The 260,454-nt window shown below is 36.1% G+C and overlaps 3 protein-coding genes across 4 annotated transcripts in view; 2 read left to right on the forward strand and 1 right to left on the reverse strand.

The window, feature by feature from the left end:
- Positions 1–50,117, forward strand: part of OTUD4 (OTU deubiquitinase 4) — a 55,292-nt gene extending 5,175 nt beyond the window's left edge. Inside the window, exons 2-21 of one of the 2 annotated variants that reach the window (XM_044680342.1) lie at positions 6,571–6,654; positions 11,505–11,555; positions 14,024–14,070; positions 14,713–14,785; positions 15,654–15,735; positions 16,194–16,335; positions 20,620–20,677; positions 21,006–21,123; positions 21,239–21,303; positions 22,331–22,422; positions 24,948–25,072; positions 25,190–25,373; positions 34,365–34,527; positions 35,962–36,079; positions 38,327–38,382; positions 39,476–39,568; positions 40,725–40,863; positions 42,217–42,480; positions 47,261–47,301; positions 48,161–50,117. In XM_044680342.1, the coding sequence (XP_044536277.1) occupies positions 6,571–6,654; positions 11,505–11,555; positions 14,024–14,070; positions 14,713–14,785; positions 15,654–15,735; positions 16,194–16,335; positions 20,620–20,677; positions 21,006–21,123; positions 21,239–21,303; positions 22,331–22,422; positions 24,948–25,072; positions 25,190–25,373; positions 34,365–34,527; positions 35,962–36,079; positions 38,327–38,382; positions 39,476–39,568; positions 40,725–40,863; positions 42,217–42,480; positions 47,261–47,301; positions 48,161–49,381 (3,216 nt within the window). In that variant the 3' untranslated portion in view covers positions 49,382–50,117. The remainder of the gene's footprint in view (positions 1–6,570; positions 6,655–11,504; positions 11,556–14,023; positions 14,071–14,712; positions 14,786–15,653; positions 15,736–16,193; positions 16,336–20,619; positions 20,678–21,005; positions 21,124–21,238; positions 21,304–22,330; positions 22,423–24,947; positions 25,073–25,189; positions 25,374–34,364; positions 34,528–35,961; positions 36,080–38,326; positions 38,383–39,475; positions 39,569–40,724; positions 40,864–42,216; positions 42,481–47,260; positions 47,302–48,160) is intronic. The other variant, XM_044680343.1, reaches the window with a different exon arrangement.
- A 15,337-nt stretch (positions 50,118–65,454) lies between these two features.
- ABCE1 (ATP binding cassette subfamily E member 1) lies at positions 65,455–93,129 on the reverse strand. Its single transcript, XM_044680223.1, has 18 exons — positions 93,030–93,129; positions 87,419–87,591; positions 86,198–86,283; positions 81,023–81,120; positions 79,848–79,965; positions 79,119–79,256; positions 78,668–78,737; positions 78,164–78,260; positions 77,004–77,093; positions 72,485–72,606; positions 70,265–70,486; positions 69,077–69,136; positions 68,933–68,991; positions 68,672–68,782; positions 68,451–68,593; positions 68,190–68,312; positions 67,064–67,175; positions 65,455–65,982 (listed from the first exon to the last, which is right to left on the reverse strand). Exons 2-18 carry the CDS (start codon positions 87,519–87,521, stop codon positions 65,935–65,937), a joined length of 1,800 nt encoding a protein of 599 aa, XP_044536158.1. The 5' UTR covers positions 87,522–87,591; positions 93,030–93,129; the 3' UTR covers positions 65,455–65,934.
- A 207-nt stretch (positions 93,130–93,336) lies between these two features.
- On the forward strand, positions 93,337–217,791 carry ANAPC10 (anaphase promoting complex subunit 10). The gene is made up of 5 exons (XM_044680833.1): positions 93,337–93,426; positions 109,002–109,127; positions 129,603–129,693; positions 136,474–136,594; positions 217,435–217,791. Exons 2-5 carry the CDS (start codon positions 109,013–109,015, stop codon positions 217,663–217,665), a joined length of 558 nt encoding a protein of 185 aa, XP_044536768.1. The 5' UTR covers positions 93,337–93,426; positions 109,002–109,012; the 3' UTR covers positions 217,666–217,791.
- Positions 217,792–260,454: the final 42,663 nt, after the last annotated feature.

The following is a 260,454-nucleotide window of genomic DNA, read 5'->3' on the forward strand; positions in this document are numbered from 1 at the left end:
TCGGGAGGGGGCTGGGCGGGGGGGGGGGAGGTGGGGTTGGCCAGGCCTGAGGGATCGAGCCCCGCGTTCTACGGGTCGTGTCCCCTTGTGTCGTCATAGCCGCCCCCCATTGTGCCCGTGGAATTAACACGCGCATCGGCATTGGGGTCTGAGAGCGCCGCGTGTCTGGGAATGGAGAGGCCTGTTTCTTCCTCGAGCACATTTTCTCCCTTTCCCTCGTGGTCTCCGTGATAGCAGAGCTCTGGTGGGTCTTCAGCTGCTGGCCCGCCCCATTGTCGCCTCCCCGCGGCCCTTTTTTACGAGCGGAGCCCTCCCGGCTTCCTTATGCCTTTGGTGGCGGCGCTGGGACCTGTTGAGTAGGACTTCGCAGCTGCAGCCGCCGCCGGCCTGGAGCAGGCACGCCTTGCAGGCCACCAGGCTGCTTCTGGAAAACTTTGGAAGCTACTTAGCCAACCAGCATTGATTAGGCGCCTACCTGGGGAAACTGGGCTACTGAGTCCCCAGGAGCGCCCCCCGCAGGTATTCAAACCACTTTCAGTAGCTCCCCACCCCCCACCCCCCAACCCTGGGAAAAGGGAGGCAATAGATTAAAAAAAACTATGGTCTAGGCGGATATAACTTGGTATTTTTGCATGGTAAAGAAGAAATGACTAACTTGAGGAATTCGGAGAAATGTGGGAGAGAGAATAAGCATGTCTGAAGTGAGGGAGTTAATTGAAATGCAGGAGTCCAGAAGATCTAGGTTCTAGCCTTGAAAGCAGTGTAATGTGACCCTGGGCAAGTAAGTTAACTTTTTTGTGTCCTGGGCAACCCCTTCTAAGACTTGAAATTGCCACACAGTTGTGGTCTGATAAGCATAGGTAGAAAGGGGGCGAGTAGAGTGTACACAGAACCACGGAGAAAGGGAAGAATAAAAAGTGAAACCAAAGGCTTTAAGTTTACTCAGCAAGGATTTATGATGCGCCTTTATTTTTTTAAAACACTTACAGTCCATCATAGAAAATTACGGTGTATGGGTTTCTAGGCAGAAGAGCTAAGGGCTAGGTAATTAGGGTTAAGTGATTTGTCCAAGATGACACAGCCAGAAGTATCTAAGGCCACATTTGAACTCAAGACCACCGAACTGTAGGCCACTATCTCAATCACTTGAGCCACATAGTGGCCCCCCCAAACATTTTTTTTAAACTCTTACCTTCTGTCTGCTCCAAGGCAGAAAAGTGGTAAGGGTAGGCAATGGGGGTCAAGTGACTTGCCCAGGGTCACACAGCTGGGAAGTGTCTGAGGCCGGATTTGAACCTAGGACCTCCTGTCTCTAGGCCTGGCTCTCAATCCACTGAGCTACTGCCCCCCCAAACATTTTTTATGTGCCTTGGTGCTATAGTATATTAAAAGAGGCAAAAGACATACACCCATACACCCCAAAAGCTCTCTGCATAAAACAATGCCATTTCTAGTTTATGAAGAATTTGGTGTGAAATTTTTATTTTTGCCAAGGTTTTTTTTTTTAATAAAGCTAATTTCCAAGCAAATAAATGAATGTGGAGTACATATAGGAAATATGCTTGATACATAGTAAATATATATATACATAAATATGGAATATATAGAAAATACAATTTTATATATTTGATAGGAAATACAACTTATTTATGGGAAATTATTTACAGGAAATATAGCTATAATAGCTAAAAATAGGGGAGAAACCTACATAGCCATGTATATGTATGGATAAATAAATGACTATATATGGAGAGCTTCCTGTAGGAGGTAGGATTTTTGTAGGGGCTTAAAGAAAGCCTGGAAAGTTAGTAATGGGAGTGGAGGAGGGTTCATAGAAAATACCTGAAGTGGAGGGATGGAGTGTCTGGTTTGTGAAAATCTTATGCACTGAGGAAAAGTCTAGGTCTTTAAACTCCCATTTCAAGGCTATTAGGGATCTCCAATAAATAAGACTTTGCACTTTTTGTTTTACAAAATTATAGTTAGAGCACACATGCCAGGCCAAAGAAGGAATTTTTACCTATTTATCACCCTCCCTCTAAAAGCTATTCTACTATTGGTAGAGTAGGATATCTTAGAAAGTAAGTTTTATACAAATTCCCCATGTGGTCAACCATTTCTGCCCCATTTGTTTAATTAAAGATTTTTTTAAATCTTAAGAGGATGACTTCTGTATAGTATAAAAACACTTGCAGGAATGCAGTAAAATTTGCATCTTACTGAACTATTGACTAAAGAAGTTAGCTCTTCTCTGATGACTATCTTTATTATTGCAATCTACCATCTATCAAACACTGGTTATAGGCTCTCTTTATTATTACACAATTTCATAGTACACTTGCTCAGTTCTCTATCTTGAATTAAGGATTTTTGCTCAGTGGGATTTAAGAATCTCTCCCTTCTCTTTTGCCAGTTTCTTTGCTGTCAAAATTAAGGTTCCTCATGTGAAACCTGAATATTTTATGTTCTAATAGTATCAATTTTTGCTATCCTTCTGTTTTTCATTTTTCATCATATATTTCTTAGTACATTTTTTGATGTCTTTTGTATAATACATCAGTCATTTTAACCTCTCCCTTTGAACTCTCTCCTGTGACAAAGCTAGACAACTAAGCAAAAGCATCCAGTATCACTACCACTTCTGAAACCAGATACAATATTCCTTCCTGGTAGGCATTTGTGCCCTCCCCCTCTATCCCTCATCTCTCTTAGCCATGCTGTTTTTCAAAGTCCATGCCATTATTTTAGATCTCTGGTGTAAAATAAAAATTTATAATTTTATAAGAACACCAAGTCAAAAACATTTTTCATGGGCAGGACCATTTTTAACCTTTTGTGTTTCATCCTAAAGTTCAACAAACCAATCAAATTTTTTACTTGTGAAGGTGCTTTCCTGAAACTGTTTTGCTTCTTTGCAGGTCTTTTAACTCAAGGAATTTAGATTTATTTCAGGCGAAGCTGTGAAGTATGTACACACATATGCAGACCACACACTCAGATTTTTAGCCAGCTCTTTGTGAGCTGATTATATAGTTAATTTTCCAGATCATTTTGGATCTCTACTTTCTTCTGTTTAAGTACTAGTTAATATCTTCAGAAGCAGAAAAAGGTGAAACTAAAATGAGTTTGTTTTTGTATCTGCTCCCGGCTCTGACAAAAAGGTTGGCAGGAGACAAGGAATTTGAAATGAATTGACACAATTGAGGGTTGCAAGTTTGAATATGAATAATCAAGGCATTAATTACGTGTGTATATGCACCTTATTGTAGTACAGTAAGCCTGTGATGTAGAAGGACATATTAACCATGACTTTCTGACCTTTTATAGACTTTGAAGTAATGATTCAGGTTATGTGCTGATTGTTTTTGATGAAAAATAGGACACAAATTTGACATATAAATTTGGAATCCAGAAGTTTTCCCGGAAATTGTGGACGTCTGATTTTTGCTAGTATAGGTAATGGGCAAAATGTATTCTGGGAACATAAAGAAGTGCAGTGCTGCATTGGCTCCAGGGCTTGGGATTTTTAAAAAAATACATGTAAGGATTTATTATTAGCCTTTAGTTGACTTTAAATGTTTTTAACTCCAGGGTAGTGTTTCTAAATACCTTGAACAGGGGGGAGTGATGGCAGCAGGTTGAAGTATGGAAGCCAGAAAGGAGGACGTGCAGGAATATAATACTTTTACTCTAGGAATATCTAAACAGAGACCTTTCACTTACTGTGTATATGTAATAATAATAATATTCTAGCATGTACTTCTTACAGCGTTTTACAAATATTGAATTTTAATTTTCTCAACAACCTTGAGAACTAGGTGCCTTCCTTCACCATTAAGTACTGTACCCTCCCCCCAGGGGGCTGACCTGAGCCTACTTCATTGAGGTCATGGAAATAAAAATAGGATGCTCCCTACATTACTTGCTGAGGCAGCATTTGTAAGCTTTCCCCCACTGTCAAACAACGTATGGTTTTGAAAGAGTCCCATTTATAAGTTTCTTTTCATGCCATCTACATTTATATGCCTTCTCACATAGTACAAGTTAAATCATCGGAATTATTCTTGTGTCCTTAGTCATAACACAGTTTTTAAAAAGTCATTTCTCCTTTCCAACATTTAACTTCAATTCTGTTGTTGAAGTACTTTTTAAAAATTGCTAAATATTGTATTTTTGAGTAATGGGTTCAAAATCACTAGTACCTTTGAGTAATGAGTTCAGAATTCCCTAGTCATTTTTTTTAATGAAATGATAAAAGGTAAATATGTTTACCATTGTTTTTTACGTAAAATGTTATTCTTAGTCTGCCAACTGTTGCTAGGTAAATGGCTCTGACTAGCCTTAGTTCCCTACAGGAAGCCATATCAGATGACAAACTAGAGTTAAGAAAACTAATAATGCCTTAGCTTAATTGGTTATATGGTTGCTGTGAATGCACTCATAGTTAATGTTTTTGGTTCCTTAGTATGTAGGGATTAAGAATAGGAAATCAACGAAGGGGTTAATTGATATCAAATTTTATCAGTCTGCAAGCCTTATTGGAAAATGGAGATAGTACTATAATCTTCTAAAGTTCTAAAACAGGTGGGAAGAGAAAGTTGAGTTAGGAACAAATTGACCAAAATGCTTTTAAAAATGCTAATTTCAAATCACAGACCATGTCTTAAGGTGTGTTGGTTGCCTAGTATTGGGTTGTTCAAGAATATATTTCTATAAGTTTAGATAGTTTTGCTCACTCTAAGATATGGAAGTGACCTGATAAAAATTGCATCTTAGCATCCTCCAAGTTTTTGCTTAAGCTTAGAATAATTGACAATCACTCAGCTATAACCTTCCAGTCTTCTCAACAACTCATCTCCAATAGGAAATTTTAATATCCTTTATTTTGATCCCAGGGCCTGCTTGTTCTGTTTAAGAATCTGAATTTTCCAACTTAAGCATGTTAATGGCTCTTTCTGAAGGGTTAGAAATAAGAAAATATTTTTAAAAATTAAAAGCCCTTTTTTATTGATGTCCTTTTATTTTTTATATTTGCTTCTGTATTCTCCTTTCCTTTCCCCATACCTAAGTAAGCTAAGCTACCCTTTCCAACAGTGATTATAAAAGAAAAGCAGTTGAACAAAACTAAACGGTTCTCCAACTTGGTAATGAAAGGTGAAAAGTGAGTCTTATCAACTATAATTGTATTTAGTGAAATTAGAAATTTAAGAATATTTTATATAAGTTTTTGTTTCAGATCAAAGTCAAGATGATATATAAATGTATCTGCTACAATAGACATATAGGTATGAAACATATACCTATATATCTTTTTGTTGTTCTTTTACCATTTGGGATCTGGGTAAGACATTTTTATACTCTGAATCTTAAGTGTGGCTTATTTTAAGTGGTAGCCTTAAGATATGGGAGTTAAAAATAAATCCTGGGACACTTAAAAAGATAATGATACACAGCATATTTGTACTCTTAAATGCTTTCCTTGGATGTTTTTTAAAGTCCTTTTAAGTCTTAAGAAAATGAATTTAAGGAATAAGTGCGTTAATTTTTAAAAAAATCATTGTCAAATTTTTATATACAGGCTCTAAAAAGTTTCAGAATAACAAAGAAATTATTGTATTCTACTTTTAAAAAAAACTCCACGAAAATCATATCAATGTTGCCATGCCTTTCACCCCTAGCAAAATTAGAACAGAATCAAGCATTGTGCAATTGTGGGATGCTATTTTATGTTGCTTTTTTAAAATTAAGGAGTTGGTGTAGAGAGGCAAAGTGTTGCCTTATTATAGGGACATTGAAAACATCATAAAAATTGTTTAAAAGCTGGCATACATCATTTAATACAGCTCATTGATTTAATTTAAATTTTATTAAAAAGAAAACTCTACCTTCTATCCTAGAATCAATACTATATATTGGTTCCAAGATAGAAGAGGGAGGGGTAAGGGTTAGGCAGTGGAGATAAAGTGACTTGCCCAGGGTCACACAGATAGGAAGTATCTAAGGCCGTATTTGAACCCAGGACCCCCTAATCTTTGGGTATGGCTTTAAATCCACTGAGCACCTACCTGCCCCCCCCTCCCCCATTAATTTTACAGATAACAAAAAAATCAAGGCGTAGAGAAGAGGAGTAATCTGTTTCAAATTTATAGAGATGGGCATGTGTTCTCTTGATCTGGTAGTTTGAAAGAGGAGTGCTTATGAACTCTGGAGACTCATGACTACTATGTTAACAAAGTTTGTTAAAATCTATGTTTTTTTGTTTGTTTTAACTAAAACTTCTCTTAGGAGCTGTGTGACTTAATGTAATGAAAACCTTTGGCCACTTTTAAGATTTTAATGTATTTTCAGTGGGCATAAAATATAAGAGAGAACATGGATCTTGTTAGATATGTCACTGCTATTAAACTTAGAAGAACAATTTGGCAAAAAAGAAGAAAGAGGAGTCTGGTTGTTATAGTGTTCCAATTCTGCAGAACAGGTTGAAGCTTTAGAAATGGGGAAGGTTATTACTTAACTCATGTATTCTATTTGAAAAAGTCTTAAGACTGGTTTTTTTTTTCCTTTTTTTAGGTATTGCATTCTCAATCTCGACATGTTGAAGTCAGAATGGCCTGTATACACTATCTTCGACAGAATAGAGAGAAATTTGAAGCGGTAATTTATGTCAAACATGATACTTTTTTACTGTGTTGACCATCCCAGTCTCAGTCTAGAGTTTTCAGAAAAATCCCATGGAACCATATCATATCCACAGATTTTGAAAGTGGTCAATTCCATGAAACACTGAAATGAAAGGAATCAAGGGCATCATTTTTGAATTTGCTGTCATTTAGTCATCTCTGACTCTGACTATTTGGAGTTTTCTTGGCAAAGATATTCAAGTGGTTTGCTGTTTTCTTCTCCAGCTCATTTTACACATAAGAAAACTGAGGAAACAGGGTTTAGTGACTTGCCCAGGGTCATACAGGTAGTAAGTGTCTAAGGCTAGATTTGAACTTGGGTCCTCTTGATTCCAGGATTGACACTTCTAGAACACTGTACCACCTCGCTGCTTTTTTTTTTTTTTTTTTTTTTTTTTTTTTTTTTTATAGCCCTTCCATCTTGGAGTCGATACTGTGTATTGGCTCCAAGGCAGAAGAGTGGTAAGGGCTAGGCAATGGGGGTCAAGTGACTTGCCCAGGGTCACACAGTTGGGAAGTGTCTGAGGCCAGATTTGAACCTAGGACCTCTAGTCTGTAGACCTGGTTCTTAATCCACTGAGCTCCCCAGGGGTCCCCCCCTCCCCCCTTATTTTTGTTATTGCAAAGGTGATATTTCTTTGGAATTTTTGAGATATAGGCAAATATTATCAGATATTATTGAATGCCTACTGTGTATAAGGAACACACAAGGATGAATAAGACACCTTAGAAATATAAACTTTATCACCTAACATGGTGAGGAAATGGGCTGCTTAACAGATTACTATAGGTTATTATTTCAAATATGGAATATAAATTTTCATAGATTGATTTTTTAAAATGTAGTGAACTGTAAAGCAATGGTAAATAAAATTTAATCAGAGGCAGTTAGAGATATTTTCCTTGGGGGTTCATCCTTAGAAGAAAAAATTTCTACCATATCACCAAGATTTGTCCCAAGTGCTGATTAACAAAGAATACTGCTTAACAAAATACTAGCAACTTACTTTAACTTATTATTAAATGTATGTATTAAATCATTATAATGATGATCTATTTTTATTAGATTTTTGAGAATTAGGGTTGAAGGTTAATGATTTTATAACTTATGAACAAGCCATCTGATAATTTTACCTTAGTATTTCTTGACTTTTAAACAGTTTTAGGACAAAGACGCCTTTTTGTATATCTCAGTTCAGTAATTTAAAAGGAAAAAAAATCTGCATTTACATACACTATCAACCACAAAACATTAAGGGCTTAGCATGTTCCCAAGTGCTTTATTAAGCATTCAAAAGCAAAATAATGAATATCCTCAAAGAGTTTATATTCTGATGAGGGAGATAGCATATGCATAGGACAGGTTATCACCTGATATGGTAGATAGAGGGCTTAACTTGTGATCAAGAGAGCAGAATTCATTTTCTGATTTTAGATACTTTCACTATGACATAGTACCTACCTTGCAAATTTTCAGAGTTCAAGTGAGATAACCTTATGGCGCTTAATAAATATTAGCTATTTTATTATTGGCCAGGAAGACGTATAATGGATACTCAATGGACACTATATGGCAATTAAAATGAATACCCATTAGCATCATATAGCAATTTAAGTTCTAATGAGGCAATTTGGAAAAATAAAGTGGATAAAATCATAAAATGAACTTAGCCTTATATTTTAAAATGATCCATGGTTGCTAATAAGAATTAACTCAACATAATTGCATTCCTTTCCATTTTTGCCTTTCGTCTTGTTTTCTGTCTGGAATACATTACTTATCTTTCTTTACCAGTCTACTTCTGCTCATCCTTTCCTTCAGTGAAGCTTTTCTGATGATTCTAGCCTGTATTGGGTAGATTCTGTTTTTTCTAGTTACGGAATATAACTGTACAATAAAAAAAAAAACCCTGTCTCTGGAGTAAGTTCCACTCTGTAGTTCGAACTTGGGGGAAATGAACTAGGAATTGCTTAGGGGCACAGCATTTAGGTATTAAATAATGTGTTGAATTGGGGACACAAATACAAAAGTGTGAGATACTTCTTATCCTCAAGAGCATAGTCTAATGGGGGAAAAACACATTGAAACTGGTGACCAGTGTATAGTATTTTGATCTGAATTTACAAGGACAGTAAATAGAGCCATAGTGGAATTGATTGACATGCACTTTCCAAAAGCAGTGATAGCATTGATTTAATTAATTTAATCTTGCTCTGAGGCCAAGAGAGTCGTTGTGTGAGTGGGTAGTGTAGAGGGGCAGACATCAAGAAGATGGCTGGATTATGAAATATAACCTAATTGGGATGGAGCCAGCTAGATAAAATTGACCATGTTAGGGACAGTCCTATCAAAGTTACCTAGACTGTTTGTTTTGAATTCAGGGAAGTGCTATTTGGAAGTGTCTAGCAGACTCCCTATGGACATGTGGGGGCTTTGAGACTACATTACCCATGATTCCAATGAGTTTCCAGTCTTTGGGTGTGGGGACGTCAAAGGTCCCCATGCATAGGGCAGCTTAAATTCAGAGGAGGGCCTAGAGAAGGTCTCTTGGTTTCCTGGTTAGCTGGCTGGCTTACGAGAGAGGATGGGCACCAGCGAGAGAAAGGATGAGCACGAGCGGTAAATTTAAAAGATAGTCAGGAGCAGTCATAGATATTTCACCAACAAAGCCATGGCTATTAAAATAAGCTTTTTTCTTATACTATATGTCTTTATCATTTTTAATCGTAACAACTCACAGCTTTAAATAGTAGTTTAGAGTCTCTCTGCAAGAGAAATAAACAAGGATATTAAATAGTCAATATCTGAACATTCTGCCTTAGGTATTGCCTGGAAAACAGGCTTCTTCAGAAGGGAAATAGGATTCTAGTCAGACTACTTTCTACTCTACAAAATCCAGGTTTTTTCCTCCTAATAGTGTGGTTTATGTAATACTGCTCTTCATTCAGTATCAGGGTGCCATGTGCAGGATCCTTGCTAGCGCTTTCTTTGAACTATATATAGTTCCATTCTCCAATATGGAGACCAAGAACTGTCTCTTCAGTAGTTCTGATGCTCCAGCACTTCTCTTACTGATGCTGACAAATGACTGTTTTCAGGTCTACATGTTGGAGAGGATGTGGCTTCTTTGTGCCTTGCCCCAAGTCAGTCATTATAGTCTCTACCCCAGCTTCCTAGCTCTGCTATGTTTTCTGTATCTAGATGGAAGGAAAGTGTATGTGCGTGGGGAGCTCCCTTTTAGTCTTAAATTGTAGATCTCTTCATTGAGACTATATTTAAAGAGTCTGTTAAATAAGACAATAAATGACAAAAAGCCATTAAAAATTAGAGATCCTATCAGTTGCTTTGAACTGCTATTACTCACAGGGGGATTTTTAATCTAGCTAGGGATAGATGGAAGCATAAAATAGACAATTTTGACCACAAAATTAAAGCAAACATGTAAATAAAATAGACAAAAGAGAAACTTAAAAAAAATAAATTTCACCCAGAATATATGGGGAATTAACATTTAATGTGAATCACAACCCATAGATAAGGGAATGATATTTTTTAAAATTGGAATTATAAGTAGTAGCATGAAAAATATAATTTAAGTGACTAATCATAAGAGAAAAACACAGAAATTTACCTCACCCTTCAAACTAGTAAAGATGATGAAAGATGGGTGAAAGTGGATATTGGAAAGATTATGGAAGTACATGCCCATTGAAGGCTTGTTGGTGAAGCTGGGAAGGGTGCCAACCTTTCTGGTTTTCAATTTGTAATTATGTAGGAAAACTTCATATATGCTAGGTTTATACAACTAGCATTACATTACTCTTACTGGACATGTATTTCTAGGAAGTTAGATAGGAACACATTAATAGCACTCACTATTCCTTGTGGCAACAAAGCAGAGGAAACAAAAGTGAAATTCTGGTATATGAATGCAATTGGATGTTATTATGTAGTAAGAAATGATAGGAATTCAGGAAACCTGGGAGATCAGAAAAACTGATATAGAAATAAATGAGTCAAGAAAGTAATATGCACAGTAACTATGATAAAGAACATTTACAGATAGAAGTTGAAGTCTGAGAAATAAAAAAAAAAACTGAAGGTATCATGGAAGAATAGATAAAAACAGAATTTCGTTGTGGCCAGAGAGAGAGCTAGGACATATTTTTGTTTATAATTTGGTTATACAAGTCTTACTGAAATTGATATTGGCTTAAAATTTAAGTTTTAATAGTTGCTTATGTTAGATTTTCTTGGTTATACCAGAAGATTCATTACTAGAGGGATAAGTAGGGAAATGACTGACATAAAGATTAAAAACATTAATTAAACTCAAGCTTTTTAAAAATATATAATAAATAGCTAATTGAATTGTTTTATCTTGCATGAATTTCACTAATCATCTTTGTTTGAAAAATAGTACATATATGTGCTATGCTTTAGTTTGTAAAGGTTGTTTGCTTATTTATAATGAGTCACGCTGCATATTTTGTTGGAGCTAAATAAAGATCAGAGTGACAATGCTTGATGCACATATTGTTTCCAGGTCCTTTACTGTAACACTGGTTTCTTAGGACCTATAAGTTCTTACCAAATAATTCAGACCTCACTCTGTAGTATCTTACTATATATTATCCTGTCCTCTAATTGTTTGATATGTAGACATCTTATTTCCCCAATTAATTATAAACTTGCGAGCCTGAATTATAATTTTATACTCTGGGTAATTGGTATATAATTGATTGAATTAAAGAATTATTGTACCAGTGAAATAATATTTTTGAAGTAGTTTTGAAATGAATATTTTTGTTATTTCTTTCCAGTTCATAGAGGGGTCATTTGAAGAGTATTTAAAACGCTTGGAAAATCCACAGGTATGTTTCTTTCCCCCTCCCCCCCCCCCCCATCCACTTGAATACTATCAGTGTAGATCATTGTCCCTATATACTTTAGTTTGTGACTAAAAAGGGTCAATAGTGAATGATCATCCTCTTAGCCTAAATTTTAATTAAAAAATTGCTATATAATAGGGATAGGGACTGTCTCTGAAACTTCATTTGAATAGAGAACCTCTTAGCTGAGGATACTCCCTCTACTAATGCAGGGAAGTATTTTTTCTGGATCATACTTGCTTAGAATTTCCTTGAGCACTGAAAAATCAAATAACTTGCTCAGTCATACAGCCCAGTATATGGAAGAGACAGTATTTGAACCTCAGGTCTTGCTGACTTTGAGATTGGCTTTTTAAAAAAATTTTAATTTTAATCAACATGGATTGATTTTTCTTCCTTCTTCCCTCCTCCCCAAATAAAATAAACCCTTGTAATAAATAAGCATAGTCAAGCCAAACAAATAGCTAGGTTGTCTATGTTCAAAATAAATGTCTTATTCTGTATCTTTAATGCATCATTATCTCTTTCAGGAGGTATAGATCATATTTTTTCATCAGTCCTCTAGAATCTTGATTGACCATTGTCATTGATCAAAGTTCTTAGGTCTTTCATAGTCTTCACAGTGTTTTGTATGCATTATTTTTCTGGTTTTACTAACTTTATTAATTCATTTAAGTCTTCCCAGGTTTCCTAGAAACCATCCCTTTTTGGTATTTATTATAGCACAATATCATTTCTTTAGCTATTCCCAAATGGATGGGTATCTATTTTCTAGTTGTTTGCTATTACAAAAAAATTTGCTCTAAATATTTTTGAACATAGGGGTTCTTTTTCTCTTCCCATGATCTTTTTTGTTGTATAGCTTATAGCAATGGTATCACTGAGTCAAAAGATATGCCTGTTTTAGTATCTTTTGGGGCATAGTTATAAATTGCTTTCTAGAATGACTGGACCAGCTCACACCAATAGGGCATAACTTTGCTTGTTTTCCTATATCTCTGCTAGCATTTTTATTTTTCCTTTTTCTCACCATCTTTTGCCAATATGTAAGGTGCTTCCTCAGAGTTGCTTAAGTTTACATTTCTTTGGGGTTTGGGAGCTACTTTTTTTCTTTTCATATCAGCATAGGTAGCTTTGTTTGTTGTGTTTGTTTTTTTTTTTTTTAATGAGAATTTTCTGTTTCTTTGACACTTATTGAGAAATAATTTCTACCTATTAATGATTTTAATCATTTTCTTAAATTACTTGAAAATAAGATCTTTATCTGAGAAACTTACTGCCAAGATTTTTTTCCCTTTTTCTTTTCTGTCTGGCTTTCTTCCTATTGGCAAAAGGCTGTTTTTAATGAGTCCAGCAGGACTATAGGATCAGTATTTTGTATCCAAATCTGGGACTTTGTTTTTTATAACATAGAAAGGGTGTTTTTCCCTGATTACTATTTTTCTTTTCTTTTTTAAAAACCATTACCTTCTGTCTTAGAATCGAAGGAAGTATCAACTGCAAGGCAGAAGAACGGTAAGGGGTAGGCAATTAGCTAGGGTTACACAGCTAGGAAGAATTCAAGGTCATATTCAAATATAGGCCCTCCATCTCATAAGTGTTGCTCTCAATCCAGCTAGCTGCCTCTCTCCTATTTCTTTTAAAGATGTTACATGCATATTTTGTATTTGCAAGCATCCCCAATTTGGATGAAGGATAGGGTAATCCCCAATTTGGATGAAGGGTAGGGTAATCTTTGACTAATTATAAAGTGGAGGTTTTTAGGAGGGAGGGTGAGCTTACTGTCTTTCTTGTTATAACTAGTGGAAATAATCTTGGACTTGGAGGAAGAAGGCCTGGTTTGAGTCTTTGCACTGCCATATATTAGCTATAGGATGTTGGAAAAATTATTTTTGAGCCTTCATTTTCATTTTTGAAAGATGGGATTATATCTATTCTGCCTATCCTTGGATGTCATTATGAGGATCAATTAAGTATGTAGTAGTACTTTATAAATACAAATGTAAGGTGTTGGTATTAGGATAATTTTAACAAAATTTATTATGATTTAAAAATTGGTACTTTTACAAATGTTTGGGTAGGAAGAGGCATTAAATTCTTTCTTTAGGGATTTGGAGGATGTTTAGATTAGCTCCTGATGTTATTATTTTGGCTTTTCCAATCTACCTAGGTACATATGAAGATAATCTGAGAGAGTTGAGATTGTACTATTGTTTATATATGACTGAGGGGAAATGGGTAACCTTTAATGTCCCTCTGATGTCATCTCACATTCTTAAGTCAGATTGTTGGGTGAGGTGAAGGACTCTTGTCTCCTGAATTAAGGATTATTATTATTATTATTAATCATGATTTCATGTTATTCAATGGGAAGGAGGTATGGGAGTTAGGTTGGCCAAAGGTAAGATATATGCAGAAAAATTTATGAATAAACTCTTTCTCCAAAACAGGAATGGGTCGGACAAGTGGAAATAAGTGCCCTTTCTCTTATGTACAGGTAACATATTTTTAAAAAATACTGCATCACTTAATACAAAAGTAGTTGGATGAAGAAAAAGGGGAAAATAATGACTTATTTCATTATATTTTAAAATGTTAAATGAACAAAACCTTTTTATAATTAGCTGTAGAGCACATTCATGTCATTAAAACTCCAAACATTACTTTTGAATGTAAATTTGCCCGTTTTAAAATTATAAGTTAAAAAAGGAATTTTTTTTTAAAGGAACAGAGCAAAATTTTTCTAGACTATATAAATTGCCATATCAACTTTAGACTGCTAGATAACCTTTCCATGTAACCAGAACAAATTCTAGTCTGTTATGAGATACACTGAACATTCTGTAATTTGATTGCATCTTTGCCCAGCCCTAAGTAGGGAAGCCGATTTCTCCCCATTCCTCACAATTTTTACAATTGCTTCATGTGTTTCATCATACAGAATTTCTTTTCCTTTTTGTACTATGTATAAGGAGTTGTATTTTTTCCTTTTTTTTAATCCTTCCCACCCCCCCACCCCACCCCACAAGTGTTTGTAAAACATGGCAAATTTATATCTTTATCAAGCCTGATTCCTTAGAATATTTTCCTTAAGACAGATTTTTCTGAAGTTTTCTAATTTTTGTTTTTTAAATTTCAGGAAAGATTTTGTAATTTATCAGGAACCAAATGCTGCTCCTTCTCATGTAACTGAAAATAACTTTCCTGAAAAGGTACAACTTTTCCTAAATACTCTTACAGACTTTGAGGAAGAGAGCTGCTCAGTTATAGCCTAAAATTTCCAAGTCATGTTTTTTTTTTCCTATAACTTACTTTGAGAGATGTCAACATATGGGTCACAGTTTTTCAAATTTTGTTTTTCAAAGGCAGTCAGCCACCATTTAACTTCAGGGTGTCAGTATGTACATATTATTTTAAAAATACCATGTTGAACTACACTAAAAACATAAACATTTTATGTTCTGAAAGATAATGGTATAGAGTAGTTCTATCTTAATGTATTAGGATATTTTTATGTAAAGATTGAGTATTACATTAACTAAGGTTATTTGTGAATATGGAAGACATTTCATTCAAAAGTGCTTGATCAGTCTCCTGACAAATAGATTATAAAAATTGCAGGCATATAAAGAGATGAAAGCTGTTTTATGCAGTGCTAAAATCAGCATTCATCCATTTCGGTAGGTTAAGTCAAATTTTGGTCAGGATGGGGGGCCAAGAAAGCAAAGGGGAAAATTAGTCTTTGTTAAAAAAAAATTCTTTCTTTGACATTTTTACTTGATTGTTTTTGTTATTACATAGACCGACTTTGCCTTGCATAACCATGAACTTTTAAAAATATGCCTTAAAATAAGAGGAAAATTAATTTAAATGGCCCTCTTCATGGAGAATTCCTAGTGCTCAAACAGCTACTTCACTGAACTTTTTCTATTTTGTAAGAATTTTATGTGATATGTTAGAAGCAAACAAGTTATTGAATTCCTCTTGCAGAAAAGCATATAACTTTTTATTTGGAAGTTATTCAGTAGTTGGGCCACCATATTGCAAATAATTATCAAAATGTATTTTTTCCCTCTTCAGGTATTATTGTGTTTTTCAAATGGAAATCATTATGATATCGTCTATCCCATAAAGTATAAAGACAGTTCTGCTATGTGCCAGTGTAAGTATCAGTGCTTTAGGTACACTAAAGAAGTATTTTGTATGAAATACTACAAGGTATACAGGTAGAAAACTTCTCTGATGAGGTGAAACATAATACATATCGTGGAATGCCACAATAAAATCATACAAAAGTGGGTCTGAGATAATTTGAATATTTTCTCCTAAATGAAGAAGGTAGGTTTATAGGAGCTCCCACATTCTGAACTTTCCAGGATTGCTGATTTGGGTGGTTTGAGTGGAGAAGTTTCAGTGAGCACATTCTGGAAGAGGCAGGTGGAAGTGAAGTTGAAATCCTGAAGATAAGTCTAGTTGACTTACAAAGTGTGCTACTAACAGGATAAATCTTCTGGGGCTTCTCCATTTCCCAGTGATTCTTGGAGACAGTTTTGTACTTGTAAAATAAACAAAACAAAATCAATATTCCATTAAATATATTCCTTTGTTTTTCAATTGCAGCTCTCCTTTATGAATTGCTCTACGAGAAGGTATTTAATACTGATGTTAGCAAAATCCTGATGGGGCTAGAGCCCTCTGTTGAAGTAGTTGAAGAAAATGTTGCTAACAGTGAAATATCAGATTCGGAGGAAGAGAGTTGCAAGTAAGAACCACTTTGGAAATAAATACTATTTTTTAAAAAGCTGGTATATTATGTAGAGAAGAACTTGTCCACAGACATTAGCTAAGCATTTACAACTCTTATCAAGAGTTAGGGTTTTCCTAGTCTCTGGAAATGAATTTTATCAAGACAGAGCCCTGTTTTTATTATATTCTAATACTTTATTCATGTATTACACCACTGTCTAATCATCTTTGCTTGCAACAACAAAAGGAAAAACTTGAGCCAAAACTTGCAGCTATCATGACCACAACATTTCTTCATTTTGATTCCCCTCTTCTGAAAGAAGGATGCTCCAACATTATTTTGAAATTTAGAATAGATATTAATCATAGCATTTGATCTTATTTCTATTCTCTGGTAGAGTCAGTTTTCAATTACATTACTATAGTCATTCTATATTCTTCTGGTCCAGGGGATCAAATTTCATCAAAGAACTGGAAGTGACTTTAGAGATCATTTCTAACTCCACTCATTTTCTGTCAAGAACTCAACAGATAAGGGACTTGTTAATATAAGTAGTAAGTGACTGAGTTGAGGTTAAAATCCAGAAACCAAGACTAAATCCAATCTTCCATGATATTTGGCCTGTTTTTCCCCCCAATTAAAAAAATCAATCACCTTGCTAATAAAAGTGAATTTAATACATACATCAAACAATACAGTGTAAAATTAATGTACATCATAAACAGAGACATGCCTTATTTCTTACTTGATTCTCTATTAGTTCATATGAATGTAAGTGTTTCTCTGAATTGCTTCTGTTCAACATTTCTTTGTTTCACAGCCATATTCTGTTAAACACCTCTTCCATGATTCAGTCATGTGTTCTCCATGAAGTGAACACTATTTACTCCAAAAAATGCTATGAGGAATATTTTTGCTTATATGGGGCCATTCTGCCAATGTCGTCCTTGGGATATAAACCCAGAATGAAGGGTACTGGGTTAAAAGATATTTATGGTTTAATAACTATTTTCATGTAATTATGAATTGATTTCTAGAACTAGTACACTAAAACCCACAGCTCTAGCAGTGTACCTGCCTTCCTACAGCCATTTGAATATTGTAAAAGATAACAGAAAATGATAGTGAAGAATACTTTCTCTTCTTCCATGATGCCTCTTGTTTTTTTCCTAGCATTTATTGTCCTTTACCTAGTTGTGTTTTTGCTTTTTTTTTTTTTTTTTTTTTAGACACTAGGCTGTTACTTTCTTTTGTTTTCGGATCTTAGTTGGTTTTATGATTTTTGCTTTTTTAACCAGTACCAGATAGCTTTGATGTTTACCTCCTTATAAGCAAAAAAAAAAATTTCTGTATTCATCATGTCCAAAAAATATATCTGCATTCTTTGTCAGGAGATGGATAGGTGGGTAAGATGTTTCATCATGAGCCTTCTGAAATTTTACAGTTTTTAAAAGTTATTCATCTTTATAATATTATGTAGATCATTTTGATTCACTTCACTCTGAATTAGTTCATATCAGCCTTTCTAGGCTTTTCTGAAACTGCCTCCTTTAGCATTCTTATAATACTATTTATATTTATTCACATTCATATGTTATATGCCAGTAACAGAACAGCTATAAGTATTTTTGTATATATGGGTTCTTTTCCTCTTTCTTTGATCTCTTTGGGAATTATTAGTATTTCCCTGGGTCAAAAGCTATATACACAAACACACATTCACTTACTCTCTTTAGTAGGCATTTGGGCACATTTCCAGATTGCTTTCCAAAATGGCTAGACCAATTTACAGCTTGACTAACAGTATTAATGTATTTGTTTTTTCTCAAAGCCCTTTCAGCATTTGCAATTTTCATTTTTTTGGTCCACTTTGCCAATCTTTAGAGTTGTTTAAATATATTTTAATTAGTGATTCAAAGTTTGGTGTGTTTTTTTAATGTCACTTTTGAAATTTTGGATTTTCTATCTGAAAATTGTATATTCATATCCTTTGCCCATTTATAAATTGGGGAACGGCTCTTAGGTCTATAAGCTCAAATCAGTTCCCTATCTATCTTAAAAATGAGACCCCTTTCATAGAAACCTAGAACAAAGATTTTCTTATTTAATTTTTTTCTCTTCTAATTTTAGTTGCATTAGTTTTGTTTGTGCAAACCCTTTTTAATTTTATGTGATCAAAAGTGTCCCTTTTATCTTGTTTGATACTCTCACTGTTTGATCATAAATATTTTCTCTATCAACCAGATAGATATTTTCTTCCTAGGTTTCTCTAATTTCTTTATAACACTTTTATGTATTTTAGCTTATCTTCATGGATAATGTGAGATGTTGGTCTCTACTTAATATCTACCAGGCCACTATCCATTTTGCCCTACAGTTTGTGAAAGTTTTATTGAAGTTCTTACCCCAATTGGATTCTTAAGGTTTTCTAAATAAACTATAATATATTCAAAAAGCAATTTTGTTTCCTCTTTAAATTTGCAGTAATTTTTTATTCTGGTTGGCATTTTCTTTAATTTGCTCATTCCTCCAGTGTTGGTTCCTGAATTAGGACTTTGTGCCTCCTTTCCTCCTTTTCTTATGGCTGACTTTTTGGGCAGTTCTGTGAAGAAAGATGCCTCTTAGGGGTTTCTCATTGAATTTCTTTTTCATTATATAGTCTTCTGGGTTTTTCTGGAGTAGATGTGGTAGTGGCAGTAGGAGAAGGGATTCTGTTTCTCGTTTAGAACACCATTTTCAAACCAGGTTTTTCTGTTGATGGAGACTTTAATTGCTTTCTAATTCTATTGTGTATACTTGTAGTCAATTATATGTATAACTAATAAACCTCTTGAATTTTAAAGTTAATCATATACCTTATCTGAGATCCCTGAATGGTGACAACAGATGGGAATGAATAGAACCTTTAATTTTTTTTCTATCACCATTTCTTATATAATAGAATTATTGCTTAGCATATGACCATTGTTTTAAAATTTATTCTCAAATTTTCATTTCTTAGTAACTTGGAGGGGATGGCATTTTCAGTTGGCAACAATTTATGTCTTATGTAGGACAATCTTAACATATTCCTCAGTGGAAATGGAAAGTTCAAAATAATATCTTCCAGGAGGCAGCTAGGTGGCTCAATCGATGGAGAACCAGGCCTAGAGATGGTAGGTCCTAGGTTCAAATTTGGCCTCAGACACTTCCTAGCTAGGTGACCCTAGGCAAGTCACTTAATCCCCATTGCCTAGCCCTTGCCACTCTTCTGCCTTGGAACCAATACACAGCATTGATTCTAAGATGGAAGGTGAGTGTTTTAAGGATAAATAATAATAATAATAATAATAATAATGTCTTTCATGTGGGCATAGGGAGTATGAATAACACTATGAGAAGAATTTGTCCAAGAAAAGGCCTATTTTTTAAATGTACATATCTGATTATCTGCCTAAAATCCAGTAAAGTCCAAATTTTCAAAGCCTTCCACAAACATTTAATAAATGATTACCTAATTATTAATAAATATCAAAATAATTATTGATTGTTATCAATAAATTAATAAACTAATGATTTGTTAATTTGTTATTAACAAATTGATGGAGTATTAATAAATAACACATAGCATAAAATAAACACTTTACAGTTATTTCATTTGATCCTCACAACAAATCTAAGAGGTAGTTGCTATTATTATTCCTATATTACATATAGATGAGAAAATTGAGGCAAATAGATTATCTTCCCAAGAGTCTCACTGCTAATAAATGTCTGAGCCAAATTGGAATTCAAGCCTTCTGACTCCAGGCCAAGTACTTTATTCACTGAGCCACCTTGTTGAATCCATGATGAAATCAAGGTAGTAATTTCAGGTACAAGACAAATCCTTTCTGACTAAAGTCTAAGGGACTGCCAATTCTTTGGTGTAATGGATTTTTCATGTCTCAAATAGTATTTGAAAAAAGGTGGGGGTGCTGTAGTAGTTTGAAATTCCTTTTCTTAGAAAGATATTTTATGACATTTATGTGGTGGGACAAGCTGCACATTTCATGTAAAGGCTACTTTTTGAATGAAATAGCAACATTTCCTAAAAATGAAAGTCTGAACTTAGAAAGCTTTAGATCTCTAGTAAGAAAATAACTTTGACACATCCAACAACATTGCTGGGGCGGGGGATCTGGATTCATTTATAATTTGTAGATATATATACTGGGAATTTTCATTATTGTTGAGAAATAAGATTTTGGATTTAATAGAATGCAAACTTCTGAATGCTTTTATTTGCAGAAATCCTAATTATGATTGTATTCTTTGTAGGGGTAAAGCTACCACAGTTAATGATATGAATGGATTTAAGTCTCTGTCAGGCAATCAGGTATTTTTTTATGGTTTTAACTTTTTTCATTTAGCTAGTTTTGCAAAAGCATACGAATTTTTAACCTTTCGATTTTCTCCTCTGTGGTAACTTTACAATCCACTCATTTTATAAAATTGGTATCTTGATCTTTTGACCTTTAATCATTGTTGATTTAATCAAGTTGATTTGTTTAGTGTCACTATCTTAAGTTTTATATGTGGTTTTCTAAATTAATAAGTTTTGCCCTTCATTGAACTTCTGCTTTTTACTTTGGAAATTAGACCTAGAAGTCACATGAGGATTTAATTCAATGTTATATGTATATTGTATTATTTTCTTTGTTCAGCATCTGAAGAACAATGGGAACTCCACTTGCCTTCCCATATCAAGAAAAGTCCTTAAGTCTCTCAACCCAACTGTCTACAGAAATGTAGAATATGAAATTTGGCTACAGTCTAAACAAGGTAAGAATATCAAGTTATATGTAATAACAGTAGGCAGTTGTTTTAATGTCTTTAATTTTCATATTAGTCATAAAAAATAATGAATTGATCATATTCTCCTTATTTTTTCCCTCAGCTCAGCAAAAGCGCGATTATTCCATTGCTGCTGGCTTGCAGTATGCAGTTGGAGATAAATGCAGAGTAAGTGATTTAGAAAGGAAGGTTATATTTGATATTATTAAATTTTATTGGTTTCAAGAAAATTATTCTTGATTTTTTTTTTTAATGTTTTTGGAAATTTGAACTGCTTATGTGCATGTTTATAGCTTGAAAGCATTAAGTAGGCTCTGTGAACCAACTATAACTGAATGAAAAGTTTATAAAATGAGAAAATTCTTGTTTTTGCTATTGCTAACACATTAAATCTCATCTTCATTTCCTTAAATCTTCAATAATACTTGAGGTATTTTCCCTCAAAGGATTTTATATACTGAATTTCATTGCAACTTGTTATTATGATGTTTCCTCCTTATGAATTGTCTGTCATCTATTAGAATTATCAGTTAAAGTCTTATCAAGAAAGTTTGGAGGGACATTTTGGCAGCTAAGTAGATAGAGTGCCAGGCTGGAAGGCAGGAGTTCCTTTGTCAAATCCGACCTGATATTTCTTAGCTGTATAACCCTAGACAAGTCACTTAACCCTTACTGCTTATCTGCCTTGGAATAGATACTTAGTAATGATTCTAAGACAAAAAGTAAGGGTTAAAAAAATAAAGTTTGTTGGGGACAAAGAACTCAGATTAAAATACCTCTTGATTTTCTTCTATCTCATGTTGACCAGATTGGCAAAACTGGCTAAAAAGAAAATTGATAAGGCTAAAGAGTCTGTAGAATAGATACGTTGCTGTACTATTAGAGTAAATGTGAATTGGTCTAGCCAGTTGGGAAAGCAATCTGGAACTGTGCCCTAATGATGACTAAATTGTGTGTGAGTGAGTATATTTGTATCTGTCTTTGTGTGTATATGCCTTTTGATCCAGGGAAATTACTAAATAGATTCAAAAAAGAGGAAAAGGCGCACATATACAAAAATATTGTTAGCAGTTCTTTCTGTCTTGGCATATGGCATATGAATATGAAGATATAAATAAATATAGTACTGAAAAAATAATTAAGGGTATTTAAAGGAATTATGCATTTTAAGTCTTTTATCTCTTATTTTCTGCAGGTGGGCTTAGATCACAATGGAAAATTTCAAAATGCAGATACTCAAGAACATTCTGAGAACGGACCAGTTTTTGTAGAAGAGCTTGGAGTGAAGTATGTTTAGGTTTTAAGTGAAAGCAATTTCTGTATAATATTTTGCATAACATACATATGCTAAGGGAGAGTGGGATTAGTGAAGATGATATAATTAGAAAATTGCTTTGCAAATTAGTCTCCTAATTCTATGTCTATGTAGTAATCATATTGGGATCACTATAGTATCTATAGCTGTAGTTTGAAATATATCTACACATGTGTATCTTCTCTGACAGGCTGCTTTTCATGTAAGACTTAACTGCTTCCAAATGGATCTTCTCATTTGCAGTTTTTTTCAGACCAGAATTGTCAATTATAGATTAGATATATCTAACTGTTTGAGGCCAATTCAGTCCTTAAACAATGAAGTTTTTTTATTGTATTAAAGAACAATATTCAGTGAATAGTTTATTCCCACTTTTTAAAAAAATATCCAAATGGTTTGTTCTATAATTTACTCAGAGGTGAGTTTTTAAAAAATTAATTGTTGAACTTTAAATCTGATTTTTCTTTATACTTTTGTAAGACTTTTGTTAATTTTCAGGTATATGAGCCCATTTACAAATTGACCTTGTATATATATGCATGTATCATTTATATGCAACATCATTTTAATACTTGGGGAAAATGCACCTAAATCTGGAGTTGAGAAAGACTCAGCATTCAAATAGTTCTGTCACTATTGACAAATCACTGAAACCCCGAACCTTTGTTTTATTTATTTGTAAAATGGATTATAATCTATATTTTGTATAAAGATGCAGTTTGAAAAACAATAGGCATTATCTGCAACTTTTTACCCATAGTATAAAAATTTAATAGCTCAGGGTTCTTGAGGCTTTTAATTATATACAGCTTTTTTTTTTTTTTTTTGCAACATGGGCTGTAGAATGTCTCTTTTCCAGAGAGTGAATTTATTAACATGTTGTAATGGCAGGAATATTGAACTTGGAGTCAGGAAATACATAGGCTTGAATCTCACCTCTGTGTTTTTTTAATAATACCGCATGTGGGGGGCAGCTAGATGGCTCAGTAGATTGAGAGTTAGGCCTAGAGATAGGTCCTGGGTTCAAATTTGACCTCAGACACTTCCTAGCTGTGTGACCCTGGAAAGTCACTTAACCCCCATTGCCTACCCTTACCACTCTTCTGCCTTAGCAGCAATACACAGTATTGATTCTAAGATGGAAGATGAGAGTTTAAAATACATATATTTTTTGGACTATGTTGACCATGGCAGGTCACTTAATTTCTCAGTGTCCCAGATAATTCTGTAGAACTCTTTTAAGTTGTAGAGAATGTATAAATCTATATTGGGAGAGGGAGTTTCTTCATCTGATCCTTAGATCAGTGAAATCACAGGTCTAATACTTAGCCTTCTCCATTTAAGAATGTCATTATATAAGGCTACAGAGAGAAGAGATTATGACTTGATTTAATGCTGGTAAGTACTCTGCCAAACTTTTAAAAAAAGAACTATAACATAGTATTCAGCAATTTATGGATTACTTGTTTATGTATCATCACAATTTGTAGTCTACATTGAAATGATCAATAGCTTTTTAAAATTTTTTTTTTAAACCCTTGTACCTCGGTGTATTGTCTCATAGGTGGAAGATTGGGAAGGGTGGGCAATGGGGGTCAAGTGACTTGCCCAGGGTCACAAAGCTGGGAAGTGTCTGAGGCCAGATTTGAACCTAGGACTTCCTGTCTCTAGGCCTGACTCTCATTCCACTGAGCTACCCAGCTGCCCAGCTTTTTTAAATTTTTAATTCATTTTTTAAACCCTCACCCTTCATCTTAGAATCAATAATAAGTATTAATTCCAAGGCAGTGGAACAGTAAGGGCTGGGGGGGGGGGGGGGGCAAATGAGTTGCCCAGGGTCACACAGCCAGCAAGTCTCTGAACCTAGTGTAGGCCTGGCTCTCTGTCCAATGAACCACCTAGTTTCCCTATTGTCAGCTGGTTTTGGGTTTTGGGTTTTTGTTTTTGTTTTGTTTTTAACCCCTTACCTTCCATTTTGGAATCAATGCTGTGTATTGGTTCCAAGGCAGGAGAGTGGTAAGGGCTGGGCAATGGGGGTTAAGTGACTTGCCCAGGGTCACACAGCTGGGAAGTGTCTGAGGCCAGATTTGAACCTCGGACCTCCCATCTCTAAGCCTGACTCTTATCCACTGAGCTACCCAGATACCCCCTCATTAGCTGTTTTTTAAAAAATCATTTTTATTTGATTGCAATTAAGCTCACAAATGTACTACTAACTTTTTGTTATTGTGATTGTCTAGTCATTTAAGTTTTATTTTCTTATGCTTCACTATTTGATTCATTATGGGAAATGATGTTATTTTAAGTACATCTGAATTGCTAAACATTTAAAATTTGACACTAGTTCTTTAGCTTTAATCACACCCTTGGTAGAATAGTAAAGTTTCATATTTTACTTTCGTGGCAAACAGAATAAAACGTAAAGACATTGACTGTTAAAAATTCTTACTAGAAATTACCTAGATAACATCTTTTTCATTCTCTTGATTCCTTTAAGACATTCTTCTTCATTGAAGAGCCTCAAACCTCTTCAACAGGCATCTCCTATAGAAGGTTGGAACACAGTGTCCTCGGGAAAGAAGATAAAAAAGCCTCCCAGTGGTGGACAGCATTTTCAGCCTGGTAAGAATAGTGGTCTTCTCTCTTCTCCTTTTCCTGTCTCTCCTCTCAGTTTGAGAGAAGTCATATGGTTTCCTGCTAGTTACTTGTACTTTTTTTGTGGGGGGGATTTTGTCACAGACATAGATTGCAGAGGGCCAAAGAATTCAAATAAGCCAATAAAAACCCCATCAGCACTACCTCCTCGACTTCAGCATGTGGGAATTCGGCAGCATACATATTCGTGTCAGTCTTCTGGGTTACAGTCCCAACTATCCTCAAATGAGCACAAGTCACAGAGCAGGACTTCTTCACAGAGTCTAAGGTAAAACTCTTTGATCCAAAAAAACAAATAGAAAAACAAAAATTTTTTTTTATTATGTTACTGAGTGTGTGCCTTTTAAGAACTTCCTATATAATTTTTAAATGCTTTATTATAATAGAAATTTTTGCAGTGTCAAAGATAGTTTTGTTTCTTTGAGGTAGGCTTGAAAATAATTTTTTAGAGGTAAAAAAAATTCTCAATTTTTTCTTAACAAACTTTTGACACGTTTCTTGGCAAGAAAGGAATTGATTTTGTTAGAGGAATTCTGGAATTTTTGTTTGCCTGTTGAAATAAATTTTTATAGATTAATTTTGGAACTCTAGAGATTGAGATTATTTAACATCACTTTTGACAAAGCAAGCCATCTATTCTTAAATAATCTTCATATTATTCCAGAAACTCTTTTTGGTCACTTAGTTAAGTAATGGGTGTTTTACCATGTGCCTGAAGTTTTTTCTATACCTCTATATTTCATGCTGCATTCTATGCCAATGGTAATTGCTTGTGGTGGGGAGAATGGTGTTTTTTCACTTGTATAAAAACTCCATCACTAAAAGTGTAGTATTGACAAGTTTGTTTAAGGATTTGAGCTGTAGTCTTTTGTGGATCATACCACAAGCTGAGATCAGAAGTTAGAAGTTACTATTTCAAATAATTTAATGGATTTTGTTTCATTAAGCATTCACATATCAAGTTTTGGTAGGTTTTACTGTTATAAACATATATCTAAATACAGAATATGAGTATTCTAAATCATAATTATGAAGGCAGGCACAAATAAATGTCTAAAATATAGCTTCTTTTCCTCAGTCAGAACCCCATTGAAAGTGTTATTCACTCTGTGTTTACTACTAGTATTCTAGCAAATTCACAACAATTTTACTATAACTGCTAACTGATGTTGAAAGAGAACAGATATTGTATCAAAGAACTGTTTTAAAATAAGATGAACATTATTCAGATAGAATGAAAAAATTTTAATTGCATATGTTTTGATTACATTTCTGCTGAGTATTTAACTTGGTCCATTAAGTGGGAGGCAGAGTAGAACAAGGGAAAGATTACTGAAGTTGGAGTCAAGGCTTTGAGGTCAAGTAGGGCCTCTCTTACTTTCTATTCGTGTGACCTTGGCCAAGAAAGTTACTCTGACTGTTCTCTACTTCACCAACTGTAAAATGAGGGTGTTGGGTTAGGTTTCCTCTGAAGGCTCTTATGTTTCTAAATAGATGATTCTGTGTACCTTTGGTGTTCGCAAATTTGACTTTTGATAAGAAAAACCTTGGGATTGTACTTTAATTAGGCTTTCCAAGATTGGGCAGCCACTATTTCTTATGTGCTTTTATGCTAGGCATTGGATTAGGTACTAGAGATACACAAACCGATATGGGATACTCTGCCCATAGGGATTTAGCATCTAGTGACACATTTAATATATACCAAATGAATTCAAGGTAATGAGTTGGAGAAGCATCATTAGCTGGAGATGATTAGGAAACTCCTTGTGTAAGAGGTGGTATTTGAGCTGCTCTTTGTAAGAAATTATAGATTCTAAAGTGATGGTGTATCCTGGCCTATGCAAAGATTGGAAATGTTAAGTGAGGAATAGCAAAATGGGCAAGTCTGGTCAGACTGTGTGAAGGTAACAAATGTATAATAAGACCAGAAAGGTAAATTTGAACAAGGTTGTAATTGTTTCACATGTCAAGAGTTTCTCTTTTTGTCCAAGAGGCAGTAGGGAGAGCCACTAGAATTTATTGATTAGCCCTTGTTTTTTGCTTTTTGAGTTTCTTAAGTCAAAAAAGCTTTTTAAAAAATATCTACAAAATTCATAAGTACTAGATAATACAAAATGTTTGCCCTAATTTTGATGGTTATTTGGTATTGTATTCTTTATGAAAGAATATGCAACATTTTTAGACAGCTCCAAGATGATTAAAATCAGATGACTATGGGAAAAATCAATTTCATACAAAAGACTGTTCTGAAAGTATTTTGCTGTATTGTCATTTTTCACAGTGCTCTATCAGAATATAAAAATGTAATTTAAAAGAAAATGCAACTAAAGAATCTTTGGAACATTATTTAAAATATGGAATGTCTTATTTTAACTTTAAAAATTTTGTGGTGAAAAATATGAGGTTACATTTATTTTGCTATTAGTATATTTTGCTTTGGCTCATTTGCCATTTTCTAGTACATCATACTTCTCTTTTCTCCATCTTTAAAACAAGGACAAGTTTTTTAAAGAGATAAGGAGGCATATATATGAGAGTATCAAGTCACAGTGCTGTTGATAGGTATTTGCAAAAAAAAAAAAAAAGACAAATTTGAAAATATTTTTATTCTTTGCCAATCGAATTCAACATATGGGAATGATATTCAGAAGCTTCACTTATGCATATGGAAATAGGTGGAGACATTAGAAAATATGGATTTAGGGACAGGGAATGAAAGAGACTAAACACTTTTAGAATACACAAAAACCTTACTCTGAAACATCATGAATATTTCCTTTGGGGAATTAATCTGAAGACTATACATGGTGAATACTGAACACTATCTAAGATCTATGCAGTGGGAGCATCCTTAATTTAAAGGCATTAGTAGGAAATAGGTTGATGTGTAGGCCACAGTTTACCATTAGATAGAATCCTACTTAATTTTTTGATTTCAAAAAGAAGCTTTTGATTTAAGAAAATTCCTTCTTGAAAGCCTTCTTCCCAAAAGACTTCTTTTCTGCATTCATTAAAATTGCAAGACTTACTGAAAGATAAAACATTGTTTAACTTGCTTATCCTAAATAGGTGAGGTATAAAACAGGAAGACATGCTTGCCAAAGTTGTTTGTCACTGTTTTGGAAAAAATAAAACACAGTTCCAAGTTAAAGAATGACTTCACTAGAGATAGTGAACTTTTCCACTTTCTGCTGACAGTGACATTGTGCTTGGAACATTGTTATATAAACAGGTCCATAAAACATTTAAAATAGTTTGGCCTAAACTTCTATAAGAATACTGTATTATGCAGAATATAATATGCAATGAGATTGGCAACCTATAGAATTCATTCATGAATTTGTTCATATCTTAGACAAATAGACTGAAAGACAGTAGTAGAACTGGAGCAAAGAAGAGAGTGAAATGAATTGCCTATGGGAAATTGCAGAACTTATTTAATTTCCCCCCAATTTCTCCCTGAAATGAGAATTCTTCCCCCCCACCCTACCCCTGGTGGTATTTGTATGGCTGTGAGAAACATTAATGGTCTCTAAACAATTAAAATTGATTATCAAGGCCAGGGGTCAGCAATGCATGGCTCTCGAGCCATATCTGGCTCCACCTCCCGACTGGCCAGTCCGGGCAGAGCCTGTTACGATTAAAAATGATAAAGACATATAGTGTAAGAGAAATTAATATTTTAATAGCCATGGCCTTGTTGGCATGATATATTTATGAGCGTGCTAGACTATCTTTATCTTAAAATTTACTGCTGGAGCCCATCCTCTCTCACGCACGCTAGCCAGCTCCTCAGGAAAACCAAGAGACCTTCTCTAGGCCCTCTGAATTTAAGCTGCCCTATGCGTGGGGACCTTTGACATCCCCCACGCCCAAAGACCGGAAACCCATTGGAATCATGGGTAATGTAGTCTCAAAGCCCACATGTGTCCATAGGGAGTCTGCTAGACACTTCCAAAAAGCACATCCCTGAATTCAAAACAAACAGCCCCAGGATGTGCCCCAGGGGGCCCTTCAGCTCCTGCCCCATATTCCAGCACCTTCCGCCTCCATCTTCCTTCCATGCATTTATGGCTCTCATGGCCAAAAAGGTTGCTGACCTTTGATCAAGGCAATGGAGGAATGAGATGTATGTGAACAGGAAGCAACATTTAATAACAATTAAAACTAAGGATGAGAGCCAGAATAAAAAAAATCAGAAATGTGTTTTTAAAAGTTTATAGGGTTCTTTTATGGTGAGGGACCACTAGTGGGATAACACTTCACAATATCAAGAGAAAATAAAGGAGGCCTCCCAGTATTATTGGGTGGGATCTTTTGGAGTAAATTTTTGGAAGGCCATGGATAGATTGTAATTGGAAGGGGAATTTGATCAAATGACAGGTTAATTTAACTAATAAAATGGTAACTATTTGTAATTAAAATGCAATGTTATACCTTTGTTTTTAATATTTGTCAAAAAAATACTACTTACATTCCAGGGAATATTTAACTTTGACATATTTTATCTTTTTTCTTTACTTTTTATTCATTTTGTGGGTAATAGGCCGGCCAGTCTACTATAAACTTAGAAAAGCTAATAATGGAATAATTTTTTACAATTTCAGGTTTGAATATATAGGCAATTTTTTAAAAATTAGCTGCCAAAATTTAAGTTAGCACTATTAACCCATCATTTTTTAGCTTGCAGCTTTTCGTTGTTACTTTGAAAGTACTGGAGCAATATTGTCAAACTCAGATAGAAACAGAGGTCACTAAACTTTACATGAGGATCCCTATGGCCATATATTCACTAAGAAAGCCACATACTAATATATCATATGTTCTGTTGTATTTTTACTTAATTAAATATTTATCAATTACATTTTAATCTGAGTCAGATGAGGTTGAGAGTATTTCAAGAGAGAATGTACTTTAACACCTGATCCGGAGTGCTAAAATTTTTTGGCTTTAGAACAAATGAAATGCTGAAGTGACTACTAATATCTGCACTTGTAATGAACCTTCATTATTTTTCTTCTGTCCCTCGTTGACATCCTCTTTTTACCTCCAAAGAAAAAATTGCTTTCTTGAATGATAACATTTCTCTTTATCCTTAGCATAATTCTCTCTTGTTGGGAACAAATAGAAGGGTAAGTATAATTGAATAGTAAATGAAGGAAATAGAATTTAACTGTCATAACTGAATGAAAGAGAAAATCACTTCATAAAATGGAAGAGGATAATAGAATGGATTAGAAACCAGATTCCAACAATATATTGTTTACAAGAAATACACTTGAAAAAAGAAGATATACAAAAAAAATAAAAATAAGGGACTCTTATGTTGTAATATTGTCTATTATGCTTCAGCTAAATTAAAAAAGGCATGGGTGACAATCATGATGTGAAGAATCAGCCACAACTGAAATGACTGAACAAAAATGATCCAAATCCAAAAAATGTATGGGTCAAAGAACAAATTGTAGAAACAGTATTTTCATTAAAGATGATGATAGCAATTTTGACAGCCTGCCAAATTTGTGGGATGTAGCCAAAGCAGAACTTGGGGGGAAATTATATCTTTAAGTGCTTACATCAGTAAAAGAGACAAGATTAACAAATTGTATCTTGAACTAAAAAAAATCCTCAGCTAAAAACTTGTATTTAAACACCAAAATAGAAACCCTGAAAATTAGAGGAGAGATAAAATAAAGTAAAAACTGGGAGCTGGGTTGTTGGGGGGGGAGTTTGTTTTTGTGAGAGAGGGAGGAAGTAGCTAATTTAATATTTAATGGATGAAAACCAAATTATCAATATCAAAAATGAAAAAATGTGAATTCCAGTCAATGAAGACAAAAAAAGATAATTTTTAGGAACTATTTTGTTCAAAAGGAGGCCAATAAAACTGAAAATATGAAATGGATGAATATTTGCAAAAATATAAATCATACCCAGTTTAATAGAGCAGGAAATAAAATATTTAAGTAACCTTAACCTTAGGAAAATTTAACAAGCTGTAAATAAACTTCCCTAAGGGTTGAGGAGGGATTCCCAAGACTAGTGGATTTGCAAACAATTTCTACCAAACAATTACTGTACTATGCATGTCATTTGAAAAAAAAAATAAATAAAGAATCTGACTAAATTCCTTCTATAACACAAATATGATCTCAATAACTAAACCAGGGAGAGTAAAAACAAGAAAAAAAGAACTACATACCAATTTCCCTAATGAATATTGGTGCAATAATTTTAAATAAAATATTTGAAATATCACAAAGATTATAAACTCTGACCAGCTTGGATTTATATCTAAAATGCAACACTGGTTCAATATTAGGAAAATCATAAGCATTATGCATCATATTAAATAAAACTACAAAAATCATGACTATTTCAATAGATGCAGAAAGAACTTTTGACATAATACAATGCTAATTTCTTCTTAGAAGCACTATTAAGTACAGCAGTAAATAGACCTTGCCTTAAATAAGTGGTATCTAAACCAAGAGCAAACATCTTTAATGAAGATCAATTAGAAGCCTTTCCAATAAAATCATGGGAGAATCAAAAATGTCTATTATCATCACTCTTCAGTATTATACTGGAAATGCTAGCTATACCAATAAGAGAAAAAAATATATAGGAGTAAGTGTAAGTGGCAAAAAACAAACTTATCACTTTTCAGATGATATGATCTTAGAGAAATCTAAGATCAAATAAAAAATCAAATAATGAAAAACTTCAGTAACATTATGGGACATAAAATAAACCTATGCAATTAATCATAGTTCCTGTTTGTTACCAACAAAACCCTGATGGAAAAGAGAAATTCTATCAAAAACAATGGCAGACAGAATAAGGTATTTGGACACCTTCCTGCCAAGATTACATTATATGGAAACAATTCTTCACAAAAAGACATGTGGGAATTATTATTTGTTCATGAGTATCCTCATGTATTGCAATAAAAGTTGACAATCTTATCTGAATTAATTTGCTTATTATTCAGTGCCATACCAAACTATCAATGGATTACTTTATTATAGAGCCAGGAAAAAAATCACAAAATTCATTTAGAGGAATAAAAGGTTGAGACCCCCCCCCCCCCCCAAAAAAAAAAAAAAAGGCAAATGAAGATCTAGCTATTTGATTCAGAAAAATCTGGGAAGACTTGTATAAATAGATGCAAAGGGAAATGAGGAGAAATAGAAGAACATTTTATACAATAAAAGCAATATTGTAAAGATAATCAACTCTGAAAGAATAATTCTTACTAACACAATAATAAATCACAATTCCATAAGACTAATGATGAAACATGTTTCCTGCCTCCAGAAAGAGAAAACTCAGTGTAGATTGAATATTGAAAAATATTTTCTTTTTTTTTTTTTCTTGAAACGTGGCCAATTCAGAAACTTGTTTTGCATGTCTTTGCATATTTGCAGTGGGTTTTATTTTTCTTGCTTTTTTTAATAGGGAGTGGAGGAAAAGATTTAGAACTGAAAATAAAATTGAACTTAAAAAAAAAAAAAAAGAGGAACTTGTAACAGTTGATAGTTAAAAGTGCCTAAAACCATTTCAGTTACTAGGAACTTTTCCCCCAAAATATCTTAATATTAGAAGTAGCCTTATATGGTTCCATTAAAAGATCTCCATGTATAGAAATTCTCTCTATAGCATCTCTGGTATATGTTTAATCCAATTTTAGCTGTTTTAATTCAGAGAAAATGACTATACCACAAGGAAACCTATTTCACATTGAGCAAGTTTGATTAGTAGTAATTTCTTTGTTGAGTCGAAATTTGTCTTGGGCTTCTCCATTGTTCATAGTTCTTCTCTTTGGACTGGTACAATAAGACTAATTTTTCTTTAATATACTTTTTAAATATTTGGAGACAGTTTCCTTTTTTCTAGCTAAATGACCCTAGTTTACCAGTAATTATAATTTATGTCTAGTTCTTCACTATGATGGGAGGTGGGGGAGAAGGTAATACTATCTTTAAGTTTAAATACTATCTTCTGTATTATACAGTTAAGTGGCCTAGAAAAAATCGCTTAACTTCACAGTGACAGTTTCAGTACTTATTTTAAAGGGCTGTCCTAGGAAATGCAATTTTTATACATATAGATAAAAATCCCTTTCCAAATCCCATCTGAGAAACGATGTTATAATAAACATTTGACCAGTTTGAGAGGTACTGATCTAATCTTTTATAACCCAAATCACTATGTTCCCATCAGATGTTATCACCACTTAAGGTTTTGTAGTTCATGATTTTTTTATTGTTGATTCTTTCACTTTCTATTATATGACCTTATTATATTGTGACTTGAGGTATTTTATGCAGCTTGTGCCTTTATTTCAGAAGCAAAAATGAGAGACTTAAAGTTTTGTTTTTTTCTTTAATTGTATCAGAAATTTCATTTACTAGTAATGGTAAACTATTTAAAACATATTATCTTGACAGGGTAGGATTTAGAATCAGGAAGACCTGGTTAATTATCTTAATAATTAACTCTTTAAATTAACTTTAAATTAGTTTAAAATTTAAATTTTAAGAAAACTTAATTTAGATTAATTTTAAAAATTAAATCAACTTAACTCTTTTTGATGTGGTTGTGGTTATTATGTGCAACAGTGGAAGTAATTTCTACCCAGGAACTATCCCCACATAATACATTACAGGTCAGGATCAACAAATTAAGAGCTCTATACATCTATTAGCATCTACTATTTTTCTTTCCATTTTTTTCTTTAGGGATTTAAAAGTTTTTTACATCATCTTCATTTATGACTATATGCCTCTTCATAGAATTTTAATGGACAGAAAAAATGTCCTTTCTTTTTTTCTAGTATTCTCTCATGCTATACCAATGTATATTTGCAGACCATTTCTTTTCTTAAAGAATATAGAATATTGTGAGATTTGAACTTGCCCTCCTAAAGATTGAATGTGAGCAGATAATATTTAACACTTGATTATTTGTGCAGAAAGAAGAATTGCTCCAGAAAACCCAAAAGAAACACCTTTTTTGGGCTGGAGAATACATATCACTATTTTTCGAGTCCTGAATTTAGGCTAATATTAAGCAAGTTCACTTTTTTTTTTTTTTTTTTTTTAAGATCATAAAGAGCAGCCAGATGAGTGCTGAATGTTAGACTGAATCAGAGTTAGGATTAAGTAGTTGGCTGTAGATAACAATGAATATAACTTTTGGAACTTAAGACGGTTTTACCAATGTTTTTGAATAACAAAAATTTCTCTTACAGAAAACTAGAACGAGAGAGGATTGAAGATTCTGATCACATTGGCAGAGATGGGAGTCATTTTGGCCTTTCTCCAGAGGAGCGAAGAGAAAGAGAAGCTTTTGAAGAATCACGTTTGTTGTATGAAATTCAGCATAGAGATGAACAGGCTTTTCCTGCCCTCTCTGTACGTATAAAAAAGTGACGAAAAGAATTGGGGCAGCTAGGTGGCTCATTGGATTAAGAGCAAGGCCTAAGAGATAGGGGGTCCTGGGTTCAAATGTGACCTCACACACTTCCTGGCTGTGTGACACTGGGCAAGTCACTTAAGCCCCATTGCCTAGCCCTTACTGATTTTCTGCCTTGGAACAAATAAAGTAGGACCGTAACAATTCTATACTCAATAGGGATCTTGATTGTGATATAATAAAACTCTCATTTTACAAACAAGGAATTGAGAATCGGCCCTGAGATATAAAACTTTCACCCAAGATTGTGAAACTAGTTTTATGACAAGGTCTGTAATAGGAAACACCCCCACCCCCACCCCCAATCTTAAATCCTAGTCCAGAACTCTTTCCCTGTTATGTATTTTTAATCTTATTGTAAAGTAGACCTGCCATTCATTTTAGTGCCATTTGCCACTAAAATGCAAGACTGGTTAGAAAAAAAACAGTGAACTGATCTACTTCTTTCCTTGTGTTGCTCTTCAGAGTTGTTACCCTGAGAGGTTATGGACTTACTTTTGATACCACCAGACATTTTAGTGTTTCAAGTCAATTTTGGCCACACGAGATGATCATTTATATTATTTAATCATGCTTCATATTCCAAATTGATCACTTTATTCACCTACTTCTCTCCAAATGACATCTCTTTCTAAAGGACAACACTTAAATGTTCAAAAATTGTGTATTGGTATGGCTTTGAATCTAGTTTGAGGTTGTTTATTCAGGCAGTTTCTGCTGAATGAAGTATGTTCTGTAGTTGTAGCTGATGATTACACTCAGTAGTTTTCTTTTTCTTTTCCCCCAGTTTGGGGATCAAGTGAAAAAGTTCTCCTGAATCTAGTTGAATACCATCCAAATAGAAAATTAAATAACCTTGATCTCAAACAGTGGTTCCCATGAGAGCTCATGAACATTTCTCAGGAGCAATGCAGAGAAATAGACATAGTTTAGAGTTTCCTTACTAGATAAAAGATTCTCTTACTTTTAACAAATTGGTAAGCATTTTTTACATAATTGGAGAAGCTTTTTACTTTAATGTTGCAGCTTTCATTTTCTCACTGTCTTGGACATCTTGATGTGCTTTCCTTTGTTTCCTGTGCAGATGTATATAGTATTTTGTCTGTGTTGGTAAGTGGTACATACAGATAACCAAATTTTAAAACAAGTTTGAAGACTCACTTTCTTAGTTGTAAAACTAAGCAATATGCCTTATTTACTATTTGCTGAGAGCCAAAAGTACCCCTATTCTATAAAATTGTTTTGTGGGAGCTCACAACTGACATGATGTCTGTATAAATGGCTAGATCAAAAAATTAAAAGCAAAAACTGCATGGGTTTTTAGTTAAAATTTTAATACATTATCTTAAGTTTTGTTTGTATCTATTTTTAAGAGCTCATCAGTGGGACAAGCAACTGTTCAGACCAGTAATACTTGTATGCCGAGAAAACCACATGGAAGTGAAAGAAAAGGAAGGCGAAGAGTAGATGCAGAAGAACGAAGAGATAAAGGTATGTTGTAGTAGTCATCATCATAGTAATGATTAACAACAGCTTACATTTATATAATAATTACTGTGTGTCAGGCACTGTGCTAAGTGCTTTATGTACATCTCATTGGATCCCCACAACAACCCTTGAAGGTAGGGGCAATTTACTGTCTTCATATATGTAGAAAGATATATAAAAATGTATGTAATCTGAGATAAACAAGTTAAATCACTTGTCCCTCATCACACAGCTAGTAATATCCGAGGATGAATTTGAATTTACTGGTATGTGACCCTGGGCAAGTCACTTTATCCTGTTTGCCTCTGTTTCCTCATCTGTAAAATGGGCTGGGGAAGGAAATGAAAAGACCAATCTTACTTCTTGGCCATGCAAAGATCACAAAGAGTCAAGATTCTTCCTGACTCTAGGCCTAGTGATTTGTGTCCACTGTGGCAACCAGGTGTAGCAAATATAGATTATCATCCCCATCCCTTGCCCCCCTTTTGTACTTATCTCCTTTTTCTTCTGTAAACCTTCTTCCTCAGTGGTCTCATTAATGTGGATGTCTCCCTTATCTATAGAGACAGCCTCTGTTTCTTCAGCTACAGCTAGATCCCCCACAATCATTGTCTGCTGGTCATCTCCATCCTATTCTGATCTTCCAGGACATTCCTAGTATCATTAGTCAATAACAATAATTGTCATTTCCTCTGTCATAGACATTGGAATAATTGGCTTAAAAAGCTGAGTTTGGAACAGATAGAAGATTCCCTGGATTGCATTTATTTATTTATTTATTTTATTTTATTTTTTTAGCTCTTAACTTTTATATATTGGCTCCTAGGTGGAAGAGTGGTAAGGGTGGACAATGGGGGTCAAGTGACTTGCCCAGCATCACACCACTGGAGAGTGTCTGAAGTCGGATTTGAACCTAGGACCTCATGTCTCTAGGCCTGACTCTCAATCCACTGAGCTACCCAGCTTGCCCCCCACCCCCTCCCCGGATTGTATTTAAAAGCCCTTTGTAGCCTGCTTCGCTAGCCTAGACACTGGCTACATAGCCCTGGCGCCTTACTATATCTTGCAGGGGACCTTCCCTTTTCTGCATTTGTGCTTTTATATTAACCTTCCACTGTGCCTTTTCTCATCTCTGTCTCTTAGAATTACTCTTCTACTTCAAAGATCTGCTTCAGGGCCACCTTTTACTTTTACAAGCCTTTACTGATCTACTGACCAGTTTCCTAATTCTCTAAAGCAGGGTCACTCCTGTAGCAGCGAAGAATGGTTTTAACATTTTTTTTTTTAACATTTATTAATATTCATTTTTAACATGGTTACATGATTCATGCTCCACCTTTCCCCTTCAACCCCCCCCCGTTTTAACATTTTTAAAAGTTACACTGTATTTTAAAATGTAAAACAAAACATTCTATGAACTTTTAAAAGTCATTTTGTTTATATCTATTTATAGACTTTGCTTTTTTTCTCTTTGTATTCCCCACTGCCTTGCCTGTTACCTATTGTAAAGTAGATACTTAATAAATGCCTGTTGATTGATTCATTTGCCACCAAATATCTACTTTCCTTAGTTTGGTATTTAAGAGGGAAGGGGGTGTTTAAAGCACCCTTTTATGTGCCAGACACTTTTGTATTTATTGTCTCATTCTATCCTCACAACAAGTCTGGAAACTGGGTGCTATTATTATCTCCATTCTAACTTTTCAACCTTATTTCCCATAACTTCTTTTATTATGTACTATATAGATTCTAGTAGACTGCTATTTTTCAAATATATTTTGGACTTTGTCATTTTTTGCTTATACTGTTCCCACTACCTAAGGTACCCCCTCCACTGCCACTTACTAAGGAAGCTTTCCTTGATTCGCTTCATGCTAGCATTAGTCCATTCTGTTATGAAGTCCATTAGTATTTTATGTCTCTTGTTCATCTTGCCTTCTGTTAGGCTTTTACATTTTGTGAGGGCAGGAATAGTTTCTTTCTTTGTTTCTCACATCATCTTATCTAATACCTTAGATATTTAAATGCAAGTTTGTATCCAAAAATGAATAATTGTAAAGAGAGACTTTGTTTCTCAAAAACCTCAGATGAAAACAAAATAAATTATACCTTAAATTTCTTAAGCTAGTAATTTTCCAAAACCCAAACCGTAGTGAATTATTTCTTCCCCTTTATTTCTGTGTCTTTATTTGTTGGCATTTACAAATTTCACTTTTATGCTATTCAGAAACTTTTTCTTATGGGTTACAGATTCAAACCCTAGGCAGTTACACTTGGATCAAAAACTTGAGGCAAGCACACCAGAGGTAAATATGTTAAACTTAATTTTATTGAATTTTTTCTTAGCCTTTAATATTTTATAGAAGTGAAGTTTTCACTTAAGAGAAAAACACTTTGGATTCAAGGTCATACTTATGGCTACTGGCTGTGATCTTTGTTTAATTTGGTGTTTATTTCAGATAGAGATGTTACAATTTTTCAGCACATTAGGTTCAGAATTTTCATATGCAACTGGAATAGAAAACAGGGAGGGGTATTTGTTGGCACTTCTAGAACTTAATCTTACTTAATCTTAGTAGCAATACAATCTTATGTCTTAGGGAGAAGCAGAAGCTGCTCACTGCCACTGCTTTGCTTTCCCTATTGGCATAGCTATTGGCACTTAAAGCTCTTCATTTGCTTTTATTTGCAGCCAGTGGTCTTTTTCAGAATAAGAGACTCTTGGTTCCCATGTTTGGGGCTACACTCTGTTTTAACTCAGAAATCACAGATTGAGAGTGAGAAGGATTTTGTAATTATAGTCTAGGAAACTGAGCTAGGGAGGTGAAGAGACTTGTCCAGCCAACGTTATTCAGCAGGTCTCACCAGGTCCTCAGAGCAGTCTCCATTGCTTCTCTTACATATTCCAAGCTGGTTAGGTTAGAGACTATTTCTTGCAGAAGCTGGACCATAGGAATGGATTTGAATATGAGATGAAATATTTGTAATTGAGAGACAATTAGCCAGAGGCCATAGAAAAGAAAAAGATTGTGAAAAGATGAGGAATTTGGTAAAGTAGGTTTGGGATATGTTTTTCAAGGTATATTGATTTCTCTAAGAAATATTATGAGATGTTCTGATCTCTAAGAGTAATCTACTCCATATTGGATTAAAATTTCATAGAATAGAGTTTTAAAAACTGTTGTGAAACTGCATTTCTACAAAACTCTTTATCAGGTGGTCTTGCACCATTATGCAACAATCTTAGCAGACCAATTGCAATAGATTCTAAATACCATTTAAATATTTTTGAGGAGGTAATATTTGTGGAGTTTTCAGGATAGGTTTTGATGATATTGGGAGACATTAGAATGTATATTGTAGAATTATCTAAATTACAAAATCATTCTGGCTGTTTAGTTTCCAAAGAATATTGAAGATGATGAAAAATGTCCACCAGCTTCTTCCCCTTTAAAATCTAAGAAGATTGAGGATCCACCTCCTGTTGAACAAGTAAGCATATTTTTAAATTGCCAAAACATTCTTTTAAATCTGGAGTCATGATTCTATTGTACAGCAGTCTAAGAGGAGATAAGAATCCATGTGTTACTATATGAGAAGGTTTATTGAAATTTATAAATTTGGCATAATTATCTCTAGGTGACTTATTCTTTGGTTGAATTTTTTAAAGTAAAAATGGTCTCAGCCTTTTCATAAAGTAGTAATTTTACAATTATGGTATTTGCTGCTCGAACCAACTTTCTTATTTAATAAGAGTGGAACTATATATATGTGTCGAGTGTGATTCTTTTGGTATAAGTAGAAAACTTTTAAAGTTCTCTATTACTACATCTGCATATCACTAGGGAGAAAACAAAATTATTTTCTCATTGATGCTGTTTTGAAGAGTTCTGATACTACCTTGTGTGTTACGGATGACATTTTTTCATTTACTTTGTCTTAATTTCTGTAGCAGTCATCTCAGTCTTAAAACTCAAGAATTATTGTGAGAGACAGACTCATATCATATTCTAATTGAGTAGAAAAGTTTATGATTTTGTTAGTTTTTCAGAAGTTTAAATTCTAATATTACCTTGAATGGATTGGGGAAATTAAGACCATTTTAATTACTTATACATGTGAGTTTTTCCTCTAGAGAATGACCCATATTTCTAATTCAGGGATTTGTCATGGTTTTAATTCTAAGATATTGACAATTCCAGTTTTCTTTCTGTATCTTCACACCCCTCCAATCCGAACTCTCAAGTGACATGAGTTTACTTTCTTGTTTTAAGTTTGTAGTCTAATTATCTTGTAGGCTTTTCCTAACTCTGCCACAGGCTTTTGTGATTTTGGGTAGGCTTCTTTTTGGGACATTTTTAAGTACGGCATGCTTATTTTTTAACTCTAGCATAAAGAAATTATAGTAAATATTGAGTTGTTTTTTTAAAGAGCATTTTTGTATTGTCACTTTTAGGAATTCATTTGTAACCTCTTTTAGGAAAAAATGACGCAACTTTGGGTATATGTACATTTAAATTATTTTCAAGTGGGTATATATGTTAGAATTACTAACGAGCGAGAACACATAAAATGATTACAGTGCCTTAGAATATGCCCCCCTCTCTCTTTCTCAATACTCTTCTTCCCTTTATCCCCTTTTCTTAAGAATCCAGCAGAGCATGTGTTACTGGCAAATCCAACTCCCCTTCAGGTTCCTTCAGAGGTGCATCTGCCTCCCACAGTGCCTTCTTTACCAGCCACTGTGCCAGTCTGGCCAAGCGAACCAACAACTTATGGACCAACAGGTTAGGGAAGAAAATCAATATTCTTAATTTGTTATTCCTTTTTTTTGCCTCACTTGTAGGGTTGAATAAAGGGTCTTGAGTACTGTGAATAAGTGTAAAGAAAAGCACAAACAACTTTACCAATAGGATCTACCCACATTGTTTATTAAATGTATATTTTTGTAGAAATAGGAATTGCCTATTCTACTTTATGGTATCCATTCCTTCTCAAATATTGGGGGTAGGTTAGATGGGAGGAACTTGAGTTAAGAGAAAATGTTAATTAAAAATTTTTTTGAAGAAATATTCTTTGTTGGATTACCTATATACTAATAAATCTTCTGTGAGATCATCACTAATGGAAAATCAAGGCAGCTTTTATTTCCTTCTACTAATCTATTGATAAGTTTTGTCATTTTATGTTATTTAATACCATGTACTTGATTTACTTAAATGTTTAGTAATATTTTTGTTCCTCTGTAAGCAAAAAGAAAATTTTGCCCATACACAATATTTATCACCACAGATAGCAAACACAAAAAGTGAAATTATAATTGAATGTTTCCAGAATAAGCGATGTAATAGTCACTGTACTTTGTAAGAATCATATTTTCCATTCTCTATCCCTGCATTTTTATTTTAAAAAATTGATGAGCTAAAAATCAATCTAGAGGAAATCAACTGGTTGTTGAGGGAATTCATAAAGATTGCTTATAGGAACTGTATAAGTTAAGCCTGGAAAAGGAAAGCCTTAGAAGGATACAATAACTATAATCAAGTTTGAAAAGTATCATATGACAAGAGATAAAAATTCTTCTTGGCTGCAAAACCTAGGATTGGTGAGTAGTAATTAGAGAGATAGATCTGTCCTAACATCTGAAGTTGCCCTTAAGTTGAATGGACTTCTTGAGGGACAGCGAGGCCTCCATCATTGGAAGATGGTTATTTACCAGTTGGGAGTGTTTTAAAAGATTCATATATCTGATGGAGGTCAGCCAGGAGATCTTAACTTTTTTTTTTTTTTCCATGCTTAGGCAGTATGGTAAAGCCTAAGGATTCTTTCTCAGTATGATGTTTTTATGTGCATAAAAGAATATACATAGCATTACAAAGAATCTAATTATATCAAGATAAAATTATCAAAAATTTTACAAGTTCCAAGTTGATGAATCCTCTGAAATCTATCTAGACTTTTTGGAGCCTTGTGGACCTTAGGAGGAGAACCCCTGGTCTAGACATTGCAAATGTTACTACTCTTAAGTTCTGACATTATTATATTCTTGGCATTAATTTTTACTATTTATTTACATATTTTTTTACATCTGGAGATTATTTTTAAGCTTCCAGTAATCTTTGATTCTTCTTTCTTGTTAGGTGTTCCTGCTCAAATTCCTGTTTTTTCAGTGACACAGACTTCTGGACCAGATTCTACTGTGTCACAAGCTCAGTTAACACCTGCCCCTGTTACTCCTGTTCCTATGTCAATTCAAGCAGTTAATCAACCTTTGATGCCTTTGCCTCAGACATTGAGCCTTTACCAAGACCCATTGTACCCAGGGTTTCCTTTAAATGAAAAGGGTGAGCAAGCCATTGCCCCACCTCATTCTCTGTGTCACAATGGGGAAGATCTACCTAAAGGTGAGAAGTTTGTCCATTTTAACTTGGAGTTTTTCAAAAAAGCAGAATCAGATTTGGTGAATAATAAAATAAATATGATTTAAGTGGAATTTGAGAAGTAGTTGTTATGTCAGCAAAAAGATTTGTTTTGGGATATTGTCAAATCTTGTTTTTGCAAATTGAGTACTAGTCTTTATTCTCAAATTTTAGTTTCTAATGAAAATGTTTTATATGGTCCTAATAATTGTTTGGTTTATCATACTGTAGTAGTTATTTGAGTTAAAATCATATTTCATCCACTCCAATAATCATTTAAGAACCTTCTATCTTCAAGTCACTGTTAATTGCTGGGGGTACAAAGAAAATGAAAAATAGTCTCTGCCCATAAAGTGTAAGGGGGGAAAGGTTTTTTTTTTTGGTTGAATATTAAAAGCTTGGTTGCCAGGGGATTAAACAATTATCAATCCCCAATTAAGAATAACCTCAAGTTAAAATGACTTTTATGGAAGTTTATTTGCAAAATATAGGAGAGAGTGGAAGTAGAGAGATGAGAAGAGGGTAGAATAAGAGATTTGTATTTAAGTCTGGGCAGGGTTCCAGAGGCCCAGCCAGAGCCTAAAAGTCAATTAACAAGGGTTTTAACCACAAAGGCTTCTCCAATCAAGGGAGCCTCCCGGAGGCTATTACCTTGTAGGAGGTTAAAGGAGTCAGCCTTCTTCACTCACCACGTGTAGTTCTAAGAGAGATTTAAGAGCAATCTTACCAAGATCTCAGGGTCTCAGGTCTAGCGCTCCTCCGCGTCCAAGCAAGAACCAGAAGAGTCCCTGGCTCACTCAACTCTCTTTTTAAAGGGGCCTCATTTGCATCACTTCCTATGCCTTTCTCTTAGTGTGCGTGTCCAGTCACAACAGATGCTTTTCTTAGGATTGCTCAGGAGGCAGTCAGTAAATTTTGATTTGTTACTCACTCTAGCACATGTGGGTTACAGACCACCCAACGTCTGAGTTAAATGGAGATGTTTTCACCTTTGATGATTAAAACTAAAGATGGGCAGGGTAGGTTTAATCTCATTATCACAAAATGAGCCTACTGTATATATTAAAAAGAAAACATGAAGAAAGACAAAATTTGAATAATTTGCTTTTTATTGCCTTTTTAAAAAATTATTAATTTTTTTATTAGCAAGTGGCAAGTAAGGGTAAAATAATAGGCTAAAGTGAGTTTTTTTTTTATTATACAGGCTCTCCTTGTGTACTCCTTATACAATAAAGGACAGTCTAACAAGTATCTATGAGGTGCCTATTATGTGCAAGGCAGAGAATACAAAAATAAAATGAAAAGTAAGCCTTGCTCTAAAGAAACTTACATTATTTACTATACCTAAAAAATAGGGGTGATATTATGAATACTATGTTTATCTATCTGACTTTTTCATGGAAGTTAGTCGGGAGTACATTTCAGTCATGGAGGATAGCCTTTACAAAGGTTTCCATACAGGAAATAGAATTCCAAGTTTTAATAACTGTTTGTATAGACCTTTTTGACTGAAATGCTCAATGTGTGGAGTAATGTTCAGTAAGCCTGGAAAACTATTCTCAAGACATTGTCAAGACATTAGCTATCAAATAAATTTGCATTTTATACTGGAGAAGTAGAGAGTCATTAGTGTTTCTTGAGTTCGTTTGAGTGATATGGTCTGATTTGAGCTTCAGGAAGATTACTATGACAGTTTGAGACTAGATTGAATAAGACAGAGATTGAAGCTGCTATAAAAATCAAGGCAATAGATGATAGATGGGATGTATGAGGATTGTTAGTCACCTGAGTGGAGAGAAAGGGACTGTTGTGAGGAATATTTTTGAGGTAGAATTGACAAGCTTAGCAACTGGTCCACTTTAATAAATAGGTGAAGAAGTTGAGGATAACTCAACTCAAGGTTTGTGTCTAGATAATTGAAGCAAGGTGATGCCCTAAAAACAAAGAATTTTGGTTTGGGGGTAATTTGAGTTCCATTTTGGACATGTTGGGTTGACATGTGGAACTGGAGATCGAGTAACTAGAAATGATTATACAGAAGTGATGGGCAAACTACAGCCCAAGGGCCTGTGGCCCCCTGAAATGAAAATGGCTTTTCCTAATCTGACAAATATAGGATACAATACAATGAAACTTTGAAAGAGTTGCCTTAGAAGCAGACTGACAGATGAGCATTTCCTTTCCTCTGGCCCCCTCTTTAAAAAATTTGCCCATAACTGTTATACAGATTTGAGAAGTGTTGTAGAGATAGTTAATTGACGAGATGGTTGGTGAAAGAGCTTCTTAGATCATAAAGTCAGTAAATATTTGTTAAGCTAGAGATACCAAAAAAGACATTTACATAATCCCTGCTGTCAAAGAACTTAAAATCTAATGGGTGAGAAAACACAAAAAAAACTGAAAAGTGGGGTGAGAAGCAGAGGAAGTCCTACAGATAAGACCAGATAGGAGATGATAATCTGAGGAGCTAAGAGTTTCAGAATTCATTTTATTTTGCAGAATGAGGAATTTCTGGAGGTAATAAAATCCAGGAAAACAGTTGGGTGGAAAACTAACAAAGGGTGTAGGGAGATAAAAGATGCTATATACAAGCCAGAATCTTAGGAACACTCAGAAAACCAAGATAGCAGAATCAGGAAAAGCTACAGAGCTTATGCTAAGAGGAGAAAATATTGTGTGTATATATGGTCAGTAGTTCTAGGTGCTTCAGAGAGAAAGAATGAGGAATGAAAGAATAGGCCATCAAATATAGGAATGAAAGGAAGATTGACAACCTTGGGGAGAGCAATTTCAGTTAAGTCAGAAGATGGTTCAAAGAATTGAAATGAATGAGACCAGATGGGACTATGGGACAGATTGTGTAGAAAGAAATTAGGCTATGAGATATAGTATGATAGTGTGAAGTAGGATGACAAGGTCAATGATTTTTTTTTTAAGATAGGAGAATATGTGAGTAGTTACTTTTAAATGAGTTCTTAACCACTGATCTACGAACTAGGGTTTTTGTTTTGTTTTGTTTTTTTTCATAAGAGTATAGTCCAAAAAAAGTTAAGAAACCCTTCTTGAGAAAGAAGATATCTAACTTAAGATAATGGGGTACTAGATGGCACAGTGCATAGAGTTCTGGACCTGAAATTGAGGAGATTCCTCTTACTGAATTTAAATCTGGCTTTAGACACTTAACTAGCTTGTGTGACCCTGGGCAAATCACTTCACCCTGTTTGCCTCAGTTCTCTGATCTGTAAAATGAACTGGAGAAGGAAATGGCAAAGTATTCTAGTATTTTAGCTAAGAAAATCCCAAATGGGGTCAGAGTTGGACATGACTGAAAACAATTGAACAATAGCAAAGGATATTATTTTCATCCTAGCAACTCACAATTCCCAAGTCCTTTATTTACAAAAGAGCCAATATTAAAATAATTCACAAAACCATACTTAGAGAAATCCCTTGTGAGTTTGACAGGTGTTAACAAATCCCCCTTTGTTGTGGTTATTATTTTAATCATAGGAAAGAAATATTTTATTTTAACTTTTTTACAAATTTTATTTGGTTGAGAAGTTTATTTGTATGGTGTTTTATTTTCACAATTACATGTAATAACAATTTTCAACATGTTTCCTAAAATTGGAGGATACAAACTGTCTCCTTCCCCTCTCCCCCCAGATGATAAGTAATTTGAGGTGGGTTATTCATGTGCTGTCATACAAAATGTACTTAATGGAACTATTTTAAATAAGGCTATAGCCAAAGGGTAGTAAGTGTAGAATCATAAAAAGGGAAGATAACAGTATATTTTTTAAAATGATTGGGCCTGTGTTTCTTATTCTTCCCTTGTTATATTGGGAAACAATATGCCACAGTAGAGAGTTCATTAGATTTGGAGTTAAGAGATTCTGTGTTGACTATTTATACAATCATTGTTGAATTTTTTTTTTTTTTCTTAAACTAGGACAACTGTTTTGGGATTGTTTGTTTGTTGTACCCATCTTAAGCCAGGAGAAGCAAATAATTGTTAGGAACCATTTTTTAATATATAAAGGATCAATTTTTGTTACTAAATTTGAGCATATAATTTTGTGGACCTTTGTAATGACCTCAGTGTGACAAATGCTATATTGAATACTCAAATGGTATTGTGTGTTTTGGAAATTAGTGGTTCTGTCTTACTGATATGAAAATGGTTACATTAATGTTGTACAGCTAATATTAAGACAAATATTCCATACAATATAGATTATAGGTGATTGTTTTTGTTGGTTTACTTTCTTAGTAACAACTCTTCAGATAGAAGGTCAAGGGCTAGGCAAACAGGATTAAATGACTTGCCCAGAGCCACTTTGCTAGGAAGTATCTGAGATCAGATTTGAACCCATGTCCTCTTGACTCCTGGTATTCTACCCACAGTGCTGCCTCACTGCCTCTAATTGTTTTATTCATGTATCTTTAGTAGTTGATTTTTTTTTTTACTTTTTATATTATCAGGCATAACTAAGAAAATTCATTTATAGATTTGCTGACACTACCATATAGTAAAATAACCTATTTTCTTATGTTGATCCAGCTCATCAACCACTACAGAATGCTTATGGTAATACATAAAAGGACTAGTAGTGCATCCTTGAAGAATTATGAAACCTACTGAGATGTTGAACATGGCTTTAGTATTTTTATTTTATATGATAGAGGATAGGGAAGGCAAAATCTATGTTATTGTATGTGTTTTTTAAATATGCGATTTAAACTTGTATTCTTTCTTCTTTAGATAAAAATATTCTTCGGTTCTTCTTCAATCTTGGTGTGAAGGTAATGATGTAAAATTATTTGGGGCCTAAAAATATTTTAATCCATATCTCTAAATAATGATTATTAACTCCTTAACCTGTCAATCAGTTAACTATCTGATATAAACAGTACTGTTACTTTTGGGTTTGGGGTATTGGGTTTTTTATTGCTTGACTTGGGAAAAGACATTGATTTCATTACTGACAACACCTTTTTTTTTTTTTTTTTTTTCCTGGATCATTGAGCATGCTTATAGGAGTTGGTCAGTAAAACTGAATGGGACCTCCAAAATAGTAAATAGATCTCTGGCATCACTATAGGATAAAACAGGAGGAACAGCATGAGCTAGGAGAAATAAGTGGAATGGATATAGTGTTCTCTCCTGGGCATATTCTAATTCTGGCTTCCTGGATATTTGGAAAATGGAATGGTGTATCCTATTGGATACACTTGGGTAGATGTATTGATGAACTATGTTTTTTGGCTAATAATCTAGAGCAATGATTGTCTATCTAATTTAACCTGGTTATTGTCTGAAATAGATATTTTCATTTCGTCTCTTTTTTTCTTAGTGCCTTCTAGGGATTATTAGCTGGAGTGACCCTTCCTTATACCATATCTGAAATTTTTACTTGTTATGGGCATGGTCTGGTGGCTTGGATCATTTGAAACAATAGGCTTTCTTTAAAATCCTAAACGTTATTAAAGCCAGGCAAAATATAATGTTATGGAGTTGTTTCCTATCTTCACTTGAGGTATTATTATAAATTGTTTTGAGCCACAGATTTAAATTTACTTCTTATAGACAAGAAACATGACCCTAATTGTTATGAAATGCCTATTAGAAATATTAATTTTGTTCTTTTTCCCATTCTTTTAGGCATATAGCTGTCCTATGTGGGCCCCACATTCTTACCTGTACCCTCTGCACCAGGCTTACATAGCTGCTTGTAGGATGTACCCAAAGGTTCAAGTTCCTGTGTATCCTCACAACCTTTGGTTCCCAGAAGCTCCTTCATCACAGAGTGAAAATGATTGTGCACGTACAGATGCACACTTCTCTATGCCAACTGAAGCTAATGCTAATGATCGTGGGATACAGGCTGAGACCGGATCTCCAACATTCTCTTCACCATTGGTTATCCCAACATCTCAGGTGTCGGAAAGCCAAGGACAGATGACTTATCAGGGCGATATTGAATCTGAGAACCCTGGACAGTTGATTCATGCTGAATATGATGAGTCAATGGGCGGCAAGAACATATTTCCACAGCCATCCTTTGGACCTAATCCATTTTTAGGAGCAGTCCCCATTGCACCTCCTTTCTTTCCTCATTTATGGTATGGGTATCCATTTCAGGGTTTTATAGAAAATCCAGTAATGAGACAGAATGTGGTCCTGCCTCCTGATGAGAAAGGAGCACTAGATAACCCTCTGGAAAACCCAGATCTGTCTAAAGAATGTAGTTCAATTTCATCAGCAGATCAATTTCAAGAAGTGAGAGGTGAAGCAACACTCCCTCTCCCTGTAGCCAGTGTGAGCAGTAAGCATGATGGCCAGGCTGAGCAGTCATCTAGGATGCCTAAAGGAGAAAAAGGTTTTGCCACTGGCTCTGTAGAAGTGAAGGCTCATCTTCCTCCTCAGATGTTAACTGTAGAAAGAGAATCTCTACCATTAGCTGTAGAACCTGAACTTATTAAAAGAACCATAACCAATCCTAAAGAAAGACCAGAGAAAATCAAAGATTCCAAGGCTACTGATCACTCAGCCAGTCCAATGGCCAGTTCAGTAGATAGAGTACCGAGAGCAAGGGAAGAGAGTTCTGAGGATGAAAATGAAGTGTCCAGTATTCTGAAGAGTGGCCGATCCAAACAGTTCTACAATCAGACATATGGAGGCAGGAAGTATAAAAACGACTGGGGCTATCCTTCTAGTAGAGGAGGGTACCAGCACCCAAGAAATGAAGAATCTTGGAAAGGGCAGCCCAACAGAAGCAGGGAAGAAGGTTATCAGTATCATCGAAACTTTAGAGGACGACCATATAGGGGAGATAGGAGAAGATCAGGAATGGGAGATGGTCACAGGGGACAGCACACTTAGAAATGATTGCTTTTGGAGAGTATCAGAGTAAAAACCATTTGCAAAGTGGAATGGCTTAAATGTTCCCAAAGGCTTGTCTTATTTTTTAAATAAGGGGGAAAAACCCAACAACCCTGAAGTTGGAAATGAGCTTCTCTCCCTAACCAAGTAACCTCAACTTGAGACTTAGGGGCAGATGAATTCCTGGCATTACATTTTTTTCTACATTGAAAATTCGTTTGATTTCATTTATTTGAGTGTCGCTTTCTTCTTCCTTTCCCCCATAGGAACTTAGAAATTAAGTGTGTAAAATATTTAAAAAAAAAAAAAAGTTTAATATAAGACATTGTAGATTTAGTATTGTTTTTTCCCTACTTATACAGTTTGAGTTTGTGATATATGGTGTTGAAAATGTATGCTTACAATGTTTACTGAAATGACAGAAATATAGTGTTTGACATGATTTAGATTCTAAAACAGATAACATTGCACCAAATAGAAATGTATATTTTATTATGCAATGCCTTAGTCATAAACTGGGCTAAAAAATTCTCAGCCTACAACACTGTTGTCTTTGATATGCTTCCAACCCAAAGGCCTTTCATCTCAATATCTGTCAAACTTGAATAATGTTTTCTCTTTAATATTTCATATAAGGCAGCCGATTAACCTGTGTCTTAGAAATGTTGTACATAATTCTTTTAATATTCATAGGGTATATTTTTGAATTTTAGAGCGATTTGTTGAACTTGAGATTGCAGGCAAGAATAGATATTTGTGGAAAAAAAATAGGAAATTCAGTAATATGGCTGTTCCCACCAAGAATTCTTAGCACTGGTGTAAATATCATGGTGCCTACTTGAACGAAATGTAGATGCTATGCATTTTGAAAATAATTCTGCACCTGTTAGAACCGCAGAAATTTTTTAATGCCACTTTAACACTAATGCACTGACAGATTCTAAATATTTTGTGAGAAGAGATGTGTAAACGTGAAATTTTTTTTAGCTTGATAAGTTTATATGGAGAGCTACTGGTTTTTAAAATTTTGTTTTTTTGTTTTTTTGTTTCTTCATGCACTGTTAGTTATGTTTATCATTCTCCATTTGCATCCAGATTGTTGGCTCTATACTATAAAAAGATGATTGTGACTTCCAGTCCTTTTCTAGAGGATGCTGCTAGAAGATGGGTTTTGCTTTGTATTTTAAAACCAATTTGTTACCTTAGGTAACATGTGAAAGTGTGGTGAGAATGTGTGGTGTTTTTTTGTTATTGTTTAATTTTAACCTTTCTCTGATTTCTCCAGTATTCCCATTTATCCCCTTTGCATGTTGCACTCTGTCTTCATTTGGAGATTTGATTCTGAATAGCACAGTATTAGTCATCTGTGTTTCTTTGTAAAAAATAACAGTAGTTTATATTTTATATCTGTATATACCAATGTGAAACATACCCTCTTTTTTCATGTTTAAAAAGATTATCTACTTTTTGATCAGGAAGCTTGAGTGAGACCATGCTATGCAAATAACATAGTAATTTCTCTTTGCATGCTATGTATAATATACCCAGCCAAAAATTAATGTAGTGGCTTTTTTTCCTTTATTAGAAAATACTTAAAAAGCAAGTGTAATTTATTTGGTAACCTGAAGCAGATGAGGTTTTTTTTGTTTTTGTTTTTGTTTTTTTTCTGGTAACCTTCAGAAAAGTTCAGATGCTAGCTGGGCTTAGTGAATCTCTACTGTACTGTATTAATGGTTATTTACCTCTATGCTATTTTAATTAGCCAAACTTAAGTTCGGGTACTACCAATTTGAGTAGTCATTAAATTTTATCTGTTATCTAAAATTTTGAGCGCACTTTGAAAGATAGCATTTTATTATTGATGGTGCTAGGTAAATCTGTAGTGACTAATTGTTTTATGCTCCCAAAAATGCTTTAAAGAAGCTGGTGATTACAGCCATTTTGTGAGCTAGAACAGTTACTGAAGGTAAATGCAGTCTTTTTTCTTTAGTGTAGTGTGAATGGTTGAATTATGGAAGAAAAGTTAAAGCAAGAAAAATCATACCTTTATAGTCCATGCCGGTTAATTGCCTATAGGTAATCTTCATGAAAGCCACATTTATAGATATGTTTAGATTATTAGGTTTAAATAAAGCTAAAGTTCTGATCTCAGGAGGCAAGGAAATGTAGTTTTTCATCCAGTCTTCTTCTGGAAATGCTTAAAAATTGGCTATAAAAGAATATTGTTCGTTTTTACACAATCACTAGCTGCCTTACAACACTTGAGTGATAGAATAGACTAGGTTGTAGTTTCTGAAGAAAACACAGAATTGTTTTCCATGCCCCATTTTAAGGTATAGAATCGAAACAGCATTCAAAGATTTTTTTAGGAGATGGTACTTTGCTCAGTAACCTCTGGAATAAAAAAAAAAAAACAGCTCTGCTTTTTAAAACACTTTTATGATTTAATGATCTTACAGATGTGGATTTTTAAAATTTAGGGACTTTTTTCTTAAGCTGAGGTCAAACTAGAGAGTCATGTGTATAATTTCCTTCATCCTTCACTTCACCTTACTTTGTCTCTAGCCACGCACAAGTTTCTATAGTGTGATGGCACAGTTACAGTGGTCTTGTGTGATGAGAAAGTTTATGTATAGGAGAATGGACTCATACTAACAGCTAAAATTATAGAACTTCTCCATGTTAAAGAAAATTGTATCGTAAAGTGGAAGTACTGACCAAAGTTTGCCTACTAGCTTTTATTAGGTTAGACATCATCTCTGTGACTTGTTTTCCTACCCTCATTACTTTTTTTAGTATTTCAGAGCTTTCCAGTATCCTCAGCAATCTTGTGGCCCTGGGGAGAATTGGCTGTTTTCCATTCTAGTTCTTTTCTAACCAGCATATTGTTGGAGTCTTAGGAATCCTGCACACTGCATCTTCACATCCATATTGATTTATCCGGTGTGGCAGACCCAAGCTTGTGGTTTGTTATAGATTGGGAGTTTGCCAGTCCCCACCAACAGTGATAGAGCTTATGTGGCTGAATCTCCCTTTTCTCTTCCTCACTAATGTGTTAGTTGCTTCTTTTGTGACTTAAGGTGGTTATATTAAAATACCTATGAACTTCTAACTTGTTTTAGACTGGTGCAATAAAAGTCCTTTTCTGGCTTAGAAACTTGATCAGCCATCCCATAAACTAGCAATATTTATTATGCATCACTTTTGTTTCGCCTTCAGTTTTTGATAAAGTAAGCTTTCTGACTTTCTCTTAGGGTACTAAGAAAGATCCGCAACGAGGTGTAGCCCAAGAGAATACAGACACATTCAGCTACACTACACTATCTTTGTTTACTGTATTTTGCCCCAGATTTTATTTCTAAATACTACTGTGTCTCTCTTTGGTTCAATTACAGTGGTAGATGGTCCATATGTCAATTCAGTGAACTAAGTAATTTTGTCAGGTAGCAACAGCCATTTATTTTTCACTAATTGGGACATTTTCCCAAAGATAGATTTTTTTCAGAAACACCAGTTATAGAGTATCCTAGATGAGGGGTGGGTGCATGTCTTATTGTGGGGCAACAGCAACTTTGGGGTTGAATTTACTTGAATGGAATAGAAATTGCATTGTTACAGAACTAGAAAAAAAATCTTATGTATGAAAAATGATAATAGCCTTACACTGAAAAATAATACTTTAAGCATGTGAAGATGTGATCCTTTGTGATGTTACTTGTATAGAAATATATATATATTCACATATATCTTTTGAAGTGTTGAAAGGAAAATAGTACTTTATATTCTTTATCATATCACTTTTTTGTAAGTGTTCGATATATTCCTGTTTATTTTTCTATGTTCTGTTTTGTAGCCTTAAGAAGTGTTTCAAAAGTATCTGAATGTATAAAATAATAGTAAATGCCCTACATGGTGTGATGCTGCATTGTACATAAAACTGTGCATATATTAAATTTTGTTTGTCTCAAAAGCTTCTTGAAATGCTTTGATTTAGAAATGTCAGCAGATAGTGTAGTAGGGCATGTCAATACATTGTAACAGGAATTTGACCTGGAGGAAAGGTTTACAGTATTTAACATAATATATAGTAGAAGTATGTAAAGATAAAAAAGTATGGTTAGAAAAATGATTTTAATTTTACTTCGCATTCTACTAAACTACAACTCTCCCAGAAGACTTAAGAATCAGATGAAAACAAAAATTTTCTTGTTGTTTCCTTTTGCTTGTATTTGTATTCTTTCATGTTGTAGTTTTGTGTGTAATAACTTTGTAAAAATATTTTAAGGTATGGTAGGATGTTAAGATAATAACATGCTCATTTCACGTATAAAATTTTATTCTGTGTCCACCTTCCCTAGGTCTTCAGATTTGCTTTGACCCCACCAACATCTCCATTGTTGTCTGTTTTTAATTACTCAGCTTTCTTATTCTTTTTTGTTTGTTTTATATCATCGGGTTAAGCTATGTAGCATCAGCATAAAACATTTATTTACTAAAGGGCTCCACTTAGAAATGTGGATTAAATTGTTTTAAGTCACCCTTATATAATGATCTGTGTAAGTTAATTATCTATTAGAATTAAGAATTGATAGGAGGGAGGAGGCAGCTAGATTCAGTGGATTGAGAGACAGGCCTAGAAATATGGGAGGTTCTGGTTTCAAATCTAGCCTCAGATACTTCCTAGCTGTGTGACTCTGGGCAAGTCACTTAATCCCCATTGCCTAGCTCTTAACCATTCTTTTGTATGTAATGGTTAAAAATAATAATTGATATAAAGTGAAAATGGCATCTGTCTTAAAGAATTGAGAAATCAGCATAGTGATAAAAGAACTTGGCAACTTTTTCTATGGAGGAAATAAATCACTTTTTTTCTTTGAAGTCTATTATTGTTTCTATATGCCTTCGAAGTCATGTGCTAATTAGTGTAAAATCACATCATTTCAAGCCAAAAGTGGCTAATCTTTCAGTTTCTTAACATGTCTTTGAAACTTACCTAAGAAGAGTTTCAAATTTTTCATCCTTTTAACCAGTCAATCCCATTTTCAAAGTATGGTAAGATTTGCTGTGTGAATAAATTTTTATACACTTGGCTTAAATACTTCAATAACGTTTTGTTCCTAGTCTAGAAAATCTTTAACTAAAACCAAACTAATACATGGTTTCCATTTGATATGGCTGAGTAAAATTTTGGAAGATGAGGATGTTCAATTTGTACATGTTGTAAAATCTAGAACTGAAATATATTGTTTACTTCTGAGGATTTACCATCTACCCTAAATAGTGGGAGGAATGTAAAAAATTGATCTAGGCCAGTGGTTCCCAAACTTTTTTGGCCTACCGCCCCCTTTCCAGAAAAAAAATATTACTTCTGGAAATTTTTAAAAATTTTAATAGCAGGGCAGCTGGGTAGCTCAGTGGAGTGAGAGTCAGGCCTAGAGACAGGAGGTCCTAGGTTCAAACCCGGCCTCAGCCACTTCCCAGCTGTGTGACCCTGGGCAAGTCACTTGACCCCCATTGCCCACCCTTACCAATCTTCCATCTATAAGACAATACACCGAAGTACAAGGGTTTAAAAAAAAAAAAAGAAAAAAAAATTTTTAATAGCAATTAATAGGAAAGATAAATGCACCTGTGGCCATCACCACTCCCCTGAATTGCTGCAGCACCCACCAGGGGGCGGTGGCGCCCACTTTGGGAATCACTGATATAGATCAAGGTTTTGTAATTCTGGGTGAGCCAAATTAACATTCAATTTTTGTGTACTAATGAAGTAGAAGTGATAATACATACTTGAAAGACTAATGTAAATATGATGAAGTTAGTGGTTATCTAATGATAGTAGACCTTGAAAGGCAGGGATTTTCTTTCCACATGATGCCTGAAAAAGTATTATAGCCTCAATGTCCTCCTTTGTCCCCAAAACAGTTACTCAATTGATGAAGAACAAAGTTTCTTCTAACCGATGTTTTTTTTTTTTTTTTTCATTTTCTTGGGGGGCAGACCTAACTGCAACAGCCTTTAAATCTGTGGAGGGCCTGGTCAGACCATGAATTGAGTGGCTTTCAGATTAGTGAAAGGAATAAATTGTAGCATGTAATAGTTCTTTAAGTACATTTACCTTTGCCTGGCATATATTATAAACCTTTTCCTCTTTACTGTCTGATCAGTTTCAAAGACTAGCCTGTTCTCTTGAAATGTTTTTCATTTATTTGCCCCTTTGCATTTCTACTGCCACCATGCTTATCCAGGCCCTAATAATTATTAGCCTCACTTCTTGAAAGAGCTGTGTGCCTAATAGGTGGTCTTACCTCCATTGTCTTTTCCTCTTCCCCAATCCTACAGGCTGCCTTCAGATTCCTAAAAGCCACTTGGAAGCTCTGTCTCACTAGCATTCACAATTTTCCATAGTTTGAATGTCCTGTCTACCCAGCCTTCATTTCCACCATTCACTATTCTCTGAATGCATCAGGCAGTCATCTTTGCATATGCTAAGAAGCTACTCTCTAGGTGATGAGTTTCTTCCCCTTTGACCCCCTGACCCCATTCTCATAATTTCTAGCTCTAGTCCCTTTTCTCTGTGAAATCTTACACTGAAGCTCACAGAAACTTCATAATTTGTCTAGTTTTTTCCCCCTATACTGCTCAATTTGAAAAGGATACCTCACCTTAAAAAAATAAAATCCTGTTTTTGCATATCGGACATTTCCAACTGAATCATAAAATTCTTGAGAACTGGGGCTTTTACAGATGTCTGCCAGGCACATGAAGCATATAATAGGATTCATGTGAAATAAATTACATGCAACAGAGTGGAAAAAAGACCCCCGACTAGAGGTACTTCTTTCTGACAAAACCTAATGTAATTAATGAATTGTTGGGTGGATCATTTCTGAAAGGTGAGTTTAGCATGGAATTGGTTCAGATTGCTTTAAGTAGGGCTAGCACTATTATCATGGCCTTGAGTGAAACACAAATTTTACTATATAATTTACCATTTGTTCTCTTTTTAAATGTGTGCATAAAGGTTATTGCTTGCTTATGGTGCCACACCATAGGTGGGAAAGGTAGTTTTGAATCTCCAGGTCATTCTATACTCGGCACTCTTTCAACTACATCTCTACCTAATTTGCTTTATTCAGAAGTGGAAGGGAGTCATAGGAGGTAAAGGATTTGACCAGAGAACTTTTTCTTAGTATTTCCTAAATTAAGATGTTAACACAGATGGCAGAGCCTCATGCTTGATACCTGCATTTCTGTTCCATGCCATCTGTAATCTATCTGGCTTGTTTTAAATCTTTTCTAAAATCTCTAGATAGCTCCTTCACCTTCCAGTCTGGTGTGAGGTACCTCTGGCTGTAGATATTCCTACATAATTACAACTGAAAACAAGGTCACAACAGATCCATTTCAGTATTCACACACTATTTCCTTAGGTTCAGTTTGTCCTAAGAAATAAATTGTGGCATCGAGTTAATTTATCAAGCCTTATTCTCCCTTTGCCTACAACTGAACTAGATGGATCCTACAAGAAGTTACCAAAAATAGTGGAATTGCTTTGTTTTAGTGAATGTTGCAATACATAAAATATCTTGGTTTTTAACTTGTTGCTCACATTGAAAATTATGGCCTCACTTTTGAATCCTAAAATCATTTATTAGGGATTTTTAAAGATGCCTATGTAGTGCTAATAGCAATAGCACAATATCTTGCATTCTTGTACGTTAAGCTAGGTTTTTTTTAAGGTTTAAATCGTCCTTGAAATTTGAAATCAGACCAAAGACTCAAACTGTTGACATCATGTCCTGGGTATGTGAGGCCCTTCAGCCTTTCTTAGAGACTTGGTTGGTAGGCCATGATAGGCAACTCTAGAAATTGGGAAACATCTAAGCTGGATCTATTTCTGTTTTTGTTAACTGCTGGGTGAACTATGGATTTATCATTTTCCCATATTGAATTTTAAACTCCCAGGGGACAGGCCTGAATGAGGGCATAGCAATTGGAATAGTTACAGAAGACTTGTGCAGGGGATGCAGTGTCGGTGCTGCTCAGCCCTCAGAGGTAGAAAGTAAACTGGCAAAGTGTTGGTCTAAATTGTACTTGAAGGGTGCGAGTGGTGTCCAGGCTAATTGGCTGGTGAGTTAGGTTTACATCCTCCATGCCATAGTCTGTTCAGCTAATTTTTAGTTGGTCTGACATGAAGAGCTGCGTAGGACATTTTGTGGCATTTGGGAGACCATCAGGAACTGATGCAGAGATTTTATCAAGAGGCGAATGTGAGCTTTAAAGGAAATTCTCCCCAGGGGTTCATATGATTCTGGAAATTGGAATCAGGACAAATGTGCCAGTTGCTCCTCCAGCTGATTGGCTAAAAATGGGAGGGGGAGTTATATTGTGGGAAGTTTGGAAAAATGTTTCTCTGTGCCGAACACAACCTTGCAGGGTAGTGCCTGTAAGTGAGCCTCCTGAGTGCTACCTTCCCCAACCTGGAAGGGGGGGGGCTGGAAAGTGTGATACTGGGCCCAGGGTAAACACCTGGGAGAGCAATACTCGGGCATAGAGACAGGTCTTGGTGCAATTGTCTTGCCTAGGCCAGGTAGAAGGTGGCTTTGCCCAGCACAGGAATGTGGGGATAATAGGTGGGAAGTTTTGATAGCCACATTGGCCCAAATTGAAGCCCAATAACAGTGGGCCTGCAAAAGTAGGCACCTTGTAGCCCTTTGCTTACAGTCATTCTGAGATTGGCTATACCAGTGTCACTGGATGACTGCAGAGAGCACTTGGAAAAACAAAAGTTATGCAGGCTTGCTTTTTGGTACCTAGCGGGAAGAGAATATGCATACACAGAAGAGAAGAGGAGGATGTTCCTCTGGCCTTGAATGGGTCAAAGATTTGGTTTTCTCTCTTCCACTTTTGGGGATGGAAAAGAGCCTAACTTTTGGGCTAGGGAGCATTCATTAGGTGGTAGTACAGGACAGTTCTCCCTGTGATGACTACAGGTGACTGCAGGAAGTTTTGTCTTCACTGCAGCCCTAATATTCCTGTTGTGGTGGTTTTTCATATTTATCTTTTTACACTGAGCCCCCTACTACGGTTGGCAAATATTAAATTGTTTAGATGTGGGACTTGGCCCTGTAAAGAGTGGTTGCAAAGCTTGGAATTTCGAGTTGTCATTCAACCATATTCAGTTAGCCCCTTCAGGGGACTGTTGCATTGTTTTTTGCTATTTATCTTAGTTTTTTCTTCTAGTGTTATTTTAGACTTCTTTAATACTAAGGTCAGGGCTGATGTACAGTGGTCCTAAAATCACTTCAGTGCTGGAAAGTTCCTCTGGAACCAAAGTGTCTGGTGTGGTGGGAAAACCATCCTCACCCTTGAACCCTATTCATACGCCCTGGAAATATGATTGGCTCAGGAAACTAAAAGGTCAAGCCTTTAGCATGACTTCCTGGTTACTTTACTTCAGACAGCCATGAGGTATCACAGGTGCTTCCAGATCTTGTTCCAAAGACCCAGATGGACAGCTCAGGAGGTGCAGGGAGCTTTGCTCACTGGAATCAACTTTCAGAGTCCTCAATGAATATCTTTCCTCTGCTATTGTTAAGTAAATATTCTTGTTAATTGTTGAATTACCTATTAATGTCTTATTTCATCCCAATATTAAATACCAGGAAACTGGCCGGAGTTGGGCCTAGCCCAGAACATATTGCATGTTTAATAACTGATATATTAGAAAGGTATCAGTGCCTCAAGGGTATATTTGTATTTAAAAGCTAACTGTATCTTCATCTGAGCCAATGATTTCATAAGTGATTCCCTATTGGGTTTCCTGAATTATTAGTATGCTATACTCACTTGTCAGCTTTAGAGCAGTCCAGTGGCAAGGCCAGCAAGTGTAGATAGGCCAGTAAGGACTACCTGACACTAAGTCCTTAAAAACGGTGGATTTTACCCATTTATGGGTGCAGTTCATGCCATATTTTTAAAAATACCCTGATAAATGATAAACAGTCAGCTAAGTAAAATCCTGATGAGACCCTCAGCCTACCAAGCAGGATACCAAATTCGTGGGTGGAACTTCCCCATCAGTCAAGTTAAATATTTGAATGGTATAAACAGTCACGATGAACTAAAATGTTTTCAGATGTCCATCCAATCAACTGCCATTTTGTTTTAGCATAATAAACCATAAAGCAAAAATTGTATTTTAGCAAACTTTTAATAGCAGACCCGTAAGTGCCACACTATCCTTTTCTATAAATATTAGAATTGCTTCAAAAAGATGGGTGACTTAAATACGGGTTCTTCAGTCCCAGCAGATTCCTTGCTATATTAAAGTATCTCCATAAAATCCAGTGGCCAGAAACGAGTTTGTCACCTGCTGTAAATCCTTCAGGGTAATGAGCATTTCCTTATGTTAATATATAGAAGGTGTGCCCCAGATTTCTGACAGGGCCCATGGTTAAAGCCCTTCAGGGTTGTCAGGTCCTGTCAGTGCTTACTCTTGGTTGTCAGTCTCCAAGAACCCAAGGTCACATCTGTTAGGATGTGGTATTTAAAAGCTGGGTGTATTTTTGTCTGAGTCAATGGTTTCTTAAGTGGTTCTCGGCTGGGTTTCCTGAATTAGCCTGCTCTCCTGTAATTCACTTGTCTCTGAAGGTAAATGCCAACTTTAGGTCAGTCCAGTGGCAAGGCTGGATTTGGCAGTGGAACAAGTTTTTAGTGGAGAATATAAAATGAACAAAGTGATGGGCTGGTACCTGGAGATGACAGAGATTGATTTTGTGTTGTCCCAATGTAGTGGGACTGGAAAAGGGAGTTGGGGAAGCTTAGAGCTATGGTTTCCAGGCTCAGATTGCAATCTAAATTGGTCCATAGAAGAGATGGATGGATAAAGGAAATTGTATTGAATTTAGCAAAAGAACTGAAACAATGTAATGTATTATTACTGTGCTGTAAGAAATGAAGACCCCAAAACACTGAAGGACTTAACTGAAGCAAAGTAGGAAGAACCAGGAAAACAAATGGAAACTACAGTGTGAATGGGGGAGAAAATCTCAACCACACATGAAACTGCTGCAAGACATGACCATCTCAGCTTCAAAGGAAAGACAAGGAGCAAGCACCCTCCTATCCTGCTTTGCAGGGCTGGGAGTCTATGGGTGCGAAACAAGAGATACATCAAACTTATGATTTGTTCAACTTTTCCCCACTCCCCACTTTTTTTTAAATAAGGGAGAACTTTCTGGGAGGAGGAAGGGAAAGGCAATGATAGAAAATTCAAGTGATGTAAAAACAATGCCAATAAATGTTTAAAATAAGACAAGAATTCCCAAAGTCTTGTTCAAATAATGAAATAGAATGGAATTTCTTGGTGTGGAAGCATTGGCTGCAGAAACCTTTTCCTGTGACCTCTTCAGGTGTTAGACACACCTACTTTTACCAATTAATCCCTTTGTTCACTGGACCTGACAAATTGCACCACAGTAGGACCTCCTTTTACATGACAAATATATCCCAAGACCCTTTTTGTAAGCTGAAAATCACACATAATGATGGACTTCATTATTTAAAAGGTATTTCTTTTATGCACTTTACAACTTTATTTAGGTTTGCCAGAGCTCTTGTAATTTGGGGCCTAGAGTTGAAACAAAGAGACTACTCTAATGTAGAACACAACTTGTTACAGGTAAAAACTACCAGGACAAAACTGATGCTGGAGCTAATGTTTGGAGCAAAACAATGTAATGACTCCTTTAATACTTCTCAGAGGGAGAATAAGTGTGACTGATTTTATAACTTGAAAAAATGGGATGGGTTTAGTGCATGACGTAACATTTTCATTATCTATCTATATATGCATGTATATGCATATATTTTTTTTTTGCCTTCAGATTTCTCAGTGGTCAATCTTGTATACCTAAATTTGCATTGCTGAGTTGAAAATGAGGTCCTATTATATTTTCAAAGCCAATTTCTGATGCTGGCTGGTCTCAACACCTTAGAGCTAGAGATATTTTGTTTTGTGATTTATTTTAGGGTTGAGAAACTCAGATAAGAGTGTCATAGACTCAAATGGATCTAACTTTGGTGTCAACTCTGTAATATGTTGGGCCTACAAATAATGGAAGTCTTCATTCTGTTAGCAAGCATGGAGAAGATACATAAACAAGTAAGTATCAAACTATATGAGAGGATCTCTTATAGGAAGTGGTTTTCTATTGAACTATGCTGTCAAGGAAGGTAAGGATCCTAAGAATAAGAGTGAATTCTAAATATGGAGGATGGACCCCTCGCACAAAAGTGGGGAGGTGGGAGTTAGGATACTACTGTACATGAGTCTGGTTGATTGGAATAGAGTAACTAGAATGATATGAATGTCAATACAAAATGGCAAGGAGGTATTTAAGTGCCAATGTTGATAGTATTCTTTGATTTAGTATTAACTCAGTCTCAACTAGTTTGTAAGAGTACTTGGAATATATTGTTGGGGAAAAAACGATCTCGTCTTATCTGAACTTACATGTTTAGTCTCAAACATAATTGTACATATAAAACTAATGTTCCTAAAAATATAAAAAATGCCCCAGTTGTATCTGTCACAAAATACAAATTCCCCAACCTGGAATGGGTTCCAGGCCCTTTTCCGTATCAAATGAGATTTGTGTAAAGCACTTTATAAACCTTAAGTTTTAGGTATTATCACCCAATTTCACATGCTGTGTTCCAGCCAAACTTTCTAGATATTCCCTGAACTTAATATTTCTCTGCCTTTGAGAAACCTCTTCTCCATACTCCGAATGCACTTCTTCAAGGCTCAGCTCATGTTAACCTCCAATGTGAAAGTGCTGCAGATCTTCCTCACTATTGGTGCTCTCCATTCTTAAATTCTCTTGGGTTTACTCATCTGGATATATTGGTTGTGCTGGGTGGGAGGCAAGCTCTTTAAGAGAAGGGGCCATTTTGCTTTAGTATCACTGATACTCAACAGCTTCATGCATGGAAATTATTTGCTATGTTGACTTCCCATGCCCTTTTTCCATTAGTCTTAGCTTTACTGACATCTAGTTTGTCATTGTGACAAAAGGTTATAGAAGCACTGAAATAATTTATACCTTGGAAAGATTCACAAGTAGATGATATAAAAGAGAACAATGTAATTGGAGGCTAGAGCTAGAGTATGAATTATGGAACTTCTAAAACTTTATTATAGACCAGTACATAAGTAAGTCAGATTAGGCTCACAACACATTCTGTAAGAGATCCTAATATACTGCTTTATTTTAGTTGCACACAATTTGTAATGCCTTCAAAATATTGGATGCCAATAGTTACTAAAATTAGGGGCCCAAAATTAAAATTTATTATCCCATGGCCAACTTTATTTTACACCACTTGCTTAAACTTTTATTTCTTCTATGCTGAACTTATTTCTTGCAGTTTCTTACACAAGGAGTCAAAATTAAATTGTTCATGAGAAGCCTTTTTTAAAGGAATGCCATTTATTAGATTCATTTCTTCCTTTCATTCCTCAATTACATATTTCATCAAATAGTATAATGCATGGTGTCACTAATATAGGCCTAAATTAATGACTTGAAGCAAGTGTGGTTACCTTCTATTTAGTAAAATGATTTGTACTGTCACAGGGTTGATATAAAGAAAGTAATGTAAAATCTTTTAAGTGCCATATACAATGAAAAAAACCCTTATGCCACTTACAAAGACACCATATCAAAAACATTAGATACACATTATAAAATACTATGCTAGGCACCTGGCTAATTGTGATGGCCACAGAATATTATGTGGTAAGTGCATTAACTTAAAGTGCTGGGGGGTGGGGAGGAGGAAGAGAAAGGTTTTTTTAGTACTTGATGAATGGGGAGGCAGTTTTTGAGCTGGCTTTTAAAGGATGTTTAGGGTATCTTAAGGGAGAGAACTAAGAGCCAAAGGCATGTTAAAGGAGCGTAGAGTTTGTGTGAATCAATCTGGAAAGGATAGGTTGCTGCCAAATTATTAGCTTTTAAAGCTGGGTAGAAGTTAGAACTTTACTCAAGAGGTGATAGGATGCTATTTCATATTTTTGTGCAGGGAGATGACCTCTTGTCCTAAGATCACTGTAGCAGTTATGGAGGTAGGATAATACGCTTGTCTACTCTACAGCAGTCAACTTTGCACTAGTGTAATTGCTGCAAGAGCACAGAAGGGATGGATTTCAGAAATATGGAAATGAAAATGGTGGTTCTGTGAAAATAGACAAGTCTGAAGGATGAGGCTTAGGAAGAAAGGCATTAGACTTGGTTTTGGCCACTGGAATCTGAGGTGAAGCTGCACTTGCAAGTTGCAGCTTAGAAGGGATTAGAAATAAAAATTTGGGTCATTTGTGTAGGATCAGAGATCTAAATAGAAGGGATTTTAGAAGTCATCTACTTCCGCTCTCATTTGATACCTGGATAAAAAACGAGGCCGAGAGGGGAAAACTACTTGTCCATGATCATATCATATCATATCGTGGTAGACTGGGAATGGAATTCAGTTCCAGTCCACAGTATGACAGTCAGTCAGGGAGACTGCAGAGGAGAGGAAGGCCAAAGACAAATCTTTCAAACACTGAAGAAAGAGACATATGAGCGATTAAAAAAGTAGCAAGAATACGTAGTGCCTCTGAAGCTTATGTAAATGCACCTCCATCTCATTGGCAAATGGTATCAATCTCCAAAGGATAAGAACTTAAATGCCATTCAGTTGAGTCATTAGGTTACTAGTAATCTTAGAGAAACAGAGACTGGAAGCCCAGATCATAACGGGCTCACAGGAGGAAGTGATTAAAAAAAGTAAAGGTATTAGGTTAAAATTTTTTTTTAATTTTCTTACAAAGTTTTAACATTAAAAATTTTTTTTTCTACATTTCTCAATATATTCCTGCTGTTTCATAAAACTATCCCTTATAACAACAAAAAAAGGCATTCCTTAGTTTAATATTATCTGGCTACAGTCATCCAGAATGCTTCAGAGTTTGACATGTTTTTTCCATGACTATATTTCCTCTTACTTCCTGCCCTGGGAACAGTAATAAAATTAACACTGCCATAGCTTCTAGAAAAGCCATACCAGTTGATTTTCCTATGCCTCCACTCACAGTTTATTTCTTGGCTAAAAACATCCTTGCCCATAACTGTTTCCTCCTCCATTAGAATGTAAGTTTCTTGGGGGCATTTATCATCTTTTGCATGTATATTGCAAGCACTTGGCATACCACCAAGGGATTGAGTTACAACTTAAGTTATGAACACACCAAATAAATCTGACACATGTAATGTTTGTGGTCTAGTTAACATTTAAAGTGAAGAGGAGGAGATAGAATGGTAGGCAAATAGACTAGATGAGTTAAAGGGAAGATCTTTTTTAAGGCATGTTTGTTGTTGGTAGATGGAAAAGAAACCAGTGAAGAAAATCCACTGGTGAGAGGAAGGGTGACCACGAAATTCTAGAGAAGGTAGGGGGGAATGGCACAGTAATAAGATTAGCTTTACTGCATAGGCACAATTCATGAGGAATCGAGGTGATAATACTGAGGAATTTTTTGAAGTGAAGAATAAAGGTCTAAGGAATTCAGATGAAAGGGCCTCTATATTAAGTGAAATGGAAGGCTGGACATCTGTTATGAGCCTGGGGACAGGAGTATTGTTGGCAGGCAAGGAGAGAAGTCTGGAGCAAAGCTGCTGTGGGTAAAAAGTTAAGCCACTGATAAAGGTAGGATAACAGAACTGTCAAGAAGCAACAAAGCTCCAGTTAAAATCATGTGTCACAAGTTTGCAATATGTGAATTCAGCTTGAAAAATGAAATTAGCATAGTATGATTCAGTAGAAAAGGTGGTGTGTATTAGATTTTTGGATTCAGGATGATTTGGCTTTGCAGGGATTTTTGATCAATACAAATGAATTATAAAAGCCTCACCAGAAAGGTTTTAGTAAACAATGTCTGGGTCGCTACTTTCCCTCCCATAATATTCTTCCCTGGAAGTTATAAATGTATATCAACTGTATTCAGAGAAGTAAGACAAGACATAAACTATACTTCTGATGGATGTTTATTTATCAAATCCTCACCTTAAGAGTCTTTGACTGGCTTTTTAAAATAAGAGCAGCTTCTATATCTTGACATACGTGGGCAAACCATATTGTACAGAAAACAGTCCTTTAAGATTTTTAAAATTGGAAACACTGGTCAGCATTTGGTACATGAATAAATTACACTTATATTGAAAATCTCCCCATAAGTTTTCAAAATCTGGAGGTAATTCATAACTTGAAATGTTTTCACCTTAGAACATTACACAAAGAATGGCTTTGTCAATGAGTGCAGAAAAGTGGTAGTGTCTGATGTTTTAGAGTATAACAACATACAACGCTACTAGCTTCTGATGTTAAAGGAAATCATATTTCAAACTCCAGATTATATGGGGCATTCTAAAACCTGATTAAAGTTTTATACACCAAAAATTCTGATTATATTTAGTTGTAGAAATGTATTATCAATATTCTTAGTCAGCTTAATCATCCAGGAAAAAGTAGTTTCCACTCTTCTTTTGTTCAACATCCTATGGAAAAAAAAAACCCAAGAATCAGTATTACATTTCCTTTTCTTATCTATATGTGCCATCTGCTTTGAGTACTCTGCCAATTAAACTCATGGTATTACTTATGGCTGAAATAACAAAGAAGCCATATTCACTTCCAGAGGTGCTAGACCTCATCAGACCTATCCCCCCCAAGCAACACTTTCAGATGAACTTGTTAGCATTTTCCTTCTCTCAGACTTAAATGCAACTTCCTTTTCTGGGGATCTCTCCAGTTGTTTCCTCATCACCTCTCTCAACTATCCTGTACAACCTCACCCCCTGCCTGGGTTTTTTTTTTCTTCCAATATTATGTACCATTTAAAAAAACAAAACACTTTGTTCTGTGTATGTGTGCCTTTATAAAGTTTTGTACTATGTACTTTCAATAAATGTTTACTGATCAGACACGGAGAAGTGAGTGGTGCTACACGAAATGGGCAGAGAGACTAGTAAGACGTGTAGCCGTTATCCTCAAAGAAGCTCAAAATTCAGCACCATGTAGAGCCAAATATCAGGGCCTAACTATAATAATGTCTTTCCCGGTTTCTATGGGAAAAGAAAACAACTGATGTCACCTTTATGTAGTAAGCTCAATAATGACTATATATTTTTGTTGATATACTTGTGATGGTGCCTTCATATTAATGCTGCAATCCCTAGGAACTAATGGCATGACTTTTTCCAGAGAAATGATATGGTCTTGTGGACAGAGAGCAAAGATAAGTTTGCCCAAATGGAACTCAAAAACCTTAGCCTTATTGGTATTAAGTTCTAATAGATCTATTTAATGAAAATAACCATATTTTTTCATAGTTCCATATCTTCACTACAAAAGTGGATAGAGACAGTGACAATGTTTGAGTATCCAACGCTAGGTGCTTAAGGGAATATAGAGAAATAAAGAATAGAGTTGAACTAAAATTTTTCAAGGGACAATTTTTAAAAAATAAAGTAGAGGATTTATTGGGTCTAATTTTTTCTTTTCATTTAATTCTATTAGCTATCAACACTAAGATAATTTAATACTAATTACCCTCTTCAAAACAATGCTCCCACATACCTTGATTGAATTAAGTTTGTTTATTCTTGGCCTGTAGTTATTTGGATCTCTTCTGAAAGTAATTTCAAGCTGAGACAAAAATTTATTCATACCAGCCAAAAGGGTTTGAGGACTAGAAAAAAAATTTGTGACAAAAATTTTACACAGATGAAGATAGCTAAATATTGACTTACTGAAATAACAGTTTCATTTTTGAGATTAAAGAAAATTGAGAAAAGTCACACGCTGTAAAGAATATAATTTATATTATTTTTGATTAGATGTAATCAAGATTTATGTTCCTCATCCAGATACAGACATATTAGATGTAATTACTGCCTTATCAAAGTGTTTCTAAAAAGAGATGGAGCCTCAAATTCAACAATGTTTTCAGGTATTTGATAGAGGAAAAAAAATAACAGAATTATTCACCTGGTCCTAGATAAGAAAGAGATACTTCGTTTCTTATCCTTACTTATATGATGGTGCAGGGAAAAAGAATATCTTTTAAATAAGAGATCTCTACCATGTATAACATCATTTTTGAAATTTAGTAAGTACTATGTAAATTTCCTTGCATTTAAGCAAGGAAAACTCAATTCTTGAACATATAAATTTGGAAATATCAAAGTAACTAGATCTTAAACAAACAAAAACAAAATAAAAAGCAGGGCCCTAAGCTGCACAGGATACTACATGCCAACTAATCTGTGGGAAATGTTTGTCTTTGTTAGCCACCTTGCGCCTACAAATAACTTTTCTGCACTTTCATTATGTCAAATAGGGCATAGTTGAAACTTGATTCTGGTCCACATTCTTGAATACTTTTTTTTTTTAGAAATAAAAAGACCTCTGCAAAGTTGGGCAACTCTGGTCTGTTTTGTAAAACAAAGGTCTTTCCCAGGTCCCATTATTTTAGAATTTTCTTCACTTGGCCTGAACTTTGTGGCCTTGATTCTGTCTACTGGTAAAGTCTATTTCTGGATATGCCACATGTGCTTTCATTTTGTTAACAAAATTTTTAGCCAAATTCAAGAAGCTTAAGGATTGATCTGCTTTATAAGTTTCTATGAAGATGACATATCAATCATCTATTCACATTTATAAGAATGTTTATGTTAACTTACATAAATACCAAAAATGTTACCTGTTTGCAAGTGTGTTCTTAGATGGAATACCATCAAAAACGATGACCCGATCTGCTAGATAGGTGGCCATGATAAAGTCATGTTCTACCACAAAGGCTGTCTTTTTTGCATGGAGAATGAAACTAAAACAAAAAGATTTTGAAAGTGTCTCAATATTACTTCAGAATGGGCACCAAGAAAGCATATTCAAAGTTTTGTTAAGCACATTTGTGTGAGTACACATACCCGCGAATCACACTCTAATGGGCAAGACAATTTACCGTTTGACAACTCTAGCTGCCATTAGACGCTGCTCAGAATCCAAGTATGCAGATGGCTCATCAATTAAATAGACATCAGCAGGTTTGCCCAGACAAAGAGCTAAAGCAACTCGTTGTAACTCACCACCAGATAATGTCTGCACCTGTGTAGAGAAGGAGTTTAGTAAAGGATGTGATGACATCAATATATAAAAAGAAAAATAAATGTAAAAGCTTAGCACCTCTTGATCTATGATGTTTTCAATCTGCAGAGGCTTCATTACATCAGTGACAAACTGTGGATGAGTATAAGCATCTCGTATCTTCTCATGTAGCAACTGGCGTACGCTCCCCTGTTTTATTTTTGAAAGGAAAAAAAAGCATATAAAGTCTAAACACCATTGCCTTCCAGTCCAGTGAATGGCAAAGTAAACACAAATCTGTAAATAAGACTTAAATTCTTAATGATTTCATTTAATCAGTAGAAAACAGAAAGAACTCACTGTTGATTTGGGACTGATCTTCTGTGGCTTATAGCTGACATTTAGAACTGGCACCTCCCCTAAAATATAGAAAGTAATTATAATAAGAATGGTCCTATTGGCCAATTTTGAAATTGGCATAAATGGAAAAGACTGAAACATTACCTCCTTCATCAGGTTTAAGTCGGCCAGCAAGCATTCTGATGAATGTAGTTTTACCAGTACCTGGCAAAAATGAAAGGGAGGAAGATAACATGTAAATATGAATTTCATGACAAGTTTTTAGTGAGTATACTAATAAATGTACACTGAGCATTTCAAGTCACAGTTGGTGAGTAAAAAAAAAGTAACGTATATAGACATGTATGGACCTTGCACGTTTCAGAGAAAAAATACACTTAAAATTTTTACTGTTCTCAAGAATTTAAGATTCAAGTGTCAGGAAGAATTGATGAATTTTAATCCTGATAATTTTTAAAAATCATTATCTAAACTGGGAACACCATAGCTTGAATGTTTCTGACCAAAATATAGGTCTGAAATAAAGAGTATATAATATATACTTCTGGTTTTCTCAGGATTATTTCCCTAGATTTTCATGCAGGGAATGAACTATCATTTGAATGAAAATTCCCTTCCATTTAATAACTTATTTCTTATAATTCCTTTAACAAGAATGCAAACACCTACATTAAGTGAAGTTTTAAAATACAATAAAAGCACTAAATTTCTTTTTCAACAAATAGAAAAATCTGTTTTTTTGAGGCTTAAGATTACATTGAAAAAGAGAGTGCTTTTTTCCCCCAATCATAAAGGCAACAGGAAAACATGTCTGCCAGCCAATTAATTTCAAAACTACTCTCTCATAATGGCAATCTAATGCTATAAACGTTGGCAATAAAATTGTCTACAGTGGTAGACTCACCTGAATTTCACATAAGGAATGCTCCAAATGGAGATGAACATGGAGTTTTTTTTTAAGCTGGGTTGCCTCTGAACAACCAATTTATCCATTATTTCCTAGTCAGTATCCAAGATGAATAACTTCCCTATCAATTTATACACAGAAAACTCAGCTCAGGAAAAGTATCTTATTTTTAATGAAGAGGTTTCTTTCTTAAATGTGAATATAAACTGGGTTGAGTGATAAAGATGTTAAGTGAGAAGTTAAAGTAACACTGTTACAAAAAAAACAAAAACAACAACACAACTGGCCGAACAGAGGTAATAAGAACAACCCAACCCCCCACACCCACAGACCTATAACCCAGCAACAAGAATATTTCTTACAAGATTTTAAAATCATATACATGTTGTACAACAGATTTTACTATCATACACTATAACACTTACCATTTTCTCCTAGCATCACCATGATTTCAGAGTCTGTGAATTCTCCAGCAATAATTGCGAGCTCAAACTCGCCCATCTTTTTCTTCATTCCTGGATATTTATACATACACATCTTTTTCACTTCTTCCTCATTTGCTGTTTCGGCCACTTTAAAAACTAGCGATGCATCTCTGAAGCGTAAGTTTTCTGTAGGAACGTAACCATCTAAGAAAATATTTATACCTGTTGGAGATAAAGTTATCAATAAAAGGGGAATGAACTAAAAAAATAAAGTCTTTTAATAAGAGATGACAATTCTGCATGAAAGAGGGCTTCAATTAGTTTTAGAACATCAATTTCCAGTCTATAGAGATACTATAAAGAATAAAAAACACTATACCATTTTCTTATCCATGTTCCAAGTATTGACCAGATCTTAAAATAAGAGAAATTCCTAATCTTAATTTTTTTATATCTGCCTGATAATATCAACATTTCAATAGTTTCCTTCACAGCTTTTTCCTAATTTGATATAATTAGGTAGGGATGGTATTAAAGAAGAATTTACTACTAAAAAAAACCATTGAGGATCTGTGCTAATCACTGAGGTGAACTCACAGCATGGGAAATCTATCCATCTCTATGGATCATAATACATCTATGACCTAGTAAATAAACCTGGGAGTGGAGGCATATAAATGGATTAAGGAACTTGCCCAGGGTCACACAGCTAGGAAGTATCTGAGGTCAGATTTGAATCCATATCTTCTGGAGTACAAGTACAACCACAATCTCTACTATATAACACTATTTCTTTTCAAAGGGATCAATATGGCAAAATTAAGCTCAATAATCACATCTACAAATAATTTAAGAACCTTTAATGCAGGGGCAGAAATAGATGGGTTATAATTTGCATCCGTGGCAGAAATATCCAACTGATGAAATCACTGATCTTTCATAGTATTTATACTTACATATATATTCATCACACATAGACAAAGGCAAACTTATTTAAGAAAAAAAGACAAAAGCTATATATTTTAAAGCAGCTAATTTTTTTATATTTTAAAAGACTAAAATATGGAAAAGTGAATGTTATTTTCTTTATCAAAGAGAAAAGAAGGTAACATTTGTATAAAACTATAGGTAAACTTACATTTTTAAAAACTGACAACACATACCAGAGAGAATCATCAATCCAAATGCCAGAAATGTAAATGGTTAATAAACAACACTCATATCTATTCCAGTACATTTTCTGTGTACATGGTAATTTTAACATTTTAAACCAGGTTAGTTCCAAATTAAAATTAAAATTAGACTAGTTCCATGATACCAACTGAGATGTAATAAGTCTTTTAAAATTCCTTCTAGGATTCTGGGAAAATTTCCAAGAGTTCTATGTCTTTGCCTTCCTCTTCTTTCATACATCAGAAAAGTAGTTTAATTTGCCAAAATTACTCAAGTTATAGAATTCAGTTCAAAGAATAAAAAAATTCACTTTTTTAAACATTTAAAAAATTGAGTATGGTTAATCAATCTTTACTAAATCAAAAGTATTTAATAAATCTGGGTCTTCACAAAGCCTATTTCTTGACTGTGTTTGCTTATAGTTTTAAAATTTAATAGCACTAATATCAGGGACAGATGCCCATTTTAGCCAATGGTATTTGAGACCTAACATAGTTGTCCTCTATTAAGAATAAGCGTATTAATAAGAAAATGAACCCAAGAGTAGTAACTGGACTTCTATAACCTATTTATAAAGAAATTACTTGGAAAAATTAAAATTATTTTGTGATTTTCCAAATCATTCAAAAAGCATTTCATTCAACAAATTTCTGAGTTGTTCTAGAACTGTGCTGGGGATGCAAAGCCAAAAATCATATATAACTTCGAGTACAAAATTATATATCACTTTTACTTACAATTCAAACAAAAATACTCAACAGAGACAGAATATGAGGTCAAAATATTGTCCTCTCAAACTAAGAACCTTACTATCGTCATTTGCCCATCTATTGATATGTGAACTCTGTTGACTAATAAATTATAATGATTATTATTTCATGTGGAAAATGTTAGTTATTAAAAAATCAAGCAAATAGCTAAGTATTTGAAGAATAAAAAAACTGTGTTTTCTAACCTCTTAAATTATAAAGCTAGAGAGTTTTTCTATTTTTTTTTTATTTTAGTGTCAGAGGACACAAATAAAAGTAAGGAATTTTTTAAAATTACCTTCTCTTACGCTAAAAGGCATAGTGACAACACCGTAAGCACTTGGCACCCCATACAAACAGCAGATGAAGTCAGAGAGATAATCTAATACACTTAGATCATGCTCCACAACAATGATATATCTGAAAATTAAAACCACAAAACAGTTTAAGTTTTCTAACTTTACATAATATCTTTTTCTATGCTATTTTAATAATCATATTTAAAATAAATTCTTTAGCAAGTCTTTTCAGATAAGACCCATTACTAGGAGACAAATCTACAACTTCTTTTTGAAAGAGAAAGACTTAAAGCAACTTGGTGCAACCAGATTCATCATTCAAATATATAGGAGAATATATCACTTAGCTATGGTTTTCTAAAAAGATTTATCAAGAGAAAATCATTCTACCCAAATTAGATGATCTATCTTAAAAAAAAAAAAAACAAAAAAATACCTACCCCCAAGTCCTTTCATAACCAAAAAGTTCAGTCAAGACAAAAAAAAAATAATCAATGAACTGGTTATAAGTGTACCCCTAGTCCAATATCTCTTTGCTAAGATGGAGCAACATACTTTTACCAGTTTTCCATGACAAAATGTATTTTCTTTCAATTTAATTTATATGTTGATCTCTGTACTATCTACTATATGACAATCTTCTCAGGTCTCAGTTTCCTCATCTGAGGGCTGGCCTCTGAGGTCTCTATAATATAAGACCCCATAATTCTATATGATCAGCATTGTGAAAGGTACCACAAAGGAGGGATGTATAGTCATGAAACACTTAAAAGACAGAATCTGCCAGGATTCCTAAAGTAAACGGCTTTCATTATGAGTGTTTTTAAAGCTGCCACCTCAATTTCTGAAAGGCTCTATGATGAAATGGAAATGGCATTTGGGAAGATGAAATCTAGAGGATTGGTTAGACTAGAACAAATATAGTTTTAAGAAGCCATTGTTGAAGGCAGCATGGTTTTAAATGCTTGATTATTTAGAATATCAATATTCTGAAGTGTTCCACTCAATTCTACTAGAAATGAAGGATGTAGAGATGGCATAACCAAATCAAAGTGGCATGATAGGGGGCAGCTGGGTAGCTCAGTGGATTGAGAGCCAGGCCTAGAGACAGGAGGTCCTAGGTTCAAATCCGGCCTCAGACACTTCCCAGCTGTGTGACCCTGGGCAAGTCACTTGACCCCCATTGCCTACCCTTTCTACTCTTCCACCTATAAGTCAATACACAGAAGTTAAGGGTTTAAAATTTAAAAAAAAAAAAAAAAAAAAAAAAGTGGCATGATATAGTGGATGTAATTATGAAGTTAAAAGACATGGCTTCAAGACCCACTTTTGAGATAAACTGGCTGTATAACCTTGGGCTCAACTCAGTGCCACTGGAACTACAAATGGCAGAGGTGTCAGCTTGTACTGGTAGAGTGAACTTTCTCAATGGGAGTTCCCTCTACCAGTAATATCACAGGTCCAGTCCCATCTCATTACCAACAAAAAATATAGAATGAGAAGATACTAGAAATTAGTGGCCCACATATCTGCTTCCTCTCCAAAAAAAACCAAACCTACCAGAATGATCTCTGCACATATGAAGGGTCTCTCTGATTAAAACAAAAAGGCAATAGGTAGGTTTTAATTTAATAGACTACTTCCTAAAGCTGACCATGTCTACAGAGTCACATTGCTGACACTAAACATTGCTGACTGCCAAAAAAAAAAAAAATTAATCACAAATCAACCAGAACATTCCCTGCAGCAAAAGGGGGAAAAAAGGCTAGGTTTTGCTTCATGGAATGTTCTGATGGATCATATACACATTTATGTATGTAATAAAATAAGGGATACAAAAAGATACAATATTTTAAGAGAGATATATTAGTTTCATGGAAGATATCCTGCTCAAAGTTCAAACAGAAAGATTAAGTGCAGAGGAAGATATTTATCAGATGCTCCAGGTTAAAGGTCAAGTTGACTGCATCAAGTCTGAGAATATACAAGTCATTCTGAGTGAAATCTATATCATCACTCAAAAGATCAGTCTAGTAATTAATTCGCAAAAGAAAAACCTAAGGAGATGAGTAAAACAATGTCTAAATTACGTTATTTAAAGTTAGGTGGATGACTTACAGTTATTCACTTAGTACCCAGATCTTATCTAAGGCATACAGAAAATGAATTGGTTCCAAAATCAAACAGGAGATGTGAGAATTGTGCAACACTTCAATGAACCAAATAGGTTATGGGCTGCAAAAGTTGATCCTTTTAATAGCAGTGATATTCTCTTGCTAATGCTATTTGGCTATGAGTCATGGTATATTACTGTCTCAAAGGAATTAAAAATTTGAGGTGATCTAAATCACAATGGATATAATCAGTGAGTAGAAGTAGGGTAAAACACATTGTCAATGGTCTGCATGTAAGAAGTGATGAAAAATGTATCATTCAGGACATGTGTGACTGGAAGAGGAGGTGGACTTTAGAAAAGTGAGTTATAGATGGACAACTCAAGTACTGCACTGGTAACTGTGAAATATAAGAATCAGAGAAAGTCCTCCAACCTCTTCTATGAAGTGTTTTTGAAAAGACAAATATAAGTATCATATAGGGTATATAAGAGAGGATGGATTGCAACTTTTATCAGTGGAGGTGGTACATACAGATCACAGACTGATAGTACTGAAGAAGATAAATCTAATTGTTAAAATGTATGATATAGACAAAAAAACGGAGACTAGGAGATAGTCACTATTCGTTAAAGCTAATAGGCATTAGGGAGTTAATAGGATTCAACCTCTTTATCTTTTGGTATGGAACAATCTATATTAGCAGAAAAGAATAAGGACAAGAAGTAGTTCAAAACAAATAGTGACATGGACTCATTTACACTGACTCTCAAGCTTGATCACTCATTAAGCTGAAGGTTCTTTGTGTGCATCCCCACCCTTCCCCAACTGGTTAATCTCTTTTCTGCACTGACCACTATGATGATCAAACATTTCTATCTTCCATTGTTTTGTCACCCCAGTCCTCAAAATGCTGATGTTGTTCTGAGAAGACTGTCACTGGTACCTATAGATTAAAATTAATCCCTCTGGCTATCTACAAAGAGAGCATATGCCTATCTCCAAAGTCTGCCCTGATCTTCACTCTATTTAATATTCCTTTTGCAAATCCATGGTCAAAACCTTTACTGGTTACATCCCTATCCTTCACTCCTGCATCCATTCTTTCATAACATGCAGATTTACATGTCCCTCAACAGAGTCCTACTATTTGTACACCTTTGTGCAAACTAATGTTCATGATACCTTTGTCATAAATGTCTAAAAGGTGAATTTCAATCCTGTTTACATCACTAAGTACAAAATATGGATATAATCCTAACTCTATTTTATATCTTTGGATAATCTAGAAAACAATAAATTGCTATGATGTATTATTCTAAGTTCTTTTTGCCTTGATACAAAGCTGGTTACAATTTAAATCAGGGGTCAGATTAGATAAGGTTTTCAGAAAAAAGAATGAAGAATCTGGATTTGATCTGACATATAATACAGAACTATTAAAATAGAATGGTATGGTTGAAAGAGCACTAGACATGGCAACCAAGGTCCTGGGCCCAAATCCCAGTTTCTTCACTTTACTATGACAAAGAATAAGTTGTTTATCTTAAGTTTCCACATGTGCAAGAGAAGGATACATATAATTATATTAACTATCTTAAAAGGCCATTATGAGCAAAGTGCTTTGTAAATCTTAAAGGTCTACATTAAATGCATTTTTGTTATTCTTTAGGTAAAGGAATAAGATGAAAGCAGAATTTAACAATTAATTTTATGGCAGTAGGTAGGATAGATTTGACTAAGGATAGATAAGAAAGTTAAGAAGTGATTCAAATAAAGCACCATTAAGCTACAGAATACTCAAGCTGACTCAATCTTTTAAAACCCTTATCTTATGTCTTGGAATCAATACTGTGTATTGGTTCCAAGGCAGAAATGGGAGTTAAGTGATTTGCCCAGGGTCACACAACTAGGAAGTGTTTGAGGCAGGCCAAAGCAAAAATTCAAGTTATTTCTATAGCCTAAAACTTAAAAAAACTATTATACTAGAATCAAGAAGTAAAATAATACCACTTAGGAGAGTTTTTTGTGTTTTGTGTTTTTTTTTTTCCTCATGGGGTCTAAGCCTATGATTTTATACAAACATGGAACTCCTACTATGGAAATATTCTTTAGTGATGTATATAGATCAGTGGTTCCCAAACTTTTTTGGCCTACTGCCCCCTTTCCAGAAAAAATATTACTTAGCCCCCTGGAAAATTAATTTTTTTTAAATTTTAATAGCAATTAATAGGAAAGATAAATGGACCTGTGGCCATCACTGCTTCCCTGGATCGCTGCAGCACCCACCAGGGGGCAGTGGCGCCCACTTTAGGAATCACTGACATAGATCTTTAGGAGTTTAGGAAAAAAAAACAAAAACCACAAAACTTAAAAAATGTATTTATTAATATCAAGTACTTACCTATCAGGATTTATTAGTGATCGTATAGTAATGGCAGCCTTTAGACGCTGTTTAACATCTAGGTAGCTAGAAGGTTCATCAAACATGAAACTACAAAGAAAAAAATACTCAACATTTTTGGAAGATTATAAACTACACACGTGTATATAGATATAGGTAGCTAACTATATCTATATATTGTCTCTCTATCTAGCTTCCCTTGCCTACCCAGTGTTATCTTAAAAGCCACTGGTAAAAAAGAGGGGATATTTTTAGGGAATTTGTTGGATCCAGAAGTCAAAAAAGGGAAGGAATGAATTTAGTGAAATGACTCAAAATAGCATTGATTGAATTTTACTTTGCCATACTTTCTGAAATTCCAATAATTAGAGACAAACATCTGATTACCCTAACAAGAGTATCAGTACACTAATGTGAATTAATTCAATAGGATTGTTTTCCTCCTAATATTTAGTGGAAGTAAAAAATGGCAAGTCTCATGGGGTTGTGGAAGAAGAGCGATGTTTATAGGTAAAAATATAATTTTTTTAAAGCATGATGTCCTTTAAAGACTGAACTGGGTGCTTAAGTAGGAGGAAGAGGGAAGCATGTTGCAATGGATGCCTGGAAAAAAAGATGTGGGAAGGTACTAAAACAGACTATGCCAAGAAAAGAGAACAAAACTTTTATTTCTCCTTTTTCCTATAGAGCACGGTCTTTTCTGTCTATAGCCACAAATTATACTATAGTGCAACTACATTACAGTTAAATAGTCTTTGGGGGATTAACTTGGGTACACAAACACTGTTTTTTTTTTGAGAAAAAGTATTCCCAATACCAAACAACAGACTTGCAAATTAAATTCTAGACCACATTGTATTAGTAAATGAGAGCCTGTATTAGGGGTTTCATGTATGAAACACCTTGGCATTTCTTCCTACTTGAAAACATTTGTCAAATAAGTATGTTTTGTATAAATGGATATCTAATTGCTTTAACACTCCCCCCAATGCAGAACTTTTAATGCAATTCTCCCCATTTAAAAAAAAAAAGAACTACTGTAATATGAGGCTTATAGTTATATAAGGCTTCCACATATAGTTATCTTATTTGATATTAAGCAAAACAAATCTGCAAAATTGCTTAAGAATTAAGATACAAGAAATGCAAATTTAACATACATATCTGCTTTCTGTATGCAAACAACAGCACAAGCAAATCTTTGCAACTCTCCTCCAGAGAGATCCTCAACATTTCGTTCCTTAAGATGGGTTAAGTCTGTAAGAAAAGAACACCGAACCATTACATTTAATATAATAATGAGAAGGCTAACACACACACAGAGAAAAAAAAACTATCTTTTTAAAAGCCCTTTGCTTCAAGTGTTATCTTTACATGCTTGGAAAAGAAAAATAAAAATGACTTGTATGTAGCCACATATAAGTGAATGGCAGGGCCAGGAATCAAACTAGGTCTTTCTTGATTCTAAGGCACTGACCTTTTTTTCACTAAAAATTTTACTAAGGTAAATTCAAGTCTGATTTCCAATTTCTCATGTTTTGATGTGTATTTAAAATACATAAATTTAATAAGTTTTTTAATTAGCATAAGCAATCCAATATTATCTACTGAAAATGTAGTATTTTCTGTAATGCTCTAAATACATTAAAAAAACAATCACTTACCAAGCTGCTGACACACAATAGCCTGTGTCTTTGTTTCATCTTTCCGGTCCAAAATAGAACCCACAGTGCCCTGTTGGAAGTTATTAGAAATATGTACATATAAAAATGTATTTAAAATGCTTTGTTTTAATGGCATGTACAAAGAAACACATATATAAAGTTTCAGCTATGTGCAAGGCACTCTTTTGTGCTAAGGATAAAAAAATAAGAAGACAGGCCTTATCAAAGCTTACAATCTAGTAGATATATCCTATGCCAAAAAACTATAAATAAAATTAGGATTAACTGAAAAAGATGAGTATGGCATGAAAAAAGTGGGTATGTAGAGAATGAAGCATGTGTCTGTGTGCAGCATCTCCTAAAAGGTTAAACAGTTTTATGTAAAGTATATAGGACCCTCTATTTATGAAAACATTAACTATGGGACCCAAATTCTTCCAAAGTGACTGACCTTTGCAGCTTTGGGAATCTGGTCCACATATTGAGGCTTGATAATTGCTTTTAGGTCATCTTCTAGAATCTTGGTGAAATAGTTTTGCAACTCAGATCCTCGAAAATAAGTCAGGATTTCTTGCCAATCTGGTGGATCCTTGAAAAGTAAGAAACAAAATGATTTTCTCAATACAGTAACTAAAACCATAAAGCACAATTCTTGGGAAAGGATTTGACTGATGCAGCAGCAAATAGGTACTAACGTCTCTTCATAGTAAAGTGTAAAGGAGTCTCACCAATTGCAGAATACTTAAAATGTTTCTCTTTTATCTTCATAGAGTGTGATGTTATGGAAAGAACAATGTATTTAAACTCAAAGGACCTAGATGACCTGCCCTTGCCCCAGTATTTCCATCTGTAAGATTGGGATGAGTGCTAGGCTAGATAGTCTGAAGTCCCTTCCAGTTCCAGATCTATGATCTGTAGGTACCATCTAGCTCTAAATTTTATACCCTTAGATGAAGAGAGAATCGATGAGAATTAACAGGTTAATAAAACTGATGACTTAGGCTCATGAATCTCAAATAATCTCTGAAATACAGGTTATAACTAAGATGGTTAAAAATCATTAAGTTCATAAAATTTGAAATTAGTTTCATCCATTTTCTTGAATATTACAGATATCGTGTCAAAAACAAGGTAACAAAATTACCTTAAGTATTAATGTTCACAGAGAATTAATACCTACATCATATTTTCCAAGGTTTGGTTTTTGCTTTCCTGCTAAAATTTTCAATGCAGTTGATTTTCCAATACCATTGGTTCCAACTAATCCCAAAACTTCACCTGGACGAGGGATAGGCAACCTGTATATGTAAATAAAAATGCTAATACTAAAAAGCACATACTTGGTCATGAGAAAGCTATAAGCCACTTCTGGATCACCTACTTTAAGGCATTTGCACCACACACCTATGTCCAATAACAAGCAAAAAAGGGAATCCTACACATAAACACCAGCTATTATTGGCAATTAGAAAACACAGCCAAGATTAACTTTAACTGTTAATTGTTAGAAATGCATCAACGACCAGCATAACTACAAATTTTACTTATTCAAATCTTTTAGAGATCACTCTGGAGCAATGTATTTTAATCCTAACATATATGAAAAAAACCAACAAAATACTTTGATATATAAAAATTTTACATAGCAGTTTTATGTCTATTTCCCTCTTTCCCCTCAGTCTTTTTTTTTTCTGGCTGTCATTTCACTTACAAGGAGGAAGTGCCACATCAATGAGACATTCCACCTCCTTCACCCTGCAGCAGTGGGTCCTTAGAACTGGCAGGTTGAGAAATAGCTTTTCATTAGTAAATCTATACTACCGTACTCAAAATCTAAGTGCCAATCAGAAAAAAAATCTCATTAAGAACTGTATCTATTTTTCTGTGATTCAGTTCATTTTATGTGACATTTATTTCATAACTAAGCCTCTTAGATAAATATAATCAAAGATCTATACCAAAAAGGAATATACCTACACTAGTATGACTATAAGCTGCTCCAAAATTTAGTTGTCGAACTCCTTATCTGAAATCTCTTTGAAAGACACACTAAAAATAACAGTGATTACAAGCTGCACAAATTCATGCAAATCAGGTTTCCAAAAAAAAAAAAAAAAAAAAAGAGTTAACTACATTTAAATCAATGTGGTATTATTTTGGAAAGCATACTATATAATCAATGAAATGATTTTTCACAAAGTTCCATTACAGTACTTCTACCTGGTGTATAATTAACAAACCTTTCTTCCATTTCTTTCTACCCTGAGTATCTGCAAGGTACACAAATTTAATCAAATGCCTTTTATTTCAAAATATTTATGGTATATCAAAGAAAAATACTTGTTTGAAATATACCTGTGAAGTTTGAAGGCATTGGCACAATATCGATGCGTTGTTTCCTTTTCTAGGTTACTAGGCAAATTGACGATTGACAAAGCGCCAAAAGGGCATTTCTGTAATTGAAAGAAAAGGATTCACTTATAAAACATACACCACCAAATTAAATACAATTTAGCAACTTTAAAAATTAAAACTCCTTCAATTAAAGGTGACAGAAAAATTGGACCCTTAGACTTATCCTTGCTTGTCACCTTAAAGAAATATGTGCCAAAGATACTTATCTGTTTCCCTCAAGAGACCACCATTTTAGGAAGAAACCCCAATTGTGCTTCACTTCCCTCAAGCTTGGACCCTTACCTGCCCCTTTTGAAGAAATATCTGCCTACTTGCTTAATAAATGCATGATGACTGGTTAGCTTTCCTGATTGGCAATTCCTTCCTTGATACCACCACTTTAGAAAAGATCCCATGTTTCACCCATGCCTAGACTCCTTTGCATCAAATGCCTTATCTATGTGTCTCCCCTCTTCCTTCTTTCTAGCTCTCCTTTATTTGTTGCCTTCTCATATTAGAATATAAAGCTCTCTGAGGGCAGAAACACTTAAATGTTATTTTTTGCAGCCCCCCCCCTCCCCCAGCTTAGCATAGTACCCAAAACATATAAGAAAGAAATACTTTATGTATCTTTGTATCTATAATTGTTGGATGTCAGATTTTAGGGAAAATGTGCAACACTATATTTGGGTCAAATATAGTACTGAAAGAATAGTTTTAGCAGTCTTAAAGCACAAAATGAAATTGGAGCGGAAAGCAAAGGACAATCTTTTTTTTAAGTTACTTTGGAGAATTAAGGAGCAAATAAGAAAGTAACTGGTTACACCTTTTACTCATTACCTAACCAAGATAAATTACATCTTCTGGTATTGAAGTAATCAGAAAACATAAAAATGCTGGGTCATTTTCAGTGCTATTTGAAAGATCGTAGAAATGGAGAAGGTACAGTTCTAGAGAAAAGAATGGAGAAGAAAGTCCTACAAGAAGGCCCTCAAAGGTAGTAGAAGGATATTAAACAAGTTACTACAGGCTGTGCAAAGTCTCATGCAAGTAACTCCTTGAAAATTAGACTGGACCTGATAAGGGGTTTAGATACATTTTCAATTTTCAAAAAGGGAGAAAAAGAGGTTGTAAATTATAAGCTAGTGAGCTTGATTTTGGTCACTGGCAAAATTCCAGAATGCAACATTTAAAACAGGAAGCAGCGATCACAGAAAGAGCCAATATGACTTTAGTTAGAATGGGATCTATCAGACTAACCTATTTCCTTTGTGACAGGGCTACAGAAAAACTCTGAAAATATAGTTTAACTAGGTTGTAGAAAAGCATTAGACAAAGCATTTTGTGCTATTTTTGTGGAAAACAGGGAGATATAGGTTAGAAGATAATGATTAATTGTATCTGAAACTGGTCGAATGGTCAGCCTTAGAGTAGTCATTAATAGCCAGATATCAACTTGGAAGGACCTGAAGGAGTGTCCCAGAGATCTGTGCTGCTAAATATTTTAAATCAATGCCTTGGTTAATTTTACTTAATTTGATGATCTGGATAAAGGCATAAATTTGTGTGAAATTTGAAAATGTCACAAAGTTGAGATGAATAGTCAATACATTAGATAAGAAATAGAATCCAAAAAGATATTGATAGGTTAGAATTGGGCTGAATCTAAGATGCAATTTAATTGGTATAAATGCAAAATCTTACATTTGAATTTAAAAACAAATTCACTAAATTTCACAAAAGACTGGGGAAGGCATGAATGGACAGTAGTTTTTCTGGAAAAAAATCTGAGAGATTTAGTGGCCTGCAAGCTTAATGAGTCAACAGGGCAACATAGCAGCCAAAAATATATATAAAATAACACTGGGGGGGCAGCTGGGTACCTCAGTGGATTGAGAGCCAGGCCTAGAGACGCGAGGTCCTAGGTTCAAATCCGGCCTCAGACACTTCCCAGCTGTGTGACCTTGGGCTTGACCCCCATTGCCTACCCTTACCACTCTTCCACCTATAAGTCAATACACAGAAGTTAAGGGTTTAAAATAAAAAATAAAATAAAATAAAATAACACTGGACTTTATTAACAGTCAAGTTTCTAGGAATAAGAAGTCACTAGTCAGGACACACCTGCTTTATTCAATTTTGGGTCCTATAGTATATGATGGGCATTACTAAACAGAAGAGTGTCCAAAAGAGGGCAAGGAGAATAATGAGATAGCCTTGAGCCCTTGCCATCTAAGGATCAGTTCAAAAACTTGAGAGGCCAAGTATGAAGAAGATCTAGGACATGAAAGCTACTTTTCAAATATCTGAAGGTCTGTCAAGAAGAAGAGGAATTAAGTCTTGTTCCATTTGACTTGAAGTCTGACTAGGAGCAAGAGGCATATGTTATGGAGAAACTGATTTAGGTTTGATGTCAGGAAAAAGTTCTCAACAATTAGAGCTAACCAAAAGAAGTGGAATCTACCACTTAAGGATGTAGTACATTCTTTCTGAATGATGCTCCTGAAGCAGAATTGAGACAACTTCTGGTGTGTACTATTGTAGAGATTCCAAGTTCTACAATTCTTACTCAAGTTATTACTTTTACAATAAATTATGAAGATAAATGACAACTCATCTTTTCAAGCCGTATTATTGGACCAGTGCTGTGATTTTTAGGCTGTTTTATCTAACTATAAATATCCTATGAATCAGATTCTAGAGAAAAATATAGTTGCAGCAGATAAACTTATTTGGAGCCCACTTCATCGCTGATACCTGAAAATGAACAGGTATTTCTAATCACCAGAGAATGAAAACAAATGCAACTTTCTTCAAGCTAGAAAGCTTAAAAATCATAAGAACTAATAATCAAATTAATCATTTAACAGTTTTTGGTATAAACAAATCCTATTCCTAGCTTTTATATTAAGACGACAACAAATGTTTAGTATGAACTTATTATTTCCTCAGGTTTGGGAGCTTTCTCTTCTAATGTAGATCAAAGACAATTTTGCAACTTTTAAGTTTCAGAGAACTGCCTTGGGCTGAAAGAGCTTAAGTGCCTTCCTCAGGGTTGAGGAACCTTGATCAAAGGTAGGACTAGAACCATATCTTATGCTGATTCTGAAGGCAGTTCTTTTATCTACTATATCCTGCAGTGCATGTCACATAATAAACATTTCAATTTATAGAAAAAACATTTCTGGATCTAGCTCTTTATTTTTTTTTTTTTAATTTTTACCTTCAATCTTGGAGTCAATACTGTATATTGACTCCAAGGCAGAAGAATGGTATGGGTAGGCAATGGGAGTCAAATGACTTGCCCAGAGTCACATAGCTGGGAAGTGCCTGAGGCCATATTTGAACCTAGGACCTCCCCTCTCTAGGCCAGGTTCTCAATCCACTGAGCTACCCAGCTGCCCCCTTTAATTCATTCCACCAAGCCTTCCTTTTTTTAATGAATGAATTCATTCCTTTCATATTCTTATGACTATTAGCTGTGTTTTCCTCTCCACTGTATATTTCTTTTCTTCAGTCCATGGGGGATCCAATCCCCTTTTTGATGAAAAAAAAGAAAAGGAAAAAGGGATTAGCACTGGTAATCTAAAAATGGAATGGCCTGATTACTTTCCTTTGGCTTTTCTTTCCTCACAGAGTCTAGATGCAGATACCCCTATCATTATATCTTTTCTTCCCCTTTAAAACAATCATCTAATGTTGGTTTTACTTTCCAATGCTTTCCTTTCCAATTCTTCTGACTCACTTAGCCCCCTCTCTCCTTTCCTCATTTCCCTGCTGCATTTAATGTATTTCTAAAATAACTTTTTGAATATTGTTAAAGTTTCATTTGTTCAGTTTAGATAAGACTCGAGTTCATAAAATGCTCATTTCTTTACCTACCTCGTCTTAGTGTATCTTTCTTTTACTATGCCCCAAAGATGAATATTTCAAATTACAGAATTTTTATTCCATTCTTTTCTTGTCCCAATACCAAAATATTATAACATAAACTCTAAAGGCTACAATTTTTTTAAAAATTTCAAATTCCATTAAGGATGAAAACATTAAATTGTTGCTTAAGAATTTATAATCATCAAATATACTATTTGTATGAGGAAACAAGAATATTACAGTCATCTTGGCAGTAAGAGAATTTACATGAAAAAAAATTGTGCACTTTGATAAGAACCTTCTTAATCCTTTACAAATACATACCTAAGGCCCTAAAGTTATATTATATATACACAGTCAAGTTCCCAACTTAATGAATTGTTTCCACTGAGATTTTTAAAAATAAAGGGATAAGTTTTCAAGTAAATTATGAAATTGTTAAGACATATTAGGACAATGTAAAATGAGGTGGGTTATTAATCTGAAGTAGGTATGTTAGCGGTCATTTAAAAAACAGGCATAAAGTTCTAAATAAAAACTAACAATGTTGAAGCTTTACATATTTATTTCTAGTATGTTCTAGGATGTTTGCAGAACATCACTCTTGGAGGGAAAATTGTGTAATAAAAACATCCCCCCAAAATAATTGAATAAGTTGTATCATTAATTCCACTGTTAAGTGGATTTTTTACTGTTCTAAAATATTCACACTTAAAAAATAAAATCTACCAGCATTCAAGCTTTCATAGTTCAAATGTATATTTGTAATCAAACCAGAATTGGAACATGGCCAAAAATTACAGAGACCTCCCAAAGGAAAGAAGAGATTCCTTTTCTCCACATTCTCCTCCCCCAGACCAAGATTAATAAAACTGAGAACATGTATAAACCAATAAAGGTTTGTTATAGCCTTTTGTTACAACTAATTGCTATATATAACTAATTATTACAATCTAATTATTATAACAGAAACTATTCCATTGAGAAGTATGCATGTTTGTATGTATATGTAGAAGGATAACATCTATATCTAGCAAATTTTTCCTTTATGTAAGAATCATATAAAGAATACATTTCACATATATAATTATAATATATAAAATATGATTATAATATTATGTGATTATTATATAAGGAAAGAAACCTCTTATTATATTTAGATATTGTCCTTTTTATTTTACCTCATAAAAAGTTCACAAGTTTTTACTCATTTTTGAATCTGAAAGTTGTCATTGTAATAAGAGCAAAGAGGAAATTACTTACCTTAATACAAATACCACAACCAATGCAAAGTGTTTCAGAAATCCATGCTATTTTACTCTGTGGTGTGACCTCTATGCATAGTTTTCCTGATAAAGAACAAGGTACAAAATATTTTAACTAGCATAACTGTGACTGTGCTTATTCTTATTTTGAGACAATATGATACTAATTTAAATCTTAACTTTATAATTTTGGGTATAATAGGCTGGCATGAAATCCAGATACTGATTTATCAAATGCAAGATTTACAACAATCAGGCTTCCAATGCATATTTCTAGCCTTTCTCCCTTCCTGTCCAAAATTTAACAGTGAGAACTCTGTCCTAGTCAAACTATCTGTTAATTGTTTTCCTATTTTATGTGATCCTTTTCTACCTCTGTTCAGACTCCTTCTACAATTGTACCTGTTGAAATAATTATCGCTTTCTCCTAAATCTTTCCAGATTCTACATCAGTTAAAAGCGATCCCTTCTTCAACCTTCCCTCTAATTTTTCTTTCTTTCCCGTTTTCTCCTATTATTAATTTCTGATTTTTTATTTACATATACATCACAGAATGAGAGTTGAAAGGGACCAATTCATACATTTTATCCTTGTATTAAACTGTAAGCTTTTGATAGCCAGGGAGCATGTATTTCTCCCCTGCTTTATACTTCCAATGCCTAACCTAGTGCACTGAACATTGTGCTTAAAGTTTATTAAATGCTATGGGTACAATATATGTTGTGAATCTGCTTTGGAAATACCCAAACTTGAAAGAATCTTCCTATTAATAAGTCATTCAACCTAACATCTTCCCTACCTCTCCTCTACTGATAATAAAATCTAAACTAATCTGTGAAGCAAAACTATACTTAGAAGTCTTGAAGGCAGGATGAGATTTCAAAGCACAAGAATTACAGAAATGGTATAATTTAAATGTTTGCTTGAAAGTATTTGTTGCACAATAAAATCTGAATCTGTATTGAATTCTATAAGGTGGATTTTCATTAAGCCTGAAAAGGGTTTTTTTTCCTTATTAATCTGAATTCTCAAGTCTACTCAACCTTTTCAATGAAAAACAATTTTCTCTCACAAAATTAGAAGAAAAACTGACATGGACATTCCCTTATGTGGAAAAAAAAAAAAGTCAACTATGTACTCAAAATTTGTCCAAAATTATTAAGCCAAGTAATTTTATTTAAACTCTTTTATACTGAAACAATCTACAGAATAACTTACCCATTCGCACTACTGGACAGCTCTTTTTGCACTCCTGTCGGCATTTCTTTGGCTTACATTTGTCATGGTTGACAATAGCAATTCTTGTTAATTTGTCTGCCATATTTCTCAATGCAGGCTTACAATATAGCAAGAAAGATGACTTTGTATGCAAGAGAAGGCGGAACCCAGGTCTTGATTAAAAAAGGAAAAAAATGATTAAAATCAATTATGACAAACTATTCATTAGAATGTTACATTAAATATTGACATTAGTCTGATCATATCAAAAGGTCTGAATAGGTGATAGGGTCACTGAAGAAAATACAATGAGACATACACAATTAACAAAAGGGAATAAATAACAAATGAATTTTTATTAACCTCAAACTACCCAGTGCCACTGAACTGGATTAAAATGGAAATGGAAAATGCTTAACAAAATAAATAAAAATACAATATAACATAGATAATATCAATCTTTTTACACATTTTTCTCCCCTCTATGTGAAAGCTAGACTAGCTGATTTGTTACTCCTCACATTTAACAGTGCATTTATTGTTTCTGTGCCTTACAAATAAATCTCCATCCCTCCCCGACAATGAATGGAATACTCTGCCTTCAAGACTAGGCTCAAATCTCACTGGGTGCAGAAGACCTTTCCCTATCTGTTCCCACTGCTGGTGCTTTCCTTCTAAAATTACCTTCCAATTACTTTGTATATTTCTTGCTGTATCCATAGTTATTTTCATGTTGTCTTCCACATTTGAAAATTATCACTTTGATGGTTGGAATGTTTTTGTATTCACAGCACAAGGACCATTGCTAGCACAAAGTTAAGTGCTAAATCAAATGCTTAGTGATTGTATCCTTCACAAATATCCAATAGAATCTAAATTTCTGAGAGTTGGGATGAATGATTTATGCCTTGTATATAGTTGAGGATAAATTCTAGTTAAAGTCTGATACCTATTGTGATCGTTTTAATTTCCTTAAGTTTCTGGTAACTGTTGCAATGAATTATTTGTTTAAGCCTTATAAATGCCAGAGGCTGAGAAAATAAATTCTCTTCAGTGAATTTTTATTTTCTATGACATAATAAAGGGCTGAAAGTTATTCAGAGAATAATACAATCACAGAAATTAAATTTATAACAAGAATATTTAAGTGTTATTTTACCTGAATGAAATTCTGTACCAAGCTTAATCTATAAAACCAATGACATTTGATTTGCTTAAAGTTTTTCCTACTAAATTGTATTGCAAATAAACCTACACTAAATGTGTGTGCTAAAAGACTCACATTCCATGAAATGGTAATATTATGAAACTACCTTATCATCTGAATCATAAGCCTATTTTTCAGGCTCAATAAAATGATGCAAAAATAAAAAATTCTAGCTATGAAACTCACAAGTTTTACTACAGAAATAGAATTTGGAGGTGGTGAGAGGTATGAAAACTGTCCAAGAGAATGGAAAATGATTTATATACTAAAATAATAAATGTTGTAGTATCTAGACTAAGACAATTTTTAAAAAGCTATATTATTTCAAATATGACAATTTTATTGTGGAAACATTATCACTCATTTGTGACCAAAGTTATTCTTACTTTCCTTTTCCTTTGGAAAGAATGCCTATGTCACTGTCCATCAATAGAAAGGCATTATCAAACATCTGCTATATGCCAGGACTTGTTTTAGAAACTTGGGACAGAAATAGAAAAATGACAGTTCCCTGCCTTCAAGGAGCTTACATTTATTTTACTTAATGGATGCAACACCTTCACAGATGTTATTATAGGATACATACAAAATGCTCCTGTAATTTGAAGAGAGACTTTCACAAAAGGAGGAATTAGTTAAAAACAAACCAAAAAACACAAAAATCTCTTTAAGTAGGTAGCACTTGAGTTGAAGTAAGATGTAAAATAAAAAAGGGAAGGGATTACAATTATGGGGGGGGGAAGCTGTGCAAAGGCATGTGAGTAGGTGATGGAATATAACATCAGGGGCACAGCAAGTGTCAGTTTAATTAGAATTGAGAGTGGAAGTGGTGGGAAGTAAAGCTTAATCAGTCTAGAAAGATAGGATAAAGCCAAACTATAAAGGGTTTTTTATGTAATAAAGGAAAGTATGACTTGGGCAACTGATTCCAAGTTGCAGAAATGGAATGAATCTTAACTATGGATAAAGTGAGCAGAGTAGGAACTTAAGTACAATCTCTCATTTCACTCCCACAGCTGAAAAGGAACATGAAAATGCAAACAAGTGGAAGCTGGGCACAAATACCCACTAGCACACAAGGACAGAAAAAAAAAAGTTTTTTTTTTTCTTTTTTCTTTTTTTAAACCCTTATCTTCTGCATTAGAATCAATACTATGTATTGGTTTCAAGGCAGACTGAGTGGCAAGGGCTAGGCAATGGGGGTCAAGTGACTTGCCCAGGGTCACACAGCTGGGAAGTATCTGAGGCCAGATTTGAAACTAGGAGCTCCCATCTCTAGGCCTGGCTCTCAATCCATTGAACTATCCAGCTGCCCCAAAAGTTGTTTTCTTCAAAACAAAACAAAACAAAACAAAACAAAACACACCTCTGAAATAATTTCTGGGATTTATATTGGCTTTGCTTTACAAAATGTTTTTACATAAGTTCTATCATAAAATTTAAGAGCATAGCTTCAGAGTTGAAAGGGACTTCAAAGGCCATCTAGTCTGTCACACTCATTTATGGCACAAGATGCTTACAGTAAGCAGTATTAAGTGACAAGCTCCCAAGTCACTCAGGTAGTGACAAGACAAGGCTTGATGTCAAATCCAGCAGTCTTTTTGCTGGATCAACACTTCAGTGAATAGAGAAGGTTGGCATTATTATTTTCATTTTAAGAGATGAGGAAACTGAAGTTCAGATAGGGGAATGACTTGTTTGCTATTAGGGAGATCAAAAAAGTAAGAGTATATATTTAAACCTAAGTGTGTCTGGCTCGAAATCCAGTTCTGACATCAAGTATCATGGAAGATGCAATAAAATTGCTACATCATAGGAATTAGTACTCTCGTAGCAGTCAATAAATATTTAATAATATCACAAGAAAACATACATCTTTAATAGCTACTCCTATAAAAATACATAACAAGGTGGGAGTGGTGTACAACTGATTTCAAAGAGCAAACTTTAGACATTTATAATGCCGCCCATTTTGGGAAATGGGGTAGGATAAACAGGTAGGAAGCTCAGCCCTGTGATCTCACAGATGTAGTTGCCAGTGTAGAAATTCCCTCTGCTGAGGTAGACTGGCAACTCTGTAACCTACAGAGTTGCAAAGTAAATTCCTATAAAATGTTTCTTGAGAGTAGGGTTTTAGTTTCTGTATCCTTGGCATATAGTAGCCACTAAACAAATGCTTGATTATATTTTTAAGAGACTTGTTTGAATTCATAATAAAAGTGACTGTTATTGTCAAATAGCTGCTATGTAGAGGCAGGATTCCTCACTCCAAAGCCAATGTTCTGTACACTAAACCTGGCTGCCACTGGAGCTGCATATAGCAGAATAAAATAAATGGTTATTGAATTTTAATAAAGAATGAAAAAAATAAAATATTTTTAGGAAATGTCTTTCCCTTAAATTTTGTAATAATTTTAAAAATCAGTTTTTTTTCCTTATTTTGGGTTAGTGGGGGAGGAAAGCCTTTCGATCCAAATGAAACTCAAGATAATGACCAACCCTTGTTAACATTTGACTGCATGGTTGATGGAAAGTGGTGGTTATCTCACTACACACAGGCTCCCACTAGGCAAGTGGCCACACCCGAAAACCTATGAATGTGATTGCCTGGCTGTCAATGAGGCTTAGGTGGATTAAAAACCCTCATCTTAACTGAAGTTTCAGGGCTTTTAAACATGGTCCCAGAACATGATTAAACTAAGTTCAAGTAACTAACCTAATTACTGGCTCTTTTTTTTTTTTTTCCTTTTTATACCCTTTACCTTCTGTCTTAGAAGCAATATTAAGTATTGATTCCAAGGCAGAAGAACAGTAAGGGTTAGGCAATGGGGCTTAAATGACTTGTCCAGGGCCACCCAACTATAAGTATCTGAGTCAAGATTTGAACCCAGGACTTTTCATCTCCAGGTCTGGCTCTCTATCCACTGAGCCACCCAGCTGTCCCTTATCCTATTACTACTGATGGCACTACCATTCTTCCTATTTACCCAGGCTCAAAACCTAGGTGTCACTTTTGACTCCTCACTCTCTCATCTCCACATCCTATCTGATGCCAAGTCCTATAGTTTCTACCTTAATATCTCCCCTTTTCTTCTCTGACACTGCCACCATCTAGGTGCAGGTCCTTGATATCTCATGCCTGGACATTGCAATAACTGCTGGTGGTTCTCCCTGCCTGACAGCTCTCCCTATTCCAATCCATCCTTCTTCACTCAGCAATCAATTGAGCTTCCTAAAGTACAGTTCTGAGCATGTCAGGGCCCTTATTATATCCCATAAGCTCTTATTACCTCCAGGATCAAACACAAAATCTGTCTTTTAAAACACTTCATAATCTGACAGGAGTTGTTTTCTAATTTCTTTGTACCCCAGTCCTTACCACAGAGCCCTGGCCCATTTACTTGACTTTTAAGAACTATAGAAGACCTGGAGAAGTGATAGGATGGATAGGGTGTGGGAGAGGAAGGAAGATTGGGCTACATAGCTGTCTTTAAGCATTCGAATGACAGACATCTAGATGGGGAATTAGCATTTGTTCTGCTCTACCTCTAAGAGCAAAACTAGAAGCCAGTCAGAGGGAGGAAAGGAGAGGGGAAGGAAGAGGGGTTTAGCAACAGAGGCAGATTAGGCTTAACATAAGGAATAATTTCCTTCACAATTAAGAACTACTCAAAAGTGGAATAGGGAGCCTCAGGAGAGGGAGAAAGAAAGGGAGTGGGTCGTCTTCCTCATTCAATGACAAGCTTGGATATATACTTGTCAGATATGAAATAGAGGGGGCTCCCAAAGCCCTTTTGAAATCCTGCACTCCTGAGAAGCCGCAGATGTGCTATGGGTGGAAAAAAAAGTAACTCTGATAAGCTGCATTGGGAGAAAAGCTCTTTCGCTACCCAGGCAGTCATTTTTGTACAGAAGACTGCTGGCAGGGTGGAGGGGGGGAGGTGGTAGTGGTGCAGTGACTCATCTCCGGGACACCAAAGCGCCGGCTAACTTGGGGAGGCCTATGCTTTTCTAACATTTCCGAGTGGGGGAGGGGGTGGTCTTGGTTGCTCGGACAATTTTATTCCGGGCTGGGAGGCTTCCCGGCGCGATCCCTATCAGAGCAGGAGTAAGGGGTGCCCTAGGTGACATAGCGGGGATTCGAACCCGCGTACGGAGGGCTGCGAGAAGGCCAGGGCCAGCCGCGCGAGTCCACCAGCGCCCCGCTCCCAAGCCCCCCAGTCTCGCGTCGCGGCGGTTCCGGCTACGCGGCCGCGAGCCTGCCCGGCACGAGCCGACATCGCTCCAGCCTCCTGGCCTATCCCTCGGACCCGCTCTTGCTCCCTCCCTCCGGACAGCGTCTTTTCCCGTCTTAGCTCAGCTCCGGATACGGCAGTGGCCCCGCATCCCGGCTGCCCACCCTACCTGGAGGAAAACGACCGCCCAGGGTGCGGGGAGGGCGGCGGCAGCGACGACCTAGGCTCCGGCCTCTGCCTGTGGGCCGCACAACGTGTTCCTGCGGCCACCGGCCAAAATGGCGGTGCCCAGCCGCCGCCTCGCGCTCACCGTAGAGACGGGAGTGCGCACGCGCAAAGAAGTCCCCAGCAGGCTGACAAGCGGGTCCCCGCCTGCGAGGAAAGAGGAAGGCTTAGGTGGACAAGAGAAGCGGTCGACGTCATCGGTGTGCGCCGCGAAGTGACGTATAGAGGGCGGTGCCGGGGCTGTTGGGAGCCCGCGGAGGTCTGAAGAGAGGACAGGAGAGAAGTCAGTCGAGCTCTCCTGTGCTGGGGCTCCTGCTTGCCCTTCTCCAGCCTGGAGAACCGTAAGTTTGCGGCGGCAGTGAGGAGCGTAACCTGGCTACTCTCCCCACTCCGAACCCAGATCTCCTCCTCTGATTGCTTGGGAACTGGGCAGCCGCCCCGACCGACCCTGTGCCTCAGTATTCCCCTAACTCTATGGTCCGCACCCATTATTGGTGCGGGACTGCGACCTTTCCGAGAGAGAACGGAATGGGATGGGGTCCAAGTCCCACTTCTGACACTAACTGGGTGGTTAGGGGTATCACTTAACCTCACCTTATCTCGATTGCCTCGGCTATAAAATGGGAATAAGTCTAGCCTACCCCATATTTCTGTAAAGGGATCAAATAAGATTAATGTATGTAAAGTGAGTTGCATATCCTAAAGGGACATGGAAATGTGAAAGATTTTTGTTATTAATAATACTACTTGTTTCCTGGAAGCCTACTGATACTCAATAATTAGGAATTGAGAGGAATTTTATCCCATAAAAGAAATGCATGTAACTTGTTTGTGAAATAGTTAAAATAATCCTAGTAAAATGACACACAGAATCAAAAATTGAATTTGCTGTCTTAAGTTTGTTGGTTGATTGATCCTGATGCTATGGAAAGATTCTGAGTTGGAGCATGTTGTGGCATCTGGGTGGGAATTCTGACTGGGCTACTTGGTACCTTACTTCTCTGTGTTGGTAGGTGACATCTCTTGCAGTTAAGATCTGAATCACTCCTCCCACCCCCCCCCCCCCCAGTTTCTCAGGAGTCTAAAAATTTGTCTGTGAGTAAATGGGATCTGTTGTTATATTGGGGGGGGGGGTGTTTTGAGTGGTGTGGCTGTGGTGTAAAGTTCAAATAGAAATGAATCCTTGCAGCCATATATTGACTTGAAAATTACAAATTGATATTATTTTTGTTACTGTATTTTTATTTATTTTGTTGAACATTTCCCAGTTACATTTTAATCTAGTTCAGTGGCACTGAGTAGTTTGCAAAGAAGTTTATTACAGAGAAACATATTGGCCTGAATACTATTTTGTATTTATGATAGAAGGATTTTAACATATATATTTTTTAAATTCCAAATAATTCTCTGTAATGATCAGACCAGTTCACAGTTCTACTATAGTATGTTAATATACTGATTTTTTCACTTCCCACTCAACATTGTAATCAATCTGAAGGATGTGAGATCATATCTCAGTTGTTTTAATTTGGATTTCTCTTAATTTTTGGTGATTTAGAGCATTTTTTCATATGACTAGTGGTAACCTTGATTTCTTCTTATAAAAACTACCTATTCCTGTCCTTTGACCACTTATCAATTGAAGAATGACTTATTTTTTAAGTTTGACTCAATTTCCCATACATTTGAGAAACACTCTTTTATAAGTGAAGCTTGCTGTAAAAAATTTCCTCCTAACCTCCAGCTTCTAATTTTGGATGCATTGATTTTGTTTGTGCAAAAACTTTTAATTTAATATAATTAAAATTATCCATTGATTCTCTATGTTTTGTCATGAACTCTTTCCTTATCCATGGATTGACAGGTAATTTTTTTTCTATTTTCTCCTAATTTGCTTATTATACCACTTTTTACATCTAAATCATGTATCCTTTTTGCCCTTATAATACAGTAGGAAATGTTGGTCCATTCCTAGTTTCTCTGAGACTGCTTTCCAATTTTCCCAGCAGTTTCTGTCAAATAGTGAATTTTTGTCCCAAATGCTGGGATCTTTGGGTTTACCAAACAAAGTTTGAGTGGTCACGACCACTCTATATCTTATTCAGGATCAGATTGTTTTGATGATTATGACTTTGTAGCATAGTTTGAGATTTCATATAGCTAGATGCCTTCCTTTATTTTTTCATTGATTCATTTGAAATTCTTAACCTTTTGTTTCTTCAGATGAATTGGTATTTTTTCCCTTTGTACTATAAAATAATTCTTTGGTAGTTTGATTGGCATGGTATTGAATAAGTAAATTAATTTAGATAGAATTGTCATTTTTATATTAACTCAACCTACCTACGAGCAAGTTATAGTTCTCCAGTTTATTAGATCTGTCTTTATTTGTTTGAAGATTGTTTTGCAATTATGTTCTTACTTACCCTTACTGCTCTTCTGCCATGGAACCAATACCCAGTATTGATTCTAAGATGGGAGGTAAGGGTTTAAATAAATAAAATAGAGAGAGAGAGAAATGTTGATCATTTATTTTTATTTTATATCTTGCAAATTGTTTCATCTAGGTTTTTATTTGATTCTCTTAAGATTTTCTAAATATATCATTATATCTTCTGCAAAAGGTGACAGTTTTCTTTCTTTATTACTTAGTCTTTCAATTTTTTCCCTTGCATTATTGCTATAACTAGCATGTCTAGAATAGATACCAAATAATAATGGTGATAATGGACATCCTTGCTTCACCCCTTGATCTAACTGGAAAGACTTCTAGTTTATTTTCATTACAAATAATGATTGCTTTTGGTTTTAGGTAGATAGTAATTATCATTTAATTTATTTTATTTTTTTTTTTTTAATTTTAAGCCCTTAACTTCTGTGTATTGACTTATAGGTGGAAGAGTTGGTAAGGGTAGGCAATGGGGGTCAAGTGACTTGCCCAAGGTCACACAGCTGGGAAGTGTCTGAGGCCGGATTTGAACCTAGGACCTCCCGTCTCTAGGCCTGGCTCTCAATCCACTGAGCCACCCAGCTGCCCCAGTAATTATCATTTAAGAAAAGCTTTTCTCATTGCTGTGCTTTCCAGTGTTTTTAACAGGAATGAGTACTGTATTTTGTAAAAAAAAAAAAAAAATTCTGCATCTATTGATATGATTATATGATTTTTGTTGTTTTTATTACTGTGATGGTCAGTTATCATGATAGTTTTCCTGATATTTAACCAGATTTACACTCCTGGCATGAACCCAATCTCATCAGTGTGTGATCTCTGTAATAGATTATTCTAATTACTTTGCTGTTTTATTTTAAAATTTTATATTAATATTCATTAGGGAAGTTTGTTTATAGTCTTCTTTCTCTGTTTTCACTCTGTCAAGTTTAGTATCAGAACCATATTTGTATCATAGAAAGAATTATGTAGAACTCCTTTAATTTTTCAAACCATTTATATAATATTGGAATGAATTGTTTTTTAAATATTTAGTGGAATTTGCTTATAAATCAATCTAGTCCTTTTTTTTCATGTGGAGAACTTGTTTATAGCTTTTTCAGTTTCTTTTTTAAAGATACAATTATTTAAATATTTTATTTTCTCTTCTGTTAATCTGGCCGATTTATATTTTTGTGAATATTCATCTATTTCACTTAGACTGTTGGTATTATTGGCATATAATCGGACAAAGTAGCTCTTCATAATTACTTAATTTCATCTTAATTGGTAGCCAATTAAACTTTTTAATTTTTAATGCTGGTCATTTGATTTTATTGATTTTGAAAAATTAAATTAGCCATGATTAAAAAAATAAAATTCCCCTAAAACCAACTCCTAGCTTTATGTACTAGTTTGATATCTTTTTTTAAACTTTCAGATTTGTTAATCTTTCCATTGATTTTGAGGATTTCTGATTTGGTATTGGAGATTTTAAATTTGTTATTTTTTTAGTTTCATATCAAATTCATTGATCTGCTTTTTTCCTTTTTTTATTGATGTAAACATTTAGGGATATAAATGTATTATAATATCATGTATAAATATAAATTGGAGATATAAAAAATATAAATTTCCAGAGGTCTGTCATTTTTAACTTTCCTGAATTTCTATTTATCTCCTCAACTTCTTTTTTTCCTTTTTCTTTTTTATGATTAGATTTTTTGAGATCTGAGAGGGAATAAAAGGTTCCTCCTACCCCCATTATAGTTTTATTGTCTATTTCCTCCTATAATTCTTTAGTTTGAGAATTTGGATACTATGCAATTGATACACACATGTATATTTCTTATTTTCAATATTGCTATTACTTTATAATCTTTATTAACTTTTAGCACAATGTAATTTCCCTGGTTTATCTCTTTTAATTGGGCCTGGTTTTGCTTTTGCTTTGTCTAAGACCATGATCTCTATTCACTACCTTTTTTCCTTTAGCTGAAGCATAATAGATTCTACTCCATCCTCTTATTTTACCTATTTGTGTTTTTGTTTTGTGTTTCTTGTAAGCAATATATTGTTGGATTCTGATTTTTAATCCATTCTGCTATCCTTTTCCATTTTATGGGTGAGTTTACCTCATTCACATTCACAGCTATGATTGCTAACTCTATTTCCCTCCTTTCTTTTCTCCTGTCTTCATCCCTTTTATAAAATTCTTTCCCTTCCTCAAAATCTGTTTAGCTTTTGATCACCACTTCTATTAATCTGCCTTCCTTCTTATCACTTCTTTGTCTTAATCCTTTCTCCTACTTCCCTGCTGGGTAATATAAATTTTCGATACCCATTTCTATTTATGTATATTTTTCCTTATTTGAACCAGTTTATATAAGTGAGGATCAAGTGTTTCCCACTCCTTTCCCCACCATTATAAAAACTCTTCTTCGCATCTTTTATGTTAAATAATTTTCCCCTTTCTTCTATTCCTTCTTCCATCGAATCCCTCTTTCTTACCCTTTCATTTTTTTTTTTTTGAGATCATTTCATTATAATACACTCATACCCATGCCCTCTTGTCTAAGGATACTCTTTCGAATAATTTGTTCTTAGGAGTTAACATGTATCATTTTCCTATGTGAGAATATAAACAGTTTAACCTTATGGTTCCTTATTCATGTCTAACTTTTATGCTTCTTTTGAGTCTTATGTTTGAATGTTATATTTTCTATTCACCTCTGTTCTTTTTGTCAGAAATGTTTGAAAGTCCTCTGTTTCATTGAATACCCATTCTTTCTCCTGAAGAACTATGCTCACTTTTGCTGGTAAGTGATTCTTGGTTGAAGTCCTGGGTCCTTTGCCCTCTGAATTATCATATTCTATCCCTTCTGATCCTTTACTGTAGAAGTGCTAAATCTTATGTTATCCTTCCTATAATTCTCTGATATTTGAATTGTTTCTTTTTGGCTGCTTGCAATATTTTCCTCTTGACTTGGAAGTTCTGGAATGTTGGCTATAATATTCTTGGGAGTTATCCTTTTGGGATCTCTTTCAGGAGAAGATCAATGAATTCTTTCTACTTCTCTTTTACCCTCTGGTTCTAGGCTATCAGGGCAGTTTTCCTTGATAATTTCTTGAAAGGTGATGTCTGAGTCCTTTTTTATTTTTATCTCAGCTTTCAAGTAGTCTAAAAATTCTGAGATGATCTCTCCTGGATTTATTTTCTAGGTCAGTTGTTTTCCTAATGAAATATTTCAGATTTTCTTTTATTTTTTCATTCTTTTGACTTTATTTCTTTGTGTGTAACCTAAACTAAATTAATTATTCAATTCTGGTTTTTAAATCATGATTTTCTTGAGTGAGCTTTTGTACTTCCTTTTCCATTTGGCCAATTCTGTTTTGCAAAGAGTTCTTTTCCTTGGTGAATTTGTGTACCTCTTTTTCTATGTAGCCAGTTCTGCCTTGTAAGAAGTTCTTTTCTTCAGGTCATTTTTGTATATCTTTTTCCATTTGGCTAATTCTGCTTTATAAAGAGTTGTCTTGTTCATTGAATTTTTGTGCCTCAACAATTGGCCTATTCTGTTTTTTAAGGTATATTTCTTCAGTATTCTTTGTTTTCCTTTTTCTAATCTGTTGACTCTATTTTCATGATTTTCTTATATGTGTAATTGGAAATCTTGTACCTTTGAACTACATTACCCAAGAGCCCACTGACTTCCTGTCATTACATGCTGATGTAGACAGGAGATAAATTGTGGGGAGCTGGGTGTCTAGGCCTCTTTCCTTACTATGAGAGCAGCTGTGAACACTGGACAGGTAGATTAGCTCGAGCACCAGCCCACCCTGCTGTTTTAGTTTGAGTGACTTAGCCAGGGACTCTTGGCAGAGAAGGGATAAGTTGCTTCTTCCACCCATCCACTTTGCTGTCAATCCATCCTCCTGCCTCTAACTCCCTGGGTGGTCTCAGCCATCTGCTTCTGGCACTCCAGTTCTTGCTATTGCTGCCAGACACTGCCTGGGGGTCCTCGCCATTTCTGCTGTTGTCCATGCCAATTGCCCAAGGGTTCAAGAGTCATTTAGAGTAGAGGGGGAATCATAAATATCCCCCGCCAAATGTGGGGTTTTAAGCCTGCACTAGCTGTTTTACAGCAGGGGAACACACCCAGTTCAGCTAACCCAGATAGGCTTCCATGCTCCTGCCAGGGGGGTTTGGGGGTATGGGGGGGGACTGAGGTAGCAGATGGCCCCTAGCATTTACTTCAAGGGGGAAGGGGAAGGAAGATTACTCTTGCAAACAGTAAGTTGAGTTACAAGCATGGTTCACTCTATGAAAGAGTGGTATATTACCTATCTAAAACAGCTCCCAGTTTTAGGATATTTATTTTCCCTACCATTCCTGGGTGCATTGGTCCTTGCAATTAGCTTGAATAATCTTGAGATTCAGGGGAGAAATTAATCTCCCCACACCCCCTTGCCATTTGGGCCTGCCCAGTCTCTAAAATATATTCAATTTGGGATTCCTCCATACTATGTTCAATGTGGAATTCTCCCTTACTGTGGGTGATCTCAGGGATGTGAAAAAAGGAACCTAAATGAATAATGATCCTGGGAAGGGGGAGAAACCTTAAAGAATCTGGTGGGTTTTTAAGCCTTTTCAGATTCCATTGTTTTATGGAACTCTCTGTATCAAAATTGAAAAAAAGTACTTTTGAATTCCGGTCATGCTTATTGTATTTTGCTGATTGTTTGCTTTAACATTTAATTTTGGTTTTTTTAAGTTCATATGTTAATCTGATCAATATCTTTCTATTACACTGAATCATTTTAAGCTACTATGTTTTGCCTATTAGATATATTCTGTTACATTGTCTTTATTTGTAATTTTCCCATATGACTGGATTAAAGAAAATACCATTGTAAAAGCCCATAGTCAACTTGGACAAATCCTTTTTCGTGACAAAACCATGGGTCCTTATGAATGCTGAGTTTGTCACCAGATCCATCAAGGTCTCATATTGCCTATATATCCTTTTGTGCCTTTGCCTTTGTTAATTGTCACATAGATGATGATAGATGGACTACATCAAACTGGTTACAACCTGTATAAAACCTTTGGAGAATTTAATGACCTAAAAATTTCAAATTGATTTTAAGGGGTCTTTAGAAGTGATTTTTAGATATCTTGTTTTTTCAATAGCTCTAACCTATCATTTTGCCTGCCTTTGAGTTTTTTGTAACAAGTGGTAAGGGTCCATTTAATAGCTGAAGTGAATAGCATTATTATATATCCCCACCTCTGAATTTATAAAAATATAATGCATGAGACATATAACAGTCTTATACCGGAGGAGCTGGGAAGTTGTTCCTAGGGCGTATACCTATGGATGGCTCCCAAGAGGGAGCCTTTCTCATGAAGTATAGCTTCTGGATGATTTTAACTCTTCAGTTTAATCTACCTCCACCAGAATGATCTAGATTCTTAGTGACTTTTTTTTGCCCATCTTTAGATTTAATCACCAAAGGTGAGAGCACCTCCAATTTTGGGAGGTCCATAACACACGTGTGCTAGAGTGGGTGATGAATCAGAATCAACTGACTGCCCCTTGGGCCATCCTAAGAGAAGCATCTGTTGTGATTGGACATGCAAACTAGGGAGGAGACACAGGAAGTGACACATAAATGACCCCTTTAAAAAGAGCTCCTCAGTCAGCTGAGGGTCTTCTGGTGAAGACGGCTGCTGGTGAAGGAGCTCTTCTGGTCTGTGGAGGAGTGCTGGCTGGAATGCCGAGACCTTGGTGAGACTGGTGAGACTGCTTTCAATATCTTCTTTAGAAGTCCACGTGGTGAGTTTAAAGACTGAATCTTCCTGAACTTCTCTTAAGGAACTTCCCTTTAATAGACTCTCATTCACCTCCGGGTCTCTGGCCCTCTGATTCTCAGCTGAGGGTTAATTAGATCTACCTGGATTAATTAGAGGATCGAAGTAAATTACCTACTGTGTTAAATTCCTTATTTCCTCTCTCCTCAATTGCAAATAAACTTCCATAAAAGTCTATTTTGACTTGAGATTATTCTTAATTGAGGATTGATAATTGTTCAGTCCTCTGGCGACCAATCTTAAATATATTTACCCCCAAAACCCCTTTTTCCCCCTTGCAGTTTTAGACCCAAAAACTTTTCATCAACAATACAGAGGTTTGTGTTTGTGTTCTGGGCTCCTCTGCTACATTTTGGAATTATGGCAGTAATAGGCTTTGTTAAAAACATCTCAGCCAAGGTTGAAAGATTTGCTATACCTGTAAAACTTGTGACAAGTATCCGTTAGCCTCTAGGGTTTAAAAATAAAAGGTAACAGTGGACTCATGTTGAATCCTATATGATAGTGAGTTTGTTTGCTATTGTCATTAACTGGGCTTTTGGGAATTTTGGTACTTTCTTTGAATGTGTATTATCTACTGGACTACTGTTTTATAAAGCTGTTACTTTCTGAAAATTATTTGCACTCACACTGTGGATTATGGCCAGGTTAAAAAGGAAATGGATCTCATTTTTGGGTGAGAAACCTTTGTATTCTACCTCTCTTTGGCTGATACAGTTTGTCACTGTTTGTAAGCTATATATTTTTTTATTATTGTTTTTCTTCCTGCATATGCAATACAATATTTGAGTTTTATTTTTTCTCTCCTTTTTGAACTCACATATGTTACCAGAATTAAAAGGTTTTTTGGTTTTTAATTTTTCACTAGGGTAAGTTTAAAAATATCCCTGAATACCCAAAAGCTTTAGTCTATATAAATAATACCAATGATTATTTAAAAAAAAATTATGGGACTTTGATTATTCTGTCTGATATCAGGAGAAAGGAATACAAAAAGAGCTACTGCACAGTGCCAAAGAAGCACAAAGCAAACCTGTGTAGTGCCAATAGAGCACAAGATCAAAGAGACCAACCAATCCCAGTGGGATTCATGAAATTTGAGCCAAGATAAGAGGACTTGAACTTGTTTGCAGTTTGAGGTTGTGACTATTGACATATGTCAGAGGCCTGTCTTCCCTGAGCCACATTCTAAACAAGCACCTCACTTTGGCTGCCATCTTGCCTCCAGTATCCCTTAGAGCAGTGATGGGCAAACTTTTTAAAGAGGGGACCAAAGGAAAGGAAATGCTAATCTGTCAGTCTGTTTCTAAGGCAACTCTTTCGAAGTTCCATTGTATTGCATCCTACTCATTGTATTTGTCAGATTAGGAATAATGTTTCATGGCCAGATAGAAGATTTCAGGGGGCTGCATCTGGCCTGTGGGCTGTAGTTTGCCCATCGCCGCCTTAGAGAAAAGGCAAAATCAGACCAGGGAATGACACTTCCCTTTTACACAAAAAAATCTATTAGAGTATGGCAACTTTCTGTAGTCCTGGCTCCTGATTGGGTAAGTGCATAATTACATAAATCACTTTAATTGGACCCTGATTCAAGGACCTGTTTCATGTTTATTTTTCCTTTACTTAGATTTTTTATTCATAAGACTTTGATGTATCCATCCACAAGTTATTTTTTCTCTTTTATTTGGATTTTTTATATTTTTTATTTCTTTTGCCATATATCTCATAATTCTGCCATGCAGCCCTGAGTGATCCCTGAGTTGTCACCATCCTCCTCAGGGGTAATGTATACTATAATGCAATGTTTAAATTCTTTTGAGAGTAATTTTAGGATAAGAAACTTGCTACCTCCCCAAATCCAGAAAGTGAACTGTTTGGAGAAGGCGTCATGAAGATACCTGCAGAGACCATATGCTGTACCAAAAGATCCAGAGTGAACTTTGCGATGTGGTGATTTGAACTGTGGAGGGTTGAATGCATTTATTTTGAATGTACACTCTTATGCCAATTGGCTTTTTGTCAATGCACCTAACATTGGTTTTGTTCCTCCTTTTTTCTTTTATTTCCCTCTTGCCCCTAATTATTGTAATTTCCATCTAAATACTATAATATTGTATATACCTTTAGTTTAAGATCTTAAAAGTTTTTATTTGGTTATGTTTATAAAATCCATTGGAGAGACTAGCCTTCCAAGGGATCTCAGGGGGAATGTGTAATTGGAAATCTTGTACCTTTGAACTACATTACCCAGGAGCCCACTGACTTCCTGTTGTTACATGCTGACCTAGTCAGGAGATAAATTGGGGGGAGCTGAGTGTCTAGGCCTCTTTCCTTCCTATGAGGGCAGCCATAAACGCAGGACTTTTGAGCAGTTAGAATAGCTTAAGCATATGGTGTTTTTTCAATTTCGTTATATAATTACCTTTGTTCCTTTACTTCTAGTGATTATAAATAGATCTTATAAAAATATAATATTTGAAGTTACAGTATATTCATTTTAATTTTTACATATATCATTCTCATTTCTTTCCCCAATTTTTCTTCTAACCTCTCTTATTTGATATTAAAAATCCTTTTTGAACCGTTCCCTCCATTAATTCTTTTTTTGGGCTTCAGAATAACTCATTTTTCTTAGAAGTTTGGATTGTGCAAATAGAAATTTCTTTCACCTCATTCACATTTACCCAGCATCCTTTTAAGTTATGTGCTCAGTTTATGTCATTATGTTTGAGAGATAAATTTTGCTGAAACCCAATCAGAGGGGCTTTTGGGGGGCTTTTGCTTTGGTAAAGCATGGCAGGTGTGGGTCTCTGGCCCTCTGCTCTGCTCACTTGGCTGAAGGAATCCCTTTCTATCTCACTTTTATTATTATTAAATCCTATAAATTTAAATACTTGGTGTATTCATTTAGTTTTACTTTCACAGGATGCAGCAGTATTGATTTTGTTGTCTTCTGCATTTGTATTTTGGTCTTCTCTGTCACTAAAATAATTTTTCTATATCAAGTTTCTTTTTTTGTTATTTGTTCTTTTTCCAATTTTTTCTTTCTTTTAATTTAAAAAACTGTTGAAGTTGGGCTCTGTAACTGTGATGAAGAGAGCACTGTTCAAAGCTTTAGATTCTTTGTGCAGCTTCCATCAGAGCTTGCTCTGGGAATCTATCGGCATTCAGCTCTTCCAATGTGATATGATGAGAGGAGAGGCATGTTTATTACTGTCCCAGCTTGTGCTCTGGTCTGCGAGTAACCCATAAGCACTCTTTTTTACTGTGAAACTGGGACCAGGGTTCCTTGCTCCCCTGCAAGCACTGGTACATGCTAGTGTTCTTCCTCACCTTGAGATTGTGCCCCAGGACTGCTACTTGAATCTGCATATGGACAATGCAAGAAAACTCCTACACAAAGAGCCAGCAAAGGAAATTCTGTAATACCTTTCTATGTGTCCAGACCTCCTCTCCCGATTCCTCTTATCATCTGTGGCTAGAGCTCTGGAAGCCTTTGTTGCTGATTCAGGTATGTCCAAGGCATGTTGCTGAGGTGGAGCCTGCCTTGGTATGCTGCTTTGTATTCCATTTCCACCCTGGTGTAACAGATCTTTGGTGCCAGCTTTCTGGGGCTAAAAAAATTTTACCCTATCTTTTTTGTGTGTTATGCTACCCCAAGATTTGTTTTCATGTGTTATGTTATAGCTTCCTGAAGAGTAATTTGGTAGAAATCATGTGGATCCATGTACTTTCTCTGCCATCTTGGATCAATTCCCCAAGCCCAATATTATAATTTTTGAGGATTTATTTTTTTGTTGAAGTTTTGGATCTTTTTTACCAACCTGGAAATTCCCTTTTCATAATTTTCTTGCATTGCTCCTTTTTCTTTTTTTAAAAAATAAACTTTGTTTTTTTGATAGATAAAAATGTGTATTCTCCCTCCCCCAGTGATCCTTCTATTAAAACAAAACCTTTGCAACAAATATGTGTAGGCCTGTTATTTTTAAAAATGATGAAGGCTGATATTTTAAGGGAAAATAGTATTTTAATTAAAGCCATGCTGATAGAGATAAATCGACCACACGCCTGTAAGAAATCTATTCAAAATGCCTGCCAGTACTTATCTCCTTCCATCTTGTCTCTCTCATACCCAACGAGCCCTCTCAGGTAGCAAAGAGGCTGTCTCAAGCCCACCCTCCGAATTTAAACTGTGGTATACGTTCGTCCCATTGTCTGACGTTATCACGTCAGAAACTGGAAACCCATTGGATCACGGGGAATGTAGTCTCAAAATTCCCCACATGTCCACAGGAAGTTTGTAAGATACTTTTAAATGGCACCTCCCTGAATTCCAAACACACAGGCCACAGAAACAAATCCCATACTGGCCATATCATATGTGTATATGTATGTGTTTCTCAATGTGTATTTCTCAATCTGTATCCTTAGTTCTTAATTTCTCTATCAAGAAGTTGGAACTGTGTTTCATTATTGGCCCTTTGGTATTGTGGTTAGTATGGATCCATTTTCCCACTTGTTTTTGTTCCCTTTCCCTTTTTCTCTTTCCCTTTTCCAGAGCTGGATTATAAATTCTTACCCTTTCTTTCCTTTTCTGATCCACCTTCTATGGTTAATTTATTTTGCTTGTGACCAATCCCTTCCTTAATCTACTCTTCTTTTATTTTCTTCTCTCCCTTTTCCTCTTTCCCTATTGTGCAATTGTTTTTGATTCTTCACAACCCCATTTTGGGGATTTCATACCAAAGATTTTTGAGTGGTTTGCCATTTCCTTCTCCATCTTATTTTACAGCTGAAGAAACTGAGGCAAATAGGGTTAAGTGACTTGTCCAGGGTCACACAAGCTAGTAAGTAAGGGCAGGTCTTCCTAACTCCAGGACTGGCACTCTATCATTCTGCCACTTAGCTATCCTTTTCTCTTTCTCTACTGTTTCCATAGCTAATAAAATGTATTTCTATACCCAACTTTATATGTATATTTTCTATCATTTCCTCTTATGTTTATATAGATTTATATTTGCAGCCTTCAATTATAAAAGAATTTCCCCACTTTTCCTCTTTGATCCCCTTAAATTATTACTTTTCCTCTTCTTTTCCTTTCTTATAAGATAATGAAAACATTAAGAAAAAAAGAAATAAAACCCCAAAATAAACTCCCTGTCCACACTCTGTGTAATTAGACTTCTTTGATGATTCCTTTTGAAGGGACATGTATCATCTCATATTAGAATATAAACAGTTTATCCCTTTTTAGCCCTTTTTGATCGCGTCTTCATTTTTACCTTTTTATATTTCTTTTGATTCCTGTTTTTGGGTTTCAAGGTTTTTATATAGTTCTGGTCTTCAGGAATTATGTTATTGGTATTGTTACATTTTTCTTCTACTATTTTTTATATTTGGAGCATATAGATTTAATGTTGGCATTGCTTTATATACTTAATACAGTTGAACATTTAATAGGCTACAGCAGTGATGGGCAAACTACAGCCCGTGGGCCAGATGTGCCCCCCTGAAGTGTTCTATCCTTCTGGAGGACATTATTCCTAATCTGACGAATACAATGAGTAGGATACAATACAATGAAACTTCGAAATAGACTGACAGATGAGCATTTTCTTTCCTTTGGCCCCTTCTTTAAAAAGTGTGCCCATCACTGGGCTACAGTATAGTATAAACATAACTTTTATATGTACTAAGAAAATAAAAAATTTGTGTGACTCACTTTATTTTGATATTCACTTTATTATGGTGGTCTGGAACCAAACCTACAATGTCTTTGAGGTACATCTTTTATTTTCTGAGTTGAAGAGATCAGAAGAGTTTTCTTTTATTATTTCTTCTATGGTAGTGTTTGGTCTTTGGACTTTTGATTTGTTGTTGTTGTTGTTAGACTGTGATCCTTTAGTTGACTTTGAGAGCAATATTTTTTTCTTGCACTAGACAGAAATCTTATTTTGTTTTAAACATTATTGTTTTTTGCTTTTCTTTTCAAAATTGACCTTTACTTCTGCATCTTTGTATTCCTAATCATTCATTCTCTCTTTTGTTTCTTTGATGAGCTTTGCCACTTTTTCTTTTCTGCCAATTATTTCTACTGTACAGGTCATAATTTATGCTTTCACAATTTTCAATTCTCTCTTGAACCATTCAAGAATATCCTGTTGTGGTTTGATACTGTCTTGGAAATCCACAGGACACACTTCCTCAGCAGGTGTTCATTCATGTTTATTTTGAAATATTCAGTGAGAGTTTTTTGGACTGAATCTAGATGTCCTGCAGGCTATCATCCTTTCTGTTGTTGGTATCTTCCCAGGTGAATTGTCTGCTTGTGTCTACATTCTTAATTGCATTATCTCCTTTCTGAAATCACTATTTGATTCCTTTCCTCTCTGATGGCAGTTTCTTCCAAGGGCAGAAACCTTGAACTATCCTGCCTCCTTCCATGTCAAGCATTTCATTTTTCTCTTGTCTTCCTTATGCTTGTACATTCTCCTAAGAGCAATGTATGTGTGTTTTTGCGTGTACAAAGTTAAGTTGTATTGTTTGTTGCCATAGAATGGTGGGGTGAGGAAAAGGGCAGGGGAGTATGCTAACAGACTGCAGCTGCAACAAGAGAATTTGAAAGCACAAGCCTAATATATCCTGTTGTATAGCTCCCTGAGTGTGGAGGAAGGGATTAGGAATTAGCATTCTCTGCTGGTTTTTTCTTCAGATTGTTATCTCTAAATTAAGGCTTTTGTTATTTTGGTTTGTGGACTTAACTGCAATGGTTTTATATCTTAGATGTAATTCTTAGTTTGGAGAGTTTTGAAGGGTCCTTTTTCCCAAATCATTGGTTTGTTCACTCTTATTCAAGGTACATGACTGGACTACCTCTTTTTCCAAGCCATACTTTTCATGATGTCACAATTTAATACACTTTGGTCTGAATCATTTATTTTATTTCCTTCATTATTGTTTTATTACTTTGTGGTCTATAAAGGATGCATCATTATTTTTTATCTACTTTTGTTTTTTATAATCCCTGTTCTCCCCAGTATGTGATCAGTTTTTGTAAAAGTACCATAATATGCTAAGAAATATGTATATTCTCTCTGCTGTTTTTTATAAAACATGTCATGGGAATTCCTAAGAGTTTTGACACTTAGAATAAGATGTTGTTAACTATATGTGAGAAATAGAGAGTTAATATCAAATGTTTGTAATAAGTTTTTAAAGTTAGGATGGACAGCCATTAAATCCAAACCTTTTATTTTATAGGTAAAGAAACAGGCTTGGAGAATCTTAGGAAAGAAAGTTTGAGTTGGAATTAGGGGTTATCTGTTGAAGTCCTTAAATCTAGAGAAAAGGAAACTGACACTGAAGGAGAGGAAATTACTTGGCTAAAGCTGCACACTTAGTTAGCAAGTAGAGCTAGGACTTTATACCCTGTTTTCTGACTTACACTCTTTTGTTACCAGAGTGTAGGTACATTTCCAGGCATGAGGAATTTAAGATATTTTCTGTAGTTTCCTATAACACTGAGAAGATGTAATTAAAGATTTTAGTTTTTTCTTTATTAATCCTGAAAAGGCATCTAGGTCTTTTTGTAATCCATCCATATTCTTTCTTTTTAGAATACTGAAAAATGACCACACCAAACAAGACACCACCTGGTGCTGACCCTAAACAATTGGAAAGGACTGGGACTGTGCGTGAGATAGGTTCACAGGCTGTTTGGTCACTCTCATCTTGTAAGCCAGGTAAAAAAATAATACTTTGTTTTGCAACAGTTATATTTCCCTTTCTTTCTATACTGAATTTAAAACTTATTTTATTGTCAATGAGAGTGACATTCATTATATAGGTAATTAAAGTGCTACCCTTGGATATTGCAAGTCTTTATTGTGTTGTTTAGATACTTTGGAGGATTTATAGAAATAAGTAAATGGCAATTGCACACACTGTAAAAGCATCAAGGGATTATAATACACACCAAAGGAGAAAATGTCTGTCTGGGTCAGATCACAGAGCGATATAATTCTAAAATCCAATCTTCCTATAAAATTTACATTGTGTTTATACTACTCTGAAAATGTGAGGATGTTCATATTCTTGTTGTTCCTACCTCAACTGTAATTATGATTATTTTGGGGAAATTAGAAATAAATGGCCATACACATAGGGCTATTGAACTCCTTGCTAATTTGGAGACACTTGAAAAAGACAACTGCTTCATCTTTATAAATCATGACATGGTCACTTGGAAATCTTGCATTAGACAAAAGATATAATAGAGTCACCACTGCCTTGCCAAGTATTTAGCTTTATATAGTGTTAAACTGTGACATGTAATGGATGGATTACCATTTTGTATGTTAGATTCTGCTTAGTAAAAAAATTGAGTAGGGGGCAGCTGGGTAGCTCAGTGGATTGAGAGCTAAGCCTAGAGACAGGAGGTCCTAGGTTCAAATCCAGCCTCAGACACTTCCCAGCTGTGTGACCCTGGGCAAGTCACTTGACCCCCATTGCCCACCCTTACTCTTCCACCAAGGAACCAATACACAGAAGTTAAGGGTTAAAAAAAAAAAAGCTAAAAAAAAATTGAGTAGAATAAATTATATGATTCCCATTATCTTTAGTCACTAAGAATTTTGGGGGCTCAGAACTATAATTTCATTGGTATAGAGAACTGCCAATAAGGAAATTCTATCAAAATAGATAAACACTTGTTCTTCAGTTGACAATCTTAAAGTTTTCCTGTCTCTGGACAGACAGGGCTGAAGTGACTTTGCCATGATAATATAGTCAACATGTGGCATAGGTGGGACTTGTGTAAAGGGAATTTCATCTCCTTCCCCTCTTGGATTGTTGAACCAGTTCATCCCATTTTGTGTGTGGGGTGCTGCATCCATGAACATGAATGCAATGGGATGGAGAATAAAAGGGTGTGGGCATGATCCAGGTGTCTCTATTCCCCTGAGCAGTGGCACAAAAGACTGGCTTATAGCCATTCGGGTAGAGCAATTAGTTAGTCAGACTTAGGTTAGAAAATAGGCTTTACATCTCTCTCTACCTATTTGCTTTCTTTATTTCAAGTGATTATTAATAAACTCTATGGAAAATAAGAACCTGAAGTTATTAATTTATTTGTAACAGATTTGAAGCTGGATGTACCTAACTCTGAGGTTGGCTCTAGCCATTATACCACTCTCCTTGGGGGCAGCTGGGTAGCTCAGTGGAGTGAGAGTCAGGCCTAGAGACAGGAGGTCCTAGGTTCAAACCCGGCCTCAGACACTTCCCAGCTGTGTGACCCTGGGCAAGTCATTTGACCCCAATTGCCCACCCCACCCCTACCACTCTTTCACCTAGGAGCCAATACACAGAAGTTAAGGGTTTAAAAAAAAATAAAAATTAAAAAAAATATACCACTCTCCTATTAAGGATAATATATATTACAGTGATATATTACAATTTATTGAGCCATATCTCAATTATTGTACATCCTCTTAGCCTCCAGTTATTTACCACTATGAAAAAAAGAGCTTTTATAAATATTTTGAAAATACAGATATTTTTCGTCTTTCTTTAATCTCTTTTTGGGGATAGATGCAATCTTTTTTTTTTTTTTATCCCAAATGTTTACAAATCCAAACAAATCAAGCATTTCCATATATAAAGAAAAAGAAGATATTATGCAATTGAAATCACAAATCTCTTACCTTTCTTCATATCTGCATTATAGAACCTGTCCACAAGTTTCCCAACCCCTTTGCACCCTTCCTGTGTTACTTAGGATATTTTCAGGGAGGCCAACATGTTCATATAAATTAAGTCTTTCATGTTTTGTCTTTCTGTTCATTTTCTGTAGGTAGCATTCTCAGTTTATTATTCTAGAATTAGTTCTGTGGCTGAGTATAATGTTCTCTTGGTTCTACTCATTTCATTGTTCATTATCTCATATATTTCTTTCTGAGTTTTTTAAAAAACCAATCTGTTTATTGATTCTTTTGACGCAGTAGTATGCCATCACAATCATATTCCAGTTTGCTTAGCCATTCCCCAGATGATGGGCATCCCCTCAGTTTCCGATTCTTTGCTCCCACAAAGAGAGCTGCTTTAAATGTTTTGGAACATATGGGTTCTTTGTGTTCTTTCCCTAATCTCCTTGGGAAATAGACCCAGCAAAAGGGTATGTACAGTTTTATAACCCTCTGGATCCAGTTCCAAATTACTCCCCAAAATGATTGGATCAGTTCACAGCTCCACCATCATTGCATTATTGTCCCTGTTTTTCTGCCTCCTCTCAAAATTTGTCACTTTGCCCTTTTGTCATTTTAGCCAGTATAGCTCAATCTTTAGCCTAAATAATCGTTGGTTCAAATAGCATACATGGTTGATTAATTTTTAAAGCACATTTCTATATTGTTTTCTGAAACAAATCATTTTAACACCATTGTTCTTTTTTAAAATTTTAACTTAAAAAATTTTAAATGAATAAAAATAATCTAGTTTTTTTTTCTCCCAACTCCTCTGCTCACATTGGGAAAACAAAACTCTCCTAATCAATCAAAGAAAACAAAATTCCTACATTGGGCAAGACCAAAAAGTATATGTCTCATTCTGTACTATGAGACCAACACCTAGCAGATGGTATTATGTTTAATCCTCAGTCTTCTGGAATTGTGATTGACCAATGAGCTCATTAGAGTTCTTAAATCTTTCAAGTTTTTAAGTTTTTACTTATCAGGTTATCCCTTATGTTATAAACTTTTCTGTTGGTTATGCTTCCTTTTCTCTGTATCAAATGATACAAGTCTTCCAAATTTTTGTCCAAAGCCATCCCTTTCTTTGTTCCTTCAAGTTCTATAGTATTCTACTACATTTCTACCATAATTTGTTCAATTGTTCCCCATTTGATGCCCTGTTGCTTATTTTTCAATTCTTTGACTCTACAAAGAGAGCTATTATATTTTTTTGTATATAAATTCATTTTCTCTTTGATCTCTTTAGGGCACTGTTTTTAGGAACTATTTGCTTATAGTTCAAAATCGTTTTCCAAAATGGAACCAATTCATAGTTTTACTAGCAGCGCATTAATGTACTTGTTTTCCTGTATTTACTTGAGCATTTGTAATTTTTTCTTTTGTCAACTTTGTCTATCTGATGGGTGTGTAGAACCTAAGAATTAGCCTTTTATGAATTATTAGTGATTTCAAACATCTTTTCAAGTGATTGTTGGTATTTATTCCCTTGAAAACTACCTATTCAAATCCTTTGGCCATTAGTTAATTTTGGAATGGCACTTATTCTTAGAAATGTAAATCACTCCTTTATATACCTTGGAGATATATTCCTTATCAGAAAAATTTGCAAGGATCCTCCCCCTCCAGCTTACCAACTTCCCTTTTAATTTTAGCTATTTTGATTTGTACAAAAACTTAAAAAATATTGTAATCATAATTGTCCATTTTATGTCATTTAGTCTTCTCTGTTCTCGGTTTCTTTGTTCCCATTTAAAGATCTTAAAGGTAGTTTCTTCCTTGCATTGTAATTTGTTAATTTTAAATTATATATCCATTTGGTTCTTATCTTGAAATGTGGTATAAGTTGGTGGCCTTTATTTTCTGCCAGACTGTTTGCCAGTTCTTCCCAACTGTTTTTCTTGAATCATACAGGAGTCTTGCTTTATCAACAAATAGGCTACTGTATTTGTTTTCTTTTGTGAATGTTGTGTATCTAATCTTTTCCACTGATAGATTCCTCAATTTTTTAACCAGTATCAGATTGTTTTGAAGTTACTGCTTTGTAGTATAGTTTGAGACCTGATAATGCTAGGTTTCCTTTTTTTTTTTTTTTTAATTACTTCTCTTGAAGTTCTTGACATTTTGTTCTTCCAGATTAATTTTATTATTTCTAGCTCTGTAAAGTATCAGTTGGTAATATGATTAGTATGGCTCAGAATAAGTGAATTGATATAGATTACCTTTATCATTTTTATTATATTAGCTTGAACACTTTGTAGTTATTTAGATCTGCCATTATTTCTAAAAAGAATGTTTAACACTGTAGCAATCCAGGTATACATTAATTGTGATGTTATTTTAAGAATGCTCAAAAACTAACTCTTGTACTGCTAATGATTGATTTCTGTAGTCTTAAGTTAAATTGAACATCAGCCTTGCCAAATTCCTAGCCCTTCCCTAAGGCTACACCCCAGAAGACTGATCAGCTATCTCAGGCTGCTTACTTTACCTACAATGATCAATTAACAAAAGTATCAAACATCCTTAGATGCCTTAGACCATATCTGCTCCCCATCCAGGTGTTAGCTCTATCTATTGTTTTAGGTTCTGGCAGTATATCTGCTGTTGATTGCCTCATAATGTTAATGTATCAGACCACTTGGCTCTCTCCTTCCCCCTTTACTGTTATAACCCCAATAAAAGTACCTCTATGGCAGCTGAGGGAGAAGCTCTGAACCATCTAAGCTCTTGACCATCAGAGCTTACTTGCTGTCTATCTACCTTATGCCAGAACTTTCTTTGTGTGTCTTTATTTTCACCTTATGTTCTCTTTCCATTAGTCCTTAAACCATAACCCATTTCCTTTTTTTTTAAACATTTATTAATATTCATTTTTAACATGGTTACATGATTCAAGCTCCTACTTTCCCCTTCACCCCCCACACTCCCCCACCCATGGCCAATGCACATTTCCACTGGTTTTAACATGTGTCATTGATCAAGACCTATTTCCAAATTGTTGTAGTTGCACTGGTGTGGTAGTTTCGAGTCTACATCCCCAATCATGTCCACCTCAACCCATGCTTTTCTTTTATGTTTCCTCTCCTGTAATCCTTCCTCTGAATGTGGGTAGCGTTCTTTACCTTAAGTCCCCCAGAATTGTCCTGTGTCATTGCATTGCTGCTGGTACAGAAGTCCATTACATTCGATTTTACCATAGTCTCATCAGTCTCTGTGTACAGTGTTCTTCTGGCTCTGCTCCTTTCACTCTGCATCAATTCCTGGAGGTCTTTTCAGTTCACATGGAATTCCTCCAGTTTATTATTCCTTTGAGCACAATAGTATTCCATCACCAGCATATACCACAATTTGTTCAGCCATTCCCCAATTGAAGGACATAATCCTCCTTTTCCAGTTTTTTGCCACCACAAAAAGGGCAGCTATAAATATTTTTGTACAAGTCTGTTTATCTATGATCTCTTTGGGGTATAAATCCAACAATGGTATGGCTGGATCAAAGGGCAGGCATTCTTTTATAGCCCTTTGAGCATAGTTCCAAATTGCCAGCCAGAATGGTTGGATCAGTTCACAACTCCACCAGCAATGCATTAATGTCCCAATTTTGCCATATCCCCTCCAGCATTCATTACTCTCCTCTGCTGTCATTTTAGCCAATCTGCTAGGTGTGAGGTGATACCTCAGAGTTGTTTTGATTTTCATTTCTCTAATTATTAAAGATTTAGAACACTTTCTCATGTGCTTATTGATACTTTTGATTTCTTTACCTGAAAATTGTCTATTCATGTCTCTTGCCCATTTCTCAATTGGGGAATGGCTTGATTTTTTATACAATTGATTTAACTCCTTGTATATTTGAGTAATTAGACCCCTGTCAGAGTTTTTTGTTATAAAGATTTTTTCCCAATTTGTTGTTCCCATAACCCGTTTCATTCAGTCCTTGGTTCCCCTTTCTGAGTGTCCTACCCACTAGGAATCTTCGTGGAATTGGTGGAAGGCTTCAAACACATTCTTCTAATGATATTGAATGGCTATAGATCATGCAATACTCTCAAGATCTCTTTATCATCTCTGATAATCTGACAAGGACAGTTTAGTTGATAAGGAAATAATAGACACTGAACATCTTTTAGCTCATGCTTCCAGCTCTGTCTCTAGGAGCATGGAATTTATTATATATATTTCAAGACTCATTTCACACAAAAGAACCCTCCTGAAACTTTGCAGGTACGCAGAAGTTATAAATTATGTCTTATCAAAACACAAAACGTCTCATTGGCTTCAGAATAGACCAAGGCCAAGGCTGAATTTTGACTGGGTTCTTATCAGAAAGCCAAGTCTGGGAATATTTTTCTCAGGGTTGAATTGCCCCAGCTAAGGTTTTGGCCTTGTCTATACCAAGCAGCTGCATTCTTGGCCAAAGGGGGAGAGTGTTAACCTTTTAAATGCTGGCCGGCTAGGAACCTAAAGCTCTTCAATGAGGCCACAATACTTTTCAACAAGAAATCACAAGGATCACAAAAGAGGGGTCAAAAGAGGAGTCTCAGATTCTTATCTGTTCTCTTATTGGCTTCCCATACAATACCACAAGATTAGCTTTGGTAAGGAGTGAGGATACCTTTTCTTCTGAGGTAATATGAGAGGAAGAATGGTTGGTTTGTTCTTATACCCCTTTTTCCTGATATTACTTTGTAGGTTTTATTTTTAACTTGCCCTAAATAAATGTTACTCTCTTATATTAGAATGAGTTCATTCAGAATATGGGTTGTTTCAGTTTTTTCTTTGTATTCTTAGCACTTTAAGAATATCTGAGATTTTTTTCCATACCTTTAGTATCTTCCTTATCTTGTGACTGAGTCCCCTCATAATTGTTTCTTCCAGTAGAGATTTCTCTGTATACTTGTTCTTATCTAACTGCTTCTCGTGGCTTTGTTTTCTTTATCACAGTTTTTTACTATTTTTTTTAAAGCACACCTGGGATTATGATGGTATAATCCAACTGTAGTGGCTCTATTGTCTTTGTTAGAGGAAAAAAAAACTTTGTTTTAAATTTTCAGTTTCATCTATAATATGTTCAGGCTGACTTTGTCTAATTGGGTCTCCTACTAACATTATTTAAATTGACTTTACCTTCCATTGCTTTTTTATTTAATGAGGTGATAACTGCTCATGATTTTCCATCTTCCTTTTCCATCATATTTTACCTATGAAATTGTACCTTATTAGCCTGAATATAACATGACCCCAAGTATTTTGAAGGATAAGTCAGAAAGAGGAAACACCCATTTTATTTTCTTCTTTTAGATTACAACTTTCTCTTAACTTGTGAATAATGCAGGCACTTTATATTTGAAGTTTTTTCAAGGTCCTGAAAACAAGTTAAAGAAGTTTTAATGCCAACACTTTTATTAAATATTGTAGGGGTTACTCTTATTTTTGGGCCTGGCTCTCTGTCCACTAAGCCAGCCAGCTCTTTCTCTAGTTAAGATAGAGCAAAAGATTGTCCACGTGGAATCTAGAAGCCCCCAGACTTGTAACCTAGAAAAATGTAAGTGACCCCAGTCTACTTAGCTCAAGTAACTTAAAACTACAGAGAAAAGCTCCCATAATTTGGAATATTAATGTCATACATAAATTGGTAATGATCAGCAGTCACCTGTAGAACTTGACAGGAACTAAGCTGAGCCATTTCTCAGCCCTTCTGTTCACCTTATGACTGTATCAATTACTAGATTTCCTCCATAGCATTTCTTTTCCCAGTTATCTTCCCATACAATTCACCCTTAGATGGCAATTCTCTCTAACCATGCTTAGGGTTTAAATTAAATTATCTTCTGTTATTAACAATTATTTCTAGACTCCATTATTTCTTTCCTAAATTTGGCCATCTAGGCCTGTCCTGAACCTATGCAATGCTAATATTAGAAAAGCATTCTGGAATCTCTTGCAAATTCTCAAATTTAACAATTTTTACTTTCAAGCCTCTTAACCAGGTAAAATGCTCCTATTTTAAATTTTACCTGCTTTAACTAAGTTTTGGGGATAGTTCTCTTCTTTCTAGGTTCTCTACTTAAAGGGACTTTGCTCAGGGTAAACATAATTCTCAGGAGAAATAAAATGGCCAAGTCTTTGTCTGCTACAGAAATTTGAAAGGCAAAATGAAAGCAATTAAAAAAAAAAGCAATACTTATCTGTTCCAGTGACAGTTTAGGCTCCTTTGGATGCAGGAAAATCTTATCCAGGCTTTTGGCACCTAAGAAATGTCTTGAGAGATAATAGTGCTCTAGGGGTTCTAGATAAATTCCTTTTAACAAGCCATATAGCAAACTTAACCTTAATACATTTTAATGACTTCACCCATACTCCAGATCTGGGGTGGTAAAATCCAGGCCATCCCTCGAAATTTCTTAGGAATTTCCCAGGTGAGGAATTCCTTTCTCTAGGGTACATGTGCCAATTATCTATCAGAAAAACAATGCTCACAAAATAAATAAATGTCAAATTGGATTAGCTCTCTCCACTTAAAAAGGAAAACTTAAAGCTAATTCCCTATAGAAATCAGGATTCATTGGTCTTTTAAAACAAAAACTTACCAATTATAATGGTTGCACTCCTGAAATTTACCATAAAAACTCCAAAAATTTAGACTATAGTTCATGGCCCTTTTACTTCTCCAGAAGTAAAATCCATAAAATTTTCTCTCCAAACACAAAATTTAGGATTGCTAAGGGAAAGCTTAAAAAATACCTTTAAATCAGAATACCTATCCAATTCCCTTTTCTTTATCTTTTTACTCTAATTTACCCTTGGCTCCAAAATTGCATTTCTCTCAGCTTTGCTTCAAACCCTTTTGGCCTAAGGCCAAATTGAGAGGAAATTTGTTGGTCAGTTTAAAACATTCAGGGTTTCCTTACCATTTGAAGCAAAACCTTTCCCCAACTATGTCTTGTCTTTTTACAATGACACGATGACCAAAAATGAACTTTCTTTACTTTAGAACACACATGTTAATCAGGAAAACCTTGCTCTCTGGAAACAAATAACAGCTTGACAAAAATGTGAAATTATAGCACTCAAATAACAAAGTTAATACTTAGAATAAAATGCATCTCATTACTAACATTATTAAAATATTAACTGCACTTAATAGATAATATTTCATACATTAACCATACCAAAACTGGGAAGAGAAGATTATATAAAGTTATGAATTTCTGGACCTCCTTTTGCCTCCTGCTGGATATTCTCATATCCAGATCGCCAGCTCCTGTCTCGCCTCTTCAGCTTTTGGGAGGAATTAACTAAAAGCACAACTTTTAGACATTTTTTTTCTTCTTTTCTAACATTTTAATCATAAGCATTGAGGTTATTCACAAAACTTCCTTTAAAAACACATCAGAAATACAATATAAGCAAAACTTCACAGAGAATTGAGAAGAAATCCAGAACTTAAGTTCTTTGTTTCTGTGAGAAGCTCTTTCACAAATATTTATAACCATTTAACCCTTATACCGTGGCATTTCAATTCTGAAGAACCTTTCTCTATTTTAATGGACTTAAAACAAGGTCAGGCTCCCACACTCCAGCTCAGCTTCCCATTTACAGCTTTCAGCCAACCATTCACTCCTCTGAACTATGCTCTCCTTGCCCTTCTAGCCTAGATACTGCTTCACTCTCATACACATGCACCAACACACACACATCCAAAACCTAGCCAAACTTGGAGCTTGTAGTTAGATTGAACTAGAATCCATCTTGGCCCATTTACCTTGGGACTGTCTGCCACTTATCTAAATATTTGCCTGCACCAGATCCATACTTTGAAAACATATAACTCGGCCTTATCATTAGGTGGTTCCTCAGGCTGCTGGCTGTCCCCACTTCCTCCAGGGATCACAAATTTACAGTCCCCATTTTCAGCAGCTCTCCGGCAGCTCTGGATTCTGTGGCTCTCTGTAAAACTACAGACCTCTGCCTAAGCCCCCTTAATTAAAGAGTGAGTCGCTTCCAAATACAGGAGACTGAGTCCGATTTCTGGAAGTCACTTACCTGGCCCTTCTGCTAACCGGACTTCTGACTCAACTGTAAATGGGTTGTGTGGGTACCTCACATCTTGGAATTGTGTGTGAAAGTGAAGGGATAAAGGTAGGATGGATGGGAGAAAGGAGAGAGGAAGGTAGAGGAAGGGAAAGGAAGAGGTAGCGGTCCCCAGCCCAGGCGGGGGTAATAGACCAGAGCCTTCAAATGAATGATCAGAGAGCAACTTTAGGGTTTGAATAGCTAGGTTTTATTTTAATTAGAAAGGGAAAGGTCTAGGGAAAACTAGGAGGTAGGAAGAAAGGGAAAAAGACTCCAAGAGAGAGAGATCAGGGTCTCAGGATAGAGAGTGCTAGCCTGCCTCCTTGGAGAGAGAGAAAAGGCACCAAACTTACCCTTTTATCCTTTCCCTGACACCTCTCCCAAAGGAAGTGGGAGGGGTCAGGGTAAGTTGTAGCAGAGAGTCCTGGGAGATGCAGTCTTCCAGGGCTTACAGTAATTTCAAATGACATAGAGTCCTTGTTAGCAGGGTGGCTCAGTCAGCAAGGACTTTGGAATCTTGGTGGGGAACTTTTATTTGTTTACTTGGAAACAATACAGAAGTATTAAATATTCAGGAAAAACCACTCTTTGATTAAGAAAAGAGGTAACAGGGCTGAGTCTCAGAACTGCACCCTACAGGCCTATGCAGAGTCCGAGGATTGAACTGAATGCTTTGGGCCCTGTCTCCTGGGAGTGACAACACATTAGATGATGACTCCGAGGAGCCATTGAAGTTGGGAAGCTTAAATACCTTTCTAGGGAAAAATGGGAACTACGGACCAGAGGGATAGTTGTTTGACTTTACAATGGTAATGAAAAAGAAAATACTGAGGATAGGGAAATAACTGGGTTCCGAACAAACTGGGGACACTCCCACACCTCACAAAATGAAGGACTGACAGGTAAACACAGGGAAACCAAATAGGGATGTGAGGTTTGGGGAATGACAGTTGGTCAGTTAACTGACAATCTATCAGCCAGGGAGAACCAGTAATGTAGGTAATTTCAAGATGTGGATTCTTTATGGCTTTAAGGAGTCAGGAAGTAGGAATAAACAGATAAACTGTGTTTATTGATATAAATAAGGGAAGTGGAAGAGAAGGGTTTGTTACACTATGGAATAACCCAAATGACTTAACTAAACTAAGGTCTAAACTAAACTAAACCTCTAACTAAAATAAGAGAGAGCTGGAGAGGTGGGATTCTCACTACATTGGTCCACTGTTCTCCAAGATGATCACAGATGTCACAGGAACCAGGGACAAGTCCTATATACAGCCAATTAATCCACAAACATTCTAGTCTAGGGAGTAAGGTAGATAAAACTGCTGTCCACCAGCAGATAACCAAGACCTTTCCTCTACCTAGGCCATGAGAGTTGATTGAAGGTGTTAACTTACAAAAAAACAGAACTATTAAATAGTAATAACCACTCTTTAATCAAGGGAAAGGGGGAGCAGGGCTGATTAGGCCTCTTATGCAGAGCTACGTCATATGCAGAGTCCGAGGATTGAACTCTGCTTCACTCTGCTGCCTGACCCCCTGGGAGTGACACCGCAATAGATGACAACTCCAAGGAACAAAGGAAATTGGGAAACTTATATACCATTTGGGAAGATCCAGGGGCTGGGAAAGATGAATGACTTTATACTGGTAAAGATGGGATTTACAATCAAGCTTGGGAAAGGAATCCTAGCCAGAGGCTAGGGTGTAAGGGAAGGGGCTACTTTGACTAAGTCTACTAAAGGATGGTCCCTGCCCAGGTGTGACTTCTTGGGACTGGGACTTTGATACCTAGGGGAAGACTACCTAAGACAAAAGGGTATTTAGCATTTACCCTGGGGTCCATTTTTCAGTCTACAACTGCTAGCCTGAGATTCCCTTCCAGGTGGATTCTCAGGGGAACTGGGAACAAGCACAAGCTTTGGGAATCTCCAACCTACAAGCTATTTCTAAAACTTGGGGTTCATCAGATCTCACTAACCACAAGTTTGGGGTCTCTATATTCCACGTTGACAAAGGTATCTTCTCAGTGAAATCCCACTCAGTCAGCTCTTGGATACTTGGCAAAGCTGAACCACACAGCCAAGACCTCCTCCCTTCCTTCAGCTTGGTCAAACTATGCTCTCCCTTCAAATCCTGGCTTCATTCCATTATGGAATGTCCATGAAGTCCAAGATTTCTTCAAGCTGTCTTCTGTACTCTTCCTCATAACAGTAACAAAGGAAAATGTGGAGTTCCCAACAGGAATAATAGAGAGGGCTCATGACTTACAATGGACACTGGAGGGAAAAACCCAGCCCAGGGTTGGGCCACCTAGGTAAAGGACCCTGGCCTAAGAGGAGAAACCATTTGGACAAAAGAAATATTTAACATTTGATGGGATTAGCCATCCCCACCTAAACTCCTTGAAGGCTTATTGTTAGTTTGAGACTAGTGAAGTTGGACTTTCCCTCTGGGAAGAACCATTACTCCCAAGGTAAAACCCAGGACTTTCACCTTGAGCTAACTAAACAGGGGTTCATCAAATCTTTCTAGACTACAAGTTTGGGAGCTTCCAGATTCCATGTTGACAGGATTAAGAATTCCATACCACACTCAACCAATTTAACACAAGTTCTTCATTCATCCATCCCTTTTCCTACACATGGAAAATCACTCCTGAAGGTAGTAACTTTATCTCAGGTAATGTATTACGCCTTAAAATTATGTAAGGAGTCAGTTTTTGCCCATCAGCTATGACCAAAAGCATCATAGTCATTCTAATTTTACCATTTCCAGTAGTTTTAATCAATACTGATTTGGTGCCTTTAGTATTAATGGTGACATTTGACAGAATATCAAAACAAACAGGCATTTGGTCAGCATTTCCCATCTGCTTCAAGAGAGGTGCACAGTACACAACTTATGGTTTCAAAGCTGAAAGTGATCAAATATAGTGTGAATGGGACTTTCAAAGGTACATTTTAGGGGGGAAATGTCACACTATATTTGGGCTAATATGGTATTTTAAACAAGGATTATTTTAGACTGCAATTTTTTTCTACTTGATAAGCCAGCTGAGTATTTTCTTTCAAACTCTTTGGTGCCCTTATAATGAAAATTTACTTAAAATAATGAAGCTTCCCTATTAATTTATTGTAGTCTTTATTCAGTCCATATCTCATCTGTTATCTGCTTATTTAAATAGGTCAGATTGGAGTTTTAATTGCATTCCTTAACTTTTTCTTAATTTTATTTTTCTAGCTTTCTATTACTTATCTTTATTTTTTACAACTTTGTGTGGTCTACCACTATAGTGTTATGATTCGAGTGAATTCTGCATTAATAATGAATTCTTTCCTATTAAAATACAATTAATTTCTTTTTTGTGATGTTATTTGGTGTTCACTTTGTTACCTTTTGTTTCTTTTATTGAATAAAATATTCACTAGGATGAGGCTTCTGTGATTTTTACAAATTATTGACTTCTCTTGTTCCTCATTGCTGATCCGTGTTTTCCTTTGTTTCTTACATCCTCACCTATCTTTGCACTGATGTCACTGAAAATTAAAGCATATATTGATTTAATCTGGTAGTTCTTATTGAGTTCTTTATAGAATTTCTGCCTTCATCCTCTGCAACATGAGTTTTATGCATAAATTGCTATTATTTTCATGGTAGTCTTTTGCAGATACTTATCAGGAGTGTTCAGGATGATATAACCAAATGCTCCACGAAGTGATTATTTCTTGTTGCCTTTGGGCACTGAATGATACCAACTCCACTAACTCCTTTAATTATCTCTCCATGGAGAACCAGTGAACCTCCCATCATGTACTTCTAACTTCATACCTTTTTCTGATTCTATTTGGAGCAAGGATGTCAATTAATGATTCATTTTCTCTACTACTATGTCTGTTCATTGGTCATTGGACAAGTACCTTACAAACTATGTGATTATTAGCACCTTTTGATCCACTTTTTACAGTTCTGCCAATTTTATAAAGAGGCTTTGCCACTCTGTGTGTATGAGTGTGTGTATGTATTATATTTTCATTTTTGAGATAGATTTATAATCACTCTACACACTCGATCCCTCTCCCTCCCCAATCTTCCACCTGTTCCCATGTAGACCAGCTGAATTTTGGTCCTCTGATAAAAAAACAAAAGTGGAAAAGGAAAGCCATTTCATGAATAACATTATCTTACATGCAGGAATTCAGGAACGTGTTCCTTATCCATATTTCTAGAGTTCAGAGTGAACATAAAGTTAATATTGACTGAGACAAAGCTTAGGTAAGGGGAAAGAGGATATGTTCTATGTGTAATAATCAGTGTAATAAATGCCTCTTTGACTTTTTGAATTTGAGACATTTACTGCCTCTTCCTTAGTTACTCCACCTCTTTCTCTAATCATAGAGTTAAATATATATACTATATGTGTAAGGGGTGAAAATGGGGTTTGATTGGGTAAATATTAAAAGGTTTGCTTGCCGGGGAATTGACTAATTATCAATCCCCAATTAAAGAATAACCTCAAGTCAGAATGACCTTTGTGAAAATTAATTTACAAATGAGGAAAGGAAAAGGAAATAAGGAAATGAGAGAGAGGATAAGATAGGGTAAGTAATCTAACACACTAGGTAATTTGCTCCAATCCCCTACTTTAATCCAGGCAGATCTAATTAACCCTAAGTCAAGAAAGGTCTGGCCTTGAAGGCCTAGGGCCAGAAGGCCCTGGAATTCCAGAAAGATTTAGTCTTTACACTCACCACGTGTAATTCTAAGAGAAAGATTTAAAAAAGGTCTCATCAAGATCTTAAGGTCCCAGGTCCAGCCCTCCTCCAGGTCCAAGACCTGAACAAGAAGAGACAAGCTGAGCTCACCAAACTCTCCTTTATTTATTTATTTATTTGCTTGTTTGTTCATTCATTCATTCATTTATTTGTTTGTTTGTTTGTTTTTGTGCTCTCTTTTAAAGGGGCTTCTTTTGCATCACTTCCTCTGCCTTCCTCTTAGTTTATGTGTCTAATCACAACAGATGCTTTTCTTAGGACTGCCTAGGAGGCAGTCAGTAAATTCTGATTTGTCACTCACTCTAGTACACATGGATCACAGACCTCCCAACTTGTGAGTTAAGTGGAAATGTTTTCAACTTTGCTGATTAAATCTAAAGATGGACAGGGTAGACTTAATCTAATTATCACATATGATAAAATATATGATATGTGTATATGTGTTTATGTCTGAGACAGTGAAAATAGACAATGAGTTAGACTTAGAATGAAACAGGAAAAGACTATGCTAGGTGGTCGAATTAAATGTCTCCAGTTTTTTTTTTACCAAGAAACAAAGGCCTATCTTTAAAAAAATCAATATTTTACATTGCTAAATAGTGTTTTTGAGTAGCTTCCAGTTGTGGGGTGCTATAGTCTTAAGAAGTAAAAATGATTAGGAACATATTAGGTGTGAGCAGGATACAACATGTAAAGAATTGTAAAAAACTTTAAGTATATTAGATATATGTTCCAAAAAATACTTGAGATACCTTCTAGACAAATCTTGTGATAGCAAGACATATACCTGTGATAGCAGGAGAGGGCAAGAAAGGTTCCTAGTACTTTTGGTTGACACTTCCCCCTCCCCCATGTAATGAACTTATAGAAAGACATGAATAAAAATTACATTGAATGGGCAGTTATGGATAGGTTGATAACTGCTTTGTTATAGGGGAAATATCCTCATCAGTAAGATCACAGATCCACTTGAGTCTTTTAGTATTTATATTTCCTAAGTGGTTGTTACAATCTTTTTTTTTAATTTTTTTTAAGCCCTTAACTTCTGTGTATTGGCTACTAGGTGGAAGAGTGGTAAGGGTGGGCAATGGGGATCAAGTGACTTGCTCGGGGTCACACAGCTGGGAAGTATCTGAGGCCAGCTTTGAACCTAGGACCTCCCGTCTCTAGGTCTGACTCTCAATCCACTGAGCTACCCAGCTGCCCCTTTGTTACAATCTTTTGATCATGGCAGGTGCTTAATAGTTGCTTATTAAATTAAATTTTATCAATTTTTCCATTATCCACTGGAAAAACTATAATGATTATGCAATGAAATATTGACTATTTAGCATACATGACTTGATGGACCTGATATTGGAAGATCCATATTTTTATAGACTCTTGGTATTTAATTAGGCTTCTAAAGATATAATTAAGGGTCAGATGCAATGGAAAAACAACTGTTTGTGGAAGCTAAGGACCCATGTTTAAATCAAACTTTTTTTTTTTTAAACCCTTACCTTCCATCTTGGAATCATTACTATATATTGGTTCCAAGGCGGAAGAGTGGTAAGGGCTAGGCAATAAGGGTCAAAGTGACTTGCCCAGGGTCACACAGCTAGGAAGTATCTGAGGCCGGATTTGAACCTAGGACCTCCCATCTCCAGGCCTGGCTCTCAATCCACTGAGCCAGCCAACTGCCCCCGAAATGATACTGAGTATTGGTTACAAGGCAGAAGAGTGGTCACTCTAAGCCACTGGGATCCAGTGACAGATTTTGTTGATGGTATATGATTAGGGAGGGAGTCCCAAACCATGGCTGTATGTTAGATAACTTCCCACAGCAGTAGGGTCAAGTCCCCTTTAACCCCAAGATTCTCTGTCACCGGCCCAGGGACTTGGAACCAATCCAGCCAAGACAGTTAATAATGTTTCCAGGAAGCAGATCGAGGCTCCCTGAAACCTCAAAATCAAGATGGATAAACTGGCTTGGAAAGGCTTGCTCAACTAAAGTTGTAATGTGGATCTGATTGCTATTAATTAGATGGTTGATGGTAAGGTAAGCAAGATTGTTTAGGCTTAAGGTTAACCAGAGTTTATTTGTAAATAACAGAGGGAAGATAAGGGTAGATAGTTGGGTGGAGGAAACCCTAAGATCTTGCCTTGATGTTAATTAATCTTGAAGCACTGGTTGATGTTCCCTAAGGTACAGAGTATGAGAAAGCCTTGAGGGCAAATCCCAACTCTGTTGCTTTGTTGCTGAGCCCAGAGGCTGGCAGGCCCCTGGATCAGTTGCTGCTGTTCTTGGTTGTAGCTGTCTCTCACTGGCTGGTATGTAAGGATGTTGTCTATGCCAAGCAAGTATTGAATATTTGGCTATCAATGGAATTAGTCCCTACCTGCCTGCCTAAAAGAAACTCACTCCCAAACTACCCTGGGGCTCCAAACCCTCTTTTCCTCCCGAACCCTCCAGATGAGTCAGAGAAGTGAAGCTCCCAGGGGTTTGAGGACCCCCTTTTATACCCTGACCTTAACCGTCACCCTGACACCCAGCGTGGGTGCTCTGCCAATTCTGTGTTCCAAAGTGGCAACTGCCAACTTGCACCCCCAGAAATATGGCTACTCATTTCTGCATATTACACTCTCTATCCAGTGAGCCACCAACTGGCTCGTAAATCAAACTTTTTAGGATTACTTCTGTAGTCACCTTGAGAAATTAATTTCATTTCCCTGGGCCTTTGCTTCCACATCTTTAAAATTAGAGGATTGGACTAGATTGTACCCAAGGACCCTTTCTGATGCAGATCCTGTGACCAGTTCTGAATTCACAAAACAGTTAAACTGATTTTTTAAAGTAAAATTTTATTGAGATCTTTTGCACACCATCCAGATTTCCTAGATCATCTCTCTTCCCCTCCCAAAGAACTGTCCTTTATAAGAAAGAAAAATAAAGTTCTGCAAAGCTCTAGTTTACCACCCTTGCAAAGAATCAGGAGAATTTCTCTTGATTAACTTTTAGTTAAAATAATTGCTTTGTTTTGTGGTTTGCTATGAAACAAATTTTGGAGAGGAAGATGTTGCCATGGAATCTCTCTTCCAACAGAATGTTTCTTATCCATACATCAAAATCATTTAAGATTCTTTGAAAGCAATGTTAACCAAAATAACTCCTCTAATCCATAGACATCAGGGAGAGCATAAAACAGGTAGATTTATGCTTCCTGAAGGTGTTTACTACAGTGATGGAGGAGATTCACTGCAGAATCCAGGTTGATTGGGATTTCCTGTGGATAATGAGGTCCACTAGATGATCCTGTTTGTGGAAAATATCGTGATGGTAGTATAATACCTTAGAAAATTGCAGAGCCATCTGAAAGAGATCTAGACTCATGCAGAAATTTGACCTGACCATTTACACAGGAGAAATTAAATTGATGAAGAACATGTATTGTTTGAATGCATATATGGGACAGACAATAGAAATCTATAATCAGTTGGGCCCCAGAGTAAAAAGGAGAGTAGACTTATTTAATTTGGGGAAATTGTAGTTTCTTTACTGACTCCCAAGTTCCCCACAAACAAAAGACCATCTTTTTAATGGCAATATTTTTTTAATATTACTGTTTGGCAATGAGATATGAGTCTAGCAATCTCTGAAAGTTTAAAAATGAATGTTACATAGAGGGTATTGAAAGACACATGGTGGATACCTTCAGACTGCAATATGTAACCAATGAGGAACTATAGAGAATAATAGGATGGGAGATGGGCTCTATTGGGGGCATGAAAAGACAATGATAGGGTTCAAAGTCAGGCGCCATGGGTGTTAATGGAAAATTTGGCATAAGACAGAAAAGACAAAGAAGAATTACACATAATGGGCATGCATGTATGAGTGATAGTCTATATCTTTAGAGTGAATATCCATGTTAAGATTACTGATCCATTTGAGTATTTGAATGAGGTAAATAATTGTTTTTTGATGAAACTTAATATTTTAGTGTATCAAATACATCATATCTTTTAATATGAAGAAACATTAAAATTTCATCAAATTAACTTGGGATTTAGGATGATATGGATGACATTTGTATTGAAACTTAATATACTCTCACTGAAGAAAATTTATTAAACAGATTAGTAATATTCAAGATGAATACTTAAATTTATTTAGAGAATTAAGTACTCATTTTTTTAGAAATAATTATTTGAAACAGACTAATTCATCGAATGGAGATATTTATTAAGTTTATATGGGTGATAGAAAAGTGAAAATGAAACTGCTTGCTGTCATAAAGCTAGCATTTTATTAAAGGGAAACAATATGTATACAGAGAAGTAGATACAAAACACATGAAAAGTAAATACAAAGCAAAAGGCATTCAAATTGTTAGAGAGAGCCCTTTTAACTAGGAAGATCAGGAAAGATCTTGTTCAGGACATGACACTTAAGTTGGGCCATGAGAGGACCTAGGGTGAAGAGAATTGAGAGGAGGACACATTTGAGGCTTTTGGGACATACACATTTGAGGCTTGTGGGACATCTGTTAAAAAGGCAATGTTATGTTCAAGGAATAGCAAATGGGCCAATTCATCTTGAATGAGAAATATGACAACTATTCAAAAGCTACAAGAACTATTCAGGAATATTTCTTAGGGATTTATTAAATGAATCTAACTGGGAAGTAAAAGGGCACACTAAATATCATATTTGTACTTTGTTAACCAATATTATGTTCAAAGATATCAATATATTTTGCATTATATGAAATTATCTGCCATTGGTAGCTTTTAAAGCATCAGTTATTCCCTCTGTTTGGGAACTGGATTTCTTTAATTTAAAAAGGTATAATTTTTTAAATAATTCAGTCTATGATTCATTGGAATTGATAAGATTTTACTGCATGTTACAATATAGTAAATTATGAAATGGGCATGTTCATAAAATGTGAGATTCCAGTCAGTTCAATTTTTTGAATAAGTAGAAGCTCCATTTTGAAGTTTTCCTTCATTTTTTAAAATCTAAAATAAATGATTACTTGTATATATTGAGAAAAATTGATTGTCTTCGATTAAGGATCTTGTCAGAGCTTGTCATCATTATTGATGACAGTTATCATTTATGTAATACTGTGATTCTGAGAATCACAGAATTCTAGAGGAGGAAACCTTAAGTAATTTAGTCTAATACTCTTATTTTATAATTGAGGAAACAGACACTTCAGGGTGTTAAATATGTTGTCTAACATCACAGAAAGCTGGTGGCAAAGCTGTGTCTTGAACCTACACTTCCTGATTGCCATCCTATTGCTCTCTGTCCATTAGCAGGCTAGCCTCAGAGTTTGGACTGAATGTTTACTAATTTTAGTATTTTGAAAAGGTATGGGTTTTTCTTTAATAGTGTTGATAATGGTGATCTAGAAAACTTGTTCTAAATTCCTTATATGACACATTTTTCTGTCATGTATATTTCTCCTAAAAGTTGAGTAAAGGGAGATTATTGGAAGTTGTTTTATATATGTGAGATCATTTAGTTAACATTTTACTGTATTGATGTCCAATTGACTATCATATTTCTTATTCTCTTCTGGATATTTACATTTTGAGATTATAGTCCTATTGTCTTCTTTATTAGGATTTGGAGTGGATCAATTACGAGATGATAATCTGGAAACTTATTGGCAATCAGATGGTTCACAGCCTCATTTGGTGAACATCCAATTTAGGTAATTTTTTGTTTTTCAATTTTTTTATTGGATATTTCAAGAAAAAAGGTTATGATTTTAGCCTCAATATAAAAGTGAAAACATTTAAACTTAGAAATTACTCTTTTGAAGTCTTTGGGATTTCTTCTGATCAGCTAGAGTGTAAATTTCCTAAGACCATGAATATTATGGTTTATTGAATGCCTTAAACTAGCAGTTCTCAGTAAATATTGTTTGAGTAATTTGTGGAAATTAACAAATCTCAAAAAGTGTGTTTTGCTCAGGGTAGATACTTTTAAAATTATTACTTCAAGTGGATCTATAAGAATCATAGCACATTCTTAAGCTGTTTACAAATTTCAATTTGAAAAGGAAATTTTTACTTGGGATTTTTAACTATTTTAAATATCAGTATCTTTATATGATTGAATATAATTCTAATCTGAAGAAGCATAGCTAAACAACCAATTAAATTGCTCAGTTTATATTTTTTCAATAATTCCATGGTACTGATTTTAATGTACTAAATATATATATATATATATATTTTAGTCTGTAAAACCAAGACTGTGGTTTAAATTACTATACTTTTCACATCATGAGTGTAGTTATTTTGTTCTTTTTAAATTGATGGCTTTTGTCTTTGTAGCAATCATTTTTTGGGGTGGGGGGAATCTCTTCTGTATGAAATCCTTTGTAACAAAGACAATTCACATTTGGATCAATTACATGTCGTCATGAATGATGTATTCATATCCCTATTTTGTAGTCATTCTTTTAACATCAAAGAATATAGACAGAAAGGAAGAAAGAGAGAAAGGGACAGAAAAAGGAAGAAAGGCCAGAAGGAAGAAAAAGAGAAACCTAAGCTATTGACAACCATAATGAAAAAATGCATCTAAGTTGTTCATAATTAGAGCAATACAAATTAAAGCAATTATGATACTTCACACCTATCAGATTAGCAAACAAGAAAAAAAAGGAAATGATAATTTCTGTAGGGGCCCACTAAGATTTTATTGGTATAGTTATGAGTAGGTCTAAGCATTCTAGAAAACAGTTCAGACTATTCCTCCAAAGTGACTAAATTTTTCAAATCCTGTGACCCAAAAAGACCATAAATAGGCCTAAAGAGGGAAAGGATTCATATCTACAAAAATATTTATAGTAACTCTCTTTGTAGTAACAGAGAACTGGAAATTAAAAAGGTACCCATCAGTTGGAGAATGGTTAAACAAATTCTAGTATATGAATACAGTGGAATATTACTGTACTCAAAGAAATGATAAAATGGATAGTTTCAGAGAAATTTGAGAAAACTCATAGGACTTAATGCAGAGTGAAATGAGTAGAAAAGGATTACAATTTATACAATGACAAAAACATATTCGAAAGGATACACGATGAAGCTTACTATCTTACCTCCAGATAGGGAACTGGTAGACCAAGAGTATAGACCAGTGATTCCCAAAGTGGGTACCCCTGCCCCCTGGTGGGTGCTGCAGTGATCCAGGCAGGGCGGTGATGACCACAAGTGCATTTGGGGGCAAGGGAGCGGTGATAGTATGTGACAGGGGGTGCTAAGTAATATTTTTTCTGGAAAGGGGGCGGTAGGCCAAAAAAGTTTGGGAACCACTGGTATAGACTCTCAGAAGAGAAGGATATTTTTTCCTCTTACAAATTTCAATTTAAAAAAGAAAATTTTACTTGATATTTCTAACAGTTTTAAATATTGATATCTTCAAATGATCAGCTGCAATTCTAATCTGAAGAAGCATAACTAAACAGTTTATATAGTTTTTAAAATCACTCATTTTGTTGCTTTTTTCTCTTAAGCATGATTAATGTGGGTATTTTGCATGTCTATACATGTCTGTAATTTGTTTTTCTTGCCTCTTCAATAGGTGGGTTTGGGAGAGATTTTGAGACTGAAAAAAAAGAAATTGAATTTAAAAAAATTGTAAAGACAGACATCTTTGAAAGACTTAATAAGATTTAATCAGTACCCACCTCTTGATAGAAGTGAAAAACTCAAGGTGAAGAACGGAACATACTTTTTTCAGATGTAATCAACATATGGGGTTATTCTCCTTGCTTATGATTATCTGTTAAAATGATTTTGTTTTTAATTCATTTAAGGGAGTGTTGGTGGTAAGGGCAATGAAAGCTAGTGATGGGGATACCAAAATAGGGTAGAAAAAGAGACACTAAAGCATTTTGTTAAATGCATAGAAAAGAAAGGAATGGAAGTCAGTAGAAAATACAAACATACAACATATCAGTAAGAAACACAAATAGCTTGGGAAACAACCTTTATTAACATCAATGTATGAATTTATATGCTTAAAGAAAAAAACAAGCTATTCATAAAACACAGGTATTGGTACACATACAATCCTCTTTTTCTGTTCTACTTTGCATATGAAATTCCTTATCTTGTTTTGTCTCGATTAAGTTCAGAAGAAAAAAATCTAAAGAAAAAAAGATTTTCCATTTTCCCACATAAACCTGTTAGAGTCTCATTTTGTTCACCTGAACACGAAGACAGTAGTACTTTTCTCACAAGAATGTTATGAGTATCAAATGTGATTGCAAGTGGTTTGCAAAATTCAAAGCCACATATAAATATTGGCTACTATTTAAAAATTATTACTAATAGAGAATGCTAGTCAATTACAGTCTGACCAGTCCACAAGTATTTATTGATTATCTGCCTTCACAATTATGACTGTCATATACTTTGAAGGGACACAATTATATCACATGACTCCTGACCTTAAAGAGTTTACATGGGGAAGTATGGCAGGGCAGAGATTCAGATACATAGAGTAACAATGAATCATTATATATAGAAATCCTCCAGTTTATCATTCCTTACAGCACAGTAGTGCTCCATCACTATCATGTACCATGATTTGTTCGGCCATCCCCCAATCAAGGGACACCCCCTCATTTTCCCATTTTTTGCCACCACAAAGAGTGCAGCTGTGAACATTTTTCATTATTATCTCTTTATGTGGCATGACTCTTAATACCTAAATTATGTTGCAAGTGAACAACACAAATAAGAGGTGATGTTTTTCTGGCCAGAAGCTGCTGTGTCCTGTTCATAATTAAAATTTTTTTTTCAGTCAGCAAAAATCCACCTTCCCCTTCTCTCTCCATCGAGAATGTTAGTAAAACAAAGCTTCCACATTGGCCATATCAAAAAATAATATGTGGGGGTCAGCTGGGCAGCTTGGTAGATTGAGAGCCAGGCCTAGAGATGGGAGGTCCTAAGTTCAAATCTGGCTTCAGACACTTCCCAGCCGTATGACCTTGGGCAAGTCACTTGATCCCCATTGCCTAACCCTTACCACTCTTCTGCCTTGGAGCCTGTTGTGAGGAAGATTAGAATAGAGTAGTTATTGATTAGGTATTAAGTACATAGCAGGAAGAGCTGGAGCTGAGAATTGCAGGTTGGAATGAAGGAGCAGGAAGAGGTGACTTGAGCTCTGAGTAGGACTCCATTAGGGGTTAACACAAACTGTGGTTAGCCCTGGGAGCACTCAGAGTAAAAGGACATCTTGCATCCTGATTTTCCCTGGGATCCTGTGTGGTGTGGCATCTAGCAAAAAGGACAAGATCTACAGAGCCAAGGGAGGAGGAGAAGTTTGAGTTCTGGTGGACAGAGTTTCAAGCAAAACCCTCACAACCTGTTACCTGAGACAACTTTAGCTCCTGGCATCCAGAGATCATCAGTGAATTGCAGTGAGAATCCCAAAGCCACAAAGCCCAGCTGTACTCAAGCCTGGCAGGTCCCAGTTCTGAGGCACTTACCCAGAGACTCCATTTATAGCTCTTTGGGCCCTGTTAGTTTAGATCACTTAGATTAGGGTAGAATAAGTCCTCCCATTGCCCTGTGGTTTTATCCTTTAGATTATAAGTATAGAAATCCCTTTCCCACCTTTTAGTCAAACGTAATTAAAGCTGTTAAGTCCCTTTTACCTTGTTAGCCTGTTTCTAGACTCTGGCCTAGTGGAAACTGAGTGACAGTTAAGATCAACTGCCATTCCTGTGGAAATCCAGTAAACTCTGGTCTCTTCACCCTGGTCCAGTCTCTCATAAATCCTAGAGTGCGTTCCCACAAACTACTTCGTTTATTTATAATATCCCTGGTGACCCCATTACCTTACTTATATTTTCCACAAGCCAATACATAGTATTGACTCCAAGATGGAAGGTAAGGGTTTTTAGAAATAACAACAACAACAACAACAACAACAATAACAACAACAACAACAACAACAACAACAGCAATAATAATAATAATAATAATTGTCTTATTCTGCACTCTGAGTCCTTCACTTTTTTAACGTACAGTATCATTAGTCTTATGGGCTCTTGGCCAGTCAGAGTTCCTAATTCTTTTTCAGTTGGTTTGTCTTTACCATATTGTTATTATTATATAGATTGTTCTTTTGGCTCTATTCACTTTACTTTTCTTCAGTTCATATAAATCTTCCCAGGTTTTTCTGAAACTATTCTCTTTGTCATTTCTTAGACACATTTAATATTCCATCTCATTTATATACTATAATTTTTGTAGCCATTCCACTACTGATGGGCACCCTCTTAGATTTCCCACTTTACTACCTTAAAAATGGCTATTTTCTTAGCTGTCTGACTCTAGGCCAGTCACTTAACCCTTACTCCCTAACTCTTTCTGCCCTTCTGCCCTGGGACCAATACATGATATTGATTCTAAGACTCAAGGTAAGAGTTGTTTTTGTTGTTTTTGTTGTTTTTGTTGTTTTTTTTAAATCCTTACCTTCTGACTTAAAATCAATACTCTGTATTTGTTCCAAGGCAGAAGAATGGTAAAGGCTAGGCAAGGAGGTTAAGTGACTTGCCCAGGATCACACAGCTAGGAAGTGTCTGAGGTCAGATTTGAACCCAGGACCTCCCATCGCTAGGTCTAGCTCTCAATTCATTGGACCACATGGCTATTCCCCCACAGTTGTTTTTTTTAAAAAGCTATAAATATTTTTGAATATTTAGAGTTTGTTTTGCTAAGAACTAATCTCCGACTTAATCTGCCCTTCTTCTTAATTACTTCTTTCTTTTCCCCTTTCCCTATTTCCCCATGGAGTGAAATGTATTTCTGTATCCAACTCTTTGTGTTTATGTGTATATTCCTTCTTTGAATAGTTCAGATGAGAATGAAGCTCAGTTGTCAGTCCTCACCTACTCCTCATTTTTGTATAGATGCCTATTTTGATTATATGAGAAAATTTCCCCTAACCTTCCTTTCCTGACCCTCCTTCCTTAATCCTTTCTTCAGCTCTTTCCATTCTTCTCAGAAGATCATTAAGACATAACAAAACCCTGCTCAAAGTCCTGGGTATAATTTGGGTAGCTCAGGAGCTGATTTGGGCCTGGCTCTGTGCCCTTGGTAGGCTGGAAAACCTTGGGAAGTGGCCAGAGATGGTTTATGCTAATTGTCTCACTATGTCCAACATTTTTAAATTTTGTTCTTGAAGAAACTATCAGTGATCTGTTGGCATAATTCTCATGTTTAGTCTATAATTCTTCACTCTTTCATACCTTACTCTTGATTTTCCAACATATTTTTTGCCATTTTATTTATTCCTACCTTTGCATGGGTAAGTCATTTAGTGTCAAAGCACATATTGATTTAATTTGGAGGGCCTTAAGTTTTTTATACAATTTCTCTACCACCTTTACTTTTCAGCAAATATTGACACTTAAACTGTAATTATTTTCCTGTTCATCCTTTTGTAAATGCACTGCAATAAGAAGTTACCAAATGTTCCTCAAAATGTTGTTTCTTGTATTTAAATCACATCAAGTTCAAAATAAAGACTCTGCCCTGGACCCTTTTCTCTCTACATTCTATTTCTTTTTGTCAATCTCATAAACCCCAATAAATTCTATTATCATCTCTATGTAGATGACTCTCAGACTATTTATCAAGCTCTAACTTTTCTGACCTTCAGGTTCACATCTCAAATTGCCTATTAGAACATCTCAAAATAGAAATACTATAGACATATTAAAATATACTTCTCATCTCCTTGGAAATTGTTACCACCCTGGTAGAGACCTTTGTCACTTCATTGTTAAAATAGCATGGTGATTGGCTTCTATGCCTCAAGTCTCTCTTCTCTCCTGGTTGACTCAGCTGTCCAAATGATCTTTTTAAATTGAGCCCAGGTCTGACCATGCCAACCCTCACTCCCATTAAATAAACTCTAGTGACTCCCTTTATACTTCCAAGTTTAAGTGTAAAATCCTCTCTGCCTTTTAGAGCCTTTCAAAACATGGCCCTTTCCTACCTTTCCAGGTATACAAATTATACTCCTCCGTGTATTCTTAAGATACTAGGCTACTTTCTGTTTCTTCCATATGACACTTTATCTCCCTATTCTGCATTTTCACTGGTTGTCCTCTATGTCTGGAGTGTCCTCTTCTCTACTGCCTGACTTTCTTGGGTTCTTTCAAGTTTCATCAAGTCTCACTTTCTACAAGAAATTCTTCCTACTCCGCCTTAATCTTCCCTCTGAGATTATCCTCAATTTGTCCTGTATATATCTTATAGGTATCTGGTTGTTTGCATGTTGTCTCCCCCATTTGACTGCCCTTGAGAACTAGGATTGCTATTTGTATTTCTTTGTATCCCTAGCACTTAGCCTATTACCTGGCACATGGCAAATATTTATCAATGTTTTTTGACTTGACTCTTTACCATTGCTTTTGTTTCTCATACTATTATTATTTTTAAACTTTTAATATTCATAGAAGAAAAACTACAGTGAAGACATTATGTATTTATGCAGACTACAAATCAGATGAAAGCTATACTCCAAGCAAGATCTCTGTCAGAGTCGGAAACAATTTTCATAACCTTCAAGAAATCAGAGTAAGTGAATTATAGCTTTCTTAATGTGCTATCTTTTAGTCCTTTGTTCAGTACAATATTATAACACCTATAACATGGAAAGTAAATTTTGAGTACTTTTTAAAATGCAAATTTCTGCATGTAACTGTTTTAGAAACATTTAATTGTTCTTTTAAAAAATTTTACTTGTTGATTTATGAGGATTTTTTCAGAAAGACCATATAAAGTATCCTTTCCACATCACAACTTTCCCCATCTTGTTTTTGCTATATTGTAGGTTGGCATAAGAAATTAAGTGGGAATTTCTAGGGAGTTTTTTGGAAGCCATAAATGACATGCAAAGTCCAGCAGATGACACAGAAAGAGTTTAGAAACTACATAGCCATACAGTGATCCAGGAAAATTCTGAAAGATTTATGACAAAGAATGCTATCCACTTCCAGAGAAAGACTTGTTGGAGTCAGAATGCAGCTCAATTCATACAATTTTTTACTGTAATTTATTTGGCTTTTTATTTGGGGGTTTTGGTTTTATATGATTATTCTCTTAAAAAATGAACATTATGGAAATATGTTTTGTGGAATAATACATGTATAACCCAGATCAAATTGCTTACCATCTACTGGAGGGAGTAGGTAAGAGAGAGAAGACAATTTGGATCATATAACTTCAGAAAACTTATGTGGAAATTATTATCACATTTAATTGGTAAGATAAAATATCTTTATAATAATAAATTATATAGTTTATAACAAAATATATAGCTTATGACCAAATTCTTAACCCAGATTTTAAAATAAGGTACTATAAAAACCCCATAAAAGAAAAAAAATAATTCGGACTACTTCTCTCGTACAAAGGAAGAGATTATTTTTTGCAATGTGGAAGAGATACTTACACTTTGAAAATAGGTATTCGCCGTGCCTGCCATTAGCATTTTTGCTAATAATAATAATTACAACTAGCTTTTATAAAATTCTTTACAAATATTATTTCATCTTATCTTCACAACAACACCAAGAGGTAGGTGCTATTATTACCTCCATTTTGCATTTGAGTAACATGAGACAATACAGAAGTTAAATGACTTACCTAAGGTCACATAGTTAGTAAGTGAGGCTGGATTCGAACTCAACTCTTCCTGACTATAGGTTTCATTCTCCATCCACTGTGCTACCTTTATTTTTTATGCTAAAAGACTTTTTTTTTTTTTTTTAAGGTGGACATAGGGAGTGGTGTGGAAGGAGACATCATATAGTTCTAGTGTGAAGTTTTTCCTTTTTTGATGCAATTTAGCACCTAGATTGTAAGTTACAGATTTATAATAGTTTTCTGAGACGCTATGAGGTTAAGTGACTTATTTGCTCATGGTTGCAAAGGCAGTATGTGTCAGAGGCAGAATCTGAAAATATGTCTTTCTGACTCTAGCTCTGGCCCTCTATCCACTAACCCCATTGCTTTTCTAATTACATAATAAAAACAAATAAACAAATATCAAAATATTTTCAGTTCCTCAGAAATTATATAATATTAAAATTTTCTTTAATTTATATTAGAAACTTTTGTTTTAATATTTTATTTTTTCCAGTTGCATTTGTTCACAATTGTAACTGAATATTTATTCCTACTAGATGTTTAGCTTATTTTTTTATGTCCCCAATAATAATGGAAAATATCTTCCTTTGAATTCATATATTCTAAAATTTTCACATAAAACTTTTATCATAACCCTTTCTCCTTTTTTATTTGTAACTTTTTCCTTTCAGATGGACCCATTTAAAATTTTACCTTATTCCTACTAGCCCAATTGATAGAGGTTTTTAGGGACTCAATCCTGAAATTTCAACTTTCTGTCCTTATGTTTTTTAACTTTTATGTGTTAAATTCAGATATTTTACCACTAACCTAATTTTTCTAATTTTAAAAGTTCTGAATGTAAATTCCAAAAAAATATTTTCATATATTCAATAGAATGCAAAAAGAGAATGGTACATAAAATTGTGAATCTATTCCATACTTATTGCTTTTTTAAAAAAGAATATAATAAATTATATGTGTTCCTTTTATAACTATCCTGTTTTTCTTTTCTTTCTTCTGAATATCCTTTTTTGTGCATTTAAAAAAATGTTATAGTGGCCCCCTATTTTGTACAGAACTATAGTTAATGCCCTTTAAAGCTCAAAATAAATATCAGCTATTCTTATCTTTTCCCCCATCAATCAAAGAAGAAAAATAAAAATCCTCATCACAAATAATCATTCAAGCAAACAAACATACCTGCCCCTAATGGCCATGTTTAAAAATGTCTCAAACAACTTTGAAAGTCCTGGGAACTTTGATCTTCACAGTGACTAAACAAAATCCCAGAGTACTCATGAAGAAATATGCTAATCACCTCCAGATAGAGAACAGATTGAGGTTTAGAGTTTTGTTTCATTTTGTTTTAGGACGTGGCCAATGGGGGAATTTGTTTTCCTTGATTATATATGTTTATAATGGTTTTTATTTTTCTGAGTAGGGGAGGAAAGAGGGAAAAAAATTTAGACATGAAAATAAAAGTGAATTTCTAAAAAAAACAATTTTAATGTATGTCTTTTTTTGCACCCTACCACTGTCAGGAGGAGAGTTCCATGCTTCATGTTAGTCCTCTGGAGATGCGATTATTGTTTGGATCAGGATTCTTAAATCAAAGCTATTTTTCTTTAAACTGTTGTCATTGTGGAAATTTGTTCTGATTATACTAGCTACATTCATCATTACTTCTTACTCGGTAGAATTCGTTGAAATTGCCTTTTTCATAATTTCTTTTTTTAAACTCTGTTAGCATCTATTTTTAATATATAATAATATGATGTATAACATGATTTGTTATAAATATGTAATAAATTATAATGAATGTTTATCTAAGAAAAACAATTTCTCACATTAGCTATGTCCACAAATCTATATCTTATTCTTTTTTTCCTTAGTACTCTTTTTCCTTCCCCAAGAAGGCAGGTAATATGATATAGGTTGTATACATATTATCATATAAATCATATTTCCCTGTTTGTCATATAATGAAACAAGACACCTATTGCTTACACTAGAGAAAAATTCATGGAGGAAATAAAGTGAAGAATGATGTGTTTCAGTTTGCATCTGGACTCTGTTTTGTCTACCGCTGTGGATATCCTTTCTTCACCACAAGTCCATTGGAGTTGTCTTGGATCCTTGTGTTTTGCTGATAATGGTTAAGTCATTCACAATTGATCATCATATTTTATTGTTTTTACTGTGTCCTGGTTCTGCTCACTTCACTTTGCTTCCCTTCATATAAGTCTTTTCAGGTTTTTGGGGGATGATCTTGTTTGTCATTTCTTATGCCACAATAGTGTTTCATTACAAGCACATAACTACAGTTTTTTCTGCCATTCCCCAATTGTTGGACATCCCTTGAGTTTCCAGTTCTTTGCCATCACAAAAAGAGCTGCTATATTTTACAACATAGAGTTTCTTTTCCGTTTTTCCTTGATCACCTTAGGAAATAAACCTAATAGTTTCTAAATAATAAATAAGCATAATAATTTCTTGATTCATGATAAGATTCCATTACATTACACATTACAGTGTGATTTGTTCATCTGTTCTCTAGTTGTATGAGAGGTAACCTGAGGTGTATCCCCTTAGATTCTATTTTCTTCTTCCTCTGTGATATTATTCTCTCTCATAAACTCCTCTTACCTGTCCCAACTTGTTTCCCTTTTTAGTCTGTATTTCTGTACCAAATTGTCTAGAGATTTTTTTTATCATCTCCAGATAATCTGATAGACGGCTTAGCTGATAAGGAAATAAATAACAGGACATGGGAGATGATCTTGAATGTTAACTCATAGCTGCTTCTTTGAAGTGCCATTGAGTCACAAGTTTATTATATAAGAAATTCAAACTCCCTTTCACCCAAAAGCACAAGGATAGTTTTCCACAACTACACAGAGCTGTATTTTTAACATAGACAATACAACAGGCTTAGAAGCTTCAAGGTGAATATAAGAACCAGGCTGGACTTTCAGCTATATTTGTTATTATTAAGCAAAGTCTGGGGCATTTTGGTAGTATGGGAAGCCCATGAATTTTCTCAGCCTTGATGGCATTAAACAGTATTTTTGAGACCCATTAGTTTACTTTAAATCTGGGCAAAATGCCGCTGCTAAGGGTTTGGCCTTGGCTGTACCAGGCAGCTGCATTTCTGGCCAACAGTGTTAACCCTCTTCCTGCTGGTTGACTGAGAGCTCAAAGCTTTTTCAATAAGACTATTGCTTTTTAAAGAAAGGTGTGAATTATGAAAAGGAGTCAATGGCTTCCCACAAAATTGTGTTTAATTCTTCTTTGTTAATTTCACATAAGGATGAGATGTAATTGATGCTCATCTCTTCCTCTATGTTTATAGTGTTCTCTTTTTTTCACATACCTGAAATGTGAGAAATCACAGGTTCTACTCCTTTCTTCCTCCTATCTACACGTGTATTTCTTTTTACTCTCTATTTAAAAAACCTTCCTTTCTGTCTTAGGGTCATTTTAAAGATAGAAAAAGGTAAGGGCTAGGCAAATGGAGTTAAGTGACTTGCTCAGGATTGCACAGCAAGGAAATATCTGAGGCCAAATTTGAACCCAGGACCCTCCTGACTCTAGGCCTGGTGTTCTATTCACTGTGCTATCTAGTTGCCCCCTCTTTCTTCTCCTAAGCCACTCAGAATAGTATCAATTCATGTTCAAAAACTATTTTTTAATAAAAAAAATTTTTCTATTACAAGTAGAAACAAATTATAACTATTGTTATCTCATATTTTTCAATGCAAGTTCTCCCTCCTTTATTTCCCTCTTCCCTGAGACAGTAAAAACTTTGATGTAGGTTATACCAGTGTTGTCATGCCCTACATATTTCCATATTCCTCATTCTGTGAAAAGACACATTTTGAACACATAAGAAAAAACTCATGAAGGAAACAAAGTGAAAAATGGTATGTTTTGATCTGCATTTAGATGCCAATAGTTCCTTCTATGGCAGTTCCTTCATAGTTGATCATCATACAGTATTTTTGTTTCTGTATACAGTGTTCTTCTGTTTCTGATCACTTCACTTTGCATTAGTTCATTTAAGTCCTTCTAGGTTTTTCTGAAATTAATCTGTTTGTCATTTCTTTTGATACAATAGTATTCCATTACAAGCATATACCATAACTTGTTCTAGCCATCCTCTGGTTCATGGACATCTCAATTTTTTGCCACTATGGAAAGAGCTGCTATAAGTGTTTTTATACAGATAGGTCTTTTTCCTTTTAAAAATATATCTTTGGGATATATTCCAACTAGTGGTATTGTTGGTTCAGAAGGTAGGCATAATAAACCCTCTATTTTTCTTACTTGGGATAGTTTTCTTCTCCCTATACATCATCTTACAACTTTTTTTTTTTTTTAAGCCTTACTTCCAACTTAGACTCAATAGTATGTATTGGTTCCAAGGCAGAAGAGTGGTAAAGGCTAGACAATGGGGATTAAGTAACTTGTCCAGGGTCACACATCCAGAAAGTGTCTGAGGCCAGATTTGAACCTAGGACCATCTTAAAACTCTTGACAGTTGCTCTAATTCAAAGTAAACCGTTCTAGTCTTTTCTTAGATTTTGTGTTTACATTTCAAAATTCCTCCTTTGCTCTGGTCTTTTCAGCAGAAATGCCTAACACCCTTTATTCTACTAAAGATAAATCTTTTTCCCTGTAGGATTTTTGTTTTGCAAGTTAACTTATTCTGTGGCATCTGGGCAATTTTATTTATGATTTCTTGAAATCTATTGCCCAGGATTTTATTGTCATGGTTTTTAGAGTCTGTAGTTTAAATTACCTTTTTTCCTTGTCCTATTTTTCAGGTTAGTTTTTTTTTGTTTTGTTTTTTTTACATTTTTTTCAGTCATCTGATTTTGACCTAAAATTTCTTGCTGTCTTTTAGAGTCAATTACGTTTGATCTTTTCTCATTTTTAGCCTGCAGAATAACATTTGTCACTTTGTGTCTTATGCTCTTCTCCTTTTACTTTCCTCCAGAGTTTTCATTTCATTTTTAAACATCTCTTGCTTTTCTTCCCTTCCAGTTATTCACGTATTCATTGTGGAAGATCTTTTTTTTCCCCCTGTGATTCCCTACTTACAGTTGCTAATGCAACACTTTTCATAGGTTGCATTTTGAAGTTTTTCTGGATATAATTCCATATAGTAAGTAGTTGGTGTATTTTTTTTGGTTACTTATCTCTTTTGCCTTAGTTTTTGAAGCAGGGCTTTATGTTAGGGCCAACTTTTTTTTTTTCCTACTTGATCTCTCTCTTGGTCAGCTACACTTTTACACTGTTCTTTTCCTCTCATTGTTAAGTGAGCCTGGATCTCTGTAGTTCAGATTGCTGAGTCTAGAATCTTCTGGTGTTTCAGGACCGTGCTATGGAGCTTAGAACCCTGTAGTGACTGGTCTGAGTGATGCCTCACTCTCATTGGTTACTGACAGTTCTGGTGACTCCAGGGCTTCTGATGTGAATTCTTGATCATCCTTTTTTGTGGAGTCTTCTTTTTCTGTTGCCACCAGATAAGAATCCTGCAGGTTACACATGTCTCTGCTTTCTCTGATAAGGGCTAAGAGGCTGTTGGATCTGCTGCTGGCTTTGCTGACCTCTCAGTTTCTGTTGTCCTTGGACTTCTGGATGACTTCTTGCCCAGTTCTATGATATAAGAAGTAAAGTATTGAGATTTCTGATTAGGTTTATTGATCTTTTCAGTCTTATTTTATAAGATTTTGCTGGAGTAATTGTGAGGGAATTGAGCTGCTTGTTTGTTTAGATAATCATATTAGCTGAAAGGCCCTAACATGCTTTTAACTTTTTTTTTGTTTGGATCTCATATACTTCTAGGCTTTTTTTTTCATTTCTTCTTCTTGTTGTTGTTTAGAGCAGTGTTGCATTTATTGTCTAGGGGTGATTAATGAAATGGTAAAAATAAATTAATTTTTTTATTTATTTGGGAGACATAAACATGGCCTATTTGAAATGTCCACTAGATGTCATTGTTGTCCTTAATTGCTAGGTTCATATCTTATAATAATGTTCTTTTCCAATGTCTATATTCTTACCCTTTCACATTGATTTTGGTTGGTTGGTTTGTTTTTTTCCTACACATATGTGTATGTGTACATGCGCACATATCTAGTGTGCATGCATGTGTATATATACACATATATGTGTGTATGTACATATGTATAAACACAATTCTAGACACTTGTATTGCCCTGTAATTTTTTAAAAAGAAGCTAAATACTCCTGTGTTGGGTTTCTAGCTTTAGAGAAAATATATTTTGAATTCTTTTGGAAGCATCACTAACTTTTGATAATAGCTCAGTGATTCAAGTAGTTTAAAAGAATATTTTTGACATAGTGGTTGAATGTAGCCTTACTTTTTATGCAGCTTAAATGGTAAAAATGAAGTATAAAAAATTGAGAAACCTATGGAACAGAATGATTCTTTTTGACAATCTCCTAAATTTTACCTAAAGTATGACAGTATAAATATACACGCGCGCGCACACACACACACACACACACACACACACACAACACCCATACAAATCTACCTCCACCATTTTCCTGAGAAGCAACAACACTAAATGTAGCAGACGGTCATAGAATTTGTGTCCCTGCAGAGCTGGAAGAGCACAAGCAACCTTTCTGCTTGCCAGTAATAGACCAGAACCTTTGGCTGCTGCTGTAGAATGTTATCACTGAATATTGTGGGGCTTGGGCCTTGTAGAGAATTTGGCTAGTTTTTAAATACCTTTCATTTGATGAATTTATTTCACCACTTTCCTGCTTTTATAAGTTAGGGAAGGAGAAGAAACAGTACTGTTTTCTTTTTAGAAAGCCAAGGTGAAGAGGATACTAGGCTTATTTTAAAATTCTTCTACTAAAAGTTCTACATTATTTTGCTTTATTGCTGGTTGTTCTGCCTCAGAAGTTAGGACAGGTCATTAAATTAGTGTGAAGTGTTTTAAGATCTTTTTTTTTTTAATTTTTTTTTTAATTTTTTAAATTTTTTTTAAACCCTTAACTTCTGTGTATTGACTTATAGGTGGAAGAGTGGTAAGGGTAGGCAATGGGGGTCAAGTGACTTGCCCAGGGTCACACAGCTGGGAAGTGTCTGAGGCTAGATTTGAACCTAGGACCTTCTGTCTCTAGGCCTGGCTCTCAATCCACTGAGCTACCCATCTGCCCCCTGTTTTAAGATCTTTTGAGCAAAGCTATGCATAATCATTCCATTGGTTGTATAACTGATTAAACTGAATGGAAAATCCAAGTAAATTAAAAAATGTATTTTTCCCTTAAATGCCTACCCCATACACAGAATTTAGTGTGTATTATAGGTTTCTTTGATGTATTTTCTTTTTTAAATCGCATCAAGAATCATTTATTAAGCACATGTGATCTCACTGTGCTAAGCAGACACTAGGGATACAAATAAAAACAAAAAACTGCCTCAGCTTTCAAGGAGCTCCCAGTCTAATGGGGAAAACAATATGCAAACAAATCTGTACCGACTGTCTGCAGGATAAGTTGGAGATAATCAACAGAAGGAAAATACTAGTATTAAAGAGGAACCCAGAAAGGCTTCTTATAGAAAGTGAGATTTTAATTGGGACTTGAAGGAAGCCAGGAGTCAGAGATGAGGTGAGAATTCCAAGCATAGGGTACAGCCAGTGAAAATGAATGGAATCAGGAGATGGGGTATCTTATGTGAAGAAGAGCAGGGAGGCTAATATTATTAGATTGCTAAGTACATGAAGAAAACTAAACTGTAAGAAGACTGGAAAGATAGGGAGGGGTCAGTTTAATTTGGGCTATAAAAGCCAAAGATAACATTTTATATTTGATATTGGAGGCATTAGGGAGCCATTAGAGTTTATTGAATGGGGGAAGTGACATGATCAAATCTGCATGAAATTTAGGGAAATCAGTCACTTATTCAGCTGGGAAGAGGATGGATTGGAGTGAGGATAGACTTGAGGCAGGGAAACCAGCCAGCAGATTAGTGCAGTAGTCCAGGAGTGGAGTGATGAGCACCTGTGTAATGATGATGTCAACATCAGAGAAGAGAAGATGGAATGCAGGAGAAATCGTGTGAAGGTAGAATCAACAAATGCAACCAACTTGGATAGGAGGGAGTGGGAGAGAGTGAGGGGTCAAGAATCACATCAAGGTTGTCAGTCTGGATGTCTGGGAGAATGATCAGTCAGTAAACATTTATTGATCTCCTGCTGTGTTCCAGGCACTGTGCTAAGCTCTGAGGATACAAATAAGAAAAGGAAAGGCAATTTTTGCCCTCAAGAGGCTTATAATTTAATGAGGGATGATTATATACAAAAGAAAGTTGAAAAGGAGTTGCAGGTGGTTGAGTTAAAACCAAGCAGAGGACCTGATGGAAAATGAAGTTAACTGGAAAGTTTTGAGTGCTCTACAAAGGGAGGCTTTGGGAAGACTGTATTGCTTTTCCTTCCAGCCCTACAGTTAGAGAGTAAAGGCAAGTAACAATATTGAGGCAATATTGTGAGTATCAAAGCTGAATGAATATCCATGATGATATTTCAGATGATGGGCTTTTCTGGGGATATATTGATGTTCCTGGAATTGAAACCAAGCAGAACAGCTAATGGAAAAGAGGTTGTTGATATCTCCTTCAAAAATAATTGGAAAGCTAGAAAGAGGAGAAAATTTTGGGGGAAAAGATATAACTAATTTAATTTGGGCCATATCATTTATAATGTCTTAAGGACATTTAGCAGTTATCATTTTCCTTTTCTGTCATCTTTGACAATCTGATCGGAGCGAGATGGATCCTTAGGGTTGTTTTAATATGCGTATCTCTAACTTATTAGTAATTTTGAGTATTTTTTTTTCATATGGTCTTTAGTAGCTTGTATTTCTTCCTTTGGGAACTGCCTGTTTATGTTCTTTTACCATTTTTTATATTAGTGAATGATTCTTGTTCTTTTATATTTGAAGTAATTCTTTTTGTATCTTGCACATGGGTTCTTTATTAGAGTAACTTGCTACAAAGCTTTTTTCTGAGTACTATTTCCCTTAACTACATTGATTTTGTGCAAAAACTTTTAACTTTTATCTAATCAAAGTTGCCCATTTTATATTCTGTTCTTTTACCTCTTGTTTGGTTATGAACTCTTTCCTTATCCATAGTTCAGAAAGTTATTTATTTTCTTATTTACTCCTCTAATTTGTGTAATATATAATCTTTTTACACCTTAGTCATTTACTCAGTTGGAGCTTCTTTTGGTATGTGATGATGTTAATCTGTACCTAACTTCTGCCCAACTATTTTCCAGTTTTCTCAGAAATTTTCACAAGTTGGTAAGTCCTAATTCTTGGAGATAAGGTATTTGATTTTATCAAGCACCTTTTTCATTTGCTTTCCCTATGCTTTATAGTTTTAAAATCTGTTCTCTCTATTTCCTCTTCCTCTTAGTATTTTCTCAGGTCATTACTCTTGCATTGACTTCCCTTTCTGACATTAACTTAGCATTTAACCAGTCCACTGTCTTTTGCTCTTTAATCTTTTTCTTTTCTAATCTTTCACTACCCTTCTCTTGCCAAATCTTTGCCTTGGAATACTATTATCTTCTGCCTTCTTTAGCCCTACTCAGAAATCTCTGAATGAAACTGGAGAAGTTGACCAACATTGCTGACTAGGTTCAATACAAATCTTAGTCATGTTATTCAGCCTTAACTGGGTCCTCACAGCAGCAAGGCATTTTTTTTCCTTCCTAACTGATTTCCCATTTTATTCTTATAGAAACTAAGAAACTACAGAAGCTAACTCTACCTTTCTCAAGCTCTTAGCACCTGCTCCTATCTCCTTCCTCACATGAGAACCTTGCTTCTTAATTTACTGAAAAAATTGAGGCCATTCAGTGTGAGGTCTCTCGTCTCCCATTCTCTTCATATTAAAATTCCTTGAGATGATTTTCCACTCTCTTCCATTCCCCCAACCCAGTGATGGGCAAACTTTTTAAAAGAGGGGGCCAAAGGAAAGGAAATGCTCATCTGTCAGTCTGTTTCTAAAGCAACTCTTTCAATGTTTCATTGTATTGTATCTTACTCATTGTATTCATCAGATTAGGAATAATGTCTCCTGGCCAGATAAAACATTTCAGGGGGCCCTGGGGTGGGGCAGTAGTTTGCCCATCACTGCCCCAATTTATTAAAAGAGATGTGGCCCTTCTACTAACTAAAGCCAGACCTTCTACATGTTACTCTATTCCAGGATACTGCATCCTCAATCATCACCCCCACCCCCCCACCCAGATCTTCAACCTCTCCTTATCAACTTTTTTCTTGCTCTACTTCCTTTAAATGTGTCCAAGTCTCTATCATCCTTAAAAAAACAACTTCATTAGAATTTACCGTCCTCAAAATAGGGACATTAATGCATTGCTGGTGGAGTTGTGAATTGATCCAACCATTCTGGATGGCAATTTAGAACTATGACCAAAGGGCTTTAAAAGACTCCCTACCCTTTGATCTGGCCATACCACTGCTGGGTTTATATCCCAAAGAGATAATAAGGAAAAAGACTTGTACAAAAATATTTATAGCTGTGCTCTTTGTGGTGGCAAAAAAATTGGAAAATGAGAGGATGCCCTTTGATTGGTGAATGGCTGAACAAATTGTGGTATCTGCTGGTAATTGAATACTATTGTGCTAAAAGGAATAATAAACTGGAGGAATTCCATGGGAACTGGAAAGACCTCCAGGATTTGATACAGAGTGAAAGGAGCAGAACCAGGAGAACATTGTACACAGAGACAGATACACTGTGGCACAATCAAATGTAATGGACTTCTCTACTAGCAGCAATGCAATGATCCAAGACATTTCTGAGGGACCTATGAAGAGTGCTGTCCACATCCAGAGAAGGAACTGTGAGAGCAGAAACATAGAAGAAAAACAACTGCTTGATCACATGGGTCAATGGGGATATGATTATAGACTCTAAACCAGTGGTTCCCAAACTTTTTTGGCCTACTGCCCCCTTTTCAGAAAAAATATTACTTAGCGCCCCCTGGAAATTATGAAACTATTTATTGAACTCAGAATAGAATGTAATACAAAAAAAGTGTGGCCATCACCACCTCCCTGGATCACTGTAGCACCCACCAGAGGGCAGTGGGGCGAATCACTGCTCTAAACGCACCCTAGTGCAAATATCAATAATATGAAAATAGGTCTTGATCAAAGACACATGTAAAACCCAATGGAATTGCACGTTGGCTATGGGAGGGGGTGGGAGGAAGGAAAGGAAAGAATATGAGTCATGTAACCATTGAAAAATTTTCTTAATAAAAAAAAATTTTTTTGAAGAATTTGCCATCCTATGGCAAGTATAATATTTAAAATTATAAGGTTGTTTGTAGCTTAATAACTTTATTAAATCAAAAGTAGTAGGAGTAGTAAAGAGAGGAAAAAGTAGGAGAGAGGTAGAGAAGTACTTAACCTTTCTAATCTATTGTTGCCATTATGGACCTCTAGCTATACGCCACCAAGGTCCAGTCTGCTCCTCCACATACATGCTGAAGATCCTTAAACTTCCTGCTGGTCTCAACTTATAAGCTTTTTTTTCCACCACTAACTCTTACACCTCACATCTCAGGAACCAATTATAGTTTCTTAATTTGCCTGGGCCACCCAGAGCAGGCTGTACTAGTGGAATCATTGTTTCCTGTCTTGTTAGTTTGTTGGTTCTTTAACTTCCTTTTTCTGAGGCTTGTGTATATCTGAATTTACTCAGTGGTATTTAACCTCCAAGTCACTGAGAGATGACATTAAAAAAAGCAATTCTGGAGAGAGAGAAATTCACTTCTGACACAAGCATCTTATATCTCTTCCCCTTAGTCACATTCTTGGAAAAAAGTTGTCTATACCTCTACTTCCTATCCTCAAATACTTCTCAACCATCTGCATTCTGGTTTTTAGATTCATCTCTCAACTTAAATTGTTTTTTCCAAAGTTATCATTGATCATTTACTTGCCAAATCTTTTCTAATTCTTAATCCTTTTCAACCTATCTGCTGCATTTGATCCTGCTAACTATTCTCCTTCTTTATTTGTTCTTCTCTTTGAGTTTTCATGATGCTTATTTTTCCCAATTTTCCTCTTACTAATCTCCTATTAGAATGTAAAACTCATCACAAGTAAGTATTGTTTCATTCTTTTACTCATATCCTTCACACCCAACATGCTGCCTGGCAAATAACAGGTGTTTAATAAATATTTATTAGTTGGTTGATTTTAGACACCATGTAATTGATCCGTCTCATTGATTAATCCTCCTTTTTTTTTTTTTAACCAATCCTGAATAACTTGGCCCCTTCCTATTTTACTCACACCTATACATTCTTGAAATCCAATAACACTGACCTTGTTGTTTCTTGAAAAAAAGCATTCTTTCTCCTCATTCTCTGCATTTTCACTAGCTGTCCCCCATGTCTGGAATTCTCTTCTTCTATCTTTGATTCCTGACTTCTTTGGCTTCCTACAAATTCCAGCTAAAACCCAGCTAAAATTCTACAAAATTCCTTTCTGAGTCCCCCTTAATCTTAGTGCCTTCCTTCTGTTGATTATCTCTTAACTTATCATGTATACAGTTTTTTTGTCCATCATCATTTGCTCATTGTCTCCCCATTAGACTGTGAGCTTCTCTAGAACAAGAACTCCCTTTTGTGTTTTTTTGCTTTTCTTCAAGTGACCTAATGATTTATAAAATAAGTCTTATTTAATGCAGTATAATTAATTATTCTGGACTAATTTTGGGAAAACATTTTAATCAACTACTTAAAATATTTTAACATAATTTTCACATCAAACAACATTTTACATAAAATATTTAAACAATTTAACAATTTAAGTACATTTCACCAAAATTGTTTTCTGTATACATAGGCTTTGGCCATTCAAAATTTTTGATATGTAATGTTTTAATTGTATATCTAGACCAAGACTGCAGACTCTTTTTTTAGCCCTCAACTTAGATCTATCTGGTATTCTGGCATAGTTCCTTCTATGATGAAATGTGCTTTGCAATACATATTTTTCTTTAATCTTATTTTTAACTTGTTTTTTCTTTTAAAAATTTTTTGATACATTTTATTTTCTAATGATTACTATTAAAGATATTTCCCTTCATTTCCAAATATATACCTTCTTCTCTCTTCAAAGAGCTATCCTTTGCAAAAAGGAAAAAAAGGAGCAAAAAAAAAAAGTTGTTCCAAAAAACTTAACATACCAATGAAGTCTAAGAATATGTTCCTCTCCCATGGTCCCCTATTTCTTCAAGTATGGAAGGGTAGATCCATTTTCTTCTTTCTTCTATGGAGAAAAGCTGGAGCATTTTAATTAGTGTTCAGTTTCTTTTGTTGTTTCCATTTTCATTGTTCTTTTCGGGTATAATATTTTCCAGTTTTTATTCTCTTTAAATGAGTTCATGTCTTCCCACAGTCCTCTGTATTCTTCTTATGTTTCTTTTTTTAAAAAAAATGTATTGAAACCTTTTAACAACACTTTTATTTCCCATTTTTTCTCTGTTTTTCCCCTTCCCAGACTGTTGTGCCTCACAATTAAGAGAAAAAAATTAAACAGGTTAGCAAAACTAAAATGTCAAATAAGTTTGTCTTCCAGGACAGTATTCCTACCTGCAGTCCTCTGTCTCTGCTTAGAAGTTGGGGTATATATGCCTTGTCATATTTCTGTTTTGGGACCAGCATCGTTCTGTCATCATCTGACAATATTTGTTTTCAGTTGTTTTATTGTTCTTCCCATCTAGACTGTTGTAGTCATATTACATTTTTTTCTTGGCTCAGTTTCCTTCGCTTTGTGTTAGTTAATTTTTGGGCTATATACCTATGTCAACCTAGAAAAACACAGAACCACCAAAGTTGTACAAAAGGCCAAGTCTTTAATCAGGACAAGGGAGACAGTGTTCTTATGGCCACCACACAGAGCCAAGCTCTGGGACTCTGGGAACAAGGTCTCTGGGAAAATGCACCAGGAAAGGGAATGTCTATCCTGGTACTTTCTAAGGAACTGAAGAAATTGAATTTTATATACACTTTGGGGAATAAAGGAAAGGAAGGACAACTGATTGCCTTGCATGGAGACTAGGAAAAGAAGATTTCAGCCAAGGGCAGGACTACCTTGGAGATGCCTAGATATAGTGGAATAAACTTCTAAAAAAGGGTACTTAAGATTAGATTATATCTACTACTACCTAGGCTGAGATCATTGGGTACTTGAAGGTTTATTGTTTAGTCTAGGACAAACCTACTAAGTATCTAGGGTGATTCAGGGATGTCTGAGAGTTTCATAAACAATTTGTCACCTACTAGTAGGATTTCTGAGTTGAAGGGTATGGGCATATTAGTCACTTCATATAATTCCAGTTTGCTTTCATAGCTTTGCTAAGAGAATCTTCCATCTTTCCACAACCCCTCACAACACTGACTATTCCCATCTTTGATCATTTTTGTTTACTGACAGCTTTATAGTTGATTTTATTGCATTTCTCTAGTTCCTCATTTGAAGCAATCTTTCATATGATCATGAATTTTCTGCAACTCTTGAGAAATATTTATTCCTATGCTTTGACAACTCTACTTTGAGGTAATTGAAGTTTTCTTAAGAGAATTCTAAACTTTACAAATTTGCCCTTTGAGATGTCACTTTCTGAATTGTTTTGGTACTGAAGCCATTAGAATTGGCAACCTTGTTCTTGCCAATATCACTGATCTATGGAAAAATTGATTTCTCTACTTGAGTATTTTTTTCATTGCTCAAAAATCCTTGACAACTTCCCATTGCTGACAAGATAAGTTCCAAATGTTCATCCAAACATTTATAGTCTTCCATGATCATATTATTCTGCATCATGGATCCTTTGGGGCAGTTAAACTACAGTCAGATTATTCACTGCTCTCCATATTTTTCCTGTTAATTTATTCAGTTAAATATTTGAGTCCTATGTACAGACCCTGTGCTAGGTATTGAGAAGCATACAAATATATGTGATCCTTGCCCTACAAAACCGTTTAATTTAGTTGGGATGATAGGATGTGTGTGTGTGTGTGTGTGTGTGTGTGTGTGTGTGTGTAATCTGTGTACATATCTCTTTCTGTATCTGTATATAGATAATGCATATAGAGATACAGATATAGTCACACAGAGACAGAGGAAGAACTATATTACAAGTGATATTATCTATACCAGGGGACAGAAAACTACTATCTGAGGGCTAAATCTAAGTTACCACCTACTTGGAAAAATAAAAATAAAACCTTTACCCTTTTGTTTTAGTGTCAATTCTATGACACTAAAGATTATATATTTGCTGACTATGATGATTTCTGGAATCTTTTGCTTCCTCATTATTAGGCCTACTTTCCATCAGTGCATCTTTAAGAAATGCTGTATTATTTTCTGTTTCCCTTTTTTTCCCCTTCAGTGGGAAATATGCCTACCAGAAAACAATTGATAAAATGGGTTGTTATAGCTACTATAATTGTATGCAATATTATATTCCCATCTTTAACTTTTTTCTTCCATTATTAACTTGTCAATACTCAATAAAGAAACCTTTCAAGCTACAAAGAACAAGATGAAGGATTGTATCAGAAACTATAAATTTGTCATGTACGTGTTTTAAAAGAAATGTTTATTAATTTTAGCATGGTAGTAACAAAATTTTTATATTTGTGTTCCCTTCTATACTTTTAAACTTTTCTGTGCATCTTAAAAAATTTTATTGATGCACTTTAATTTTCTTTTTGTATGTTTGTCTTTACTTTGTAACCTACTTTATCCCCACTCTTCAAGTAGAAATCCTCCCTTATAAATATGCCTAGTAAAGAAAAACAAACCAACTCTTTGGCTATGTCTTAAAATGCATGTTTCATTTTATACCTCTATACCAGTACTGTCAAACTCAAATAAAAGGATATCCACAAAGGCTATTTTCTGACTTAGAAAACCACAAATTAATATTATCTATATTTTATTTTTATTTATTTTGGTACCAGCTATATTGCAAGTTTGACCCCTCTGTTTTTGACCATCATCTATCTTCCACAAGGTGGGAGATATGCTTCCTCTGTTTCTAAATCATGATTTGGCTTCTGCTTTGGGCACAGTACTGAGATCTTGTAAAATTGTTTCCTGTCACTTTTGTAATAGTAGTCATTGCATAAATTGCTTCCTTAGTTCTGCTCATTTCAATCTATATCAGTGCATATGAGTCTTTCCATATTTTTATAAATCTGCCTTGTTCATTATTAAGTAATAAAATTCCATTACATTCATTATCTAAGATTTGTTCAAGTCATTCTCTAATTGATATGCAGGCACTTATTTTCTTTACATTTGTTTACAACAACAGAAAAGGCTTCTAGAAATATGCTTATACATACAAATCCTTTCCCCTTCTTCATTTCTGTGGGATATATGCCTACCAGTTTTGATGGGTCAAAGAGTATGTATGGTTTAGTGCCTTTTGGGTATAGTTCCAAATGGTTTTTTAGAATGACGGAACTACATTGCTCCACTGACAGTTAATGTGGCCCTTTTTTTACACACCCTCATACAATAGCAATTTTCTTCTTTTGTGCCATTTTCTCTGTTGAAGTTAGGGAGAATCATAAAGTTGCTTTAATTTACATTTCTATTATTTTTAGCATTTTTTCTTTTCTCATCTTTACCTTTATTTTGTTATTGATTTTAACTTTTGCTTTTTTATTGCTTAACTGTATACAGAGAGCTGATTGTGAAATAACTTATACATGTAATTGGGAATTATCTACCTGTTAAGATGTAGCTAACTTCTTTCCTTCCTTCCTTCCTTCCTTTCTTCCTTCCTTCCTTTTTTCCTTCCTTCCTTCCTTCCTTCCTTCCTTCCTTCCTTCCTTCCTTCCTTCCTTCCTTCCTTCCTTCCTTCCTTCCTTGCTGACCAAGATCTCAGTATTCTAGCCAGCACTCCTCCACGAACCAGGAAAGCTAGAAGACTCACTCAACTCCCTCTTTTTAAAGGGGTCACTTATGCATCACTTCCTGTGCCTCCCTCCTAGTTTGCGTGTCCAATCACAACAGACACTTCTCTTAGGACTGCCTAGGGGGCAATCGGTTGATTCTGATTTGTCATCTACTCTAGCACATGTGGGTTATGGACCTCCCAAAATTGGAGGTGTTCTCACCTTTGGTGATTAAATCTAAAGATGGGCAGTGTAGACTTAATCTAATTATCACACTCCTTCCCTCCCTCTCTCCCTTCTTTCCTTCCTCTCTTCCTTCCTTTCTTCCTTTCTTCCTCCCTTCCTTCCTTCCTTTTTTGTGTTGTCCCATTTGTGGTATGTCAAGTGCTTTTTGACTCTTCTTATAGGAAATTAATTGTGGTAAATAGATATGGCATCTGAGTAGTCTATATGCCATTGGTTCCTTTCATTTCTTAATCGTAAGCCCTCTTTCCCAATGATTATTACCATTCTGTTCCTGTATCTATTTTGCATTGAAATGAATGAATAACAAGATTTATGTTGACCTAATTTTGAAGACCATGTCAAGTTCTTCAGAGTCTTTCTCTACTTCACTATCTGTGATTGATGTTTACTCATAAACTCCAGTTACCTTCACAGTGGTCTTTTGGTTTATGTTTGTCACAAACACTAAAAGGTGACTAAGTGTCCAGTGAAATTATGTTTTTAATTGCCCTTGATTGCATGACAGCATGACAAAACCAAGTCTTTTATGCAATTCCTGTGAAGTCATGCTTCTATTTAGCTAAAGTTTTATGTCTTCCTGTTTCATTTATACCAAGACTGTCAAGAAGAGTGTGGTTCAAGCTCACTATTCATGTGTAAACTTGTTTGTTGGTCCTTGGATAACTATTGCCCATTAAAAAACCACCAATTAATGTTTATAAATGACCCAATATATTCTAACTTGAAATTCATTTAGAAAGATAGATTGAAGCCATATTGATTCTTAAATGCTAAATAGGGAAGTTTGTATTTTCTCTAAAAAGTAATAAGGAATTGCTGAAGGTGCTTGAGCAGAAGTGACATGTTCAGACTTTTGCTTTAGATATATTTATTTGGCTTTTGTATTGAGAGTGAACTTGAGCTTTGAGGAATTTGAGGCAAGGAAACAAAAAGTAGCATGCTATTCCAACATTTTGTGGTTTAGAAGGCCCAAACTGGGAAGTTGATAGAAAGGGACAGACAAAAGAGACAATATAAAGGCAGAATTAACAAAATCTTGCAACTTATTGAAGATGTAGTTGAAGAAGGAAGAATTGAGAATTATATTGAGCATGAACCTAATGGCATTTTTAACAGAAATAGAGAACTTAGGGAGAAATGAGGTAAGTGAAGGGTAAAAGATGAGTTCCATTTTGGAAATGTCAAGTTTGAGAAGTCTATGTGGTATTGAGGTGATAAAATAACTTAGCAAAGGAAATCAAAGAAACAGACAAGCACAAACACCAGGAAAGAACAGTATCATGAAAATCCATAAAGGAGCGAATATCCAAAAAGAGAAGGATTGTTTATAGTGTCAGATATTGCCAGGAAAAAAGAGTTGAGACTGAGAAAAAAGTCATTGGATTCAGAATTGAGATTGTTGAATTGGAGGCATTTTGGACTATTGGCTTTTTCTCTCTCTCTCTCTCACACACATTTTTATCTTAAACACCAAAAAAAGGTACACCATATGCAACTAATTGTTGGTTGTTTTTCCTTCTATGTGAAGAGGACCAAAATAACATCATTGATGATGTCTTTTGACTTAGACATAAATTGGATTTAAGTGAGGTAGAATTGCAGAATTGTCAGCTTCATTCTCTCTCCCAGAGTCATTGAAATCCAAGGGTAAGACAAAAGTCAACTTGACTGGTGATGACTTAGGAATCAGACTTGACTTCTTTGATGTATAAGTTCTCAGCTCTCCACAGTGCCCACTTCTGTTACCTTCATGATGGTTGGAATAAATAATCTTATCCTCCCCTTCCACTGGGGGAGGTCTTCACATCTTTGGGGTAGACATTCTCCTAACTCTTCAATAGGTTTGCCTCTTGTCAGTTACCCTCAACCTAGATTAACCTGCCTGCCAAAATGGTTTGCCAGAGTTTTGGCTGCTGAGCATGCTATAGCTTCTTGGAGTTACTTGTGCAAGCTAGTTGGCATGAAGACAACAAAGGAGGAAAGCAGCCTTGAAAAGAGCTCAGTAAGCCCTCACACCAGAGGTATGAGTCTTTCCAAACACCCTGTACCTTGCAACCATATACATAGCAGTACACAAAAAGATGATTCTGTATGAAACTATAAATCTCTATTTCCCATCACTTGCTTTGGGAAGAAGAGGGAAAAAAAACCATATAATAATAGAGAGCCAAAATGGCATATTAGAGTTAGCCACCTGCTAAACCGCTCCAACATTCCTTTCCAAACAAGTTTAAACTAAGCCCTCAGATCAGATTTTGGAATGGCAGAGCCAATAAAATGTTGGAGTGCGACATTTTTTTTGACCTAAGAAACCATAAGAGGTTAGCAGGAAAAGTCTGTGACACTGGAGTGGAGATCTGTCAAGAGCCCTCACATATGGCATGACCACAGCAGCAGGAACAGCAACATTGGGAACTCTCAGTCTAGAGATGGTAAAGAGGTTGAACAAATGGTCATAGAGAAATTAGAGAGGACCTTTTAGTGACACTAGGTACAGTTGCCAATGATTGGAAACTCTGTTGCACTTATGCAGTTGTTGGTCACAGTTCTAGGGTGGAGAGGAGTGCAGGGGGTCAGTCACATGGGAGTAAAGGCCCTGGTCACAGCTCCAAGGCAAAGAAGAGTTAGTATTTATGGCTACAAGGGAGCAACAGCCCTTCCTGGGTAAATGCCAGAACACAGATTGGGAGAGCAATGACCACACCTCTCCCAAGATCACATTGCCTTAGAAGCAATAAAAACTTGTAGACTCTAAGAACTAGTTCCTTTTTTTTTTTAAACCCTTAACTTCTGTGTATTGGCTCCTAAGTGGAAGAGTGGTAAGGTTGGGCAATGGGGGTCAAGTGACTTGCCCAGGGTCACCCAGCTGGGAAGTGTCTGAGGCCGGATTTGAACCTAGGACCTCCCGGCTCTAGGCCTGACTCTCAATCCACTGAGCTACCCAGCTGTCCCCTCCAAGAACTAGTTCTGAAAACATTGGAATGAAAAAACCTGAAACTTGTGGCAGATCTTCCCCAACTCCAGGTGAATTGAGCCCTGTTTTAATATAAAGTTCAAAGTAAAGAATATGCTTGAAAAAATAAACAAACAACAAAAAAGAATTTGATCATTAAAAGCTATTATGGGGACAGGGAAGACCAAGATATAAACTCAGAAGAATACAACAATGTGAAAACATCTAGAAAAAAGCCTCAAAGAAAAATGCTAATTGGATCCAAACCCAATAAAATTCCTAGAAGAATTAAAGAAAAAGATAGAGTGGCAGAGGAAAAAATGAGGGGGAGGGGGAATGAGAATGATACAAGAAAATTATGAAAAGAGAATGAACAGTTTTGTAAAAAAAGGTTCAAAAATATACCAAAGAGAAGAACTTTTAAAAAACACCCTAGGTCTAATGAATAAGGAGATACAAAAATTCACTGAAGAGAAAGAATCCATAAAAAACAAAATTGGCCAAATGGGGGAAAAGAGGGGCAAAATGTCACTGAAGAAAACAATTCCTTAAAAATTAGAATTGGGCAAGCATGAGCTAATGATTCTGTAAGACATCAAGAAACAATTAAAAAAGTCAAAAGAATCAAAAAATAGAAGTGAAATATTTCATTGTAAAAAAAAAAGTGACCTGGAAAATAGATTGAAAAGAGATAATTTAAGGATTATTGGACCACCTGAGAACCATGATCAAAGAAAGCTTATACATCATATTTCAAGAAAATATTAAGGAAAGCTGCCTCAGCATCTTAGATCTAGAAGGTAAAATAGAAATGGAAAGAGTACGTTTGTCACCTCCTGAAAGAGATTCTAAAATGAAAGCTCCCAGGGACATTATAGTCAAATTCCAGACCTCCCAAGTTAAAGAGATAATAATTAAAAGCAGCCAGAAAGAAACAACTGAAGTATCATGAAGCTACAGTCAAGATTATGCACGATTTAGTAGCTTCCATGTTAAAGAAGCAGAGCATTTTGAATATAATATTCCAGCAGGGAAAAAAGCTAGGATTACAAACAAGAATCATCCATCTAACAAAACTAAATATAATCCTTCAGAGATAAAAAAGAGTTTCCAACATTCTTGATCCTAAGACCAGAGCCAGATAGGAAATCTAAGGCTTAGAGAATCTAAGTGACTTACACTTACATTATTAGGGCAGTTAAAAAAATTGAACAAAGTGAGAACTCATTGTTTGGGAAAAGGCTGAACCACTTGTGGCATATTGATGGTAATGGATTACATGAGGCATATTGTATAGTAGAAAAATAATGTTAGATTTTCTAGGCCTTAGTTTTTCTCATCTTAGATGTCTCTGACCTCTAAGGTTTATATATACATACATACATTCATATACATATGCCTGTGTTATATATGTGTATAAAATATTTGTTGTCTTCTCTGTTAGTATATGAATTACATGTAAGTAGCAATTGTTTCATTTATTGTATTGGTATCCCTAATTCTTAGTATGATGTCTGATATATAGTGTTTAATAAATGCTTATTTTTTGATTCTAGCTTTAAATCTGTCTTTATGATTCTGTTGTGCTTTAGGAAGTTATGATTATGAAGAACTTAAGAAGCTTTGAATAAATTAATGTATAATAAATACACAAGGACTAGAAAACATTGTATGTAATGATAACAGTAATGTAATTAAAAACAATACTGAGACAACTGATAATTCTTGGTTCCAAAGATCAGATAAAGCACATTTCCTTTCTCAGAGAAGTGGGAGACTGAGGATATAATATCAGATCACAGGATCATAGTTCTGGAGTTTCAAGGGATCTTAAGGTTCATCTAATTCAGGGCCCTCGTTTTATAGATGAGAAAACAAAGGACCAATCAGATAATTACTTGCTCAGGGTCACAAAACAAGCGCTGTGCTAGGTACTGGGGATACAAACACAATGAATGCAATATTCTCTATTTTTAAGGAGTTTATATTCAAATGGGGGAAGACAACAATAACTTGTATAAGTATGTAAAAAATAAATATAAAGAGGATAAATAAATATAAATATAAATTAGTTAACTACAAGGGAACTTTAGAGGAAGGATTCTAGCAATTGAAGGGATCAGAGGAGGTTTCATGTAGATCTTGGGATTTGAGCTGCCTTTTGAAGGAAAAGAGGAATTCTATGAGGAGGGAGCATACATTCCATGCATTGTATACAGCAATGCAAAGTCACAAAAATGACTAAAGTTCCATGACTCCATCTATGTAGGGAACAGAGAAGGTCAATTTGATTGGGTCACAAAGTATGGGAATATGGTAGGGGTAGAATGGAGAGCAATGTTCAGTGAGGCTAGAAAAGATACATTCATGTGAAAGGCTTTAAAAACTAACCAGTCACTTATATTTGGTTCCAGACAGAATATAATTCTGAAATTCCTTTTGTATCAGAGTGACAAAGTCAAATATATGTTATGGGAGAATCACTTTTTCAGGCATAGAAAGGATAGACTGAAGTTGGGAGACCACTTAGAAGCCTCTTGCATATCTAGAAAAGGGGTAATGAAGGCCTGAGCTAAAGTAGTAGCTATGTTAGTAGAGAAAGGTAGGTGTGTGAGAGAAGTAAGAGAAGTAGCAATGGCAAGATTTGACAACAGACTTGCTATATGGGGTATTAGAGATTGAAAAGTAGAATATATTGCTCAGATTATGAACCTGAAAGACTAGAGGAATGTTGGTGCCTTTGAAAGAATGAAGAAGTTTGGAAGAGAAGTAGATTTTGAGGAAAGGTAATGAATTCTGCTATAGATGTGTTCAGTTTGATCTATCATTAGGGCCTTCTGGTTGAAATACTTAATAGATAATTGGTAGTGCTGGGCTAAATAAAACAAAAGGCATATTTTTGTATATATAAACATAGACATACATGAGGAGGATGAAAGAACTTGGAGCCATCATCCTCACAGAGATGATAAAACCATGAGGTCAACCAAGAGAGGAGGAGGAGGTGGCATTGAACAGTAGAGAGGAATATCCATATTTGGGGGTCTCATATGACATGACAAGAAAACTGAAAAGAAGCAGAAAGAGAACTAGTTAAAAATAGTGGCATGAAAAATGAGAGAGATATGAGTATCCTGGAAGAGAGGCTCGTTCTCAGTGTCAAAAACAGCAAATAAGTCAACAAGGATAAGGATTGAAAAAAGTCATTAATTTGGCAATAGTAACTTATAGTAATAAGTAATTTTAGTCAAGAGATGAAATTGGAAGCCAGATCTCAACATATTAAGAGGAGAGAAATGGAGTCAGAAAAAAATGTAAGGTGACTTTTCTAAGAATTTTGCTAAGAAAGGGACATCAATTATAAGATGATAGCTTAAGGACATAGTTGGGTCTGGTTAGTTTTTTTAAGATTCAGTGGGACTTGGATATATTTGAAGGCTGTAAAGAAGGAATCAGAAGATGGTTGAAATCCAGCATTCTTTTTTTTTTTTTTTAATTAAAACCCTTACCTTCCATCTTTGAATCAATACTGTGTATTGGTTCCAAGGCAGAAGAGTGGTAAAGGCTAGCCAAGGGGTTAAGTGACTTGCCCAGGATCACACAGCTAGGAAGTGTCTGAGGTCAGATTTGAACCCAGGACCTCACATCTCTGGGCTTGGCTCTCAATCCACTGAGCCATCTAGCTGCCCCCAAAATCCAGCATTCTTACTAATACAATTTACCATTTTGTGACTTTACTTTAGAGCTTAGTAAGACTTTGTTTTATTATGTGAAATGAATTGTGGTAAAGAAGTGTTAGGAACAAGCATATCTAAGAACCTGTGTCATTCTGTCATTTTACAGATAATGAAAATAAAAGTCAGATTAAATGACTTATAGTTACATAGAGCTGGGATTCAAACTTTGGTCCTCTGGAAAAAAATCCAACTTGCTTATCCCTGCACCATGTAGAGAGATATTCTTTCCATCATTACATTGTAATTTTGTTTTATTCACTTCAAATTTCAGATCCATGCAGGATGTTAATTTGAGGGGAGAAATTCTCTGAATTATCTTTTGGTATCTTAATTTGAGAACATCAAATTTAGTTTTTCAAAATATTTAAACAGTTTATCATTTCCCTGAAGAAAATATTCAAACAGTATGAAAGACTTCTTCTAATTTAGCAAAGATAATGGAATGGAAGTGGAGAAAAATTAATTTTTAAAATTGAGAATCTTTTTTTGCCTTATTGGGATATATAACAGGAAAGACTTCATGGCAAATACATTTTTATAATTTTAAAAACCTAATTCTTTGGTTGTCAGTTGTCATTTTTTATGAGAGCCAAGGACTTTAAGAAAGTCCCCTATTATCTAGAACAGAAATATCAAAAATATAAAAAATAATCCTGATGCATTGAGCTTCACTTAAACTGAGATCTTGATCATTTGAAGCTTAATGATTCTTCCCCCAAAGTATTATTGTACTCTGCTGAACACAAAGTTCCCTAACACTAGATCATTGCAAGAAACTAGCCAGTTTCAAAATCTGTATTCTGGGGGATTCTGGGAAGGTGGAGGCTTAGATGGAGCAAATCTTAAAATCTCTGCACCCTTTCCACACTGAAATAGAAAACAAAGCACTTTGAGAAGAAAGAGGACCAAATCTAACAACAGGACAGAGCAGGGGGATCCTACTGCTAGACAGCTCAAGAGGTACGCCAAGAAAAAGGCTTGAATTCTTGAACTGTTGGGTCTGAAGGACACAGATGGGGAATCGCAGGACCCCTCCCCCACGGGCTGTGTGGAGTCTCCAATGGCCCCTGAAATCTTCAGGCTGGGGGGGGGGGCGCACTACCCAGAAAGAGGGCTTTGCTGGAGCCGGACTCGGGGAGTTGAACACAGGCTAGAGGAGAAAGCCAGAGAAACACGGCATAAACACTCAGAAGAATTATACCAACACAACCACAAAACACTTTCCAAACAATTAAAACTAGATCTAAACAAGTGGAAAAATGATAGCTCATGGGTAGGATGAGCTAACATAATAAAAATGACCATTCCACCCAAATTAATTTACTTATTTAGTGCCATACCTATCAAACTACCAAGAAACTTTTTTACAGAATTAGAAAAAAACTATAACAAAAAATCAAGAATATCAATGAAAAAAAAAACGTGAAAGAACTTGGCCTAGCAGTAGCAGATATTAAACTATACTATAAAGCAGTGGTTATCAAAACAATATGGTACTGGCTAAGAGACAGCAGGGAGGATCAATGGAATAGACTTGGTAAGTGGCATCAGCAAGTCAGTCTATGATGAACCCAAAGAGCCCAACTTTTGGGACAAAAATCCACTATTTGACAAAAACTGCTCAGAAAATTGGAAAACAGTATGGGAGAGATTAGGTTTGGCTCAATGTCTCACACCCTCTACCAATATAAACTCAGAATGGGTTAATGATTTGAATATAAAGAAGGAAACTAGGTAAATTGGGTGAGCACAGAATAGTATACTTGTCAGATCTATGGGAAGGGAAACATTTTAAAACCAAGCAAGAGGTAGAAAAAAATGTAAAATAAATAAATGTAAAATAAATAATTACACAAAATGTAAAATAAATAATTTTTACTACATTAAACTAAAAAAGTTTTGTACAGACAAAACCAATGCTACCAAAATTAGAAGGGAAACAACAAATTGGAGAAAAATCCTTATAACAAAAAACTCAGATGAAGGTCTAATTACTCAAATATGCAAGGAGCTAAGTCAGTTGTACAAAAAAATCAAGCCATTCCCCAATCGATAAATGAGCAAGGGACATGCATAGGCAATTTTCAGATAAAGAAATCAGAACTATCAATAAGCACACAAGAAAATGTTCTAAATCTCTAATAATTCTAGAAATGCAAATCAAAACAACTCTGAGATATCACCTCACACCTAGCAGATTTGCTAAAATGACAGCAGAGGAGAGTAATGAATGTTGGAGGGGATGTGGCAAAATAGGGACATTAATGCAGTGCTGGTGAAGTTGTGAATTGATCCAACCATTCTGGATGGCAATTTGGAACCATGCCCAAAGAGCACTAACAGAATACCTGCCCTTTGATCTAGCCATACCATTTCTGGGTTTGTACCCCAAAGAAATTATAGGGAAAAAGACATGTACAAAAATATTTATAGCCGTGCTCTTTGTGGTAGCAAAAAACTGGAAAACTGTCATTTGGGGAATGGCTGAACAAATTGTGGTATCTGTTGGTGATGGAATAATATTGTGCTCAAAGGAATAATAAACTGGAGGAATTCCATGTGAACTGGAAAGACCTCCAGGAATTGATGCAGAGTGAAAGGAGCAGAGCCAGAAGAACATTGTACGCAGAGACTGATATACTGTGGTAAAAATCAAATGTAATGGACTTCTGTACTAGCAGCAATGACCCAGAACAACCCTGAGGGATTTATGGAAAAGAATGCTACCCACATTCAGAGGAAGAACTACAGGAGTGGAAACATAGAATGCAAACATGATTTGGGATGTAGACTCTAAACCCTAGTACAATTATCAATAATGTGGAAATAGATCTTGATTGATGACACATGAAGAAACTAGTGGAAATGCGTGTTGGCTACGGGGGGGGGGTGTAAGGAGGGACAGGGAGAGAATTGGGGGGAGAGAGAGTAAGAACATGAATCATGTAAACGTGGAAAAAATTTTTTTCTAAAAATAAAATTTAAAAAATAAATAAGAGAAAAATACAATTTAAAAAAAATCTGTAATCTGGATTTTGATACTCAGATTAGGACATGTTTGAGGACACAAAACCTAGAGAAGGGGATGCATTTTATATTACCTTTGTTGTCTTTTTCCTCCCTTGACTTTAGAGTCTAGACAATTACTTGCTATTTATCACTTTTCTTTAACTTTCTGATTATTGCCTAATTTGTCTTTCTAATTTTTTTTGATGCTTCTCAATTCAAGGTAGGAAGAAAGTGGCAGACTTGAATACAATTAGGGAATACAATTAGAATATTATACTATTCCTCTGTTTAGAATAGGATGTAAAGGTTTACTTTTATTAATCCCCATTATATAAAAAAATAAGAATAAATAATTTTTCATATTGAGGTTCAATACTTTATTATCGACCATGTCACCTGCCCAGAAATATCAGGTCAGGGTCATGTGTGATATAATACAAGAGGAGATTTAGACCTTTTGGAATTACATAATTGATTTCTGGCATATGGAAATGGAACCAATACTCTCACACACATTTGAACAAAGCCTTGCAAATGCATTTGCTTAATAGAGATTCATTGCACCAAAATATTAGGATTTTTAATGGCTTACAATTCATAGATGTATCCTTTAATTGTGGACTAGCTTTTGCACAATTGTGATTACAATATTTTAGAAATAGATGCAAGTCTAAGATAGTTTTGAAAAGATGAGCACCTCCTTACAGAATTTCTTTGATTAGTTCCAGATATTGTTTTAGTTTTAACGTAGTTACATAAAGCATAATAAATATGTAAAATTCAGAACTAAAGAAAATAGTTTTACAACTGTTTTAGACTATTTAAGACAAATCCACTAGGCAGTAAACGAAGCCCATAGAGAATCTCTAACATGTAGGAAAGTTAGTAACATACTTATGGAAATGTTTAGGATATGCTTGTACTGCTGTAACAAACCTTTCATTTTAAGACAGTTTGGCTTCAACAATTGAACAAATCACTTCTGTTTGAAAACATTTTCCAGTGATACAAATGCTTGTTCTGGATATTACCACTTAAGCTGTTAAGGGTGATCCAAATACAGTATTTGCCAGAACATATGTTTAGTTGGCAAAATGCTCACTAGTTCAAATATGGTCTAAAATTTTAGCATTGAAAAGTATGGATTCTATATTTTTAGAAAGACAACTGATAACAGAATTTTTACCCTCTTGTTAAAAGTAGGTATGCCTTAATCTCTTTGGGCAATTTCCTGAGATTTAGTAGCCTTTTGAAGGTAGCCAAGAAAAACAATAAATAAAATAGTCAAAGATTTAATCCCTTGTTTGACAAACAAAAAAAAAAAATTAAAGCCATAGTTTTTGCTGCTTGTAACTGGTAAAATTTTACCTTCATTGTTGCTTAGTTGAGTAATATTTTGCTTTGGAGAAGTTGTGCATGTCTGTGAGATATAATGCTTCTTGGATAATCCCAATAAATGATGGACTTATTTAGTAATGGAATCTCATTGATATAAACTAGATTCAACTGGTATCTTGACATTGATGTTGATATTTTCGAACTAAATGCTGATTTTTTTACTCCCTTTTGCCTCATTAGTGCCCAGCCACAAATTGAATGTCATTCGTTGGTTGGAAGACTTTGTCAGCTGGCATGAACCAATTGTAGGGTTTTAATTGATTCATGCTATTATTAGTGTTAAGAGATGATCTGAGGGGAGAGGTGTTCCCATTTTGAAGTTGATACTTTTTATGTTATCATTAATTTAGTTTTAACAGTTTGTCTTTGAAAGCTAGAGTTATGTAGGGAATAGGGTACTAGACTTAAAACCCAGGTCTTCTTGACTTAAATTCTGCCTTGTACTTTTCAGATGTGTAGGCAAGTTACTTAGTATGTCTTAGCCCTAATTTGTAAACAAAGGTAAATGTATAGAGGTACCTATCTCACAAGGTTGTGGTGAGGCTCAGATAAGTACTATATTTATGGTGCTTTGCAAACCTTAAAGGCCATTTAATTATTATTGCCCTTACCAAGTGGTAAACATGTTTTGAACAGCATCTTTGGAGCACACCTTTCCCCCAGTGACATCACAGGTTACCCTTGCTGAGCATAACAGTATATTGTATCGAAAATAGTCTTTCTTTTTTTTTTTTCCAGATTATATGTTGATACAATTTTTAATAATCATTTTCTGACATTTTAAAATCCTTGTTCTTTTTCCCTTCAACTCCTTCTACCTCCCCAAGATATGGGTAAGATGATACCGATTGTACATGTATTTTCATACAATGTATATTTCCATGTTCATCATGTTGTAAAAGGAGACCTAGAGAAAAATTCATGAGGAAAATAAAGTGAAGAATGTTTTGTGTTAAACTGCATTTAGATCTGACACTGGCCAAGAAACAGAGTAATGGATCAGTGGAATAGGTTAGTTAGTCAACACACAGTAGTAAATGACCATAGTAACGTATTGTTTGGTAAACCCAATTTGCATTCAGACTCCCATCCGTTCCTTCTATGGTAGTGGATAGCCTTTTTGATCATTAGTGTCTTGAAGTTGTCTTGGATCATTCTTGGATCCTTGCACTGCTGATAATAGTTAATTCAGTCACAGTTGATCATCATACTTTATTGTTGTTGTTGTATACAACTTTCTCCTGGTTCTGCTTATTTCACTGGACATTACTTCATATAAGTCATTTCAGTTTTTTTGTGATCATTTATTCATCATTTCTTATGCCACAATAATATTCCATTAAAATTATATACCACAACTTGTTCAGCCATTTCCCAATTAATGGCTATTTCCCCAATTTCTAATTCTTTTCCATCACAAAAAGAGCTGCTATAAATACTTTAGTGTAAGTAGGCCCTTTACTCTCTTTTTAAAATCTCTGTGATACAGACCTAGTGGTGGTATTACAAGAGTATGCAAAGTTTGGTGGTTTTTTTGGCCAGTAAAATTATGTATTCTTTTTTTATAGAGATTCTCCATCAAACCCTTAGAATTTGAATCCAGGTCCTTTATCTTTAAAGCCAGTGGTCTTTCTAATATTCCACCATTTTCTTTACTATTAAAGGAGTAGCTCATCTTAGGAAACTCATCAAAATTCCTTTCTATTAATTGAGGAACTGATATGTGTATGGTACACCAAGATAATCTGAAATTTCCTTTGGACAGCTGTCATGCTTACAATGAAGATTAAATGAATTCAGTTATAGGTTATAAAAGTTATTGAAATAATCTGCTGAGTATTGGCCAGAATGACTAATAGATTCAGTACATTAATTGACCCTTCTCATAGAGTAGAAAGATATACAAATAAAATTCTCTTTGCCAACAAAATTGGAAATGAATACCCCCAAAGAAATTATGCCCTCTGACTGCCTTGGAATGCTATCAATTCAATCAACAGACTGTGCAGTAGAGGTAGGTCCTCTTGTGGGGGACAGTATCAGGGAATAGGGGTCAGAATATGGAAAGGGGGAGGCAGAGGCTTGAAGGAAATATTAATTAGGAAATGTGGATGTGTATAGGGATGAAGTGGGATGGTATGGGGTGAGAAAAAGAAAAGAAGAGAGAACAGAAAGGAGGGGGAGAGCTAGAGATAGAATTTTAGAAGTGTCAGTGTGTTAAACCCACAGTTTATAAAATTAGGGAGTGAAAGTAACTTTAGACTACTTTTTATTTTTTTCTTGAGTTCTTTTGTGTACATGTTTTAGTTTGCTATTATTGAATTGAACCCCTTTCTCCAAGACAAGAATGCTTGGTTGGCAAGCACAGTGCTGTGATGAGGGTGGAGTATGTTTGCCATTCTGTAGTCTTGCCTAATTTACATATTTGTACCAACACACTCAGCCATGCAACCTGTGACAGCACTATATCCTTGAATATTTATTGCCTATTTTCTCACTAAAGACACATGAAATATTTTCTTTGGACATTTGGGAACGGGGAAAAACATCATAAGTAGCATCCTTATTGTTTTCTGTTTTTTTAGTGTTCAGGACAGCCGTATACTTTATCTAAGATCATTAAAAGCAATTTCATAATCTTCTGAGAAAACAAGTGTTCACAGATGCTTTCAAGGCAGTGTAGTGAACCTACATCGGAGTTTTGTTTTAAAGAGTTTTGTGTAAGGTAATATGGCTCCAAAAAAATAAGCTATGGGAAACCATTCAACAGATGTCAGGCTTCATTGTAATACTGTAAGAAAGTGATAATTTGTTTTCCTGTTGCCTTTTCTTCCCCCCCCCCAAAGGCAAATTATTATCTTTACAGTCTAAAAAGGACAGCACAAGTCAGCAAATATGTGTCAAAGTTTTAAAAAAAGATTTATAATGAAAAGAATTGATAGTGTATTTCACCTAGAGTAAAAAAGACAATGTGTAATAAGGGATTTTGTGGCTTTACAGCTCAGTGCATGTGTTTGAAAGCTGTTCTCTCAGCAACGTGGGTGGCAGGTTATGCTACCATATAATGTATTGTAGTTGGCTCTCCACACTTGTCAGGGTTAGTGTTCAACCATTCGGAAAATTTTCCCATTGTTCTATCATGTGAACCAAGACTAGTGTTGAATTCCCAATAACCCACCAAAAAAGATTTAATTAGAAAGTCTGAAATTTAATGATTTTCTGTTTATTGGTTTAATACAGTATTTATATTACAAGTATTTTATTATCTGTAAATACAATCACTTTTAGTTCAAAAGGATACCAGGATACCAAACTCAGAACTTTAGTAGGGTCTTTTTTGTCAGATTTGAACAAAAATGTGTATACTCAATACTGCCTTTTTTCGGTATTAACACTCTATTTCCATCTTAAACATGTTTGCTTTAGATGGACCATAGCTCTTGGCAGCTAGTTCATTTTTAGCAAATAATACTGTTTCTAGTAAGAGTTGCAGAGAAAAAAAAAAACTTTGTGTGAGGTCCTTGTAAACTGAACCTTTGGAACGTTACTTTTATTTCTGTTTTTTTCCCCTTTTGTGCTTCTTTGTGTCGTGGTTATAAATTACTTCGTTTGAACAGAAGAATTAAAAACATTTTATTTTGTGATTCCTGGAATTATAATTGTTTTTTCTTTACCTGTTATTTCAAAGACTGGCACATAGAGAAATAAGTAATTATGGCATTGAAATTCCATTGTGCCAGCACCTCCAGAGCATAATCCAAAAAAAACAGAAAATCGCCTGCTGGGTTGTATGCAGCCTGCTTGTGTGAACATCAGTGTCTGCTGTTCACACATCATTTTTTACTGAAAGTTCCCCCTGGAATAAAGACTCTGTGTTTTCTGAGTGTAGGGGGACATTTGTTGGTTCTGAGATTTTAAATTTTGTTGAAGTTTCTTTTTTTCCAGGGAGATTTCAATAGATGTTTCACCATTATCAGTCTAGCCCATCAAAGGGTAAGAAGTTTTTTTTTTTTGTATGCTTATATGTATTTGTAAAAGGAAAGCTAATTTTTCTCATACTACAAAATGACATTTTGTAAATGAAAATGGAGGAGGAACCAGTGAAATAGAAACATGGTAGGCATTTGCGAATTATGTATCTATGCACATACATGTACACTTTTATGTTTGAGAGAAGACAAGTCTAAACATCACCTTTTACTAGCAATAACTTAAAACCAATTTCTTTTTTATATGAATAGATAGATATTGTACTTCAGGTCTCTTAAATATGATAGCTTATTGACAGCATTAATTTTCTTTTTCTAACCCGATTTAACTCTAAGCAAGGAAGAGATAGTAAAGCACATTTAAAAGCTCCTGCCTTAATCTTTGTGAATGCCTTGAGTAAAGTATGGAGAGAACTGGCAACCTAGCTGGAAACATAGTACACCATGTATGGGCAATTTCAGCCTTTCAACCCCAATTTATGAAACATCAACTACAGAAACTGCCTCCCAGATAATATGGAATGCCAGGTTCTTCAGTTCTGTAAAATGCATCTGATGAGTTGCTAGCTATCCAGTAGCTTTTATTTATGTTTTTTGGATCATTCATTGTTACTGATTTTTCTCTCCCAAATATTTTTCTTATTCAGTAACATGTTAAATATGCATATTTCCTTGTAGGATAAATCAATTTTATTTGCAAACCAGTTATTGAGAGCTAAGATAGGAAAAGTCATTATAAATTTGTTTCTAGTTTTGTGCTCCATTTAGTAACTTCACTTAAAAATAGAGATGAGTTTATTTTGGGGTGCATGCAATCTCTTTTTAGATTGAAATTGTCAAATAGTATACCACTAACTTAATATCTTTATGTAGTATTAATTTTAATGCATCTTTCTTACCTTTCTCTTTATTCTTCTCTTTCTTACTAATTGTCAAAATAATATTGTAATATTTTTGGAGCGTAATGAGTAAACATGATATTGTTGCTAGACTGTTTTTGCTTATTAATCCCTTTCATTGCCCATACTTTCCTTTTTAATTAATACTCTGAAAGAGAAGCTGTGCTTCTGGTATAGTGTAACTCACATATGCCTCTGGGAGAGGAAGGACAGATATCTCTATTTCCCTATGCTATCTGGTCTCTCAAAGTCTAAGCAGCCAGAATCTCCTAATTTTAAATCAACCTGTCACATTGCCATTTTCCTACCAGGCTAGCGATTGGCTTATAGGAATGCTTTTTGCCTAGTTGTTACTGATTAAAGCTCTAGGAAACATAATTTTTCAAAATGACAGTTTTCTTCTATGACTAGATTTTGTGATATTTGTCTAAATGTAGGATTAATTCAGTGCTTTAAAATTTTATGCAAATAATTTGCTAATATTCTGAATATATGCAAATAATTTGCTAATAATCATTGCCTCAGGCTTTGATTTTTTTTACTTTGTATAATTTAACCTTAAAACTGTGTCTAGACAGATTTCCTGAATATGGCTAAACAATTTTGAGAGTAAATTATGAGCTGATTTTTTTTGCACATTCATAAACAAGATCTGTTTCCAGTATGTATGCTAGAAATGGAACAAATGGAAATTGCAGACTGTACTAGTGAAATGAAAACTTTTTCCAGTTGTTTTGTCAAACATTATTGACAACAACACTAGAAATGTTTCATTTTATAGTCATTGGAGTTAAATCAGATTTCATCACTGCTGTGTTTGTGATATGAACTTCATTCATTAGCATTATATTATATAGTAGTTATGCTTCTATTCTGATTCTTAAAATTACATGACTCATTAAAAGGTGTTTATAGAAAATATACAAGTACATTATTTTGTGAATTTCCTACATTTAGTTTTAATATATATCATAAATATATATCCTCTTATTTTATTCCTCATAGGCATCTTGGAAATTCTAATTTATTATTTTCTTTTATAGTATCAAACTAGGAAATTACTTAGAATATAGCTATAGTGAAGATAATTACTTAGAATATAGCTATAGTGAAGAAAATTTTTATTTTAATATGTGATGGGCTAACTGTTGCATAGCTTGTATATTCCACTTGGTATCATAATCCTAAGAGAAAATTAGGGGTCTCACCACTTTGGATGAACCTCTTTGATGAATTTATGGCAGGACATTGTCAAAAGTCATAAAGGATATGGATGGGTTGCAAATTGCATTGTTTAATATGTTGGATGCATTAAATTTTCAATAACTAAAGCAATATTGAGTTCAAGGGTCAGATGAAAATCACAACATTATAATATTTCTAAGTGCCCAAGTTTCTACTGAAGGGTGTATGTAAGACAGGTTCCTTAAGTGAGAGAAATCATATAATTTTCAAGCTGATATGTATTTTGGAAATCATCTAATTCAGTTCTCTTTTTCTGGCTGACTGAATAGGCCCAGAGAAATGTTAAGATCACATAGTAAGTTAGTGGTAGAAAATTAACATTAACCCATACCATATTATAAGGAAGAAAATTATGAAATGGATCCTCCCTCCAGCAGAAACATATATTTTGTCACATATCCAATCAGTTGCCAAGTTTCTAAAATTATTTTTCTATAACATATCTCATATCCTATCCTTTCTCTTCACTCATAAAACCATCTCCTTGGTTCAGGCCCATGCCACCTCTCATCTGGACTATTGCAATAACATCCTAGTTGGGTTCCGTGCCTCAAGTTTTTCCCTTCTCTAATCCATCCTTCATATAACTCCAAGGTAATTTTCCTTAAGCACAGGTCTGACTACATCACTCCCCTGTTCAATAAACTCTAATGACCCTTCTTGTTCCCAGAATAAAATACAAATCCCTCTGTTGAGTGATTGTATCTCATTTAAGAAGCACTGCAGTATTCTGGGACTTGATGCAGTTAGAGTAATGCCATATGGAAACAGAAGCATATGGAAGAACTAACCATCTCTAGGGAATCATTTCTTTAGTTGAATTTTGCAGTGAACAATCCACCATGATTGCAGGTAATACCTTTGGCTAGGGATGTGTCCCTATAAGATGCTTTGCTTGATATGAATTCCCAGAGGATCATTGAAGAAAATTGTACCTGTTGTATTTTTTCATGGAATTTTGATTTATTTTAACCTTCCTGAAAGTCATCTTGCAGGGGGGAGTTATACACACCTTTTGGTATAAACTTTGCCTAGCCAAGCTACTGTCTCATATTTTTTTTACCATCCTTTTGACTTCTTCATTTGAAGTAGTGCTTTTTACAACCAAATCAAATTTATATTTTTATAATCAGCAAAGAGCTGATGACTTCTTGTATTCTTTATACCTTTTGATCTGTTGGGAATTTCAACTGTGTAACTTTCATCTAGGAGACTCATTGCTTTGTAGAGTATTCTTATAAAACACTTGTAGTTATGAGAATGTAGGCATATCAGTCAATAGTTCTTGATGTATCCTGATACTTTTGCCAGGGGTTAAATAATAAAGTCTAGACTTTCTTGCTAGGTCTTTGGTACCCTCTCTTTTGTGTCCCTTGAGGTCTTTTGCTCAGAATTGAATGGATTCCAGTCTAGTCTCATCTACATATACTCAAATCTAACCAAGCTGCTGTTGCTCCACTTTTTTCACTACTCTCTCCACTTTAGCATTCAGTGCATCTGAGGCCTTAGTGTTCTAGTTAGAATGTGGTGCCTCTGCTATCCTAGCTAGTAAGAATAGTTATAAAAGTTTTTATAGATCTTCTCAATTTCTCTTTTCTTTGTTTCATCCTTTAATGGCCTCAGGATTACTTTGCATAGTTTTTCACCAAACTTTCTCTACACTTATTTTTTTCTTTTACTTGCTTGCTGTTTTATGAAGAAATATTGCTTATAGCTTTTTCCTGTTCTCATCTGTAAAATTTTACCAATTAGGCTGTAACTATCTTATCTCTACTTTTTTTTCATATCACTGGTTTAATTCTACATAGGCAGCTAATTTGGAAGTTACTCTTAAATAAGCCAGTCATTTCCTATCTCTTACAATAGAATCAGTTTCATTTGGTGCTTATCTTGTTTCTGTCTACTTAAAATTTTTTTAATTTAATTTTTCTTTTAAAAATTTTTTCAGTTCCAACTCTTTTTCTCCCCCCCACCAAATAATAAAATATTAGCTCTATGTGTGAAATCACGTAGAACATTCCCATATTCACCATTTTGCAAGAAAACTAAAGAAATTTAAAAATATGTACTTCATTTAGCACTCAAAATTCATTAATTCTCTCTGGATTTAACATTTTTCATCATGAGTCCTTTGGAACTGTCATAGATCATTGATCAAAATGGCTAAGTCTTTTACAGTTGATTATCATTACATTGTTATTGTTACTATGTACAATATAATCTCCTGATTTTTCTCACTCCATTCTGTTTCAATTCATATAATTCTTCTCAGGTTTATCTGAAACCATGTCCCTCCTAATTTCTTATAGCAAAATAGTATTCCATAACATTTCTATGCCACAACTTGTTCACACATTCCCTAATTGATGGACATCTCAATTTTCAAATCTTTGCCACCACAAAAAGAACTACTATAAATATTTTTGTATGTATAGGTCCTTTCCCCCTATCTCTAATATCTTTGGGATATAGACTAGAAGTGGCATTGCTAGGTCAAAGGGTATCCTTGGTTTTATAACTTTCTGGGCACAATTATGTATTGTTCTCCAAAATATATATTATGTGATAAATGTGGAATCCATGAACCTCCAAGGAGCAAGAGGTAATGATGGTGGAGGAAGAGTCTGGAAATGGCATTTGAGAACCAAAAATATTACAACTCCCTAACCACAACCATTGCAGAAAAAAAATACTTAGCAGCAAAGGAATTATCATTTGGATTCAGAGTTCTTTTCCTTGTTATGGTAGTTATGGTTTTGCCTGTTAACTATTAGCAAGTCATTTATCTTCTCTGGTCTTCAAATTCCTCATCTCTGAAATGAAGTTTGATTAGATGATGCACAATATTTTGTCCAGCTCTAAATTTATGATCCTCTGGTACTATTATTCCTATGAAATTTTAGATAAGTGGGATGTTGATGTATCACTTGCCTTGGTGGTTTAATTTTTAATCTGGCCTGGGAAACCAATATTTCAGAGTTCTGAAAGAATTTGTGAGTATGATTACATCCTTGAGGAACTGTGGAGAAGAGAGATACTATAGGACTGAAGGTTAGATAAATGTTCCAATTTTCAAAGCTAAAAAGAAAATGAATTCTTCAAAATATAAGTTGGAAAGCCTTACTTTGATTCCTGGGGAAATTTTTTAAAAATTAAAGAATAACTTGTCCAAGCTAGCCTAGCAATCTATTGTTTGACTTGTAACATAGTGAGTTCTCATGGTATGTAAATGAGCAGAACCAAGAGAACATTATATAGAGCAATAGAAATATTGTTTGAAGAATGACCTGTATATGTCCACTTCCAGAGAACAAGCTATAGTTTTGTATATACTTAAATCTTTTTGTTATAGATGTTGGAAGATACTTGGGAATTTTAATGTAACAAATTAATTAATTTAAAAAATACATTGAGTTCTCTGTCAGAACTCATATCGATGGAATTTCTGTTCATTTGTTAGTTGAACTGAGATCCCTTCCAACACTGATTATTTTTATTTTATGATTATGAATTTTATTTTCAGGTATGTACAAAATAACACTTATAATATGCTTGGCTTTATGTTACCATTCTTCTTGTGCCTATACATGCCTCTCCAGTTGATGGGGAGAAAACAAGATGTATAAAAATGGTTTAGCAGTGTTTTTTAATTTTTTTGGTTCTATAGATCCCTTCATTTAAAACAAATGTGTTTCTTCTATAAGGTTAATTTGGGGAGATTTGTTTTATTATTTGTTCTGTCTTTCATTTTATTAGATTGTTTAATCTGTTTCTATTTAAGATTATGATTTTTAGTCTTTTGTTTCCTTCCATTTATTTTGTATTGATTTTATCTAATTTTAATCAATATTATGTTCCTGAAATTAATTTGTTTATATTACTTTTATTCTGGTCTAATTTCCATAGACTCTTCTCTGTTCCCATTTACCCATCCTTTCCCAACTTTCTTGAATTTATTTTAATTAATAATTTATCTTTCTTTTTTTTCCTTTTTCTTTTTCTTGCCCTCCCTATTTCTTTTTTCTCTTGAACCCTTTTCTTTCCTTCTCCTGTTAAGTTGTGGTTCAAAATCTTCTCTCCAACTCTCTCCTCCAAAATATGTTTTAAATAACATTCTTTGGTTGTGACCTTTTCCAAGAAGTTTTCCTTTGCTTTGCCGTCATTGACATTTTTCTTCCCTTCTATTTGTGTACTGAATTCTGTTCTCTAGTTCATGGACCCTTATTTTTTTTTCCTCTTTGGCCTTCATGAAGTACATGAGGAACAAAAGACCTTCATGAGAATGTTATTTATGGGCACTCTTTCCTTGCTTTCTAGTACTGGACTGAGGCATCTCTTGTTCCCCCAATTAGTATTCTCCCCATCCCAGACCCTTTCCTTCATGTTTTTATTTTGTTCTTTCACATCTCGTGTTGTGAGATTAATGGGGTTATTTTTCTTCATAATTCACACCTGTGGATGAAGTAGAAATAAATTTCCAACTCCCTATCTGTTGCTTCACCAGCTCCTTTTGAAGTGGGTTGCCTCAGAAAACAAGTCCAGATACCCAGAAGTTCAAATTAGTGGAACCACAATTAATAAATGTACCTAACTAGACAGGGCAACTTTCCTAATGAGAGCTGCCCCGAACTGAAATTACAATGCAGTTTTTATAGGGTTCAAGATACAAAGAAAATAATATTCATTACTAAGACATAACCTTGAAACTTTTATTGTCTGGAAGCTATTTTGGTTAGTAGCACGGGCTCTGCAACTTTCCACCCTATATCTTATCCTGGACTGTGAGGCAGCTATAGGAAGTTACTTTCTAATGGATCCTGAGCTGACTGACCTTCACAGAAAAGCTCATTTCTGATTTTTACTTTTTCCCAGAGAAAAACAGGTTTTCTGGACAATGACTTAGTTTACCTCACTTCAGTCTCTCCTTTTCTTGTGTGTGTGAGCCAAACCCTTGACTCAAGTTTGGTGGCCATGGGAGGGTAGTGAGGTCTCATCCTATATCACCACAGAATGGTTGGCATAGAAACAACAAGCTTCTCCCAATGCCACACAGGAGGTCTAGCCCCTTTTATTTTGAAGTACCATCTCAGCCAGAGAGTTTAATGATTGTTTTAAGAAATTAACAGAGGTTTCTAACTCCCTACAATCTAGATCAATTTGCTGTGAGAGTGGAAATTTTGACTGCCTTGAGCCAGGGCAGTAGGGCCTAGGGCTGTAATACTTCCCACCCCCAGCCCTATGACTCTGAACAAGACCAGAGAGGTGTTTGTCAGTGTGTTTTCACTGTCCTTGGGGAAAGGCAAAGTGCAACCAGGTACCCAGAGGGGCTTTCCAACACCAGGCCTCTGGGTAATCAGTGTGAGAGACTATAATAATGCTGAAACAGTGAGGGGCAAGAAACGGAAAGCTGATTTCCACCTCAGAAGTCACAAACAGGTGCCATTACTCTGCAAGTCCCCAAGGATGAAGATTGGCTCATGTCCCCTTTTACATTGGGTTTTGGCTTCAGTGTCTGTGATGAAGTCAACACACAGTGTAGGGAGGGTTTGAGGCACTCACAGATCCCTGGGTCCCAATACCAATGCAATAAGGAGGTTGAGAGTTCAAACGGAGGCAGCAGTCAGATGTTGTCTTGGGGGAGAGGGAGAGAGAGAGGGGTTTGCTGGAGAATATATTGAGAAGGGATCGCTCTCCCTGGGCAACATCTCTCTGTGACCATGTTCAGGTTCCCAGGGACTGTGGAAGGTGGGAGCAGTCAAATTGGGTCCAGCAACGATGTCTCCGTGAGATCCAACAGGCGAGGGTGGCAATTTTTTCACCATCGATCTCTTCTGGTGAAGTATAGCCAGAGATACCCGGGCCACCAACCAACCTACATCGACTGGGTTTCTTGCTGTGGTTTTGGCATTCTTGAGGCCTGTGCTGAGGGTAGATTGGAAGGGCCAGATCTCCAGGGGAATGAGCTGGCAATTGTGAACACAGGGCCAAGGGGAGAGGCAGGGGCAGAGTGGCAACTGCGCTGGCAATGCAGCCCCCTTCTGTTGTGAGAGAAGTCCCAAAACGCCCTTTCTCTGCTGCATGACCTCAGGGATTCTGGTTCCCAGGCTGTACAGTGCAATGTACCAGGCATGTTGCTGTTGGCCCTGCCAATAAACAAGTATATAAATGAACTTTAACCAATATCAAATCCCCTTCAATTAGTAGCAGAGTCAAACCTTTGACTTGGTGTCAGGTATGGATATATAGTGGGAGCAAAGGAATTTTCCTGTCTATAGTTTGCCTGAAAAACTTATACACTATCGGGGTACAAGGTCCTATGCTGTCCTCCCCTCCTCAAATATGTAAGGGAACAGGGGCAATGGTTTCAGACTTCTGTAGCTTCTTCATAGCTGGTAAAGGGTGCAGAATCCCTGAGATGAGAAGGGAGGGGCTATGGGCACAGGGTCTGTAGGGGCCTGTCCATAGCAAATGCCTCAGTCCTGAAGGCTGGGAGATCTGAAGGGTGTGTCTGGCAAGTGATTCCCGTGACTGGGCAGACAGGTCATGAGGGGGAGTGTCATTATCTAAGGCAGAAGTAGAGAAATCAGGCCAGCACCAGATATAAACAGAGAAAATTATTACAATAGAAATTGATATTAAGCATTAGCATGTGGATATCTTAGCCAACAGACTTCATCTCCAGAAAACATCCTCTGACAGATATTCATCCTTTTAGGAAATTTGATTTTGGAGTTGTTTGCAGAGTTGACATGTGATATTTCTGTTAAAGAATATTTTTTTGCAGAGCCCACATTTACATAGTAACAATATGTTAAAGATGAATTTCTTTACCCCAGATCCTAGAAATCCAGAAAGCTTTGGGCTTTTTTTTCCAAACTCAAGAGCCAAACGTTAATTGTGGTAAATCAAGGGTGCACATACAAGCCATTTATCAATAACTCTACCTAGTTCTCAAAGTATGTTCCTTAACAATTTGATAAGTTTCAGTTATTAACTGCATAGGTTGTTTGGGGAAATGGAAACTTTCATTTTTATTCAATTTGCATTATGTTCTGATTATGTGAATTTGTCACAAAAGAGAAGGCAGCCAAGGAAAACATTTCCTCATGTCCCAAGGGATACATATTGAGGGGCTTCACATATAGGCCAAAGATGTGACTGGCTCATGCCATCGTTGTCTCTATCAAGAATTAGTAGCCTAGATCATCAGAAAAGGTCCAATCCAAGTTGAGCCTGGAATCACCTCTCTAGCTATGGCATGATATTCTTTGTCTTTTGCATACTTCATCACCATTGGATCCCAGAAGCCTTCCTTAAAGACAAGCCTTACCCATTACAGCTCAGAGAATTTTTGCTCATCAGCAGTCCAGAAACAATTTTCCATACCCTCAAACAAGCCTTTCACATCCCTACAAGGCTGATCACACAATAAGAAACAGAAGTGCTGAATTGAGTAGCTCCATAGTAAATAAAAATCAGGGCTGTATCATCTCTTGGACCTAGACCTAAGATAAGGCCAAATAGGAATCTCTTCAGGGTAACCTTTAAGAGGTAAAAAAGGGTTTTGATTGTGTAAATATTAAAAGGTTGGTTACCAAGGGATTGAACAATTATCAGTCTCCAATTAAAGAATGACCTCAAGTTAAAATGACCTTTATGGAAATTTATTTACAAATGAGAAGAGGAAGTAGAAATAAGGAAATGAGAGAGAATAAGATAGGATAAGTAATCTAACACAGTGGGTAATTTGCTCTGATCCCCTAGTTCAATCCAGGGTAGATCTAATTAACCCTCAGGTGAGGGAAATCCGGCCTTGATCCCAACTGGAAGAGAGAGCCCAGCTCACTGAGGTCTCTTTTTAAAGGGGCCTCTTTTGCATCACTTCCTGTGGCCTCGTCTTAGTTTACGTGTCCAATCACAACAGACACTTTTCTCAGGACTGCCCAGGAGGCAGTCAGTAAATTCTGATTTGTTACTCACTGGCACACATGGTTACAGACCACCCAACCTGTGAGTTAAATGGAGATGTTTTCACCTTTGGTGATTAAATCTAAAGATGGGCAAGGTAGATTTAGTCTCATTATCACACCTTCCAGAGAAATTCCAGAATCATTTGTGATTTTCCAAAACCACATACATCAATTTTAGAAATATCCCTAGGCCAAAGATCCAGTTATAAAAGCTATCTATCTGTTCTGTTTCACCTCCCCTCTCTCTCCCTCTCTATATCTTTCTCTCCCTTTCTCTTCACAAATCTGTATATGCAAGCTTTATGGACCCTAGATCAAAGGCCCTCTTTCCTCTACACTCAAACACAACATACCCCTTCAACTTTTTTTATTTGCTTTTACCATCATAAAGATAAACATTCCATTTGGTATTCCCACAAGTGCTAATCAAAAACTCCAAAGAATCCTGATATAAAGGATTATATCATTGAAACACTGTATATTTAGCATAGTACGATAGTACTCATCAGTTTTAAATTTTAGGTCATATTAGCAGTAATTCACATAACAGTCATAAAATTGTGAGCAAGCGTTGTTCACACATATGCCATTTTTAAAGTCCTGTGTGCTTCTTGTCTACTGTGAGCAACATATATGTTAAAACAGGTCAATATTGAATCAAAATATCAACTAATATCTGGAGATCTCTCAAGTTACATTCTCAAGGTTTGTTTGAGGTAACTCATCAATTATATATTTCTCAACACATTTTATCATTTTGGACATGGAATGTTTGTGTTAAGATTCCATAGCTTCAAACAAGCGGTCTGGTGGACACGACTGGCAACTTTTACTTGCTTGAACAGCTCCTTAAAATCTTCAAATTATACAATTAAAAGATGCTCATCTGTAAGTTCTATCACAGTGGCTGTCAACTCATGTCCTGTGTTGCTATTTCAGTCCCTAAATATCAATGGGACAATTATAAGCACTCCTTTTTCCTTCCTGTGTGCAAGGGGTTAATGGCTTGTGAACAATTTATCCTAAGGCTGCTTGGCTTGATTTAGGTTATAATAACTTAATAACCTTGTTTCTTATCCTTCAGTACCCATTGAGATTACTATAATATAAAATATTTCATGTATCAAGCCCTTCAGAATAAATCATTCTCAATGGATTTTAGTTTGAATTCCACAACCTCCAAATAACATTGATTAAAGCTCTTTAGTAACCTTTCAGTGTTTAAACAAACTGAAGTTCAAAGCATTTACCCTCACCCCTTTCAACCTTCCATTTAAAGCAGAATGAAATCTCCAGTTTAGTTTCCATTTACCTCAAAGCATTGCTACATACCGTATTAAATTCCATCAATAATATTCTGATTTATCATGTGTTGCGTCTATTTTGCACTAGAATTCAGTTTGCATATCATATATCCTATATCTTTAACATTCAGATGGGAAAACTTAATTCTCTTTTTAGTTCAAATGCATACATATTTTGTATTCATTCATCATTACTTCATAATAATTTGTGTCTGAATATATGTTAATCTCTAGATCACAATTCTTTCTTATACATTGTACACATTTTTTAAACAATTCAAACAATCATAGCCAAATACAACACTGTTTAGAAATTCCTTCTTTGCAAAATACCAAATTCTAAATACCTGTGTAAATTCACCTTTACAGATCACAAATTTAAACTCCTAAATTCCCAATGCTATCAAGAAATCAGTTGTTGCTATTTTTAGACAATACATGAAATAAAATAACATCTCTTTTTAAAATCCAAAATCATATCTTAGAAAAAGTTTTCCACAATACACTACAACCTTATCCTAATTGAATTTTATACTTATAGATCTTATGAAAACTAATTAATCAGATCAGCTTTTTGCCTTTGAAAAATAAAATTCCCTCTAGGTGACAAGCTGACTATAAATTACATTTAAACAGTTCTCAAATTCACTGAAACCATTATGCATTGCAAGGTTTAACAAAACAAACCTCTAACCATGAGTTTCTGTGCTTAATAAAATCTGGCTAACATTTCAAAATAACTGACAGTTACCACAATAAATGAAATTACATTGTACCATATCAAAATCATTAGCAATCCTTCAAAGTTGCATACAACAATCCTTAAATTTAATCTTAAGTGAAAATGCTTCAATTTTTGGAGTAAAATCTCCTTTTTTCTGTTCTGAATTTTTCTCCTTTTCACTTCCTTGGGGGACCATCCAAGGAAGAAAGAGGAAAATGCATTGAACAGATATTTACTTATGTCCTCTGCTGAGGATTTTTGACTGTGGGAAGAAACTTTTAAATCCCTTTCCTTCCTGCTCAGATTTTCTGTCTTTGCTTGGAAATCTGCTGCTGGAGCAGGCGTAGTTTCTCTTGTGTAGCTTGCCCAGCCACTACAAAAGAAATTCCCATGTGTGACACTGCATCTAAAACTCTTTTTGCCCCTTCCTAGTTTAATCTTAAAGCGAGCCACACAAAAACAACAAGGGATTCTGATATTTCCAATTGCAAAGGTCTGTGGAAGAAAAAGGGGCATAGACCAAGAATGGCTGTAAATCCTCACCCATTCCAGGTCCTACTTGACATAAGGGCAGTTGGGAGGTCACGGCTATTTTCCCTTCAGTCTAACTTATGGCCATTTTTCCTTCAGCCTGACTTAAAATCCTGAGTATAATGTAACTAACCTGGTATGAGACGGGCTAGTTATGGGAGGGGCCCCTGTTGGGCAAGGGGGGGTACAGAGGGCTTAATGGGGGTGCCAATGGTGAAGACAGGATCTAGAGAAGGGGTTGGGGAGGTTCCCTAGTGACATAGGAGGCTGGCTCCCTCAGGGTCTTCTTGGAGCACAAGAGGAGGAGGATTGTTCTTTTCTCCTCCAGGAGGCCTGCTCTTATCTCCTTGGGAGAGTGAGTTGGCTAGCAGAGCAGTCTCTGATTTAGCAGAGTAATTTGACCCCAAAAAGTAACCTTTTGATTTCTTTTTGGTGTCAGTAAGCAAATCTATCCAGATGTCAATGTAAGGGATTTGATCAGGGTGGCCCGGTGTTTCATACACCTTCCTCCGCACCAAGTAAGCCACAGAGACATCTGTAGCTCCCTCCAGGGGCCATTTAACCCCGAATGTGGGCCACTCCATTCACACAAGGTATGGAGTGTGCCAGTGGAGACTTGAACTCCATAATCAGCTGCTGCTTTCCTAAAAAGCTGAAAATTCTTAAGAATACATGTTAGTGGGGTCTAAGAGTCCATTGACGACACACATTTACTCATACACCTGAGCCTTAAGGCAACCTGAAGTTCCAGGAGATGTCTCAACTTGGAACTGGGCTAGGGGCTTAATGCCATGTCCAGCGGCTCACCAGCCATGGCTGGATCCAGATTCCGAGAACAGACCTCTGGAGCAAAAACAGATCTCCTAGGTCAATAACAGCACTCTGAGGCATGGAGCCTCTGGAGCTCTGAGAGCGAATACCAGAATTCCCAGGTAACAATCCATGGAGTGTAAGAGGGGAATTTTTAGGTATTTTATAGATATATATTTAAATTGTGGCCACCAGGAATCAACAATTCAGGGTGATTCCATAATTAAATTAGACCCAAGTCAGGACTGGGTTTAAGGTAGTTTATTTACAGTTAGGAGAGTAAAAGGTAGGGAAGTAGAGTGAGGAAGAGGCTAGTCCAGGCCTACAGAGGCCTGGATGGAGAGAGAAGGTTAGAAGGCTAAATAAATGAGGCTACAAGTCACAAGGCCTAGCAATCAGATAGGCTAGAGCCTACTTAAAGGTAGAGTTTGAAAACACCAAGGTAGGCCTAAGGAAGTCAGCCTAACTTACGCACGTGACCATTCTGAGTAGAAGCTGCCTGAGGTCTCATCCGAGATCCTTCAGCACCAAGTTCAAAGCAGGAACTCCCCTCACAGAAAGTAACCAACATACTTGAAGAGATAGTGTCTCTCATCACTTCCTGTGGGTCCACCTCTAATTCAAGTGGACAAATGGCAGCTTCTACACTGATTTGGGCTGCCCCAAAAGGCAGTCCCTTGTTCTTGATTTGTTACTTATTGTCACATGTGGGTAACCCATCTCCCTCCCCACTGAGGGAGGTGGGAGTGATATCATCTCGGGTAGGTAGAGTTTAGGCTATGAATGGAATAGAGCTAATTCTATTTACACAGGAGCGAAAACAGCACTCCCAGAATACCCTTAGAGCAATACCAGAACTCCAGGTTAACAACACCTTAAGGCAAACCAGACCATAACTCTAGAGCAGAACAGATTATCCGAACAGATGGTTCCAATACCTATTAAAATTTGTCCGAGATCTCAAATACCAGAACCAGGGGCAAGCTCTGGAGAAGGCACCATTCACTTCCTTGGCAAAAAAACACCCCTGAAGGGGATAAGAGTTTGCAACTCCTTCACCGTCTCCAACTTAGCATCAGCAAGCCCAGAGATCTTTCCCCTACTCAAGCACACACACACACACACACACACATGCTCTTTCACAGTAGCCCTCACCTAAGTCCTTACCTCCAGGTCCTGGGCCTCAAGATCTCGCTGGGGCCTCCATATGAAGTGGATTGCCTCAGAAAATGAGTCCAGGCACTCAGAAGTTCAAATTAGTGGAACCAGTATTAATAAACACTAGCCAGGGCAACTTTCCTAATGAGAGCTGCCCTGAACTGAAATTACAATGCAGTTTTTATAGGGTTTAAGATACAAAGAAATGACCAACAGGATGAATTCAGAAAAACCTGGAAAGTCTTATATGAACTGATGCAAATAAAGTGACCAGAACCAGGAGAACAGTGTATACAGTAAAAGAAACACTGTATGATGATCAGCTGTCAAAGACTAAACTATAATCAGCAAAACAAAGTTTCGAGAGAACCACAAGATAAAATGAGTCATGGTAAAAAATGCTATCCACAGCCAAAGAAGAAACTGTTGGGAGTCTGACTGCAGAACAAATCATGCTATTTTTTACTTTATTCCCCTCTCTGAGTTTTTTTTTTTTAATTATATGCGTGATTTGTGTCTTCTTTCATAACATGGGGAATATGAGATATGTAGTGCATGATAGCACGGGTTCCTATATTGGACTATTTACCACCTTGGGGAGAGTGAAAGGGATTGGGACAGGAAAAGAAGCAAATCATGAAAGTCAGAAAAAAATTGGCAAAAAAATGTTTCTCTGTTTAATTGAAAAAAAAGTTTTTAAAAACCCAGTCTTTTCAGGTGTTCATGGAGTTCTCCTTTTAGTGAGGGAATTCTGATTCATTTTCCTTCACTTGTGCATTTGTTTCTCTTTGAGTTTTAATTCACTTTTACTTTTGTCTTTATGAGTCTTTCTCTTGGTTTACCTTTTTGTCAGCTAGATTTTTATTTAGACTTTTTCTCTTGAGTTTTTCATGTTTCAGCCTTTCCCTTGTATTCCTAGTTTCTTATTTCTGGTTTATTTACTCCTTCCATTATATACAGATCACTGTATAGGCTGGGCATCCTAAACTTCATTGATTTGGAGGAAGCACAGCCCAGAACTTTGCCCAGAGTAAACCCTAAGGCCTGGCACCAGATCAATTTCTAAGTCCCTTTCCATCAATGGAGAAGCTCTTTCACTTCTAGCTGGCTCTGCGCTCTCTGAGTTTTCTGCATTTTACCTTTTTCCTTCAGTTTCTTCCCTTTCTTTTTTATTATTTGACAGAGTTCATATCTACTGGTTCTTATTGGGTGTTGGGAACAGAGTTCAGGCTGGACCTCAGAGAACCAGATCTTGAAGCATAGGAATGTGAGATTGCTGGTATAGCTTTTGCCTAGTGTGGAGAATGGTTTAAGGGTGGGGAGGCTGATTTGGAGTGCTAAGTATATAATTTCTTCAATGTTGTTTCATGGGGTTTTTACTTTGTATGGTGATTCTGTCTTCTTATCTTGTGAATTCAGCTTTTGTTGCATGGTGTCTAGTGAATAATTCCTTTTCCTGGTGTTTTTGGTTTGCAGAAGTTTGTAGAAAAAAATGTTTTGCAACCCAATTCACATTATTCTCCATTAGATCTGTAGTATAAAGTCAAAGTGTAATTAAGAAAACATTTTCCTTTCATGTACAATCATTTAAAATGAATTTTCTCTTATTGTGATGTTTTTATGCCTTGTGATTTGTTTCCTTTACCAGTTACTAGCTTATTTAATGTTAATTGTTTACTTAAATAATAGCTTTTTTTAAAAAATAGACTTGGTTTCTCTCTAAACAAATTTACAAATAAATAATTTGTGGATTGAGCAAACATATTAGGAAGTTTTATCTCATCTCCTTTGATTTCATTCTTGTCTCTTAAACCATGTTTTGAATTTGATATTCCCTTTAACTTCATTCAGAATCAGTTATAATATTACATTTCCTTTCTCATTCTTGTTATTGTGTTGTCTTTTCCAGTTACATCTGAAGATTAGCTAAACTATGGAATCTGGCTGCATTCCTTAAGGCTCTCCAGGAACTCCTGCTGTAGTTGTTTCTCAACAGAGAAACCTTCTCTGACCTACAGTCCAAAGTGAATTTCTTGACCATCTATGGCAGGGTGACTGATGAGAACCACAAAGTCACCTTCTTAGGTGGTCGTATATTCACTAGGGCAAAAGAGCTTGCTTTTCACAGTGGGTTCTTTGACTGAGTAAGCTTCTGTGTTTCTTGTTAAGCTGCTCTTGCGGTGTTCCTCCTTTTGACTTACTTGGAAATTCTGAAGTTTCTCTTGGATCAGTATAAGTTTTTTTTTTTTCTTCTGGAACTGGTATATCATTGCTATTAACTGGTTCTCTTCCTTCCTAAGTGAAGAGGTGGCTAAAGCCCAGAATCTCCTAATTCATGTGTTGACAGTTTCAGTATTGGCATTATTCAGAATCTCACCAGGGCTCAGCTGTAAAGCCTTCATAAGGGGAGATAGAATTTGGGGAGCTGGGGTGAGAAGAATTACCTTTCTGAAAGCAATGACCAAGCAGCTGCTTTTTTCTCTCTCATTTTTTGTGGAGGAATATTTGTATAGCAACAAAAAAGCAAAGAAAATTAGAAATTTTCTCTTATTTTATATAACTTCATTTTACATTTGACAGGTTTTTACATTGACAAATTACTTATACATTTTAAAGTGCAATTCATTTATGACAGACTTAATTCTTTTAATCATCTTCTTGGAAGGATTTGCTATGTAACACTTATTGTTCAATCATTTTCACCCATGTCCAACTTGACATGACTCTAATTGGGGTTTTCTTGGCAGAGATACTGGAATAGCTTGCCATTTCCTTCACAGCACATTTTACAGATGAGGAAACTGAAGCAAACAGGCATAAATTACATGCCCAAGGTCATACAGCTAGTATCTGAGGCCACATTTGAACTCAGAAAGATGAGTCTTCCTGATACTTACTGCACAAAAAATTAGGATTTTCTGATTCTTAAATAAATAGCAAAGTAGTAATGATAGCCCCAAAATATCCAGACATGCTATTCAGAGGATGCAATTGTCAATCTGAGAGCTGACAGTGAAATTATTGTAAATTTTGCCCACATTATAATTTCCACCATTCAGTGGGATGCTTTAGTACCAACTGAAATCAGAAAGACAATTATTAATGTTGGGAGACTGGGAGACTCTTGCTTCTGTTAAAACTGACATAGAATGGTTTGTATTAGGAGTGATGGTAATTCTGTGGTTCTTTGTATGGTAGCTCCTGCCAATAGGGAGAATCCTTACCCTTTCTGATAGGCCACTAAAAAACACTTAAAAAGTAAATATAATGAAATTGACCAAGTGAGAGCATGGTCAAGCTAGGTAGTGATATCTGGGATGTATTTTTAGTTAACATAAGGAAATGTTTCATTTTTGTCGCACCTTTGCAGACTAGTTTTAAATATTTGTAGAGACAAACATTTCCACTTGCCTAAAAATGTTTTATAAGCAGTACTTTATCTTATCCTTATTCTATAGTTCTTTTTTTCAGAGCAAAAGTATAGATTTATAGTCAGATAGACACTGGTTATTATCACAAACTTAGATTTCAAAAAAAATTAAATAAGAGATAATAGAAAGATGCACTAGCATAAAAAAGTTAGGCTCTGGTTCATTTCATAGTATATTTCAGTGTGGTGTGAAGGAAAGAATAAAGAAGAAATTGATGGAATTGAGTAGAAATTGAAAGGTTGAATCAATGAAAAGTATCGTTCTTCTACCAGGTTTTCAATATGTGTTAATTTTCAGACTTATTACTGTACTCTGTACAAGTGAAATCTATAGCTAAAGACACTATTTTAAATTAGATGGTCACTAGTAAATAACATCTCTCAGCAGTAAAAATATCACCATATTTCTTTGTCACTGATACTATTAATGACAGGCAAACTGCTTTAGGGGTTTTTCTTATACAAAGAATAGGAAGATAAGAATTCAGCCATTAGGAATTCTAGGTGCCATATTTTAGAAAGCATACAGCCAAGCTTGAGAGATTGCAGAAGACAATTTAGATGGTGAAAAGACTGAAGACCACATCATCTTGAAGCAGTTGGAATATTTAGCCTGGAAGGCAAAAGATTCAGAGGTAACATAGTTGCAGTAGCTTGATGTTGCAAAGTTGTCACCTATAATAGGAATCTGGCTTGTTTTACCTGGCTGCATAAGGCAGGAAGAACAGCTGAGGCAGGAAGTTGCAAAGAAAAAAGTTGGCCACATAGAAGGAATCATTTCTTAATGATTAGGTGGCTACTAGTAGAAGGACCTGCTGCAGGAGATATTGGATTCAGTCACACTAGAGATGCTACTAAATAAATCCTTGTGAATGATACCATAGAAAACAGCTAGATGGATAGAATGCTAGGCCTAGAGTCAAGAAGATTTGAGTTCAAATCTGGCCTCAGACACTGCCTCTGTGATTGGGCAAGTCTCTTAACCTCTGTTTGCCCTAATCCTTTGGAGAAGGAAATTGAAAACCACAGTTCATGGACCATGGAATCATGAAGAGTCAGACCTGATTGCTGAACAACAAAGTTGATATCTTAAGGAAGATTCCTGATCAAGTGGTGATAATTAGATATCCCCTGAGATCCCATCCACCTCTTCCAAGCATTGAATTCTCATTTCCTGCTCTTGTTGCCAAAAGCCTAAGAAAGGGTTCTGATTCTGGTAGCTCTGTCTTGGAGCAAGTTAAAATTGAAGGTAGAAATTTAATTTCCCTTATTAGACTTACCTTTATTATGAAGAAAGACATAATTTGGGGAAATAAAACTAGTAAATAGATTATGCAAATTAGCCTCAGATTTATGCCTTTTAAGTTATATTGAAACTTACTGAACTGGGTATGAGTTACTTTTTCCTTTTATCTTTTCCTGTACACTCATTCTCATTCAATTCAGCTTAATCTCTAGTAGTTCCATTTCTAGGCTCTTCTTTGTCCTTTAGAACATCCATTCCATTGCACAAAATTTATTGTATCTTGTTTTAAAATCTTCTACCTTCTACTACAAACAGTTCTTACTTTATGTAAATTTGCATTATGCAAATTGAATTTTTCATAAAGATTTCTGAAAGAAATCTTCATTCCAAAACAACAGCTATGTTAACTTTAGGCATTTTGTGGCCTCTCCCCACTCCCCCCAAAAAATTACCCCAAAAAACACTCCAAGTGAAAGCAGAAGAATGGACATGCTTGTGCCAGGTTGGGAACTTGGCTTGAGACCTCCAGTGCTGAGAGGAGACCTTTGCCCCACACTATCCACATGCAGCATGTTAGTCTCAATCATCCCAATCACCCTATTTGGCTTTCATCTCTCCCCACTCAGGTACTGTGTGTCTGTCCTTGGCCTCTGCCTCCTGCTGTTACTCTTCTGTGTGTTTTCATCTTTTCCCCACATGTCTGCCCTCTCGTGTGTTCTTCTCAGTTCTGGCCTGGCCCCACCTGGTTGGTCCCTGTGTTGTGTGTTCCTCCTTCTGTTTTCACTTTTCTATTCTGGGCCCTGCTTTCCCTTCTCAGGCACAGCCTCCCATCCTTCTTCCCTCCCTTCTCCACAACCATAATAAATTTGCATTATGTAAAATTCACCTTCTTTAGAGATCTGTGGAACAGTTCACTTACATAAAAGAACTGTCTGTAATACATACAAAATCTAATATTTCCTTTGCAGATACCTTCAGAAATAAATATTCTTTGCTCTGTACTACTCGCCATCTTCTTATGCTCTCCATCATTGGATGATCTCCACTATCCTCTTTCTGCTTCCAAAGTAACTTCAGCAGTTGACTTATAACCTGCCCTATTGCTTCCCCTCCATTAGCATTGTCATTATTCACTTTCATGAAAATTATAATGCCCTGACCACATATTGTGTGATTTAAACTCCACTGACTTCTACCTCTACTCATTAATGGAGCTTTACCTAGACCTGGTCATTACTAGGACTTACTGAAGCTTTTCTAACCAGTTCTTCTTATATCTTGTTGAGCTTGCTATTTATTTTTATTATATTGTCCTTTTCCCTCTATCACCCTGGTTCTCATTTCACTTACATGTTACTTTGTTCATGAATGAGTTGGAGCTAGAAGGAACATTAAAAATTACTTATGTCCATCCCCTCATTTTATAGATGAGGAAACTCAAGTCCAGAAAAGCTTCTTTGATTCCAAATTACAGTGGTCTTTCTATTGTACCATATTACTTATAGATACTTACGTAATTGTCTTATTCTAATTATCTCTACTCTCCTACTATGCTTCATATTCTTTTGGCCATAGTGTTTGACCTAGCATGGTGATAGCAAACCTATGACATATATGTCACCACTGAGACGAGAGCTATTTTCGATTACACGCGGCCACATATGGCCTCATACAGAGAAGTATGAGGTTGCATGCCGAGGATGAAACATTTTCTGTAGTGTAGTGTAGACACTGTGCACTATCGATGACAAATTTACCTATTTTGGTTTATTAAATACAGTTATGTATTACAATTATACATTTTTATTATTTAAATATAAATATCACAAAATTTTGGGTTTTTTTTCTCAAAGTGACACGCTACCCGTGTTATGTTTGTTTTTTTGGCGAATTTTGACACACCAAGCTCAAAAGATTGTCCATCGCTGACCTAGAAATTGTTTTACTAGCAGTAAAGGATAAGATAGGGACAGAAACTATGATTTCTTCCATGTAGGGAGTATTTGCTGAGGAACTTTCTCCATCTGTGCAGCTCATCACTGTCTCAATTTAAGTCTTGGGAGAGTTGTCAAGAGCAGAGGCGTCTGTAGGATCCCTGCTACCCTGCCTGAGTTGACTGAGGAAATTACTAAAAATTACGATCTGGGTTGTATTGTATTTGTTATTTTGTTAAACATTTTACATTTACATTTTAATCTGATTCTACAGCAGCTACACCCACACCCTGAGGCTGCTCTGGGCCTTGAATTTGACATCTCTGGTTTAAAGCACTGCTGAGGTAAAGCTGCTTGTCCAAGATCACTCAGCCCAAGCTGTGTGTCAGAGGTGGAATTGTACCCTTGTGGTCTTGGTCTCAAGGTCAGCTTTAGATTCGGTATGCCATTCTGCCTCCTACTTAGAGTAAATATCCAATAAATATTTGTTAAAATTTAATTTAATTTGTGAATATGTTAAGTTCCACATCGTGGTTTTGTAAGGCATTGGCGCCAAATTGAAATAGAAATGATCCTCGCTGGTCACTTATTGCCTTAGAACATTATGTTGTATTGTATTTTTTTCCTGTTGTTAAATATTTCCCAATTACTTTTTGATCTGGTTCAGCCATGCTCTAGAATTTTGTAGGTCCTTAGGCCAGCTGGAAGAGAGTTTGATACCTCTTCTGTAAGTGGTTTCAAATGCTTCTTGGCCTAGATACAGAACTATTGCCCTATGGCAGAAGGAAGCACTAACAGCTTGGCAGGATGGGGCAGGTAAGGAAAGACTTTGTGTAGAATTGCCCTCTGTGCCTCTCATCTTTAACTCCCTAAGCATTATTTCAGGTTATCAAACCACCAATAATAGATTGCCATTGTTCTGTATACATTGGGAATCATTATTCTAAACAAAACAGGTACAATTAAACTAGAATATGAAAATCTGTATTTGCACAAAGATTCAACTAAGGAATTCTTTCTTTTACAAACTTAATTATAAAATTTCAAAAGGTCTCTAGTTAGACGCCTTTCCAGATCCCCTCTCATGTTAGTGCCTTCATCCAAGATTATCTCCAGTTTATCCTGCCTGTATCTTGTTTCACCTAGTTGTTTCTGTGTTATCTTCACCATTAGAATGAGAGTTCCATGAACGGTTTTTGTTGCCTTTCTTTATATCTCTTTTTAGGACAGTGACTGGCACATAGTAGGCACTTAATAAATGCTTGGTGACTTGACTTTCACTAGCAAAGAGTGTTCACAGCTCAATTAAAATAATTTTCTTCATTGAAAATTGAGCCAGGCTCATGCCTGGATGTATAGTTACAGTTTTTTCTCAGCCTGAATGGAGGTTGAAGTATAATGAGATTTGACCTGAAGGAGGGAGCTCCAGGGCACTGGAAAGTGTTGATGGCATCATTCTGTATCAGGAAGTTGGGGAAAGACACAACCACAGTTGTAAGAATAGGGACAGGTTGTGTAGGAAATGGATTTCATGACACCCAGTAATTGACCATGAGCATGCATCTGTATTTAGCTTTCCCTTGCTTTCTTATTCTCTAACGGAAAAATTTGTTTGTAAAGAGCTTTCTTTGATTATGTCTTCCCCAAGAAGCTATTGAGATTTGGAGAATTTCTTCATCCTTTTTTTATTCTGGGAAACTGTATTCTTAAGCATTTTCATGTTCTTTTAAATTATTTACCTTTTTGTACCTTAATGGGTTTGTCTCCAAATAAAGTTAAGATATTTTTAAATGAAAGAAAAAAAAAAGAAAATTGAGCCAAGGGAACACATCTGTTAGTTTACATTCTCAAAATAGTTCATATATACATATATATACACACATATATATACATATATATATTTTTTTTTAAGTACACCTTTGGTAGACTAAATTTGTTGTGAATTACAATTTTTATTAATTTATCTTATTTTACTACTTATTGCTCATTTGTATATTTGTCTACACTATGTCATAATATATTGAAAGAATAAATCTTTATTTTTTAAAAGCACAAAATTTATGCTTTTATTTAAAGTCTGACTACCCCCATTTTTCTCTTTCAGGAACTAGGAAGGTTTTATCCTAATTCCAGTGACAATGAAAAGGGCTTAGGGTGTGTTTTCCCCCTATCCTCCCAGTATTTCTCCACAGCACATTGATTTTCCTTTTCTGACATGGTCCTTATTGCTCCCTAATGAATTTGAAAATCAAATCTAAGCTAACCAACTAAGCCAAAAGAAGAATGCTGAGCAGCCCCTTTTCTGGCCTTTTGGCATGATTATCTTCTGGGACTCATCCCACAAGCTGAACAAATGGTTTACTTCATTCTAATTTGAAAATGCCAAGTGAAATCCTTGCCATGTTAAACTCTCTTCTGAATTTTTTTTTACAAAGAACTAGTACTATGGAATGTGGCTTTATGGAGAATTACTATCAATGCAAAGGGAACAAGTAGTTATTGGAATGAATTTTTTTCCTCACATGGCTCCTCTGCTTCAATCAGTTTGGACTCTTTACATTCTTCCACTCCTTCTACACATCTATCTTTACATATATACATATCTTGATTGTTTTTACTTCTTTGATTTTGCCCAAGCTGCTAAGTGGCTAACCACATCTTTCTGTCACTCCATATCTTTCATTTGTATCAGTAGCCCTGTTCAAAGTGTTTTCTTCATCTAATCACATTCCATGTAAATCATTAATTTCAAATGATGCTGCCTTTGTTTATTTCAAGTATTTTCCCCTACTATTTAAATATTTGTCTATGGAAGACATTTGTGAAGATATCAGAAGTGTAAGAAATGAAAAATTAATCATTTTAAGATCTTAAAATTTTAAGAAAGTTAATTTTTCTATTAGTTGTTTTTATTGCCTATATTTTCTATTAACACCTGAGGAACTAAAACAATTTTAAGAGGAGATCAAATATGGTAGGCAATACAACAACCTGGAACTTAACCAACAATATCTTAACAAAAAAATGTTGAAAAGAATAACCAAGCCATAGGGATGAAGACAATTATAAAAATAATTGACAATCAGGGCATAGCTATTAGAAATTAGAGAAATATTATCCTGAAGTGGTCTAGTATTCTTGATCATTACAGGTGCTGAAAGAAAATGTTAAATTATGTAACCCATCCTGTAGGCTATAAAAATTTAGCATCTATTGAATATCTAGTAAGCAAAGATCTGCTGGCTAAAATAATACACTTGCTCTGTCTTTCATGAATTTACAGACTACTTTCATGAACTAACAGACTTCAGAATATCTGAGAATTTAGCTAATAAACTCTACTATAACCAGATTATTATCACAGACAAGACTAATCATACCTTGGACATAACATTGATCCATAAGAATGTAAGAATAGGGGCAGCTAGTGCCTGCCCTTTGATCCAAACATACCATTGTTGGGTTTGTACTCCAAAGAGATCATAGATAAACAGACTTGTACAAAAATATTTATAGCCACGTTTTTTGTGGTGGCAAAAAACTGGAAAATGAGGGTATGTCCTTCAATTGGGGAATGGCTGAACAAATTGTGGTATATGCTGGTGATGGAATACTATTGAGCTCAAAGGAATAATAAACTGGAGGAATTCCATGTGTATTGGAAAGACCTCCATGAATTGATGCAGAGTGAAAGGAGCAGAGCCAGAAGAACATTGTACAGAGACCAAAACACTGTGGTAAAATCGAATGTAATGGACTTCTGTACCAGCAGCAATGCAATGACCCAGAACAATTCTGAGGGATTTATGGAAAAGAACGCTACCCACATTCAGAGGAAAAACTGCAGGAGTGGACTCCAGCAAGTAATTAAGAAGATCATCCACCATGATCAGGTGAGATTTATACCAGGAATGCAAGGATGGTTCAACATTAGGAAAACCATCCACATAATTGACCATATCAACAGTCTAACAAAAAAAAAAAATCACATGATTATCTCAATAGATGCTGAAAAAGCCTTTGACAAAATATAGCATCCATTCCTATTGAAAACATTGAAAAGTATAGGAATAGAAGGACCCTTCCTAAAAATAATAAACAGTATATACCTAAAACCATCAACAAGCATTATATGCAATGGGGATAAATTAGAAGCCTTCCCAATAAGATCAGGAGTGAAACAAGGATGCCCATTATCACCTCTATTATTCAACATAGTACTAGAAACACTAGCAATAGCAATTAGAGAAGAAAAAGAAATTGAAGGTATCATAATAGGCAATGAGGAGACTAAGCTATCACTCTTTGCAGATGATATGATGATCTACTTAAAAAATCCTAGAGAATCAACTAAGAAGCTGGTAGAAATAATCAACAACTTTAGCAAAGTTGCAGGATACAAAATAAATGCACATAAATCATCAGCATTTCTATATATTTCCAACACATCAGAGCAGCAAGAGGTAGAAAGAGAAACACCATTTAAAATCACCCTAGACAATATAAAATACTTGGGAATCTATCTACCAAAACAAACACAGCTATTATACGAAAACAACTACAAAACACTTTCCAAAAAAATAAAACTGGATCTCAACAATTGGAAAACCATTAATTGTTCATGGGTAGGACGAGCTAACATAATAAAAATGAACATACTACCCAAATTAATTTACCTATTTAGTGCCATACCTATCAAATTACCAAAAAACTTCTTTACTGAATTAGAAAAAACTATAACAAATTTCATTTGGAATAACAAAAGATCAAGAATATCAAAGGAAATAATGAAAAAAAATGTGAAGGAAGGGGGCCTAGCAGTACCAGATATCAAACTACACTATAAAGCAGCAGTCATTAAATCAATATGGTACTGGCTAAGAGATAGAAGGGAGGATCAGTGGAATAGACTTGGGGTTAATGATGTCAGCAAGACAGTGTATGATAAACCCAAAGAGCCCAACTTTTGGGACATGAATGCACTATTTGACAAAAACTGCTGGGAAATTTGGAAAACAATATGGGAGAGATTAGGTTTAGATCAACATCTCACACCCTACACCAAGATAAATTCAGAATGGGTGAATGACCTGAATATAAAGAGGGAAACTATAAATAAGTTAAGTGAACACAAAATAGTATACCTGTCAGATCTCTGGGAAAGGAAATATTTTAAAACCAAGCAAGAGTTAGAGAAAATTACAAAATGTAAATTAAATGGTTTTGATTATATTAAGCTAAAAAGCTTTTGTACAAACAAAAATAATGTAGTCAAAATCATAAGGGAAACAACAAATTGGGAAAAAATTTTTATAACAAAAAACTCTGACAGGGGTCTAATTACTCAAATATACAAGGAGTTAAATCAATTGTATAAAAAATCAAGCCATTCCCCAATTGAAAAATGGGCAAGAGACATGAATAGGCAATTTTCAGGTAAAGAAATCAAAAGTATCAATAAGCATATGAGAAAGTGTTCTAAATCTCTAATAATTAGAGAAATGCAAATCAAAACAACTCTGAGGTATCACCTCACACCTAGCAGATTGGCTAAAATGAACGAAGGGGAGAGTAATGAATGCTGGAGGGGATGTGGCAAAATTGGGACATTAATGCATTGCTGGTGGAGTTGTGAACTGATCCAACCATTCTGGCTGGGAATTTGGAACTATGCTCAAAGGCTATAAAAAAATGCCTGCCCTTTGATCCAGCCATACCATTGTTGGGTTTGTACCCCAAAGAGATCATAGATAAACAGACTTGTATGAAAATATTTATAGCTGCGCTTTTTGTAGTGGCAAAGAACTGGAAAGGGAGGGTATGTCCTTCAGTTGGGGAATGGCTGAACAAACTGGTATATGCTGGTGATGGAATGCAATTGTGCTAAAAGGAATAATAAACTGGAGGAGTTCCAGGTGAACTGGAAAGACCTCCAAGAACTGATGCAGAGCGAAAGGAGCAGAGCCAGAAGAACATTGTACACAGAGACTGATACACTGTGGTAAAATTGAATGTAATGGACTTCTGTACCAGCAACAATGCAATGACACAAGACAGCTCTGAGGGATTTATGGTAAAGAACGCTACCCACATTCAGAGGAAGGACTGCAGGAGAGGAAACATAGAAGATAAACAATTGCTTGAACGCATGGGCTGGGGTGGACATGATTGGGGATGTGGACTCGAAACTACCACACCAATGCAACTATCAACAATTTGGAAATAGACCCTGAACAAGGACACATGTTACAACCAGTGGAAATGTGCATCAGCCATGGGTGGGGGGAGTGCGGGGGGTGAAGGGGAAAGTAGGGGCATAAAGTATGTAAGCAGGTTAAAAATGAATATTAATAAATGTTTTATAAAAAAAACTGCAGCAGTGGAAACACAGAAGAAAAGCAACTGTTTGAACACATGGGTTGAGGTGGACATGATTGGGGATGTAGACTCGAAACTACCACACCAATGCAACTATCAACAATTTGGAAATAGGCCTTGATCAATGAGACATGTTAAAACCAGTGAAAATGCTCATCGGCTATAGTGGGGGGAGCCCAGGGGGTGAAGGGGAAAGTAAGAGCATGAATCATGTAACCAGGTTAACTTTTATAAAAAGTAAAAATTATTAAAAAAAAAAAAAAAAAAAAAAAGAATAGGGGCAGCTGGGTGCTCAGTGGATAAGAGCAACCTTGGTTGGAACGACCTGGTTTCAAATCTAGCCTCAGACACTTACTAGTTGTATGACCCTGGGCAAGTTACTTAACCCCCATTGCCTAGCTCTTACCACTCTTTTGCCTTAGAAACAATACACAGAACAGATTCTAAGACAGAAGATAAGGATTTTTTAAAAATTAAGAATATTTTAAATAGATGTCACAATACTAAATACTCATAATCTCCAAACCACGTGGAATAAGTGTTTTAAATTATAACAGAAGAAACAAAAATATTTTCGATATAGAATGGATGGTCCTGTCTACTACTAAAATCATACTGAAGATATCATCAGGGAGTCTACAAAAGATGAGCTTGTAACTGAATACTTTTGTTCAATTCAAAATGCAGTTATTTTATGAATAGTGGTAAGATAGCAGCTTACCCCAGGATCATTTCTTAGCTGAACTTTATTTAAAAAAAAAAAAAAAAAAAGGTAGAGAGAATGGGGACACTGAGTGATCAACCTGGCCCCACCGAGATCTGGCTTAATCATTTCATTAATCTTTGCTCTTCCTGAAACTCCCAGAATCTGAGATATTGCAGAAGAGTGATAGAAATTGTAGGCTGAAAGGATAGCAGGTAGAGGCATTTCCCTCTGTATCCTATAGATCAGCCTGCTCCAGTTAACCTCTGAGAGTCTAAAAATAAAAACCTGTATATTTAATCAATGCTGGCATATAAGTGGCTTGATTTTTCTTTCACTTTTACAAAAAAAAATATTTCAAAGCCAAGTGAAAAGCACCATCAAACGCTAAGTGACAAATAGGTTCCAGGGTAGAGCTTTTCTGTGATTGGACTAGAGCAGTGGTTCCCAGACTTTTTTGGCCTACCACCCCCTTTCCAGAAAAAATATTACTTAACGCCCCTGGAAATTAATTTTTTAAAAAATTTTGATAGCAATTAATACGAAAGATAAATGCACCTGTGGCCATCTCCACCCCCTTAGATTGCAGCAGCACCCACAAGGGGGTGGTGGTGCCTACTTTGGGAATCACTGGACTAAAGCCTTGACCATCATTTGTATCCTCCAGAAATGGGGACCTGAGTCAGGAGTGAGCATGTAATCAGAAAATCAACTCTTTCATTTTTGAGATTCATTCTTTGAAGAAATGAATTTCTAGGAATGATCATCTATGAATTTGTTTTATTTGATTTACCTGGTGAAAAGGTATGTTGTGATATACAAAGCCAAATCAATTGAAACATTAAACTAATGGAATCCACTTATTAAGGATTTGTTGCAGTATCTCAAAGGAACATGTGAATCCCTTGCACAGAAAGTGTGGCATTTTAAAGTTTGGAATGTTCTGAATCATCTATCCTAAAATGCCAATGGTGTGTCTCCTAGCACAAAAAATGCTTTATCTCCCATGCTGCTGTACCGTCTATCCCCTCCTTCTGCTTCTGAGAATCTTAGTTTTCCATTCATGACTCAGCCCAAACTGCTAGGATATCCTTCACCTCTTAACCGACCTTATATTCGTTTTGTATGAATTTTATATGCATATATGTATGTGTGCATTTGCATGTGTATGTATATGCTATATACACATATACATACCTCTGTGTGTGTGTATGTGTGTGTGTGTGTGTGTGTGTGTATGTGTACCTCTCCCATTAGAATGTAAGCTCTTGGAAGGCAAGGACTGTCTTCTTGTATTTGAATTCCCAGGGCTTAGCACAGTTCCTGACTCATAGTAAGTGCTTATTGATTGCAATTATAAATTTGTTTATATAATTTATAAATGTTTATGTTGTCATTGGCCTCTTTGTCATATATGCCTAGCCTAAAAATCTATGGGTTGAAAAATAGTTTTTATTCATTTTCTTGGCATTAATGTGCCTGTCTTTCCACAGTGCCTGCAACATTATCTTTTGTCATCTTTGCTGGTTATATGGGTATAAGGAGAAACTCTCAAGTTGTTTGCATTTTTATTATTTGGAGCATTCTTTCATGCTTGCTAGTAGTTTGCTTGTACTGGTACCAACTGTAGGAATGTACCTCCTCCCAGTGGCTCACTAAGCTTCATCAGGCAAGCTTCTCTCACATACCTCCTCCAGCTTTTTCAGTAGACTGCAAGATGCTCTGAAGGCCACAACAGGGACAGATCCATGCCCCATTTCCCGCCTCCCTAGACTTCTAGACCACCTTGTAACACAGGACCTCATGTCTTTTGTAGGATCTTGTATGCCTTAAGGGCCCAACACTACTGCTCTTGTCTCCCATGAGACAAACTTTCAGATGCTTCTCAGGATGCAGCAGAATTTTTAGTTGGACAATTTAGGGAAGTAACAAGACTTTTTAATCATCTGCCTTGATTGGTAGACCTTAGTGTTGCTCTTCTTGGATTTTCCCTCAATAGTTTGCATACTCATCACCTCTTCCTCCCCGTCTCTGTCAGTCAATCAGTAAACAAGAATTTATTAAGCACTTAATATGTGCTAAGCCGTTTGCTAAAAATTGGGGATACAAATATAACTAGAATTAAAGAGTCCTTGCCCTCAAGGAGCTTAAATTCTAATGGGGAAGGCAACAGATAAAAAGAAGTTGGAGGGAGTTACCTGAGATGGGTCATAGTAGAGGAACTCTGGAATACAACTAAAGAGAAATGAGATATGCTGACCTGGGCATCTTCCTTATTCTGGGAATAGTTATCCTATCAGGGGGAAAGGCAGCATTGGTGGAAGATATTTCCATTTTGCAAAATTCCAGGGTTGGATTGAGGTGTTGAGTTGGATAATGGTATAGGAAGTCCAGAGTACAATATATTGAACCCCTACTGCCAAAGAACAAATGTTTCTCCCTAACCCCCAGCAGTCTACACCATCATTTCCATTAAACTTAACCCTATCATGCCAGTATTTCACTCCAGATATGACTATCTCTTCTATTTTTTCCTCTCTAGAACATTTTTATGATAATTAGCAATCTCCTCTTGTTTCATTCCACTACTTCTCTTGCTCCTGTTATCTTATGGTACTTACTGAGAATAGGCACTATACTTCTGCCTATCCATTCTAGTACTGGCTGTACTTTCACTCATACTGTACTCACCCCAAAACTCATTGATCATTGTGAAAGAGAATTTTAACTCCCTTTGTTTATCTTAACTTAATCAATCAAGTACTTGGAGTGCCCCTCCTTTCACACTTAGTCAGACAGGTACTTGAAGAACCTTTTACTAGGAAAAGAAGTTCACACCCTCAAAGACCTGGAAGTGGATCCACAAGCACTGCCCACCAGGACAGTGCTAGACAAATTAAGGAATTATGATTGGTTCCTGAGATATGATGTGGGAGAACTGTTGGGTGGATAAAAGTGCTTATAAGGTGAAACCCAACAGGAAGTCAGGTATTCTCATTTTGGATTCTCATTTCGGATGCGGCTTCTGATTTTGGCTTCCTGATTTGGACTTTGGATTCTGGTAGACATTTGGATTCAGATTCCTATGTTGGTGACTTGGCCTGAAGAGGGACACTTACTCTGGTAAGACTCTTGCCTCCTTGGCATTAGAGACTGCCTTTTGCAGCTCAGCCTCTTTGGCATCAGTCTTTTGGTTGGTGAAATGCTTGACTGGAGACACTGTTGTGAGCTGGTGAGATTCTCATTTGAATTCACACTTGTGGTCTAGAGGCACTCAGATATGGACTTAGGGTATTTGGCTAGGCAATATTTTCTACCTTCTTCCTATATTTCCCCTTTACTATCTCTACTTTGCTGTAATAAAGCTACTAAGAGCCTTATGACTTAGTTAATTTTTATAAATGGCAACCACAACTTTTTTTAACTCTTATATTTGACCAAAACCAATTTTAACTCTTACATCATGATGGATAAGTCTGAGTACTTCTTGCTTTGCATTTCATGTCTAGACTCTTCCTCTACCATTACCACTTAGCAACCCCAAATTTCTCTTTATTAGATTATCCCTATTCTGATACCTATTATCTATCATTCAGTCCTTGCCTTTTGTTCCTTCCCCTCCCACTCTATTCCCTTTGTACCAGACATTCTCCCTCCATTCTCACCAAGTTTGACACTGTGTTCATAATCTTTTTCCTCCAACTTTAACCCTCCTAGGAGCATTGACGTACATATTGTAAGTCCCTTACATACTCTACTTTTCAGGTTTCTTCTCAACCTGGCCATTTTCATACCCATGACCTAATTTTTAGCTACAAATAGGAATGGTCATAACCTTTATGTTTGCTATGACTGACAAATGTTCCATTTCCATTTTAAAGAAGTCAAAATTCTAGTATCTCATCATAAACTTTTAACTTGCTCACTCTTCCTGAACTATCTATTCACTTCATCCCTGAGTGGATGAATGAACCAACCCATCACCCTTGCACTGGTTACACTTTCCTCCCAGTTAAATCTTGACCCCTTGGGGAACCAGTTCTACTCTACATTCTCCTTTGCTCTTGAATCTCTTAGTCCTTTGCTCTAACATTAATCATAACTACCCAAACATGGATTTCTCCCAGCATCCTTCAACTTATGTACTGCTAAACCAAACAAGAGAAATCATATAACTGTGTTGATCGAATCCATAGATTTATGCTACCTAATCTCAATGAACCTTCCCACACCACAACTCAGTAAGCCTACTCCACCTCCCTACTCACCAGTAACTGTTACAAAGATATCCCTTCCTCAATCCTCTTACATTATCTCTTTCCGTCCTTCTTAGCTGATGACTTCCCCCCATACTTCAATGAAAAAAGGGTATTGAAATAATTTTCCAAGATTTTTAAGATCCATAACTTCTTTCAATCTCATTTTCCTTATCTGTTAAATGGGGATTCTATCTCATAGGGTTGGAGAATCAAATGAGACTATCTGTAAAGTTATTTACAAGTCTTTAAACGCTATTAAATGTCATCATCTTCATGACTTCAACCTCTGACCAATCATTAGGTTTTTTTTTGCTTCATCTTCATCTATGCCACTCCCATCTTTCTTTACTTTTTTATGCTTCTATAGGTGAGATAATTTACCCTATTCCATCTGTCCCTTCCCTTTTCTCTCAATACCATCCTCTTTTTTACCTCTTGATATCTTTTTCTTGGATATCATACCATCCTAATCAACTTATTCCTGAACCTTCTCTCTACATATATTCCTTCTTACTGTTCTAATAAAGATAAAAAATTTGAGAGTTACAAATATAATCTTTCCATTTAGGAATATAAACAGTTTATACGCTCAAAGGGCTTTAAAAGATTATCTGCCTTTTGATCCAACCAAAGCAATGCTTGGATTATACCCCAAAGAGATAATAAGGAAAAAGACTTGTACAAAAATATTTATAGCTGCTCTCTTTGTGGTGGCAAAAAATTGGAAAATGAGAGAATGTCCTTCGATTGGGAAATGGCTGAACAAATTGTGGTATCTGTTGGTGATGGAATACTATTGTGCTCAAAGAAATAAAGAACTGGAGGAATTCCATGTGAACTGGAATGACCTCCAGAAATTGATGCAGAGTGAAAGGAGTAGATCCAGGAGAACATTGTATACAGAGACTGATACAGTATGGCACAATCGAACATAACGGACTTCTCTACTAGCAGCAATGCAAGGTTCTAGAGCAAGGCTGAGGGACTTATGAGAAAGAAAACTAGCCAAATTCAGAGAAAGAACTGTGGGAGGAGAAACACAGATGAAAAACAATGCTTAAACACATGGGCTGATGGGGATATTATTGGGGATGTAGACACTAAACGATAACTCTAGTCCAACTATCAATAATATGGAATTAGCTCTTAATCAATGATACATGTAAAACCCATTGAAATTGTGCATCGGCTAAGGGGGGTTAGGGGAGTTTTGGGGAGAGGGAAAGGACATGAAACATGTAACTATGGGAAAATATTCAAAATAAAAATGTAAAAATAAAAAAGGAATATAAATAGTTTAAACTTATTGAATCCCTTAATTTCCTCTTTCTTATTTACTTTTTTATGCTTCTCTTAAATCTTATATGTGAACATCAGATTTTCTGTTTAGGTCTGGTCTTTTCATCATGAATAGTGGGAATTCTTCTATTTTATTGTTACTTTTTTTTCCTCCTAAAAGAGTATACTCAGTTGTGTGTGTGTGTGTGTGTGTGTGTGTGTGTGTGTGTGTGTGTGTGTGTGAACCCTTACCTTCTGTCCTAGAATCAATACTATGTATTGGTTTGAAGGCAGATCAATTAAGGACTAGGCAATGGGAGTTAACTGACTTTCCCAGGGTCACACAGGTAGCAAGTGTCTTAAGACCAGATTTGAATCTAGGACCTCCCATCTCTAGACCATGCTCTCAATCCGCTGAGCCACCTAGCTGCCCCCTATACTCAGTTTTGCTATGTGATTCATTGTTTTAAATCTATTTCCTTCACCTTCCAGAATATCATATTCCAAACCTTCTGATTCCTTTAATAGTATAGTGTCATGTAGAAGCTGCCCCGTGTAATCCTAACTGTGGTTGCATAATATTTGAATTGTTTCTTTCTGGCTTCTTGCAGTATTTTCTCTCTAGACAGGGCACTCTTGGATTTGGCTATAATATTCCTGGGAGCTATCATTTGGGGATTTATTTTAGAAGGTAATTGGTAGATTCTTTCAATTTCTATTTTACCCTCTTGATCAAGAATATTAGTACAGTTTTCTTGGATAATTTCCTGAAATATGATACCTATGCTATTTTTTATATCATGGCTTTCAGTATCTAGTAATTCTTAAATTGTCTGTTCTAGATCTATTTCCCTGGTCTATTGTTTTTCTAATGAGATATTTCATATTTTCTTCTATTTTTCCATTCTTTTGATTTGATTTCATTGTTTCTTTATGTCTCATAAAATCATTAGCTTCTATTTGCCCAATTATGATTTTTACAGAATTATTTTTTTTGGTGAGCCTTTGACCTTCCTTTCCATTTGGCCAATTCTGTTTGTTTTTTTAAAGAAATTCTTTTCTTCATTGGATTTTTTACCTATTTCCATTTGGCTAGTTCTGCATTTTAAGGTGTTATTTTCTTCTTGCGTCATTTTCATTTCTCTTTCCCATTTTTTATTCTGCCTCTCTTATTTGATTTTGAAATCTTTCTTAGCTCTTTCAGAACCTAAGACCAATTTCCATTTTTCTTTGAAGTTTTACATGTAGCTGCTTTGATCTCACTGTCCAAGTTTGTGTTTGTATGTTTGTGCCTTGCTTTTCTCTGTCTCCGTAATAGTTTTCTTTGTTTAGGTTGTTGTTGTTTTCATTTTTTCAAATTATTTTTATGTTTGCTCATTTTACTACTTTTTTTCTTGTCTTATATTTTTATCTTACAGGTGGGTTCTATTCTCAGGGTAGAAGGGGCACTGTCTTAAACTTTAGTTTTCATTGCCTCTACCCTCAGCTTGTCTTAAACTTTAGTTTTCATTGCCTCTACCCTCAGCTTTTTGTGAAATATATTTTATCCCATTTTACCTCTTTTCCCCACTTCTCTTAGAATTGTAAGGATTAAAAAATTAGGGTTGAACTAAATATAAGAGAATGTGGTTGCCAAAATTAATGCATCTCAAGTCAAATGACTTTTCAGCAGCTTAATTTACAAAATAGAAGGAAAGAGTAGAGAAATGAGAAAGAGAGTAGAGAAGGTATCTTTCTTTCCCATCACACTAGATAATTACTCTGGCCTGGTTCCAACCAGGCAGGGCTCTTAACCCTCTACTGGAATACCCTCAGCTGAAGGGCTGTTTAGCTGGAGGACCCGGTGATGAATAACCACACAGCCTCCCTGAGAGAGAGGTCTCTGGAAACTAGGAAAGTAGTCAGCCTTTTTCACTCACCCACGTTGTAGTCCAAAGGGAATATCCAAGAGCAGTCTTACCAGAAGCAGTCTAAGCCAAGGTCCCCAAGCCAGAGCTCCTCTAAGGCCAAGTTTGAAAGAAAAAGTGAGTTTGGACAGGAAGTTCAGAGTTTTTATAGTGCTTTTTCCATGTCACTTCCTGTCCCTTCCTCCACTTTACGGAGACTGATTGCCATCTATAACTTTGCTTAGGACTGCCCAGTAGGCAGTCAGTCGTTTCTGAGTTGTCACCCACTTTAGCAGACCTCCCTCACTTAGGCATTAAGTAGGGTGTATACGCTTCTGGTAATTAAATTAAAAGTAGGTGGAGGAAGAGTTAATCCCAGCTTCACAGTATTCTCTTTTTTACCCCTAGTTATTTATATATTTTTTTGACATATCATCTTTTGCAGTTTACCACTGTACCCTCTAAGTATACTTCTAGCTACTGTGATTATGATAACAATTTTTAAAAGTTATAGATATTATATTTTCATATGGGAATATAAGTCATTTGACCTTATTGAGCCCCTTAATTTTTTTTCTTTCTTAATTATCTTTTTGTGATTCTCTTGAGTTCTATATTTCAGCATCATATTTTCTATTTAAGTCTGGTCTTTTCTTCAGGAATGCTTGGATATCTTCTATTTTATTCAATGACCATACTTTCCCCTACAAGAGTATAGTTAATTTTGTTGGATAGATAATTTCTGGTGTAGACCAGTGCCCTTGCTTTCTAGAATATCATATTCCATGCCTTCCAGTCCTTCATTGTGGATGCAACCAGATCCTGTGTAATCCTAACTGGGGCTCCATAATATCTGAATTGTTTCTTTCTGGCCAATTGCAGTATTTTCTCCTTGACCTGGAAGCTCTTGACTTGGCATTAACATTCATGATAGTTGTCAAATGGGGCTTTAATGCAGGAGGATCTGTGGATTCTTTCTATCTCTATTTTATCCTCTTGTTCAAGAATATCAGGGCAGTTTTCTTGGATAATTTCCTGTAGAATGATGTCCAGGCTTTTTCTTTGGTCATGATTTTTAGGTAGTCCAATAATTCTTAAATTGTCTCTCCTGTATCTATTTTCCAGTTCACTTGTTTTATCTTTGTAATGTTTCATATTTTCTTCGATTTTTTTTCATTCTTTTGATTTTATTTAAAAGATTCTTGCTGCCTTGTGAAGTCATTCATTTCTAATTGTTAAATTCTAATTTTTAGTCTGAAATTTATCCCTGACCTTTTGGTTATCCTTTTCCTTTGGGTCATTGTTTTTATATTTTATTTTCTTTGCCTTGTTTTCGAGCCCTTAATTCTGGATTTTAAGACACTGTTTTCTTGTTTTAGTTTAGTTTAGTGCCTCTGTTTCTAGATGACTTATTTTGCTTTTTAATTTCTTTTCCCAATTTTCTTTAACCTCTCTTTTGTTTCTTGAATTTTTTTGAGGGGGGGGTCTTCCAGAGCCCTAGTACAATTTGCTAGTGTTTTTGAGGTTTTACTTGCTGCTCTTTGGTCCTCCTCTGTTCCATTTGTTCTTTGTTCATTATGTGAATAGAAGCTGTCAATTATAATTTCTTTTTTCTTCTTCTTTTGTTTATCATATTTTTTCTTTCTTTCACCCTCCTTATGGGCTGTATTCTTACTCCTCTGTTTGCAGGATCTGTTCTGCCCTGAAGGGGCTCCTTCTCTGCTCTGTTGGTAAACTGGATTTATCCAGTTGAGCTGACCTTCTGTATTAATGTGCCCTGAGGCCAAATCTTCCCTAGGTTCTGGCACAGGCTGAAAGTGAATGTGAAGGCATGGAGGCTGAAGGTAGTTATCCATGGCCCTCCCCTCTGTTCCTCTGTGTCAGCCATCTCCCTGCCAGCTACCCATTCAGAGCCCTGAGCTTCCTTTGGTGGTACCAAGGTACTCTGTCATGGTTTCAGCCTTTGCCCTAGAATACCATAGTTAGCCCGGGTTCTATCTCAAGTCTCAGTATAGTAAGTGGGGAGGGGTGTTGGATCTTTCCCTTATACCCAAGAATTCAACTTTATCTGAGGACTTTTTAGGTTGAATGGAGTATGATAGACCTGTGGCTCTGTCTTGTTGAGTTTTTCTTTCTATCTTTTTTGAAGAGCTTTTTTTTTGCTTTTGGTATGGAAGGAACATCACAGAGGATTCAGCTTCTGCTGTTCCTAAGCCTCCATCTTGACTCTGCCCCATGTGTGTTACCCTCAGCTCTAATTCTAGGTTTCTGTAAATTTCTGTTCTTCCAAGATGGTATGATGGCCTATGAACTAGGAGCTCTAAAAGCCACCTCACACTGTTGAATGAGTCTTCTCTAGGGCCTGTTAATGGCAGGGTTCAGTGCACTGTGAGCTACCTTGTACTGGGGCTCAGGGCTTCATTCTGGGCTTATATAAGCCAGGTTCACTGTAGACTGCCTTGCACTGGTGTTTGGGGCTTCACCTTGGGTTTGGGCAAGGCCTCACTCTGGAATTACACTGGTGAGGCACACTGTGGATTGTTTTGTGCTAGGGTTTTAGACCTCATTTTAGGCTTGTACTAGAGTTTGGAACTTCAAGGGGTAGATGTTGGGGTGCTATACTGTTGGTTTAGGCAGGGTTTTAGGGTTTTGAAATTGAGTTCATCCCAGGTTCAAAACTTGGAGCAGTAGGGGTAAGGTGGAAGGACTTTCTGTTGGCTTGCTTACTCCTTGGTATGGCCTTGTTTTTGGTTGCTTTCTCCTCTAATCCCAGTGAACTGACCCTTCTCTGCCTTCCTTCCAAGTTGTTTTCTGCAGGAAAATTAACTCACTCATTCTCCTTGTCTGTTCTGCCACTCCACTATTTGTTTTGAAGGGTTACTTTAAAGTTGGTTGGTGATTATTCTCAGAGATGTTTAAACTTTCCATGCCTCTATTCTGCCATCTTCTAGAGTTGTTTTTTCTTTACATTCTTCTAGGAACTTTTCAGGTTCTATTTGAACAGAGTCCACTTTATCACTGAAGAAAGTTATAATTTTCTTATGTTACTTTATAAACTTTCTATCTTATCCATTGAACATTTTATATTCTGTTAAACTTTGATTCTGGAAGTTATCAAATACTATTAAAAGTCATGGTACCAAAAGATGAAAGGAGCAGAAAATGAAGCTATGTTTGTTGAGGGAACAGGACAAGTTTACTTTCTGTGTATGCAACACATTAGGAGAAGCCCCCTAGCCTGGAAAGGTTGTTTTCTGTGATTTGGTTTATTCAAGCTGCCTTAGATACAACATGAAAATATGTCTGAGGTAGGGAAATATTTCAATGTCAAAAAAATCATATGCAAAGCCCAGATGTCTTAGTCATCATGTGAGTACTATGCAAAACGTAATTTTAAAGGTCATTCTTTTCTGTTTAAAATTTGTCCTATAGGGGCAGCTGGGTGGCTCAGTGGATTGAGAGCCAGGCCTAGAGACGGGAGGTCCTAGGTTCAAATCCGGCCTCAGACACTTCCCAGCTGTGTGACCTTGGGCAAGTCACTTGACCCCCATTGCCTACCCTTACCAACTCTTCCACCTATAGTTTAAAAATTAAAAATAAAAAAATAAAAAAAATAAAATTTGTCCTATAGGTGATAACTTTAAGAGAAACCTTTACTAGACTGAATTTCTTTTCCATGAATTGTTTGTTACCACCTGTACTTTTGATTTGGGAATGTAAATAAATGCTTTGCTGTATTTCTGCTACTGGAGAACAAGGGAGAAGGGGTGATTTTGAAAATACCCAGAAGCACTGATGGACATTCTAAAAAACATGGCACCTAAACTTAAACTGGATGTGCCAAAGGCACCTCCATTTGCATCATTGTCTCCTCCAGTGCCAGGAGAGGCCATGGTACCCAGTGAGCCTAAAGTGGAAAAAAATGAGAGATCCTGAAAACCCAGCTGAACCAAAGCTAATAACTGCTATGCTTTTAAATTTAAAAAGCTGATTTCTGACTTTCCAAATTTAAAGGAATTAGGAGCAGCATAGATTGTCATGCATATTATAGAAGATATAACTAACATTGCTAGAGAGCTCTGAATCATTGGAGACCCAAAGATGGACATGCTACTCAAAAAAGGAGCACCATATCTTGTTTTTATTTAAGCCAATAGGCTTAAAACTAAAATTATGAATACTTCTTTCTGCTCTTAGTATTAACCAAAAAACCTGTTGAAATACTTGCTGAGGTTTTCTGACTGCAAAATCCAAATGTAAGAATCACTTGACTACATACCTCAGTTTAGAAAGTGGTATGTATGTTCCTTTGATTGCTATAGTTATGTTCTTTAACTCAGGGAACCGGTTTTTCTACAATTTTACTAATTGCTGAATGGAATTTAGATAACTTTGTAAGTTATTTATATATTGTTAGAATATTCAAGTCTCAGCTTGTATGAAATATCCATAAAACCATCCACATAAATATTGACTTCTTTTATGAACAATGAATATACATTGCCCTGAATATTTTCAACTTCATATATTTTAATAATTGCTTTAGTCAGGTTGTCCTCATGATCTTCCTGCCCATCACCTTGCTTATAATTCAATATAGAGAATATTTTCTGAGAAAACTCCAAGCTCTTCTATTTTTGATGCCCTTGAGTCAGAATGTCTTCCTTTGGCTTCTGTTGCCCCTCCCCCTCCAAGTTGTGGTATTGGAGAAATAAAATAGCTAGATTACATTAGTAAATCTCTGGATCATTTTACTCTGTCCCTCTCTGGTACATGAGAGGATGGCAGAGGGTGGTAGGTGGTTCTAGTTCTGCTGCTATGGTAGCTGCCCATCCCTACTAAAAAAACAGAATGTTACTAATAAACCCAAAGGCTAATAGGAGAACTCAAGTGGATAGATGTAGTTTCCACTTAGAGAGCTCTCTAAATACCCAGCCATGGTCTCTGGGTATTCTAGCCCCCTGTTAGTGAGAGTAAAGCAGAATCACTTTCTCTCAACTGAGCCAGTCGTGCAAAACACCTTGGAGATTATTATATAAAATCAGTATCTCTTTTTATTCAAAGAGAGGGTACAAATTGAAGGTCAGAACAAGGAGTCCCTGACTAAAGGATCTAGCTATCCAACCCACCAACATCTACATCCCTCACAAGAGAGAGTCTTCTATTCTTTAAGCTAACTTACCAACTCCCTATTTATATTTGGTGTTCCCCAAAAAAGAGCTGACTAAGCTGCCCATCTATGACCCTCAGTAGTTGGTTCAACTGAGTTCAAAAGCTGTTTCCAAAACCCATTATGATTGCCCTCAAAATGGCTAAGACCAACCCCAGTGGGTCTGACCCCTGAGATAAAACCTCAAAGCCAACCTGACAGGATTTTCGACAAAACATTCTGGAAAGTTGATAAAAACACATTAGGTAGAGTCAGGTCCTTTGCTGGATGTTCTCCAATCAGAGAACCTCCAAAGATGATTTATGGGTTTTTCCTTCTTCACAGACAATCTGAGGTAACCAAGCTCCAGCAAGGCAGCTAAGCTGTGGCAAGCCAGCCTTTCTTCTCTTCAGGACAGGAAGAATTCCTTGCTACCACAGGAAGTCACTCACTAACAGTTGTCCCTTCCAAACTGTTCCACCTCTGCCCCCTGCCTGCTAAAATCCTTTCTCTATAGTTCCTAGTATGTGCCTTAAAGACAACCTACCACTTCTTTTAAATCTTATCCTTATCTCTATCCTTTTCCCATTACTCTACACCCAGGTACTTGTTCCTATAGTGCTCCCAAATACAGGGGTAAAGCAAGAAGTAGCACATGGTTATGGTGGAGGTTGAGGGGCTGACCCTCCATCCTTAGATTTCCCATTCTTCTTCCTCTGACATCACCATGGTGGGAAATGTGGCACAATAATATTCCATTATATCCATATACTAAATTAGTTCAGTAGTTTCTTAATTGGTGGTCACCCATTTAGATTTCAGTTCTTTGCTTTTCCCTTTTAATTCCCCCTTCAGGGTCAACTTGTTTTGCACATGTCCATTCTCTACCTGGTATTATTCTACTTTCAGACTCTCTCCTCTGTCTCCACTTATTTCCCTGTTGAAAATGATGTGTTTCTATAGCAAATTGTTTGTACCTGTGTGTGTATTCAACACTTCTTTTTCCATTTCAGATAAGAGTGAAGTTCTTCTGATGCCTGCTTCCTGAAATTCCATTTTGGCATATTCTTCTCAAATACTACAGTTTAGAATTTTCACATTTAAGCCCCTTCTTCCATTTTGTACTAGTGTATTCCTTTTTCTTTGTCTTCTCTTTCCCCTCTTTAAGCCTTCAGAAGAATCCTTTTGTTTTCTTATTTAATTCTCTCAATATTTTTTTAAAAATAAATCCTTTCTTTCTCTCCTAGTATATACTAAGTATTGGTGGTTCCAAGACATAAAAGTTTCAAGGGGTAGGCAATTGGGGTTAAATGACACAGCTGAGAAGTGCCTGAGGCCAGATTTGAACCGAGGATTTCCTGACTCCAAGCCTGGGATTCTATCTATTGTACTAATTGCCCCACTCTTTCAATACTTTTGACATAAAGGTTCTGAAGGGAGGCCTGTTTCTTCTCCTGTTAGAATGTTAGTATAGTATCATTATTCTACCTTCTAATTGCTCAAATAAATATACATTTCTGTTTTTTCTTCAGTTTTGTGGTTCCATTTGAGAGTTGTTACTCAGGTTTGGTGTATTCATCAGAAATGCTTTAAAAGCCCTCTATTTAATTAAAGATATCCTTTTTCCCCTCTGGGATTACACTCAGTTTTGTCAGATAGGGATACATTATTTTTGCTTGTACACTTGTATCTTTTCTCTTTTGGAATAATGTTTTCCATTATCTCTTCTCTACTCTTTGCAGGTGCCAGGTTTTATGTGATCCTGACTGAAGTTTCCTAGTATTTGAATTACTTTCTGGATTTTTTAATTATTCTTTTCTTTTTCATAGAAACTGCGGATTTGATTATTGGGATGTTTCCTTTTGAGATTTCTTTCCAAGGGTGATCAGTAGATTTTTTTCTATCTTTACTTTCCTCTTTACCTCTACTAAACCTAGGCATTTTTTATTCATAATTTCTTGAAATAGTGTTTAGGCTTTATTTTTTTTAAGAGTTTTCAGGAAATCCAGTGATTCTTTTTTTTTTACATTTTTTAACTTTCTTTTTTAAATGTTAAAAAATTTTTTTATTTAGAATATTTTTCTATGGTTACATGATTCATGATTCTCCACCTCTCCACTCTTTCCTCCCCCCTCCTGAAGCTGACAAGCAGTTCCACTGAGTTATACATATATCATTGTTCAAAACTTATTTTCATGTTATTCATATTTACATTACAGTGATCTTTTAACATCAAAGCCCTAATCATACCCCTGTTGAACTACGTAATCAATCCCATGTTTTTCTTCCACATTTCTGTTTCTACAGTTTTTTCTCTGGATGTGGATAGTGTTCTTTCTTATAAGTTCCTCTGAACTATCCTGGGTCATTGCATTGCTGCTAGTAGAAAAGTCTATTACATTCAATTGTGCCATAATGTATCAGTCTCTGTGTATAATGTTCTCTTGGTTCTGCTCCTTTTGCTCTGCATCAATTCCTTGAGGTCTTTCCAGTTCACATGGAATTCCTCCAGTCCATTATTCCTTTCAGCACAATAAAATCTAGTGATTCTTAAATTGTCTCTCCCTCACTTATTTTCTAGATAATATTAAAAAATATTAATATCTTATATATTCTTGTATTGTTCAATATTTTAATTTCCTTCTAATAGTTATTACTGTCTTATTGCTGAGGCTTTGGTCTATTCTTATTTTCAGAGATTCTGTTTTTTAGCTAAGTTCTGCTACTTTCCCTTCCTAACTGTTTATTCTTCTACTTCTGTCCTCCAGAGCTTTTATTAAATTTAAAAATTCTTGCCTTATTTCTTTTAATATATTTATGAAATCAAATTCACCCTCCATTAAACTATTAAAGTGATTTTCCTAAGGCATATAGATAACTGATCATATCAGCCTCTCCTCATTAAACTCTAGGAGCTCCTTCCTCTATTTGAAATTTAAAGCTCTTTACAACCTGGAACCTTCCTATCTTTACTTTTTGTTTTTTCTTACACATTACATTTCTTCCTGCACACTAAATTCCAGCATTACTGGCCTACCTTGCCCAGCATGCTGTATCTCCCATCTCTGTGCTTTCACATCGACTGTCTCCATGCCTAGAAGCTTTCCTTCCCCTTAACTTTTAAGATTTCTGGCCTTATTTGAAGATTCAGGTCCAAAGAAAAGTCCTGTTGGAGGACTTTATCAGACCCTTTCTTGTGCCTTCTTTACCTTTCTCTATGCCTATTTAGTATGTATCATTTGATTTATGTATTGTTTTCCCCATTAGAATGTGACCTCCTTTAGCATAGGGACTGTTTTTGGTTTTTCTCTGTATGTCCAGTGCCTCATATGATAAGTAATTATTAAATGTTTGTTAGTTGATTGATTCTGTGTTGAGGAATGACTTTTGGTCTGTATTTTTTTTTTTTGGTTCTATATCTTATATATCAGACTTTATCAGAAAGAATTAATTCAAAGTTTTGTTTTATGTTGATTGTTTCCTTCTTCTAGTTATTTTCACTTCATTCCTGGGGGAAATTTTTCAACTTCATAGTTGAAATTATCTGTAATCTTTTATAATTGCTTCTAGCCTTTGGTTGAAAATTTATCCTCTAGACAACACTATAAAAAGTAAATGATTTAAGCTTCTTCTAATGTTTAGAACATTAAACATATGATGCTTAATATTCAAGTCACATATCCATTTTGAGACTTTATTTTGGTTGTGGTATGTTGATCAAAAGCTAATTTCTGTCAGATTGCTTTTCGTTTTTTTTTCTAGCACAAATTGATATTCCATAAGTACATCAATTCTTTGTTTGGAGAACTTCAGTAGCTACCTATGGCCTGGAAGATAAAATACACCCTCCTCTGGCATTTCACATCTTTATGAACTGGCTCTAACCTATATTTCCAGTAACATTAACTGTTACTCTTCTCTCCTGCACCCTACATCCTAGCCAACCCGACCTGCTTGTTTTTTCTTCTACATAACTAACATTTTGGCTTCCATCTCTTTGTGCCTTCTCACAGACTATCCTTCATGCCTGGAAAGTACCCTTTCTTCATCTTATCTCTTGGAATCAGTAGCTTCATTTCAGGTTATGCTTATGAGCCACCTCCTTCAAGAGAACTTTCCTGCTTCTTAATCTTCTACTTCCCAAACCATAGAATCATAGATCTAGATCACTATGTATACATTTTATGTGCATCTTGTATTTATTTATTTGTGAATATGATGTATATCATCACTGGAAAATGAGTGCCTTAAGGAAGGGATGATTTTACTTCTGTATTTGAAGTAAATACAGAAGTTCCTAGCACAGTTCCTAGCACAGAGTAGCCACTTAAATGCTTGTTTGACTGATTAATATATCTCTTCATATTATAATATTACTTGTCATTCTATAAATTTAGATATATGTCTTATGTTCTCTGAAACATTTATATTTTTTTAGAAGGCAGTCTAAGTGCTATAAATTATATCATCAGTGGGCATAGATGTACATGCCAATTATTCTCACCTGTAAAGGAGAATAAAGTGACCCAAATGTACATTCAGATACCCATGTGCTGATGGGCTAGATGAACCTGTGATCTGTGTAATTGATTATAAGTTTTATGTCTAGTGTCAAGAATTCATTACCAAAAGAGAGAATTCTCTAGCTCACATAAAATCAGAATTCCAGTTGTGTTGCTATAGCATTTCTCTCAAATGTCAGGTGACTATCTCTACCCATTAAAATCTTTATAACAAAAGATGCTTTATAACAAAACTCCTATATTGGTGCCATAAACCCATCATTTGATAGGAACTATTCTTCCTTTTAAGTCTAAAGGAATCTTATTTTTGCAATGTATTGCTCATTTACTTTGATTTTAAGGAAATACAATCAGGAAACTTTTATTAAACTGTTCTTTATGATAACCTCTGTGCTAGACATGTGGGATACAAAGGCAAAAGGGAAAATAATATATGTGCCTTAAAGAAACTTAAAATCTAGCAGGGGAGACATGTATACATGTATAGGTATATATAAAAACAGATAAAAGTGACATGGGAGGGAAAGGCACTAGTAGCTAGGCAAATCAAGAAATCTCCTGTAGATAGTAGCTTAGAGTTGAGATTCAAAAGAAAGATTCTGACAAATGAAGCCAAGGAAGTCCTGCCTACTACTGTAGAAACTTACAGGTGGGAAGCATAATCTTCTGTGTGAGTTTGGCAGTACTCTTGTGTGTATAGAGGGGAGTGATTTTGCAGTAAAGCTATAAAGATAGGTTGGGGCAAGATATTTTGACAGTCTTATCTAGAAAACCTTTTATAGTGTTAGGGCTTTCTGTGAAGCTAGATATTTTGGCAGCAATGTAGGCTTTTAGACCTCATGAGTACTACTGAGTACATGGTTACTATAATTTGGCAAATGAGAGTGTTATTGGTCTGCCTCTTTTAGGAATTCTTATTTACTCCTAGGGACTACATACCAGGAGAATTTGGCTGATGAATAAATATACTTCTACCAAAGAACCAGAAAAAATGTATGACTTCATTTAAAATTAGTGATTCACTCTTCAAAAACAATAAAAACTCTTATAAAAGCATATAGCATCCTAATAAAGGTTTATTGAACTAAGTCTTTGACTCTTCCATGGATTCTGGTTTCTTTATAATCAACTCTCTTTGTTCATGTATGTTGTATAGTATAAGAGAAAGAACACTGAGCTTACAGTCAGAAGACATGTTCTTCTAGTCCATGTGTGATTGATCTCTTAGACAAATCAATTTATCTCTTTGTGCCTTTGTTTTTCATCTGTAATTTGGGGATATTGATGTATGCCCTAGCTATCAGAAAGAGTTATTGTGGTAATAAATGTTGAATGGGATAACGATTATGAAAGTGGTTGGTAAGAAAAGCACTATATAAAAGTGACATTATAAAGCAATTTGTAGTACTTTCCCAGTATAATTTGAAAAGCATACAATACTTTTTATTCCTCCTGTCTCTCCCTCAGGGTTTTTCTATGTTATTTTCCATTTAGGCTACTTTTAAATGGTTAAGAAGCTGAGGCATGGAGATGTGAGAAACCTTATCAAGTGACATAATCTTTTCCATATACTCAAAAGTCAAACAAAAACATTGCAGATTTGAGGGGGGTTTTGTTTTTGTTTTAGAATGGTGTTTTTTTTTTAAACCTTTACCTTCTGTCTTCATAACAACTCTGAGATGGAAGGGCAAGGGCTACACAAATGGAGTTAAGCGATTTGCCCATGGTCACACAGCTAGGAAGTATCTAAGGTCAGATTTGAACCTAGAACCTCTTATCTGCAGGCCTGACCCTCTATCCTCTGAGCCACCTAGCTGCCCCCAATATAGTGTTGAGAAAAACATCTTTATGAGATTATTGAGGTTATGTACAATCTTCTGTGTATAATAGTTTAATTTTTTCATTACAAAAAGTCAATTACACTGGTGAATTTTAAAATACCTTAATGTAAAATGTTCGTATTTATTGAAAGAATATATTATCTATGTATTTTTTTTTATTTTCTCTTGGCAGCAACTTGAATTAGTGGAACCTAGTGGTTGGATTCATGTTCCTTTAACTGATTCCCATAAGAAGCCAATTCGCACATTCATGATACAGATTGCTGTTCTAGCCAATCACCAGAATGGAAGAGACACACACATGCGACAAATTAAAGTATATACTCCTGTGGAAGAGAGCTCCATTGGTAAATTTCCTAGATGCACAACAATTGATTTCATGATGTACCGTTCAATAAGGTGAATCTTTTAAAAAATGAAATAGGAAGCTAATAATGTGAAGTCTTTATTTTTCCTTCTTATTGATACTGTTTAAGGTATCTTCCAGTGGGGGAAAGGGTAGAGAATAAAAATGGTTAATTATATTGTATACTCTTATGTGTATAGCATGTTCATTTATTTGTTTCACTTTAATAAATAATTTAAATACATTTTGGATTGCATTTTCTTATGTCAAAGAACTTCATTTTGGATTTCTATAAACTTTGGAAACATTTTATATTTTTTAATGTAAGAAAAAAGTCACATTTGCCTTCTATTAGAAAAGTAATTGAAGAAAAAGCTTTGAGAGAGTTTTTGTTTGCTTTTTTTTTTTTAAACTAACTTACCAGGTGATTACTTCATACAGTGGTTATACATAAGGGTATTTCACTGACTTTAGTGCAAGTTTGGGATAAAATCCAAAAATATGTTCCGTTAATAGGTATGGTCTTTAATAGGTCATAGCTATTACCTTTTTTTTTTCCTGCCCAAAGGAAGTTTATTCTTTTAATAAGATCAATCTTTTAGCTGTTACATGCTTTTAAAAGGGACTCCATTGTGGTAAAAAGCATGTTTTACTTTTGCGGAAAAGGTTATTATTTTAACTGGTTTAAGTGGGTTTCACCCTTCTACATAATTGGAACTGTAGTAATAATTTAGCAAAAGGAAGTGAACATTTATGAAACTATTCCATATGGTCCTCTTATTAAATTTGTATTCCATATGGTCCTGTAACTATAGCCTGGTATATAATGAAAGTGTTATACATGCGACTGGCATTACAAAGAGTATGCAAAACACATTCCTTTATTTTCTAGAATGATCTTCTATAATATCATAAAGTAGAAATATAAATTTAAAAAGAAAAATAAAACTTAATTTACTTGCCTCACTACTACCTGCTTATTTGGCGCTTGATCCAAAGGTGAGCCCACAAATATGAAAAATAGTTAGGGAATTGACTGGCACATTAAAAGATAATGGAGAGGACAGCGAGGTGGCTTAGTGTATTTAGAGCCAGGACCAGAGACAGGGGTCCTTGAGACAGGTTCAAATCTGGCCTCAGATACTTCCTAGCTATGTGACCCTAGACCTTAATCATTCTTCTGCCGTGGAACCAATACATAGTATTGATTCTAAGATGGAAGGTAAGGATTTAAAAAAAAAAGACAATGGAATAGTGTTATTCTACAGCAATCTTTAACCCTTAAGTCCTGAAATGACAATGAGAAAACTGGACTACCTATAATTAGAACTCCTTTAGCTTGCAATACTTAATTTCAGCCTAATCATTATCTTAAAATGGAGTAAAGTCAATTAGGCTCTCTCTCTTTTGTGTGTGGCATGAAAAGAAAGAACTATGAGCTGACAGAAAAAGTGAAAGAAATCAAGCATAAACTTTTGTATGATTCATTTTAGTCTTGTATTAAGTTCATGAAAATTAAACAGAAACATTTTATTACCCACCTTTGATGTTCCTGAGCAAAAGATGTGAAAGGAAGTAGTTAATAAAGAGGGTTTTTTTGTTTTATCCTGGGACTCCATTCTAGGAGCATAGGGCCACAACCAGTAGGCAATGGGACACACAGTCACTCAGGGTCACCCAGCTGGGAAGTGTCTGAGCCTGGACTTGAACGTAGGACCTTTCGTCTCTAGGCCTGGCTCTCAATCCACTGAGCTAGCCCAGCTGCCCCTACTTTAGGTTGCAGTTTCTTTAGCAGATGTAGTTTTTACAGGGTGGGGTTGCTAGCCCCACGCCCAACCCTCCTCCTTTTTTCATCCGGGCTAGGGACCGTCCTTGGCCCAGGAGTGGTAAGGGTGGGCAGTAGGGGTCAAGTGACTTGCCCAAGGTCACACAGCTGGAAGTGTCCGAGGCCGGACTTGAACCTAGGACCTCCAGTCTCTAGGCCTGGCTCTCAATCCACTGTTACTCCACTGGTATTCAAGTTGTTACATTCCTATCATTGAAAAGGTTTCATCTGCATATTGGTCCTGCCCAATGATGGTGAACCTTTTAGAGATGGAGTGCCCAGGTCCTGCCCCCACCCCACACAAGGGAGGGAGGAAGTGTTCCTATTAGGCTTCTGGACAGAAGAGAGGGTGATGTGAAAAAATGTCATCAGACATAGTGGAGAGGAGGAAGGGAGCAGCAACACTCGAGACTCTCTGCCTTTCTAGTAATAAACTGGGGGTTGGGGAGACAGCCGAGTGCCCACAGAGAGAGCTCTAAATGCCATCTTTAGCACCCATGCCATAGGTTCACCATCACTGGCCTAGCCCATGTCTTCCCCCAGTGTCTCTTCCCCTTTACCATCCCCTACCACCATCAGCAGTAACCCTAAGATGCTTTGATGAGCATTTCAATCACTCCTTCAAAAAGTCTGAATTACTGTTAGGGGAGAACTTTGAGATGGTTTTAGAGGGGGCTCTTCCTGTTAAGGAAAAACCTTAGCAAGAGCATTGGGTTTTATGAAATTGACAGAAGCCCTGTTTGGGGAGCAGTCCTGAGGTAATAACTGGTAAAAAATAATTGAGTAACATTCCTCTCCCCATGTGTGTCTGCCAGAGTTGGAATGAGAAGAGGACATTCTGAACAGTCAACTAGTCTACAGGTATTCCATGAATAATTGTGAGAGGTAGAAATTGGTAGCAATAGATGGCCATGAGCAATAAATTATTAGCTAAGAATTCATTTTTTTGCCCCTTGACCTCAAATAACTGTTTTCCCAACTTTGTTCTTATTCTTCTATTGGTGTTGCAACTACAGTTTCTCTTCATCTTCATAGACCTCTAACACCTGCTGGCTCTTGCTAGACTGCTTTCCCTCTTCATATACTGTGTGCAACTCTTCTATTTGTGGGTGGCATAATGTCATTATATTAGCCTTTTAATATCAGAGCAACCTGAGTTAATTATGATTTCACTCCACATGCTCTGTATTGATGGTGATTTTTGAGTGGTTAGGGGGACAAAGGATCAGTCAGGAGGTTCTATGGCCAAAGGTGGAAGACAATAAATTTTTCTCCAAATGAGTAGGAGGCCAGGTAATTCTCTAGGTAGTTTACAGGAGCCCCCAAGTCTGGTTTCTAGCATATATGTGGCTTGAGAGTAGGCAGAGGACTAAGGATCTGTTCCTAAATAGACATAGAGCAAGGAATACTTTTCTCAGAAGTCATAAGGATTGGCCCAAGAGAGAACACTGCATTCCCATTATAATTTAAAGGAACATGGAAAGGATCATAAATTTAGAGCTAGTTGTTTGATGGTCAAGAAATGCAGCACAGTGTAAGACAATATCAGATTCAGCTCCTAGACTTACCAGGCAGTGACCTGAATTATATTAAGGTCAGAACCAACAAAGGGACCTGAAATTTTCAGAGACTGACTGTTTCAGCAGCAAAAGGATGAGATATCCCTGTTAATTTCCCTACCAAATAAAAATTGAAAGAGCCGAGCAAAACTATATTACCTCTCAGCGATGCTTATAAACATTGAGAACCTACTGCCTAGGAATGTGACACCGAAGACATTCATCTTAAAGGGTTAGAAAGTATTGAAAAAACACTGGCTAGTCTTTGTGGTAGAGAACACTTGCTAGAAATAAACCCTTCATAAGATACTAACTAGCCTACCTTTCACATTTGACTTGACCTACCTATTCCCTTGGGACTCACTCCCACCAGTCTTTCCTTATTCCTGGAGTCCATTCCTTCAGAACCCATATGAAAGGAGATACAGGCCTCCAGTTTCTCCCACATCTACTATCTCTGAAATGTAGGCATATAATTTTCCTGAGATTGTAAGGCATTTTAATTGCTAAGTAAGTAACTGAGACAAAAAAGAGGGGTGATCATTAAGTTTGTTTTTTTTTTTTTAAATCTAGCTTATAGAGGTAGCTCTGGCCTTTGATGAAATATGAAGTTCTACTTTGGTCTTAGTTCCCTTTAAAAGCATGGTAACATTCTTTCTAAGCATGAATTTAATGTGTATTGTATAATATAGTGTAAGAAACACTGGATTTAGAATCAGCTAATGGATTAGCTGCTTAGGAGATGTATGACTACAAATTACTTCAACTCTCAGCCTCAATTTTCATCTTCTGTAAAACAGGGATAATAATTCTTGTACTAACATCCTTAAAGAGTGGTTTTCAGGAAGTGTTCTAAACCCCTCCTTATTAGAGAAAAGCAAAAAACAACTCTGAGGTATCACTTCACACCTAGCAGATTGGCCAATATAGCAGCAAAGGAAAGTGGTAAATGTTGGAGGGGATGTGGCAAAATTGGGACACTAATATACTGCTGGTAGAGTTGTGAATTGGTCCAACCATTCTGGAGGGCAATTTGGAATTATACCCAAAGGCTTTAAAAGAATGGCTACCCTTTAACCAGGCATACCACTGTTGCATTTGTACCCTAAAGAGATAATAAGGAAAAATGCTTATACAAAAATATTTATAGTCATGCTCTTTGTGGTGGCAAAAAATTGGAAAATAAGGGGGTGTCCCTCAGTTGGGGAATGACTGAACAAACTGTGATATCTGTTGGTGATGGAATACTTTTGTGCTCAAAGGAATAACAAACTGGAGGAATTCCATGTGAACTGGAACAACCTCCAGGAAATGATGCAAAGTGAACAGAGAACGTTGTACACAGAGATACATTGTGGTACAGTGGAATATAATGGATTTTTCTACTAGCAACAATGCAATGACTCAAGACAATCCAGAGGAACTTATGAGAAAGAACACTATCTACATTCAGAGAAATAACTGTGGGAGCAGAAATGCAGAAGAAAAGCATAGGATCGATCACGTGGTTCAATAGGGATATGATTAAGGTTTTGGCATTAAAAGATTGCTCTACTGCAAATATTAATAACATGGAAATAGGATTTGAAGAATGATACATGTATAACACAGTGTAACTGCTTGTCATCTCCAAAAGTGGGGAGGGATGAGGAGTGGGAAAAATTATGAATCATGTAACCATGGAAAAATATTCTAAATAAATAATTTTTTTAAAAAGTGTTTTTCAGAGAACTGCTCTGGAAACCTTAAAACACTGTATAACTGTGGTAAACATCTCTTGGTATGTGACTAGTGATTGAGGGAAGATAAGTGGATCCAAAGATTCCTCCCAGAGACAATTCAGACTGTCTTGTACTTCCTTATAGCTACTTTTCCCTCTATTATTTCTAAAAGTATTTCTTTGCTTTAATGCCTTAGAAATCCTATATGACCTTTCAGAAAAATAACTTAAAAGGTATATGATAATTCTTTAAGTATTTCAGAGGCTACAATGGGGAAAACTTGAGCTTTTTGAGAAGTATAGTCGGGAAGACTTGAGAGTTCAGATCCTGTTTCTGATGCAACCTTTGTTATAATGGTCCAGTTAATATTCAGTTTCTTCATCTGTAAAGTGGGAATAATAATGCCTTGTGCCCATATATCCTACAAAGTTGTTGGGAGAGTCAGATCAGACAATCTAGGTAGGATGCTTTGAAAACTTTTAAAGCATCCTTTAAATGCGCTGTTGTTTCTTTCCTCTAAGGACAGAGCAAAGAGCAATATAGAAGCTACAAAGAAGCCAATATAAGCTTGTTACCAGGACGAACTTGCTAGCATCATTTTACCTGTTGAAAAAGTGTGGAATGGGACTCCTGGGGAAGTAATGTACATCAAACTAGCATGGTGTACAAATGGTTTTTGTTCAGGTCCAGATTGGACCAGATGAGCCTTGAAGTCCCTTCCATCTCTGAGTAACTGTGATTCTATGATTATAGATCCTTAAGAGTTCTGGAAAAACTAAAGGGGTTCTCCATCCCAACTTGCACCCCCTGCCTGCTCAAGAATGAATCTTCCCAGTCACCTTCCACCTCCATGGCTTTGAACAGGCTATTACTACATACCTGGAATAGTCTCTTCCTCTCTACCTTCCTAGTTTCCTTCAAGTTTCAATTTATGCTCCATCTTCAATGGAAGCCCTTCTTTGTCCCCTTAGGAACTTTACCCTCCTACTCATGTGTGTTATGTGTATAAGGTCCTTGAGGTAGGGATCCTTTTTATAGATTTAGAAATATATAAAACAATATACCAATGAAGAAAGATTTGATCTGTTGTACAATTTATTTTTTAAAACATCTACGGGTTCCCTTCTTAAGCTTCCATCAAATAGTTAAGGTAAAAGTTGTTTCAATTACATACCATGTATCTTTTCATTGCTTTATTATTCTTTTCATTAGATGTTGATTTTAAACTTTGCTCAAACAAGTCAGTTTTATATGTGTTATATGTAGATAGTTGATTTAAAAGTTGTCTTCCAGATTTGTAACCAGTCATTTCCATTCTGTTAAAAAAAACCTTGGGGCAGCTAAATGGCTCTGTAAATAAAGCAATAGGCCTGAAGTTGGGAGGACCTGGGTTCAAATCTGGAAGACACTTCTTTGCTGTGTGACCCTGGGCAAGTCACTTAACTCCCACTGCCTAGCCCTTACCACTCTTGCTTTACAACTAATACATTGTATTGATTATAACATGGAAGGTAAGAATTTTTTTAAAAAGGTAATAACCCTTACATGGAAATTTTTTTAAAGCACTTAATTTATTTATTTATAGCAGTCATGTTATTTTATTTTCTTCTGATCAAGTGAAATAAATGTAAAATACTTAATAAACCTCAAAGTGCCATATAAATGCTATTATTATTCTGTATGTTCTCCCTTTATGTCAGAGGTTTTTAGCCCTTTTTGTGGCATGGACTCTATCCACTGTGAGTTGAAACCTATCTACCTTTTCTTGGAATAATGTCTTAAGTGCACAAAAAAAAGATGCCAAGGATTGTAAAGGAAACCAATTATACTGAAATAATTATCAGGATATTTTTCAAAAGTTCACTGATCCCAGGTTAAGAACCTTTTCTTTATGTGAATTAATAGCTACATCATTTTTTTATACTTAGTGATCACCACCACCAAAGAACACTTAACTGAAGAAATCCATAAAAAAGATTATGGGCAAGATCTTAAATTCAATTGTTTACAATTTGTTTTAAAATATGTAAATTATATATGTATGCTAAAATAAACATCTGCTTTTGAGTTCCCTTTGGATTTGTTTTACTTGGATTTTTTCTATTCATTCTATGACTGATATTTTTTAAAAATGTAAATATGGTATATATTATTCTTATTTTCTTTTCATCTCTTCACATATTTTCCTCTTTATATTTCCAATATTTGTCATTTCAATAACATAATATAATCTGTTACATTCAAGTATCACAATCTTTTCAGCCATTTCTCCCATTCATTGTTTTTGTGCTGTTTCCAGTTTTTTTGTCATAATAAACAAAACTTTCATGAATATTTTTATAGAAACACATTCCTATCATTTCAATAATGTCCTTAGAGCCTACTCCTAGTAATAGGCTCTCTAGGTTAATGAGTATGAATAGCTTTATAGATCAATGTAGAATTCCATCTTGTCCATCCATTTAGTCTATCTAGTTCTCAATTAACATATTAGGACCATATTTTGCTCTATTGCTCCTTAGACAGCAGAAATCTGTTGCCAGGACCATACTTTTTCTAAAACAAGTCTTTCCAGCTTGGTTATAACCAGCGGAACTTTTGTTCCAGTGCCACAACCCCTCAGGGATGCAGGATTACCTCAGTAGTATGATGGATGTTAAGGTAAAACTTTTGCAGAATATATATGCACTCTAAGCCATTGTTGTTTCACTGGAAATTATGTTTAGATTATGTATATGCTTAGGCTTAGATCTACTGCTAACCTCAAACAAATGTATGGGGATTCTCCAGATATCCATCTTATTTATCTTAGTTAAGGTTCTTTTCATCTTTAACTTCTTATTTATTTTTTTGGTTGGATTCATCTAGTCCCGTGAGGGGAAAATTAATGTCTTGATGCTGTTATTATTTTGTTATCTACTTCCTTCTGTATTTCATTCAGTTTTTCATTTAAAAATCTGGGCACTATAACACTTGGTGCTTCATTATTCATAGTAATCCTCTCCTCAACATAATATGGTTATCCTGTTTATCCCTTCCAATAATATACATTTTTGTCCCAACTCTTACCAGAGATCATGACTGCTCCTCCTGCCTTCTCTGGAGCAACTGAAGCATGCTATATTTTATTCGAGCCCCCCACCTTCATTTTAGTATATTTCTTGAAAATATCACATTGTCAGGTCTTGGTTTTTTATGGTTTCTGCTAACCATTTTATTTACATGTGTGAATTTATCTCATTACACTTAAATTCATAGTTACTAGGTGTGCATTTCCATCTACTCCATTCCTCCTCACTGTTATTTTCCCCTTTCCCTGTCTTTGTTGCTTTATCCCTCTTCAAATGTCCAGTTTCCTTTGACCAATATCTCTCCTATTCACATCCCTTATCAAAAATCCTCTCATCCTCTGTTTGCTCTCCTAGTTCCAAAGTGCCCATCCTTCCAAAGTCCACTCACTTATTTCTTGTTCATTACCTTTTATTTTTTATTCTATCCACCTTTTCCAAAAATCTCCTCTTTACCTTCCAGCTGTGCCCTCCTCCTTGATTACCTTATCCCTTCACCTTATCCCCTCACCTCTTAATATGTACTGCCCTCTAGATATCCTTCCCTTCCCTCCCTTTTCTTGTTCCTTTGTTCTCCTTTCTCTTCCCAGTGCCTCCCTTATCCCTTCCCCCTTCCCTCCTGTGTTTCTGAACATTAAGAACATTTTTATCCTTCTGATTAGGTGTGTTGTTCTCTCCTTACCCCAGGCCTAATGAGAGTGGGATTCTGGTATTCCCAGATCTCCACCACCCCATTCCCTTCTCCATAGCAGTTCCTCCTCCATATGAGAGAGCCATCCCACCCTGCCTCCTCCTGGCCTATTCCACTACCATTTTGGCTCTTTCCATTACATTCCCTCAACTTTGCATCTTCCATCTGTACCCACCCCTTGAATGAAGACATTCCCAGGGGCCATAGATGACATTTTCCCAATCGCAAATGAACAATTTTGTGTTGCTCATGATTAGTTTTTCATTACCTTTATATATTTCTCATAGGTCAAATTTTCTTTTGAGTTCTGGGCTTTTTTCCAGGAATAGTTGAAACTTCTTTAGTTCATTACTATCTATTTTTTCCTTTTATAATTATGCTCACCTTTGTTGGATATTTTTTAAACATTTATTAATATTCATTTTTAACATGGTTACATGATTCATACTCCTACTTTCCCCTGCACCCCCCGCACTTCCCCCACCCATGGCCGATGCACATTTCCACTGGTTTTAACATGTGTCATTGATCAAGACCTATTTCCAAATTGTTGTTAGTTGCATTGGTGTGGTAGTTTCGAGTCCACATCCCCCAATCATGTCCACCCCGACCCATGCGTTCAAGCAGTTGTTTTTCTTATATGTTTCCTCTCCTGCAGTCCTTCCTCTGAATGTGGGTAGCTTTCTTTACCATAAATCCCTCAGAGCTGTCCTGTGTCATTGCATTGTTGCTGGTACAAAAGTCCATTACATTCTATTTTACCACAGTATATCAGTCTCTGTGTACAATGTTCTTCTGGCTCTGCTCCTTTCACTCTGCATCAGTTGCTGGAGGTCTTTCCAGTTCACATGGAATTCCTCTAGTTTATTATTCCTTTGAGCACAATAATATTGCATCACCAGCATATACCACAATTTGTTCAGCCATTCCCCAATTGAAGGACATACCCTCCTTTTCCAGTTCTTTGCCACCACAAAAAGCGCAGCTATAAATATTTTCGTACAAGTCTGTTTGTCTATGATCTCTTTGAGGTACAAACCCATCAATGGTATGGCTGGATCAAAGGGCAGGCATTTTTTTATAGCCTTTGAGCATAGTTCCAAATTCCCAGCCAGAATGGTTGGATCAGTTCACAACTCCACCAGCAATGCATTAATGTCCCAATTTTGCCACATCCCTTCCAACATTCATTACTCTCCCCTGCTTTCATTTTAGCCAATCTGCTAGGTGTGAGGTGATACCTCAGAGTTGTTTTGATTTGCATTTCTCTAATTATTAGAGACAGAACACTTTCTCATGTGCTTATTGATACTTTTGATTTCTTTACCTGAAAATTGCCTATTCATGTCTCTTGCCCATTTTCAATTGGGGAATGGCTTGACTTTTTATACAATTGATTTAACTCCTTGTATATTTGAGTAATTAGACCCCTGTCAGAGTTTTTTGTTATAAAGATTTTCCCCCAATTTGTTGTTTCCCTTCTGATTTTGACTACATTGTTTTTGTCTGTACAAAAGCTTTTTAGTTTAATATAATCAAAACCATTTAATTTGCATTTTGTAATTTTCTCTAACTCTTGCTTGGTTTTAAAATATTTCCTTTCTGTGTTCACTTAACTTATTTATAGTTTCCCTCTTTATATTCAAGTCATTCACCCATTCTGAATTTATCTTGGTGTAGGGTGTGAGATGTTGATCTAAACCTAATCTCTCCCATATTGTTTTCCAAATTTCCTAGCAGTTTTTGTCAAATAGTGGATTCATGTCCCAAAAGTTGGGCTCTTTGGGTTTATCATACACTGTCTTGCTGATGTCATTTACCCCAAGTCTATTCCACTGATCCTCCCTTCTATCTCTTAGCCAGTACCATATTGTTTTGATGACTGCTGCTTTATAGTATAGTTTAATATCTGGTAATACTAGTTCCCCTTCCTTCACATTTTTTTCATTATGTCCCTTGATATTCTTGAACTTTTGTTATTCCAAATGAAATTTGTTATAGTTTTTCCTAATTCAGTAAAGACGTTTTTTGGTAGTTTGATAGGTATGGCACTAAATACGTAAATTAATTTGGGTAGAATGGTCATTTTTGTATAGTATTGGGATTAGTTGCTCTTTGAATGTCTGATAGAATTCACTTGTGAATCCATCAGGCCCTGGCGATTTTTTCTTAGGGAGTTCTTTGATGGCTTGTTCAATTTCTTTTTCTGATATGGGATTATTTAGGTATTTTATTTCTTCTGCTGTTAATCTAGGCAATTTATATTTTTGTGAATATTCATCCATATCTCCTAAATTGTTATATTTATTGCCATATAATTGGGCAAAATAGTTTTTAATGATTGCCTTAATTTCCCCTTCATTAGAGGTGAGGTCTCCCTTTTCATCTTTGATATTGTCAATTTGGTTTTCTTTCATTTTTTTATTAGATTGACCTGTACTTTGTCTATTTTATCTGTTTTTTCAAAATACCAGCTTCTAGTCTTATTTATTAATTCAATAGTTCTTTTACTTTCGATTTTATTAATTTCTCCCTTAATTTTTAGTATTTCTAATTTAGTTTTTTTCTAGGGATTTTTAATTTGCTCAGTTTCTAGTTTTTTGAGTTGCATGCCCTATTCATTGATATCTGCCCTCCCTAATTTGTTAATATATGCACTCAAGGATATAAATATCCCCTTGAGTACTGCCTTGGCTGCATCCCACAGAGTTTGGTAGGATGTCTCATCATTGTCATTCTCTTCAATGAAATTGTTGATTGTTTCTATGATTTCTTCTTTGACTAATTGGTTTTGGAGAATCATATTATTTTCCAATTAGTTTTTGATTTGCCTGTCCAGGTGCCCTTACTAATTATTATTTTTATTGCATTATGATCTGAGAAGGTTACATTTATTATTTCTGCTCTTTTGCATTTGTTTGCAATGAATGTACCATGTGCAGCTGAAAAGAAGGTGTATTCCTTTTTGTCCCTATTTATTTTTCTCCACATATCAATTAAATCTAATTTTTCTAGGACTTCATTCACCTCTCTTACCTCTTTTTTATTTATTTTTTGGTTTGATTTATCTAGGTCTGAAAGAGGAATATTTAGATCTCCCACTATTATGGCTTTACTATCTATTTCCTTCTTGAGCTCTGCAAGTTTCTCCTTTATTAATTTGGATGCTATGCCACTTGGTGCATACATATTGAGCAGTGTTATTTCCTCATTGTTTATACTGCCTTTTATCAGGATGTAATTGCCTTCCCTGTCTTTTTTAATCATATCTATTTTTACTTTGGCTTTGTCAGAAATCGTAATAGCCACTCCCGCCTTCTTTTTCTCGTTTGATGCCCAAAATATTTTGCTCAAGCCCTAGACCTTAAATCTGTGTATGTCCAACTGCCTCATATGTGTTTCTCTTTTTTCTTTTTTTCTTTTTTTGGCTTTTAAACCCTTAACTTCTGTGTATTAGCTCATAGGTGGAAGAGTGGTAAGGGTGGGCAATGGGGGTCAAGTGACTTGCCCAGGGTCACACAGCTGGGAAGTGTCTGAGGCCGGATTTGAACCTAGGACCTCCCGTCTCTAGGCCTGGCTCTCAATCCACTGAGCTACCCAGCTGCCCCCTCATATGTGTTTCTTGTAGACAACATATGGTAGGATTTTGGTTTCTAATCCACTCTCCTATTTGCTTCAGTTTTATGAGCAAGTTCATCCCATTCACATTCAGAGTTATAATTATCAGTTGTGCATTCGCTGACATTTTTGTATCCTCCCTTAGTCCCACCCCTTCTTCTTACACTATTTCCTTTTAAACCAGTGGTTTGCTTTAAGCTGGTATCCCTTATCCCCTCCCTTGATTAACTTCCCTTTCTACCCCCTCCCTTATTATGCCCCTCTTTTTATTTTTAAAGGCCTACTAAATTCCCTCCCCCTTCTCCTCCCCTCCCTTTTTTGACCTCCCCACTCCCCTGCTCCCCTTGGTTTATCCCTTCTGACTTTCTCAGTAGGGCTGGATAGAGTTTTATATCCCAGTGGATAATATAGCTACTCTTCCCTCTCTGGGTTGATTACACTGAGAGTAAGTTTAAATATTACCTCTTAATGCTCTCTTCCTCTCCTTCTTATAATAGTATTTGTCCCCTCCCCTTCCCATGCCTTCTTTGTGTGTAATAGAATATCATATTTTTCTTATTCATTCAAGTTTCTCATGGTGTCCCCTACTATTCACCCCCCTTTTTTCCCACCCCCCATATCATCTTAGACCATTTAGTATTCCATCCTCTCCCTATGAATTATTCTTCTGATTACTATAATAGTGAATAGAGTTCACTACAGAGAATTATACATAGCACTTCTCCACATAGGAATACAGATAATTAGATCTTATTGAAGCCCTTAAAGAGGCAAATTTAAAAATTATAAGTTTTCTTTCTTTCCCCTCTGTTTCTTATTTACCTTTTCATGTTTCTCTTGATTTTTGTGGTTGGATATCAAACTTTCCATTTAGTCCTTGTCTTTTCTGTGCAAATACTTGGAAATCTTCAATTTTGTTGAATGCCCATACTTTCCCCTGGAAGTATATAGTCAGTTTTGATGGGTAGTTGATCCGTGGTTGAAGGCCTAGTTCTCTTGCCTTTCTGAATATCATATTCCAAGCCTTGCGGTCTTTTAGCATGGAGGCTGCCAGATCCTGTGTGATCCTGATTGGTGCTCCTTGATATTTGAATTGTCTCTTTCTGGCTTCTTGTAAGATTTTTCTTTTACTTGGAAGCTCTTGAATTTGACTATTATATTCCTGGGGGTTGTCTTTTCTGGGTCTAGTGTGGAGGGTGATCTATAGATCCTTTCAATGTCTATATTGCCCTCTTGTTGTAGAACTTCAGGGCAATTTTGCTGAATAATTTCTTTTAGTATGGAGTCCAAGTTTCTATTAATTTCTGCTTTTTCAGGAAGACCAGTGATTCTCAGATTATCTCTTCTAGACCGGTTTTCTTGGTCTATCACTTTCTCATTGAGATATTTCATGTTTCCTTCTATTTTATCAGTCTTTTGACTTTGTTTTATTTCTTCTTGCTATCTTGAGAGATCATTAGCCTCTAATTGCTCAATTCTAGCTTTTAGGGACTGGTTTTCCTTTTCGATCTGGTCATTTCTGGTGTTCAATTTGCTTATCAGTTCATTTGATTTCTGAGCCTCACTTTCCAATTGCAAAATTCTGACTTTTAAACTGTTATTTTCTTGCCAGATCTCTTCCGTCTTTCTCATCATCTCTGATTTGAACTCTTTAATAGTTTGTGACCAGTTTTCATTATTTTGGGAAGGTTTGGATATGATTACTTGTTTGTTCTCCTCTGCTGTTTGCTCTGTTGTCTGGATTTTCTCTGTGTAAAAGTTGTTGAGTGTTATAGATTTCTTCTTGATGATCTTTCTCTTCTGGGGTTCCCGATTTTGGCTTGCCATTGTTGTTATCCCAGCGCCTTCTCAGCTTTATCCTCACAGTCAGGGTCTATCTGAGCTCTCTACGCTCCCAAGGTCTCAGGTCTCGTTGTTCTCAGGGTCAAGCCTCCTGGTGGTCCTCCAAGTCTACCCCTCTGCCCGAGGCTCCTTTGGCAGTCTCAGGGCGCTGCTTCCACAGCCGTGCTCCCGTCTGCACAGGTTCCCCACTAGAGGTCCAAGCCTGCACTCAAGATCCTTGTCTGCACCGAAGTCAATGCCTTCACCTGTGCCAGAGCTCAGGGTCTGTATTCAAAGTCTGTGTGCATTCCTTAGCCTCTTGGGCTCCTAAGTCTTGCTGCTCTCAGGAACAGGCCCTGGAGCTGCCAATGACTTAATGGGTGCCCCAAACCTGCTTTAACTCTTGTGCCCTGGCCCTGGCACTGTACGTACTGTGGGAGGTAGGGGAGGGGCTTCCTCTGCTCACGTTTTAGTGAGAGCTGTTTCACCCCTTTATAGCATGGAAATGCCCCGATTCCACGTACCTTCAATGCTGCACCCTGTTGTGGGGTCCCTTCGTTCGTCTGGATTTATTTTTATGTCCCCTTGAGGAGTCCTATATGCTTCGGTTAGGAGAGATCAAGCAGCTGTTCCTTACTCTCCCGCCATCTTAACCTGGAACCTGAATCCTTTGTTGGATATTTTATTCTTGGTTGTAAGCCCAGTTCTTTTGCTCTATGAAATGCTGTGTTTCATGTCTTGTGTTCTTTTGATGTTGTTGCATCCAAGTCTTGTGTTATTCTGACTGTAGCTCCACAGTATTTTAATTGTTTTTTTTTTCCTCGTTACTCCTAGTAATTTCTCCTTAACCTAGGGGCTATGGAATTTAGCAATGATATTCCTTTGCATTTTCATCTTTGAATCTCTTTGATCAGTGATCAGTGGATTCTTTTAGTTTCTACTTTATTCTTTGTTTCTAAAATTTCTGGGCAGTTTTCCCTTGATAATTTCTTGGAGTATAGTATCTAAACTCTTTTTGATGATAACTTTCTGGGAATCCAACTATTCTTATATTGTCTCTCCTTGATCTATTTCTCATGTCAGTTGTTTTTGTGATAAGATTTTTCATGTGCTCTTCTATTATTTCATTCTTTTGATTTTGCTTTATTATTTTCTTGTTGTCTTAGATTGTTAGTTTCTTTCCCAGTTCTAGCTCTTAATGCATTATTTTCTTCCATAAGTTTTGGGATCTCTTTTTCCATTTGAGTAATTTTTCTTTCAAAGTTTTCTTGATTTTCTTGCATTGCTATTTTTTTCCTTCTAATTTTTCTTTTTCTGAAGACTTTTTAAAGCTTTTCCAAAAGTTCTTTTTGAGTTTGTGGCAATTTGTTGTATTTCTTTGCTGGTTTTGAAGTAGGTATTTTTACTTCACTATTCCCTGAGTTTGAGCCAAGATCTTCTCTGTTTCCATAGCAGCTATCAATAATTGAGTTCTTTCTCCTTCACTTGCTCATTTTTATTCATTTATTTAAGATTTATTGGCCAGGCTAATAAAATTATTGACTATTTTTTTGGAGTCCTATTGTGTTGATGTATGTTGTTTTCGGTTTTAGTATTTGTGTGAGTGTGTGTTTGTTTTTTCCTGGGCCCCTTTTCATTATTGAAGGTTCTTTTTAATAGTCTGGAGTTGGACATACTACTAGTCCCTGCTCAACCCTCAGTTGGTGATTGACCAATTCCACCCAATGCCAGTGAGCAGTTCTGCAACTGTAATTGCAAGTAGACAATCCATCTCTCCCTGTGGCAGCAACCAGGGACTCCACTCTCCCTAGTCCCTCAGTAACCACACTCACCTGTGGCCTCCTTCCTCACTCTGCCCTTCTTACTGCTGAAGCCCAGACAGAGCAAGTGTTTGGTTCTCATTTTATAGGACCTCAAAGTCTCTCATTTGTTTCTCAATGATGTTTGAGTTCCTGCCCTTAGGGCCTGGCATCCACCAACTCCAAAGTGTCCACTCCTTCAGTTCAGCCATTGGCCAGTAGGGGTCCCTGGAGCCAAGGCTGAGGCCAACTCGAACCCAGCTGCTTCCAGGATCCTCTTATAGATTCAGATTCCAGTGGTATCTTTAGGGATGTAGACTCATAGAACTCAGCAAAAGAGGTGAGATTGCTAATCTTGCCCTCTGGGGTGCTTTGTGGATTCCCTTTGTTTGTTCTGCTTCTGTCCCAGGGCCTATGGTGGTGGGACTAAAACCATAGAGACCCATGAAGTCAGAAATCTTTCCCCCTAGTTGGTTGCTGTTCAGCTTATCTCCAGGCTCCAGATCTGTTTTTGCAGCTTTTAATGTTTATTTTATTGAGTTCCTTTGGGTTATTTGTGGGAGGTCTTGGGAGGGCAAGAAAACTTCCCATCTTAGTCTACCATTTTCCCACAATTATTATAAAGTGACTTGAATAAGGGAATAGATGACCCAAAGTTGGGAAGAATGGCACCACACTAGATGACAAAGTCAGGATTCAAAAGAATGTTGACAGAATTAAATTGAATCCAATAAAATTAAATTAAATAATGATAAATGTAAAGTATTGTAGCTGGGTACAGAAAATCAATTCCAGAAATACAAAATGGAAATGGCATAGAAAGCACTTAATCTGAAAAGAATCTAGGGGTTTTAGTATATTACAAACTCAATATGAGGCAGCAATGCAATGGAGCAGCCAAAAAAACTCATGGAATCTTGTCCTACTTTAGGAAGGCCAGAGCTTCCAGGAACAGTTAAGTGATAATCCCACTGTACTCTACCCCTGTTAGATCTCATCTAGAGAATTGCATTAAATTCTGGGTATTATATCTTAAAAAAAGCAGAGTGTCCAGAAGGCAACCAGGAATGCAAAGGCCCTGGAGTTCATGACATAAATGGATCAGTTGAAGTAACTAGGTATGTTTAACCTGGAGAAGAGATCACTTAGGGGAACATTATAGTTATGGTCAAGTATTTGAAAGCTGCCATTTGGAGAGTGGACTGACTCTGTTTGGCCCCAGAGAACAGAACTAAGGAAAAAAGTAGATGAAAGTTGAAAAGAATCAAATTTTGGCTTAATGTCAGAAAAAAACTAGCTAACAATTGGAGCTGTCCAAAAGTAGAATGCCTTGTGAGGCTGTGGATTCCTCCTCTTTGTAGGTCTTCAACTTTTGGGAAGACAACTATTTGTCAGAATTCCTGAACAGACCTGTTGGACTAGATTCCCACTGAGATCTCTACCTACATTCAAGTTTTGTGACTCTTATTTAACTTCTACTTTAAATGCTGTCATCCACTCATAGTTTTCTCTATGTATATTTATAAATAAATTCCCAAACTGTTTTTACAAACCTTATCCTAGGCCAGCTATCCTCTTTACACTCGCACTCATCTACATCTGGAGATCAAAGTTCTGACAAGATATTTCCTGTTATTATTGTAGCAGTATCAAAATCCTGATTACTTACCAAGTAGCAAATTGTCCAAGAAATTGAAGCAAAGAGTTCAGCCAGATTATAAGACTTGTGCCAGATAGATACTTGGACAAATATTGTTGAGGAAAATAAGGAAAAGAATAGCTAGTCATCTGAGTAAAATGTTGATGGATAGCCATCTAATTATATTACATGATAACAATGGAATATCTACCAAAACATAAAGTGAAGGGATTTTAATTAATTTCTTTTTTTAAAAAAGGAGATTTTTATAAGTAACAATAGATTCAAGGAATTACTCTCTTTTTATTAATTTTTTTTTCTTTTTAAAATAATACTGATAGACTAAATAGGCTGCAAAATAGATCTTTAATAGCCAAGGTATGTTGAATTCGCTACTAAAACCAAAGGACTTCATTTTTCCCCTTCGTTGTTTTTTAAAGTTTATAAATACCATAGGGATGTCACAATTCTGCCATTCTGTTAAAATGATGATACATATCTTTTTGACTCACCTTCCTACCTCCCAGACATGTTGGGAGAATGAGAGTACATTAGTAAAGCACTAAAAGTTCATCCTATATATAACCCAAGCCCTTTAATACCATGTTTGCAAAGCTAGTTCCATGGGAAATTGAGTAGTAAAGTGATCCCTCACCTATCAGGGAGTTGTGTTCCAGAGACCCCTAGGATATATGAAAATTCGGGAAGTAGAAGAAGAGCAAACAGATCAAAGCTACAGTCACTGAGCCAATCAGCACCCAGGATACAGAACACAGTGCTGTGGTTGGTTGCCTTTCATTCCATCAGCCAGTAGTGTACAATCTCACATTGGCAAACTTGTGCATTTCCATTGTGTACAGTATGGTATTCATCCACAAAAATCCCATGATATAGTGAAAACTGTGATACAGAATTATATATATATATATATTTATATATATATATATATATTTTAAAAACCTGGGATACAGTGAAGATGGATAAAAATACAGGGAGGGATGACTCTATTATCTTTTTATTAGGAAAAGGTGGGTAAGTAGGATAGATCCAGATAATGATGTGTAGGAATTAAGTAAGAGTTAGCATAAATTGTATTCCTTTAAGAGGAAAGGAAGAGAATTTGGATACAAGCCCCTGGGAAGGAAAAGTTTCTGAGAAAAGGATCTTGGGAGTTTTTACTGGAAATTAACTGGCATTCTGAATCTAGTTTTTTACTGAGTTGGTAAGGAGAAGCTTTTTCTCTGGTATTCCCAGGAAATCCTAATTTTGTGGAAAGATTAGTGATTCCTGGGATTGGAGAATTTGCCACTAGAGGAGACCTGATTTTTCCCTGAAGCACAGAGGCCATCTGCCTGAGATCCATGTGTCAGAAATCCATTTGGCTAAGGTAAATCCAGGGTTTGGTCATCTGGGACTCTGGGTATCCCTAGGAACATCCCCAGGATTTAGGTAAGGACTCAATACATTTGTGAGTCCTCCCTCTTTAACCTTTTTTAGATAATCCATACTAATTAGTATATAGTATGATAGTCAGATAGCTTTGGAGGTTTTAGATAAGAGTAGGGAGCTATAGGCAAGGCCCAGAGAAGACAAGAAGGCCATCACCTTGTGAAGTGTGTAGAAGTTGGGTGAAGCCTAGATTTTAATAGTGTTAGGATTGTACCTACCAGTTCCCTTACTGCAACTATCAAATGAACTTGTTTTTCTATAGCCCAAGGGTTTTGTGCTTTACTGGCCTAGATAGTTCCCTAAGTGGATGGTTATCGTCTCCCATCCATCTAGGGAGGATTTTTATTTCAGATAATTCTTAAAAGCAAGAGAACCAATAGTTGATCACATCCTATGCTTTTACTGAATTTAGAACATTATGCTTAAGTGCATCTCTATATCTTTTCTTCTTCTAATGTTCTTAATGACCTTAACCTATTTTAAAATAATTCTTCATCCCTACTTCTGGCACATCTTTATTTAGATGTCCTGCTAACACCTTCAATGTGATAGTCTGAAAATGTAGATGTGTCTCTGACACCATCTAGTCCAACTTATAACTGAGAAGGGGACCCTTTTATAACATTCTCTAAAAGTATTATTCCTGTCTTCAATTAAAGACTTCTAAAAAAAAGAATAACTCATTTCTTTCTGAAATATTTCTTTTTCCTTTTGCATGGCTGATTGGTAGTATGTTGTGCTTTAGGTAAAGCCTAAGTCTTCCCTCTGAATGTCAAGCAGAAAAAGTATTCTCTCTAATCCAGATGATAGCCCTCTCTAGAGCCGTATTGGTGTTTGGTGAACCTATGGCACACATGCCAAAGAGGGCCCACAGAGCTCTTTCTGTGGGCATGCATTCTACACTGCTGGAATTGGTTACTAGAAAGGCTGAGGAACTTGAGCTGAGCTGCTTCCTTCCTCCTCTCCAGCAGTCTTCCCCTCCCCTCTGCCCAGCAGCTCAATGGGAGTGCTTAATACCTCTCCTGTTTGGGGTAAGACAGGGCAGGGCATGGCACTTGGTCTCTGTGGAGAACAGGGCATGGCACTCAGTCTGGGGGAGGGGGATAAGGCATGGCACTCAATCACTAAAACGTTTGCCATCCCTGTTCTAGAGCTTCTGTTCTTATGTAGAGAGACCAATACTTTTTCATGTTGCTCAGAAATTTTAATTTAGGTGGTTAGGAATAATTAATATATGGCCCATCGGCTTCATTAAGCTTTCATCTAGACTTTTGGTTTTGCTTTTCTATTTATTTGCACACCAATCAGGGAGTATGATAGCAGAGGAAAGGGTCTTATCACCTTAAACCTACATAATTTCTATGGGATTTTATTAAATCATCTCCAGAATAATTTTGGGAACATAGACTAACAGGATATCAAAGTGGCTTTTACCTCAATTCAGATAATTGGCTTGGGTATAGAGCTTTTGGTCAACCTTAGGACAAGTATGTCAAAAGAAAAGACAACTTCAAACATTGTGTTGGCTTTTATTGGCTGCCTGGCTGGATATGGTAGCTCAGAGAAATTGACTATTCACTAAAAGAGCTGAACTCCTGTGTTCACACCTCAGAAAATAGTAAGAAAGAAACAAATGGTACTGAAAACCATCAGATAGTAGGAGAGCAACAGATGAATAACCACAAGACCAACAGAGACATTTACCAGAGAGTTTACCTGCAGACACTATGTCTGCAGAGATGATGCAATGAGGAGCAGAGCAATGACATTGTTAGCACTGCAGCATTAGAAATTTCTTTCCCTGAGGGTATGTCCTTCAATTGGGGAATGGCTGAACAAATTATGGTATATGCTATGATGGAATACTATTGTGCTCAAAGGAATAATAAACTGGAGGAGTTCCAGGTGAACTGGAAAGACCTCCGGGAACTGATGCAGAGCGAAAGGAGCAGAGCCAGAAGAACATTGTACACAGAGACTGATATACTGTGGTAAAATTGAATGTAATGGACTTCTGTACCAGCAGCAATGCAATGACACAAGACAGCTCTGAGGGATTTATGGTAAAGAACACTACCCACATTCAGAGGAAGAACTGCAGGAGAGGAAACATATAGGAAAAACAACTGCTTGAACACATGGGTTGAGGCGGACATGATTGGGGATGTGGACTCGAAACTACCACACCAATGCAGCTAACAACAATTTGGAAATAGGTCTTGATCAAGGACACATGTTAAAACCAGTGGAAATGTTCATCAGTCATGGGAGTGGGGAGAGCGGGGGGTGAAGGGGAAAGTAGGAGCATGAATCATGTAACCATGTTAAAAATGAATATTAATAAATGTTTAAAAAATTAAAAAATTAAATTAAATTTAAAAAAAAAACAATAAAAAAAGAAATTTCTTTCCCTGACTACATATATGTATCTATAAGAATGGAATTTGTGCAAGGGGGATGGAAAAAAAAAAGAACAAGAGAAGGAGTGGCTGACAGTTGGTGATAGTTGGTGACAGCTAAGACCAGAGGAATTCTGGGTAATTCTCAGGAGGAAGGAGAGGAGAGGTCTTCGGGAGGAGGACATCTCAGCTCGAATCCAGTCCTGAGGGCTTCTTGAGGATCTTTCTTTGGACATTGAAACCCCGATTCCCTGGACATAGGCATCCCATTGCTTCTCACCCATCAAGACTTCAACCAACGAGTAATCTAAGTTTTGGGACTCCATTTTGGGAGCGATTCTCTTAGTCTCCTTCCCCCATTACCCAACCTTGCTGAGAGACCCTTTCTGGTCTAACTTACAATTAAAGAAAAGAATAGAAATAGAATCTAAAGGAAAAGGGGTGAGGGGAGATGCTTAGGAGTGGGAACCCCAAAGGTTCCCACCCAAGTGACAGACCCAATAGGAATAGAGAAGAGGGCACCCCCAAATCCCTTTGCCCTTCACCCCTTTTCCCAACCCCTAAATTGCAAATAATAAAAACCATTCATTAGTCATATAGAGTTCCAGAATGCCTGAGAGATGAGGGGGAGGGGAATCACTGCTTGGTCTGGCTGCCTCCATCTTGAAGCCAGACCACTCCCTGTGAAGTTGACTGACCTTGGGGGAGATTGCATGAACCCTGCCCTCATTCAGATTTGGATTGGGGTCCCATACCTCATCTTACAGGGAAGACTTGCCCCCAACTCCTGTGGGGTGGCACGACCATTTTTTGTTTTGTTAAATATTTCTCAGTTACACTTTATCCTTGTTCACTTTGAAGTGGAAGAGAGGGAACGTATCACATGTTTGATACCTTAAATCTAGACCAGTGATTCCCAAAGTGGGCGCTACCGCCCCCTGGTGGGTGCTGCAGCGATGGGGGGGGGAGGAACACTGCAGTGATGGCCATGGGTACATTTATCTTTCCTATTAATTGCTATTAAAATAAAAAAAAATTAATTTCCATGGGGCTAAGTAATATTTTTTTTCTGGAAAGGGGGCAGTAGGCTAAAAAAGTTTGGCAACCACTGATCTAGACCAACATTTACCCTTAACTAGTTTTGCCTGATTTTATCCTTCTAAGTGTAAATTAGAAATGCTCCAAAAGGCATGCTTTATATAACTTCCTTTTGCTTCTCTCAGTAACATCCAGGACCAGGAAAGCATAAACTTCCAGCTCTGCATCCATTACTTGGGTTATGGGACCTTGTATTTGTTTTTGTAATACCTCAGTCTAGGAAATGGAGATTCACTGTTGTTGATTTGGAAAAAACACAGAATTATAAGTAGTCAGAAAAAACACTCTTTAATTAAGGAAAGAAGTACAGTGCTAAATTAGGCCTCCAGGCAGAGCTACATGCCACAGGCCTACACAGAGTCCAAGGATTGAACTCTGGTTGCTCTGGTCACTGACCCCTGGGAATGTCAACCTCCCTAGACTGGACAATTCCAAGAAGCCATTAAAGTTGGGAAGCTTAAATACTTTTCTAGGAGAACATGGGGACTGAGGATGAGAGAGATAGTTGATTGGCTTTACAATGGTAACAAAGGAAAATGAGGCATTCCAGACAGGAATAACAGTGAGGGGTTGACACTTTATAAGGGACACAAAAGTGAAGGACCCAGCCAAGGGCTGGACCACCTTGGTAAAGGACTTTGGCCTAAGGGGAGAACCTATTGTGGCAAAAGAGATACTCAACACCTGATGGGATTAGTCATCCCTACTTAAACTACTTTAAGGTCTATTGTCAGTCTGAGGCTAGTTAAACTGAACTTTCCCTCAGGGAGGAACTCTCACATGATGAGGTCAAACCTGGGGCTTTCACCTTTAAGCTAAGTAAACTGAGGGTCATTAAATCTTTCTAGGCTATAAGTTTAGAGGTATCTAAATTCCACATTGACACTGTAACAGAATAGAATTTAATTAAATTGCATTTAATTAAAAGAAGGACCTAGAGGGTCAGGAAGTAAATGTTTTTAAATTCCAAAGAACAGAATAAAAAAACATACCAATGTAATTTTCAGGTAGCAAATGTGTAAATGGAATTAAATCTAGCCCATTCGTAGTCAAAAATCTACTCAACCTAGGTATAGAAATGACTGTCACCCTCACCCTCCTTAGTGGGGAGGGGAGACGAGTTACCCACACATGACAATAAGTAGCAAATCAAGAACAAGGGACTGCCCTTTGGGCAGTCCAAATCAATGTAGAGACTGCCATTTGTCCATTTGAATTAGAGGTGGACCCAGGGGAAGTGACTACAGACACCATCTCTTTAAGTAAGTGAGTTATTTCCTGTTGAGGAGTTCCCTATCTGAACCTGGTGCTGAAGGAGCTCCTGAGACCACAGAACGCTTACACTCTGTATTGTCACGTGGGTAAGTTAGGCTGGCTTCCTTGGCCTAGCTGGGCCGCTTCCAAACTCTGCCTATCTGGCTGTTGGGCCTTGTGGCTTACAGCTTCATTTATTTAGCCTTTTAACCTTCTCTCTCCATCCAGGCCTTTGGCCTGGACTAGCCTCTCCCTTTCTCTTTATTCCTACACTTTACCTTCCAGATTGTAAATAAACTCCTCAACCCGATGCTGACTTGGGTCTGATTTAATTACGGAATCAACCTGAATTGTTGATTCCTGGCAGCCACACTTTAAATATATATCTATAATTACCTAAATTTCCCTCTTACACAAATGAACTGTACTAATTGCCCTCCTTAGCCCATTGCCCAATGTTAAAGTTCTTATTAATAAGACTCTCAACCAACATAGCCTTTCCCTAAAAAATGTTTAATTCAAATTTCTAACATTAAAGCTATAACAGATGCTACTTTAGCCCTAGCTAAATTAAATTAATTTCCATGCTGAAAGATCCCATGATAAACTATCTTTTTTTTTTAAGGTTCTGCTTATATATATTTAATTGGCTATTTTTCTTCTTCCAATTTTGTTTTCTCTTTTTAAAAAAATCAGTTTAACTGTTGGAAAACATTTTTCAAAGTTTATTTAATTAATTTACAATATTTTCCCATGGCTACATGATTCATGTTCTTTTCCTCCCTCCTCCCACCCACCTCCCATAGCCAATGAGCAATTCCACTGGGTTTTATGTGTGTCATTGATCAAGACCTATTTCCATATTATTAGTATTGCACTAGGGCAGTGATGGGCAAACTACTGACCCTCCCCCAGGGCCCCCTGAAATGTTTTATCTGGCCACCACATTATTCCTCATCTGACAAATACAATGAGTTGGTTACAATACAATGAAACTTTGAAAGAGTTGCCTTAGAAACAGACTGACACATGAGCATTTCCTTTCCTTTGGCCCCCTCTTTAAAAAGTTTGCCCATCACTGCACTAGGGTGATCTAAACAGAGAATACATACCCAATTGACCCATGTGATCAAGCAGTTGTTTTTCTTCTGTGTTTCTATTCCCACAGTTCTTTCTCTGGATGTGGATAGTGTTCTTTCTCATAAGTCCCTCAGTATTGTTCTGGATCATTGCATTGTGGCTAGTAGAGAAGTCCATTACATTTGATTGTGCCACAGTGTAAATGTTTCTGTGTATAATATTCTCCTGGTTCTGCTCCTTTCACTTTCACTTCCTGGAGGTTGTTCCAGTTCACATAGAATTCCTCCAGGCCATTATTCCTTTTAGCACAATAGTATTCCATCACCAACAGATACCACAATTTGTTCAGCCATTCCCCAATCAAAGGGCATCACCTCATTTTCCAATTTTTTTGCCACCACAAAGAGTACAGCTATAAATATTTTTGTCTTTTTCCCTATGATCTCTTTGGGATATAAACCCAGCAGTGGTATGGTTGGATCAAAGGGCAGACAGTCTTTCAGAGCTCTTTGGGCATAGTTCCAAATCACCTTCCAGAATGGTTGGATCAATTCACAACTCCAACAGCAATGCATTAATGTCCCAATTTTGCCACATCCCCTCCAACATTTATTACTTTCCTTTGCTGTCATACTAACCAATCTGCTAGGTGTGAGGTTTGTATTTGGAATATTGAAGCTTCTTCCAGAAGGTCAAGTACAAAGGTTTGACTGATCCTCTCATCAGCCCCTCTTAGATAATCCAGTCCCAATTACTCCTCTGCTTGTATTTGACTCCAACTTCCAGATCATTTCTTTAAAATATTGATTTGCTTGGATGTATTCATTGTGAAGCTATTCTCCAATTTCTTAAACATGTTAATTAGCTTGAATGTGTTCATTGTAAAGCCATTGTAAAGCTATTCAACATTCTGTCTCCAACTAAATGCTATGATCCTTTAAGGGAGACTTGATTGCATCAGGATTCCCCTATAAATAAGGAATTTTTCTGTGAATTTTTAGGCACTTATCTTGGGTCAACAACTTAGAGCTATGCCCCCATTTTCCCTATAATCCCTTGGGGGCATCTATCTTGGGTCCATGGCTTGACACATTGCCCTCTCAATAAAGCATTGTATTTTAAATGATTAATTTCCCCATCATATATTTTTAATAAGTGGTAAAAGAGGGTGAACTTTGAAATTTCCAAGGTCCCCTCAATTTCCACTTCACACAAAAGGAAAATTTGAAATTAATATAAATTATTTTTTTAAAAAGTAGATAGATTTTATGATATCACATTTCCCAAGTGAGTCATTTGCTACATTTGGGCCCTGAGCTTGGTGCTAAAATTTTTGCTTCCAAGGAAAATGTGTTAGAGAGCATGATTTTAATTTTGTGATCAAAGAAAGCATGCAAATTCATCCAAAGAGAGGAACTTTTTTTCCTGAAACTAAACTCAAGCAAACACTATCCCATAGGAGATTCTTATTATGTTAGAAGATATAATTTCAATACCCCACTCCATTATACTTACATATAGTTCTGCTGCTATTTCCAAGTGGCTTTAGATATAGAAGGGAATTTGGAAATAATTTGTTAGTTTCATTTTACATATGAATAAATAGAAGCCCATTGTCAATGTGGAATCTAGAAACCCCAAACTTGTAGCCTAGTAAGATCTGATAAACCACAAGTTTTAGGGTTAACTTATAAATGGAGACCCCAATTTTGTCCCTGTTCCCCTGAGAGTTTGTGTAATGGATCAGAGAAGTCTAAAAAGTAACAGAGCCCCTCATGGGCCCCTCACAGGAGCCTAACTGGGTTTTCACCCAACCTCTTATCTCACTTCCCTTCGTCCACTTGCCTGACCCTCCCTAGTTGCTAACAGCACCACATTTTGCTTCTGAGAAACTGCTTGCTCACTTAAGGAATGTATATTTTTGAACACACCAATCCTATCCTTTGAAATGCGCGCCAAGGAAAATTCCGGCCAACTTATTTTCCTATCTATATTCTGTGCTTACTTATGGGGGCCATGATTCTCTCTCATGTGAGGAGGATGCCCCGGTTGGCCGGTTATTAAAGGTCCCTAAAAATTCTAAACCTGAGTGTTTGGCATTTTTCAGGAAGTGTCCCACTTGATTTGGAGGACCCCTCCCCCAGCAAGATCCTCCAGCACAGGACCAAGGTAAAACTTGACTTGGGTTTGTATGCGTGCCTGTGTGTGTGTATGTGTGTGTGTGAGTGAGCAGGGAGAGGTCTCTGGGAGCCCACAGTACAGACTACTGCTATGCTGGGACTCCATAACAGAACCTCTCCTATCCCCTCTGGGGGTGTGGGCTGAGTGAGGACCAGGGAAGTATGCAGTTCCTAGTCTCTGAGAGGAGCTAGGCCAGAAACCCTGGGAAGTGAAAGGTACCCTGTCAAGCACACCCTTGCTTTCTGTGGTGGAAATCTGCTGCTCTAAAATTAACATCCAAACTCAGGCTGATTTTTGCTACCCCCAGACCTCCTAGGGCAGGGGTCGGCAACCTTTTTGGCCGTGAGAGTCATAAATGCCACATTTTTAAAAATGTAATTTCGTGAGAGCCGTACAGTGCTCACAGTGCGTGCTCCTGTAACAACGCCTGAAAAAAAATTGACTTTATGGCTCCTGCAGAAAGAGCCATATCTGGCCCTCAAAAGAGCCAGATATAGCTCGAGATCCATACGTTGCCAACCCCTATCCTAGGGGAAGGTCTCTGAGAGACACATTCCTCAGCCCCAGGGGAACTGTGGTAGCAGGACTAATTTGACTGTTTTTTTGGACCACCTAAACAGTTGAGGAAAAGTGGATCCAGAAAGGGAGGGCTATTGGACTGTCAGACATGACATGGAGTAGTCCGCAGCCAGGCTGCCAGCTGAGACATCACCTGGAGCCACAGGTAGACACTAGTGTTGGGGCAGACACTAATGTCAGGGCACCATGGGCTGGGGCACCACAGGTAGACACTAGTGTCAGGATGCCACTGGTAAACACTAGTGTTGGGGTAAACACTAGTATCAGGGTGCCACAGGTAGACATTAGTGTCAGAGTGCCACAGGTAGACCCTAGGGTTGGGTCAGAATGTACAAGTGTCTATTGCAGTGTGTGTATGTGGCTTTTCTGTTGAGTCTCTGTTTCGTGTTAATTGTTGTTCCAGTGGGTCAATCATCATCCTGTGTATCTATCCCCACCTTGAGTGTTTTCTTAAGAATTATCAGGAATTTAAATGGGCAGCAGCTGGGTATGGGAACCAGGTTAGTCCTGGAACCCTCCAGATCCTGTGTGTACTGGAGTGGCCCACATTTGGGACTGAGTGGCCATTGGAGGGAAACACTGACCTCTCTACTGCCTATGCAGTCAATAGGGTGGCCAGTGGACAGCCAGGCCACCCATTTGGATAGACCTTCTCACCGACACCCTCCAGAAACTTAAAACTTGCCTTTTGAATCTAAAGAAAAATGAAACAGCAAAATCCTAGTTGCTGGTTAAGTCCCCTCCCCCAAAGTCAGAACCCTACTTCAGGTAAGATTGTCACAGTCAAAAATCCTCAACAAAGAACAAAAGCAAATATCTGTTCAATGATTTTTCCTCTTTCTTCCTTTGGATGGGCCCCCAAAGGAGCAAAAAGGAGAAAAATTCAGAGCAGAAAAGGGAGATTTTACTCCACAATTAGAGGCATTTTTCACTTAAGATTTAATTTTAAGGGTCGAGTATTGATAATGATTTTTTTAAAACCCTTAACTTCTGTGCATTGGCTCATAGGTGGAAGAGTGGTAAGGGTGGGCAACGGGGGTCAAGTGACTTGCCCAGGGTCACATAGCTGGGAAGTGTCTAAGGCCAGATTTGAACCTAGGACCTCCTGTCTCTAGGCCTGACTCTCAATCCACTGAGCTACCCGGTTGCCCCTTTGCTAATGATTTTTGATATGGTACAATGCAATTTTATTTATTGTGATAATTGTTTGTAGTTAAATGTAAGCCAGATTTTATTGAGCACAAAATCTAATGTTTATTCTATAAGAACAGAAATTGTACTGGCTACTTTGTAGATGTAAAAGTGATTCAGAAAAAGTTGTAATGTTGTTGATGAGAACTTATTCTAGAATTTAAACTTGGGATTTTTCAAGTGAGATGTTCTTTTAATGTATGTGTTGTCAGAACTAGCAACAAGTAATCATATGAAGCACAAGAAGTTTTTAAAGTAGTTAATCTGTGCATGGGTTTTAATAATACAGGTACTAAGAATTTGGTATTGTGCAAAAGATGGAATTTCTAAACAGTGTTGTATTTGACTAGGGTTGCATGAATTGTTTTAAAAATGTGCACAATGTATAAGAAGGAATTCATGATCTAGAGATTAACATGTGTTCAGACACAAATTATTAGAAAGTAATGATGAATGAATACAAAATATGTATGCATTTGGGCTATAAAGAGAATTAAGTTTTCCACCTGAATAGATTAAGGATATATGATATGCAAACTGTATGAAATTAACAAGGAAAATTTGACCAGCCCAGGAATCTAATAAGGTTAGACCTGAGGATTACATGCAATTAAATATAGCACCTTTCCTCTTTTTGCAGTAATGGTAAAGGAGGAGAAGCCAGAGGAAATAAGAGTAATGGATAAAAATAATAGGTGTGAATTCTAGTGCAAAATAGATACAATAAATGGTAAATCAGAATAATATTGATGGAATTTAATCAGTTATATAGCAATGTTTTGAGGTAAAAGGAAACTAAACTGGAGGTTCTATTCTGTTTTAAAGAGAGGTTTGAAAGGAATAAGAGTAAATGCTTTGAAATTCAGTTTGTTTACATAATGAAAGATTGCTAAAGGACTTAATGTCATTTGGAAGTTGTGGAGTTCAAACTAAAATATGTTGAGAATAATTTATTATGAAGATTGATACATGCAAAATTTTAAATTGTGGTGATCTCACTTGTTAAAGAGGGATAAGAGATAAGGTTGTTAGGTAATAAAAACTGTCATATTGAAACTTTGGGAGCTGAGAGTCTCACCGTTGATTGACAGGTGAAGACCGTTGGACCTCGGAATGTTCCCAGAGGTCATGAGGACAGGGGAGAAAGCGGTTGGCCAGGGGGGTATAAATACCCTGGCAGCCCCTGACAGGGAGTCTTTTCATTTTCCTTGGGACCTCGGATCTGTAGACCCTGGTCTATTGCGATCTGAGGCTTGCTTGGCTCAACCTTGCAAGAACTCCTGTCTGAACCTCATTGACATTTGCCAACCTGTATCCAGACCGTGAATCCTCCTATTATTCTGTCCCCTAGATATTTAGGTATACAAACCATCCTTAGGTATCTAGGTATCCCGGGCCCCGGGAGGGATCCGGGAAGTGGGCAGGAGAAGAAGAAGAGGGTGGAAAGGGTGGTTCCTAAAGGCTGTGAAAAGCATAACATCTGGCAAGAAGAAGAAGCTAAGAGACATCATACAACAGCTTGCTTGCTCTGGTTTGATTGTGGCCAGGCTGAGCCAGAGGAGCTAATAACAAGTCAGAATCACTCACCTGCTTGCAGTCCTGAGGGATTAATATTATCAAAGATTAGTTTAGGGTTTCCTATTCCTCTTTCCATTTCCAAACATTCCTTCCTTGCCTAATATATATAGATATATATATATATATAGATATACATATAAAACTCTTCAAGTACCTTCCTGGAGTGGTTGTTTCATCACTTCTCTGGGAAGGGAACTAACACAGTCAGATAAACGGGTCCAAGGCTGATAGAGCCCAATATCCACCATTAATCAACCCCAGGTGGGACCTGAAAGGGGTACCCATCTACTGACCTGAAGAGTCCTGCCTGGGCACTGTTATAAAGGAGGGAGGTGTTACAACATCTAGATAGGTGGCAAGACTCAGGTGATCTTGCTCTAGCCACATATCTGAACTACCATTTCTATCACCCATTTAAGAGTGGTAGTATCCAGTTTACCCTCTCCTTTATTTATAACAAAACCTAAATCAAGCCAGGCAGGCTTAGGATAAATTGCTCACAAGCTAAATTGTTCCACATTGATACTTAGAGACTGATACAGCAGCATAGTACATCAGTTTGACCTATATTTTAAAAGTTGATAGAAAAGCCACAGATTGGTTTTGTAAAAGAGGGTTTTTTTTAGCAGTACAGTCTCAAGAAGACTGCTTTCCATCCTTATTTATCTTTCCCTTATAAGAGTTTATCATAAATGGTTTTCATCTGAGTGTATTAAAAATTGACTAACTTTATTATTACATTTGACTTCCTGGTCGAAAATAGATAAGCAGCCTGCTTGTCAAAAGGCTTGCTTTAAGGTTTACAGTGCTTAAAAGGTTTCAGATCTCATAATTTTAAAATAAATCCTGTAATACTACATGCTTTATATTCCTTTTAAATATGACTTTTATGTGAATTGCTGCTAAAACATGTATTTTAAGAATAGTTTGAATGTAAGCAAAAGTTCATTGTAAACCTGACCGTATCATAGATTCTGTTCAATCCTCAGTGTTTACCTCAGTTTACCAATTTGTACTATGAACTGAGACTTATAATTGATAAGCCCTATGATAAAGGTACAGTGTCTCAATTCTTGGGAGTTATGGCTTAACATTTGCAAGGATATCAAATGATATGTTCATTTTTATGGTCAGAGAATCAGAGAAGGTGAAGAGGCATGTTGTGTTTAAATACTGAAGATAAAAAGACTTGATCTAATGTCCATAAAGCTTGAGTATGCAGATTTGTGACAGGTGAATGGAAGTCGTGTTCTGCTTTTTAAGCAGAGGGTTTTGAGAGAAAAAGAGAGAGGGAGATGGAGAGAGAAGGGGAGTTGGAAGAGAACAGATAAATGTTCTACTCTTATAATTGGATCATTGACCTAGGGATAATTTCTAAAATTAATGTATATGGTTTTGGAAAAATCGCAAATGGTTCTTGAATCTCTCTGGACAGTTATCCTGAAGTGATTCCTCTATAGCCTTGTCTTATTTCTTTGAATGGTCCAGGTCCTGGAGATAATAGAGCACTGATTTATATTTACTATGGAGCTATTCAGTCCAGCACTCCTGCTCCTTAATTCAGGTTTTGTGACTAAAGTGTGATATGTTAATTATTACCAAAATATGTAAGAATAACTGAGTGATCTGCCTTGTAGGAATGTGAAAGGCTTGTTTGAGGGTATGGAAAATTGTTTCTAGACTGCTGCTTAGCAGATTTCTCTGAGCTGTAATGGGTAAGGCTTGTCTTTTAAGGAAGTAGAAGGCCTCTGGGATCTAATGGTGATACAGAGAATGTTCTGTGATGGTTAGAGAGGCAATTCTAGGGCTCAACCTGGACTGGACCTCTTCTGACATTCTAAACTACTAATCCTTGAGTGGCACAGAGATGGCATGAGCCAGTGACAGCTTTGGCCTGTACATGGAGCCCCCTCACTATGTGTCCCTTGGGACGTGAGGAAATGTTTCCCCCTGTCTGCCTTTGCTTTTGTGACAAGTTCCCATAATCAGCACATGATACAAATTATAAAATTAAAGTTTCCATTTCCCCAAACAACCTATTAGATTAATAATTGAAAATTATCCAATTGTTAGGGAAAATACTTTGAGAAGTAGGTGAAGTTTAGTAATAGATGACTTGGAGCTTGCAGCTTTAATTTACCACCACTGAAGTTTGAATCTTGAGCTTGGAAACATAACCCAAAGCTTTCTGGATTTCCTCCAGAATCTGGGATAAAGAAATTCATCTGTAAAATATTGTTATTCGAGTATTTATTGATGCCATATAATTGTGAGCTTTGCAAAAGGATATTCTGTAACAGAAACATCACATGCCAACTCTGCAAACAACTTAGGACTCAAACTTCCTAAAAGGATCAATTCCTGTCAGAGGATGATTTCTGGAGATAAAATCTGTTGGCTAAGATACCCAAATGGTAAGGATTAATATCAGTTTCTATTGTACTAATTTTCTCTCTTTATAGCCAGTGTTCTAGTTTTTGCCCTAGGCCTGTCTTCTATACTTCTGCTTTAGGGACTGACTCTCCACCTTGTGATCTGTGTCTGCCAGTCCAGGGAAACAGTCTCAGGATACACATCCTTCAAGTCTCCCAGCCTTCAGGACCCTGGCATTCGCTGCAGAGATGCCCCTGAAGACCCTGTGCCCACAGCTCCTCCTCCTCCTCCTCTCAGGGATTCTGCGCCCCTTATCAGCTATGAAGAAGCTACAGAAGATTGAAACCACCGGCCCTATTCCCTTAGATCTTTGGAGGAGGGGGGAGACGGCATAGGACATCGTACCCTCATAGTGGAGAAGTTTTTTAGGCAAACTATAGGCAGAAAAATTCCTTTGCTCCCACTATGTATCCTTACCTGACACTGAGTCAAAGGTTTGACTCAGTTACTAGTAGAGGGGGGAATTGAGGTGGGACAATGAGCCTCCCGGGAATGGGCTGGAGCGATCCTGCAGGCTCATACAGGGGCTGGTCGGTGGCACAAATTGGGGATTAATGTTGGTTGAAGTTCATTTCTATGCTTGTCTATCGGCAGGGCTGACCCCCTGCAATGTGCCTGATAAAGCTTGTCTTGCAGGACAAAACTGCTCAGCCCTGAAGGGGGCTGCATGGCCAGTGCTGCTGCCCCACCTCCGAGCCTCTCCCCTTTGCCCGGTGCTCACCATCGCCAGCTTACCCCGCTCTGAGATCCAACCTGGCCCCTCTGCCCTCAGCACAGGCCTCAAGAAAGCCAAAACCCCAGCAAGGAACTCAGCTGATGTAGGTTGGTCGCAGTGCAGGAGAAATGACCGCCCTCGCCTGGTGGACTGAACAGAGACATTGTTGTTGGACCCAAACTGACTGCTCCTACCCTGACAATCCCCGCCCTGGGCACCTGAATGCCGTGGCACGGAGGGCGATCTCTTCTCAGTCTTCACTTCTTGAATGCCAGCAACCTCCAGACAACACCTGACTGTGGGCTCTGCTTGAACTCTCAGCCTCCTTATTCTATGGGTATTGGGGCCCCGGGGATTATGGGGAACCCAAATCCTCCAAACGCTCTCTAGGTCCCCTCAATCACAAACGAGGAGGCCAAAACCCAAGGCAAATGGGAACATGAGCCGATTCGTACCCTGGGGGACCTACGGGCTAATGGCACTTGTTTTTCTGGAGTCTGAGGCAGATCTCAGCAGTGTGTGTATTTGGTACCGGAAAGCCCCTCCTGGTACATGGTTGGCCTGTACCAGGGCCTCACGCCTTGTCTGGTCTCCCCCCCCCCCCATACCTTAAGAACAAAGGATGCTGCCGATAACCCCGTAATTTGCATCTGGTTCATATTATTCCCCAGGTTTGCTACTCTTCAGGGGAGGGCAGTAGAGAGCATTTGGAAGGGATGCAGACTGGTAAACACCCGGCAGGCCTTGTCTGGCATCGTAGAGTGCCCATCCTCGTCCCAATTTTGGTAGGGCGGGTATAGGAGGAACTGCAGCCCTAAGCACTGCTGCCCTGGTTCAGGGAAACCAGAACTTGCAGTCTCTCTTACCAGACTGATGTAGACCTCAAGTGAATTAGAAACCTCTGTTCATTTCTTGGAAAAATCACTGTCCTCTCTGGCAGAAATGGTGAGGACTGGCCCGCCTTTTCTTTAAGCAAGGAGGTCTCTGGGTGGCCCCGGGGGGAACCTGCTGTGTCTATGCCAATCACTCCAGTGTTATCCGAGGGAGTCTTTCTCTTATTAGGAATAGATTAAAAAGAAAAGGAGGACCTGAGAAACAGCGGCCATAACTGGTATGAGAATCTGTTCTCTGGGTCTCCCTGATTACTAACTGCCATACTCGTCGGGCTCTCATTGGGAGCTCCTTATATGACCATCGCAAATGACAGGGAGTCAAAGGTTTGACTTCGCCCCAACAGGAGTGGGGAATGGAATGGAGCAGAGAAGACGCAAAGGTAACCGAACCCCTCACGGGAGCCTCGCTGGGTTTTCCCCAACCTCTTATCTCCCTTCCCTTCTGTCCACTCGCCTGACCCTCCCTAGCTGCTACCAGCACCACGTTTTGCTTCTGAGAAATCACTTGCTTGCTTAAAGGAATGTATGTTTCTGAACACACCAATCCTATCCTTTGAAATGCGCGCCAAGGACAATTCCCGCCAACTTATTTTCCTATCTATGTTCTGTGCTTACTTATGGGGGTGCCATTCTCTCTCATGTGAGGAGGACGCCCCGGTTGGCCGGCTATTAAAGGTCCCTAAAATGTCTAAACCTGAGTGTTTGGCATTTTTCAGGAGGTGTCCCACTTCATTTGTCCCAGGGAAGTTTCGGATTTAGCTAGTCTCAGACTGAACAATAGATCTTAAAGTAAATGGCAATATTATTTTAGGTGGAGCTGGCAGGCCTAAGCATATGCTAAAATATCCTTTATATTTGAAATTTCCCCCATTATATCAGGGCCTTCCCCAAGAAGACCAATGTCTGGACAGGGACTACCCTTTCAGTGTCTATTGTAATTAGGTCACTCCCTGATACCCCAGCTTCTGCCTATAGTCTCTTTCCCCGAGCCTGCTTGTAGCCAGTCAGTTAGTTTGAACACTCCCATTTCCTTGTAACCATGGTAATGTCAATTGATCTTATTTCCGTGTCCCTCAGATCCCCTAAAGCAGTGATGGGCAAACTTTTTTAAACAGGGAGCCAAAGGAAAGGAAATGCTCCTCTGTCCATCTGTTTCTAAGGCAACTCTTTCAAAGTTTCATTGTATTTTATCCTACTCGTATTTAATAACGTCAGCAGGCCAGATAGAACATTTCAGGGCTCCCCCTCTCCCCACTGCATCTGGCCCGCAGGCTGTAGTTTGCCCATCACTGCCCTAAAGGAGCTATTTTTTTTTTTTTATCCTGGGACTCCATTCTAGGAGCATAGGGCCACAACCATTAGGCAATGGGTCGCTCAGGGTTACCCAGCTGGGAAGTGTCTGAGCCTGGACTTGAACCTAGGACCTTTCATCTCTAGGCCTGGCTCTCACTCCACTGAGCTAGCCCAGCTGCCCCTACTTTAGGTTGCAGTTTCTTTAGCAGATGTAGTTTTTACAGGGTGGGGTTGCTAGCCCCACGCCCAACCCTCCTCCTTTTTCATCCGGGCTAGGGACCATCCTTAGCCCAGGAGTGGTAAGGGTGGGCGATAGGGGTCAAGTGATTTGCCCAAGGTCACACAGCTGGAAGTGTCCAAGGCCGGACTTGAACCTAGGACCTCCAGTCTCTAGAACTGGCTCTCAATCCACTGAGCCACCCAGCTATAAGTTCCCCAAATTCTTTTGTCCTTTGGAGTTGTCATCTAGTTCCCTGTCACTCTCAGGATAAGGTCTGCCAGAGTCCCAGGGTGTAGACCCTGTAAAAGTTTGGCGCTGGATTCTGAGTAAAGGACCAAATATTGGATTTATTCCTTTCTTGATTAAACACTTAGTTTTTCTGATCACTTTGGTAGTTCTGTGTTATTTCCAAGTTAACACCATGGAAATTAAATGACTTGTCCAAAGTCACACAGACTGTAAATGACAGGACTAGGATTTATACTAAGGTTCCCTTGATTCCAAATCCAGTATTTTTCCCCTCTATAATGCAACCTCTAAATTAAAAAAAAATCATAATGGAAAGCATATTTGTGATCTTTACAATCCAGTTATTGAACTTGAAGACAATGAAAGAATTCAAGAATCACTGGCCTCCCCACCAAAAAAATAGAACAAAGACCAAGGGAAAAAAGTCTGAGTATTAGATTTAGGGAAATACTGTATTAGTCCGAATATAATACAATCTGGAATGTAGTGAAATTCCAAGTATTTTGAAGGGCAACTCAGAAAGAGGAAACTCCCATTTTATTTTCTCCTTTTAAATTACAACTTTCTCTTAACTCATGAATAATGCAGGCACTTTGTCTTTGAAGTTTTTTCAAGGTCCTGAAAACAAGTTAAAGAAGTTTTAATGCCAACACTTTTATTAAAGATGTATTACTTTTATAGATACTTGTGAGAAACTACCTTTCAATATTTAATCATGTTCTCCTTCCTCTTCTATTTCCTCATCTTCCAAAGTGGAAACATCATTTGAGTCATTGCAATCACCCTTTTCTTCCCATAAAATACCATCTTCACTATCATCCATACTGTTTGATATACAACTTTTTTTAATTCCAAGCACAATGGACTCAGCGGAGATTTTGTCCCAAGCAGTTTTGATCCAGTTCCCCAATATAGTGACATATGGTTTCTTTAATTTTTCTCAATGGAGTAAATTCATTGTTTCAGGCCAACATCGGTTTGTTATATGCTTTTCTCAAATGATCTTTAAATGGCTTATTAATTACTACATCTAACATTGTAATTGTGACATTATTCCTCCTGTAATAACAACTAGGTCCGTGGGTATTCCTCTCTGGCACAGTAACACACCCAGATGCCTACCCCAGACCACATTCAACCAATCTTACACAAGTTCATTCATCCATCACTTTTCTTACACATGCCACATCACTCCTAGTGGTAACTTTTCCTTAGGTAATATTTTACACTTTAAAATTACATAAGGAGTCAGTTTTTGCCCATCAGTTGTGACTGCAAGCATCGCAGTCATTCTATTTTTCTCATTTCTCATAGTTTTAATCAACACTGATTTGACGCCTTTAGTATTATGGTGACATTTGATGGAATATCAAAACAAACAGGCATTTGGTCAGCATTTCCCATCTTCCACAGGAGATAGCCATGCTTTTTACATATGCTGAGGCACTCAATACACAACTTATGATTTCAAAGCGCTAATACTTTCCTAGTATTACTGTATTAGCTCGAATATAGTGCAACTTTTTTTCCCCCAATATGTATCATTAAAAGTCACATTCACACTATATTTGAGCTAATACAGTAATACTAGAAAAGACATCTGGAAATATTGGAAACAATGAAGAATAGACTGATGGATCTACAAAATATCATTAGAAGAGAAACCCAAGTTAAACTAACACAAAGATGAAATCACTGCAGTGTGATTCAATTTATATGGTTTCCAACCTCTTAAGATACCTGCATACTAAAGCTCAACTGAGCTAGAAATTGGGTATTGTCCCCATCCACTTGCTTACTGTGGCACAGAAGTAAATTTCCTGCATCATTATCCCTCAGAAAATATCCTAATTTTAGTTATCCAGGCTTTCCCAACTGCCTTGCCCTATAGGTAACAGTGCCATGTTAGCTCTTTGTCTCATAGGCTATACAAATGTGGTTTAGGAAGTAGATAAAAGGGCATTCATTGCTTATTGTCTATAAAAGCTACTAACCTATTTGTGGAGTAGGGGACAGTGAGCAGTCCATTTTGGTGTTTCCCAATGACATCTGTATTTCTTTCTGGAATGATTACCATTCCTGTATGGTAATATTGCTTTTTAGGAACACTTCCTTTCCTATTTACATTGCATAGAGATTTAATATCAAAAAGAAAACCTTGAAAACAGCCAAAAGGAGAAATTCACATATCAAAAAACAAAACAAAACAAAACAAACCCAGGAATTTGAATTACATAGGATTACTCATCAATTATATGAAATAAAAGACAAGACTGGTATATGAGATACTGTAGCAAAAAAGTAAGGAAATTAACTTATACCTCCAGATATCATACTCTACCAAGCTGGGTACATTCTGTCATGAGGAAAAAATCTTTAATTCTCATCAAAATCACAGATTTTTAGTTATTCCTCCTGAAAGAATAAGGATTGGGCCATGCATTTGATGTGAAAATTTACAAAACAAAAGAAACTTAAGTCGCTTTTTCCACTACACTATCGTTGTACAATTAATATCAATTACTGCTATGAATAATATATTAATCTCTTCAGAGGAAGTAACCTTTAAAACTGTAAGGGCTACTCATTCTCTACATGCATATCCAAAGCAAGACTATACATGAAATAATTGTATAATGCAGCCTAAGGAGGAAAATCAGGAAAATTTTCCATTCTAGAAGAGAGCTATAAGCGAGCTATTATTATTGTTATTTGATCTATTAACATTTGAAAACATGGCCATAAGAATGCTAAATATCTGTAGAGTTAGTATGAATAGTACAGTCCTATTACCTCTTGCTAATAATTTAACATTCTTCCTCATCAACAGGGTGGCTGGAGTTTTTATAGAGCATGGAACTTAACATATTCCTACCCGTAAACACTAGAAATGACAAAATTTCAGGGAAATAGATGGACAGTCAAAAGGAATGATGGGTAATTAGGAGAAAAGCATAATTGGAAAATTGGACACAAGAGACTGCCTGAGGCTGAGGTAGAATAACTCTTGGTGTTGATGGTATGTATGGATAAGTTAGGTATGTGGCCTCAGGTTTTGTTTGCTGTAATACCAAAGGCTATTGAAGGGAGCACATTGTCCCTGACCCCTCACCTTTGACCTGATCAGAACTTAATCTATTAAATCTCATCTATGTTTGTGTGACAGATACATACACACAGAGAGAAAAAAGATGTGAAAACTTGCAGTGCTTCATTGCTTTAATTTTTTCTTTCTGGATGAGCTGGTTGTTTATGTGGGGAAAACAGGGAGTCATTTAATTTAAAATAAATTTAATTTCCTTTAAAATTAAAATCTTTCACCTGCAACTTTGGAAAATATTTATAAGATTCTTTTGCTGTGTACATTTTCTTAGAATAAAGCTATTTAGATAATGGGTTATAGGAATTGAGGAGCCCCTCAGGGATCATTTAGTTCAACCCCTTCATTTTATAGTTGAGACCCAGAGGCAAAGTGATTCACCCATGATCACATAATTCAATTTAAATTTCTTGAATATCTTTTTCTGCAATGTTCTTAGAGAAATTATAACTATGGCGTTGTACTAACTTTTTAAGTTTCTATCTAAGGCATGTATTTTATGATTTGGGATTGAATTAAGCAATTCTCAGCCTAGGACACCTAGAAACTTGAGGGACTCTATTCTGAATAACTCAGAATGAATCATAAATAGCATCTGAATTAAAATAACAAGCTATTTTTTAAAAACTTACCTTCTGACTTTGAATCAATCCTAAGTATTGGTTCCAAGGCAGAAGGGCAATAAAGGCTAGGCAATGAGGGTTAAATGGCTTGGCAGGGTCATATAGCGAGGAGGTGTCTAATGTCAAATTTGAACCCGGGACCTCCCATCTGTACATCTGGCTCTCTTACTATGGGGCCACCTTACTGCCTCCCAAATAATATTCTCTTGATCTAGTGTAATGTTTCATTCTGTGGGCTAATCTAACTCTAGGCTTATTAATTATAGAGTTGGCTCTTGGGAGTGGGAGGAAGAATGAGAGAGAATTCTTTTTGGTGGAATCTCCAGAATTTCTTAGGTGTACAAACACATTAGAATCAAGAAGGGAACCATTCTGAGAACAAATGCCTTGGGAGTAGTCAACATATACTTTTGATATTTGAGGCTACTATTCCTCTGGTTTCACTTTTAGAACCTTCTTTTGGCTGGTACCATAGGAAGCTCCCATCTTACTCTCTTTATAATGTTGCTGATAAGAGTGACCAAAAGATAGTATCATTGATGGTACTATCAATCCTTTTGTGTGTTTTTTAAAAAATGAAGATTGATTAATGAATTCCCATTTTCTGAGCATATAATAAAAATATACTCACTCTCTGAGGTTCAGGTTTCTAATTTGTTGTTGTTGTTGTTGTTGTTATTTAGTTATGCTTGACTTCATGACCACATTTGGGATTTCCTTGACAAAGATATTAGAGTTGTTTGCCATTTCCTTCTCCAGCTCCTTTTACAGATAGGGAAACGGAGGCAGACAGGGTTAATTGATTTGCCTAGGATCATGTAGCTAATAAGTGAAACTGGATTTGAATTCATGCCTTCTTACCGCCAGGCTTGGGACTCTATCCACTGTGCCACCTTTTAGAATGAGGTAAATAGTAGAAGTATTCCTCACTTCACAGGGTGAAGCACTTAGAAGTATCTACAAAAAGGGGTGGCTAGGTGGCTCAGTGGATAAAGATTCAGGCTTGGAGTCTGAAGGACCTGGTTCAAATTTGGCTCCTGGCACTTCCTAGTTTTATGACCCTAGAGAAGTCACTTAACCCCAATTGTCTACCTCTTACCACTCTTCTACCTTGGAACAGATTCTTACTATTGATTCTAAAACAGAAGGTAGGGTTTTAAAAAAACATATCTACAAGAGCTTTATAAAGATTAACTGTAAGAAAATGTTTTCATAAACATGCATGCAGGATATGTGTACGTAGGTTGCCTAAAAATTTATAGATGGAGGTTTCACTGATAGATGTGATCTGAGTTCCCATCCAGCCTACCCTCTCTCCAAGTAAGCAGATTTCTTTGACTTCCTTTAACTTGTCTGAAATAGGATAGAGATTGTTTCATTTTTGTCTTTGTATCTTGCTTATAGGATGAATGAATGAATGAATGAATGAGTTTTTCACATTCTTGGTCTCCATTATCCTCTCTCACAGTATACATGGTGCTATTTAAGTTCATCACCATCATGAGAGATTCAAGAACGCAGCCTATTGAGGAGAGAATGCCTAGGCTCATGATTAACACTGAGAAGTGAAAAAGAGTGATGCAGAAATTTAATTTTAATGCATTGTGGACAGAACCACAGCCTTCACATCAGTGGGGCAGATGTGGAACAGCTGACTCATCCAAGCTCCCTTGGTATCCCTGCTTTCCCATATGCTACATACACACTCTCACTGAAAAATAGAATCAATGGCACACAGAGCCTATTCTTGGTGATGATTGTTTATGGCTTTCTAAACCACTGTTTTGGTGTTTGTTTGTTTGTTTGTTTTGCAAGAATCAAGGCAAAATAATGCTAGCCTAGCAGAATCAGCAAAGAAAGTCATTCTTTAGTAGTGTGTTGGATCCTTATAAAGGGATAGGATTTAATAGAATAGTTAAATAAATGAAGAACAAACTCAGGACAAAGTTTGGTTGTTTAATATGTCACCAGTCTAGAGAAAAACGTAGAAAATCTTAGTCCCGAACTACCTTTTAAAATGGGATAAGGACTGTAGCAATAGATTTAAAGAACATGTGAATATTTATAACTAAAAAGACCCATTATGAAGTATTTCTGTTCATCTTTGCCAATGTTTTAATAATCCATCAGGCATTTCTGAATAGGGGAGTATTTGAAATTAAATATAGACTTAGAAATCCGAGGGGCCAGAAAGTTGAATAAACTGACTAGGGCTAGATAGTTCTGGGTGTGAAAGGAGGATATTTTCGTGATAGATTTGTTTTCAGATTTTTTCTATGTTTCATTTGGATACACTCTTTAAGGTTCCAGGAATTATGGGGGAAGGGCGGAAGGGAAATGGCTTGAAAGAATTTAGCAGTCAGAGTTTAACCCTCTGCTGCATGAGGAGGGCAAGCCTTCAACTTTGATCAGTTAGTCAATCAGTGAGCATTCATTATACATGTGCTCTGTGCCAGACCCTGTTTATCCAAATCTTGAAAAGTTCCAAACCAGGACTGTTAAACTTTCAGGGAAAAGTTTTTGGGTCCACTAGGACATCACCTATAACATTTTGTTATTTCTTTATGATCCAGCTTCCCTTCCTATCCAAGAAACTACAAGGAAAGGTCTTCTAATATGACACCTATCTTTTTTAGGGAATTTCAGTTTTGGCAATTCATAGACCAGAACACTTTGTTCCTTTCCTGTTCTCTTTTGTTCTAACTTTTTCCTTTCCTTTCCTTTCCTTTCCTTTCCTTTCCTTTCCTTTCCTTTCCTTTCCTTTCCTTTC

Source organism: Gracilinanus agilis, chromosome 6 (assembly GCF_016433145.1).
Source record: "Gracilinanus agilis isolate LMUSP501 chromosome 6, AgileGrace, whole genome shotgun sequence".
In the NCBI taxonomy this organism is placed as follows: domain Eukaryota; kingdom Metazoa; phylum Chordata; class Mammalia; order Didelphimorphia; family Didelphidae; genus Gracilinanus; species Gracilinanus agilis.

What these genes read in the sequence shown, in the direction of transcription:
- ABCE1 (XM_044680223.1), bottom strand. Translation starts at nt 87,521, where the DNA reads ATGGCAGACAAATTAACAAGAATTGCTATTGTCAACCATGACAAATGT. An exon ending in CTGTCCAGTAGTGCGAATGG is followed by an intron (nt 86,284 to 87,418) that starts GTAAGTTATTCT and finishes GTTCTTTATCAG; the next exon opens with GAAAACTATGCATAGAGGTC. An exon ending in ACAAACTTAATTCAATCAAG is followed by an intron (nt 65,983 to 67,063) that starts GTATGTGGGAGC and finishes TTTTTTCCATAG; the next exon opens with GATGTTGAACAAAAGAAGAG.
- ANAPC10 (XM_044680833.1), top strand. Translation starts at nt 109,013, where the DNA reads ATGACCACACCAAACAAGACACCACCTGGTGCTGACCCTAAACAATTG. An exon ending in TTGGTGAACATCCAATTTAG is followed by an intron (nt 129,694 to 136,473) that starts GTAATTTTTTGT and finishes TAATATTCATAG; the next exon opens with AAGAAAAACTACAGTGAAGA. An exon ending in ATAACCTTCAAGAAATCAGA is followed by an intron (nt 136,595 to 217,434) that starts GTAAGTGAATTA and finishes TTCTCTTGGCAG; the next exon opens with CAACTTGAATTAGTGGAACC.